We start from the raw sequence: 288,358 nt of genomic DNA, 5'->3' as shown, positions 1-288,358 counted from the left end.
CGGGCTTACTCAGGATGTGCGACTTTGTGAATGGAGCGGTGGGGTCAGGGGTGGAGCGCATAGTCATAAACTCCTCAGAATTCCAAGGAGGACCCAGCTCTCCAGCCAGCTTAGACTCGGGGAGCAGCTGCTGGGCTCCGTGTGGTCAGAATGGTTTGTCGAGCTGTGTAGACACACCGTGTAGACACGGCACCAGCAGCCTGAGTGTGCAGACGGCAGGATTCCACACAGCTCAGACAGACTTCACTTGAACATCTAACAGCCTGGACCCTGGACATTATTTCTATCTTTACTGCTCTGGGACTGAACCTCCGCCGAGCTCCTCCCCACCCCAGCAGGCATTTCTGTGAGGGGGTCATGGACCAGCCTCAGGAAGCCGCTTCAGCCCAGCGGGGCCGGGTGTCCCCCAGACACAGAGCGGGGCTCGGGTTCAGCTGCTCCCTGACCCCTGGGAGGGGCCATTGTTGCCTCTCTGGTCTCTCGTGAGAGCCGAGAAACCTCTCAATCCAGCAATCACCGCTCAAAGCCCCTCGTTTTCCCCGCTGCAGGTGGATCCCAGCGTGTAGCATGACCTGGAGCACAGACCATCCAGGTCATAAAGACCATCTGGGTCGTAAAACGACAGATCCTGCTCATTCTCACCTGGAGGTGGCGGCCCGGACCCCCTGACGATTCTGCAGCCCCGCCCCGCAGGCTCTGGGGGTCAGGGTTTGCCTGTTCTGAGCCAGGAGCAGAGAGTAGGAGGTCACAGAAGGGGAGGATGGAGTCTGGAAAGGAGGAAACACCTGGGGGAAGTGTTTCCATTTTGCCTCTTTGGAGGCCAGGTGTCGGAATGCCAAGAAATGTGACCCAACAAGGTCACAGAGTAAAACAGTTCCTGAGTCTTTTCTGTGCAGGAAGACAGCGCATCCCAACAGACAGCGTGCTGAGAGCACGGCCTCTGCAGGCGGGTTCTCTGGGTCCAAATCCCAGCCCACCACTCACCAGCTGTGTGACCTCGGGCTTTATGTAACCTCTCTGTGCCTCAGTTTGCTCGTCTGAAAAGCAAAGATAATGACAGTCCCTGTGGCACAGGACCATGGAGCAGATGAGGGCAGGAAGGTGCAGTGCTCAGCAGGGTCGGCCCTAGGACGCAGGGCTTAAAATGTCAGATGACGTCATTGTCACCATCACCAACACAAATGCATTTGAGGACACTCTGGTGACGTTCATTCCTCACCCTATCAGCTCCATGCGGTTTTTTTGCTGAGATCCCCTGGTTCAGACCTTTATCCTGCAGAAATGCAGGCTGAGAAGGATGCCCTGAGGTCACCCCTCTCATTGCCATCACCATGAGCAGCCTCAGTCATCACTGAGGGCACAGCCAGTGCTTGCCCATCATCCCACAGATGGCAGCACTCAACCATTTGCAGAGCACGTGACTTCTCATCCGCCTCCCAGCATCAGCTGACCCTCAATGCCCCTCCCTCAACCTAGCCTTCCTGCCTTCCCTTCCTGCTCAGGAGCCCCCCTCCTCCACGGGGGCACAGAGAGAAGAACCCTTTCAATGCCTGAATCAGATCATAGCACCTGTTTGCATAAAACCCTTTAGTGCCCCTCACACAGGGCATGGGGCTGACGGGCCAGGCCCTGCCTCCTCTCAGACCCTGTCTCTGCCCACACTCCCCGCAGGCCAGCTGCCCGGCCCATCACTGCTGCACCCCTACATCCCTCAGGCTTGTCCCAGGTCAGGTCCCAACTCCAGGAATGACCTTCCCTGAATGCCTGCTGTCAGCTGCCTCCTCCTCAAGACAAGGCAGTTCAAGTGGCCCCTCCTGAAAAGGCCTCCCATATCCTCAGTCCGAAGCCAGCCACCCCTCCCACGTGTCATGTCAGCTCTCCTTCCCTTCAGGAGACTCATCGCAGTCTGACCACCACACTTATTTCATGCACACATTCACTATCTCCCCCATTCGAATGCACGTTCCAGGAGGACAGAGACACTGGCCAGCACCGTGTCCCCGGCATCCAGTAGGTGCTCAGTAACATTTATGAACAAATGATGACTCACAGCGGCCCAAGTTGGCGGGAGGGGGCAGTGTGCCGTTATTATAATGGACGGTCGTAATAACAGCATCACCTCGTGTTTACAACCTGCCTTACAGCCTGCAGGTACTTAAGCATCTGCCAGCCCTGAAGGGGAAAGAGAACACAAATCTCGACATTTAGCCAGAATAGGGAGGAAGCGGAGATTTAAGAATGTGTGAGGGATGCATTTTCCAGCATGGAGAGGGAGCATATGTTTCTTCCTGGTCTCAACATAAAAAAGGGTGTTCAGACGAGGAAAAACCCTGAAAAGTCAACGCCTTTACCTGAAGATTAGCCCACAGCAGAGTCTCAGGGAATCCGCAGTAATGGAAGCTTTAGGATACTTATTTATTTTTTAGAAGCAGGATGAGAAAGAGCAGCGGGCCCTGAGCCCAGAGCTTAGGAAGGTCTGCCTGCATCTGGCCACCTGACAGCAGCTCGGGGTGGGGGCATCCCAAGGAGCCAGGCCCCACAACCCTTTCTGCTCTCAGCTTAAAGATAAGCAACCTTGTATGGCTTGTCTCTCGAGAGCTATTGGAAGCAAAGCTGCCTATTACAGGCTAAATCTCCAAGCGTCCCTACAGAAATCTCTCCTCCTAAACCCAAACACCTGTTTCTAGGGAGGCCTCTTGACCAGACTCACCTGTGACCCTGATTAGTGACCCGCTGACGACGATGGGCTGACCTCGCAGGGCACTTATCACCTGGCGCCTGGGGTCCCCAGTGCTCCGGTGCATTAGCTCGTTTAATCCTCACCTGGACGCAGTCACATGGCCCCTTCAGGAGCCCAGGGGCAGAGGGGGGCTGGGCAGGGACAACTCCCCTGGGGCCCCAGCGCTGACCCCTGACCAAGCCGAGCACTGGCTATGTAGGTGCTCCTGACTCCTCTTCCCGGGATCTCTCCTCAAGTGGACTGTGACTTCCCCGGAGGACTTGGAATTTTGGCTGAAGTCCCAAAGCTAGCAGTACTGGACCCCAATCATTCTAAAGAGAGTGCAGGAGACACCCATGGGAGCCAGTGATCACCACCCCCATGGGAGAGAAGAAGGACGTGTGGAAGGAGGCTCCCAGGAGGGGATTCGCAACAGGAGACACTCTTCAGCCCAGAGCAAGTGAGGGGGCTGTGAGAGACCAGGGAGGATTGTGAGAGACACCTGGGGGGCTGTGAGACACCTCGAGGGGCTGTGAAAGACCAGGGAGGACTGTGAGAGACTGGGGGGATTGTGAGACACCCGGGGGGGCTGTGACACACCCCAGGAGGCTATGAGAGACCCAGGGGACTGTCAGAGACCAGGGAGGACTGAGAGAGACCCAGGGGGCTGTGAGAGACTGTGGGCGGGGCGGGCTGTGAGAGACCAGGGAGGACTGTGAGAGACCAGGGTGGGGGGTGGTTGTGAGACACCCGAGGGGGCTGTGACAGACCTGAGGGGGCTGAGAGAAACTCAAGGACTAACCCCCTTTCCACCAGCAATGCCTCCCATCTATAAACCTCAGAACCTTGTCCCATGCCAACCCACTCACCCTGTGTGCTATTCACGTCCGTGTTCACCTCCTCCACCAGTCAGGGGTGTCCTGAGAACAAAATCTGATTCATTTCTCTCCTATTTAACCAAATAACTAAGGGCCCTGCACTTAGTAGGTGCTTTATAGATTTTATTGCACAAAGAAGTGAATAATTAGAAGACGGGTATTTCTGTTTTCATTTTAAAAGCTAGATAAATGTGTTTTCTTTTTAAAGAAGCACATCAGTGTCACATAAACTGCTCTTTCAGAATGTACTGCAGTATGTTGAAGCCAATAGTAATGGATATTTAGATGTGTTTATTGTGATAAACTGGGGCCTCCCCAGTGACTCAGTGGTAAAGAATCTGCCTACAATGCAGGAGATTCGGGTTCGATCCCTGGGTCAGGAAGAACCCCTGGAGAAGGAAATGACAACCCACTCCAGTACTCTTGCCTGGGAAATCCCATGAACAGAAGAGCCTGGTGGGCTACAGTCCATGAGTCAGCTTGCAACTCTTTATAGAGACTGACAACAATAACATTGTGATAAACTTCAGGTCCACAGAAGCTCCTCCCTCTTTTATGCCAGGTGACAGCATATGAAGATGCAGGAATTTCCCTCTAGCAAATGCCCCTCTGTAAAGTTCACACTCCCCTTCAGAGAGGTAGCACCTCTGACAAATGCATCTGGACAGCTGACTCCAGAGATAAAGCTCTGTAATGGGCCCAGAAGACTCGGGACCACTGATGGGAGTTTCAACAATCCATCCCCTCCTTAACTGTGAGGGCTGTCCATTATCAGGAATAAGCCTCAACATCCAGGATTCAGCGCAAGCTAGGCTCCCCAGGAAACCCTGGAGCTGGGAAATCAGGAAGGGCTGTGATGAGTGGGCTTTCTGGGACCCACCGTGCAGATGGAAAAAGGCCGTGGGAACCAAGAGTGGGGACGGCCCCCAGTCTCAGGACCTCGAAATGCAGTTGTCAGAAATCTCCATCTCCCCAGAGCCTGCCCCTCCCATGGTCTTCCTCAGCACAGTAAATGACAACTCTGTCCTTCCAGCAGTCCAGCCGCATCCACCCCAACACCAAACATCCTGCAGCTCTTCACTGAACTATTACAGGTGCCTCTTCACTGGCCCTGGTTTCCACTCCTGCTCTCCGTACAGTTAATCCCCCACCACAGCCAGAGGGAGCTGTCATCAAGTCCTCTATCCAAACCCCTTCTGTCCTGTTCTTCCTCATCAGAGTATAATCCAAATGTATGTATCATCTAGGTTTGCCCAGGGCTTTCCCAGAGATTTAAAAGTTCAGCTTCCTCCCAGGCCAAGGCGCCTTCCTAATGCAAGTTTCTCAGAGCCTTGGCCTTGATCCGTTCCCTCATCACTCCTGGTGAGTCAATGGGGCAGGGTTGTTAGAGTCCAACTTGGCAAGTGAGGAAAACTGAGGCACGGCCAAGGTAAGTGATTCACCTTTCTTCAAAGGGCTCATTACCGAGGGGGTGATTACAGGTGGTTACAGTGTGGGCCTGTGCCAGAAATCTAGGCTGGGTCCTGGCTTGGCCGCTTTCAAGGTGAGAAATCACTAACCTCTGTGTGCCTTGGTGTTTCCATCTGTAAAATGGGTAATGAGCATAATTGGCCCCTGACATTTTATGAGCATGAGGAAACCCAGGCATCACCCTGGGGAAGAGCCTGACTCTAGGACTGGGACTAGACAGCGGGTCAACCCACTAGACAACTGGTCAACCCACCAGCCCCTCTACTTGCTCCAAGACCTCGGACACATCACCAACTGCCATCTGCTGATGGAGATGATGGCATCACACACACAGTCTCTTTCTCTCCCCTCTCTCAGGGACTGAGCTCCTGACCCAGATGGTCTGTGCCAACTCTGGGTAGTTACTATCAGAGTTGAATTGTTGGCCACCCAGTTGGAGAATTGGTGACTTGTGTTTTCTAAACACATCACACATAGGAAGTGAAATCAACAGGCATTCGATTACATGATAGAAATGAGGAAGAGGATATTTCTGACTTAGACAAACAGATGGGTGAAGGTGCCATTCTCTGAGAAGACAGACATAAGAGGGAAGCATGAATGGGACAGGGGGCAGGAGATCATGGGTGGCATCTCATGCTGAGCCTCAGATACATTTGGAACATCCTGGTGGAAATGTCAGAAAGCCGAACAAACTGTACCTAACTAGGTCTGGAACCCAGAGAGGCATGAGCTATTGAGGCCACGTGCCTAGAGATGGTAAATGAAGTGAAAGGACCTTTAATTATGGATAGGGAAACTGAGGCCAGACCAGGAAAGAGGTCTGGCAAGGTTCACACTACGAGTAATAGGTTTGTTGTTATTTAGTCGCTCAGTCGGGTCCGACTCCTTTGAGACCCCATGCCCTCCAGCCTCCTCTACCCATGGGATTCTCCAGGCAAGAATACTGAAGTAAGTTGCCATTTCCTCCTCCAGGGAATCTCCCCAAATCAGGGATCAAACTTGAGTCTCCTATACTGGCAGGCAGATTCTTTACCACTAAACTGCCTGGGAAGCCCTAATGGGTAGGTTAGGGGCACAGTATCTTTGTATTGGTAGGCTGGATGAAGACCCTCCAAAGATGCTCACATCCTAATCCTTAGAATTTGTCCACATTTCCTTACAGGGTGAAAAAGGACTTTGCAGGTGTGATCAAGCTAAGGATCTTAGCTGGGGAGATGATCCTGGATTATCTGGGTGGGCCCAGTGTAATCCCTGGCTCCTTATAAAAGGGAGAAGGCCAAGTGAGAAGGGCTGCAGAGGTTAGACTGATGCCGCCAAGAGATGCAGACAGCCTCTAGAAGCTGCAAGAGGCAAGAAACAGATTCTCCATGGAGCCTTCCGGAGGAACCCGCCCGGAGACACCTGGATTTTAGCCCCAAGACTCATTTCCAGTTTCTGCCCTCCAGAACTATAGGAGAGTAAATGTGTGTTGCTTTAAGCCACTAAAGTTGTGGTAATTAACTACAGCTGCCTCGGAACACTAATACCATTGAACTTATCCCTTACCATTGAGAGCATGAACTTGGCTCTCCTGGGGATTCTTCTGGCCAGAAGTATTACTGCTCTGAGGACATTTACTGTTCCCTTAACAAGAGTTTCTGGGGCTGATTCAGCAGCTCAGGCTATTTCCCTCTTTCTCATTCTTCAGGATAGTAAAGTCTCTGCCCAGAATCAAAATAGGGCTGTCGTGGGACTGCCCCCATGGTCCAGTGGTAAAGAATCCACCTTCCAACGCAGGCGATGAGGTTCAATTCCTGGCTGGGGAGCTAATATCCCACCTGCAGCAGAGCAACTAAACCCAGACACCCCAACTAGAGAGCCTGCGCACCCCAGTGAGAAGCCCTGGCACTGCAACTTGAGAAAGTCCACGCACCAGGGCAAAGACCCAACACAGCCAAAAAAAAAATAATAATGAATGTAGTGGGCTTCCTCATGAGGGAAATGGAAATCAAAAACCACAATGAGATGTCACTTCAAACCCACTAGGGTGGCGACAATAATAATACTTTTTTAAAAACCCCAAAAAAAACGAAAAAAGGGACTTCTCTGGTAGTCCAGTGGCTAAGATTACAAACTCCCAGTGCAGGGGATCAGGTTCAATCTCTGGTCAGAGAACTAGATCCCACATGCCACAACTAAGACTTCGAACTCCACAACTAAAAAACCCATGTAGCCAAATAACTAAATATTAAAAATAATGATAAATGTTCTAAAAATAGGACCGTCATAACCCCAAGTATCATGACCTCAAATGACAGCCCCTAAAGCAAAGAAGGGGACAGGAGGCTGGGGTCTCCACATTTTGATGACCTCTTGATTTAATGGAAAGAAAAATATTTCTGCAAAGCCCCAGGAGACTTTCTTTTCCACCTCCTTGAGCAGAACCACTCACACGCTCCTCCTGGGATGACACTGATTGGCTTACAGCAGTGATGATCTGTTCCTTTAAACAGGAGCCACTGTCGTCCAGGGGAAGGAAATGATCCTCGGAGTAATGCTCTGAGCTTACTTCCAAGGTCCTGGGAGATTAACCTCCACCCTCTGGAATCCTGCTTTGAGTCCGTGGTTCTAAGAATAGGACATAGTGGATAGAGATTGGCCACCTCACAAGAAAGTTCCTTTCCACAGGGTTACAACACCTGTCTGGTCAGAGCCCACAAAGATGCAGCTGACACTCCCCAGATCCAGTTTCCTTCCCTTATGAGCCCAATCATCCCTGTGTTTAGAGAGGATCTCCCTTTGAGGAGCTGCAACATCTATTCCATTGAAGTTGGAGTCTCAAATAGTTTTTGAAAGTTCAACACGCACCCCCCAAAAAGCAGATTTCTATTAGAAGGAAGAGGGGGAACTGGATATTGGGAAAGTGACCAGTAGTTGCTGCCACAAACTCTTTGTACTGCTCACTTATTACATTCATTTTAGCACTGTGCGTGCTAAGTTGCTTCAGTTGTGTCCGACTCTTTGTGACCCTATGGACTGTAGCTCGGCAGGCTCCTCTGTCCATGGGAGTGTCCAAGCAAGAATACTGGAGTGGGTTGCCATGCCCTTCTCCAGGAAATCTTCCTGACCCAGGCATCGAACCCGAGTCTTTTACATCTCCTGCACTGGCAGGCGGGTTCTTTACCGCTAGTGCCCCTTGGGAAGCCTCCATTTTACCTACTAGACTTTAATCCAGTAGTGCTCAGCCAAGGACGACTCTATCCTCTAAAAGACATTGACAACCTCTGGGTCATATCTGGTTATCACAGCTAGAGAGATGTTGCTATCAAAGCATTTTCCTCAGCAGCTCCAAAGCACAGGGCCCAGCCCCTCCCCACCAGGCTCAGTGATGAGGCTCCCTGCAAAGCAGCTCACATGTCTTCCCTCTAAAAATCTCCTCCCAGGTAAGAAGGCCTGGCTTCCTGCTCTGAAATGCACTGTGTGATTAGGACTCCGCCAGTGGGTAACCCCAAGAGCAATGGCTGTTTGAGGGTTGCCTACATCCAGGCTGAGGCAGACAGCCTATGGCCTTTGGTTCAAGACAAAGTTTGTGGCCCCTGGGGGTGTGGTCCCTGTCCAGAGAAAACAAACGAGCCCTCAACCCACTTAGTGTCTAAACAGAGGATAGCCAGAGGCCCTATGGCCTGGCTTGTGATTCCTTAGGAGCCTGAGTGAATGCAGCTGTGCTCAGGCCATACCAATTCCTTATCTGCAGGGGAAACTTTTAAAAGGCTGATAGTGAGAAATGAGATTCACGTGGACCAACAGCCCTGGATTTTCAGTCCAGTTTTGCAGACTCTCGGGTAGTCTCTCAGGGCCTATAACAATCCATTTCCAATTCTGATTCAATGAACATTCGTGGTGCACCGTCCGTGACCCAGACATTGTGCGTGTTTTTATCCTTGTTAATCTCACCTAGTTCACAAGCCAACCTGCAGTGTCCTCAGTATCATCCCCATTTTCAAGATAAGGAAAGTGAGGCCCAGGGAGGTCAGCTAAGGCATTGCCAGCCAGTGGGATCCGGGTTCAGATGGGTTAGAACCTCAGTCCTGGGGCTGCTCTGCTTTTATTAAACACCACCAACATTAATCATCTCACAAGTGCATTTTCTTAAAGGTGATTGGAAAAAGAAGTGTACCATCAAGAGAGACTAAATTGAATTGCCCGTATGGTCAAATGGACCCTGCTTTTCCCCTTCAGAAAACTATCGACCCACAAGCTCTGCCTTATCCACAGAGACCTGCAGCTGTGCTCATGTTAATACTGCAGTACTTATGTTAACACTCAGCTAGGGCTTCCCTGGTGGTCAGGTGGTTAAGAATCCGCCAGCCAGGGCAGGAGACATAGGTTTGATCCCTGGTCTGAGAGGATCCCACATGCCCTGGAGTAACTAAGCCCATGCACCACAACGATTGAGCTCTAGAGCTCGGAAGCCATAATTACTGAAGTCTTCGTGACCTAGAGCCCGTGGCCCACGGCAAGAGAAGCCACCCCAGTGAGAAGCCACCCCAGTGAGAAGCCCATGCAGCACAACCAGGGAGCAGCCCCTACTCACCACAGCAACAGAAAAGCCCACACTGCAACAAAGACCCAGCACAGCCAAAGAGAAATAAATAAAATTATTTTAATAAATGCTATACAGGAACCAAAACTGTTTGGTGTCTATTTCATCACATAGGAAAATTCATGTGTTCTACCACTCACATCCACTTACAAAAGCGAACTCTTGGTGGACAGTTAAGCAGCTGGACAAATCGTCATGGGTATCTGTATTCTTAAACAGTGTCCTAACCAGAGGCTGCCCTTCTGTCTTTCACTGATAAGAAGTTTGATTAAATCTCATTGGCCTCCAGCCCTCAGGAGGCTGCAATTATTCCTGTTTATAATTTTCCACCTCCCAAACTAACCCTCTATTCCTGAACACGCATTTTTAGGCATCAGGCAGTAGTATAAATTACACTATACAATTATTTGTAATTAAGGGAGAAAATGTGTATCGTGCTGCAAAGATGAGCCCTGTTTGGCTGTAGTTAATCATGTCTGTGCCAGAGCACTGGCCCAGGGAGGCAGCATGAAACACGATTAACTTTCATCTGACTTAATGGAGGTTATGTTGCTGTTTTTCATAATCGTAATATCTCGAGACATATAAACAGTTTTTCTCCAATGTAATTGCATTTCTACCACAAAGACAGCTTGGGTTTAACTGAGAGTTTGGGCATATTCTATGGATGATACTAGAATTTTGTTATAAAACCCGAGCAGGACTGTCCCCATTCAGGAGCTGAAAAACTCATCACAACCCCCAGCGGGAGGAGACCCTGCAGCCTCTTCTGTTCTCCTGGAAACATGTTCAGGCCCAGTTCTGTGAACCATTAAAGCCCCGTGCTCGAGTTCTATGCCCTTGTGCTCTGGAGCCCCCAAATGCATCCCAGGCCATATTTTTCCTACTTTCAACATTTCTCCTTCATACATCGATTTGTTTGAGACACATTAAAAGCTCGACTTTTACAACCCTCATAAAATCCCATCTGATCCAAGCTCAGACCCACACTTAGCCAGAAAGTGCTCAGACAAAAATGGCTCAGATTGTATTTCAGCCTCTTGATGGAAAGATACACACGCAGCACGGGCTGTAAGTCAGGTTTTCTCCACAAAAATGCCTCCAAGAAGGACACAGAGGAAGAAATGAGGCTTATACACATTGAGGGAAAGGGCCCTCGAGGTTAAACCAACAAGGAGGTGGGGAGTGGTATGTGGAGCCTGAAGAGCCCAATTATCCAGCCAGGATCAGGACGATCACAGAAAGAAGCCATCAGGGTGAGCAGGAACACAGAGGAGAAAGGCCATCCTAGAGAACGGGGCTGAAGACAGCAGGGGCTATAGAATCAGGAGGCGGGAGGTTCTGAGAATTATCCTGAGCCCCGACCCAGGTCCCTGCCCAGTCGTGTCTGAGTGACTTCCCAGGCTGGGGGGCATCTGAGCCCCTGAGGCCCCTCATATTTCCCAGGAGGAACCTGCGCTCCCAAATGGGGCCAGGAGTCCCCACCTGCCTGCAGAGAACCTGGGAAACTTAGGCCGAGGCCTTGGACCCAGAGAACTGTGAAGTGAGCCACGGGGAAGAAACATGAGTGGAGGACACTCTGCAGATCCTCCGATCCTGCGAGTGTCTGAGCTGGTGAGTCAAGTCCTGACCTCAGGCCTGATCCACAGCATCTGCCTGCAGTGGACACGCATATGTGCTCACACGTGAGAATATACATACACACAAGTACACGCCTACACACAGGCATTCACATGCAAACACACACATGTACATGAGCATAAACACACAGGAACATATGGCATCACTCAAAAAAGAAATCTTCCCCTCCTCCCTAAGAAAAGAAAAGAAGCAAAACACAGACATCCCCATGTTTGGTCTTTGAATGACAACAGTGGGAAAAAGTCATCAAGTGACACCAGCTCAGCCCAACCCATCGCCCCCCCTACTACTGTGTGTCCATTTGCCCTGCCTCCATCGTCAGGCTTCCCGGACAGAGAGAAAGAGACAGAGCGGAAAACTGTGGGCAGGGCTCAGCCTGAGGAAGGAGCCTGAGGCCTGAAGGCAGGGAGCGTGCACAAACAAAAAAAGGAAATTCTATGAGAACTATCTGACTCCTTTAGGAAGGACGACATTAGGGTAGTGTGTATCCCAGAAGAGGAAGAGGGGGAGAAAGGAGCAGAGAGTTTGTTTAAAGAAATAACAGCTAAGAACTTCCCAAACCTCGTAAAAGAACTGGATACATACGTCCTTGAAGCTGAGAGAATGCCTAATTACCTCAATGCAAAAAGATCTTAAACACACATGATATTAAAATGGTAAAAAGCCAATGACAAAGAATTTTAAGACTACCCTGGTGGCACAGTGGATAAGAATCTGCCTGCCGATGCAGGGGACATGGGTTCAATCCCTGATCCTGGAAGATCCCATATGGCCACAGGCACCTAAGCCCACGCGCCACAACTACTGATCCCGCTCTGCAACTACTGAAACTGCACGCCTAGAGTCTACACTCTACAACAAGAGACGCCACAGCAAAAAGAAGGCCACGCACTGCAACAGAGTAGCCCCCGCGTGCCGCAACTAGAGAGCCCCACGCAAAGCAGCAAGGACCAAGCGCAGCCAAAATGATAATAATAATTGCAAAGGTAGCCAGGGAAAAAGGAATGGTAACCTACCAAAACAACAACAACAAAAACCCTTATTTTTGTTGTTATTAGCAGGATTTCACCAGAAACTCTACAGGCCAGGAGGAAGTGGAATGACATTCTCAAAAGACTGCAGGGTAAAAACTGTCACCCAAGAACACTCTATCCAGCAAAGTCATCATTCAGATGTGAAAGAGAAATACTTTCCCAGACAAATCATAATCATCCTAAATGTAAATGGACTGAATTCACCAATCAAAAGACAAAGAATGGCTGGATGAATTAAAAAACACAAGATCCAACTAAATGCTGCCTCCTAGAGACTCATATCAGTTCTAAAAACAAATATAGGTTCAAAGTGAAGGGGATGGAAAATGCTACTTAAAGCAAATAGCATCCAGAAGAAAGTGCGTGTATCCATACTCACCTCAGACAAAATAGACTTCAAGCCAAAAAAGGTAACAAGAGACAAAAATAGAGAGTATACAAAGGGAACAATTCATCAAGAAGACATAATGGTTATTAATGTATATATACCTAATAGAGGTGCATCAACTTATATAAAATAGTTACTATCGGATCTAAAGGGAGAAACTGACAGAAATACAAGAGGACTTTAAAACCTACCTCACTTACATCAGTGGATAGATCATTCGGACAGAAAGTTAACAAGGAAAAGAATGTCCTTAAGTGAAATATTAGACCAGATGGATTTGATACATATGTATAGAACATTCCATCCAAATGCAGAAAAATACACATTCTCCCTAAGTGCACACAGAACTTTCTCAATGATAGATCATATGTTGGAACACAAAACAAATCTCAATAGATTAAGAAAGTTGACATCATATCAAGAATCTTTTCTAAACGCAATGGTATGAAACTAGAAATCAACTCCAAGAGGAAAGCTGGAAAAAATCGCAGATCTGTGAAGACTGAAAATCATGCTATTGAACAAGCTATTGGGTGAACTAAGAAATCAAAGGAGAAATTGAAAATTACTCAAAGAAAAATGAAAATACAACATACAAAATCTACAGGATACACAAAAGTGGTACTAAGAGGGAAGTCTCTAGCAATACAGGAGCACCTAGAGAAACAAGAAAAATCTTGAGCAATCTAACCTTACACCTAAAGGAGCTAGAAAAAGAAAAAGAAAGAAATCCCAGTCATTAGGAGGAAGGAAATAATAAAGATCAGAGTGGAAATAAATGGAATAGAGACTAAAAAGACAATAAGAAGGATCAGTGAAACCAAGAGCTTGTTCTCTGAGAAGATAAAATTTACAAACCCTTAGCCAAACTCGCTAAGAAACGAGAGAGAAGTGAAAGTGAAAGTGAAAACGAAATCGCTCAGTCGTGTCCAACTCTTGCGACCCCGTGGACTGTAGCCTACCAGGCTTCTCCGTCCGTGGGATTCTCCAGGCAAGAATACTGGAGTGGGTTACCATTTCCAAACTCGCTAAGAAACAAGAGAGAAGGCGCTGATAAATAAAATCATACATGCAAGATAAGGAACAAAAACAGATATCACAGAAACACAACGTATTTTAAGAGAATACCATGAACAGCCATATACTAACAAGCTGAACAACCTAGAATAAATGGACAAGTTCTTAGAATCATACAACCTTCTATGACTCAATCATGCAATAATAGAAAACCTGACTAGACTGGATCACTAATACAGAGATTGAAACAGTAAAAGCAAACAAACAAACAAAGAAAAACTCCCCCAAAAACAAAAATACAGAGCTAGATGCTTCACAGGTGAATTCTACCAAACATTCAAAAAGATTTAATACCTACCTTCTCATATTGCTGCAAATAAATGAAGAGGAAGGAATGCTTTCTAACTCATTTTATGAGGCCAACATCATGCTGCTTCTGAACCCAAACAAAAAGAACATGCAAAAAAGAAAATTATAGGCCAATGTCTCTGATTCGCATAGATGCAAAAACCCTTAACAAAATACTAGCAAACCAAATACACCAATACACTAGAAGAATCATATACCACAATCAAATGGGATTTATTCCAGAGATTTAATGACGGTTTAACATCCACTAATCAATCAATGTGATACAAAACAGTGTTTTAAAATGAAGGATAAAAACCATACAGTCATCTCAATAGATGCAGAAAAGCATTTGGCAAGATTCAACACCCATTTATGATAAAACCTCTCAATAAAGTAGGTACAAAAGGAATGTATTCCAACATAATAAAGGACATATATGACAAACCCACAGCTAACATCATACTTAATGGTGAAAAACTGAAAACTACCCCTTTCAAATCAGGAACAAGACAAAGTTGTTCATTTACATAACACTAATCCAAGATGGTATAGTATTGGAAGTCCTAGTAAGAGCAATTGGGCACTAAAAAGAAATAAAGACATCCAAATTAGAAAGGAAAAAGTGAAACTGTCACCCTTTATAGACAACATGATTTTACATATAGAAAACATCAAAGACTCCACCAAAGGAAAAAAAAAAAACTACTGTAAATAATAAATGAGGACAGTGAAGTCACAGAATGAAGATTAAAACATGCAGAAATCTGTTGCTTTTCTATACCCTAGTAATTAACTATCAGAAAGATAAGAAAACAATCCCATTTACAATCATAGCAAAAATAAAATACCTAGGAATAGATTTAACCAAGGAGGTGAAAGATCTGTTCATTGAAAACTTTAAGACATTTTTGAAGGAAACTGAAGAAGACACAAATCAGAGGAAAGATATCCCAAGCCCATGGATCGGAAGAGATAATATTGTGAAAATGTGCATATTACCTAAAGCAACCTACAGATTCAGTGCAATTCCTATCAAAATCCCAAGGTCATTTTTCATAGAAATAGAACAAAAAAAAAATTCTAAAATTTGTATGGCACCATAAGACCCCAAATAGCCAAAGCAATCCTGAGAAAAAAAGAGCAAAGCTGGAGGTATCATACTCCTGCTTTCAAACGGTATTCAGTTCAGTTCAGTTCAGTCGCTCAATCGTGTCCAGCTCTTTGCGACCCCATGGACTGCAGCACACCAGGCTTCCCTGTCCATCACCGTTAGTCTAACTGTATGAGTCATAGTAATCAAAACAACGTGGCAAGGGCTTCCCTGGTGAGTCAGTGGTTAAGAAACCACCTTTGATGCAAGAGACACCAGTTTGACCCCGGGTCCGGGAAGATCTGACATGCCAGAGAGCAACTAAGCCCATGTGCCATAATACTGAGCCCACGTGCCACAGGTACTGACGCCCAAGCCTCTAGAGCCCATCCTGCCCAACAGGAGAAGTCACTGCAATGAGTCCACACACCGCAATTAGAGAAATTCTGTGTACAGCAACACAGACCCGCCACAGCCAATAAATAAATCAATTTAAAAAAACCAGCATGGTACTAGTAGAGAAACAGTTACATAGAGCAATGGAATCGAATTAAGAGCCCAGAAATAGACTCACACACATATGGACAATTAATTTACAAGAAAGGAGTGAAGAACAATGGAGAACGGACAGTCTCTTCAACACATGATGTTTCGAGAAGCAGGCAGCTACATTCAAAAAGGCAAAATGACCACTACCACACACAAAAGTCAGTTCAAAATGGTTTAGGCTGGAAGATAAGACGTGAAGCCATTAAACTCCTAGAAGAAAACGTAGGTAGTATGATCTTGGACATAAGTCTTAATGATATCTTTCCAGACATGTCTCCTCAGGCAAGGAAAACGAAAGCAAAATGGATCAAGCTACAAACTTCTGCACAGGAAAGGAAACCATCAGAAAAAGGAAAGATAACTTACTGAATGGGAGAAGGTACTTATAAATGGTATATCCAATAAGGGGTTAATATCCAAAATATATATAGAACTCATACAAGTCAACAACAGCAAAAAACAAACAACCCAATTTAAAAACAGGCAGAAAGGCTGAATAGACACATTTCCAAAGAAGACAGACAGATGGCCAACAGGCACAGGAAAACATGCACAGCATCACGCGTCACCAGGGAAATGCAAATCAAAACCACAAGGAGCATCACCTCATGCCTGGTAGGAGAGCTGCTAGCAAGAAGGCAAGAATGACACACGCCGGTGAGGACGTGGAGAAAATGAAGCTGTCACACACTGCCGGTGGGAATGTAAGTTGGTGCAGCCACGGTGGAAAACAACATGGAGGTTCCTCAGAAAATTAAGAATAGAGCTACCACTTGCTGCTGCTGTTCAGTCGCTAAGTTGTGTCTGACTCTCTGTGACCTCAAGGACTGCAGCACGCCAGGCTTCCCTGTCCTTCACCACCTCCCGGAGTTTGCTCAAACTCATGTCCAGCTATCCCACTTCTGGGTGCTTATCCAAAGAATACAACAATACTAATTTGAAAAGGTATAGCCATCTCTATGTTCATCACGACATTATTTACAATAGCCAAGATATGGAAGCAAGCTAAGTGCCCATCAATAGACGAATGGATAAAGACGAATATGAAATACATACGATGGAATACTACTCAGACATTTTAAAAAAGGTAAAACCTTGCCATTTGCTACAACATGGACGGACTTTGAGGGCATCATAGTAGTTGAAGTAAGTCAGGGAAAGACAAATACTGTGTGATTTCACTCATACATGGGATATTTAAAAAATAAAAAAAACAAAATGAATAACCAAATCAAAAACAAACACATGGACACAGAGAATAGTGATTACCAGAGAGGAAGGGATCGGGGGAGGATGAAATAGGTAAAGGAGATCAACTGTATGGTGATGGATGGAACCTAAATTTTTGATGGTCAGCACATTTGTGGCTCAGCTGGTAAAGAATTCACCTGCAATGCAGGAGACCTGGGTTCGATCCCTGGGTTGGGAAGATCCCCTAAAGAAGGGAATGGCTACCCACTCCAGTATTCTGGCCTGGAGAATTCATGGGGTTGCAAAAAGGCAGACACAACTGAGCGACTCTCACTTTCACTTTTTCACATTGTAGGATATACAGAAGTAGAAATATAATACTGTACACATGAAACTCATATCATGTTATAATCCAATGTTACATCAATGAAAAATAAAATGAAAAGGCCAAGACCTGTTAAGCTTTCAAACTTACTGGCTGAGTGATGAATTGACTAGAAAAAGCCTAGGTTAGTGGATGAGTGTATGTCTATGTATTTGTGTGTGTGTGTCCAAATAAGCCTTTGTATGTCTGCCCAGAATGTGGTTCACATTCAGTGATGTTGCAGATCCAATTCATGTATTTATCAGTTCAGTTCAGTTCAGTTGCTCAGTCGTGTCTGACTCTTTGCACCCCCATGGCCTGCAGCACGCCAGGCTTCCCTGTCCATCACCAACTCCCAGAGCTCGCTCAAACTCATGTCCATCAAGTCAGTGATGCCATCCAGCCATCTCATCCTCTGTAGACCCCTTCTCCTTCTGCCTTCAATCTATCCCAGCATTGGGGTCTTTTCTAAGGAGTCAGTTCTTCACATCAGGTAGCCAAAGTTTTGGAGTTTCAGCATCAGCATCGATCCTTTCAATGAATATTCAGGACTGATTTCCTTTAGGATTGACTGATTTGATCTCCTTGCAGCCCAAGGAATTCTCAAGAGTCTTCTCCAACACCACAGTTCAAAAGCATCAATTCTTCAGTGCTCAGCTTTCTTTATAGTCCAACTCTCACATCCATACATGACTACTGGAAAAACCATAGGTTTGACTAGACAGATCTTTGTTGGCAAAGTAATGTCTCTACTTTTTAATATGCTGTCTAGGTTGGTCATAGCTTTTCTTCCAAGGAGCAACTGTCTTTTAATTTCATGGCTGCAGACACCATCTGCAGTGATTTTGGAGCCCAAGAAAATAAAGTCTGTCACTGTTTCCATTGTTTCCCTGTCTATTTGCCATGAAGTGATGAGACTGGATGTCATGATTTTAGTTTTTTGAACATTAAGTTTTAAGCCAACTCTTTCACTCTTTTCTTTCACTTTCATCAAGAGGCTTTTTAGTTCCTCTTCACTCTGCCATAACATGCCATCTGCATATCTGAGGTTATTGATATTTCTCCCAGCAATCTTGATCCCAGCTTGTGCTTCATCCAGCCCGGCATTTCACATAATGTACTGTGCATGTATGTTAAATAAGCAGGGTGACAATATACAGCCTTGATGTACTCCTTTCCCAATTTGGAACAAGTCCATTGTTCCATGTCCTGTTCTAACTGTTCTAACATGAATTTACATGTGTATATACGTCGGGTTCCAACATGTATTTATAAAGGCAAATAAATAACAAGGACTTCCACTGATATACAGAGGTCACTCGCCTTAGTCTGAGGATAACTCTTCTCTCCACTGAAAATGTAAGCTCTTTACAAGGATGGACTAAACGGGGAGTATTCCCAGCCCATCCTGTCCAAGGACAGGCATTACCTGTCCTTAGACCTCATTTCCCAGAGAAGCAGGGACTTCTTTCCACCCAGAGACCACTCCGTCTCGGATGTTTCACGCTCTCTTGCTGACTTTGAAACACAAGTCCACATCCCTCAGTGGCCCTGCCTGCTGACCCACAGCTTCATCTTATGAAAACCCTGGCCCATAGCTTTGCCTATCATGTCCCTGCTTGTGACTCAGCTGCATTCTATCCCAGCCCTAGAATCGCTTTATGAGCGGCTCCCACGTGTGCGAGTTGATTGGCTGGGCCATTCCCCTGGGGACCAAGAAAAGTACCCAAGTCGTGTTTGGCCAGGTGGAAGCCAGATGTGTTAGGGTGGCCAACAGCCTTCCTCATTGGCTCCCAGTAAGTGCCTCGCGGGTGACCTGACCCACTTTGGTGGCCGCAGGAAGGGAGCTTTTTGGCTAAAAGGTTGCACAGAAGTTCAGGAGAGGTTCATGCTCTGGTGAAAATCAGATCAGCCAAAAAGCTGTGTGTATCCTGAGTTAGAGGTGGAGACTGTCCAGAAGACACCAAACCTCTGAATGCAGTGCATCTGGCTGTTTCAGAGCACAGGGAACCCTTGTCAGGTGGGGATTCTGAGTGCCTTGGAGTCCTGACTATTTGAACAGGAATCGGGATTTGTTCAGCTGCAAGGCAGTAAATAATTAACAGTGGTTTAAGCCAGTGCTTTCCAAATTTTAATGTGCAGACAAATCTCCTGGGTTCCTCGTTAAACACCAGCTTCTAATTGATTAGGTCTGGGTTCATGGCTGTAACAGCCTCCCAGGAGAAGCCCAAGTTTCGAGTCCAGAGACCACACTCTGAGTAGCAAGGGGCTGCACACTACAATCACCTGGGGAGCTTTAAAAACCCACCCACGCCTGAGTCCTAACCTCAGAAATTATGACAACTATGGAGTACAGCACTGGCATCCATGTATTTAAATTCTCCCCAAGTGCTTCTAATACGTAGCCAAGATTGAGAACTGCTTGCTTAAGCAAGACAGACATTTAATTATCTCACATAAAAATAAGTACAGAGAGAGGCATTCCTGGGGTTGGATTTGGAAGTACAATGTTGTAATTAAGGAGCTCAAACATCCTTATCTGTTCTCAAACTTGATGCCTAATGGTTTCAAGATGGCTGCACAGTTCCAGACATCACATCCTAACACAGAGGAGAAATGAACAGTAGACTCTTTGCTGTCTCTCTCTTAAGCAGGGATTAAAGTCTCTCATAGAACCCAGCTGCCCCACCCATTCCCCCTTAGACATCTCATTATGTTTTGTTTTGTTTTTTATTCCCAGAGAGGGTTCTAATAAGGTTGCCAGATTTAGCAAATAAACATAGTCTGTCCTGAATTTAAATTGTGACATATTTATAGTAAAAAACTATTCATTGCTTATCTGAAATTCGAATATCAATATAGCAGGACACCCAGTATTTTACCTGGCTCTAAGCACACACCCAACCATTAACCAATCACTGACAAAAGGAAATAGGAGTATCCCTCTTAGCTGAGCCTCCAGCACCCCCAAGTGACCCATCCCTACATCTTTTTCTCAGCCTGAGCACTTCTCTCTCTTTGGTCAGATCTGGGTCACATGTCTGTCTCTAAGTCAATTGCTGGCCTTAGTGGAATGGAATGTGCTGACTGGCTCTGCTTGGGTCACATACTCCACCCTTCACAAGGGAATAGGGAGAAGCCATGCCCTCAAAGCACGGTTGGGAGTGCTGTCAGCAGGAGAAGGGTGAACTAACCCTGTCTTTTATCTTCTATATTCTGGGGCCTTGCTAACCCTGGAGGGACTGCACCTCCCAGGGATGGCCAATTCCTAGAGATAATAAAGAGCTTGCCTGTGAGTGTACTTTTCAGCGACATGCCGACCAGCGCAGAGCCTACATCCCAGCCATCTTTTTCAGGCCTTCACACTCTAGGCCACTATCCGCCTGCCCTCGTCACCCCAGGGACAGCATCAAACAACCAGAGACAGCTCCTTTGCCCCCAGACCCGCTTGCCAATCCAAAGCCTGCCTGCCCTGCTGCTTCTACTCCTTCCCAGGGAAACCACAGGCCCCTGTCCACAGCACCCCTCTTTGTCTGCCTCTGCCTCACTGGGCACTTCCCACTGCGGCCCCCAGTGGGTGGCAAGCTTAAACACAGCAGCCAAGGAGGGCCTTACTGAGAAGGTGATACCTCAGGAGAGACCTGAAGGAGGGAAAGGAGAGAGCCGCTCAGATAACTGCGAGAAGAGCAGTCCAGGCACAGGGAAGAGCAAGTGCAAAGGCCCTGAGGTCAGGCGGGTTGTAACTGGCTCACCTTGGCTGTTGGACGGAGCAAAGGATTTCAAGGGAGAAGAGCGACAGTGGTCATCTGGGCAGGACTCTGCTCTTCCCCGCACCCACCGCCCGGTCCTACCGTCAAAGAGCAGGGGAGAGTCATCACATTAGAAAACGAATACATGCAATCGTTTCAAAGAGAAAAAAATTGCTAAATATGACACAAAGGGAGGGAGGGATGTCAGACAGCAAAGGTGGGAGAGGCTGCCACAGATGGGCAATCTAGAAAGATTGAGCAAGGCCACGGTGAGGATTTTATTCTATTTAGATACTTATTTTTTACTTATTTAGATTTTGATACACTTAGATTTTATTCTAAATGAATGAAAACAGGGGTAGAGACTTCAAAGGGGAAGGGACGCGAGCTCTCATGGTTTCCACCAGGATCCCTGGCTGCATGTGAAGAACGAACTACAGGGACAAGGGTGGAAGCAGGGAGACCACACAAGAAGCTGGTGTCCTTGACAGGCAGGAGCTAATAAAGTCTGGGCCAGGGTGTGCAGGGCAGCTGGTGAGAAGCAGCACTGTACAGACTCCATCTGTACTTGGGGGACAGGAGGTGTGGCTTGAGGCAGAGAGAAGAACGAGGGTAACGCCCAGCTTTCAACTTGAACCACCAGGTTGATGGCTGAGCACCAGCTCTTCTCTCTTGGAAGCAATAAACATTTGCTATAGGATCTGTGATTCCTATAAGCTAGTATGTGGCTCTGATTGTAATTTTGCATCCATGACTCTTGGTGAAAACCAACAGAATGTCCTGGCTTAAGAAAGTGTAATGGGGACAGTGGGGAGAGCTAAACAAAGAAAGCTATGAGAGCCTTAAAATACATTGATATTTTTTCTCTCCTTATAAAAATGGAAAAACTGAGGCACAGTAAGGCAAAGAAACTTGAGGTCACACAGCCAGTAAGTATAAAGCCACGATTTGATCCCAGAGCCCATGTTCTTAACCACTGCACTCAACAACAACAACAACAAATTTTAAGGGACTTCCCTGGTGGTCCAGTTGTTAAGATTCCACACTTTCAATGCAGAGGGGATGGGTTCTACCCCCAGTCGGGGAACTAAGATACCACATGCCATGGGGCATGGCAAAAAAATTTATAAAAATTTAATTACTGCAGTATTTATCCAGTCTCCTGGTAGAGGATATTGAGTTGTTCCAATTTGAAAGGTTATTTTTCATTGTTATAAATAATGTTGCTGACAACATCTATATAATCATTTCTCTGCATCCTTGAGCAGGAGTCTCTGAAGATGAGTTCCAGACAGTAGATGCAGTGGTCTTGGGGTCCCACACATTCTGTGGCATCAGTCAGCCCCCACCTGATGACTCTCCATTGTTAGACGAGGGCCTGAAAGCCTTTCCCCCTATTAATATGAAAGAACTGGCACTTCCTCCCAGTCGCTGACCTGGCCCCAGAAGAGGCTGAGCACCTGAACAGAGCAAGATCAGCACTATCCATCCCCAAAGCCCAGCACATTATCTCAGAGTTGGTTACAGCCATTGCACAAAGGGGCCCCTGAAAAATGTGCCATTCTTTTCTGCCCATCCATGTTGCAGCTCTGACATTTCTCTGGGCTGGAGATTTCTTGGCTGAGATAATCCCAGGCTCCCTTCCAGTCCCAGGGTGGAGAACAGCCGTTCATCCTAATGAGGGTCTGCTTGAGAGGACTGCTGCCAGGACACAGCAAGAAGAGGGACTTGTCCTGTTTCCCGTTTGCAAGGTGGTGGTCTGGGGACTGTAAACCACGAATGTCTCTGCCTCTCCCTCCATGGAGCGGTCACGCCTCCCTGAGTGGTCACGTACTGAGTGCTCAGAGGAACCAGTCCATGAGCTTACTGGTCCACCAAATCTTTGAACTGATTACAAAAATCCTTATGTTTCGGTGACACTTGGAGGCCTTAGGGTTTTGTCACCAGGAACTTAAAAGAGGGAAGTGTGCATACTGGGGCCTTTGGTGGACACTGTCTGGGTGTTACTGGCTTAATTCACTCCAGGAAAATCTGCGTTGAGTCTCCCTGGGTGCACTGCTCTCCCAGGCCCAGGGGAAACTCAGGTGAGCATGGCCTTCACCTTGAGGAACGAATTATTCATCTCTGGTCCTACCAACACCAGCCATCCGTCTCCGACCTCCTGACTTTGCCGCATGCCAGTGACATCTGAGAACAAAAGGATGCTTGCTGATGTCAGTACTCTGTACCCCCTTCCCTGGGGTGCCCATGAACCTAGCCTGCAAGGGCAGGGGTGGTCTGTGACGAAAGTAAGCTGGAATCCCTCGGGAGAGCAAGACAAGGACCGCTCAGTTCTCATTCGGACTTTTCCCCATGTGTGCATCAGCTACCCAAGGGAGGCAGGTCAAAACATGCAGCAGATGCCAAATCCCAATACACGGTGCTTGTCTGGACTCAGTCCTTAAGAATCCTGAGTTAATTCAGCATTTCCACAAGTAGGTGACCTGCGGGGCACTGCAGCACACAAGGTAATTTTACACGCCGAGTCCATAAACATTATTTATTTTTAAGGGATGGATTTATTTCAAAGTATATTAGAAGAAATAGAAAACGTGAAGACGAACTCCATGATTTCACATCCATAACTGCATGGGCTGAGGTTTAATTTTTTTTAATGTTTCCATTTAAAGAGGAATGTTAAATAATAGTGCAGGTAGTAGTACATCAAGATGGCCCAGAATAATTGTGGGGTGGTTGGGAAATGCTGAGTTCCTGGCAGGCTGGTGTTTGATCCCTGGAGTTCAAGTCCCATTGGTCTGGGGAGGCCCCACCCCAGCCCATTAAAGTCACAGAGAAAGGTGTCAGGGTGACCTCACCCCTGGCCCAGTGAAATAGGAAGGTTTGCTCATGGAACAAAATTGGGTCTGTTTTTCTGCACGTGTCCCCAGGCTAATACTGGAGAAAATGAATTTGGGTTGACTGGTCTGGCTTCACTTAAAATATGTAAAACTGGCTTCCTTTGCCCTTCGTGGCGACGGCTTCCAGCTGCTTTACCTCCCTTCTAACCTGTCTGCCTGCAGCAGGGCAGGGCTGCAGAAAGAGTTTAGCTCAAATGTTTTTGTGGAAGGGATGCTGATTTATAAAGCCTCTCCATTAACCACTGTTTTAATGAAGCAGATTACCATCCCCAAGGGGAGACTTAACATCCAGTGTAACTTACGCATAGATGCTGCTGTCATTTAAAAGGATCGCTAAAACTGTATTTTAATAGTGAGCTGACATAAACCTTCCACCCACCTGTGTGGACAGGGGTGAGTGCATCTAACAAGTAAGTGTGCAAAGGCACTTACAGACAAAGACACCCAACAGTTAATTGCCTCTTAAATGAGTAGGCTGGAAACATAAGCACCCAAGACCCTGGTTTTATGTCTGGTAGAAATCAGAAATGGTTCTGCAGGCTGCTTGCTCTTTGCCCACATAGCACTTAGAGCTGCTGACTGCAGCACGTGAATTATTCACCAGGTGGTGGCTCTCCCTGCGCTCCGGGAGACAGGTCTAACCGGTGGATGGCAGCCAGGTTTTGCTTCTCACGTTGTCTCTAGAGACTCACAGAGGAAGAGTTCTCAGCATGAACTGCTTCATTATGATTCGTGAAGAGCAAGCAAAAGGTCGGTTCTGCCCGAGGTGCCCTGGATTCCACATTCAATAAGTACTTATTGAGCACCTACTATGTGCCAGGCACTGTGCTTGACCAGGCTTTTAGTGGAGAGATAACACGGACTGAAATCCCCACCCCCCTGGCTGCGGGGTGGTCCCTGGGAGACAGAGGGGTAGAGTGGATGCGATGAGGTGAGTCTGTGGGTTGCTATGACTGCTGCCTCCTCCAACAAGTAACGAACGTTTAGCTCACTTTTGCAGAGTCCTGTCCCCCACCGTAGGTGAGGTGTGGTTCTAAGCCATCCACCTATGTGAATCACTTTATTTAACCCTCACAGCCCAAGAGGTGCAGAGCATTCATTTTACAGGCAAGGGAACTGAGGCACACAGGCATTAAGTAACTTACTCTAGTGGATAAATGGCACAGTTAGAATTCGAACCATAGTTCAATGAGTTTCACAATCTATTTCCATCACTCTGCCATGATGCCACTTCAAGGAAATACAATGGCTAAAAAACAGATGCTGAGCCCTAACATTCAATAGGGCTTCCCACCTGGCTCAATGGTAAAGAATCGGCCTGCCAAGCAGGAGACACGAGTTTGATTCCTGGGTCGGGAAGATCCCCTGGAGAAGGAAATGGCAACTCACTCCAGGATTCTTGCCTGGGAAACCCACGGGCAGAGGAGACTGGCAGGCTACCGTCCATGGGGTCGCAAAGAGTCAGACACGACTTAATGACTAAACAACAACAAAATTTAATAATCAGGACCCTGGCAGGATTCTGCCAAGACGGTATGACAAAAAACAGACAGGAACCGACTGCTAAGCAACCCACTTGTTGTCAATGCGCAACTCCTGAGAGCTGGGTCAATGTTATCCGGTGATCAAGATCTGACCAATCAGAGCACCCCATTCTCCAGACTGTGGCGACTGGCTCTGGATGTGAGCCCCAGGGCTGCTCCAGAGGCAGTGAGCCTGGGACTTTTCAGTGATGCTGGGAAAGAGGCATCTTCATCTGCTGGGGTGGGTAAGCTAGGAGGATATCAACCCAGAGCTGCTGGGCGTCATCCCGGATGCTTCCAGGAGAAGGCCTGCCTTAGCATAAAGCCCCTATGGAGATAGAGTCCAGACGGCATTGTCAATGTTGGGATCAAGCTGAGTTTTATGTGATCCAATAAATCCTCTTTGGGCTTAAGCCATCTTAAGTTGGCTTTTCCATCACTTGCAACCAAAAGTGTCATGACAGATATTGTAGGAAAAGCATTAGTGCTCCCATTTGACAGGTAATAAAACTGAGGCTTCAAGCAGAAGACAAGGGAAGGAACTGATAGTTACTATTTGCTACTTGCAGTCCACCCTCCCGTTGCTTTATTTAATAATATGAGGCTGGGTTGCAAACCCTAGTATGTGTGACACTACCTCACAGTGAGACACTGCGAGTCATTCCAAGCCTCAGTTCTTTATCCATGCAATAACTGAGCACGGTTCTATCAGCTTATCCCCAAGGATGCTCCCTGTGGTGTTAGCACCTTATAAAGCTCTGCTCTGGAAAAGTTCCGTGGTCAATAGGTCCAGGAAAAGCTGTACCCTCTGGCTTCCTCTTTAGAACATTAGTGCATTAGATAGAGGCTCTGAAAAGCCCTGAAGTCAAGACACATGTGTAGTTAACCTAGCATTTCCAAAATGTATGAGTTTGGCTCTGAATTCATCACGGATGTTAAAACCATGAATAGGAAGAAAGAAAAGATGATACCCAATAAATAAAATCCTGTTGTCTTGTCAAAAACTGTCATAAGGACTGAATTTTTCGATTCACTCTGGAAAAGCTCATTTCGAGTCTCTCAAAGGTTGAATAAGTGGGAAGTCATCAAGCTGCAGCCGGTGAGCCACAGGTTAGACAAAGGAAGAACTGTCCTACACAGCAAGCTGTCAACCTAGACATGGAGTAGTTAGCCCTTGATAGGGAGATGTCCATCTGTGATAGTCCAAGGACTAGATGACCTCCCCTTGAGACAGAAGGCAGAAAACAAACAGGACATTCTTGTTCTATCAACATAATGCAGAGCACAGAGGATTGACCTACGGAAGCCCATGTAATCGAGACACTCCCATGTCTGCCCATTCCAATTATCTGAGGTTTCTCAGTATTATTATCCCAAGTGATTAACCCCGGATGGAGCTGGACAGGGCAATACTCCCAGGGGTAACCTTTCCCTTGACCCTTGCTCCATGCCCACCATGTGTGAAGTTGAATCTCCTCTGATCTCGTACCAGCAACTGCAGCAGTTCCTATCCCAGGCTGGGTCCTAGTGGGAAACAAATGGCAAATCTCAAGAGGGAAATTGAGGAGGGTGTGATGGAAGAAGTGTTCACAAGAGGACTACAGGTTAAGGAAACCAAGAAAGGGGCTTTCCCTGGTGGTCCAGTGGTTAAGAATCTGCCTGCCAATGTGAGGGACACGGGTTCGATCCCTGGTCCGGCAAGATCCCACGTGCCGCCGGGCAACTAAGCCTGTGCGCCAGAACTACTGAAGCCCGCCCTCTAAAGTCGGCAAGCCGCAACTACTGAGCCCACCTACTGCAACTAATCAAGCCCACCCGCCCTGGAGCTCATGCTCTACGAGAGAAGTCGCTGCAGTGTGAGGTCCACACGCCGCAGCCAGAGAGTAGCCCCCGCTCTCCGCAGCTAGAGAAAGCTCAAGCGCAGCAACAAAGACCTAAAATTTATATTCTAAAAAAAGAAAACCAAGAAGGGACAGTGAAGGCCCTGAGGATTAGCATCAGAGGACAGCAATGACCTCCGTAGGCCTGAAGACAAAGGAAGAAGCTGACGCAGAGCCCAGGGAAGGCTGTGGATGCAGGAGGACGTGGTTGGCCCAAGCAAGGGAAGAGAAGCTCGGCCTTGGCCAGACTCTGTACTGCAAGTCCTTTCCCAGGTATGTTTCGGGGGGTGGAGTTTTTATTTTTATGAAGTCCAACTTACCTTTGTAATTGTTATTACTAGGTATGTCCTATCTAAGGAATATTTGATTTAATCAATATATCAAAGATTTCCACCTATGTTTTCTTCAAGAGTTTCAGCTCTTACATTTAAGTCTACAATCCATTTGAATCCATTTGAAGTTCATTTTTATAGGGTATGAGTAAGGGGTTGAAGTTCATTTTTCTCTAAATAAATATTCATTTATTTCTGAACCATTTGTCAAAAAGACTTTCTTTTCCCCATTGAATTACTTGGGCATGTCTGTTGAGTATTATTTGAATATATTTGAGTCATGTATTTGTGGATTTTCTCTTCTGCTCCACTGGCCTCCATGTTTTTCCTTATGCCATTACCACCCTATCTTGATTATTGTAGCTTTATAATAAGTCTTGAAAGCAGATAGTGAAAGTTTCCGAACTTAGTTATATTTATTTATTTTTAATGATTTCAGATCCTTTGTGTTTTCATTTAAATCTTATAATCAGCTCATCAATTTCTCAAAACGTCTCCTGGAATTTCAGTTGGGATGCCATTAAATCTATAAATCAGTTTGGGGAGAATCGTCATCTTAACAATAATAGTAAGTCTTCAAAATCCAGGAACTAGGTATATCTTTGCATTTCTTTCAGTGTTTTGTGTGTGTGTGTGTTGTTTTTAGAACACAGGTCTTGTGTATATCTGGTTAAATATATCCCAAGGTATTTTAACCTTTTCTGATGGTATTGCAAATGGCATTTTAAAATTTCATTTCCCAATTGTTCATTGCTGGTACATAGAATTTAAATTGATTTTTTTATTGATCTTCTACCCTGTGATCTTTCTAAATTCACTTATTACTTCTTGTCAGTTATTTTGCTGACTCCTTAGAACAAATGTCTCTGTTGTCCAGCCTTGGTCCCCTCCTTCAGAGTAACCTCTGTGATGTGTTAAATGCATTTTTCTAGATCCTTTTTCCATATATTTCCCCCATATAAGTATGGGCCCACACAAAAGACATAATATTTTTATCTTATCTCATGTGAAAAGAAAGTGAAAGTGAAGTCGCTCAGTCATGTCGGACTCTTTGCAATCCTGTGGACTGTAGCCTACCAGGCTCCTCCGTCCATGGGATTCTCCAGGCAAGAATACTAGAGTGGGTTGCCATTTCCTTCTCCAGGAGATCTTCCCAACCCAGGGATCGAACCCGGGTCTCCTGCATTGCAGGCAGATGCTTTAGCCTCTGAGCCACCAGGGAAGCCCCTTACCTCATGTAAGTGGTATCAAATTGTGTTATCACCCTTCAACTCATTTTCACTCAACACTACATCTTGAAGATGACAGTAATAAAGATCTACAGTTTCTGTCAGGTCTCTGTGTTATTTAGATTGGGGAAAATCATAAAATTTATTAGCTGTTCTTCTGTTGCGGGACATTTAGGTCAATTGTAATTTTTTGCTATTATGAGCGCTACTAATAAGCATCTTCAGAGGCATCTCCAGACGCATCTCCAGGCCCATGTGGGTAAGACTTCCCCCGGACAGACTGTGACTGAGGTTGGACTAGCAGGTCCTGGGGTACACACAGCTGACATTCTCAGGGATGATGACCTGCCTCTGCCTGGGGCTCCCGGTGAGACTCAGACCTGCAGGGCATTGTGTTGAGCCTGAAAGGGAGGGGGTGGAGGGGCTTGCCCTGCAGCAGAGAAGAGGGATGCATGTGTGCGTGGCGAGTGATGAGTACGCACGAGTACGTGTCTTTTGCATGGGGGACACAGATTATGGTATGCATGCATGCATGGAGATGCATGCACATACAGTGTGCACGGGTATATATATGTATGCATATGAACATAAGCGTGGTGCACAGGGTCTGTGTGTGGGGCTGATTTTCAGGAGTAATAGGCAAGCATGCAGCCCAGACTTGCTATGCTTGTGTACATGTGAACGTGCATTGCCATGGATGTGCTGCCAGGCCAGTGTCCATGCAGCTGTGGGAGGTGCAGGCGCCTGCGGGTGGGTGCTCATTGTGGGCACACACGTGGAAGTGTGTGGACATGTGCAGGGGGCTGTGATTACAACTGGCCTCTGTTAAGAGCCCCCCTTGTTCACCAGACATGCTTCCAGCACTTTCCATGCACTGACTCATGGAAGCCTCACAACAGCTTCACTGAAATACATTCTTAGGTGTAAGGAAACCGAGGCACAGAAGGGTTTAATCACGCAACCCAGATCACAGTTTGGTGCTGGGATCTGGACCCAGAGTCTAGCCTCAGACTCAGTGATTCAATCCCCTATATGTGAGGGTGTATATTCACAGTAGGGCGCTATGCATACCTCTATACAAGCAGTGTCCACAAGTGTGTGTAAGACAGTGAGAAAATGGTCTGCATGTGTGTGTACGTGCACACGCATTGTTCCATGAATGTGCATGTACAGGGGAGTGTACATGTGTGCAAACACACGCATGTGCTATAGACAAGCTTTGTACAAGCGTAGATACACGCTCTCACGTGTGTATCCACAGCATGCCTGTGGGTGTGTGTTCAGGCAGACACGATCATTTGGAGACGAGGTGTGGATTTGCACTAAGGCGTTGTGGAGGCATCTCAGGGCCCTGGAGGCACTCTGAGGGAAGCTGATGGCCTCCCTTCCCTCTCCCCCCTCCCTCCTCCCCACACTCCTCACCCAGAGGCTTCTCCTCCTCCTCCCGCTGTGTCCCTGCGGGTCCTCTCAGCTGGAGAAGAGGAAGGCAGCCTGACGGCTGAGTCTGCATTAGAGGCTGCTGCTTTGTGTTCCCCGGCTGCGGATGGAGCACCAGCAGGGAGTCAGCAGCCCCTGGGGAGGAGGGCGGGCTTCCTGGAGTTGCTCCTACATCACAGGGTGCTTTGGGGGTGCACATGTGAGGCTTGCCCTCATGATCAAGGGATGTGGTTCCAGAGAGAGGCTTCCACCCACGACCTAGTGTCTCCTGGGAAGTTCACAGGGATCATGGATGGAAAAGTATGAGGACGCCACTCCCCCAAGCACCACTGCATGTGAGAACCGAGGCTGAAAACTCTTCTCTGGATGGCTGGAGCATCTTGACCTTGGCTGAGGCATGTCCCACTGCTCAGACTCATTCTGCTCTGAGCTAAGGAACCTCACTGACATCCATGATTTCCGTGTCTATGTCCACCTTTGATTTCCCTTAAAACTCATACAACCAGAGGGGTAGAGTTCACCTAGAGTCAAAGGGTAATATTCAAGAGAGAGGTGAAGGGCTCTGACCAAGCAAGGGAGAAGAGGGCCTCAGATGAATAGGATTCAACCCCTGGTTAGCTTCATACATGACTGTCCATAAGTAGGGAGACCAGGATTAAGAGCCACAGCTTAGTCTGAGAGCAGACTCAGAACTGGATTCTGCTTCTAGAAGGGGAGTGCACAGATTCACCAAAGTGAAAGAGCTGGTAGCCAAGGTTGAGGCCAAAGCCGGGGTTGACCTACTGCAGAGCTCTAGATTGAGTGACTATAGCCTCTGATAGCAGTAAAACTGACAGACGTCTAATTGACTTTTTTAAGGAGCAAAGGAAAACAAACTTTGGATAAACTGACATAGCTTTTAAACATCAGTAGACACTGAAGCCAAAATTTACTGGTAAATTTATAGCATGGTAAATGGTGATCTTTAAATGGCATCAAAATATTAGATGAGTTCATTAGACTGTTCTAATGCTCATGACCACATTTTAACAAGAAAAGTAATTCTCTGCAGGGGTATTCTGTTAGCAATTTGTCACTTATGAACATGTGGGGTGTTAGCCCTGAGCTTAATATAAAAGTGAGAATAGGGTTGTAGTGAATTTTGGGGGGACTTAAACCTAGAAGTTATAATGATAAATTCAAGCTTTGTGTTCCGTATTCATGTTCTTGTTTTCCTCTATGTATTCCTATAGATGAGCCATAACATCAATGTAGACAGTACCTCAAATACATCCTGAGGACCTATGCAGGAGTCTAGGGCCCTGGCCAGGTGCTGGGACTTAAATACTAAATCCAGTAGGTGGGTTATATGCTAACTCTTCTAGTAACACATGGCAGCACTTGGAGGTGCTTTACGGAGGGCCTGATGTTCAAGCTGGTTTTAGAAAAGGCAGAGGAACCAGAGATCAAATTGCCAACATCCGCTAGATCATAGAAAAAGCAAGAGAGTTCCAGAAAAACATCTATTTCTGCTTTATTGACTATGCCAAAGCCTTTGACTGTGTGGATCACAATAAACTGTGGAAAATTCTTCAGGAGATGGGAATACCAGACCACCTGATCTGCCTCTTGAGAAATTTGTATGCAGGTCAGGAAGCAACAGTTAGAACTGGACATGGAACAACAGACTGGTTCCAAATAGGAAAAGGAGTTCATCAAGGCTGTATATTGTCACCCTGTTTATTTAACTTCTATGCAGAGTACATCATGAGAAACGCTGGACTGGAAGAAACACAAGCTGGAATCAAGATTGCCGGGAGAAATATCAATAACCTCAGATATGCAGATGACACCACCCTTACGGCAGAAACTGAAGAGGAACTAAAAAGCCTCTTGATGAAAGTGAAAGTGGAGAGTGAAAAAGTTGGCTTAAAGCTCAACATTTAGAAAATGAAGATCATTGCATCCAGTCCCATCACTTCATGGGAAATAGATGGGGAAACAGTGGAAACAGTGTCAGATTTTATTTTTCTGGGCTCCAAAATCACTGCAGATGGTGATTGCGGCCATGAAATTAAAAGATGCTTACTCCTTGGAAGGAAAGTTATGACCAACATAGATAGCATGTTCAAAAGCAGAGACATTACTTTGCCAACAAAGGTCTGTCTAGTCAAGGCTATGGTTTTTCCTGTGGTCATGTATGGATGTGAGAGTTGGACTGTGTAGAAGGCTGAGCGCCGAAGAATTGATGCCTTTCAACTGTGGTGTTGGAGAAGACTCTTAAGAGTCCCTTGGACTGCAAGGAGATCCAACCAGTCCATTCTGAAGGAGATCAGCCCTGGGATTTCTTTGGAAGGAATGATGCTAAAGTTGAAACTCCAGTACTTTGGCCACCTCATGCGAAGAGTTGACTCATTGGAAAAGACTCTGATGCTGGGAGGGATTGGGGGCAGGAGAAGGGGACGACAGAGGATGAGATGGCTGAATGGCATCACTGACTCGATGGACTTGAGTCTGAGTGAACTCCGGGAGATGGTGATGGACAGGGAGGCCTGGCGTGCTGGGATTCATGGGGTCGCAAAGAGTCGGACATGACTGAGTGACTGAACTGATCTGATCTGAAGCTGAATCTAGACTGATGTCTGAGTGGAAGGCAGGCAACTGAGGCAAACAAGGACACGCCTGTTCTGCTCAAGGAATGATCGCACAGTGACGAGGTAAGAATCCAATTGATAGGATTCAGACTTTAATTTTTCTGTTCTTTGATGTTTCTCTTTTTTTCCGCTACTGTTTTATCTGTTCTAGTGATGCCTTATTTGAAACTGGGCTTTAAGAACTGCGAAAAGGAAGAAATTAGATCTAGAAAGCTTTTAGGCTATGAACTAATTAGGCTTTTTTTTTTCTTGTGGTATAAAGATTTTATAAATCATGAATGGAATCATTCAAGTGCTAATAACAAGAATGAACATTATAATGCATTAGGCCAAAATAATCGGAGAAGGCAATGGCACCCCACTCCAATACTCTTGCCTGGAAAATCCCATGGACGGAGGGGCCTGGTGGGCTGCAGTCCATGGGGTCGCTAAGAGTCGGACACGACTGAGCGACTTCACTTTCACTTTTCACTTTCATTCACTGGAGAAGGAAATGGCAACCCACTCTGGTGTTCTTGCCTGGAGAATCCCAGGGACGGGGGAGCCTGGTGGGCTGCTGTCTATGGGGTCACACAGAGTCGGACACGACTGAAGTGACTTAGCAGCAGTAGCAGCAGCAGCAGGACTAGGCTCCCTCACACTGAGCCATAGTGTGTACTGGGTGGGACTGACCGCAACCTGCAACACTGAGGCGGGGGTGGGACCTGGGTGTGGCCAAGCAGACCCACCCATCCTCTTGGATGATATGATTGGCTGTGGGATGGACATGTGACCCAGAATGGGCCAATGAGAGCCTGTGCTGGGGTTTTTGCTGGATCTGGTGGGAAGGGACTCTGTGCTATGGGGGGTAGTCTGCTGGGCTGGTGGGACGAAAGCTGGGAGCTGCTGGTGGTCATCTTGGCCACCCCCCAGTAGAGACAAACTGCTTGAGAGTGAAGCCCAGACATGGAGAGAGATCGAGTCATGAATGGGTTGTTGGAGTCCCTGGATGCAGCTGGGTCAGAAACCCAGTACACCCGACTTTAATTCCCTGAGACAGTAAATTTTCTTTTTTCACTTAAGCCTGCTTGCATTGAGTTCTGCCACTTGCAACCAGAAGAATCCCTAATATTAGAGCCCAGAGTTTGCCCTGGGGACATCTAAGCGGTGGGTCCAGGCAGACCCACAGAAGGGGGACTGCTTCAGGAAGGCTGTGTGCTTGGTGTCTGAGGACCAGGCGGGCTTAGGACAGGGTGGTACTGAGTCCCCTCACCCACCCCAGGATGGCCCCGGGGCCCAGACGACCACGGGGAGCTGAGCACCCAGCTCACAGCCTTCTTTCCATGGGCTGCATTGGTCCTGCCAAGTTGGCTGCACCAGGCCCAGTCGGTGGCACTGGGCAAAGACAGTCAGAGACGGCTTCCTGGAGGACAGAATCTGAGTGGGAGGAAGGAGGAGAGGCCCATGGGACCCGTGCCTGCTTGAACAATGAACGGCTGCCCCATCTGACGCTGCACACCGTCCTGCATCCTGCATCCTTTTCTCCACAGCTCTGCAGTCACGAGTACAGATAACTAATACATTCATGCATTTCTGTTTTATCTCTGCCCCCAGACTATGCTGGACGTTCCATGACGGCAGGGATTTTCATTCACGGTCCTCACTGCACAGCCCTGGCACACAGTGGATGCTTTCTACAAATATGTTAACTGAAGGAACGAAGTCTCCCTTCTGGGCACAGCACCCCCGATTGTCCTTTGGAGAACCTCCGTCCTGCACTCTCTACTCACAAGCTGTGAATGAGGGAAGCCCACACCCATTGCACAGGGGCCCATTACCCAGGCTTGGCAGTCCGCATATCCAAGACCACAGGCTACACCTGGGCAGGTGGTACCCACACAAGGGGCTGAAATCCCCGCCCCTCAAGCCCAAGTCCTGGCACAAGACTTGCTTCTCCCAAGAGAAAGGGGCACCCTTCCTAACTGACACAGAAGCACCTCAGGGGGCAGCCCTGGCCAGGAGCAAATCTTGTCACCTTGACCCCAGTGTTTGGGTCAGAGACGGGCATGTAATCAGACTGGTCCAACCAGGTGAATCCTAGAAATCCGCAGGTGCCACCGTTACTGGCAAAGCCTATTAACAATTCTTGGGAAATAAAACTAGAAATAGAAATCTGGGTAATAAAGTCTAACCTTTTTCTTTTCCTTGGTGCTTCATCTGGTTTTGCTTGCTCACAGGATGCCTCACAACTCGCCCTTCAGACCAGAGCTCCTGGTAGGAAAGGGCTGCGTGGGCACCCCAGCCCCATGGTGTGCGGGAGCACCACCCACGATACTCAATCCAAGATGGCGGCGGTGGGCCATGTGCAGAGATGCTCCGACTCTGCGACCCCATGGACTGCAGCATGCCAGGCTCCTCTGTCATCCACTATTTCCTGGAGTTTGCTCAAATTCTTGTCCATTGAGTCGGTGATGCTATCTAACCATCTCATCCTCCACCGCCATCTTCTCCTTTTGCCTTCAATCTCTCCCAGCAAAAGCGTCTTTTCCAATGAGTCGGCTCTTGGCATCGGGTGGCCAAAGCATTGGAGTTTCAGCTTCAGGAACAGTCTTTGCAATGAACATTCAGGGTTGATCTCCTTTAGGATTGATTGGTTTGATCTCCATGCAGTCCAACGACCTCTAAAGAGTCTTCTCTGACGCCACAGTGCAAAGCATCAATACTTCGGTCCTCAGCCTTCTTTATAGACCAACTCTCACATCTGTACATGACTACTGGTAAAACCATAGCTTTGACTAGACGGACCTCTGTCCTCCCCACTAACAAGACCCTATAAAGCAGCCTTGCCCATGGCCTATGAGGGTGGAGCATGGGCTTTAGAGTGGGACTGCACACCCTTCCATTCTCTAATCAAAAAATAAAGCTTTCCTTTGCTTCTGAACTGAATTCTGTCTCCCTCTATTGGCTTAAACAAAACCAGGCATGAGGACCCTTGTTCAAAATGGACACAGGAGTAGAAGGAAGAGAACATCTTCCTTCTAGGGTTGCTGCACCAGTAGTGATTTCTTCCCCCAGAGAAGGAAGAGGAGGGGGAAACTGCTAGAGCCCCTGGATCCAGCCCTACCTGAGGCCAGAACTATGCTCGGGCCTTTTCAGTTCTATAAGCACAACCATACGTTCCTCTTTTGTTCACATCTATCAGCACTGGATTTCCTGTCCCTGACATCTGCTGGAGACCTATCTATCTGATGTAGGAGAAGGGGCAAAGACACCCTGCAGCCGCAACTGTGCGGCTAGAGGAGATCCAGTCCCACTGGACTGGAGACCCAGTCCAGTGCTTAAAAGTCTTTTTTAAGCACTTCATATAGGAAGGGCTCCTGAAGGTGCTGGCAGACTGTGACCTCATCCCCCCCAGCCCTCCTCTCCCCGCCAGGTTGCCCCTTTCAGGAGTCCAGACCCCTCCCCAGGGAAGCCACTGCCCCCTCCTCCAGAATGAATTTCAGGTACTCACGGCTCCTCTCTTTCAGCCCAGTGATTTTCTTCTTTCCCATTTTGTCATCTGGAAAGATGGCAAATTGAAGCACTTAATTTTCCTCCTTCAAACCAATTAATATGAAAGTGCATAGCACTGAAGTACAACAGCGAAGGCAAGTCATTTATATCAATTAGCAAAAATAAACATGAGCTTTGTGCAAACTCAAAGAACAACCTCAGAAGCATGAAGCCCAGCAGGGAAGCCTAGGAATCAGGGCCTCTGGAGCCTCGTGGAGGAAGCAGGGATTTGAGGGTGCTATTAAAATTGCATCTCATCCCATCATCCCACCATGTGCCGAGGTAAATACGTCCAGGAATCAAGAGAATTTCCAGGCAAAGTCACACCTCACTGTTCCCAAATTTCTGCTCAGCCAAGCTGGAATGCTGAGTCCATCTCCAAAGTGTGCCCTCTGTTCACCCACACCTCTCCATGGCCACTGCCTCCCTGGGTTGAGTTCCATCGCCCATCATGGCCTTCCTGGATTATAACAGCCTCCTCCCTGGTCTCTTGGCTTCCATTCAATGCCCTTCAATCCAAAGCTCTAGTCATCCAACACATATTGCAGTCAGAGCAAGCTTTAGAAATGTAAATTAAATCATGTCACCCTCCACTCTGAAACCTTCAATGGCGCCCCACTGCTCTTAGAATAAAACCTAAACTCCAGATCATGGCCTCCAAGGCCCTGGAGAGGTCTGGCCACCTCTGCAACACATCCCCCTCCAGTCTCCCCCGGCTCATGGCACTGCAGCCATGCTAACCTCTTTACTGTTCCTCCAACTCACCAAGTTCAATCCTATCCCAGGCTCTCTGCACCTGCTGTTCCCCACACCTTTTCCTGTGGTCTTTTCTGGTCTTTCCTGTCTCAGCTCAAATGCGACAGCCCCACCCCACACCCTGCAGGTTAACGTCACTGCTGTTTATCCCCTTCACATTCATTCAGTCCACAAAGATCCACGGAACATGAGCACCACTCACATTCTAGCCCTTGTGGATACAGCAATAAACAAGGCAGACAAAAGCGCTGCCTGGTGGAGCTCCATTCTGGCCTGGGGAATGGGGTGGGTAAGAAAAACAGCAAGTACTCCAAAAAAACCTATCATTGGGTGAATCCCCTGAGTCCTGAGCAGACAGAAAGCCCCTTGTCAGGTCAGGGTTAACTAGAGAGGTGACTGGTATAAATGCCAAGTCCCAGAACCGTAGATCAAAGAGGGGGTGTCTACAGGGAACTGAGGCGCCCAGAAGAAAGTGACAGGTGTCACCAGACCTTCTTCGGAATTCTAAGAGGACAAACAAGTGTCAATGAGACGTTTGATGTTTGCTCCAGCTCGTGTGCAAGCTGTAGGTCAGATTTGTAAGCCAGAGAGAGTTATATTTTAAAGTGCTGTGCTTTATTACACAAATTTGTGTAATAATATGTTTGAAGTCCTGGTGCATATGTTCATTGTTTAAACTGTTGATGGAGATGGGGGTACAGTGTGGGGTCTCTGCTCCCCACCCCCCGCCCCTGGGGAATTCAGCAGAGCCCAGAGCACTGGGAGTGCTCCCCCGGGTGCAGGGGGAAAGTCTGCCGAGTAGCCAAATAGTAACAAAGTCTTCCAATTAAATGCGCACATACTACACGCCAGGTCCCATGTCAGTGATGACATGTGTGATTTCGTTGACTTCTCAGAACAACTCCATTCTGCCAAGTTTTGTTATTATTACTTACAACTGAGGGAACAGAGAAGTAGTATTTTCAACAAGGTCACACAGCTCTTAAACAGCAGAGTTGGGACTTAAACCCAGTTTCACATGACTTAGCAAAGTCAATTCGTCCCAGTTTGCCCAGAACTGTCCCAACTTGAAGACTGAAAGTCCCACATCCTGGAAACCCCTTGAGCCCCAGAAAACCCAGGACTTCTGTCACCCAAAACAACACTCATACCACAAAGGGAAATGGTTTCTCTTTTTTTGGCTGACCTTGGTACACAACTCTTAACTAGACTACAGGCCCATCCAGTTTCATCATTAGTTACACGTGCTCACTTGTGTGTCTGTGTGTGTGTGCACGTATGCACACGCATACTGCCCTATGCAATTTATCACACATATAGGTTCATGTACCCATGACAGCCATCAAGATATAGGATTGTCCCTTCATGACAAAGGAAAGCCCTTGTGCTGCCCCATTATAAAATTCATACCCACTCCACTGAAAACCCTGCTCCCATTTCTACCACCTGGCAACTACTAAGGTTTTCTGTCTCTGTAGTTTCATCATTTTGAGAGTGTCATGTAATGGAATCACACAATTTGTAACGCTTTGCAACTGTCTTTTTCATTCAGCACAATGCCCTTGAGATCCATCAGGACTGTTGCGTGTATCAATAATTCACTCCATTTTATGACTCAGTCGTATTCCATGGTTCCACAGCAGAGACGTGCTAGCGTTTATTTAAACATTCACCTCTGGAGGACATCTGGGTTGTGTCCTTTTCATTTGACGGCTTGAGCTCTGTCAGAGGTAAGAAAGAGTGTCAAGATGGACAGAGGCTTGACCCTGTCAACCTGTGCAGTCAGAGCAGAGCCTGAACGAAGGGACAGCTGGGGTGCAGGAAGCTGTGTTAGAGAGTAGGCCATTATTCAGGTACAAGTCACAGGAACCAAAGCAAAAGCGGTAGATTTTTGGCTTATGGAACTGAAGAGTCCAAGAACTGTACTGCTTCAGGCATGGCTGGATCCAGGGACTCCAATGATGCCATCAGATCTGGTCTTCCTTGTCTTCTCTGTCTTCCTCTCCTCCCTCTCCCTCTCCCTTTCCTTCTCTCTCTCTCCCTCCCCACTTTGGCTCAACCTTCCTTTCTGCTGACTTTATTCCCCACAAACCCGCTCTGAGTAGCGTCACAGGAAGCCCACAGCCTCCTTCATACCCTCTCAGTACCCTCAAAGAAAGGGAGTGTTTCTTTCCAGCTGGTTCCAGGAGCTCCACCTCCTGAGCCAATCACTGAGGCTGGGGGAATGCACCACTCCGATTAGCTAGACCTTGGTCATGTGCCCTCTCCTTGAGCCAGAGTAGAACTGGCCTGAGAGCGGGGAGCGGAGATTCTCCAAGGGAAACCTGGTCAATGTCACCAGAAGACAAAGGAGGGATGAATGCCCAAGGGGCACCGCAGCAGGTGACTGCTGCTGAAGGAACGCTCTGCCAGCACGTTCAGGAGGTGCTGCAGCTGAAAAACCAGTGACTGGCATAGGCCAGCGGAGAGGCAAACGAGGCACAGCAGGAACACGCCGAAAGCTCACGATCCTCCTCAAAGCCCACACAAATATTTTAGTTTCTTTAAAAATCATGAAGAAAAAAAGGAAAGTAATCCATCTTGAAATACATTCATCTTTATATAACAAAGTCATAAAACATCATCTTTATTAATTTAAGGAAGAAGGGATCTGTGAATCTTAACACAGTGGGACTAGGAATTTGCTTGGACATGGTGGACAAAAGGAGGCAATTAGGAAGGTGCCCAGATTCTGCCCTGGCATTTAAAGGAATGGCTGGCTCATCTCAAGGAAGTTGAGTGAAGAGTTCAGTGTCAGCTGACTTAGTTGAAAGTGCTAATGCACTCATCTCACACGCTAGTAAAGTGATGCTCAAAATTCTCCAAGCCAGGCTTCAGCAATACATGAATCGTGAACTTCCAGATGTTCAAGCTGGTTTTAGAAAAGGCAGACGAACCAGAGATCAAATTGCCAACATCTGCTGGATCATGGAAAAAGCAAGAGAGTTCCAGAAAAACATCTATTTCTGCTTTATTGACTATGCCAAAGTCTTTGACTGTGTGGATCACAATAAACTGTGAAAATTCTGAAAGAGATGGGAATACCAGACCACCTGACCTGCCTCTTGAGAAACCTATATGCAGGTCAGGAAGCAACAGTTAGAACTGGACATGGAAAAACAGACTGGTTCCAAATAGGAAAAGGAGTACATCAAGGCTGTATATTGTCACCCTGCTTATTTAACTTCTATGCAGAGTCCATCATGAGAAACGCTGGACTGGAAGAAACACAAGCTGGAATCAAGATTGCCGGGAGAAATCTCAATAACCTCAGATATGCAGATGACACCACCCTTATGGCAGAAAGTGAAGAGGAACTAAAAAGCCTGTTGATGAAAGTAAAGTGGAGAGTGAAAAAGTTGGCTTAAAGCTCAACATTCAGAAAACGAAGATCATGGCATCCAGTCCCATCACTTCATGGGAAATAGATGGGGAAACAGTGGAAACAGTGTCAGACTTAATTTTGGGAGGCTCCAAAATCATTGCAGATGGTGACTGCAGCCATGAAATTAAAAGACGCTTACTCCGTGGAAGGAAAGTTATGACCAACCTAGATAGCATATTCAAAAGCAGAGACATTACTTTGCCAACAAAGGTCCGGCTAGTCAAGGTTATGGTTTTTCCTGTGGTCATGTATGGATGTGAGAGTTGGACTGTGAAGAAGGCTGAGCGCCGAAGAATTGATGCCTTTCAACTGTGGTGTTGGAGAAGACTCTTGAGAGTCCCTTGGACTGCAAGGAGATCCAATCAGTCCGTTCTGAAGGAGATCAGCCCTGGGATTTCTTTGGAAGGAATGATGCTAAAGCTGAAACTCCAGTACTTTGGCCACCTCATGCGAAGAGTTGACCCATTGGAAAAGACTCTGATGCTGGGAGGGATTGGGGGCAGGAGGAGAAGGGGACGACAGAGGATGAGATGGCTGGATGGCATCACTGACTCGATGGATGTGAGTCTGAGTGAACTCCGGGAGTTGGTGATGGACAGGGAGGCCTAGCGTGCTGCGGTTCACAGGGCAAAGAGTCGGACACGACTGAGCGACTGAACTGAACTGACTGAAAGTTGCCAACTTTGGGGTTTGAATCCTGGATCCATGACCACTTGGCAGAGGAGCCTTGAGCAAGGCTCCTAACCTCTCTGAGCCTCCTGTTGCCCGTCCATAAAATGGGCACAGGAATTATTTTCTCTGAGTTGTCATGGGGATTAAATGAGACACTGTATGAGCTGAGCAAAGAATTCAGCATTAGTCAGTGCCTAATAAATAGAATCACAACCTGAGTTTGTGGAAACCTAAGATTAGAATCTGAGAGACCAGCAGTGAGGGGACACCTGAAGCTATGAGCAGAGGAGCTGCCGGAGGAGCAGGTAGAGAGAGGAGGGGAGGCAGAATTCTGGGACATGCAGACATTAGGAGGAGGAGGAGACAGCAAGAGGTGAAGGAGGAAATACTGACCCTGAGTTCTTGGAAGCCAGAAGAATAATGGGCATTAGGAAGTTGGAGGTCATTACCAGAATTGGATCCAGCAAAACAGTCCAAAATAAGTGATGGAGAAAGAATTTGGAAAGAAATAGATATCTGCGGTCCTATCTGAGCAGTTTCTAGGCCCCTTGCTTTTTACTAAGTATTCCTTCATTCAACCAACAAATACTCACTGGGCTCATTCCATTGGGTATTGGCCTCAAGGTCCTCCACTTGGGTATTCCTGCTGCATGGGTGTTCTGGAGTGCTCCTGAGTTCCACCTGTTCTAAGTCTATTTCTCAGCCATCTATGATCATCTGAACAATCTTACTGCATCCAGTAAATTCCCATTTTGCCTCAGTTAACTGAATTCAGCTTCTGTTATTGGAAACCGAGGAAATCAAGTGGATAGCTCATCCCCCACAGTTGGTCTATGTGTTTTGGGAGGAGACAACTCCCACACCCTGTGTAAAAATGGGCATGACCTAAACCTGGCCAATCAGAGCAGATGATCCTTTAGGCAGAGTGAGTGGTTCTCACTAGTCCAGTGAGTCAGTCTGGGATATTGCTGGAGCTCTCAATATCTTTGGGGTTGCTAAGCTGGTGGAACAGTTAATGGGGGCCTATAGTCAATGGGGTAGTTAAGAACTACCAATAGTTAATGGGGACCATTCCCATTTAACTGCAGTTAATGGGGACCATCTCCGCCACTGTGAGAGAACAATCGTCCAGCGAATGAGGGATGAGAGATGGAGACAAATACTTCATCGTCATAGTCGAGCTCCTGGATCCAGCCCCTCCTGAAACCCCTGGACTTGCCCACGACTAGGCCAATAACTTCCCAATTTGGCTTAAGTGTGTGAGTTGGGCTTCCATCTTTTCAATCAAAATAATCTCTGTCTACTACAAAGATTACAATGCTATAAAAGCAAGGGGCATTCTCCATGGTTCTTCCCGGGCAAATGGCTTCATAGACGAATGTTATAACTCAATGTGAAAACACAGTATACACAGTAGGTCCTCCATACTTGCCGCTCACCTCCCACCACCCAGGTGGACTCACACATGAGTTTGCCAGTAAGAAGAAAAGGGGAGGGGGTGGCGCAAGCTATTTTTTCAAATCAACAACATACCAAGGTTGACAAAAGGAATTTCGTATCTCCCTGCTTGTTAAACTCAAACACCTTTCCACATCAGCTTTTTATCACAGTCTTGAGCCACCCAAATTATTCCAAAATAGACATCCTAAATTCTAAGAACATAAGCAAAGCTAGTGTTAATGAAATGTTTAATGCCTGTTAGAACTCATATGTTAGTTTTACTTCAAATTTATAGGCCTAGAGAGGTACATTTATAATATATGATGTGTATATTTTTATTACATTGGGGGACCCACGTATAATCAACATGGACTCCTGATTTATGACCATCTTTATAAAACTTGGAGTATAATTTCATTACTGTTAAATATTTACAGAGGTTCAAAGTTGTAGCTTTGGTTTTATGACCCATGGTGAAATAACATGGTCTTATCTGTGCCTTGGTTGATGCTAAGTCCTTGGTTAGGAAACAACCAAAAAGAAGAATCTCGGGCCTTAGGGTGGTGCAAGTAGTGTTCTGATGACCCTGGGGGGAGGCAGCGTCCCGGAGCAGGGCCTGGGGAGGAGGGAGGGCGTTTATGCAGAAATAAACCCCAGAGAGTGGGTCAGCAGGGCTGCCTCAGAGCTCGGAGAAGACCCCCATTCCTGTGAGCCAGGGGCCACGGAGCAGACCTCAGGGAAGAGGCAGGACTGGGCTGGACTGTGAGGGGCCAGTGGGTCTCACGAGGTGGAGCAGCTGGGGGTAGAGCGTCCCAAGGGAACCACGTGACATTATCCACGTGACAGGTGCCATCGTGGAAAAGTTTCCTTCCCTCCCAAGATGCTGTGGTTGACGTCCCCAGGCTCTAAGAAACTCAGGTTTCACTCTGTTATTTCTTCCATAAATCTTCCCCAGACATTGTTGGATTAGAGACTGAAAGGACAGGGTGTAAATCCATGAAGGGAGGACAATGCTCTTTGTCTAGAGGAGGAAGAGTCTAAATAAAGCCCTTGGTCTGGAATCGTGGTTGTCAGCGGGGCCAGTGGGTGGGCACTGGATACAAAGTCGGAGTTTGTATGCAGTATGCAGCTCCTTCCAAGGGATCTGAGTGATGCCATTGGACAGAATGGGTCCTCCTAGTGGTTTCCACAGTGTGTGCGTGCATGTGTGTGTGTGTGTTTGTGTGTGTATCAGCAGTAGATTCAACTGTAAGTGACAGTAAACCCATTTCAAAGTGCCTTAGGTAAAACACAAGATAATTTCCTCCCTGGCTAACAAAGCCCAGAAGTAAGCAGCCAGGTTTAATGGGATGACTTCACTCTAATCAACGATTCAGGCTCCTTTTATATTATCATTCTGTCAACCACAACACATGGCTTCTACCTCATGGTCCAAGATGGCTGCTTGAGCTCCAGCCATCACACTCACATCGCAGTCAGCAGCAAGGAAAAAGGCACAAAAAAGCGTGTCCCTCTTCCTTTAAGACACTTTCTGAAAATTACATATGGTATTTCTGGTGTCATTCCACTGGCGATGATTTAATTACATAGCCACATCTAACTGCAAAGGAAGCTGAGAAATGTAGTCATTATTTTGGGCCGCAATGTGCCAGCTATCGACTTTCTTCCCTAAGGAAGAAAGGGAAAACAACATTGGGGGAACAGTCTCTTCCATACTGTGCCTGAGTGTTTAGGTCCTGAGGTATACTGAGTGGATGTGTACCTACCTTTGTATCAAGACTCACTATAAGTTATTAAGTCCCCACTCCATAAATACTGCTGTATGAATGAAAGCACAAATGAATGAGGATGGTCCGTGAGCGTCTTGGACATGTGCGTGTGTGTGTGATCAGACGGGTTAAGCATGAGTTTGTATGTTCATGCATACGTGTGTATTCACTAATTCACTTAGCATTCAGCTAATATTTACTGAGCATTTATTATGAATGGACTGTGCTGCACACTTATGAACCAGCAAGTTAACATAGCAGTCAAGGTTCCTGCCCTCATGGAATCAGAGTCCAGTGGAAGAGATAGACAAAACCCAAGTTCACCAATAAAACAAAATAATATTATAATCACATTAGTGTGATAAAGACAATCAACAGTGTGGGGAAAACAGAGGCATCCAATAAGGACAGAAGGATTGTGAATGGTGTCCCTGAGGAGGTGATGTTTAAGCAGACACATCAGCCCACACAGCCCTAGACATCTGCCTCCAGTTCAGACTCTTAGCTCCAGGCTCTGAGCTCCAGATGCTAATTCAACATCTTCCCCGAGGTCCATTCTGACTCCAAGTCTATGTGGCTGAAGGGAAGTTCCTGTTTCTCTTGCTCTCAAACCTTTCCTTCCCTCCCTCCGTCTTCCCCAGCTCTGTCTGTGGCCCCGCTATTTACTGAAAGATAGGAGGAAGAGGGAAGGTGTGGGAAGAGCCAGGGAAGAAGCATCCCAGATACAGGGAGCAGTAAGCACAAAGGCCCAGGGGCCAGCAAGATCTTCCTGGAATGGAGAAATAGAGAGAAGGTCAGGCACAGCCAGTCCAAGGTGACCAAGGAGTCAGCCAGGCAGATCACCACCTCAGCACTACCCTCCCTGGCCTGCACACCTCCTGCCGGGGCTCCCCACTGGTGGGACCGGACTGAAAGCCAGAGCAAAGTCTGCAAACACCTGAAGGGATGAGCCAGTGAGCGGCCATGGAGGGACCGCAGGAGGGGCGTGCCCCACGTGCAGGGGTGGCTGCTCCTCGACTCTGCCAGGCTGCTGTGTGAGGCAAGCCAGGCCCTGTGCTGCTTACTCCTCTGTTTTTGAATGAAGTCAGGAATCGTGATGTGAAATAAACTGGCTTCTTTTAAAAAAAAAATACTGGCAAAAATACAATCTTAAAAAGTAGTATGCAAAGGCAAGAAAAATGACATACATCCTGGAAAAGAGAGCTAAACTGTCCTTATTTTCATCCATATGATTGCTTATATAAACAATACCAAAATAAACATCTACAAGTTGATAGTGACGCCAGCACACCAATATCAATCCTATTTCTATACAATCAGTTCAGTTCAGTTCAGTCGCTCAGTCGTGTCCAACTCTTTGTGACCCCATGAATCACAGCTGGCCAGGCCTCCCTGTCCATCACCAACTCCCAGAGCTCACTCAAATTCACGTCCATCAAGTTGCTGATGCCATCCAGCCATCTCATCTTCTGTTGTCCCCTTCTCCTCCTGCCCCCAATCCCTCCCAGCATCAGGGTCTTTTCCAATGAGTCAACTCTTCGCATGAGGTGGCCAAAATATTGGAGTTTCAGTTTCAGCATCAGTCTTTCCAATGAACACCCAGGACTGATCTCCGTTAGGATGGACTGGTTGGATCCCCTTGCAGTCCAAGGGCCTCTCAAGACTCTTCTCCAGCACCACAGTTCAAAAGCATCAATTCTTTGGCACTCAACTTTCTTCACAGTCCAACTCTCACATCCATACTGGAATGTGGACCATGTGGACCACTGGAAAAACCATAGCCTTGACTAGACAGACCTTTGTTGGCAAAGTAATATCTCTGCTTTTGCATATGCTATCTAGCTTGGTCATAACTTTCTTTCCAAGGAGTAAGCGTCTTTTAATTTCATGGCTGCAGTCACCATCTGCAGTGATTTTGACAACAACACAAGAGAAGACTCTACACATGGACATCACCAGATGGTCAACACCGAAATCAGATTGATTATATTCTTTGCAGCCAAAGATGGAGAAGCTCTATACAGTCAGCAAAAACAAGACCGGGAGCTGACTGTGGCTCAGATCATGAACTCCTTATTGCCAAATTCAGACTTAAATTGAAGAAAGTAGGGAAAACCACTAGACCATTCAGGTATGACCTAAATCAAATCCCTTATGATTATACAGTAGAAATGAGAAATAGATTTAAGGGACTAGATCTGATAGACAGAGTGCCTGATTTCTATACAATAGCAATGTACAATTAAAAATAATTTTAAGTACCATTTACAAAAAATTTTCAAAAATGAAATATTTAAGTATAAATCTAACAAACATACATATAACTCCATGCTTTAAATTACAAAACCCTGATGAAAGAATCAAAGACCTAAATACATGGAAAGATACACCACGTTCATAAACTGGAAGACTTGACAAAGTCAAATGTCAATTCTCCCAGATTTATTTACAGATTTAATATAATATCAGTATGCCAGCAGAGTCTTTATACACATAGATAAGCTAACTGTGACAGTGTAGAGGCAGGGGCCAAGGAACTAGACTAGCTCAAACAATCTGGCAAAGGAATAATGAGGTTTGAGAATCACCACTCTTGGGACGTCCCTGGTGGCCCAGCGGTTAAGAATCTGCCTGGTAATACAGGGGACTCAGGTTTGATCTCTGGTCCAGGAAGATCTCACACGCTGAGAAGCAACCTAGCTGCAGCACCACAACCACTGAGTTCATGTGTGTAGAGCCTTGCTCCGCATCAAGAGAAGCCACTGCAATGAGAAGCTCGCACACCACAATGTAGAGTAGCCCCTGCTCGTTGGAACTAGAGAACGCCCGGGCACAGCAACAAAGATGCAGCACAGCCAATAATAAACAAGTAATTAAAAAAAAAAAGACTCTCTACTCTTACGGACTTCCCTGATTGTCCAGTGGTTAAGACTCCACGCTTACATTGCAGGGGGCACAGATTCGATCCTTAGTCAGAAAAGTTTGTCATGCCACACAGTACAGCCAAAACAAAAGAAGCATTATTCCACTTTAAGACTAAATATAAAGCTATGTCCATCAAGATAGTGTGGTATCGATGAACGAATGGACACACAGATTCACAAAAGAGAGTAAGAGTCCAGATCAGTCCCACAAAAATATCGCCAATTGTATTTGACAAAGTACAAAAGCTCATCAATGGAGAACAGACAGTTCACTCCACAAACAGTATTGGAACAACTGGCTGTGCGTATGGGAAAAAAATAAAATAGACCTCACCTTCAACCTCACATCCTGTATAAAAATTAACTTAAAATGGATCACAGATCTAAATGTAAAACAAAAAACTACAAAATTCTCTCACTTCCACTGGAACCGTGGCTTAGAATAAGTTATTAAATGGAGGTGGTGAAGGGAACAGGATGGACTTTCTGCTCACCTAGCTCTATGGACCAGCGTTCAACCCAGAGTATGATTTCTGCTCATACCTGTTGGGCAGGAATGTCACCAGGGTGGGGACAGGGTTCCCTTCTTCCCTGCATCCCCATCACCCAGCACAACCCTAGACCAGGAGTGCACACACACTGCCTCCACGTGGCACGTCCCAGTGAGAGGTCTGCGGGCCATCTCTCCCCCCACCCCCTCCACAGCCTGGGGCCCAGCAGCTTCCAGGCAGTTCCTCAGCCCCAGGCGTGTGTCTGCCTGAACTTCTCAGTCCCTGACCTCTGGAGGCTCAAGTGTCAGCTGTGCCTGATCAGAGAGGGAGGTGGGGCAGGGGTGGGGTGAGAAAGAGAAGACAAGCAGACAGAAAGTCCTCGGAGGCCCCGGAAAAGCCCCCTTTCAGCAGCTGCTGGGGCTCGCGGGGCACTCGACAAGCCTCACCGCAAGCCCAACACAGGTCACAGCTGGGCACCCCAGGGCAGACCCAGCCCGCGGGTGAGCAGGGGTGGAGGGTGTCCCGCACTCAGACACGGGGAAGTCAGGAGGGAGAGCAGGCCTGAAGGAGTGGCACTGCCCAGCGGGTGCCCAGCGTATAAGGCTCTGCTCTGCCCCATGCCCTGTGGTCCTGCCCTCGTTTGCCTGCTGATCCTGGCACCCTCCAGGTACGACTGGTGAGGCCCCTGTCAGAGCCACTTTCAGAGACCTGTGTCCACCTGCCTGCCAGGCGTCCAGGAAGCCAGGTCCCCAGCATTCCTCCTATCACAGCCCTGGCCCTAAGTGCCCAGTTCTGGGAAGTGGTCCCCTGCCGGGAAGCTTCAGCTGACAGAGTATTGATCAGAGCGCCGGTCGATGGGAGCCTTGAACTGCCCAGCTTCCTGCAGGACCTCGTGACCCTCTGCTCTGGGAGCCCGTCCTCTGGGGGCCAGAGGAGCATTCCGGAGGCTTTGGCAGGAGGCAGGTGGGCACAGGAAGAAGAGGACCCAGGGGACTCAAGACCCAAGGTTCTGCTCTGCCACCATCTTGGCCCTGAAAGTTGGCATTCTAACTTCTCGAGCTTTATTATAATTAATAGGAGCAGCAATTTACTCTCTGTGAGTTACAGATGCCCGGGGTCCAGGGACAGTAACTCACGGGTCCTGGGATTCGTGCTGCTGAGACAGGCATTTGAGACTTTTTCCCCACGGCCGTATTCACATAGTATCTAGAAACAGCATTGGCACTTAGTAGGAGGTCAGCAAACAACAGTGGAATAAATGAAGGGACAAAAATGAATAGAGAGGGACCAGACTGCTGGTGGGGGACACTGGGTAACACTCCCATGGCGTCTCTTATGTGAGGGCACCTCCCTAGGGCTCTGCATCTTATTCATTCATTCATTTAGTATTTCACCCAGACAAGTCTTCACTGAGCACCTACTATGTGCCAGCAGTTATTGTGAGTTCTAGAGGTATGAGAGAGAAGTATAGCGCATGGTGTGTCCAACAGTGGTGCGGAGAGAACTGAGGTGGGAAGAAGTATCCGGGGTCAGAGGTGGGACTTTAAAATGCAGTGGCCAGGCACAGTCTCACACAGAAGTGACCTGAGTCAAGACCTCAGGGAGGCTGTTCCATCCTTCCAACTACCCTATGAGAGAGAGACAACAATCTTTGTTTTCCACGCCAGTAAAGGGAGGCTCAGACGGGTTCAGTTACTAGCCCACAGCCACACAGCACCGAGGGCAGAGCAGGTTCCAGCCCCCACCGGCTGGAACTTGGCTCCTTCCCCGTCTCCCCCAGACCCTCTGGGCGCTCTGCGTCTGGGGGCGTCCCGGGGGGACGTCTGTGTCTCCCCTTCCCCAGCTCTGGGGTGGCTGTGGCAGCTGCCAAGGAAGGAGCGGAGGACCCCTCACGTCTCCTGGGGACTCCGTGTCCTCCCCCGGACCATCCCCTACCCCCCACCAATTCTCTAACAACAAGGAGGAAAGACGTTGAGAATACAGCTAGAAGTCACTTCCATATTAATTCTGGAACCTCATTTTCAGCAGATAATTAAATTACTTTTTAATTACAAACAGAATATGGGTGCACTGCGGCTGAGTGGGCGCGGGCGAGCGTGGAGGGGAGAGGAATGAACACAGCTCTGCAGGAAGGACCGGGCGGGCGTCTCCCGTCCACGTCCGCACACATCAGAACCCACGCGGGCCGCCCTGCGGGTCCCGCCTCGGTCTCGTCTGCAGGTCGTGCGCGGGTCCAGGTGCCCCTGCTGCCCGATCGCCAGGCAGACCCCTCGGGTCTCCGCGCGGCTCCGCCCCACGCGGGCAGCGCTCCCCACAGCCGCCTTCTCCCACGGCCCGGCCGCTTGAGAAGTTTCCGCTGAAACCAGGAAAAGCGTCGCTCTGTGTCCGCGCCGTCAGACCCGCTCAGGCTCGGGGGGCGTCCTGACCAGGGGGCGTCCGAAGCCAGCGCGGAGCCCACCCCTGTGCCCACCGTCCCTGCAGGAAGCGGCCGCAGACGTCCCTTCCTGGGGACGCGGCGGCCGCGCACCGGCAGAGGCTGGCCGTCCCCTCCTGCCCCTTCCTGGGGAGACCCGGGCCGCCCCGGCTGGAGTGTCCAGGTGTCCAGGCCAGGTCAGTGCTAGAGGGAGTCCCCCTGGAGGACAGCCTCCTGGTCACCCATAGGTGATTCCTGTGGACCGTCCCCAGCGCTGGCCGCTCCGTGACTGAGGCAGGACGGCCTGGTGGGCAGACCCTGGCTCCACAGCCGCCCCTGGCGGGTGCTGGGTGCCCCCGCGTCGGCGCAGCCTGGCCCGGGGCGGGGAGGGGCCCCTGAGGGGGCTGAGCCCAGGCCATCCGGGAGGGCTGGGCACAGATGGTGCCGGAGCAGCCCTGCCCCGCAGAGCCACCCTCTCCCTGAAGGCGCCTTCTGTCGGCTTCCCCCCGATCCTTCACCCTCCACCCCTGCAGTGGGACCCGGGTTTCGGCACAATGAGCTCCCTGAGCAGATGGCGGTCCCTAGTCCCCGGTCACGTCCCGCCTGCCTTTCACATGAAAATGGGGGGAGACGGCCAGACAGATGTCCACCAAGCCGGCCCAGCCGGGCAGTGGGGACCCGAGGCCACGTCCTCCCCAGGTGCCTGGAGCGGCCCCTGGACAAACAGCCTCTGCTGGGCGCTTCTCCCGCCCGCAGCCTCACTCCCCCAACCCTGTCCATCCTCAACCCAGAAAAATGACACCTATTTCCCTCTCCTCCACCCCTGCCTCTCCTCTGAGGCCACAGGATGGGACTGCCCAGTGGGCTGGACTGTCCAGGGGCTGGTGAGTGTGCACAGGGCCCCCCATTTTGAGCAAGGCCCCCACCCCAACACAGTGCAGAGCAGAGCACACGCCGTTCTCCTCCCCTTCACTTACCCCAGCCTCAACTGTCCAGGAAGCCCTGCCTTTCCTGCTCCTGGAACACTCTTCCCCAGATGTCTCACCCCTAACCTCCTTCAGGTGTCTGTTTAACTGGCATCATCCTGGGCCCTCTCTGAGCACCTTGCCTAAAACTGCATAGCGTCCCAACTCCTGGCATTTCCTGTCCCCCCACCTGCACTTCGGCTCTTCTCTCCCTAGCACTTGGCATCCTCTTAATGTTATAATAACTTCTCTATTTTATTTACCGTCTCTCACTCCTCATGGGAACATCAGCTCCAATAACGAAGGGACTTCTGTTTGTTTTACTGGCTGATCTATCTCATGTCCTTTACACAGTCCTTTGAACATCCCTGGCACAAGTCAGAGAAAACTTGCCACACGAACGAGTAAACCGGGGGTCAGACAAAGGAGCTGGGGTGAGTGGGCTGGTAAACCAGAGAGGACTTCCTGAAAGAGGGGACATGAGTTGGAATGGATGGGATTAGGAAAGGCATAAAGTTGAGTGGGAGAAAATTCCAGGTAGCATACAGATTCAAAACCAAATGCAGTTTCCCCAGGGCCTGGAGTTGGGATATTACAGGTACAGACTTCCTTTCTGTCCCCCTCAAATGCTTAGATCTTATGCTGTCTGACGATGGTTCTTTGAAAATTCATTCAATGTTTTATTCATCCTTAAATTCTTTAACGCCGCAAATCAAACAGTCACTGGGTGCTTTGCTAACCAAGTTCCAGGCTCCTGTGTTGCAAATAACTGTGCTCTTTTGCATACCAAGCAGACCTCTCTCTGTCCCCGGAAAATGAATTTCTCCTGGTGTTCATCGCTCTAATTGCATCCACAGTGGGGCAGAGCAAACATCTTCTCTTCTTGATTTGCATTATGCAAAACCTTAATCTCAAGTTTCTGAAAACAGTGTGAATGATTCACGGCCTTCTGACGCCAGGAAATGCACTGCTTAATCTGCCAGTCCATATAAATGAGATTTATTGGGGGGAAATAAAGGAGCCTTGATACTATAAACTATTGGGGAATAATCATTCGTGAGTGTGGATGCTCCATAAATCTGCTTCTTAGGGAAAAAAAATGGGGCAGCTGACCACACACATATGGCTGGATTTATGGCCTCTGTTCAATTATCAAATTGAAAAGGACAGTGGACTTCTGTCTTGGGCAAACTCCTGTGCTGTCTGGGGCAGGGCTGGCCTTCTGTGAACTGGGGGCAATCTGGCCTAAGAAAGGCCCCTGGAAGGTAAGGCAGGAAAGGATGCTCAGGGTTGAAGCAAGAGCACACAGTAGGAGACAGATGACTTTTTAGCCACGCTGGGCATGTTCACTGCTTTGTGACATCAGGCAGGTGACTTAAGCCCTCTGGGCTTGAATGTCCTCACCAGGCACTGGGAATAACGAAGTCTACCAAAACCTACCAAACCTACCAAAACAGATGGTTGAAGGTTAGACACAGGTCTGAATGGAATTTCTGTTGGGCACGTAATCTGTGCCAGGCCCGGGTCTATGCCCTGGGGAAACAGGAGAGACCACGATGGACAAGGCCCCTGACCTCAGGGTGCTTGGAGAGAACAGACCAGGGAAGAAGCCTGCTTCCTTGGGGAAGCTCAGACAAGGGTAAGGTCTAGGAAGTGAGTGCTACGGGGCCTGTGACAGTGACCACAGAGAGGGACAGTAACATCAGCCAGATGACACATCAGACCCAAGACTGCGACACTGAGTGTGGGCGGCAACAGCCCTCTCACATGCTGGCCGAGGTTGTCAGCACCAATCAGAGCCACAGACCCGGGCAGATCTGGTCTCCAGCAGCCACCGGGTGTGGGTGTGCTGGGCTCGGTTACTGGGTGTCAGGACCAAATGCAACCAAATATATTCCTTAACAGATTTATTATTATTACTATTTTCATTACCATTTTACAGATGAGGAAGCTGAGATCTACTGTGGAATCTACAACCAGCAAGACATTCCTATTTGAGGACTTCCCTGGTGGTCCAGTGGCCAAGATTCCATGCTCCCAGTGCAGGGGGCTGGGTTCTATCCCCGGGCAGGGAACTAGCTCCCACATGCCACAGCCAACAATCTTGCATGCTTCAATGAAGACTGAAGATCCCATGTGCTGCAACTAACGCCCAGCACAGTCCAATAAATAATTAAAAAAAAAAAAAAAACTTCTCTTAAAAAAAAAAAGAACATACCTATTTGATACACACTCTGTCTTAATCTCTCATTTGCCTGGATGACTAAGGAAAGGAATGCGTTGAACCTTTTACCAGGTCTTAAGCTATTGTCTTTCTGCTGAGAACCCTCCCTTCTACGTTCAACTCTGTGATCCTGGGGTGTCTCTGCAAGCTTTGTTAGCGCCCCAGTAGGGAGGGCTAGAGGAAAACTTAAGAGACTGGATGGGAAGAAAGGATTTGCTCTTTCCTACCTGGTACTGTCCCTGTTTTGTCGCTTCTTCCTGTTTTATTGTTCTTGTTAGTGTCACCCTAGTGCCCTCAGACACAGCAGCACCAACCAGCCAGGACTAGGTGATTCTCAGCCCCACTGTTCCCGTTCTGCAAGGTCCCTCTCCCAAGCTTCTGTTTTACTCATTACAGCCCTTACCTCGGTTCCCCAGCCTTAAAGGGGTAGCTGAACTTCCCTGGTGGTTAAGAATCCGCCTGCCAGCGCAGGGAACACAGGTTTGATCCCTAGCCTGGGAAGATTCCACAGCTTCTGAAGCCCGCACGCTCTTGAGCCCACGTGCCACAGCTACTGAAGCCCACATGCCCTAGAGGCCATGCTCTGCAACAAGAGAAGACCCTGTAATGAAAAGCCCGCACATTGCAACGAAGAGTAGCCCCTGCCTGTTGCAACCAGAGAAAGGCAGCAGGCAGCAACAAAAACCCAGCACAGCCAAATAATTTCCTTTTAAAGGGGGTATCTGACTACTGCAGTTGCCACCTCTGGCACTGGGATGAATGGATGGCATTTTTTTTAAGAGCCATATAGTAAATAATTGAGGCTTGCAAGCTACATGACCTCTGTCACAACTACTAAGTTCTGCCCTTGTAATGTGAAAACAGCCACAAACAATATGCAATTTGAGGGTGTGGCTGTGTGCTAATAAAACTTTATTTACAAAGAGAGACACCTCACCTGTGACCAGTGGTTTCCTGATCCCTCCCTCTCTTTGCATTGAACTTCTTTAATACCTCATTAACAATTATATAAATACACTATTAATATTGTTGTTAAAAATCACTAGCATGGTTTCTGACTGACTGGACTCTTCCTCCTATAGAAATTGGAACCAAGGTCAGGGTTCACATTGGACTTACTGAATAAGGCATTTAACGTGCTTGCTATTTTTGGCCCAGTTGGGCCCAAACAGTTGAATGCCAACAATGCAGTGGAACACTGTGATATTTGGTACAATGAAAAAAAAATCTCTGACGACGACATTGTGGCAAAAAGCAGAAGAGCTGGCATAGATCAGAGGCAAGATTTTGAATACGGACTATTAGCTCTGAGCGATAAAAGCAAACTGCTTCTTATAGTCCTTGCAAATTGGTCTAGAAAAAAATGAAGCATCTGCCAGGTCAATAGCTGCATTGGAGGAGTTGGGGGGTCATTGATCTACTCAAATAAAGATAACACGTCTGCAACAGCAGCTGTAACTGAACTCACCACCTGACTGGGTTTACAGTAATCCACAGTCATTCTCCAAGGACCATCTGCCTCTGTACAGACCAAATGGGCAAATGAAAAGGAGATGCAATGGGATTCCCCACCCCTGCATCTTTCACGTCTTGGAGGGTGGCAGTAATCGCGGCAATTCACTCCAAAATGCTATCCCGATTAGGAAGGAAATTACCAAATGGTTTCACTTGGGTCTTATTACTATCATGGACTTTATGAGTCCTTCTAGCTGCCAAGAACCTTGGGAAATGGCATAGTAGACCTACTGGGTCCACTGGGATTTGAATTTGGGTCAAAATTCAATTTATTAATATTAGAATGCCCCTAGTGATCCAGTGGTTAAGAGTCTGGCTGCCAATGCAGAGGACACGAGTTCGATCCCTGGTCTAGGAAGATCTCATATGCCACGGGGCAACTAAGCCCATGTGCTGCAGCTGCTGAAGCCCACTCGCCTAGAGCCTGTGCTGTGCGCCAAGAGAAGCCACCGCAGCGAGAAGCCTATGCGCCGCAAATACAGAGTACCCCCACTCGCTGCAACTTGAGAAATCCCACGAGCAGCAGTGAAGACCCGGTGTGGCCAAAACTAAATAAATAATTTTTTAATTCAATTTATTACCTGATCTCTCAAAAAAAAAAAAAAAATCAGACAAGAGGTCATGACTCTCCATTGCAGCAGTTTCTGGCCACCAGATCTTTTTCTATTCCATAGTTCAAATAATATTTCAGTTCACCGCTCACCTATTTCATTTCTAATGACACCGTGATGAATAAGCCATGAAAAGATTTCGTGAGAGTCTGATGAGCACTTCTTTTCTTCTGGAAAACACTGTGTCCATCTTGTGTTTGGGGGATCAATGCTGTCACTTGTCCTCATCCCTACATCTCCCATCTGGTCTCTCCCTCTGGCATCTCCACCGTTACATCTGGCCTCCTGAGAACAGCCACACGGAGACTCTCGAGAATGCAGATGCCCCCTCACTGACAGATTCCTTAATGCCTCAGTGAGCAGAGTGCATGGCAGACCCTGGGGGGCATGCAGCAGGCTGGGGGGCCAGTGGTGCCTACCATTCCCAATAAACTTACTCCAGCATCCTTGCATCCCTAAGCCTTTGGATTCCTTCATTTACATCATGCAAAGAACACTGTCATCCCAACCTCATTAAATGACAGCCACCATTGAGACCAAGATTTGTCACCAACCAAATAAACAGAGCCTGGCTTCCCAGGTGGCTCAGTGGTTTAAAAAAAGGTGGGGGGGGAGACTTGGGTTTGATCCCTGGGTTGGAAAGATCCCCTGGAGAAGGAAATGGCAATGCACCCCAGTACTCTTGCCTGGAGAATCCCATGGACAGAAGAGCCTGGAGGGCTACAGTCCATGGAGTCCAAAAAGAGTCAGACACGCCTCAGTGACTAAAACCAAAACAAACAGAGGCACTTTCAGCTTCATGAACTAACCATTAAACTCTGAACCCCTACTAAACATACCCAAGTCAAAAACGTCCCTTGATCCAATGTTACTGGCTGTCCTCCTTAGTCTTAAGTCTTATAATCTATTCCTAAACATACTCCCCAGGTTTCTGCCGATATGGATCAACCAACCTTGCAATGATTTTGGTGTATATGCTGTTTCCTCCCAGGTAAGACTTTGCACTTGTCCCCCTAGAACATGCTGACCTCTGACCCTAGTTTAGTAGCAACAAGGGTGGTTGGGGTGGAGCTTGAGGGGAGTAGGTAGTTCCTTACAAGGAAACCTTGTACAACCTTGTAGGGAGACCTAGGAAGGAGGCTGCCTCTACTTCCACCTGGACCCTGTTCCTTTTTTTTCAATGTTTGTGTGATTTCCAGTGCTCACTACAAGGACAAACATTTAGTAAGTACACAAAAAATATTTCTTGGATGGATTAATAACATTTTAAGGGTAAGAGTCAAGCATTTGAAATTCTCTTTTAACTTGTAACAAAGCAACTAACTGCCCTGCAATCATACTCATTTCACATGCTAGCAAGGTAATGCTCAAAATCCTCAAGTTGGCTTCAACAGTATGTGAACTGAGAACTTCCAGATGTACAAGCTGGATTTAGAAAAGGCAGAGGAACCAGAGATCAAATTGCCAACATCACTGGATCATAGAAAATGCAAGAGAATTTCATAAAAACATCTACTTCTGCTTCATTGACTACACTAAAGCCTTTGACTGTGAGGATCACAACAAACTGTGGAAAATTCTTGAAGAGATGGGAATACTTGACCACCTGACCTGCCTCCTGAGAAACCTATATGCAGGTCAAGAAGCAACAGTTAGAACCAGATATGGAACAACAGACTGGTTCCAAATTGGGAAAGGAGTACGTCAAGGCTGTATATTGTCACCTTGCTTATTTAACTTATATGCAGAGTACATCAAGAGAAATGCCAGGCTAGATGAAGCAGAAGCTGGAATCATGATTGCCAGAAGAAATCTCAATAACCTCAGATATGCAGATGACACCACCCTTATGGCAGAAAGTGAAGAAAAACTAAAGAGCCTCCTGAAGAAAGTGAAAGAGGAGAGTGAAAAAGTTGGCTTAAAGCTCAACATTCAGAAAACTAAGATCATGGCCTCTGGTCCCATCACTTCATGGGAAATAGATGGGGAAACAATAGAAACAGTAACAGACTTTGTTTTCTTGGGCTCCAAAATCACTGCAGATGGTGACTGCAGCCATGATACTAAAAGACGCTTGCTTCTTGGAAGAAAAGCTATGACCAACCTAGACAGCATATTAAAAAGCAGAGACATTATTTTGTCAACAAAGGTCCGTCTAGTCAAAGCTATAGTTCCTCCAGTGGTCATGTACAGATGTAAGAGTTGGCCCATAAAGAAAGCTGAGCACCTAAGAACTGATGCTTTCGAACAGTGGTGCTCAAGAGGATTCTTGAGAGTCCCTTGGACAGCAAGGAGATCAAACCAGTCAATCCTAAAGGAAATCAACCCTGAATATTCATTGGAAGGACTGATGCTGAAGCTGAAGTTCAAATCCTTTGGCCACCTGATGCAAAGAGCCAACTCACTGGAAAAGACCCTGATACTGGGGGAGATTGGAAGCAGGAAGAGAAGGGGACAACAGAGGATAAGATGGTGGCATCACCAACTCAATGGACATGAGTTTAAGCAAACACTGGGAGGTGGTGAAGGACAGAGAAGCCTGGCATGCTACAGTCCATGGGGTCAGAAACAGTCAGACACAACTGAGCGACTGAACAACAATGACAAAGCAACCATCAAAACTTAGCCTTTTTTTCTTCTTAAACCTCATGTAAACAGAACCCCCAGACCTTCACAACTGGGAATGTGATTCTTGGAACTGAATAGATCCTCAGTAATGGCTGAGTGAATGAACGTGGGGGACTGCCTCCAACAATCTCTTCCAGAACCATCCATCTCTCGTGTACTGCGACTCAGTGGCAGCTACGGGACTGTGTATGGGCGATACATCTGACACCATGGGTGCCAAGCCCATAGCCTCTCTCATGCTCCAGTCTCAACCCCATTCTGATTTGGCTCAGGCACCAGGAAGCCTGAGTTTCCGAACACAGACTCCCCTCTCAGCCCCAGGGTGTGAATCTTGATGGACTCAGGCCATGACTCTCAGTCCATCAGACGCAGTGACCTCTCCAAAGAAGAAATGTATTTAATGACCTTTCTACTGCCCAGAAATGAAAGTCATAAATAATTAATCTACGACATCACAAGTACTTAAAAACCCATTATAATGCTCTAAGTGGATTATAAAAAAGAAATAAAAGAAAATAATTTGAAATAACATAAATCATATTTCAGCATGCAACTGAACAGCTATAGACACACAAAAAGACATGACGAATAGTCAGATCCTTGCCAACATCTGGAGAATAAGTGTGGATGTAAGGGAATAAGAACAGGAATCGCCCTACAACAGAAGGACAGGAAAAAGAGAGCAAGACTAGAATATAAAGAGCATAACCAGTATACATTAAAATCTTGCAAAAATGTTTTGTTTGGATATGAAACTGACACAGGTTCTAAGCGCAGATGATTAAAGTGGCTCTTCACACAGGCAAAAGACCACTCTGTCCTGAGGAGACCGTCCAACACATTTCAGAACATCAAGCTTTCTTAGCCCCACCCTCCTCGATGCCAGCAAAGTCACCAATCATTGTGACAAGCCAGAACGCCCTCATCTCCAACACGTCTCCTGGGGGGCATACCTCTCTGGTAGAAAACCCCTAGCCGGGACTTCCATGTCGGTCCAGTGGCTAAAGATTCTGCATTCTCAACGCAGGGGTCCTGGGTTCGATCCCTGGTCAAGGCACTAGGTCCCACATGCTGCAACTAAGAATTCACAAATAAAAGATCCCCCGTGCCGCAACTAACACCTGATGAGACAAATAAATATTAGAAGGAAAAAGAAAACCACTGGTCGATGACAACCAGTTCATTTCTTTTGCCAGCAGCTGGTCTAGGAACAAGCGTGGGATGCAAGTTTGGCTGAAGTAACACAAGAAAAAAATCCGCTGGGAGCTTCTGGAAAAGGTATCCTGAGTCTTATAAAGAAGCAACAGGAAGAAAGACACATTTTCCCCATCTTTCTGCTTCTGGGCTCTGTGGCCTGAGGTTGAGATACTTGGAGTTGTGGAACCTTCCTGCACAGATCAGGGGGAACAACTGGGAGTCGAACCAATGGAAAGAAGACGACACAGCTGGAAGCTGGAAGGAACCTGGGTCCTTGAGACACAGCCTCTGAGCTGGCCAAACCCAGAGCTACCCCCTGGCTGCCTTGGTTTATGACATAATAAAATTGTCCATCCTATTGAGCTACTTATTTGGGAGTTTTCTGTTCCTTGAAGCCAAAGATATTCCATTTGTGACAGGTAGGGTCACTCCTGATCATTACCATCATCCCTTCTATTTGGTGAGCAAAGCCTGCAATTTACAAAGAACCAGGACTACCCTCCTACCAGCCCTGTGAAATGTGGGTTACGATCCCCATTTACATGTAGGAATATTTAGGCCAAGGAAGTCAGGCCACAGGCTAAGCAGAAACTAGCTCTGGTCCTGTGCTGAGTCCCACTGTAGAGATCCCTCTCCAACCCACACTGCATCTAGGAGTCCTGGTCAATTCTGTGATTGATGCAGCTTCCAGGCCTCCATACCCTAAATATCCACATGCCCTCATCATCATCACTTCACATTCTCATTAGTAGGGTAACTTCCCTGGATTAAAAACCAGAGCCTCTAGACAGCCCTCATTAAAATATGCATATCTCATCTTGAAAGAACTAATACGTATTTATTAGCACAAATGAGTTCTTCATTAGGTCTCAGATGTGGCAAGCATTGAAAGAAGAGAGACATGGGACAGGTAAGTTTGGAGCTGAGTCTACTTATACTACCAGGATGAGCTTTTATTCATTCATTCATTTTTCATTCATTTATTCATTCATTCATTCCTGCACCCATTCAGTGAAAATTTATTAAGTGCTTCCTAGATTGTAGAGGCTGTGGTACGACCTGGAATCCCAGCCTTGAGCCAGCTACTGTTCCGCCCTCACAGAGCTGGCTTTCAAGTGGGACGAGAAAGTCAATAATCACATGAGCAGGATCACAGATCTAATAAACCCCATGAAGAAAATAGTCCAGTGTGATGGAACAGGAAGAGACTCCATAGGAGACAGGAGCTTCCTTAGACAAGGTGGTCAGGGAGGCCCCAGGTGGAGGAGCTAAGACCTATTTGGCGGGCCCCTTTCCCATGGCAACATGGGCCTCTGAGAATGGCCCCTTGGGCCCAGGCGCCTGGCCTGAGGCATGGGCAATGCCAAGCAGAGGGGGACGCAGGATGTAAACGATGACACAAGAGGCCAGAGACAGCACCCCTCATCTGCACTTCCGTGGGGGCTGTTAAATTCAGGAGTACTGTGGGGCCAGGCAGGAACACCAGGGAAATCCAGAGCCAGACTGAACTGTCTTTGCTCTGGAATTTCCTATGCCCAAGAGGGCAGAGTCTCCAGTGTGCAGAGTGGAGCTGGAGAGTCACTGTCCAAAGGGAGGAGGAATAAGGACCATCAACACGGTGCTCCTTCACCAAGTCTGCTCTTGGGGATCTTGTTTGTTTAATCCAGCTTCTGAGGGTAGGGGGCACTGATCGGGTTGGGGGAGGGTGTTGTGCCAGCTTAGAAGTCTTGTGAAAGATACACACACACCCATCCACGAATGAGACTACTATTTATTAATCGCAGTAATTAAGACGGAAGCTCTTTCTGGAGCAAACACGTCTCTTTGGAAACTGACATGGAGACAGAAGCGCGATTCCTGCAGAATCAAACAAATCCTGTTTTTACCTCCTCACTAGTTAGTTCTGCAGTATCAAAGGGATTATCCAGAAGGGAAGATCAGAAGGAGAATTAGCTACAGGCCATGCTGTTATCCACCGAGGCGCCTATTGTTAAACCTGAGTCATGAATGGGGAGAAGGAAGTGGTCCCCCCTCCCTTCACCGGACGCCCCGATGGAGCAGGATAAGTCTACTGCAGGTCATGTTCTTGGAGGCGGTTACCAAGTTCTGGTTTCCAAGGAATCTCTGGAAGTCAACGGCGCCGTCCCCCGGGGCACACACAGGGCTGCACTTCTGGTCTCCTGTGGCGGTGGCCACGTGACTCCTCCTGGCCAATGAGCGGTGAGCACAGTGATCAGGTCACCCACAGGCTGGGGAAATTAACAGCCAGGGCAAGACCCCTCCCCAAGCTCTTCTTCTTTCTGCCGGGTCTGTGGTGACATCAGAGAGGGCAGACCCCTTCACCCAGGGTCACAAGGAGGAGACTGAGCCCAGCTCCCAGCCGCCCTCTGGGGACCTGCAGTCTGAGCAAGAAATCAGCCTTGATGGTTCAGGCCTCTTAGCTCAGGAGACTGCTTGTTAGGCAGCAAAACCCAGCCCACCTGACTGTGTATCAAGTGTTCAGACAGATCCAGAACCCAAGAGGAGAACGGTCCCCATTTGCTGAGCTCCTCCATGGCCCAGGCACTGTGCTCAGTCGTACGATGTATATAATGTGTATGACAAATATCCGTGTGGTAATTATTCTTCTCCACTTTACAAAGGAGGAAATAACAGTAACAGCCACATCCCCTGAGCAGGGACGATGTGGCAGGGACTTGTTACAAACGCACTTGAACAGAACTTTTTCAGGCCTCATACTAGCCCTGGGAGGGAAATGCTTTTATTTATTCCCATTTTACAGATAAGAAAACTGAGGCTCAGAGTGGTCATGCATATACCCAGGACCAGGTGGAATCTGAACCAAGGCCCCTCTGACTCATTTCCAGTTCCTGCTGACGCACCCTGGGTCTCTAGAGGGGACCTGAGGGCTGGGGCAGGCTGTGGGGTGCAGATACCGAGGGGCCGTGTGTTCTACACTCTCTGCCACTGGAAGAGGGTGTCCTCCGGAAGTGCTAGTGTGGGAGCAGCACAGGCTTGCATCCTCAGTTCCTGGAGGCTGGAGGGAGATGACACCCAAGGGTAGAGGCTGTGTGGTCACACAACCCTTCACCCACTTTGCATTCAGCCAAGCAGTCTTCCTCCTCTGATCTCCATGCCTCTTGGTCTGGAATGGACCCTCCTTTGAATAAACCTCATTGATTCCGCCTAATTAGCTCCTCAAATGAAATCACGGGTTATTTTGGGAGCAGCATCCTCACAAATGTTTCCCTGGAGCATTCAGGTGGAAAATGCAGATAAACTCACCTCTTTGTAAAATAAATGAACACATTTCGTCCCCAGTCCCCAGGGCCCCAGCCTATCCCAGGCCCAGGCTTCACCTCCACAAAAGGCCTGAATTTTAGACTCTTGGAGTTGCCTCAAACAAGGCTGTGTCTTGAGTCAAAGAGAAACTGTGGGCTATGCTGCCAAATAGCCATCACGGCTTCCTGGGCAGTTCTGTGACCCGGTGCTGATCACAGGCTTTACCTGTGTTCATGAGCCAAGACCCACACCAGCCCCGGGAGGAGCACATGGCCGTGAGCCCATGCTACAGATGGGGAGACTGAGGCACAGAAACCAAGTCACTTGCCCAGGAATTTGAACCCAGGAAGTCAAGCCACTAAGTTCAAGCACTGAATCACCTACGTCTTCACTTGTCCGTCTGTCCTGGTCCTCATGTCTCAGCGCACCTGGAATCAGTGTGGTTGTTTTTAATCAATGCAGCTCTCATTTTATGAATAGTATAAGATGGCTATTCATTTGTTCATGTCAACATTTCAGCCAGTCCATGGTTTTCAAAACCCTGTTTTGCCATTTCTTCACTTTTTGTATAGCAGGAGCCCCCCAGGAGGGAATCACCCTGAGGCTTCCCTCTCTAACAGATCCCACTCTCAGGGGCAGCGTCTCTCGTTCCGCCAGCTGCAGGCAGGCCTGGGGGTGAAGATGCCCACCCCTGGTGTCCCTGATCCCCACGACCCTGAGGGAACCCTCCAGCAACCCCCCCCCATCTCCACAGCAGGAGGATGGCGATCACAGTGCCCCTCTCACATCTGCTGGGAGGAGTCAAGGAGGTGACATGCACGTGGGAACCGAGCCCAGCACCTGTTAGGTGTTCAGTTAACTCAGAACATCACATCGACTGTTCAGTCTCAGACAGGCACAGGGATCCCGCTCCTCTGTTAACTGGGAGGAGAGAGGTTAGATGTGCTTCATGCCCACGAGGCAGGGTCAGACACTCTGGATGCTGCCACTGAGTTAGACCCGTGGAACAGAGGAGGGGTTCATGGTGGAGGGAGGCAGGGTGGTCCCACCCCTTTGCACAGCTGAGGCTCTGCACACAGGACCCTGGTCTGGCTTGGCCGCGGACAGGACACAGACTTGGCAGCCCCTCCCACAGGCCCCCCAGGCGACAGCACCAGGACCCCCGCCAGCTCCCTCCCAGCAGGTGTGGGAAAGCTGGAGAGGCAGCCCTGCCACCCGTATCTGAGCCCCCCACCCCCACCTCCAGAAGGGCTGGTCCCCTGCAGCCTGCAGCTCCATCGTCCTCCAGTCAGAGCAGAAACAAGTCCCACCCGCCAGGGTCGTCCCGCGCTCTTTTCCTCAGAGTTGTGTGGGCCAAAAGCCAGGAAGGAGAGTGGCCAGCCTGTGCGACCCCCGCAGGGCTGGCCGTCCTCCCCACAGCGCGTCTGCGGGGTCCTGTCCCCAGGACAGCCCACTCCCTCCCCATCATGTGTCACCCCTACAGTCCCGGGGGGCTCTGGGGAAGCACAGAGTTGACTGGGGGCAGCTCCCTGTTACCCAGGGACCCTCAGCAGGGCCAGAAGAGGGGGCAGAGGACGGGGAGGCTTTGATGGAGAGAGGGGACACGGCTAAGGGATCTGGAGAGATCTGGAGGCTGAAGCCAGAGCAGCAGGGATGGACCCCAGGAGGGACGCCGAGGCCGCTCAGCACTGGGAACCTGGGCCTGGAAAGTGCTGGAAGAAACAGCAGGGAGGACGGGGCAGTGCCCTCCTGCGTGCTGGGCAGAGGCTGGCTGAAGCCTGCCCAGGAGGGGACGGGCTTGTGGGACCAGACCCCTCACCGGAGCCCCTCGAAACTTCTGGGTGGGAAGGGACGAGGGCCGAAGGCTGTGACAGGGACTCAGGGAGAGGAGCCTCCGACCTCCCCTCCCCATTACAGCCCATTACTGCCCTTGGACCACACCCCAGCTGCGACCCTGCACTCAAATCCCAACCACTGTCCCTGTGCGAGGAATCGAGCTGCAATAACAGGAGATGAAACTGGTGAAGGTACCAACTCCCGGCACTTCCTTACCTCCAGTCAAGGAGAATCCTGGAGCAAGGGGGCCATGGCTGGCAGGGGCTCCGCTGAGTCACCGGGGTCCCAGCCCAGGCTCACTGTTCGGCTCGGCTCGGCCTGACTCGTGAAGGGGACCCGAAAGAGCAGGGCCGGGAGCCACGGGATTCCTGGGGAAGAGCTCATGCAAAGGCCCAGCTCGTGCAAACAGCTCATTCCTCCCTGAGGAGCACTGGGGCCAGAGTGGCAGGGGCGGAGTGAAGATGGACAGAGAGACAAGGCAGGGGGTCAGGGAGCGGGCCGGCCAGGGCCAGAGTGGCAGGGGCGGAGTGAAGATGGACAGAGAGGCAAGGCAGGGGCTCAGGGAGCGGGCCGGCCAGGGCCAGAGTGGCAGGGGCGGAGTGAAGATGGACAGAGAGGCAAGGCAGGGGCTCAGGGAGCGGGCCAGCCAGGGCCAGAGTGGCAGGGGCGGAGTGAAGATGGACAGAGGCAAGGCAGGGGCTCAGGGAGCGGGCCGGCCAGGGATCTACAGCAGCCTTGCAGGGGGTGTAGGGTCTTGGGCTTTCACTCAGAGAGGGCTGGGAAGTTCCTGGAGGGTCTGAGAGAGGAGGGACAGGACCTGACGGATCTGATAGGATTTCTCTGGCTACAGTTGTGGGGAGGGTGGTAGGGGGAGCGTGGGAGCTGGGAGACTAGGGAGAAGCCCGGGACGTTTGCGGTAAACAAATTATCTGGATCAGGGTAGTAGCAGGAAGTGTGGACAGGAGTATCCAAGTGCTCAAAATTCAAAGGAAGGCAAGGGCCACAGAGAGAAAATAAACACTCTGCAGGACGGGGTCTCTTTCCAGGGCGAAAAGATTTTCCCAGAAGGCCCCAAAGCACAACGCTTGCATCTTATTGGTCAGACGTGAGTTAACATCCACCAATCAAAGCAAAGGGGCTGGATCCTAAGGTTGGCTAGTATGATGGCAAGATGGCAAAACCACCTTCATAATCTGTAGGGCCCACCTGCAGAATAAAAATGTAGAGCCCTTTATTTAAAATTATTACGAATTTGAAGGCTGTAACAGCAGAGCCTTAAGCTAATCACGAGCTCTTCTGAGCACAGATCCCTACGGAACTGCATAGGTCACACAGCCAGGAAGACAGCCCTGACTCCTTAATTCACCCCCTGAGCTGAGCATGGGGCCCCCGGAGACAGACTGCAGGAGGGAGGGCAGTGGGGAGGTGGCCCCAGTATGGGCTGCAGTCTCAGCAGCCTGAGACCCAGGTGCTTGAGTTACGGCCCTTATAACGGGGTAAAGGCCAAGGGAGCTGCTGGGAAGATGTGAGCGACATACATCAAGTGTTTAGAACAGCGTCTCTTACTAATTTCTTTACCTCTAAAGAGGAGATCCGTGTCCTTCCCAGCCTGCTGGTATCACACGACTGTAACCTCAGGACTCCAGGAGAGTTTCCCTTCCCCACCTCCACCACCAGCCTGAGTGCCTGAAGTTCCCCCATTAGTCAGTACCTTGTCTCCAGGAAAGCCCATGAACTCCCCTGCTTTGGAGTTCATCAGCGAGGAGGCTACAGAGAATAGACAGAAAAATAATTATATGTCACCATAATGCTACATATTTCATGAAACACAATAGGAAAAGCACAGCATATTGTAGAAACAGAATGTTATAATCCCACTTCCGTTCTGGGGAGGGCTCTGGATTTACTTTTGAAAGCAGGCCTGGAGTGCAGGGAGCTGAGATGGCTCTTTTCATGTGAGAAAACTGCCTGCCCTGTGCCCAAAGCCCTCCAGTGCTCTCCTGGTTCTAGCTGTGAACCCCAAAGCCACCAGCCCGCTAGTGCCCTGGTCCCTGCCCACTCTGGTGTCAATATCCTCCCCACCAGCCTCCCTGCCCAGTGGCCTTCTCACTCCTCCCACAACTCACCAGGAGGGGAGTTCCCACCTCTGGACCTTTACACCTGCCGTTTCTTCTGCCTGGAACCAGCTATCTCTGCTCCTCACATCTCTATTCAAAGGTCCGCCCCAGCAAGGTCTTCCCTGGGCATTTATTAAATTAGCTCCCACATCTGTCCCTGCCCTCCCTCCTGCATGATTTATCTTATTGGCCTTTATGCCATCTGACATATTACACACCCATGTGTCCATTGGCTTGTCTGTGTCCTTCCAGCAGAAAATGAACTCTACAAACTCTTCACTGGTGGGATGGTGGGCCTAGAACAGGGCCTGGCACTCAGTAGGCCCTCCATAAGTATTTTTAATGATACTAGTGAGGATAAGAGATGAGCCCAAATGAGTTGCTGAACCAAACACAGAGTCATATACAGGCAGACCTTGGAGATATTGTGGGTTGGGTTCCAGACCATCACACTGAGGTGAGTCACGTGAGTTTTCAGTTTCCCAGTGTATATAACAGTTGTATTTACACTATGCTGTGCTGTGCTTAGTCGCTCAGTTTTGTCTGATTCTGTGTGACCCCGTGGACTGTAGCCTGCCAGGCCCCTCTGTCCATGGGATTCTCCAGGCAAGGATACTGGAGTGGGTTGCCATGCCCTCCTCCAGGGGATCTTCCCGACCCAGGGATCGAACCCAGGTCTCCCGCATTGCAGGGTACTTACACTATACTTTGGTCTACCAAATGGGCAATAGCATTATGTCTTTAAAAAAAAAAATGCACGTGCCTTAATTGAAAAATGCTCTATTGCTAAAGAGTGCTAACCATCATCTGGCAATGTAGGGTTGCCACAGACCTTCCATTTGTGAAAAAACACAGTATCTGTGAAGTGCAATACAGCAAAGCTCAGGGAAATGAGGCCTGGTTGTATGGGTTTCTGCACACCTCTTGTGTGCCAGAGCGCTGGGGGGGAAACATTCTGGTGGGTGTCCTCAGCCCAACGTGGCTTTGCACCATCCGTTATGCCCTCCTGCCAAACCAGACCCAGCACTCAGTGACTCAGACCCAGCCTGATGGAAGAACATTCCTGTGGGGACATTCAGCTCCATCCTGGTTTCCTGCAAGGGGCCTGAAGCCCCACTGAGGGTGAGAGCACAGGTGCCATTCCCCAGTGAGGGGAAGAGCAGAGGGCGGCGAGGGGGGCTGGTCGGGCCTCAAACTCACAGGCAGCAGAAAGACGCAACTGTGGATGCTCCAAACCTGAGGACGAAACTAGCGTCAGCACCTCTCATGGGAGGCTGGGGATGTATATTAACTGGAATCCTCCTTCATTCACTGATTCATTCCACCAAAGTCAATAAGGATTGGCAGAGTACCTAATATGTGCCAGCCGCTATGCCAGAAGCTGCAGTACAGCTGTGAGTACGGCAGGCCCAGCCCCTGCCCTCCTAGAACCTGCCATCTAATCAGAGCAGACAGACAATTTCTTATTGTTGCAGTTGTTGTTTAGTTGCTAAGTCATGTCTGACTCTTTCCAACGCCATGGACTATAGCCCGCCAGGCTCCTCTGTCCATGGTATTTCCCAGACAAGAATATTGGAGTGGGTCACCATTTCCCTTCTCCAGGAGATCTTCCTGACCCAGGGATCGAACCCAGGTCTTCTGCATTGGCAGGCAGATTCTTTACTGCTGAGCCACCAGGGAAGCAGACAGATAATACATGAGTTTAAAAATACCCAAAAGTAAATGAAATAAAGAATGGGATCTGTAGCATAGCAGAGGGAAATAGCGTGCTGTGTTAGGGAGCCCATAAGCGATGCTATTTTTACTCAATGAGGAAGGCTTCTCAGAGGAGGTGGTTTCAACTGAGACCTGAATAGTGGAAAGGAAGCAGCTAAGGAAGAGTCAGGTGGGAAGAGGGTTCCAGGCAGAGAAAGTGACCAAGTGCAAAGTTCCTGTGGTGGGAACAAGGAACGAGACCAGGGAGCCTGAGGAAGAGAAAGAAGGCGCTGGCGGCTGACCGTCAGTCCAGTGAGGCTGGGGGCAGGAGGTGGGGGGAGACTGGAGAGGTCCGAGACCCCTGCTGCCTGTTCAGCTCCCCCAGGAGGCCTTGGTGGTGTTGGAGGAGCTGGAGGCACTGGAATCAATCCCTCCAGGTTCAAACCCTAAGGCTACATGAACTCAGGCTGGGCACATCACACTCTTGGCCTCTGCTTTCTCATCTGTAAAATCGGATTAAGAATTGTCCTCTTCTCCCAGGCACCATGAGAACTGATGAGGTTTAGTGATCAGAATTCTTGTCCAACGGGGCTGAGCCGTCCTCCCGGTCTCAGCCACTCATTCACTGATTCATTCCAGTCAAGCCAACATGTACAGCTTGGGCAGGTGCCACAACTGCCGTGCACCAGGCCCCGTGCTCTTAGCGCACAGTAGGTACTCGAGGCAGCGCTGCTACCAGGGTCTGCAGCCGCTCCCAATCTGCCAGGCCTCGGGTGCGTTTCCTCTCCCTCCACCTTGGCGACAGGCCCAGCCTTTGGGACACGCGGTGGGGGCAGTCCAGGGCCAGCACTGAAGTCATGCCCTCCTCTAGGAGCTTTATGTCCAGAGGGGAAGACCGCCAGAGACTCGGGAGGCTGCTTTGTCATTAGAAGGCCCTTCCCGCCACACTCCAATGCCCTGGGGTCCCTACTAGATGAGACGGACAAGAATCCCTGCCCTTGAAGGGCAGGAGACAGAAAATGAACAAATAAACACATGGCAGGTTTCGGCCAGGTGAGAAAAAATTAAAAGGGTGAGGGGACAGGGTAAGAGCAAAGAATGGAGGGTGTGGTGACATTCGAGCAGCCTGAATGAGGGGGCAAAGCATGAGGCTGCCTGGGGGAGTCACACGTGCAAAGACCCTGGGGCAGCCCCCTCACGGCAGGAAGGCAGCCAAGCACCTTCTACTTGCTCACGATGACCACCCTTTCCTTAGTAAGACCTCTTCAACCTTTCACTCCCCTGACCCTATTTCTGCCAGGTCCTACCAGATTCTCCCATGGTGCACCTGGGCAGAGAGCCTATGAAATCCAGTGACCGCTGTAGTTCCCACCTGCTAAACGTATGACGTTGCTACCACTGCCCTGGATTCAGCAGTATTTCCGAGCTGTGCGACCGCAGGCAGGTCACTTAACTCTCTGAGTCCATCCCGTCTTCTGTAAAATCAGGCCTCAGTAGTACCTGTCTTAAAGGGCTGGCATGTGAATTACAGGAGACAACACCTTTACGCAAAGTGACACAAAGTGCTGAGAGATCAACACGTGAGAGATTCTGAACGTTGCTATTGGTCCTCCAGAGAAGTCTAGGAGAGGCTTCTAGAAGATCAGCAGTCCTTTCTGAGGAACTGAGTTCTCCCAAATATAGGTGACAGAATCAATGCACAGAGGACAGGGCTTTGCCCAAGGTCACACAGCACACCCGGGGACCCCAACTTGGGCCCTGCTGCCCTCCCCTGTCCACTCCCAGTCCTCTGGGCGGTGTTACTAGTGCCCAGAGAGGGGCAGCTTTCAGCAGTGATCCACCTCTCCTCAAAGTTCCAAAACCCTGGAGGCTTGAGGCTTGAGACAGAAGCCCTTGCAGTTGTCCTCAGAGGTTTGGCCAGGACGACCTGGTCCACAGCTCCACCTGGTGGTCAGGGCTCCCCGCCATGGCGGAGGGCACATCACTATTAATAATTTCAGGTTCCTGATCACGCCCTCATGAACATCTGTTTTACAGTTTACATCCTTCTCACACATCCAATTGCAAGAGAAGAAAGACAGGACAGGAGGAAAAACATAAGAGAAAATATAAAAATAAACAGTCTAGCTCACAGACATGTATTATGGGACAAAGAAAAACAAAAAGCTAGGAAGGAAAGAAAACCGATGGGAAAGAGACCAAAATAATCAAGAAAGAGACAGAAATAAAGAGGGGGGGGGGGGGAATTTGACCAAGAAAAAGAGAAAATATCCACACCAAGTCAGGCCAAGCCCAGACCAGAAGGGCAGAGGATAGGACCCATATTGCAGACAGTCGCAGCCACCGCTGCCTCTGTCCCAAAGTGTGCACCCAGAACAAGTGTTTGGGTGGGAAGCCAGGCAGGCAGGAGCTGGCAACACTCAAGCCCTGGGGGTTCTGGACAGGACACGGTCCCTAGCGCCACCTGCTGGACAGATGGGGTACCACGTCTATCCCCAGGAAGTTAGATTTGGATGCAAATATCTCCATTTCTCAGAGAAGGAAACTGAGATGGTAACTTGTTACGAGATGGTCACTCAGCAAGTACAGCAGCCTGCCAGGTACAGATGTCTGAAGATGTGTGACCTCAAAGGTCTCAGCCCAGGCCCTCCCCGTCCTCAACAATCCAGCCCAGTCCAAGAACAAGGCCAGGTGCAGAGCATGTGGTTAGAGGCATGTGCTTTGGCCACATGCAGCTAGGATATGGGCTGCTGGCTCTGACAGTGATGAGCCTTCTTTTTTGTTGTTTATCAGTGGTTCACTGACACCCAGCACTGGGCCAGAGCTGGGACAGAGCAGATACCATGGATGTGACTCCTGCTCTCGGGGTGCTTCACTGATGGCAAAGAACGGTAAATAGAGAAGCAGTTACATTTAGATACAATCACAAAGTGGCCAACACACTCCATACCACCTTTGGCTTTCCGAGTGGCCCCCAACATAGCCCACACCAAGGGACTGTGTCTAAGTCAGCACCATTTGACAGGTGGATAAACTGAGAAGCAGGAGAGCAGAGAACCGGGGGTCGAGAGACTCACCAGCTGCAGGGACTCGCCCATCTCTCGATGCTCCGTTGGTCAGCGCAGCCACTCTTGGTCACCAGTTCCTCTCTCAGCCAACATCGCCATGGCAACTCCAGAGCCAAAGATCTGGAGATTCAGGAGGCCAGCACTGGCCAAGCTCGCCCAGGTAGGGCCATCCCAGAGACGAGCAATCAGGTAAAGGAGTGTGTTAGGCCGGGTGGGAGATGGAAAACTGACTTTGCCCAAAGGCAGTGGCCATACCTCAGCTTCAGGTGATGTGTGACCAGGCAGGACACATGGTCCCACAAGGGCCACTGGGACCAGAGCGTCTGAATTTTCAAAAGAAACCCAAATTCAGGATTTGGAAGTGAAAGCTGCTGGTTCTTGAGCTTCTAATTCAAAATATCAGGAAAACGAAAACAAAACCACATCAGTTTCCAAGTTTCAGCTTGCTCACCGCCAGTTCAAGACGTCTGGTCATTTACAAAACACCCCTTCTCTGTAACAGGCCTTGATGCTGCACTTTGTACCGAGAAAGGCCTTCCAGAGCAAGAAACAGCCCCAGGCTTCCACCCCATTTGCTGATGCAGCTCTGTTGTCTGAGAAGGAAGGTGACTTGCTCAAGGCTGAAGAGACCTTAATTCTCAGTTCCAAACCAAAGCTGCCCGTGTCCCTCACTGCAGGAAAACTCACTCATCTTGCTGCATGCCCTCTGGGTGCAAAACAGGGAGACACTTCTGCTTCCTGTAAGTGTCTGCCTGGAGGAAGGCAGCAAATCCTCCCTGTTGACCCCAAATATATATCGAGGTGATGGTTCTCCCCTTAGAGTGATTTTCCCGGGATCCAAATACAGGCTTCAGATAATTCAAGTAATCAGTCCATCACTGTGCCCCAAATCCCACCAGGATCTACTCTCATCTATAACGTTATTGAGTCTTTCGAAACCTGTAATTGAAAGACACGAGGCTCTTTCCGGGAGAGACCCAGAGCCTGGGTCTGGAGAGAATAAGCTCTGAGAGCTAGTTTGGAAGGAAAAGAGATGAAAAGAGAAGGGGCTCTCGTCCAAAATGGCAGGACTCAGGGAAGCCCCAAGCGCGCCCATGAGAGTGAGGGCTTCAAGAGGAAGGCACCCTCAAAGAAGCCTTTCACAGAGCTCAGTGTTTTCCAAAGTGTGGGAAAGGAGGGAAGAGAGAGGGATGGGGAGGGAAGGAACAGGGTAGGGAGGAGGGAGGGAGACGGGGAAAGGCATGGGGCAGACAATTCAGGCCTGAGGATTAGATTTCTCTGCCTGGGCAGACAGACCCAGGCAGCTTCATAAAGATGGCTCAGGGCCTTGGCAGGTGAGAACCCGTGGACAGCCTTGGGACCTAGACCACAGGACCCAGTGTGAGGTACCATATCTGCAGGGCTCTGTTCTGATTGGCCCGTGTGTGGCCAGTGTGAATTCTGATTGGCCAGGAACCAGCCAACCATGTGTTGAGCATTTGGAGCTCCACTCCCGTGGGATTCCGGACCGAATGGACCTTGCCGGTTGGGGTGAAGGATGGCCCATCCCTCAGACCACCTTGATCCTCGGGCACACGTGAGACAGGGAGTCCTGGCAGGACACCAGCAGGAGGCAAGGGAATGCCTAGAGAAATAGTCCCTTTTTTCCACCATCACACGGAAATGAGTACTCAGAACCCAAAACAAAGGCGAAATACACATACATAAAGACAGTGATTTTCTTGGCCCATCTGAGATGCAGACCCACCGCGCGATCTCGGGTAGTCCTCACCACTCCCCTGCATAAAATATATACATACTACCCTCATTTTAGAGGAGGAAACTGAGGTTCAGTGCGGTAACTCACGGTACCAATGGAACCGTCCTCCGCGCCATCTTCACGGCCGTTGCTTACTCTGCCTATGACACGTGCAGGCTCAACCATCCCCAATGCCACCAGGGTCACCCCTGAAGGAACCCACCACAGATCAGGATCTTTGTATTATAAACCAACTTTTAATAATAATAAAAAAATCTATCATGAATTGAATGAGAAGATCTGTACATTGTAAAGTAAACCAGTGCACAACGCCCTTGTCCGCAGGGAACCCTCTCCCTTTCTGCCATGGGGGTCCTATATTTGTATCAGGCCACCTCTGTCCAGCGACAAGCTCACCTCTTGCAATCTGATGCAGGGTGGCAAGAGAGGGAAGGTGACTCCTGGGGATTCAGGGAGCCAAGATGTTGATGCGGCTTCAAGCCTGCAGGGCAGAGGGAAACCTACACCTGATTTCACCCATCAGCCAAGGCTGGAAAGGCATGTCCCTGCTGGTGACAGGAGCTGGAGGGGACAAACTCCAGGGGTGGGGAGGGTGGGGAAGGGGGCCGGACAGGGGGTAGATCCTGTGTAGGTTCCTGTGCCCTGGTGGGCAGGGTAGCTTCCTGTCTCTCTGGCTGGCTGAGAAGTCCCAAATGCCCTGCTGCTGCCTTGCTCTGGATTAACATTAAAAAATAAATTACAGAAGCCACCACTCAGGGTTTGCCAGCAGCTCCTCTACCACAGAGGACAGACGCTGGTGTGGGACTGCCTCTCCAGTGGATGGTTCAACTGCCTCTAGCCCCCAGGCCTGGCCCAGCCACCTCTGAAACCCTTGGAGCCAGTCATTCGAAGAACAAAGTGATTCACCCTAATACAGGCCAACGGCTAGAGAACTGAAGGTGGGTGGGGAAAGGAACCCTAGTTGATACCTGTAAGCAAGATCTTAAGACCCTAATACTTAAAAAGATGAAATACTGACATTTTTTGAATTTTCAATAATTTAGTTTTTTTTTTCTTTTTTTTAGTAGAACTGGGAAAAGTTGTCAATACTACTTTATGTTGGTCCCCTGTTAGACAATATAGCTTTCTTTGAAATTTAAAACGCAAATATATACTCACACAACCTGGGGGGCGGTGGGGCGGGGGACGGGGTGAGGTGGGAATCTCAACACAACCAATGACAACATAAAAATCCCAAAATAAACCATAGAGAGTTCACGCCATATAAATAAAGTGGGGCAAATCTTGTGCCCTGGGCTGATGGCTCCAGTTCTAATGGCGTTGATAGAGGAAGCCAGGGTGGCTTTCAACCATCCTCTTGGTAATAAGTGTTGTGCCCTGTCCCTCTGTCTTTCCTGGCAGAGGTCTGGCTTTTCTGAGTCCATTGGGGAGGTTAGTACAGGGTTAGAGGGGGATCTGGAAGCTAAGGTGAGGAAGAGACATGTGTGGTCACCTGGAATGTGGGCTTAGAAGGAAACCAGGGGTTTCCAAAGTGCAGGTTGAGTCATCCCGAGGGAGTTGGGGCCACGGGCCTCCAGCTGCAGCGCCCCTGACATCTCCCCTGTGTCCTGGGGACTTCTGGACAGGAGCCTAGGCCCTGGAGGCACCCATCAGTTCTGTGGGTCCCCAGGACCCCCTCTGGCTTCTGGCAGAAGTGTGGAGAATGTGCTGGGCCAGGGCCAATCTCCAGTTCATCCACGAGTCAGGGCACCGTTTATCCTCCCAGGAGGTGACATGATGGAGGAGGCCGGGCAGATCTCGAGGCAGGCGGAGTGGAGGCCTTGGGCCAGCTCTGGAGAAGGCCGCGTGGCCCCCTGTGTCCTTGTGAACCCCAGCTCCAGAGGATGCAGCCGGGCATCAGGCACCTCGGCGTTTAGAGGTCTCCATCCACTGGTGGCTGGCAGAGGCGGTAGAGCCTGGTGGATGGAGGTGAAGAGGATGAGGGGCGGCCACGGCCCGTTATTATTATCGTCGCAACATGTGATTTATGTGAACGTGCAATCATGCCCAGAAAGCAAAACTCAGCAGGTGTAAAAAGATGCAGAGTAAAAAATTACTGAGGTCGCCCACACTCTGCTCCAGCAGGCCAGTCCCCGCCCCTCAGCAGTCTTGCTCCCTCCAGACTGGCAAGGGGTTTACACATACAATGCAAACACGTGCACCCGTGTGTGTCAAGATACGCATGTGGGTGTGTGATTATACGTGTGGGTATCTGTGCATTTTTCCACACTAATGGTGGCCAAGTAGACCCAGCACTCTGCCCCTGGAGTTTTTCATTTAATACATCTTGGGGGCTTCTCCCTGCAGCACGTGCAGACCTGCCTTGGCTTTCTTTCTGCACTGGGAGGATTCTGAGCCCCACCTTCAAGTAAGAAGGAGTCACTAAGAGGTTTCAAGCAGGAGAGAGCATATATGCCGTGCGAGAAGGATGGCAGGGGGACCAGACAGGAGATGGCCACAGAGACACAGACAAGACAGGGAAGCAGGAAGGCACAGGGGTCAGGAAGGGGATGGTCTGGGTTCAGAAGGGCAGCTCTGATTCTGTGTGTTAGCTGTGTGACCTCGGACAAGATACTTAACCTCTCTGGGCCTCACTGTCCCCACTGCCCATGGCAGATAACACGAGTACCTTGCTCACAGAGTTGTTGTTTAAGCAAATAAGTCAACATAGGTAAAGAGATGGGAATGGTGCCTGGAGCAGGGGAAGTGACATAGAAAAGCATTTAAGGGACTTCCCTGGTGGTCCAGTGGCTGGAACTCCACACTCCCAATGCAGGGGGCCCAGGTTCAGCCCTAGTAGGGGAACCAGATCCCACACACCGCAACTAGGAACACACAAGTAAGGATCTCGCACGCCACAGCTAAAGATCCTGCCTACCATGATGAGGATTCCACACGCGGCAACCAAGACCCAGGACAGCCAAACTCATAAAAAATAAAGAAATAAATTTTTGAAAAGTATTTAAAAGCAACATGGGCCAAGAGTGTACGCAAAAGCTACTGGAACACATGTAAGATCTGTATGAGTTCTTGTATTGCTCCAACACCGTTTCCCAAGTCTTGACAATGTCCTGTGGTTACATGAGACATTATCCTGGTGGGGGGGGCGGGGCATTGCTCCATGAAGGACCCCTGAAAACTCCGTACTATTTTTCTAACTTCTTGTGGTCAAACTATTTCAAAATAAAAAGTTATTTAAAAAGTGTGGGCCGATGTCAAAAGCAAATCAGGACAGTGTGGATGGAGAAAGAAAACGCACTAAAATGAATTATTCCTAGGACAGGGGGCTGCGCACAGTGCTATGAGAAGGTCTGACACTGACTCGGAGACGACGAGGCCATGAGGACAGGAAGAAGCAGGTGGGCTGAGGGCTTTGAGGGCAGCAGAGAAGCAGCACTGGGTGAGCAAGTTTGGCGGGGGGTGGGGCACACAGATAGTTGCCCCACACTTCACTTGGGACCGGCCTCACTTTCCCAGCCAAAGTGGGAGCCCTGGGAGGTAACAGACTAAGTCCTATTTGCCATTTCCCAAAGTAGGGGATCCCATAAATGAGAGGGGAGGACCCATCTGAATGCCAGGGCATCTGTCTGCGGTGAGGCCAACCCCAAGGAAGGGAGCAGAGGGAAGGGGTGGAGGGGAACAGCCACTCACCGCGGGGCGCCCTGGGGCACCTGGTCCTTGACCCGGAGGTTTTTGGCCAAAATCTCCACCCTGGGGCCCTGGAAAGAGAGAACAGTGAGGGCCCAGCTGTCTCTTCGTGGAGCGCAGGGCGCTTGAGGAGGTGTGTGGGTGTGGGTGGGGTGACTGGGAGATCCCCAGAAGCTAAGATCTGCAGCCCCTCCAGAGGGGACACGGTCATCAGCCCCATCCCCAGGTGGCCCCTCATCCCACCTGGGCTGTGAACCCACCACGCCCAGGCCTGGGCACCTCCCCTGCAGTCTGACAGGGCCCTGGGGCCTAGGCACCTTACCTGCTTCCGCATGATGTCTGTGGCCTGCATGATGCACTTGGGCAGCAGCCCGTGGCTCCGCGCCAGGATGGCCGCCTGCTCCAGGGAGAGGCTCAGGGTGCTCCTGCAGTGGGGTGGCAAGGGGTGGGGGGGCAGCACGTGAGACGTGGGCGACGTCCTGCCCCCCACACAGCACCCAAAACCCCGATCGGAGCAGCAGGGACAACGGACAGAAGCGAGAGAGTGGTCTAGCCCGGCTCCAACCAAGACGGGCGCCCATTCTTGCCCGTGTTCTATGGATGCTCCAGCAGAACCAGACGGCTCAGCCGCTCGGTCACGCCAACCAGAGTCAGGGGGCTGGGAAGTTCGGCAGCTCTCCCAGGACCACCTTCCCCTGAGGTCCCATCTCACAGAGGACAAACTGAGGCCGAGAGTGGGCCATGGCCTTGTCTGGGCTCAACAGGGAGCGGAAAAACCAGGTTTCGAAACAGGCCTCATCTCCCATCTTGGGGCCCCAACCCGCAGAGGCACGCCCAGCCCCCTCCCGGCCACGCCCTCCTTCACCCCACGCTGGGGCCCCACCCGCCTAGACGTCCGGCCACTCCCCCTCCGCCGACTGTGCATCCGCGCACCTCTGCATGCCGGTGGCGCACATGGCGATCTGGCAGGCCCCCAGGCGGTAGCAGAGCTCGGAGGAGATGGGGATGAGGCCGGCGCCCAGGCTCCCGGCAGCACCAGGCTTGGGGTGGACCAAGGACTTCATGAGGCGGCAGAGCTCGTCCAGGGCGTTGATGGGGCGAATCAGCTGCGAGGTGCACACGCCGGGAAGGTCAAAGGAGGCCCCCCACCCGGCCTTCTGCCCCAGTCTTCACCTCCGATCAAGCTCCATCACAGCAGCTGTCTTCCCCACTCTGTCACCGGGTGACTGAGCCAGAATTCTTCCACGACCCCTGCGGCTGCCCCACAAGCTGGCATTCGGCACGCGCAGTATGGTTCAGGCCTTATCCTCCCATCAAATTCTCTTCACCTGCACAGGTGAAGCCAAGAGCCAGCGCCCCTCCCCGTCCTCTCTAAACGGCAGCCTCTCCCCATCCCCGTCCTCTCTAAACGGCAGCCTCTCCCCCCGGGAACAGTCAGTACCCCCACTCTCCACCCCCTGCTCCCCGGCTTGTCGGGCATTGCCAATGCAGGCACAGAACTCTGGCCAAGGCTTTCTGTGTCATCTTAAGACTCTGCCAGCAGACTACAAACCCCCAAAGGGCCGTGCCCCCCCCCCTTCTCCTGGAGCCCCAGCCTCACAGCCTGAGGCCAGGAGCCCCCATAGTACCCTCAGAACTGAGGCCCAGTAGTGCCTGGGCAGAAGGAGAAAGGCCTGGAGCACGCAGGGGATGGGGTGGGTCAGGGGTTGGGGGGGGAACAGCCCCTAGACGGCCGAGTGTGACACACAGGAGCGTGGCTGGAACAGCCAGATCTTTCCATTACTCAGGATAGGCCAGAAGCCTCTGTTTTATGGGAAATCTTCTGACTTTTAAATGCTGGCAACAAATAGGAAACAAACAAAAAGAACACTGCATGGCCATATCCGGCGTGGGGCTCTAGCCCCAGAATGATGCTGCAAGGAGTGGGTGCCAGGGAGAACACATCATCTAAGGAATTCTAAAGCGGGTCAGGGAGAAATTGGAATTTCTAGAATGGGGAGGGTGCTGGGGACCCCAGGAGACGTCCTGGAGAAGGGACTGCAGAGGCAGTGTCCCAGCCAGCATTCTGGCTGTCACCCTGGTCACTGTCCAACCCGGCAAACCCCCGGCCCTGCCCAGATTCCACGGCAGGTGAGGGGAGAGAGGGCACACCTGGTCTATCTTCACCGCCGTGGTGCTGGCGTCCGTGGGCAGGTTAGACCGTTCCAGGTAAAATGCCCTGAAAGAGATGAGAAGTGTGAGGCTGGGGCCACCACACCCCCCATCCCATCCCCTTCTCCCGCCCCTGCCCCACCACAGCCTCTTTGTCTCCCAACAACTCAACGAAACGAATCAGGGAGAGTGGCTGACACAGCTCTCCATGCCCACAGTCACCTGTTCCTCCAACAGCCCAGGAGGAAGCAGGAAGGGTCCTCAAATGCCCCCTCCCCCGACTGCCCATCTGAATCAGCACCCCACTCTCTCTCCCGTGCTGGTGCGTCTCTCCTCTGACACCACCATCACTTGACATGTGACACTGCTCGTTTACTGGTTTATTGCTCATCTCCCCTTCTAGAATAGCACTCAGCCAAATAGTTGACATTTTAAGCTGTGTGGACCAGTCTGTCTCTCTAGAGATGCTATGCAGCTCTGCTGTTGCAGCACAAAAGAAGCCATAGACGATACATACAGGGATGAACATGGCTGTGTGCTAATAAAACTTTATTGACAAAACGGGGTGGTGGGGTCCAGGGGCCATGGCTGCTCTAGAATCTACACTCCATCAAGAACAGGCTTTGTGCAGTCACTGCTGACTCCTAAGCAAGCACCCAGAACAGAGCCTGGCCCACAGAAGGTTTCAACTGACAGGTGCTGAAGGAAGGGATGAATGCAGATCACAGAGACCATATTTTAAATATTCAGCAAACGGCAGAGAACAGACCGATGGCACTGATCGATCCAAAGAGATGCCAGATGTAATAACAGAGGTGACTGTTCTCCCTGCACAGACAAATGAAAGTATCATTCTCCCATTTCCGAATGGTAAAGCTGGGCTAGGCCCGCTTACCACACCCTGACACCCTGGTGTCCTGCTTCTCAGCCCACCTTCTTCATGGCGGGAGAAGGTGACGCGGAAGGAGGAAGGGGCCAGAGTCAGGGCAGCAGGAGTGGGGCTCCTTCCTTGGGCCCAAGGCTTCCTCCTGGTGAATGTGACCCCTACTCTCCTCTTCTCCTTGGCGGGCGTCTCCTCTGAGCAGGGCCAAGGCCCTGGGGTCACACCCCTCACTCACAGGCTCAAGGATCCTAGGGCCCCCCATCACAGCTCCCTCCCCCATGCAGAATGAAACAGGCATCTCCTCCCAGCTGGCAGGACCTGCTACGAAGCCAAGCAGACCCAGTTCAAAGCTCAGCTCAGCCAGTGTCTAGCTGCATCCCTTGGGTGTGCTCCCTGGGCCTCAGTTTCCCTCATCTGTAAAATGGGTTAGAAAGGTAACTACTGTGAGAATCTGAGGAGCTCGTGTAGGCAGAGGGACTGACACCCAGTAGGTGCTCAAGAAACGGCACTTTGCCCGCCCAGGCACTGGGGGCTCTCTGGTGCCTTCCACGCAAAGGCCCCCTCCAGGTGACAGTGTCCAGGATCCTGGCCCCAGCGCGAGGCCCATGCAGGTACCTGAGTTTGCGGTAATACTGCTGAACCTTCTCCAGAGACTGGGCATTGATCTCCTGCTGCAAATCTTCCACAGCCTGGCTGCCTGGAGGAGGCGAGACCTCCATGTTCTCCAGAGCTGTGAAGGGAGAAGATGGGCGAGGCAGGTGCTTGGCTCCCAGCGGACACAGCCATTCCCCGTGGGCCCCCACGGCCCGTCTCCGCAGCTCACCTTTCGTGAAGAGCACAGTGTGGAGCCTCAGGCTGGCCCCGCTCTCCAGGCGGGAGGGCAGCTTGGAGAAGTGGTAGCTGTCCAGGTAGAGGACGACCTTCAGTGCCTGCCGGCTGCCCTCGATGTGGTAGAAGACATTGGTATCTGTGGGGGGACATGGTGGGCCAGGGACACAGCTGTAAGGGCAGCTTCAGGCCCTCCTTCAGACCTCAGAGCCGCGGCTACAGGCCTCCCTGCCCTCCCGTCCAGGGGTGCCCCACGCTCAGAGGAGCAGCCTCTGACCTTCCTTTTCCCCTCCCTCAACAGGTCTGTTTCCACTGCTTAATTCTTAAACCTGACACTGATTCTGTCCAGCTGGGGAGTCGTCCACGTTTGTCTTCAGAGCCTCACCAAGGTTCCTTGCACCCTCGCCCGGTAGCCCCGGGCCTCCACCGGGCAGAAGCTGCCTTCAAACAGCACCTGTATCTTGCTTACACCCATAGGGAAGAGCACGCGGCCAGGTGGCACTGGCACCCCATCCCATGTCTGTGCAGACATCACTAATCAATCGGTGATTCTCTCTGAGCCCAACTTGGCCTCTAGACAGGCAGCCACTGTCAACCAATTCCAACAGGCACCCGAAACAAAACTCACTGTCCAACTAGACTCCAGTCCACATATTCTCAACAGGGTGCTATTGCCTCTAAGGAGGTGAAAACTGGTTCTTATGGGGAAGGCAAAAAAGACATTACCCTTTTCATGTACAAAGCACAGACATACATACAATACCTAAACGGATATATAGTTTATCCATCATACTAAAACTTCATAGGGGTGTGTGAGTGAAGTCGCTCAGTCATGTCCAATTCTTTGCGACTCCGTGGACTGTAGCCTGCCAGGCTCCTCCATCCATGGGATTTTCCAGACAAGAATACTAGAGTGGGTTGCTATTCCCTTCTCCAGGGGATCTTCCCGACCCAGGGATGGAACCTGGGTCTCCCGCACTGCAGGCAGACTCTTTACTGTCTGAGCCACCAGGGAAGCCCCATGGGGGTGTGTGGCGATCAGCAAAAAATTGTCTAAATAGGATCCTCAGGGAGGTGATAAAAAACAACAATTAAAAAAAAAAGGACCAGTGGTTCTCAAACTTTGCTGCTGCGTTCAGTTGCTAAGTCATGTCCAGCTCTCTGTGACCCCACACCAGGCTCCTTTGTCCTCCACTAGCTCACAGAGTCAGCTCAACTTTGTGTCCAGGTCTTCAAACTAGCTTCAAAATCACCAGGAGAACTTATTATCACAGATTTCTAGGCTCTACTTCCGGTTTTGGATTCAGGAAGTCCTGGATGGGGCCCAGAATTAGTTTTTCTAACAGTCCTCCAGGTGCTGGTCCAGGGATCACAGAGAACCATGGCTCTAGAACTGACCCCGGCGGTTCTCAGTCCTGGCTGTACATTTAAGTTTCCTGGAAAACTTATCTAGAATCCCAATGTCCAGGATTCATCCCACAGACTGAATCCAAATTTCCAGGGCCAGGAGTAGGACCAAGCCTCAGTATCTGAAAAGCTCCCCGGGGTATCCCAGTGCAGTCAGGGCTGAGACTGGGCTAGACTGTGAGCTCCAGGAGGGCAGAAACCATGGCCACGTCTCTCTCCACTGCAGCCCCAGAACCTAAAACTGAGCCTTACACACAGGATGTGCTCGTAATTATAGGGATGTGGATGGATGGATGAGGGGGTGGATGGATGGGATGGTGGATGGATGGGGTAAATGGGTAGAGGGAGGTAGAGGGATGGGTGGGTGAATGAATACATGGATAGATAGATGGGTGGATGGATGAGTAGATTAATAAATGGATGAGTGTGTGGGCAAGCAGAAAGATGGGGGGAGGGAGGGAGAACGAAAGGAAAGAAGAAAATTATGGTGTTAAGTTCTTAGAAAATCTTAACACATCTTCATTCCAAAGAAGGTTATCTCTGGGAGTTTTCATTAAGAACTGGGTCCTGGCTGTTCTTCCCTCCTAAGTGCTGTTGGAGATGGCTGGGCTTATATGAAACGAGACCCCCTTCTCCCACATATGTTGGGAGCAGGCGGTTTGAAAGCACTGGGTCCCAGGTCAACCCTAGGCAGCTGGCCTGGTGGCAGAGGGAGGGGCAGGGTGACCCCAGAGCAGCCCCTTCCACCCCAGAACCCCGACTCTCTCAGTGGGGGTGGGAGGAATCACTCACTGGCCACACAGTTCTCATCCAGCTGCTTGAAGGAGAAAGTGACGTTGTCCAGCTCCGAGAGGGTCACCCAGATGTCTTCCAGCATGGTCCGTTCCTCCTTCTGCAGGAGGAAGACAGGGTGGAGGAGTTTCAGACCCCACCCCTGCCCCGGGTTTTATTTCAAGATGCTGCGATTCAACTCCGGTTGACACACCAGGCTGTGGCCCTTCCAGGCAGGAGGTCCTGTGCAGGGCTCTCCAGAGCTGGAGAGGAGATCACATTCACTCCAGGCCTGTCCCACCTCTTCCAGGTCAGAGCCCACCTCTGCTCTAACGTGCCGGGTGGCTCTCTTTCCTGAGCCCTCCCACCAATCCCACTGAACCGTTCCAACCCAGCACCCAGTTCAGAGCCTGCATATCTTGTCGACTGATGAATTAACACACTGGGTCTCGGTGACTTCATCTAAGAGAAGGAAAGTGAGGGCTGGGTATTCACGTCCAGAAATCAAGTGAGAAGGTATCTGCCATCAGGCGGGCGCCCGTCTGCAGCACTGGCCAGCAGAGGGAACCCCAAGGCCACACTTTCCCAACCAGCCTGCAGTTGTGACTTCTCCTCCCACCTGGGAAAATGTCTAGGAGGCTCAGAGCTGCAGAAGCCAGGGGAGCTCCGACCTGGGCGTGCGGGTAGAGGAACAAATACCACAGAGAAGGTTTTTATTCCTGGGGGGCATTGGCTCTAAGTACCGGTACCCCACAATGCTGAGTCACTGGCTCTGCCATCACCCCCAGGGGCTGGTAGAAGGACCCACCCTGATACTGAGCCCTGAGAGTGAATAAGCAGGGCAACGAGTGATAAAAGAGAAGATGCAGAGAAAGCAGATCAGCTGGGGGAACTGGGCTTAGCATAGGACTCCCATAGTTCACACCCGCTCCCTGAGCCTTAGTGTTCTCATCCTTAAAAAGTGGGCATAAAGGACCTGCCTTGGGGCTCCTGCAAGGGCTAAACCAGAAGCTACTTGCACCGAGGAAGTTCGCCTGGATCATCACAAACGCCTGCTCACGGGTCTCCCAGCCTTTGCCCTTACCCCGCAGCCCCAGGTGATCCTTTAAGTGCCAAAGTGAGATCCTGTCCCTCCTCTGCTCAAAACCCTCCCCTGGCTCCCACCCACTTGAAGGAACAGCCAAAGTCTTACAAGAGCCTGCGAGACCCGCACAGTCAGACCCCGGGGGGTTCTCAGGACTTGCCGCCCCTCCCTGGGCTCACTGTTCCAGCCACACTGGGAACCTTGTTGTTTCTCAAACACTGCGTGCCTGCTCCAGCCTCAGGGCCTTTGCACCTGCTGTCTTCTCTGCTTGGAGGGCTCCTCCCCAGGGTCCGATGGCTCATCCCCTCCCCTCCTTTGGTTCTTGGGTCAGAGGTCACCTTCTTTGTGAGGCTCCCAGTGGCCACCTTATCACACTTTCAACTGCCACTGCCCACAGACCTTCCTGCCCCCTCCTCTGCTTAATTCTTCTCCTTAACCCTTATCACTATACATGAGGGTCTCTCAACTGCAGAACGACTGACACTTGGGGCCTAGATAATTCTCGGCTGGGGGCTGGGGTGGCTGAGCACCCTGGAGGAGCAGCCCCTCCCCTGGCCTCTACACACCAGACACCAGTACCTCCTCTTCGTCAACCGAAAACGTCTCCAGACGTTGCCGCATGCCCCCTGGGGGCAGAACTGCCCCGGTGAGGACCAGAGGTCTACACCATCCATGTCCTTGGCTACTTATTTCGATCTCCCCAAAGTCAGGATATAACATTCCTGATATAAGGACATGGTGCTGTGTGTCAAGCGCCGGGTCCCCGGTGCCCAGAATAGGGGCACCCAGCAGGTTCTCAGTGAGCCGCTGTGAATGAACGAACGAGGAGCGTGACGGCGGAGCGCGCCCTCCCCGGGCCCCACTCACCACGGCTGGCGAGAGCAGGGACTGGCAGTGCAGCAGGACGCCCGTGGCCGCCACCTGCTCCAGCCACTTGCGGCTGGCGTCCCGGCTGCTCTCCTCGTACTCCCCGTTGTTGTTGTAGCGGTAGCTCAGGGCCGCCAGCAGCTGCTCGGAGAAGGCGCACACGGCGGCCACCAGGGCCTGGCAGAAGATGCCGTCCCGCCGCAGCTGCAGCTCTGTGTCTGCGGGTGGAGGGGGCAGAGGGGCCACGCGGGGCCATCAGCAGGCTGGCACCCCGAGGCCCCGAGCTAGCCCCCTCTCCCCTAACCGGACCACCCATCTGGGCCCAACTTGCCAAAATTCTCTCCATCCCCCGGCACCAAAAGCCAACTCCTTTAAAAACTGACTCTCCTAAAGCAAGCCGATCTGTGTCAAAACTCAACTCTCTCAATGACCCCTCTGCCTATTTAAAAAAATAAAAATAAAACAGGGGCTGCTTTGGTGGTCCAGTGATGAAGACGTCACCTTCCGATGTAGGAGGTTGGGGGGCGGCTAAGATCCCACGGGCCTCACGGCCAATAAACCAAAACATCAAACAGAAGCGATGTTGTGACAAATTTAGTAAAGACTTAAGAAAAAAAAATGATCCTCATAAAAAAAAAAATCTTTAAAAAACAAACTTGTGATTTCCCTAACACTTGCCCCAAACCCCTACCTTCAGCTGTTCCTTTATTTATTAGGGAATGTCTCAGCCTTGACTGAGAATGACAATGACAACAAGCTCCATGTTTGAAGAAAGGCAGTTTACTATTTTCTCTGTTTTTGAGAAGTACACTTTCTTCCTATCATCCCTCCCCACTACCTCCAATTCCTTGGCCCCTGCCTGTGATGTGATTTGCAGAACTGGCCAATTTCAGGCAGTTGGTCATTTAGGGTTCTTATCTGATGCTGGGAGGGATTGGGGGCAGGAGGAGAAGGGGACGACAGAGGATGAGATGGCTGGATGGCATCACTGACTTGATGGATGTGAGTCTGAGTGAATTCCAGGAGTTGGTGATGGACAGGGAGGCCTGGCGTGCTGCGATTCATGGGGTCGCAAAGAGTCAGACACGACTGAGCGACTGAACTGAACTGAACTGAATCTTCAGAAAGGGATTTTTTGTTTTGCTTTTGCCTGCACCACTCGGCTTACGAGATCTTAGCTTCCCCCCAAAAAAAGCTGAACCCAGGCCCTCGTAGTGAAAGTGCGGCGTCCTCACCACTGAACCAGGGAATTCCCTGAAAGGCATTATTTTTGATAACTGGCAACATCCAACAGGTTTTCCGTGCCCAATTTTGACCTAGATCCTATTCTAGCTGCCCCATGGCTGAGAATTTCTGGAAGGATGGGACAGAGAACACGTCCAAGATTTCCCTGGGCGCCCATCAGCCCCTCTTCCTTCCCACCATCTGCAAGGGCAGGAAGCCCCAGGCTGGGGCTGAGGGCTCCACCGGCAGAAAGCCTCTGAAATCATCAGTGCTGTATGCTGGGTCCTCACTGAGATCAGCCCAGGCCTGGGAGGTGACAAGAGAGAATGCTCCTAGCTCCAGGGCCTGAGACTTGTCCCCTGGACACAGGAGGAGGAAGTGAGGTCCGAGAAGTTCTCAAGGTGCTAGAGGCCACAGGGCTACCTCCCCCACAGGCAAGCCCCAAGGACCCTGTGGAAGTCAACCTTGGTCGGCAGGAGAGGCCTTCCCTGGGCTGCAGTCACGAGCGCCAGCTGCCAGGACAGCCTCTCCCGGGTGTACCCGGCATGTGCACATTGCAGACAGTTGCCCTTTCAAAGCCCTCACCTGTGCACTTCAGCAAGGCCAGGAGCAGCTGGTTCTTTCCATCTGGAAGGAGAAGGGACCGAGAAGGGAGAGGGCTGAGTGGAGTAAGCAGAAGATGCCGACAGAGCCCAGCCTGCCCCCCGGCCCACGTACTCTGCCCCGCTTTGCAGTGAAGCTCTGGGTACACGCAGCCAGGTTCAGGAAGCTTTGAATGAGTGTTGGGTGGATCCCAGAAACCTCGGACATCCAGGGGGTGAAACCCCAACTGTTATCTGCACCCCAATTGTTTATATACACCCGCCGAACAAAGACTGAAACCAGCCCCTGCAACTCCTGGGCCAGAGCCCCCAGCCCACACCTCGCACCTGCTCGTGGGCATATACAATGGGTGCTCACATAAGTTCACACGCATCCTAAGGTACTTATTCACGCCACCCTACATGGCCAAGCCCTGCCCACATGCAGACAAAGCTCAGACCTTCCAGACACAGGCTAACATCCTGGTTTCTTTCCTTCACATAAAGGCTCTTGGGCCCAGACGGGGCTTAGAAAAACCGAAAGGCCTTTGGGTCTGGGCTCTTGTGATACATTCTATCCTGGGGAGGCCCCAAGATGCAGGGCTGGTGTGACAGGAACACCAGCGTCTGCTTATTGAGGACTCACAGTGTGCCAGGACCTGTACCAAGTGCCTTACTTGTACTGACTCACTCACTCCTCACAGCAACACATAAGGGAAGACGCCCTGTGGACCCATCTTACAGTGGAGAGACTGCGGCACAGAGACGTCAAGAAACTTGCCAGGATCGCACAGCCAATAATTGGGAGAGCTGGGGTTCAAGCCCTGGCCATCTGGCTCCAGAATCCATGTTCTTAACCAATGACAGCTTTGGAAAACAGGACAGCTCAGGGCCAACCCAGACTTCCAACTCAGAGTGGGCTGTTCCTGGGGGCATGAGCCTGGGGCCAAGCACCCCCTGCTATGCTGATCAAATGTCTCCCTGGCCTGGGCTCCTTCTAACCCAGGAGCCTCAGGTTCAAATGCTGCCAAGGGCCAGGCAGGTAACATAAGGGGCGTGAAGCAGACCCTGGGCCACGGGGTATGGCGGGGTCCACCTGGCCTGAAGGCTCCCCTCCCCAACCTAAAGATGGAGGCCACCGTTCATCTCCAAGCAAGTGTGAATGCAGGACTGCAGGCCTGTTACTGCCAGATCGCCTGCTTGTTCAAGAATAGCCAGATGTCTAGACTTGCATGTGGGCTTTCAGATGACAAGTATTGGAAGCAGATTCACAGTTTTTAATGCTAGAGCATCCACACCTACCTGGAGGCCCAAGTCTGATAAGGACCCTCTCTCCCCTCAACACACACCTGTAACCTTGATCATAAACAAAAGAAACCTAACTGAATCCACAGCTTTGGAAGCTGGGAAGGAACAAGCTCGGCCTTCTCAGCCTCCTGATTCTGCGAGGAAGGCCCCAGGCACCCCAGATGAGCAGTTCCCTGACCACGTGTGTACTGTCCCAGGGCCCTGAGAAGCGGCACTGGCTCTTCCTGTCCTCTCCCTGGGCCTAGAGAGACGTGGGCACAGAGGTGGACCCTCCCATGTTCCACACTGAGAACTGGAGGCCACAAGACCGCCACGTGACAGCCTTCCCTGCCCGACTGACCTTCCACGTATCTCTGAATGTTGTCCACCAGGGTCTTGATGGAATTGGGGAGGTTCCAGGGGTCCTCCTGAATGCTGATCTGGATCAGGTTCCGGCCACGGATTGTACATTCCTCTTTCTGTTTGAACTCTGGAGCAGGAAAGTGACAGAGGGGCAGGAAAGAGCCAGGGAGCTTTGAGAAATGGTGCTACCGAGGCCTCTGTCCCATCACTAGATTCCAAAGCTCAGAATCTGAGGTCAAGGATGCTGGTGGGAGCCTTGGGTATCATCTGGTCCATGGGAAGACAAATAGATGGTAAGTGTGCTGCTAATGGATAGTACCATACCCATGGCAGACATCACCACTCAATCTCAGCACTCCTTTCTACTAGTCTGAGGATGGGACTGCTTGCAGGCGCAACCAATCCAATGCAGAATCACAAATGAATCTCGGCATTTTCTTCTCCTGAGCCTGAATGTAGTCACAGAAGCATCCTCAGGTCCTGCCCCCTCACAGCCACAACCAAGCTGGCACATGAGCTATAACCTAGCGTAACCTTTTCCCTACACAGAGGAGGAAGTCGAGGCACAGAGGGGGGAAAGTGGCTTGCCTAAAGTGACTCATCAAGGCAGTGACCAAGATGGGACTTGAATCTGATCCCAGACAGGCTGACAGAGGCCTCTGCTCCTTCGGCCTCGTGTCTGCTACACAGTCTCAAGTTTCTGAGATATTTTATGGTTTTGGCTCCTCTGAGTTTGACATTTCTTCTTTCAGAGGTCCATCCCAGGCAGAGATGACCCTGAAATAGTCGGAGGGGCTCTGCTAGGGCACCCCAACCCCTCACCACTTCCAACCCTCACTTAGAAGCAACTGGTTCTCCCCCTGCACCCTACTGGAAATTCCTGGAGGTCAGAGGCAGTGTCTCATTCATCTCACAAGCCCCAGAGCCCACCACAAGGCTGAGCACAAGTTGGTTCTTGGAAATTACTTACTGAATATATGGATGCATGGATGCTGGTGGGTGGGTGGGCGGGTGGATGGATGGATGGATGAATGGGCGGGTAGGTGGGCAGATGGTGGATGAATGGATGGGTGAGTGAATGGATAAGTGGATGGTAGAGGGTCAGTGGGTGGGTGGAGTGGGTGGATGGATGGATGGATGGGTAGATAAATGGGTGGGGGGATGCATAAATGGGTCGATGGTAAACAAGAGGAAAGGCAGGTAGAAAGACATAAATGTTGATTATTTTTCTCTCCATCATTTCAAGAAGAAAGTCTCAATTTGGTGCCGTCAAGTCCTTAACACTTCTTTAACCTGTTAACCCCTCTCGTGAATAAACAACAAAGCGCTCTGGACAGACGACAGTGCCTAACTACAGCGCAAGGGCATTTTTCACTGTTGGTTCCACTGGACTTGTTATTTTATGGCATGTTATGATGATCTTCCACTTACTGGAAGTTTAATAAGTTCTTTTCAAAATTATATTTTTTAAAGGGAAACACTTTTTCAGACAAGATCTATCAATAACAATACAGGCAGCAAATGAATATAGTTTAAAACTGTAAAGATGTCGGCAGAGTCTATGACTGTCTCTAAAACGATGAAGAGGGTCAAGGGTTTTTGAGGTCTGGCAAACTATGCTCCAGCCCTTCCCCTTGTGTTATATATGGGCAGACGGAGACCCGGAAGGGCTCAGGGACCAGCCCAGGGGTCCACACACGTTTTCTGTAAAGAGTCAGATAGGAACTGATTTAAGCTTTGCAGGGCACTCAGCTCCTGTCACACGTTTTCTTTTGTTTTGTTTTGATGAACTCACGATAAATGAAAAATCATTCTCAGCTCATAGTCTGTACAAAAACAGGCTGTGGGCCAAATTCGGCCCATGGGCTGAGCTTGCTGACCGCCCCTGGGCTGGCCCACGCCATTCGGCAGGTGAGGGGCACGGCAGGCAGTGTGTGGCCCAGGCAGCCTGCCCGCCGTCCAGCACACGCGCCACATCACAGGCTGTGACCCTGATGGATGCGGGCTGCCACCCCCTCACCCTGCCTGAGGACTCTTCTCTGCTCACCTTGTAAGCTGTGGTCCATGGGGAAATGCTTGGTCTCTTCAAAAGCTCTGCTCATGACTGGCCCCTTGAGGAGTGTGTGAATGGAGTCCACCTGGGCGAAAGGAAGCCCCGGGTTAGTTTGGCCCTAGGGGCCCTCCAAGTGGCTAGAACCTGTGACCTCTGGCCCCTGCCCTGGCTCCTGGCTTACAGGTTCTTACCTGGGGTGATGGGAAGAGCTCAAGGTCAGGCCAGGGTTGGGACAAAGATCCTACCTGGTTAAAGAGATGCTCTAGGCAGCCATGAAGCTTGTCCTGCTTGTCTGATGGGATCCTCATGTCACAGGGCAACTCATCCCCTGGCAGAAGGAAGAAACCACAGCCATCAACTATTCCTGCCCCATCACACACCTTCCCAGGCTCTCTCACAAGAAGGCAATGTAGCTACAGAGCTCCGAAACCCACAGCGGACTTGGAGCCTGACAGATCCAGGTCCCAGCTGTGCGACGCTGCACACATCACTTGACCTCTTTGAGCCTCAGTTTGTTTATCTGCAAAATGGGCAACAGGAACTAAAACATTACACAACTGTAAGTCACTGTTACTATTTTCACTCTGAAAACGAGTGAAGGAACCAGATCCCACATCTCTCATTCATCCCCGTTTCATTTAAATCGCCTTCCTAAAACCTCCCCAGGGGTAGTTTTTGCAGCTGAATAGCTTCTGTGATGAAACATTTATCCAAAGTTCAGAAATAGCTCTGATATTTCCTGAGCTTCCTTTTCTTCTGCCAAACTGAAGTATAATTAAAATTAAATTTTTATGCACAGACTACCTCCGGAAGGACACACACAACCGCAGTGGCAGCGGGAGCTTGGGAACCAGGAGGCCGGGGAGCAAGGATGGGAGGGACGTTTGTCACCACCCACCCTCTCCCACTCATGCCTTTTGAATTATGAACCATGTGAGTGTCTATCCCATTCACAAAATAAAAATGTTAAAGGCTGAAATCCATGAAAATTAAAACAAATTTGTCTTTCGGTGAAAGTTGCAAGTAACATACAATCGAATGTATATGCTCAGTTGCTTGGTCGTGTCCAGCTCTTTTGCAACCCCATGGACTGCAGCCCGCCAGGCTCCTCTGTCCATGGGATTTTTCAGGCAAGAATACCAGAGTGGGTTTGCCAATTCCTCCTCCAGGGGATCTTACCAACCCAGGGATTGAACCTGTGTCTCCTGCATTGGCAGGCAGATTCTTCCCCAATGAGCCACCCTAACTTATAAATTCTTATTTATGTCTGTCTTTCCCTCCAGCCATCCACTCACATTTCTCCACCTCTGTGCAGAAATACATGTTCACCAGTGACCCCCAAATATCCTCAATGGTCATTTCTGTGGGAGAGGCTGAGATTCTGACTGATTTTCTTTTGTGTTGTGTGAATTTTGGGTTTGAGCACATGTCATTCCTGGAAACCATCAGGTCGCCCTGTTTTAGCAATGCGGGAGCCCTCGTCCCATCCGGTAACTGGAGTGTTTTTATCTGTTCTGTGTCCACGACACTCACAAAGAACGTGAGCTCTACAAGGGCCTGTCTTTTCAAAATCCACGGCTGTGGCCCCAGCATATAACAGGTGTGCAAGAAACACACGCAAAATGAGGGAAGGAAAACCATTACCAAACCATGCAACGTAAGAGAAAACCAGAGGATGTGTAGGAAAGTGTAACAAAATAAAAACAAACAAAGCACCATCTCGCCAGGGGGCCCCCAGCCCTGGCACTCACCGGAGCCCATCTCGTCGCTGCCCAGGTAAGAGCTGTTACTTCTCACGCTGGTGTAGGACAGAACAGAGTCCCGATTGCTGTTACATTCGCTGCAGAGTGGCAGAAAGGAAGGTGTGAGTCAACCCTCTGCCTCCCCGCTCACAGCCTCTAGTCCCAGCATCCGGAACCCACTTTCTGGAGTGTAGACAAAACCCTTGGGTAGATGACTGGCCCGGAGAGAGCACTGTTGGCCAGCCAGCAGTGCCAGAGATGGGGAAGGTTGTCCCAGTGAGTTTCCTAGGTCCCACCCTGGAGAAACCTCTCTAGGCCTCGGTATAAAAACACAGAAATGGTAGGTGGACAGTGACTCATCTTCATTCGGGTGTAATTACCGTCACTGCCCTCGTGGGACAGTCTTGCCCTTAGATACATCTGCACCCCCACACTCGAACACACGGCCTGGCCGGAAGCCTCCTAAGAACAAGGGCTGTGTGTGCTTAGCTTGCGCCCCATACTCAGAAGGTATGGGGAATCAAAAACCACAACCCTGAAATTCTTCCCTTCACTTTTCTGACAATTGAAAGGAAAAATTGGAGGATCCAAAAATGTCAGAATGCAAACACAGACAGATAAGATCTTGGTCTGTGGACACAAGGTTCCAAGAACATGGGACCCAGTCAGCCAGGCCGTCTCATTACACAGACACCAAGAAACACCAGGCCCCTTGAAGACTGAAAGGCTATAAATGCAGGGAGGACGGGGCCCACGGCCTCGCCAAATTCTATCAGTTCTCTCTTTGCCCCAAACCATATGAAGTGTCCCTCCAAGGTTCTAGTTTAACCACAACCATCAGATGTTCGAGAGCCTTTTCACTGGGGGTCACAGCGCTGTGTTGTGGTACGGAATTCCATGCACTCCACGGTTTATTACAGGAAATTGAGTTTTGAGTTTTCGGTCTGTTCAACACACTAATTAAGACTTCACCAATCTTGTTAATAATTAACCAGGAGAAAACAATTCAGATCCTCGAGAGTTACGAGGGAAAAAAAATAGTCTTACTCCCTGGATCAAGGAAAAACAGTGTTTGTTGCAAAAACCTGAGGCCTGACGTTGGTTTTAAAACACACAGATCTTGACTTTTTCTTGGACTACATTCCATCAACGTATGGGGACAGGAATCGAGGTGGAAAGGATCAGTGGTGTCCCCAAGGAGGCAGACCCTGAAACGTTGGTCTGGGGGGAGGGAGGCTGAAGAGTGTATCCAGGGTGTGCTGTGGGACTCAGATAACTCCCCAGAACCACAAACCACACGGGTAGGCGATAGCACCCTGCCCCACAGCTTCCTGAGAAACGTCCTCTGATTCTGACCTTTCCACGGCCGGGGCCTCAGCTATGCCTCCACACCAAACCCCTCGACACCCTCCCAAGCCAGGCCTGCCCCCACCTGTAGGAGTCCCGGTAGCTCATGGTGTCGTGACCCGAGTCCTCCTGATCCTCCTCGCACACCTTGAAGCACACCTTCTTGCTGGCCCCGTGGTCGGTCCTGTCCATCTCGCTCTCTTCGCTGACCAGCGGTGGGGAGGAGGCCTCCTCGGCCACGGCGGGGTCGCAGGACCCACTGGAGCTGGGCTCTGTGATGGTGGACAGCAGCCTGTGGGAGCAAAGACTTTGAACTTCAAGACACAGGCCCCCTGGTCATTTGTCACCTAGAACCACCCACCTTCTGGATTTAGCCAACTTCATCCCTGACGTACCATTTCAGCCTCCCTTATGCCCCGCATCATCTAGCCAGCCTAGAACTGTGATCAGAGAACTGTGCAACTTGTGTTGGTGAGAACGCTTTGTAGGTGGTGCTGTGTCCTGCTGTATGGCACCAAAAGGGCCATCATGTCCAGTCGTCTTTCTCTCTCTGCAGTGTTGAAATAATAAAGTTCCCCCCCAAACCTTTCACCAAGTTTCAGCCTCTACTGACGATGCTGCCTACATCCATCCTTTCATTAGAGCAGTGGTTCTCAATCAGGATGATTCTGCCCCTAGAAGGCATCTGACAACATCTGAAGACATCTTAGGTGTCACAGCTAGGGAAGGGAGTGCTACTGGCATCTGGTGGGTACAGGCCAGGGATACCGCTAATAACCACTAATGGACAGGACACCCCCCACGCCAAAGGATAATCCTACTCAAAATGTTGATGCCGCAGATGTTGGGAAATCCTGACCCTGACACAGGGCTCACCTGTTGATCTGAGTGACATATTGCTTCATCTCCTTCAGGGCCACATCCAGTTTGGTAAAGAGCTGCAGGTAGGCATCCTGGATCTCACGGTCCTCCTGCTTCAGCAGGAAACTCAGGCCTCGGTCCTCCTGGCCAAGGGCTCCATTGGCTGGCCCAAAGCTGCTGTCGTTGGGACCCTGACGTTGTGGGTCCCCATCCGCAGCAGGCAGGCACTTCCAGGATGGGGCAGCCATGGTGGTGATGCAGTGTTGGGTATAGGACATGGGGTTCAGGTGACCTACGGTAGGGAGGAAAAGTTCACAAACCCATTTTAAGGATCCCAGTAAGTGAAAAAAGTTTCCCTTTAAAATATTCTTTTAATACATTAAACTGCTTTAATAAGCAAGTTTCAATTTGGTGCCAATACACTCTTAACTACTATGATCATTTTCCTGCCTGGAATGTAGACATGATGGCTGGTACTCCAGCAGTCATTTTATACCATGAGGCATCTCTCAGGATAAAAGCAACATTTAGAGATGGTGCCATAGAAAGAAAGGAGGAATCTGGAACTGTGATGACCATAGAGCCACCATTCCAGCTCTAGCCTGTTGGCCTTCAGGAGCGCTTCTGTTTAAGTACTGTACTGTGAGACCTGAACACATTTTTGATGGACACATGCAGTTACCTTGCTCTGGGTCAAGGCCGATGAGGGAGGGTTTGCGACCAAAGCGTATGCTGAAGGACCTCCCAACTGAGGGAGTGGTCTTGGGGTAGGATACTTCCATGAGGTTGACGTGGCAGTTGGTGGGGCAAAAGTCCAGGCCACATAGTGGATGGGGTTCCAGGGGTGCTTGTTTGAAGGGTGGGCTGATCCTGCTCTTTAGCTGAGCTGCAAACTGAGAAAGGTGGGGGGAGGCATGGGGTTGTTACTTAGGGGTCTGGGAATTCTGGCACATCTCCTGTACCCACTTTATCCTAACCTAGGCCAGACATTCCAAAATTGAAAAAAATGCCAAGAAGTCCAAATGGAAAAGTAAATTCCCCTGCACTGTGCCTTTCACTGGACCCAGATTTCAAGGAAGTCCTGGAGGAATGTGAGGCCTCCAAGTACCTACCCACCTAGAGGTCTCCATTTCAGCTGCACCTGAGGTGTCCTGGGGGAACATCTCTCCCTGACCCAGCATCTGTGAGGTTCAAGTAAGGCTGCCTCCCCATTCCTGCAGAACTTGCACAGGCCTAGGCAGGGGACCCAGGCCAAGTTAACGAGAGCTCTCATCGTGTTCTATTTCTACTGGGGTTGCTAAGGCTAAAGCTACTGAGGACCATTTTATCACCACGTGAAAAGGACCTGCCTGAGAGCAAAACCAATAAGGAAAACAAAGTCAAGAGAAGGAGAGAGGTCCTGTTCTTGTAACAGTGTGATATCTGTTTGAGTGCTGGATACAACCATGCCTGAAGCTTACCTATGGACGTTTCAGTAATATAAACCAGTTAATTATCCTGTTTGTTTAAGCTAAGTTGGGTTGGGATTTGACATTTACAACTGAAACACCCCGAGTTGAGACCCTGTAGGGTGCAGGCACCTCCTGGTAGCAGGCGATCCTCTGGCCGATGCTCTCCAGCTTGGTGTCACAGATGTTGCGGAACTCAAAGTGGGACATGGTCCTCATGTTGCTGCTTAGGGCCATGAGCCGCCCACAGTTCTGCACGAAGACACTGTCATCGGCAGCAAAGGCCTCAAGGATCTGGAGAAATATCAACAGCTACTGAGTACTCACTGGGCACCTGGGAGAGTCTTAACGGGTTTATCTTGGGTGACTACTATACACCTTGTAATACACATGTGGGTCAGGTCTATTATTGGCCCACTTAAAGGATGAGTAAACTGAGTCTAGGAGATAAGAAGTCAGTCTCCTAAGCCCCACAGCTACCAAGTGGAGGGGCAGGGATTAGGACTGAGGTTCCCCAGGCTAACTCGGAGGACATGGGAGTCAGGCTGCGCCACCCCCTCAGGGCAGGGCCACAGCCAGCAAGACCTTGGCAGTGAGGCTGAAGCAGCCGCGGGGCTCCACGATCTTCTCCAGCACGTGGCACTTGACGCCCGCCGTGCTCACGTACTCGTACACAACGCCGTGCTCCAGATGCACGTTGTCCACTGTCAGGCTGACCAGAGGGCTGTCCTCGTGCTGGCTCGGCTGGGCGCCCAGGGACATCAGCGGGAAGGCTGGAAGCCAGAGGGACAGGTGACCCCGCGGAAGGGGCACCACCCCACACCAAGCCAGCCCCCGGACCCAGCACCGCGGACAGCCGATGTTAGACAGACGGGGACACTGAAATCTGTGCTGCAGCTCTCTTCACTTTTGCCAGCCCACTGTCGCTCACTTCTTATTCTAAAAGACTTTCCTTTTAGGAATCAAGCCTTGAGTCTCATTCACAGTCTCTGGGGCTCCGAAAAGGACTCATTTGCCATCCATACCCTCCCCCAGAGGCAAAGCCTGGCCATTCAGCATGTGTGATTTCCTCTATTCACAGTGACCGGTTCAGGAGCAAGCATGTGACCCAAGCTGAGCCCATGACAGGGAGATCTGCTTGGATCTACAAAGGGAAGGAGACATCCTCTTTTTCAACTGGATTTCAAGTTACCAGAGCCACTAGGTGGAGAAAAGAGCATGTGAGAGGGAAATCAACACAGAAGGAGCAGAGCTGAGACCTGGAGAAAATGAAGGTCTCCTCAGTATACGAAATGCTGGATCGAGCCAGACCTGAAGCTCATTAACCCTACTCAGCCTTTTTAGTTTGCTAAGCCAGTGTTTTTATGGAGCCCAGTTTCAGTCCAGATTAACAGGGTCCCAGAGAGACTGTGACTCCTTAGAAGTCACACAGCTAGGTAGCAATGTATCTAGGAAGAAAGGAGGCACTTTATGGCGTGAAGCAGTTTCCTTCCCACCTGCTCCAAAGAGTACTCTCAGCACACACAGTCACCCTTTCCCCCTCACTCTCCATGCTATGCCACCAATTATCAATTTTTTTGTTCTTTTTATCATTGTCTTGTTCCCCTCATGTCAGTGCCCTAAGTGCAGAGACCCCGTCTGCCTTGTTCACTCCTGTTTCCCCAGCTCCTTGAACATGACCTGGCACATAGTAGGTGCTTCTACTTATTGAATGGAAGTTTTGAAACCACCAGCTCTTCCCAGTGTGGTTTACCATCGTCATCACTGGGGTCACCCATGTGCTGGGGAAGGAGGCCCACAGCCCTTTGCTCTCAGAGGGGCAAAAACTGAGCTCAGAGCTGGCCTCCCGTCTCTCCCTCTTCCCATCGGCCTGTCTCCTTTAGGACCCCTCTTTCAGGCTGTGGGTGTTTCAGCAGCAGGGGAACAGCTCCCCGAGGGCAGGGATTATTTTGTTTTAATCCATACTGTATCCTCCGAATCTAGAACTGAGCCTGGCACATAGTAGGTGCGGACTAAATGCTTGGAGTTTGACTAATAGCTCCTCCTCTCCGGTCGCTTCTGTGCTCTGCTGGGCTGGGGGCAGGAGGAGACGTGGGAAGATCAGGGGCTTTCGATGCCTTGGTGTCTGACAGCTCTGGGCTCCTTGCTGGGGACTTTGGGGTCAACAAAGAAGCAGGGTTTACAGGGCTGGCCGGGGAGCTGTCTCCCTGAAACAAGCAAGTGAAGAGCCACAGATGGGATGCCGGCCTGCTGGCACCTTGATGAGAGCCCAGGGAGACGCCTTTCAGACTTGTGACCTCCAGAACAGTAACGCAGTAAACGCATGTGGTTTTAAACCACCAGGTTCCTCGTACTTCGTTACGGCAGCGATCAGAGACTCATACAGAAATTACAGCATCGAGAAGGACTGGATGCGACTGGGAGGAGTGTGGACACAGAGGGCCCGGACCCAAGGGCGTCTGTCTCACGGCCTGCCTGTCCCATTACCCGAGTTGAGCTGGTCTTCCTCTCCGGCCCCTTCGCCACTGGGGTCCTCGCCGGCGGCCTCCCGGGCCTCCTGCGCATCCTCGTGGGTGCGGTAGATCCACTGGTACAGGCCCTGTGTGGGGAGCAGAGTAAGAGGGGCGGCCGTGACTCCCGGAGCCCAGGTGCACGCTGTGCCGACTCCAAAGCTCAGGGCTTCAGCCTGTCGGCGACACCACCTTCAGAGAGCCCTCCCAGACTTCACTCTGGTAACTTCTGAGGGATCTCCAGCCATACTCGGCCCTCAGCGTCCACAGTCTATGCTCCTCACAGAAGCCAGGGAAGGGGGAGCACTGAAAACGTAAGTCAGCTTCATGGGAGCAGGAAGCTTGTCTCTCCTGTGGCCCCAGGGTCTAGAAACACGCCAGGCAGACAGCAGGTGTGCAGGAAATGCTTATTAAATAAACCAGTGAATCACTGTCCACAGAACCCTGGGTCCCCAACCCAAACATAACATCAATTTCTTATCATCAATGTGACTAGTTGTCCAACGTGCCTACGTGGTAAGAAAAGAGGGTCTTATCACACCCATTTCACAACTGTAGAAACTGAGGCCGTGAGGTTCAGGGAAGCAGAAGGGTCCCGGAGCTCAGGCCCAGCTCAGCCCTCAGGTCTGCAGCCCCACCCCACCCAAAACCCTGTGGTGCCTGCAGGCTTTTCCCCAGAGAAGGGAGGGTGCCCTCAGCCTCCACCCCAGTGAGCAGGGCTTCTCTGATCCCCTCGGCTGCCAGGCGGCTCACCAGGGCCTCTTCTTGGCGGCTCCGGAATGCCTGGAAGTGCTCCAGGACCTCTGAGGCTCTGTCATTCGTCACGTTGTTGCCATTGACCTTCAGGATGCACTGGCCGGCACAGAGCCCTGCAGCCGCAGCCTCGGAGCCTAAGGGGGACAGGAGCGCTTGAGGCTGGATGCCAGGCGATCGCTGGATCCCAGCGATGGAGGCTGGGGCGGTATCAGGCAAGGGCGAGTAACCAGATGCACCTGTCCCTCACCCCACACCAAATGCCACCTCCATCCTCCCACCTCACAGCCACTCTCCACCCCACGCCAGTGGGCAGGACAGGCACTGTCATTCCCATTTGGCAAAAGAAGAGACTGAGGCTCAGAGAAGTCGCAGTAAGCCCAAGGTCACATGGCAAGGGAGGCTGGCCTTGAACCCACGCACATTTCACTCCAGAGCTTTGTCTCCTTCGCATGTGTGCTTGCTACTCACTTCAGTCGTGTCCAGCTCTTTGCGACCCCATGGACTATAGCCCGCCAGGCTCCTCTGTCCATGGGATTCCCCAGGCAAGAATACTGGAGTGGGTGGCCATGCCCTCCTCCAGGGGATCTTCCTGACTCAGAGATCGAACCTGCGGCTCCTGCAGCTCCTGCACTGCAGGTGGATTCTTTACCACTGAGCCACCAGGGAAGCCCTCTTCTCCTTTAAGTCCCACAACAACCCCATGATTATGGAGCCAGGATCAGCCCCATTTTGCAGATACAGAAACACAGGCTCAGAGAGGCGAAGTGGCTCTCTCAAGTCACGTGTCTAGAAGAAGCCAGGTTCCAAACCCAGGTCTACCAGGCTCCAAGGGCATGTTCTCTCAGCTGTCCCGTCATTCTCAAACTGCCACATTCCTGCCTGGCAATAAGGAGCTGGAGCCGAAGAAACACTGCTGTGTTTGGAGTGAATGTGCATTTTCTCACTTTCCCACAGTCCTCCCCACTCCCTAGTGCTTCCTTTCAGCTCCCCACGTGTAGCTGCCCAACCCCCACAAGCACGCATATTTACAAGCCTTGGCTTCCAGCAAAGAAGGGAAGTGCTAACTGTGGGCTAAGAGGCACAGGCCTGGAGGTAAGTGTTTGGGCGGGCGCCTCTGAATTCCTTCCACACACACAACAGACTGGCCTCCCAAAGCCCCACTCCACGTCCCTTGGGCTCCCACTTACCTCTGCCCACTGCGTAGACGTACGGCGGGGCTGCTCCACGGATCTGAAAGCACAGCGCCTCTGGACGGTCGGGGACTTTGACAATCCTGCACCGAACAGAAGCTGCCATAAGGTACAGCAGTGCCTCTCCGGAAAGAAAGCCCAGGGGGCCACCAGGGGAGCCCCTGCCTCCCAGGCTTTTGGGAAATCCAGCCCCGGACAGCAGCAGCACCAGGCTTTCCAAATGCATGGAGAAACCTCACTCGATCAGACTGCACAGAGCAGGGCCTTTGATTCATCAGAACCAGCCAGCCCACCCTCAGAAAGTCAGTCCATGCACCCTCCTAACCCTGCACTATCATTCTCTGGGTGAGAAGAAGCCTTGTGGCCACCAGACCAGCACCTTGGTGAGTGCATATTTTATGTAATAATCACTTACTTGGAGGGTGACAAGTGACCCCCAGCACATCTGGGTGCTGACTCCAGAAAAACGTCCACATGTCCCCCAGAGATCATGATTTGAAAGCCCAGACGACCCAGCCACTCTGTGGGTGGATCACCAGGGCAGAATGCCCAGCCCCTGCCCAAGGTCATTATTAATCCAGGGGCTTCAATGTAGCCATCGGCTTCCCTGTCTAAGGCATGTCCTCCACCTTAGGCCTTGGATTGTCCCTACCTGCCATAAAAAGCCGTCTTGGGAGCCTGTTCTCAAACCCCAGGTATTTCTGGAACTTGAAGCGGGCATGTTCCACCATGGTGATTTCTCCCACTTCTACATACTAACCAAACCATCAATCATGTCCCCAAAACTGACAAGCCTTTGAACTGAAAGAATGCTATTTAAAACTTTCTATCACTCCCATCAACAGAAAACCAGGAGCATCTGCCTTAAATAGAAGAGAGAAGTGAAAAGCAAATGTGCAGGATTTAAAATAGAAAATGCTCCTCCCGGTGCCTCTATCTGGTACGCGACCACTTCTCACCATGCCCACCGCGGCTGGGCTGGCCCAGCCAGCAGCCTCCTCTCCAGGCTTCCTGCTTCCACCCTCCCCACCCCCCAACCCCTAACAATCTAGTCTCCACCTGCAGCCAGAGAGATGCTGTGTTACCCTATGTCAGATCACGCCACCCCTCTGCTCAGAACCTTCCGGTAGCTCCATGCTCCTTACTGTGGGCACAGGTCCCACAGGGCCTGGCCTCTACTGTCTGACCGACCTCAGTGCCCACCCTGTTCCAGCCCCATCAGCTTCCTCACTGTTGCTCAAACACAGCAGCCCCAGTGCCACCCTGGGGGCCTCTGCACTCACTGTTTCCTCTGCCAGCAACCCCCCTCCTCCAGATGTCCCCCTGACTCCCTCCCTTACCCCCCTTCAGGTCTTCACCTCCGTTCTCAGGGGCATCTCCCTGACCAGCACTCCTCCACACAGCACATCTCCTGTCCCAGCTTTATAATGGGTTGGGTAAATATTTGTCTGGATTTTTCTATAAGATGTGATGCAAAAACCCAAATGATTTATGGCCAACCCAACATATTGGTCCACACTCACTACCTCCTGGTACGTCTCTCCCTTTTCTGCTTTGACTTTGTCCGTCTCCTGCTCTAGCCTCCAAACAGACTGAGATCTGTGAGCGCAGAAATGGATCTGTGCAGACGGGGCTGCATCCCCTGAGCCTAAAACGCCAGCAGGCACACAGCAGACACCCAGTAAGCACTGTCAGAGCCATCTGACAGTGAGCCAACTGAACAGAGCCAGCAGCACCTTGTCACGTGTCTGCAGGAGGACCCACCAGCCGCGGGGACCTGGATTAGCCAGGCACCCCCCCCCACCACCACCACCCCTGGGACCCGGGCAACTCCTCATCCCGAGAGGAAGGCCACCAGACACCCTGCCCCTGGCGACACTCACTCTTTGGCCTTGGTGGCTACCAGGAGGCGCAGCGGGCGGCGGGAGCAGAAAGACTGGTTGAGAATGGACTCCACCTCAGCCAAGGGCCGCAGGAACACCAGATCCTCGTTGATGGAGAAGATCTTCCTCCCCACCTGCAGGCCGGCCATCTGGGCGGGGGCGGGTGGTGAGGGAGACGAGCACACCAGGTTAACTGACCCCCTCTCCTCCTCACTAAGGAGGCGCTCAATTCAGGGGCACAGAGTCACCAGCCCCAGGGACCAAGTAGGACCCGAGTGAGACTCCCCCTGGGGCAACCCCGCTGCCCTCTGTGGTAAACAGTGAGGTGGGCTGGTGAGACCCATGTGGGCCAAGGAGCTGTGAAGGGAGGCCTGTGGGGGCCGCTAACAGCAAAGACATCTTCCCTGAGAAGAAGCTTCCAGTCCGCCCCTCCTTCCTGCCCGGCTCTGCAAGGACACGAGGCATGGACCTGGGGTGGCCACCTTGGGACCACGAGGCCTTGGCCAGCAAAAGTGAAGCGATGTCAACCCTGAACCAAGACTTATAACCACCTCCTTCTGAGCTGCTTACATCAAAGAAAACAGAAGCCCTGGGGCTCCAGCCACTGTCAAGCCCAGCCTGCGGCTACTATACGCAGCCAAACGCCTTCCTGATTGCTATGAGGAAGCAAGCAGAGCCCCCTGAAAAAAGTGGCCAGCACCTCTCTCCCAGCCATCTGCACACCCCTGACAACAGCTGAGAGGCCCTGGGGCTGAAGCCTTGGCCTCCCTCCTCTAGACCTCAAATCCATCTCGGAGCAGCAAACCAAACCTGCCTTACTCAAGCGGCTGACAGTTAGTTTTTCTATAATCAGCTGATTTAGAGCCCCCAGTGGGGATTTTTTTTGGGGGGGGGGGGGTTGGCCCCTGCACGGCCAGCAGGGGGAGCTGGTGGTCCACGCTGGGAGGGCAACCTGGATCCCGGGGGCTCCATCACTGGTTCCCAGAGACCCAGACTCAGTATCCCCAGGAGGACAAGGAGCCAGGAGGAACCACTGCCATTCCAGGGATTTCTGAGCTGGAGGAGGGCCCCACTCTCCTGTCCGCATGCAGCCCAGGGGCCGGGGTGGCCCCTCTGAGCCGCCTCACCTCCGCCAGTGAGCCCCTCTGGACCGACTTCACCACCACAGCCTTGTTCTTCTCCTCGATGTCGAAGCCGTAGTCTTCCTCCTGGGGCAGGATCTGGGGGTTCGAGGCAGGAGAGGCAGTGAGACTGGGAGGGGGGCCTGGAGCCTGCCCCAGCTTGGCCCACACCGGCGTGGGTTGGAGGGGACTGGGACCCAGCTGGCTCCTCATGTCCCAGATCTTCTTAGGGTGGGGCTGGGAGTGGGGTGACCACGTATTCATTTAGCTTTCTTGGCCTGTCTCCCCTTTCCTCCTCCCAACCTGAGGACAGAGCCTCCTTATTTATTATGCCCCACTGTCTCCCCATCTGCTGTCATACTGCAGGTGCTCAGTAACAGCCTACTGCCTTAATGAAATAAATCAGACCCCAAAGTGTCCTGCCACCAAGAACTTAGGGACAGGAAGGGGGTTTAGGGAGGAGCCGTCCCTCCCCATCGCAGGATGACAAGAAGGTTTGGGGGGGGTCCGTGGTAGCGGGGATATAGGGAAATGCATTTATTTCCTCAGTACATATTTTGCTGAGCTGCTATTATATGGGCCAGGTACTACACTGTTTTGGAAACAGCACCAAAAAAGACAAACAGTTCCTGCCCTCGTGTATAGCTGCCTGTCTAGTAGGAGAGACAGACTACAAACAAAGAAATACAGAATGTGGTGCCCAGGGGTGTATGTACTTTGAATTAAAATAAAGCACTTAAAGGGATAGAATGCAGCACAGAAGCAGGGCCAGGGGAGGGGACATCTGTGCTGAGACCTGAATGAAATGAGGAACAGAAGTTTATAGAGTGGAGAAAAGTGCTCCCGGCAGAGGGCACAGCAGGTGCCAGGGCCCTGAGTCAGGCCCCAGAGTACTGGAGGGTAAATGGAAGATCTGAGTGGCTGCGCTAAGTGGGCCGAGGAGCGGGGAACACAGGAGAGGAAGGAAAAGGGACAGGGAGGTTTTGTCCCAAGTGTGGTGTGGAGCGCTTGAGGGCTCTGTGGCGGGAGAAATGGGAACTGAAACAGCAGCCCCCTTAAGTACGATAGGAGAGACGTGAACAGAGCCGCCTGCATGTCAGGCAGGCTTCAGCCCCAACTCTGGCTTATGCCAAGAGACCCAACCTCTCCGAGCCCGTCTCCCTGTTGCCTGCTGTGGGCCAGGCCTCAAGGTGGAGGCTGAGGCTCAACCAGGAGGCACAGAAACGGGATGGGCTAGGCTGGTAAAAAACCTGACCAGGCTGGTGAATGTCCTACCTTAACTGCAAGGCTAATTGCAGCAACTGAACAAGGGCTCTGGCCCAGAAGACCCAAGGCTTTGGTATGAGAGGGGTCATTTCAGGAGGCCATCCTCCCTGCAAAGGCTAGGCTAGGGGTGGGGTGGACAAGAGGAGAGGGGAAGAAAAAGAAAGGGAGCCCAGCGAGCCCAGTCTCATCTGTCAGGAGGGTGGCCTGGCCAGGAAAGTAGCCTGGCATCTGGGCGGTGCTGCCAGGCACCGCCTAAAATCCCCCCTTACTTCTGGGCACCCCAAGGTGAGCCCAACTTCTCCAGCCACAACCTGAAGGTTGCCCAGTTCCCAGGCCTGCAGGCAGGTCTGGGAAGGAAGATGCAGCGAGCTCAGCTCTGCTCCTACCAGCAGGCGCTTGGCCAGGATGTTCTCCACCAGCTTGAAGTCATTGCGAAGCTGTTTGTTCTTGCTGCTGGTTCCCTCCATCTCCTCGTCTGCGTGGAAGCGGAAGTACTGGGACTCATCCTTGAACTCGCTCTTCTCCAGCACTGCAAACCCACAGACACGGGGTCAGGCTCACACGGGGAGCCTTCAGTGGTATCTGCCGACTGGCAGCCACAGGCCAGGACCAGCCCCTGGACAAGCTTGGGTTGGCCAGCATGGTGTTCTAGTAAGTAAAGTCCTGTGCCAAAACTAACATATTAGGATAGTTCACATAAAAGCCTGACTTTCTGACTCATGAAAATTCTGAACTCATCCCACCTGCTTATATAAAGGCATGTTACAAAGCCATGTAAGGTACAAAGCTGTGGAACCACAGCCGAAGTAAAGAACCGGTGGAAGAGAACAGCTATCACATAAGAGGCCACTGTTTTATGGGAACTTAGCATATGATGGATGACAAACAACCACATGGAGTATTCCACAGATGGTACAGGGAAAACTGATGTACTTACGGGGAAAAAAAAAAATCCGATCCCTACCTCACACCATATATAACAATAAATCCTGTTGAATCAAAGGCCTAAATAAGAATAGGAAAACTAAAGCTCACCAAACAAAATGCAGGCAAGTGTCTTTGTCTTAAAACAGAAAAGGAGTTCATATACAAGGACCACCCCCCGCCCGACCCCAAAAAAGCAGTATGATAAAATTAAGGACTTCCATTCAATAGCAAGGCCATAGGCAGGCCACAGATTCAAAATTAACCGTCTGGTCTAAAATCAACAAAGGAGAAATCTCTAGACTATACGGGAAACTCCAACAAACCAACCAGAGAAAGCTGGGAAACTCAAAGATAAATGGGTAAAGGATATAAATAGGTAATTAACAAATGGGAAAACCTAAGAGAGTGGTGAGTGCCAAGTACACAGAAAGGAACTCACCCTCACTAATAATCAGAAACAGACCTCAGTGAGACCCTGTAGACCAGGGGATGGTACACTCAGCCTCTGTCGGCCAAATGTGGCTCATTCCCGCTTTTTATGAATAAAGTTTTATTGGAACCAGTCACACCCATTTGTTTATATATTGTCTGGGGCTGCTCTGGGGTCACAGTGACAAAGTTAAATAATTGCAAAAGACTACGTTCCACAAAACCTGAGACATGTACTATCCGGGTCCTTACAGAAAAAGTCTTCAGACCTCTAAGACTAGGCAGGAAAGTGAGTAAAAAGAACCAGTAACAGGGGCTTCCCTGGTGGTCCAGTGGTTAAGACTCTGCGATTCCACTGCAGGGGATGTGAGTCTGATCCCTGGTCAGGGAACTAAGATCCCACATGCTGTGTGACCGAAAAATATTAAAACAAAAACAGAAAAAAAACTGGTAACAATCAGCATGTGATATGGGCCCTGTGCATTACAATTTAACTAAATACCTTCTAGTCCAGAGCACACCAGGAATACAGGCTTAAGATCACTTTGCAGACAAAGGAGGACCTGCTGTGCCCCTTTTAAAGACAGGCAGTCTAAGGCCCAGAAGAGCTAAATAAACTGCCCAAGACCACAGAGCCCAGGCTCCTCCTCTTCATCATACTGCCCGGCCTGGCCTGACAGATGGGCACAGGGACAAATTCCAGAAGGGGAGACGTCGAGGCAGTCATCTGAGGTCAGTGGGCCCGGGAAAGAAGGACAAGCAGCTGCCTTAGCTTCAGGCCTCTCTGAAAGCCTCTGATGACATGAAAAGCATCAAGAGGCCTTCCCTTCTGCCTCCTTCCCTGCCCGGGACACTAGCTGTTTGTGAGCATGGCTCTCAGACCACCTCTATTACCTCCTTGGAAAGAACAGATGCTCAAATTGCTGCTTTCCCCAGAGCTGGGAGCCAGGCCCCAGGAGGCCAGCTGGCTTCCCCTCCACTGTAAACACGAGGCTATGAGTCTCGGGGAGAGGGAGGAGGAGACACCGAGCTGTGTCTTGTGTCTGAGCTGAAATATCTGGGGAAACAGCTGGAACCCCAGAGTCCAGGAGCTCGGCCAGGTGAGGGCCGACCACTCCCAACTTCCAGTCACAGCCACTGGCCAGGCTTCGTGAGACACGGGCACAGACCATCACTGAAAGCCTTGGTGAGTTCCCACCGCCCCCAACCTCAAGGCCGTTTAGCCTCTCTGAGCCTCAGTTTCCTCATCTGTAGGGGTAACAACCAACGTCCCTGAGCGGCCGCAAAGATTAAATCACAAGCCTCAGTTTCCTTGTCTGCACCTACAGCGAGGGGGCTGGACCACTGCCTCTGGGCCCCTCCCCAGGGACACCCCAGGGCCCCGCAAGCCCAGGTCAGACACCCCGGGAGGCGCCAGGCAGGCCCCACCACGCCCTCCACCCAGCACCCTAACCTGCATTTTGCAGCGGCCGCCACCCTAGGATTGGCCGTTTCCTCTTTTAGCTTGGTCTGGAGTTCGTGGCAGGCAGAGGGGACCAAGGGTGGCACCCTGCAATTTCTCTCCCTGAGCACCCCCCAGGGTGTCGGTGCTGCCCGGGGTCACCCCCATCAGAAGGTCCTCAGACAGCCGCCTTCCTGAAATAGCCCTGGGGTGGACCCTTAATTACTCTCACCCACAAATGAGAGGTTCTGTTCAGCTGACGGGAGGGAGGGATGGGCTTGGAAAGATCCCTGCAGGGAACAGAGTGGGTTTCAGGAATGACCCGGGCTGCCCTGGCTGGGCCCAACCTGCCCCCCTCAGCTGTGGAGTGAGCCCCAACGCCCCAGAGCTGTCAGAATGCTGAGCTCAGATGGGGAGGGAAAGATGGGAGAACTGAGGCTGAGAGGAGAGGGCTTTGCTGTCAGCAAGCTGAGTTGGGCCCAGAACCAGGCCTGCTGGCTTCAAGGCAGGGGCCAAACCTGATGGCCTTTCATCTCACAGGGCAAAGGGACAGCAAATCCAGCTCTTGGACCAACTGTAGAAAGCTGTGGCCCCCAGTTTGTTTTTCTAAATAAAGTTTTATTGGCTAAACGTCACACCCACTTGTTTATGCATCCCCTGTAGCTGCTTTCAGACTATGGGGGCAGAGCTGGGCTGTGGCAGAGACCGTGCGGCCTACAAGAACTAAGACATTTACTCTCTGGCCCTCTACAGGCAGAGTTTGCCAACCTCTGAGCTGGTGCACAGAGCAGACGCTGGGAGGATTTCTGGCTGCTCCTCTCCCCAGCGTGGCTTCAGCTTATTTCACAGTTGTGTGACTCACTCACACACACACACACACACACAGACACACACACACGAGGGCAGGACTTGTATTTCTTGTTCACCTCTGGTCCCCAGAGCCTAACATGGTGCCCACAGGCAAAAGACACGCTATAGATGAACAAAGACAGAGGGGAGGTGTGGACTCAGCCTCACGGGGACAGGGCAGTCCCGGGAAGGAAAGGGAATCGAGCTGGTCCAGAGCGGGAGGCAGGAGAGGACCTCTCCAAGCTGGTCGGGGGGCCTCGCTGCAGAGGCCAGAGCTGAGCAGAAACACTGGTAAGTCAGGGGACGAGGCAGGGAGGGAGGGGCCCCTGGATGAGGGAAACACTGCGTGTGACAAGGCCCTGAGGTTGTTCTGGATACCAGAGAAAGGCTCTTTGCTGGTGGGACGGGGGGGGGAGCGGGGGGGGAGAGGCTAAAATCCACTCATCCTAAAAAAGTGGGAACTTGGGGGCTCCCCCGGGACCAGAAGGAACTTCGGGGCTCCCCCAGCCACAGAGCTCACTGGTGGCCTGTAACGCCAACCTGCCTGGGTCCAAATCCCAGCCCCTCCTTGAGCAACTGTCCTAACTGCCTGGGCTTCTGGTCCTCGTTTATACACGGGCATGTTTTCCATACCAACATCAAAGGACCAGCACAAAGATTAAACTAATCACTACATGCAGAGTTCTTAGGGGAGGCCGGGCCCAGGGTATAATCTCTCTGTTATCTTAAAGCGGTGTCAGTGGCACCATTTCTCCCTCCCCGGAACCATCTCACACCATCCACCTGCCTCCCCTCTGACACGCTTCTCCCTGCGGGAGAAGGAGGGACGTGTCTGAGGGGCGAGGCCCCACCTGGCTTCCTCCCTCTCACACTCACAGCCCGGCCATCCTCTGTCCCCACAAGCCCCTCTCCTCCCCTCCCAGGAGGCCCACGGACCAGGCCCACCTCGCCCAGCCTCGCTGCCCACCCTGGGAGGCCATCTCCCATCCAGGAGTAAAGTCTTGGGAAGCCCATGGATTTGATCAGCCACCTCGGTCCCCACGGGACACCTGAAGTGGTCTCCCCATCGGTGCAGAACTGGGGGTGGAGGAGGAGGGGAATGCATGAGCTGGCCCAAAGCCACAGCAGTCCATAGGCCCACACCCACTGCCTTGCTGGGCAGCCGCCAGCCTGCCACTTGCTGTCTCTGGGCCTGTTTCCCCTCGCTGAAACATGTACCAGGGACCAGGGTCCCTGCCAGCAATTCTGTCTCAGGACAGACCCCCACCCCACCCCACCCCACCCCCTGGGGAGGCTGGGCTGAGCGGAGGGCTGGATTACCGTGATGCATGAAACCATTGTTACACAGGCCCACGCCAAGCGCCACGGCCTCCTCACGTGTCTGGCAATCACCCTGGAACAGAACAAGAAGGGGAAGGTGTTAGGTGGACCTGGCCCAAGGCGCTGAGCCAGGTGGACAAAGAGCCCATTGCCACCCCAGGAAGGGAGACTCCACGAGGGCAGGGATGTGCCTCTGTCTTATTTACTGTGGTACCACCAACCATGTCTGTGACTGTTATTTACAACTCCCAAACCAGAAAAATATATAATTGTATGTTATTTAAATGTGACAAATGCATGGAGTATCATGCGATAAACACTGCAAAAAGAGAAATTGAGATCTTATGTGGCAGACACTGTTGGCTGCCCAGCAACAACCCTCCCCCGCCCCATCTGGCCCTGGTACCAAAATCTTCACTGTTATAGATGACAGTGCATCTATCTAGATAACCTCAGATCCCAGCCTCCACTATAGCCAGCGGTGACCAATGAAACACAAGCAGAAATCACTGATAGGGAGCTCTGGAAACACACTTTATTCCTGGCCTTTTGTATCTCTTCCTCCTGCCTGCCTGGAACACAGATGTGATGGCTGGAGCTCCTGCAGCCATCTTATATCACAATGTGATCTGGAAAATAGAAACATACTAAGCAGAGCAGCGCAAAAAGAAAGGGATAGGGTGGTCCTCAAAGATAGCATGAGATTGTCCCAGCAGCTCTGTCTCACCAACCTCCAGCCTTCCCTCATACTAAAGAAAAACAAACCCCTAATTGGTTTCAGCCTCTGTAGTTGGCTCTCTGATATTAAGAAATCAAGTTCAACTCCTAACTGACCTGGCTGTAGCCAATGAGCTATCTGGGGAGGCCTACCAGGAAATCCTGGAAAATATCTTCCTCCCTAATAAAAGGGAAAAGCAACAGCACCCCTCCCTGCCTGGGATAAAATTACATGAGGAAGTGATGCAGGGACTGCAGGACCATGTCCTGATCAAGGTGGCAGCCTGCTGAGGGTGGCAGAGTGAAGGACAGAATGCTCTTGATATGTGGTGCTCCCGATGTGCAGCATGTCATTTCCTTAGGCCAGTGTTCAGTTGCGTTTTCTGCTCTCACAACTGAAAATACTCCTAAATCGGGGGTCTGGCTCATCTCAGACTTCCTGGAGGAAGTGACAACCAACCCGAAACTGAAGACTGAATGGGTGTGGCCAGTGTGCTGGGCCCCTGCTGGGCCCGCCTTCAGGGCCAACTCTCCCATGTAGAATGCTGCTGTGAGAGGAAGGTCCCTCCAGGCTTGGGACCGCCAACCCCTGGCCAGGTTGAGGGCATGGGGTCCAGGCAAGGCCAGTGCAATGCCTCCTGCCCCAGAACACGACCCCTGAGCAGAGGAACCCAAGGTCAGGGAGCAGCTGGAGCCAATCTTGCCTTAGAGCGTGCCCTGGAGACAGTGTCCCACCACGCCTGCTCCTGAGGAGCTCGGAGTTTCCTGGTGCCAGTTCCTTTTAAGGCCTGGCTCCAGGGTCTCTCCTGACTCTGTGGGTGCTCCATGGCCTTCCCAGTAAGTCACCATCTCTTTTTAATATTCCTTAAGTTAGCCAGATTCTGTTTCTGCTTCTTGCAACCCAAACAATCTCAGTACATCCAGGCAAAATATGTGAATTGTGCAAGCATGAGGGGAGGGACAGGCACAGGAAGCAGCAGGGACAGAGGTCCAGGTGGACGGAGCCTGCAGCACAGAAGACAGCATGGCCAGCAAGGACGGGGTGTGGGTGAAGGTCGGCTCCACAGGGAAAGGGCCTTTGCTCTATTGTGTTCCCTGCTGAATTCGCAGGGCTTAGAACAGAGCCTGGCACACAGTAGGTGCTTGATAAATACCTGCTGAGTGGATAAAGACATGGTGGGCAAGGACTAACTCATGCAGGAGCTTGTAACCAGGTCAATGAACTTCGACTCCATTCAGAGGGTCACAGGGCCTACAGCCTCTCATTTAAACAACTGTCCAAGTGAGAACTGATTCCAAAAGGCCCCTGACACCGCCAGGCCAGAGGCCTGCACTTTGGGTGTATCCCACACACCCCCCAGAGCCCGCGGCCAGCAGCGGAGTGGCGGGGCAGGGAATTCCTCAGCTAAAGGAGAAATGAATTCAGAGCTGCAGGCCCCAGAGCAGAGCCTGGGGCAGCCGCTGGCCTCGTGTTTCACTGCCCCAGGCTGACTCATAGATGACAAACCTGTCCTGTGGGAACCCGGGCGGGCGGTTAGAGGGCCAGCAGGCTCTGAGCCCCGCCAGGGGCAGGGGGCTGCCATCCATCCTGGAGGTGCCACATCCACAGCCATAGCCTCCCGCTGTGAGGGGCCCAAGAGGCGGGCAGGCCCGGTGGGGTTGCGGGGGGCCCAGGCTGACGTCTGGAGTCCACTTGGCTCTCTGAAGCTCTCACAACCTGGGCTCCCAGCCTATCCCCTCCCCTCTTCTCCCCAGAGGGCCCTGGGGTAACCCAAGGGGCAGCTCCCAAAGTGAGAACAGCAGCAGGATGGATCCTCTGCTCAGGAGTGAATCACACCAACCCTGGGTGTACCCCCACCTGAAGAGTAAACCCCCACCCACATCCCACCAGCCATGGGGAGACCGAAAGTCACAAGCCCCCATTTTCTTCCCACAGTGTAATCAACCTCACCACCTGAGTCTCCCTGCCCCGAGTGGCCCACCAGCCCCCTGGTGGGGGGGCTCCAGCCACACTAACGGCCTTGAGGGTCAACCCAGGGGCAGCTGCTCTTATTAACCTCGTTTGGCAGATGAAGACATTGAGGGACAGACAGACAGATGCAGCACTGGCCCAAGGTCACAGCTTGAGTATGGAATCCTCTTGCAGCCAGGCCTTCCCTCCAAGTTACAAACAGGGAAACTGAGGCTCCAAGAAGGGAAGAGAGCTGCCCTGGGTTGTGGCCAGGGCTCCTGCCCTGTCCTTGTTTATCCTGTTTCCTCTAGGCTGGTGCCTTGAGCTGCCAGACTGCCCTTTGCCTGCTCCCATCCAAGCCCCGCCACCCCAACCCCCAGGCGCTGGAACCACCGCCTCTGCCAGTATCACCATCAGCCTGGCCGTGGGGTCAGCGTGGCAGGCACTCGGGCACATTTCTGCAGAGCCGGCACAGGAGCCAGCAGATGTCAGCCTCCCCGCAGCACCTGGCTCCTGGCCTGACCTGCTCTGGCCTGTCCCAGCCCACTGCTCCCCACCCTCCTTTTGACGGCCGCAGCCTGGGGCATGCTGGAGCCCAGGCAACATGGACCAAAAACCGTGAGCAGAGAGGGGAAGAGACAAACCTGAAGCTGGGGTCCCCGTGTTCAAACCCCTGCTTGGCCAAGCTGTGACCGTGGGCAACTCCTTAACCTCGCCAAGCTTCACGTCCTCATTTGTATTTTTTTAATCCCTGGATTTGCTCTTAACTTTGCAAGGCCTCTGCCACCCCTCAGTGGTGTTCCCTGCTCAGATTCCACAGTACAGGTTATAAGCAATAGAGAGGAGTATTACTATTATTTCTAATATTATTATTGACTACCAGGGCATCATGAAAGCCCCAATCACATACACACCCAATCTTACAGGAGTACCCCATTTCTGGGTGTCCTGAGGCAAGTTATAAAACCTGAGCCTCAGTTCCTTCATCAGTAAAATGGGGATAACAACTGTTTTTCTGAAGATTAAATGAGATAATATACAGAGATCAGAACTGATGCAATATGTAGCTTGTCAATCAAAGGACTAGTACCTCCCTCATTCTCAGAGCTAAAAGAACTCTGATTCATCCAAGGAGTTGGCAGGGAGCCTCAAAGAATGAATTCTTAGGAATTCTAAGCCACGCTCAGCAATCCTTGTTGTCTTCCCCAGGGAGTGGTTTAGGGGTATATGTGGGACCCACCTGGCCATGAGACCAAGAGGGAGACCACTTGGGAAGGGAGAGGACTGGAGGAAGTTTCCTCCCCCAATACACAGAGTGAGAAAGCTCTCTTCACCTGTCCCTGCTGCCTGCCTTTGGCCATAGGTCTATATGGATGCGATATCTGGAGCTGTGGCAGCCATCTTATGACAATGAGGCAGCGGGCAAGGTGGTGGAACCAAAAGATGGAAAGAGCCTGGGTGTAAATGGCATTGTTGAGCTCTAGGATCATGAGCTCTGGATGTCTAGTTACGGGAACAACACAAAAAGAAAAACGCCTTTACTGTGCAAGTCAAGTTTCTTATCATGTGCAGCCACAAGCATTTCTAGCTGATCAAGGAGGTTTCAACCAACATTTTGTTTCAAGGAGCAGAATGACCTAGAAGTTAGAAATGAAGAGGTGTTCAAAGCAAAATAACCCTCCTGAACTACACAATTATATGTTTTCTTTTTGACCTTCCTGCCAAGGTACAAGGTGGGGATGACTCTAATGAAGACTTGCCATAACCAGTCGTCAAGGTCACATCCTCATCACCAACCTCTCTCACGCAGAGAGACCCATATGCATACCGTCCTCCCCTTTCCCTGAGTGGGAGCCAGATGCCAGCTGTCTTTTGGTCAATCTCGTGGAAGCCATCCTCTGTCAACTCCAATTAGCCTCCCTATGTCCCCAGACCAGGCCGAGCAATGGGAGGCCTGCTCAAGTGGACAGAGGGTCAGCCACAAACTTTACTCCACCATCTCCTTGCCTCCACTGCGACAGGATGCTGGGGGATAGGGGTGGGGCATTCTCAGGACCCACTGACAACGACTCAGGCTATTCCAGGGGGCCTTCGGCCAGGATCACAGCTAATCTGACAGCACTGGCCAAGAGCAGGTCCCCCCTCCCCGTGCCTGACATCAATCACAAAGAGAAACCAGCAGAGGAAGTTGCTCTGGCTAGTTCTCCTCCTTGCTGGAGTGCTCCAGGTCACAGCCCTGAGCCTCCCCAGCTTGGTCAAGGACCTTGGAGTTCTTCAAGACTCCTCTCTCAACCGCCGCCCACAATCCATCCATCCAACAGCAGATTCTGTTAGGTCTACCTTCAAAAAATCCAAAACCTGACATTTCCCGCCTCCCCCGAGGCCACACCATTCTCAGGGGAGTTCTTGTGCTCCCCTGCCTGTAGTTCTGAATTTGCCTCCTCATCGGTCTGTCTATTGCCAGCCTCATCCTCTGAGAGCCCAAAGATCTTATCCCACCAAAATCAGCTGCTGTCTCATCTGTGCTGGGAGCCCTGCAGTGGCCCAAGCCCTCCCAAGAGGCCATGCTAGTAAAGCACACACTCTGGGCTGGCTTCAGGGGATCCTATGGAGGGGGTGGTGTAGTACAATGGTTAGCAGCTCTGTGCTTCCAAGCCATGCAACTCTATAAATTCAAATCCAAGGTCATTTTAAGACCTCCCACATTTTAGGGCCCCACATCCCAGCAAACATATTTTAAAATGCACTCACATCCTACATTAAATACATTTTGGGGGTTTGAAAAAGTTTTTTCAAGGTGTTTTCTAAGCTTGCTTTTGAAGTTATTTGATGCCAAGAAGGCTTTACTTTACATAGATTGGCTCTGACTTTTAGGCAATCATCAGGAATTTGTTCGGCAAAAGAAAATCCAGGCAGTAAATTGTTTTCGAATGGAATGAAGTTTCTATGAATGGGAAACTTAACTATTAATGAGGCTGCCATAGAGCTGCACTCTATAAAAGTTTAAACATGTATCCATTTCAATTTCACAGTCGGCTCCTTGTCTTTGGAGCCAGTGCATTCTTTTTATGAACTATGAATGAAAGTTCGTGCAGGCTCCCTGAAACGTCTGCAGAACCGAGGCACGAGGGGATACGATGGGCCCACCCGAGTTCTGGTTATGCTGCTGCCAGGCTGTGTGTTCTTGGACTAGGCACTTGGCCTCTCTGGACCCCAGTTCCCCATCTGCAAATGGGGTGGAGGACTCAGTGAGACAATGCCCAAAAGAGCAGATGGGCCCTGGCCCAGAATAAGCATGCTGTGACCAGGAGCTACCAACTGCAAGAGACGGGCAGGCAGGATGGCTCACAGCACCTCAACAGAACAATCGCCTTGGGGAAGTTGCAGCAAAAGTGGCTCATAGATTCTTCCAAGACTCTGCCCAGCCCCTGCTCACTGGGGACCCGTGTGAAGCGAATAACCTGGCAAGCCTCCACCCGGAGGCTCCGGTTTGGTGGCAGGACGGAACCAACTTGTCCCAGTGGGCCAGGGATCATCTCATGTTTAAAACAGAAAGCCTCAAGGTGGCAGTCACCCCGCTGTCCCTTGACTGACAGTGAAAATGTGCTCTATCCACCCAACAGAATATTATTCAGCCTTTAAAAGGAAGGAAATTCTGACACGGGGTACAACTTGGACAAACCCTGAAGGCCTTATGCGGAGTGAGCCAAGCCCGACACAGAAGCACAGACACGGCCTGGCCCCTCACACGGGTCTCCCTGAGCAGGCCAGCTCAGAGAGCGCGGAAGGGCGGCTGCCAGGAGCCGGGCAGCAGGAGGAACAGGGCGCTACTGTTCAACAGGGACAGGGTTTCAGCTTTGCAAGACGGGAAAAGCCCTGGAAGTGGACGGTGGTGATGCTGTGTGATAATGGACTTAAGGCTACTGGACTGTACACTTCAAAATGGTTAAGATGGTAAACATCATCTTATGTGTTTGCCGATGTGCTCAGTCATGTCTGACTTTTTGTGACCCCATGGGCTGTAGTCCACCAGGCTCCTCTGTCCATGAGATTTCCCAGGCGAGAATACTGGAGCGGGTTGCCATTTACTCCTCCAGGGGATCTTCCCAACCCAGGAATCAAACCCGAATCTCCTGTACTGGCAGGCGGGTTCTTTACCACAGCACCACGTGGGAAGCCCATATTATGTGTATTTTACCACAATTTAAAAACCATTTTATGGAAGGGGGGGTTCAGGATGAGGGGACACATGTACACCCATGGCTGATTCATGTCAATGTATGCCCCACACTGCCACAATATTGTAAAGTAATTAGCCTCCAATTAAAATAAATAATGTTTTAAAAAATTAAAAGATAGTTGGACAGAAAAAAAAAATAATTTTAAAACAAATTTTTAGGGACTTCCTACGTGGTCTCGTAGCCAAGACTCCACACTCCCAATGCAGGGGGCCCAGGTTCAATCCCTGGTCCGGGAACCAGATCCCATAGGCTGCAACTAAAGACCCTGCATGCCTCACCTAAGACCCAGTGCAGCCAAATCAATCAATAAAATTTAAAATTAAAGCTTTTTAAACCTCAAAGGCCCACATCCTGGTCAGCCCCTCAGCTCCGGGTCACACCCGCTCAGGGGAGCTCTCACCTGGGCCAGCAGCCAGTCCACCAGCTTGCTCCCAGGCAGCACGGACTTATACGTCTTCAGGTGGTAATCGCGGTCCCTGTGGAGAGGCAGCCGGCCGTGAGCCAATCGGACAGGAGGGAGGGGAAACAGTCCCGAAGTCCCTGCTCAAAGTGCTAGGGGTCCAGGGACTTCCACATTCTCCAGCCACGGGTCAGAGGCCGGGGGACCGGGGTGACCACCAGACAGGGAGACCGGCCAGACCCGCCCCTCACTCACAGAGTCACCTGGGCAGGTCTGTCCCAACCCAGAACCCCATCCTCAGGCAGCTCTAATGCTCTGGGAACTCTCCCCAGCCTAGGGTTCTCCAGCAGGGACGACTATGCCCCCCGAGGAATGCTTGGCTGTGTCTGCTGACATTTTTGGCTGTCATGATCTGACCGGGGACGGGGGCGCCCAGAGGTACCATCAGCATCTAGCAGGCAGAGACCAGACGCTGCTAAGCACTCAAAACTGCCCAGAATAGCTCCCAAACAAAGAACGATCCAGCCCAAGACGTCAAAAGCGCTGAGCCTGCGGAGACCTGATCTGCTCTTGAGCAGCGAGACAGACTTCCAGTTCTTCCCTTTCTCCTTGCGTTTCATCATTGCCATCCTTGCGTCTAAAGGTAACAAAACCGTGTCGATAGGGAAACGTCTCTCCAGGGGCTGGAGCGCGCAGTCAGGACCAAGCAGAGGGCAGGGGTCTGTGACAGTCCTGGTTCTTCGCTCTGACCTGTCAAGATTCCTGCCAAGTTGTGGTATGAAGGGTTGTGCGGATCTTGCAGCCAAACCACAAAACTGCTCAGCTTCTGAGGCCGACGCAAATGGGTGTCTGCAGCCAGCCCTCTTGGGGCTGAGAAAGGCAGGTTGGGGGAGCTCTTCTCGGGAGCTGGGGAGCCCAGCAGGGCACGTGTGTGGTAACCAGGACCTGCTGCCGGCCTGGCCACATCCTCCTTTGGGGGCAGACGGAGGGGCCCCTCCTGTGAGGTCCGAGCCGAACCGGGCCAGCCCCACCTGCCTTCTGGGCCTGCACAAAGGGGCTCCCTGCGCCTCACCTCCAAGGGGAGAAGACCCTGCCCCTCCGCTCCTGAGAGGTGGTAAGAGCTGTCAGGACAGCGGGCAGAGGCCTCTGCAGCTATTAAGGATCACATCACCCTCCCGGCCCTTCATCCACAACCATAAGCTTCACAGTAAAGACAATCACGAATCACGGGAACTGATACAGCGCTCACCGTGTGCTGGCGCCACTCAGATTCACTCCTCATGACAACCCCAGGGGTGTGAGCTATGCTTATGCCCATTCCACAGATGCAGACACAGAGGCAAAAGAAGCTAGGCACCCCTCAACCACCACTCAACAAACATTTACTGAGGGCTCCTCTGCCCCGGACAGGCACTCTCCAGTATGTGGCTGGTTTCCAATCACTTAATGTTACATCAGAGTTCAGATTACACTCTTCAGTCTCAAGAGTGTGAAAGTACATGTGACTAGTGGCCAGTGTCCTGGACAGCACGGGTACAGAGCGCTTCTACCAATGCGGGAAGTTCTACTGGCCCGTGCCTCTTTGGGTGCTGCTGAGGGTTTGGGGACACAGTGGTGAGAAAATTCCCTGCCTTTGGTGAGTGTACAATTCAGTGGGGGAAGACAAGACAGTATACAGACCAAGAAATAAACATAGAGTATGTCAGCCACTGACAAGCTTCAAGAAGAAAACCAAAGTATATTCCAGATGTGATACTTTAGAAAGGTGGTCGGGAAGGCCCCTCTGACTTGGGGACATTTGAAGGAAAGAAGGGAGCAGATATGTAGGGAAAGAACATCCTAGGCAGAGAGGACAGCAAGTGCAAAGGCCCTGGGGTGGATCCTATTATCATCCCCATTCCACAAAGGGAAATAGCTGCTAACCAACTCGCAGGCTGAGATCCAAACTCGGCCTTGTCTGACCCCAGAACTAACACCTTTCACCACCAAGCTGCAGTGTTTCCCAACAGATTAACTCACTTGACCCTCGAGACAAACCTACAGGGTAGGTGCAGTTATGAGTTCCATTGGATGGAGAAGGAGACCGAGGCTCAGAGAGGTTAAGTTACAGGCCCAAGGCCACACAGCTGAGAAGAGGCAGAGGTGAAGCTTGCAGAGAGTAACTTACTTGATCACAGGGGTGTAAAGGCTGTGGAGACGGCAGTAAAGCCTCACACCCTGAAAGAGAAAAAGGGGGAGTCTGGGATCGGGCCACATTCTCCAGGGGACTACAAATCCCGGCCGATAGGAGGGTGTAGGGAGTAGAGGGGGGGCTGGTGGGGGCAGTGGGGTCTAGACTGTGGGTCAGGGCGGAGGGTCCGCACCTTGGACATGATGTCCTCCAGCTCGCTTCGGGCCTTGTAGGTGCCGTCATCGTAGCGGAAGCGGTACATCACCTGCTCGTTCTTGAACTGGTGCTTGTCAGAGACTAGAAGGACCCAGGGCTGGTGAGGCCGAGTGCAGCCCCCTGGCCCCTCCCAACCCACACCACATCCTCACCCTCCACCCAGCCAGGCTCCATGCCAAGTGCAATTTCACCGAACCTCCTGCCCACGCTCCAACTGGAAACTAAAACTTCAATGGTTCGTGCTATTTTTTGCAGGGACAGAGAGAAAATTCTCCTCCCCGCCCATAACTTTACAAGGCCACCTTGCTTTCTGGGTGCCCCGAGTGAGTGCTGGATCTTCCAGCCCTGTGAGCAGTTTTATAAGGGCAGCCACTCTGTGCCCAGGGAACAGGTGGCCGCACAGCAGAGTAGAAATGGCCTCTGGGTTAGTTCCACACACAGTTGCTGAGGTCTGACCTGCCTACCCTCACCCCCCTCAGACCCAGGCCCCACTCACCATGGTGGATAATACCATTCTCCAACAAGGCTTGGCCCAGGTTCACACCTTCTTCCGTCTTGCTGATTTCACCAATTTCTAGGAGCCAGGCAACAAACTCACTGCCAGAAATATAAGATGCAGTTGAGAGGGCCACCCCTATCCTGGGACCATAGCTGCCAGCACTGAACTGGCTTGATCCCACCCACTCTCAGGAGTAACAGCCGAACTGCCTGTGGGGAAGCAGAGCTCAGGACCCCACAGGCCCGGGGTTCCTGCTGAAAAGTGAAAGTGAACGTGGAAGTCGCTCCGTCGTGTCTGACTCTATGGCCCCATGGAATTCTCCAGGCCAGAATATAGGAGTGAGTAGCCTTTCCCTTCTCCAGGGGATCTTCCCAACCCAGGGATCAAATCCAGGTCTCCCGCATTGCAGGCGTATGCTTTACCAGCTGAGCCACAAGGAAGCAGGTGTTCCTGCTGAGGCCAGATGCTTTTCCTCAAGACCAATGGCAGAGAGGTGGGTGTGAGCAGACCCCAGGCCCTGCCTCAAGCTAACTGGATGGATGGATGGATGGATGGATGGATGGAAGGATGGATAGATGGAAGGATGGATGGATGGAAGGATGGATGGATGGATGGAAGGATGGATGGATGGATGGATGGATGGAAGGAAGGATGGCTGGAAGGGAGGCGGGAAGGAAGGATGGACGGATGGATGGAAGGATGGATGGATGGATGGAAGGATGGATGAATGGATGGATGGATGGCTGGAAGGATGGATGGATGGATGGAAGGATGGATGGAAGGGAGGCTGGAAGGAAGGATGGATGGATGGATGGATGGAAGGATGGATGGATGGCTGGAAGGATGGATGGAAGGATGGATGGATGGTAGACTGGAAGTATGGATGGATGGAAGGGTGGATGGATGGATGAAGGATGGATGGATGGATGGAAGGGAGGCTGGAAGGAAGGATGGATGGATGGATGGATGGAGGAATGAGAGCATGGGCACATGAGTGGACAAATGAATGAAAAGTGAGTAGATAATTGGATGATTCGACAGATAAATGACTACGTGACTGGGGAGCTTAGTGGGTAGGTGGGTGGAGGGAAGCATGAATGGATGGGTGAATGGTAAGTGGAGAGATTTATGGTAGATGCGGGGTGGGTGGGAGATGGATGATGGCTGGATGGGTGAACAGACAGAAGGAATGAAGAAACTAATAAGCAGGAAGAAATAAGGACCCAGAAAGATGATTGTAGAGAGTCAGGAGAGACAACCAACTCATGTTGTTCTCCCACTGAAAACCCTCCAATGAGCTGCCTGCTGTTGCTGTTGCTGCTGTTGCTGCTGCTGCTAAGTCGCTTCAGTCGTGTCCGACTCTGTGCGACCCCATAGACGGCAGCCCACCAGGCTCCCCCGTCCCTGGGATTCTCCAGGCAAGAACACTGGAGTGGGTTGCCACTGCCTTCTCCGAATGAGCTGCCTACTTACTCTCAAAAAACATCCAACTTCTGCCCACATGATGCCAAGGCCCTGCGTGAACTGTCCCCTGATCTCTGTTCTTTCACTTATTCTGCTTTACCGCACTCACCGTCTTCCCCAGCTCACAAAACGTGCCAGACTCCTGCTTGCCTCAGGGCCTTTACACTTGCTGTTCCTGCTGCCAAGACACACGCTTCCCCAGCTCTTCACATAGCCCTTCTCTTTCATCTTTAGGTCTCAGCTCAAATATCACCTCCTTGAAGAAGTCTTCCCCAACCACCTCATCAAAACACCCCCCCCACACACAAACCATCCCATCTTTCAGTTTTACTTCCTTTTTAGCACTCATCACTGGAGTTGTACTCTTTACAGATTTATGGATGCGTTTATCAGCCATCTCCCAGAATCAGAATGTCGTCTCCATGCTGATGGAGACCTGTTGTCTAACTCACAGATCTACACCCCCAGCACCTGGAAGAGGAGCCCAACCACAGCAGGGCATAGTAACCTCGTGAACAACTGAAGGAATGAGCCATGCAACAAGAAGGAACATTCTGGGGGAAGCAGGAAGGCCTCAGCAAGAAAGATGTGCTCACAAGCCCAGAGGAAATGAGACAAATCCAATGTGACTACCCAGCGGGGCAGGGGCTCAGCCAGACCCCAGGTCCCAGGTCTCAGAGGAGTGTTTAGGGCTCCACGCAGAGCTCAGCCCAGTGGAAGTCAGCAGGAAAGGGGAGAGCTGGGGACGCGAGGCAATCTGTACTCAATGAAAGCGGGTGGCAGTTGGCCAGAGCACGAAGCTTATCGAAACCAGCTGTTCCGCCTCCAATTACAGGGCCAGAGGGGAGCAGGGCTATTTTTAGCTTTCCAGCATTTGGCGGAGCAAAGACCTGCCTTATGTGTAGGTAGTGGGGTGTGCCGAGGCACTCAGGGAGCCCCAGCGCAGGCCAAGGAGAGCGTAGAAGAAACAGATCTATTCTGCGGAGCCCCGAGTAGGGAAGAGATTGTTCTGAGTCCTGTCCTCCCCCAGTGCTATTCCCCAAGTCCTCAAAATCAGTGGCAGAAAGAAAGCTGCCAGCAGCTGGGGGAGGCGAACAGATGTGGAGTGCCCACTCTTGGAAGCTGAGACTCGGCTACCAGCTGCCCACCAGCTGTCCCCTCAGGGGCCACCTCTGGCCCGGACCGGCAGCCCTGCAGCCAGGGTTGGGGAGAGACAGGAAGCTCCCTGCAGCAGCTGCCAGCACAGAAAAAGGCAGCCCAGACGACAGAGGAGCCGAGACCCAGCTTTCTGCCCCGAGTTGAGTCTCGACCTTTTTTGAGGATCAATTTGCTGGGCAGATTTGGGCAAATTGCTGTCCCTCTCTGGGCCTCCAAAGGGTCCATCTGGCAGGTGGTTCATTCAGGGACCCTCTGGATTTTGTCAGTAATTTTCGAATCACACTGAATCTTGAGCTGGGATCCAGGGTTCAAAACCAGACATCATTCACCTCTAATGCAGGGACCCTGACCTCTCGTAAATGAGTGAAAAGGGCCAGGTGGAAACTCTGCTGAGCCAGCCAGCACTTCTGGAGACGGCAGCCACTCAGGGCGGCCAACCATGTCCACATGGGGAGACTAAAGCATCTTATGACTTTTCAAGAGAAGCCAGAAATCCAGCGTTTCCTGTGAAATCTCCCAACTGTTAAATGTGGACACTGAATACCAAGTTTTATGGAAAACACGTCTGCAAAGCGCACTGGGTCAGGGGGGCATCGTCTGCCTCCACGGGGCGCAGGGAAGAGAGTACAGGCGGGAGGATCAGCCTCTGAGTGAGAAGTAAGGAAACCAGTGGTCTGCCAGTTGGTGGGGGCCAGGGCACGAGAAGCAGCGAGATCCAGTCTTCCAGAAAGACGGAACTGGATGCAGGGTGGGGGGTGCTGGGGACGCAGGGAGCAGATCAGCCTACGTGGGCAGGAGCCAGAGAGTTAGCATGCATCAGCCTTCGTCGCTCTTCATTCCTGCCCCACTATATCATGCACCCAGTAAACATGGATTTCACTTACTGAATGTCAAATCCAAGGCTGGGCACAGGGGATACACAGGTACGCCTTGACACTCTTCCCAGGAAAGTCCCTGAGCTGAGACCCAGTGTCCACTCACTCTCAGTACAAGAGTCCCATTTCTCTTGCTCATCTGCTCCACGACCTTGAGCTCCATGAGGGCAGGAACTGGGGGTGGGGGTCGGGGGGGTTATGTTCACCCATGTGACTCCATGGTCTGAAATGCTTCCAGGGGGGTGTCTGCAGCAATGCCTGGCGAGTCACTATTTATCACCTACTATGTACTGACGGGGCTTCCCTGGTGGCTCAGGGATAAAGAATTCGCCTGCCAACACAGGAGACGCAGGTATCTTGATCCCTGGCCTGAGAAGATCCCCTGGAGAAGGAAATGGCAACCCACTCCAGTATTCCTGCCTGGGAAATCCCATGGACAGAGGAGCCTGGCAGGCTACAGTCCATGAGATCATAAAAGAGCTGGACATGACTTAGCAACTAACAGCAATCGTGCACTGATAATGACAGTAAACCACAGTGTCATGTGAAGATTAAAAGGCACGGCCACGTGGCCGCACGTGGAGCGGAGAAAGGCTGCCTGGCCATGTCCCTAGGGCTCCTGGTTCCTTCCACCTGAGGGGATCTGGGTGCCAGCCGGGAAGAAAGAGGACCATGGCCCCGGGCTCGGGGCAGAGCAAAGCCGTGCAGGGAGGTGAGTTCCATTAGCACGATGATAAACAGTCATCAGTCCTGGCCCTGCTTCAAATGAGCAATGAACAAAATCTCCCTAATCCTTCCTAAGGAGACAAAACACTGCTGAAGCTCTAATCACAGACCGGTTATCCCGTCCAGCTGGACTAAGCTCTTCGAAGGGTTAGGCAAGGGGCAGGGAGGGCCTCTGACCCTGGGGGGCCGGAAGCACACCTCTCCTAAGAGAAAAACCTCCTTCCTTGCCCAGGGATTAGGGGATTAGCTGATGGAGACAAGCCAGGCTGCCCCTTCCTGGCTTCCCGCAGGTCTCGGGCCCACACTCGCCCCTCCACAGAGCCTCCCAGGGAACACGGAGCGGGGTCCCTGACCTGAGGGCAAAACCTGACTCAAAGGCATGGCTGCCACCTCTCAGGGTCCCAACAACCCCTAAGACCCCCTGGCTGCTGCCAGACCAATCGTAAGCCTCAGGCCGTGACCCCTACCCCACCCCCCCACCCCAGCTTCACACTCTCCAACTGCCCATCCAACAACCTTTCAATATCTGTCAATATGCAAATGTCTACGGGGCATCTCAACCTTATTAACATGTCCAAACCATGGTTCCAAGTCTCCGCACCTTTCCCCACCTGGCTTCCAGGCCACCGCACTCACCAGCCTGCCTCCCACCTCTCTGCCAGCTTCCTCTCCTTTGATAGCTGCTCCTCCTCCCCAGGGCCCAGTCAGTCCCTACCTCATTTCCTTCCTGCCCTCTTTCTACTCATCCCTTGCAGATTTCATTCAGTTTCATGACTTTGAAAACCATCTAAACGCCCACATGCCCTGCACTTAGGTCTCTAATCCAGACTTTTCTCCCTGAGTCAAGATTCCATATCCACCTAACAAGTCGACATCTCCATCTGGGGGCCGGTCCCTATATAAGCATCCAAATGTCCCCTGGGCTGTACCCCCGCCCCCTGAAACCTCCCTGCGTCTCCCCCGCCACTGTTCAGCAAGCAGCCATCTATCCTTCCAGGTGCTCATAATCCTTAATTCCCTTCTTCCCTCACCCTGTCAGCAAATGCCATCACCTTCAAGATGACCCAGAATGTGACACTTGCCGCCATCTTCACGGTGACCACCCTAGACCAAGTCACCTCTCCCCTGGTCTATGACAGCAGAATAATTCCAGCAGCTTTTATCCCAGGCCTCCCCAAAAGCTTTGGAGAAGCAAGTGGGATGAGAGTTAATGAATTCTAAACAGAACCCCAGCCTCACCGGCAAGCTTCTCTCCCCAGAAGCTTTGTGAGGCCCCAGGCACTCTCCTACCCTCTCCAGAGCGTGACCACCAGGTCTAACACACAGAGGGGCCTGGGAACAACTGGCTGGTTTTACGGGGACTCCAATTCTTCCTCCGCTTCTCCCAGTGCCCAGCCCGCTCCCCCAAGTGAATGAGATTTAAACCTGGGTTTAGGATCCAATCCCAAATCACCTGCATTCTGGCCCTTTGATCCTCGGTTATAAAACAAGGGCAGGGGCAATAACATTTTATTATTAGGAAATAATGTAGTTCCCAAACAGAGAAATTGGAGGTCCTATCTACTGAAAGCCATGGGAGACCTCCCTCCCCTTATGGATCTCCTAAAGGGAGGTCTTACCAGACACCCACCCGTCGAACACCTCGCTCTCAGACTTCCAGCCTCTAAAACTGTGAGAAAATACATCTCTGTTGTTTCAGCTGCCCAGACTCTGGGACTTCGTTAGGGCATCTGAACAGACTAATTCAAAGGTCTACATTTGCTCTTCCGGCCCTCCCAAAACCTTTGAAATCAACTCTCTGCATTAAATACCTCTTTGCTTGAAATAGCTACAGGGGCCTCTCTTTGCTTAAATGCTAGAGCAGCATTTTTCAATCTATGGTGGGCAACCCACTCATAGTTTGTGAAAGCAATTTTATGGGGTCGCACAGAGTCGGACACGACTGAAGCGACTTAGCAGCAGTAGCAACAGCAGTATTTTTGAAATGAAGAAATGAGTAGAACAGAATACGCAAATACTTGTAGAGTGTATAAAGCACAGTAAATTCTGTGAAACTTTGGCTTCGATCATACAATTAATGGATCGTATGTGTGTACCCGGTCACAATATCAACCTTACATTTTGCAGTGAGCTGTGGTCAAAAACATTTGAAAGACCTCATATGGGGACCTCACTACGCTTGACCGCCAAGGGCTGTTCCATAAGGATTTAGGGTGCTTGAGTGGCTCTGCCCAGGGGGGCTCCTGGGGGACGGGGCAGAGCTGGGAAGAGCCAGGTGAGTGCAGCCGAGGCCCAGGGACCCAGGGGAGGGCAGGCGCAGGCACGCACTTGCCGAGGAAGCACTTGGGAACGGTGCTCAGCTTTCTCCGGCGGTCCTTGATCAGGTTCACCTTCTTGCTCATCATCATGTGGTACAGCTTCTCCCCCTTCTCCGCGATCATGACGTAGGCGTCACGCTCCATGCCCAGCTTCAGGCCTACGGAAGACACGGTCAGTACCAGGCGCTGGGGAGCCCAGGGGACAGGCCTGTGGATCCCGAAAGCCTGTCCCCAGCTGACCCCCCACGACCGCCAAGAATCCCAGGACGACCAACCACATTGGCACAACCTTAGGCAAGTCTCCTCCACTAGCCCTCAGGCTTCCCATCTGTCTAGTGGGCTAAACCAGATAAGCTGAGCTCCCACCAGTTATCACAGTCTCAGAGCTCCTACCCCTTCAAAGACCTGCTTTTTGGCAGGTGGCCCCGATCTCTCTGGAAAGGACCCTACTCCCTGTCCCCAGACACAGCTCTCACTCGACAGGAGGGATCAGACTGGGGGAAGCCATATACGCTCCCGGATCTGAGAAAGCCCCCGGCCACGCACTCTCGCGCTGCTCCCGCTCGCGGATTATGGCGTCCAGCCACTTCTGCTTCTCCTCCGCCGTCTTGGCCATGCAGACAAACCACTTGTTCTTGGCCGTGTTGTGGATCTTCCAGCCGTTGGTGACGGTGTAGCCATTGCTGTGATAATCCGCTAGCGGGGGCAGGAGGCAAAGGGAGGGGGTCAGCATGGACTCAGCCATATAACTCAACATTCATCATTATACGCTTATGAGTGAGGTCATGGGACAAGCCCTGCCTGCTCCAGGAAGACAGGGCAGTGGAGACCTCAATGGGATCGGGTTTGGGGGTTGAACTTACCACCCTTCAAATGCTCCCTCTCCTATCTCTTCTCTGGTGGGCAAGGAAGACCTGCCCATAAAGAAGTCTCCCCCAGTGCTTCCCTGCCTCCTTGCCCATCTCCTTCGTGCACTTTAGGCTGCTTAAAACCCTAGTTTTAAGGATGGTCCAGTGGTTAAGAACCTGGCCGTCAATGTAGGGGACATGGTTTGGATCCCTGATCTGGGAAGATTTCACGTGCCATGGGGCACCTAAGCTGGTGTGTGCTGTAACTACTGAGCCTGTGCTCCAGAGTCCGGGAGCCACAACTACTGAGCCCACAGGCTGCAACTACCGAAGCCCGTGCTCCACCACAAGGGGAGCCACCGCAGTGAGAAGCCCACGCGGCACAGCAAAGTGGGGAGGCTGGGCTCAGGCAGGGGGTGGGCGGGGCCTACCTGTCCCGTCCTCCACGTTCTCCACCTCCATGACCTCAGTGTTGATTCGACCCCGGAAGATGTACAAGGAGCCATTGATGGATTTGGTCCTCTTGGTGGATTTCTTGCCCCCAGTGACCCTGAAAGACAGCGGGAAGTCCGTGTCCCCTACCCGTCCCCTCCCCGCGCCTCAGTCATCTTCAACAGGGTGATCGGGTGCAGGACAGTGGCACAGAAAGGACAGCCGGGGACAGGAGCAGGGCAGGAACTGGCTCAGAAGTGTGGCATTTTGGCTGGTGCTGGGGTGACTTGAGCAAGTATCTTTTACACTCTCAGCCACAGCTTCCTCATCTGGAAAATGGGCTAATAACCTTGCTGACTTCCCAGAGCTACTTTTGAGCCAACAGGAGATGTGGATGTGAAACCAATAAGGACCAATAGAAACCCCACTCTTCTAAGGCTAGAAAATGGGTAGAGGCTGTCAGGGTGTCTAACAACAGGAACTGCTTGAAAGAAAACCAGAATGGAGAGGACCTCCATTTCTACATGGAGAAATCTGCATCTACCTACCCACCGCTGAGTCACTCGCTCAGGGGGACTCTCACACACCCACTTAGTCACTTGACAAACCATCTGACCAGCACTTCCTCTAGGAAGGCTACCAAGGTGGGACTGGGGGAGTCACCCACCCATGCATCCAATGGTGATTGAGAGAATACCTACCGGGCACTATTCTAGGTGCTAGGGCTGCAGCAAGACGTAGTCTCTGAGACTACATCTTCCACTATGGGAGGGCAGGAGGCACCCCCAAAGCTCTCCATCATCCCCCCTTCTGGCTCCTACCCCCTGCAAGATTAACCACTATCCTGATGTCTAACCTCTTGGGTTCACTTTCCTGTTTTGGAACTTCACATTCATGGAATCACACAGGGTGATGGTGACGGACACTTGGGTTGGCTTCAGTCTCGTGCTGTGCCTTATGTTCTGGCATGTGTGTCTTAAGAAGAACATACATGTGCCTTTCTTCGGGTTTATCTACCTAGGAGTTGAATTGCTCAGTTATAAGGAATGCACACAACTCGCTTTGGTAGACGCTGCCAAGCCATAACAATTATCCCACCCCCAGCGGCGTACAGACACTCCAGTTGCTCCACAGTCTCCATAACTGGTACTGAATTTCTCATTCTGGCCATTTTGGTGGCCGAGAGGAGTGTCTCTAATAAAGATGTCATCTGTATTTCCCTGGTGAGTAATGAGGCTGCGCACTTTTTCATGTTTATTAGCCATCTGGTACCTTCCATTTGTGAAATGACTGTCCCTTGACCATTTTTCTGTTGGGCTGTCTTTTTCTCAATGCTTTATAACAGGGCTCAGCAGATTTTCTTCTGAAAAGGAACCAGCGTGTAAATATTTTCAGCTGGGTGGGCCATATGGTCTCTGTTACAACTACTGAACTCAGCCCTTGAGGCGTGAGTGCATCCAGAGACAACACAAAAATGAATGGGCATGGCCATTTGCCAATAAAACTTTATTTATAAAAATAGGCAGAAGGCCAAAGTTGGTCTACATATTATGGATACGAGTCCTTTGCAAAGTGATAGCAAAGATCTTCTCCTCCTCTGTGGCCTGGCTTTTTATTCCCTTCTTGTTGTCTTTCGAGGAACAAAAGTTCTTAATTTTAATGTAGTCTGATAAATATATTTTTCCTTTATAATTATACTTTCTGTACAATTTAAAAATCTTTGCTTACCCCCCAGGTCATAAAGACAGACTCCTATGCCTTCTTCTAGAAGCTTTATTGTTTTATTGCTCACATTTAAATCAATGATCCATCTGAAGTTGACTTTTGTATATTGTATGAAGGGTCAAGACTCATCTTTTTCCCGCTGGTTATCAAACTGATCCAGCACCATACACAGAACCACACCGGTACTTTTGTTGAAATTTAAACGACTGCTTTCATGTAGGTCTGTTTCTGGACTCACTACTGCACTCCATTAATCTGATTTTACACCATTTTAACCACACAATCTTAATTACAGCAGCTTTCCAGCAACCTTGGTGTCAGGAGTCAAAGTCCTCTATCTTTGTCCTCCTTCAAAACTGTCTTAGCTGTCTTTGTCTGTGTTGCCATGTAAACTTTAAAAATCATTTATGTACACAGACACACAACCTCCCTCCTGCAATTTTTATCAGAATCACATTGAGGTTCTAGACAACGTCCGATAAGAGAATGCAAAGCACTTGCTGGTGATGAGGGGGTAAGGCAGGTCAGAATGAAGGACAGCTAAGACTCTGGCCTCAGAGCCTGAGTAAATGGTGGTGCCCTTTATTAGGAATGAAGAAGACTCAAGGAGAAAAAGGTCTGGAGCAGACGTTGCAATGAAAAGGAAGAGTCTCGGAACTCCCCTGGCGGCCCCATGGTTAAGATTCCACGCTCCCAGCACAGAGGGCACAGGTTTGGTCCCTGGCCGGTAACTAAGATCCCACATGCCGCGTGGTAAGGCCTAAATAAAATGAAGAATCTTGTTTCAGACCCAAGTGAAGTGTGAGCTGTGTGTGACTAAACCAAGGGGAGACACGGTTTTTGATTTCTCCTACTCTACACACCCCGTTCCAGGCGCCATTCCAGCCACCTTATGTGTTTTACCTTGATCTGTAAAAACAACCTCATGAGATGGAGAGTGCTCTCACCCCCACTAAACAGACAGAAAAACAGAGGCATTAAGAGTTGACACAGCGAGCGGCAGCAGCGTCTCTGTATTTTCAACCACTACACACTGCTGACACCTCCATGATCTGAAACGAACATTGAGACACAGGAGACTTGGCTCTTCTGTGCCCAGTTTCCTCTTCTGAAGAACCGGGAGGTGAGTTTTTAAAACTCTCCCTTCCACTTCTGACACCCAAGAAGCCTCTATTTTTATTTTTTTTAATACGTATTTATTTGGCCACCTGGGTCCTGGCTGCAGCAGGCAGGATCTTCGCTGTATCTTGGGGAATCTTTCATTGCAACTTGCAGGCTCAGCAGCTGAGGCACACGAGGTTAGTTGCCCCTCCTCATGAGGGATCTTAGTTCCCCAACCAGCGATGGAACTTGCGTCCCCTGCGTTGAAAGGCAGATTCCTAAGCACTGGACCACCAGGGAAGGCCTGAACAGCCTCCAGTTTTGAATCCGACCAGAAGCACTCTTGAGTCAGAGACCTCTCCTGACCCATGACCCGGACTGGTGGTGCCTGGTGAAGCCATAACCAGAGGCAGACAGCTACCAGCGTCGGGCGTTTCCTGGGACCACATCAGGGTCGGGCCGGGAGCTCCATCCACCGCTGATGGCCCCACCCCTCCGAGACCTCTCAGAGCCCAGCCCTCGGGCTCCTGACCCAGTGCAGGAAAGGTGGCAGCCTGCCAGCTTCTCCCGGGTGACGTGTGCCCTCTGCCTCCAGCCGGCCCCGCTCACTCGCAAGCCTGAGGCCGGAAACGGCGTTACAAGAGCTCGTGTGGCCACAGGGCCGGCCCCAGAAGGCCCCCTGGGGGTCCAGCCCCACCAGCATCAGCTGCTTTGGCTCCAGCGGAGGAAGAGCCCGCGTGGGGGTGGCTGAAGCCTGAGTAAACTCGGCCCGGGCTGGGGGCCCACAGGGGCCTGAAGGGACGTGCTGTTTTCTAAACCCCCGGATTCTGGGAAAAGGGCCTGCCTCAGACGGCCTGGGGAGGTGCTGTGGGCAGGGCTACGGGTGGATGCTGGCCGTGGCCTTGGCATTGCCGAAGGAGGACTCTCAGGAGGGCCCCAGTGAGGACAGGCAGGGCGCAAGGCGGGAGGAGAGGGCAGCGTTGATGGAGGGACAGGAGGACACGAGAGTCACAGACAGACCAAGGGAGTGAGAGGGAAGAAAACATCAGTGAGAAAGAGACACATGGCCCAGCCACGCAGAGACGGTGAGGAAGGACACGGAGGCCTCTAACCAGAAGGAGCAAGCCCCAGAACAAGGAGGGAAGGGGGCAGAGGGAGGGGCCTGTGGCCGAAGTGCCTACTGTGTGCTAAAGCTGCACTCACAGGATCACATTGAATAGGAACTCGTCACCTGTGGAGGTAATCAGTAACAGCAGCTACTCGTTCTGGGCACTTACTATGCACCAAGCAAACTTAACAGGTTTGTCCTTCAAAATGGCTCTGTGGAGTACAGGATAATTCAACCTATTCCACAGATGAGGAAATTGAACCAGAGAGGCAAAGTCACAGAGTTAGAGAAATAATAAGGAACTCGGCTCTTAACCAAACACTATTGTAACTTTTTTTTAATCAACCCCATTTTACAGAAGAGAAAACTGAGGCTCAGAGAGGTCAGACTGCTGAAGGAGGACGATGAGAAGCTTCCCCACGCCCACACTGAACACCCCTCACTCATCCTGTGGAACGGTTCCTCACCACAACCTTAGAAGGCCAGCAGAACCAGACAAGGAAAACGAGGCTCAGGGAGGCAGTAAGTGAGAAGCCCAGAACCAAGAAGGAAAGCAGAGGTGATGCCGAGAGTAAGGCCCAAATCTGGACCTCCCCTCAGCCCCAGCCTTTGCTAGATAAAAGAATAAAGAAGCCTCTGGCAAGTCACTATTTTGTCCCGTAGCAACGTAGCAGGAAGAAGTTTCATTCAAAATGGGCTGCACTGGTCAGTTGTGACGGTTCTCTACCTCCTCAGCGAGAAAACTGAAAGGCAGGGATTCTCCTGGCCCACCAACCTACCCACCCACTCGTCCATCCAACCATCCACTCAAGCCCCCACCCCTCCGTCTCCTAACTTTCCCTCTGTCCACTCATTCATTCGTCTCTCCATCAACGCAGCCATCCAATCACCCAACCTTCCACACCAGGGACCAGCCACTCTGGCAACTACCAACCAATCATTCTTCAACACACCCATCCAACAGACCATCTATCCACCAATCTCTAAACCTCCACCATCCACCCAGCCTCCCAATTTATGACCATCCAACCATCCATCCATCTACCCATTTACTTATAAAGGCCCAACTCGACTTTCATCTAAACACACCTCTGCCAGCCCATCATGTCTTCATATTGATTCTCCAACGACCCAAACATAGATTCCCCCAACCAACTATCTATCCCTCCATCCAACAGGCTCCTAAACTCCAACCACTCACTCATTCATCTACTCACTCATCTGTCCACCAATCAGTTCATACACGCATTCACAAGCGCTGCCTCCAAGCCTCCCTTCACCCACATCCATTAATCTCCCAAACTTCCACCTAGGCATCTATCCCTCCTCCCATTTGCCCGCACATCCTACCAAACGTCCATCCCCATCGGTCTACCACTCATCCACCCGTCCATTCACTCTGCAAAGTTTAAGACGCTCCAATGAAAGACACAGAGATGACGAAGACACTATCTTTACCTCAAACAATGTAACAGGAGAAGGACCCCCTCCCCTCGAACCATCTGTCTTTGGATCTTAGAATCACAAGATGCGAGTGCCACAAAAAAATCTCCAAACTCCCATGACCGCCTCGCCCTACACTGCCCACTACAGCAGCCACAAGCCACGGGTGACTGCTGAGCACTTAAAGGTCCCTGGCACAAACTGAGACGAGCTGTAAGCGTAACAGACACACTAGATTTTGAAGCTTTAGCGTACATTTTTTAAAAGAATGCAAAATACCTATTCACTCAATTTTTTAAACTGATTAGGTAGAATGATAATATTTGGGGATATATTGGGGTAAATAAAATATATTATCTAAATTTATTCCACCTACCTCTTTTTGCTTCTCTAAATGCGACTACTAGAAAATTTTAAATAACCTATATTCCTGGAGAGTGCTGATCGAGAACAAATCTCTCAACTCAGAGGAGAAAAGGGAGGCCCAGCGCCCCAGGAGAAACTGTCAAGAGTGCAACCGGATCCCAGCCTCCTGACCCACCCAGGCAGCCCTGGCCCCGCCTCCAGGCACTCACCTGGATTTCCGCTTGCAATAGACAAGCAGGTTGTCGAAGAGGAAGAAAGCTCTCTCCTGGATGTTGCCCGCAGAGATTTTTAACAAAGTCCCTTGCAGGAGGAGCTGGGTGCAGATGTCCGTGAGGTTGGAGCCCTAGGAGAGCAACAGGGCAGGGGTGCAGTACATGAGCTGGTGAATCCAGGAGACAGCCCTTGGGGAGACCCCTCTTTGTTTCCAGAGACAGACGTGCCCCTGCCTCCCTCACACCCCCAAAATCTCAATGCACCACTGGAGGTGAGCAGACAGAAACCCAATCGACAGTACCACCCAATCGACAGCTTCCCTCTGCTGGCAGGAGAGCATACAGAGACGACCATCGCTCAGAGAGGGGACCTGGGACCTGGCGAGGTGGAAGGACTCACTCAGCCCACACGGCCCAGGCAGTGTTTTGTTATAGGTTTTGTTGTGTTTTGTTTAGTTGGTTTTTTGCCAATCCCCTCCCCCCCCTATTTATTTGTCTTGACTTGTTTCTTTATTTCCTCCATGAGAATGCCACCTCTGGGACTTCTCTGATGGTCCAGCGGCTAAGACACCAAGCTCCCCAGGCAAGGCGTCCAGGTTCGTGCCCTGGTCGGGGAACTAGATCCCACACGCCGCAACGAAGAGTTCGCATACCACACCGAAAGCTCCTGCATGCCGCAAGACTGAGAACAGCCAAGTAAATACATAGATATTTTTTAAATGCTGGCAGAATTCATTATATACATATAAAGAATGCCACTTTTCTAAGGACAGGAAGCATTATCAAGCATCTATCAACCATTTGCCACTGTACTTCTAGCACCTCCCACACACTCTGGCACACAGTAGGTGCTCAACAAATGCTTGCAGAACAAGTGACCAACCCCACGTGAACACCACCAGGGGAAGGATTCTGAGAGCACCCCCTCTAGCTGCAGGTGTGAGAAGCGATGGGAACCATTCCTGAATTCTACCTGGTCATCTGTGCTAAATAACCAAGATGCTGGGTGTGTGTGGAGTGCACTGAACTCTCGTGGGGCTCAAGCAGCGTGATCAGGAAAGGCGCTGGGGAGCCCAGGAGGACGGCGAAGATAAAGAGGCTGAGGATGCGGACGGGGCGAGGTCCCTGCTGGAAGGGGGACGCGGAGCCAAGGACCACACAGGTCCATCTGGAGCTCTGAGCGGACCAGGGCCCGGGGCAGAGAGATCTTACAGTGAAAAGAGAGAGGAAGCGGGAAAGAGACCGTGGAGGGCATGGGCCCCTGGGGAGGGGGGAGTCTCAGACCCATGCTCCTCTTCCGTCCGAGAAAGGTGGTTTCAGCTGGCACGTGGCTGCCCAACCACAGACTCCACGTCTCAGCATCCCTCATGCCAGGCATGGTCCTGTGACGATATTCTAGCCAGTGTGCCCTGCTTCTACATCCTTTTCTTGAGAGAAAACCACCTCCCTCCCGTTCCTCCCTTATCTCCTCTTGCCTAGGATGGAAGGTGGCCAGAGTGGCAGGACCCGCTGTAGCAGACGGCAGAAGACGGCGTTGGAAGGGACCAGGGTCCGAATGGAGCAGGGCCACCCCACCCCCAGCCTGCATCACTACTGAGAAATAAACCGCTGGGCTGGTTGTTTTGTTGCTGTTCTTGTTTTGGCTGCAGTGCACAGCACGCCGGATTTCAGTTCCCTGACCAGGGATCGAACCTGTGCCCCTGCAGTGGAAATGCAGTGCCCAAACCACTGGACTGCCAGGGAAATCCCAAGATTTTTATCTCACTTAAACCATTAAAATCTCTCTTTTGTAGAGCCTCCAACTTTAAGTGCTTGATGTACTTTAAATACATCAAGATAAGGATGGAGGCCCCATCCATTGGTGGCGCCCCTGACACTGAGGCCCAGGGGATATGGCACGAAAGTGTTTATTTTAGGGGAAATTCATTACAAACCTGCAGATCACAGAGTAGCAAGAAACCAAGAGACAAGATGCTGTCTCTGCCTGGAAATGAACTGAGGGAGGAAAGAGCCGGGATTCTTCACAGAATCTCCTTCCCCAGACACTCAACACCCAGGAGCGACAAGTTCATACCCCACAGAGGCCTGCTATCTCAATTATTTCTGAGACCCAGCAAGGGGAACTGGTTTTGGCAACTCCGAAATGAGACTATCTGCTACCTACCCTCCGCAATTCCCTCCGTTGCTGTCAAAGCGGGTTTGCTTAGTGCCCATGGGCCAGCTGGAAACAACAAATCCATTCACCCAGTGGTGCCAGAGAGCCCCCTCTGGGTCTTGGAAAACCAACTTCTTTGCAGCCAAGGGCTGTGCAGCCCAGGACACAAATACATACCCGTTAACAGAAATCACCACCTAGATGCTTGTGTGCCACCGGCAGATACGTGACACCCAGAGCACAGCAACCCAGCACGGTAGTGTGCCTGCTGCTCCAACGATATGGGGGCAAAAGCAGCCCCTGGAGCCTCAGCATCCACGCAAATGGAGAGCGCGACTCCCTGGTGATGAGAGTCCATCCATGGCCCACAGGGCAGCTCAGAGCAGACAGCAGCGCGACACTTCCTTCGAGACCCCGTGCTTCTGTCTCCTCTGTCCACCTCACTCGTGCCTGGCCTACCAGTCCTTCCAGGCTCCAAAGGGGATTTGGGCTGCTTGCACGTGCTGTGCTGAGTCGCTCAGTCATGTCCAACTCTTTGCAACCCCATGGACTGTAGCCTGCCAGGCGCATCTGTCCATGGGATTCTCCAGGAAAGAATACCGGAATGGGTGGCCATGCCCTTCTCCAGGGGATCTTCTCAACCCAGGAATTGAACCCAGGTCTCCCACATTGCAGGCAGATTCTTAACCCTCTGAGCCACCAGGGAAGTAGTCCAACGCATAGTATTTTAGAATAACTATACTCAGAGTAAAGGGAATACCCAGATTTGTGAGATACAGAGCACCAGCTGACACCAAAATGAAGGGAACCAAAATGCTGTCGTGCCCATTGCCCTTCAGGGTGGAAGGCTGCTTGTATAGGAACCTACCACCGGGCCCGGCTGTAGGGACCAAGAGCCCAGAGGCCATGCAGACCTAGACCAAGGCCAGGGGACCGCAGAGAGAAGCACACCTAGCCTGGGAAGTTGCCTCCCTGGCCTCAGCCAAGGGCCACCCAGAAAACTGTATCTGAAGCGCCCAGGATGCTGCAGAGGGAGGCCTCTTCCACCCCAGCTCTGCTAAGAAAGAAGCCCAGCTGACAGTCTCCCTGGAATCCTTGAACCCAGGTCAGGGGTGGGGCTAAGGACCAGATACACACGAAGAGGCTGAACACCACGGAGTCCGCCGGTCAGGGCTGCAGGCCTCCTTCAGACAGAGCAGAAGTGAAGTGCTGTGCAGAGAAGAGGGCGAAAGCTAACACAGGTGCATGGCTTACCACCCGCCAACTCCGGTTCTAAGTATCTCACAGAACTCCATTAATCCTTACAACTCTCACTTTACAGAAACGGAGTTTCACTTTAGGAAACAAAGGCACAGAACAGCGAAGTGACTTATTCAAGGTCACACAGCTAGTCCAGGCTTGCCTGGTAGTTCAGCTGGTAAAGAATCCGCCTGCAAAGCAGGAGACCCTGGTTCGATTCCTGGATCTGGAAGATCCCCTGGAGAAGGGATAGGCTACCCACTCCAGTATTCTTGGGCTTCCCTGGTGACTCAGGGAAAGAATGAGCTGGTAAAGAATCCACCTGCAAAGGAAGAGACCCTGGTTCAATTCCTGGGTCAGGAAGATCCCCTGGCGAAGGGATAGGCTACCCACTCCAGTATTCTTGGGCTTCCCTGGTGGCTCAGCTGGTAAAGAATCTGCCCGCATTGCGGGAGACCTGGGTTCAATCCCTGGGTTGGGAAGATCCCCTGGAGAAGGGATAGGCTACCCACTCCAGTATTCTTGGGCTTCCCTGGTGACTCAGGGAAAGAATGAGATGGTAAAGAATCCGCCTGCGTTGTGGGAGACCTGGGTTCGATCCCTGGGTCGGGAAGATCCCCTGGAGAAGGGAAAGGCTACCCACTCCAGTATTGTGGCCTGGAGAATTCCATGGACTGTATAGCCCATGGGGTCGCAAAGTGTCGGACACGACTAAACGGCTTTCACGATGATACAGCTAGTGAGTGGGTGGGCTGAGACCTGAACCCAGACAAGTGGCCCTACTGCCCCACCTTCTCCCCTCTGCCACCTGTGCCCCTCCTAGACAGGGACCTGAAGTGTTTTGATGCATCTGTCGGCCTACAGCAGGGGTCTTCAGAGGGGCAAGAGCATAAGGCATCCCAGAGAGGGTGGGAAGAACATACAAGAACTTCTATTTATGGCCCCTCTTTTTAACTTCACGTTTTCCTCACGTTTCTTTCCTGCTGTCTCTCTTTGGGGGAGTGAACAGTGGACAGTCTCTTAAGCCAGGGTGTCCAGAGCCAGTAAGAGTGGTATGTTCTCTCTTTTTCTTATTAAGACCATGCATGTCTTTTTACGACCGTGAGCTTCTCACAGAAGTCTGTGGAGCATCCCTTTGCAGGAGGGTCAGCCCACACTGGTACGAGCCCTGCCAAAGTTGCATGATGCTTTCTCATCTAAAAAAATCAAACAAGAAATCCTGCTCTGCAGCCACGGCTCTTCCTGACATTTATGGAGTATTTACTCCGAACCAATAAAAAAAAAAAAAAAACACTGTTCTGAGCGCTTTGCATAATCCCCGAATCCTCAAGTGAGCCATGTGGTCTCCTGCCTCTATCCAAACTTATCAGATAAGGAAACTGAGGCAAAGGCACCCCTCCAAGCAGAGGGGGCGGGCCCATACGCTTACTTCCACACTCTTGTGACATACTCCCATTTCCTGGTGTTCAATAAAATGGATTTATGGATTACCTTATCTGGTTTTAACTAAACCAGTCCCACAACTAAAAAGGACAATTGGCTTATAGAGGATCAGGCCAAAAAAACCACAGATCAGAGATCAAACTAATGATGCAAGCCTGAGCACACAGCAAGAGAGTGGCCAAGACAAGATCAACCTCCTTCGGAAACAAGTCCCTTGCCAGCCATACTGCGAGAGAGAGGACAGCTATCTAATCAGATTGGCAAGAGGTCAAAGAGACAAGAAAGTATCAAGAAGAGAATCAAAAATCAGGACCGGCAACCCCCTTTGTTCACTGTGAATGCCGCCCTAAGTCATCCAGTCCCCTGAGGCGCTAACTGCTGATGGCATGAAGTTACTGCAAGCAGCTTCATAGTTAAACATTATTTGTTCTAGCTGGAACATATTATTTTCCCAAGTCCACTCTGAGGATCAAACTTGAAAACCTTTCTACTATACAGAAAACAATGTCACATTTTCCTAAAATCATCTGTGTTCTATGCTTCACTTTATTGACAAAATGATACCAGGAGACAGCTTTAGAGATACTATTTCTGAAATGAGACAAGTAAAAGTGAAAGTGTGGTCGCTCAGTCGTGTCTGACTCTTTGTGACCCCAGGGACTACCGTCCACCAGGCTCCTCTGTCCATGAAAGTCTCTAGGCAAGAATACTATAGGAGTGGATTCCCATTTCTTTCTCCAAGGAATCTTTCTGACCCAGGGATCGAACCTGGGTCTCCTGCATTGAGGGCAGATTCTTTACCAACTGAACCACAAGGGAAGCCCAAAATTAGACAAGTAGGGGGAAATGAGGCCAGGAGAATAAGACAGACTTGCTTAAGGCAGGATCATCTGTAAGTTAAAAGGCTGGACCCAAAGTCAAGAGCCTGCACCTCAGTTTTCTACTCTGTGAAATGGGGATAACAACAGCCCTCTCTTCCTGTGTTGGAGTAATGTGTCACATGTGCTCAATAATTGCCAGCAGCTCTTACTCTGGGTCACTTTATTTCCTACTGCACCCAGCAACACTGATCAAAATAAGCGCCATTCTCAAACTGCAGATTTTTCAGGGTCATAAGAGCCTCAAAGACCCTTAGTTCCTATTTCCCTAGGCATTTACCAGAAGGCATCTGGAAATCACTTCTGGTCTGGCTGCCAAACTGCTTGCTTAATGCTCCTCACAGGGGCCCACATGAGAAATTTTCTTTCTAGCTGGATGTCGAGAACTCTGTCTCCCAGAAGAATTGCCCAGCTTCTTCCTTTTTTTTTTTTTTTGGACAAATGAATGCTAAGTAGCTGATGTGTCCTGCTCTTTTTAACTTGGCTGCCAGGAAACTCAAAGCCCAAACAGACAGATACTTAAACATGTCCACTGTATACACACTTCAGGTCAGCATATTTGGTGAAAGTAGCCAAGTGACTGATTTCTGGCCAATGAGATGGGAAAGGAAGTCCCTCTGGGGCTTCTGGGAAAGGTTTTCCTCCACTAGGGAGGAGAACTGGGTCCCATCTCCTCCTGATTTGTGTCAGATGATACCTGGAGCTGCGCCACCATGGAACCACAAAGGGTCACAAGAAACCAAATCAGAGCTCTGGCATCATGAAGGTGAAACAAGATTCCTTAGAGGAAACACCCTAACTGACACAATTTTCAGTTGCAGGAACAGAAACCAAGCAAAGCATTTTAAGCAGAAAAAAATGAGGGCTTTCCTTACTCAATTCTTGGAGGGGCTAGAGCAGCCTAGAATTACAGCTGCCAGAAAACCAAGAACACTGCCCAACTGGCCCTCCAGGGGAGCCACTGCCCCTGCCCTAACTGGGGAAAGGGACAATCAGACCCCTGCCTGCCCGAGTTGGTGTGTGCATGCTCAGTCGCTTCGGTCGTGTCTGATTCTTAGCTACCCCATTGACTGTATAGCCCGCCAGGCTTCTCTGTCCATGGGAGTCTCCAGTTAAGAACACTGGAGTGGGGTGCCATGCCCTCCTCCAGGGGATCATCCCAACCCAGGGATCAAACCTGCGTCTCCAACACTGCAGGTCGATTCTTTACTGTCGAGCCAATGGGAAAGCCTGCCCAAGCTGGTACTCTCAGGAAATGCTGCCCAAGCTGCTGCTGCCAGGCCTCAGGTGATGTAGCCTTAACTATCAGCTACAAAGCCACCCTGTCCTGCCAGACAGACACCACCAACAGCACAACAGAGCCCTTCCCCTTGACACCCAGAAGCTGGAAGCCGGGCGCTCTGCAAATGCGATCACAGAGAGCCAACACAAGCACGACTGTGCTTTGCTGCAAGAGCAGAAGGGTGACCTCTGTCCCCGCCCTGCCTTCCAAACCTCACGCAGCTGGATTTGATCTTGTCCGACCCTATCCCATCTCAGGGAGTCTGAGAAATGCAGTTATTTATTCTCCAGACTCAGCTGGGCAGGAAGGAGAGTGGGCACATGATGAACACTACTGCACAACCACCCACCTCCTTCCTGAACACAGGCCTCTCCCCTCTGGAGCCACACCCTCGACCTCCCAGCAACACAGTCTCATTTGCTGCTGCTGCTGCTGCTAAGTCGCTTCAGTCGTGTCCGACTCTGTGGGACCCCAGAGACGGCAGCCCACCAGACTTCCCCGTCCCTGGGATTCTCCAGGCAAGAACACTGGAGTGGGTTGCCATTTCCTTCTCCAGTGCATGAAAGTGAAAAGTGAAAGTGAAGTCGCTCAGTCGTGTCCGACTCTCAGCGACCCCATGGACTGCAGCCCACCAGGCTCCTCCGTCCACGGGATTTTCCAGGCAAAAGTACTGGAGTGGGGTGCCATTGCCTTCTCCAACAGTCTCATTTAGGGCTCCCCAACACAGGGAGAGTGTTCCAGGAGGCGCAAGTGGTAAAGAATCTGCCTGCTAATGCAGGAAACACAAGAGGTGTGGGTTCAGTCCCTGGGTTGGGAAGGTTCCCTGGAGGAGGCAATGGCAACCCACTCCAATATACTTGACTGAAAAATTCCATGGACAGAGGAACCTGGCAGGCTGCAGTCCATGGGGTCACAAAGAGTCAAATACGACTGAGCGACAGAACACACACACACACACAAAACACAGGGAGATGAAGTGGAAATCCCAAACGAAGCAAGTGCCAGAAAATCCAAACGGTCTAAGGCCGATGATTCCGAGAAAAATCTATGTCCAAGACTTTCCCCTTTAGTCTCAATCTCCCATTCCAGCTGTACTTACTCAGATATTAACTTTTTTATTTACTCAGATTCTCCCATTTCCTTCTACAGATTTTCAGGAAGACTCTAATAACTTAAGGAAGCCACAACAGAAGAGATCAAGAATCTCATCCCCTAATAATCATGACCACAGTAACATCCATGTGCTTGTGCTAAGTTGCTTTCCGTCCTGTCTGACTCTTGATGACCCCCAGACCACAGCCCACCAGGCTCCTCTGCCCACGGGACTCTCTAGGCAAGAATACTGGAATGGGTTGCCATGCCTTCCTCCAGGGTATTGTCCCCACCCAGAGACTGAACCCATGTTCCTGCATCTTCTGCATTGCAGGCATATTCTTTACCACTGAGCCACCAGGGAAGCCCAGTAACAGCCATACCTACCATTCACTGAGTACCTACTATGTACAGGTATAGATAAACAAAGCATGGTTCAGAGAAGTTAAGACATTTGCCTAAAGCCACCGTAAAGGAGTGTTGAAGCCAGAATTCTGTCCCAGAGTGAACCCTTAAACACTACCCTTGACCTTGGCATCGAAAGCTCAAAGGACAGCAGGCAGGTCAGGAAACGTGAAGGGGAGTGATTGGGGGTGGGGCAGGGAGAAAAACTAGAGGCTCCGATGGCTGATGCCACGCAAAATGGGGGCCCAGGGTTCCCAATTTTTTAAGAGAAACTTGAAATCTATACTTTTATGTGGACCTCCCTGAAAAATAATTAAACTTTTTTTTGCAAGCAACATGCAGGCCAAACAAAATATGCCACAGGCTAAAGCTGGTGCCCAGACGGCAGTGTGAACCCACAGCTGTGCACGCCCCCCAGCCCGGGTCTGTCTCCAGCCCAGAAGGTTCCTTCTGCCCCAGACACACCTCCCAGCCTTCAATGTGTGACTGCAGCTGCTCCAAAGCCTCGAGCTTCTCCATCTGCCGCTTGGTCTCATTGATGTTGGAGCAGACGGTCTTCATGGCCTGCAGGGCGCTCTGGACTGCGGGGTGGTCAGGGTGCTTGCCGGGGGTCCTCTTGGCCAGTTCCTAGGTTAGAGGAGAGGGCAGGGATGAGCGACATCAACCCAGAGGGCACCAAACGGCCTCTAGATCACCCAGGTCTGAGCCAAGTCCCAGCTCTGCTCTGGACAAACTGGGACCTGGAGCTAGGGAACCTCAGTCTTTCATTCACACATTCAATAAACGTCCCCTGAGCAGCTCCTCCAAAACAGGCAGCGTTCTGGGGGACACATCTGTTAATACACTAGAAAAATTCTTCATCTGGTGGATATTGCATGCGTGCATACTCAGTCGCTTCAGTCGTTTCGGACTCTTTGTGACCCTATGGACTGTAGCCCGCCAGGCTCCTCTGTCCATGGGATTCTCCAGGCAAGAATACTGGAATGGGTTGTCATGCCCTCCTCTGGGGATCTTCCCGACCCAAGGATCAAACTTGTGTCTCCTATGTCTCCTGCACTGCAGGAGGATTTTTTACCCACTGAGTCACCTGGGAAGCCCCTGGTGGATATTACATTCTAATAAAGAAGATGGGCTTAAAATAAAAATCAAGTATGTAACACAAGATTAGACAAATATTATGAAGACACATCAGAAGGGGCTACAAGGTCTTGGGCAAGGTGGTGTTCTTTCAGAAAGGGAGGGCAGGGAAGGTCCCTCCGAGGGGGTTTACATCTGAACAGAGAGTGTGGACAAAGCCAAGGAGGGACTCCTGCACAAATCTGGGGGAAGAGCATGCCTGGCAGCAGGAACAGCAACTGCAAAGGGGCGAGTGGGAGCATGTGGGCTGTGAAAGGGAAATATCCCGGAGGCAGTGTGGCTGGAAGAGAGAAAACCAGAGAGAGGAGAAGGAGAGCGAGTCAGAGGCAGAGTCTGATAGCTCACAGAGGAGGTCACAGACACTGCTCCTCCCCAGACCCAGCTTTCTCATCTGTAAAATGGGTATAAAACGGAAACATCCCAGAGGCAGCGTGGCTGGAGGAGAGAAAACAAGAGAGAGAAGAAGGAGAGAGAGTCAGAGGCAGAGTCTGGTAGATCACAGAGGAGGTCACAGACACTGCCCCTCCCCAGCCCCCAGCTTTCTCATCTGTAAAATGGGTATAAAGAACACCATGGGGACTTCCCTGGCGGTCCAGCAGTTGAGCCTTCCAGGATATCGAACCCTCCAGGTACAGGTTCAATCCCTGGTCAGGGAGCTAAGATTCCACATGCCTCCTGGCCAAACCAGAACATAAACAACAGAAGTAATACTGTAACAAATTCAATAAAGAGTTTAAAAATGGTGCAAAAAAAAAAAAAGGTCAAAAAAGAAAGAAAGAAATCTTAAAAAAAAAAAAGAAAAATAGAACTGCTGGCCTTCACGGGGACATGGAGAAAAGATGTGAAGAGGCCAGTCAGGAGCCTGAATCTGCCAGCCCCTCCCCACCATTTCTCACTCTCCTCTCCCATCTTACCACAACACAGGCTGGGACATTTCGGAGGACAGGTGGGCCTTAATCCAAGGGTTTCAGCCCCATAGGACGTGTGATAAGGAACTGAGACGCAGAGACTAGCCAGGCCTCGAGATACCAGAGGAGATTTTCAGGCCGCACCGCCTAACCAACTGGCACAGATGACTTTCTCTCATCAGCTGGCCTCAGCGTGCCCGAATGTTTCGCTATCTCTCCATCTCTCTACTCTCTCAAAAATCACAGATACGACGCTCCGGCCAGCTGGTTCCCAGCACAGCCACACGTGGGCTCCAGGGCTGTTTCCACCCCTGGGCTGCTGGGCGACCTTAGCCCAGATGCCCTCCACCCTGAGCTGCAGGTTTATCATCTGAAAACCTGTGATGCCACTCCCCTGCGGTCCAGGGGTTAAGACTCCGTGCTCCCAGTGCTGGGGGCCCAGCTTTGGGTCCTGGTCAGGGAACTAGATCCCACATGCCTCAGCTAAGAGTTCGCAAGCTGCAACTAAAGACCTCATCTGCCGCAACACAGATCGAAGATACCACGTGCCATGACAAAGGCCCGACACAGCTAAATAAATAAATTTTAAAAAAAGAGAAAAGAAAACCAGCGACGAGGAGGAAGACGGTGACAAGGACTGCAGGCAGCAGCCAGTGCCTACTGAGCCTCGGCCCTGTGCCTGGGAGGTAGGTTCTGTTATCATCCCATTTAACAGACGAGGAGACAGAGGCTCAGCGGACGCACCAAGGCCTCTGAGAAGTAAGAGGAGGAACCTGATCTGAACCTGGCCGTCTGCTTCTGCTCACAGTCATTTGCTTTGTTGTTCAGTTGCTCAGTCGTACCCGACTCTTCGCAACCCCATGGACTGCAGCACGCCAGGCTCCCTGTCCTTCACCATTTCCTGGAGTTTGCTCAAACTCATGTCCATTGAGTCTATCATGAGTGAGTGAGTGAGTGAAGTCGCTCAGTCATGTCTGATTCTTCGTGAACCCATGGACTGTATAGTAACTTAGCAGCAGACTTAGCAGCAGGGATTGAACCCAGGTCTCCTCATTGCAGGTGGATTCTTTACCAGCTGAGACACGGGGGCAGCCCAAGAATACTGGAGTGGGTACCCTATCCCTTCTCCAGGGAATCTTCCCGACCCAGGGCTTGAACCCAGGTCTCCCGCATTGCAGGTGGATTCTTTACCAGCTGAGCCACCAGGGAAGCCCATGCTGCTGCTAAGTCGCTTCAGTCGTGTCCGACTCTGTGCGACCCCATAGACGGCAGCCCACCAGGCTCCACCATCCCTGGGATTCTCCAGGCAAGAACACTGGAGTGGGTTGCCATTTCCTTCTCCAATGAAGGAAAGTGAAAAGTGAAAGGGAAGTCACTCAGTCGTGTCCGACTCTTCGCGACCCCATGGACTGCAGCCCACCAGGCTCCTCCATCCATGGGATTTTCCAGGCAAGAGTGCTGGAGTGGGGTGCCATTGCCTTCTCCAGGAAAGCGCATGGTGAGGGGTAAATCAGACACTGCGGGAAAAGCCACCCGGCTGGGAAAGGACAGCCTCGGTGAGCACTGTGTCTCCACTGGCCGGGATCAGGCCTGCCGCCACAGGACAGGACATGTGAGCTGAGCCCGCGAGCAGCAATGGGCCGGCCGGGTGTTGGGTGCGTACCCTGCGGAGCACCAGCTCCAAACACAACCCTCCTCTAGCCACGTTTATCTCTTCCCTGCCCAAACAGTAGCAGATCCTAACGGTGCCGAAGTCCAGACATTCTGTAACCTCAGACCCTGGGGGTTTTCTGAGTGCCTGCCTTGGACCAGGGACGGGCCAGCGGGGAAGCAAAAGGGGGAGATGGAGCCCTCTCTCTGGAGGCAAGTGAGCTGGGAAAGCTGCTCCAGGGAAGACAGGGAGGGGAGGAGGAGGGGAGGAGGAGGGGAGGGAGGGGCCCAGACAATAGCCCCAAGTGGTGAAAGGGCTCATGATAAATCAGAGAAGGGGAAGGACAGTGTGGGCCGGAAAGGCTTCAAGGAGGAAGTGAGGCAGAGGCAGGCCGGTCACTGAGTATCGAGCGCTCTGCATTGGGTTGGCCAAAATGTTTGTTCGGGTTTTAATAGTGTGCAGGAAAACCCGAACAAACTTTTTGGCCAACCCTACACAGAGGACGTATTTCCATTGGTTCCCAAACTCAACAGAGACAGACTGAGCCCAAGACAGCCCTCCGGGAGCTCACGGTCAAAGGGAGAACAGTCCACAAGTTGAGCGTTAACCACTGACAGTAATAACAAGAGCTAACACTCGCGGAGGGTGTATGTTCTTGTCAGGCTCCCGGAACCCTCACATCAGCCCCATGAGATGGTTCCTGTTTTTACCCTCATTTGACACACGTAAGGACTGAAGCCCAGAGAGGTCAAGTCATCTGCCTGAGGTCACAAAGCAGACTGGGGCCTAACCAATCTGGCTCTGGGGTCAGTGCTCTGAACCGCTATACTGTTCTATAACCTTTCTGAGAGTTAAATAGGAGTACTTTCCTCCCTAATAAATATATAAGTTATATGATGGATAAGTGATAGGTGAGAAATGAGGACAGAGTGAGGGACGTGCAATGGCCTGTCTCGAGGAGCTGGGCCTCCAGATGGAGACCTGGACGAAATGAGGGCATGGGCCATGCAAGAACATGTGGGAATGACACTCCAGGCAAGAGAGGAGCACAGGCAAAGGCCCTGAGGCAGCAAGAAACAGCAAGGACGCCAGGGAGGCCACAGCAGAGTGAGAAAGAAGACGACGTGTGACGAGGTTGGAGGCAGGAGCTAAACCCAGATCAGGGGCGGTCGGGGGGTACTCTTCAGGTTCATCCCAAGAGCCTCAGAGAAGCAATGGGTGGAGGGGGGCGGGTACTAGCTGAGGCCTAACAACATCCCTTTTATTTAGCCTTTACAGAATCCCTCTGACTGCCAAGTGGAAGATGCACTGGCAAGAACATAAAATGAACATAAAAGCCAGAAGACTGGCTAATGGCCACTGGTCCAGGCGAGAGATGCTCAAGACATGAACCAGGAAACCCAGGGATCCTCCTCTGATGGGTTCCCTGAGGGGCTGCCAACAGCCAGTAGCTAGTGAAAATGAGAGAAAGGTTAGTTCCCTTTTCTGTCTGTCTGTCCCGCCTGAGATCAGTGCTGGGTAGAGAACTGAAACTCAGCAGGGCCTTCCGACCAGGCTGCTCGCTGGACCAAAATTGAAGGAAAAGTGTTAGTTTTGTTTTCTTTGCTCACAAGGGAGTGTGGGCTCCACTCTCCCCAGCTACAAACTCACGGCCTGTTCCTGCCCCCGGGCCTTTGCACTTGCTTTGCCCTTTACTTGCACTCTACCTCCAAACTGTAAGAAGTGGGACTGCGCTGGCATACAGACAGCTATAAGATCAATGGGAAAGAAATGAGAGCCCGGAAATAAACCCTTACACTTATGGCCAGTAAATGTTTAACAAAGTGCGAAGACAATTAAATGGGGAAAGAACAGTCTTTTCAACAAATGCTACTGGGAAAACTTTATCCACATACAAAAAAAAATAAACTTGGACTCCTTCTCACACTGTACACAAAAATTAACTCAAAGTGGATCACAGATCTAAAAGAGTGAGCTGAAACTATAAAACTATTAGAAGAAAACATAGGTATAAATCTTTGTGACCTTGGGGTAGGCAATGCATTATTAGATATGACACCAGACGCATAGGCAACTAAAAGAAATTAGATTAACTGGACTTGAGCAAAGTTAAAAATATTGTGCTTCAAAGACTATAAAGAAAGAGAAAAAACAATCTACAGAATGTGTAAATTATTAATATATATCTAACAAGGGACTTGTTTTCATTATATACAAAAAACTCTTACAAATTAATAAAAAGACAAATAACTCAATTTTTTTTTTAAAAAGCAAATGGTTTGAAGAGACATTTCTCAAAGACAATACACCAATGGCCAATAAACTCATGAAAAGATGCTCAGTATCATTAGTCATTACCAGAAATCCAAAACAAAACCACAGTGAGATAACACTTCACAGCCCCTAGAATGGCTATAATCGAAAAGACAATAACTAGTGTTTGTGAGGATAGAGAGAAATTAGAATCCTCATACATTGCAAGAAGAACTATAAAATGGTGCAGCAGCTTTGGGAAAGAGTTTTGCAATTGCCTAATGACAACTGGACCTAGCCATACCTCAAATCATGTATCCATATATGTTTCAGTTACGTGAGCCCCTTTTTTTTTTTTTTGGCCCCATCATGCAGCTTGCAGGATCTCAGTTCCCAGACCAGAGATCAAACCTAGCCCTGGCAGTGAAAGTGTGGAGTCCATTTTTTTTTTTTTTAATTAAACCTGCTTGAGCTAGTTTTTCTATCCCTTGTATTTGAAAGAGTCCCTACTGCTTCATAATCCCAGAGAGACTGCAAGGATCCGGAATCCCAAAGATGTCCCAGTCAATCCCAGAAAAGCATAAAGTATGGGTATCTTCAAAATTAATGGAAGCTTGAGCTGCACTAACAAAGGTCTTACGTGCAAAAGGAGGGAGGTGAGAAGGTTCCCTCCCAATTCAGAACTTAACACACTGTCTTAGTAAGCTACAACAGAGTCAAGTTCAAAATAGACAGACTACGGTGTTGAAAACCCTGACATCCACATCCAAGGTGGAACAGCTTCATGAACATACAGGGCTTGCTTGGCCCAGAGAAGAGTTTTTCTGGAAGGAACCCAAAAGCTGCTTGTTAAGCATCTTTGGGGCAGGGAGGGTGCGCGGAGAGGGTCTCCTAGGCGGCGTTAGTGGTAAAGAACCCGCCTGCCAATGCAGGAGATGTAAGAGACACAGGTTCGATCCCTGGGTTGGGAAGATCCCCTGGAGGAGGGCATGGTAACGTACTCCAGTAGTCTTGCCTGGAGAATCCCATGGACAGAGGAACCTGGCAAGCTACGGTCCATGCACAGAGTCAGACATGACTGAAGGGACTTAGCACATGCACACACACACACAAGCATCTTGGGAGAACTACATGACCAAGAAGAAGCCCTCTGCATCTGTAAGACCTCAGAGGGTTCAAGTGGGCTGAGTGTGCATATCTATAAAATGGGATCACAATCAGATCCGAAGGCTGTGGCCAGGATCAAACGGATTGATGAATGTAAAGGTGTTGGTGGTCGGTAAGGATATGATATTTATCATGGTTATTTCCATACTCATAATAGCTCTTACATTTATTATTATTCCTATGTAGTAATAATAACAGTGAAAGTTGTAGTCATAGTAGTAATCATAATAGCTAGCATTTGAGTATTTACTGAGTATGCCAAAAACTGTTCTAAACTTCAATTTCTTAAGTCATTTCATCCTCAAATCATCCCAATGAGGTGTGTTAGTCACTCAGTCGTGTCCGACTCTTTTGCGACCCCATGGACGGTAGCCTGCCAGTCTCCTCTGTCCATGGAATTCTCCAGACAAGAATACTGGAGTGGGTTGCCATTCTCTTCCTCAGAGGATCTTCCCAACCCAGGGATGGAAGCCAGATCTCCTGCATCGAAGGCAGACTCTACTGTCTGAGCCACCAGACAAGCCCACGAGACAAAATCATGTTTATCTTCAGGCCACAGAGAAAGAGACTGAGGGACAGAGGGGCGAGGCCTCTCGCGCAAGGTCACAGAGCCAGAAGGCAGGACCTGGTGGGCAGCCAGCCCATCCACAGGCCCCTCCAGAAACAGGACCAAGCGGGAATGAACACTCCCAAAGCAGGCTCTCAGAACAAACATGCAACATCTGAGCAGCGTCAGGCCCTGGGGACTCCTTAGAAAAACTGAGGGCAGAGAAGGGAGGGGGTGTGCCACGGGCACCCAGCAAAGCAGCGGCGGAAGCCCCTCCAGGCCCAGGCCGGGTGACCTCTCCCCAGCATCCGTCCAGCCAGCCCCGTGTGGTTTCAGAAGCGGGGCCTGAGGTGAGGGCTTCCTGGAAGAGAGGATGTCAGAGCAGAGGAGTTGCCGCTTCCGCCAGGGGCCCCGTCACCCCCTCCCCTCCCGTCACATTTACCAAAAGGACGCCTGCTGGTGTCCACTCAGGGTGGCCACGTCGTGTCCCCAGAGGTGTGGGCACGGGGCCTCCAACTCCAGGCCAAACCGGGGCATCAAGGAAACGTGACTGCAGCCAACTCCTCCTTTCTGGCTCAGCCTGCTCAAGATTCAGAACACAGGGCCCGGAGGTGGAGGAAGAAAGGGGCGAGGAGGAGGCAGGGAGGAGACGGGCCCCTGTTTTCCCGTCCTCTCCCTCATCATGGAGTCCAAGAGAGACCGCTCCAGGCCCGCTCCCAGGGCATGTTCAAGAACCTTCCATCTCCCAGCCGCAGCTCCCAGCTCAAGCACAGCATGGGAAAGCAGGGGATTCCCCGGTGGTTAGGACTCTGCACTTTCACTGCTGAGGCCGCGAGTTTCATCCCTGGGGGACCCGAGCCGACCCAACAAGCCCTGAGTCTGGGACTTTACACGACACAGGAGGGAAAGACACACTCTCTTCTCCCCCGTGGCCACGCTAATCAGATGCAGGTCTGAGGCTGCTGGAGGCCAGTGCGGCCACCACGAGAAGGGAACCTCCCAGGAACAAGGCGGACACAGGAAAACCGAGCCAGGAGACGGGAAAAGCCTGACCATCACTGGAGCCCCTGGATACAGCCATGAGAAGACAGATCCATAAAATCACGGTGTGAAAACAGCTGGATCTGTCACTGGAAGAAGGGGCAATATCCACCACTCACTGTGATGTGGGCTTGATGGAGGCTCCAGAGGAGACACAAGAGGTGAAAGGCACGCTGTCCCCTCTACAAAGAGAAAACAGCAGCCTGGAGGGTGGGATGGTCACCAATGGGGGCTGGATCCCATGGAGCACCCCCACTTTCTGTGGACACTTCAGCCGGCTCCAGGAAGGGCTGATCTTGCACCCGACTGGGGCTCTGTCCACAGACCTCCACCTGAGGCACCCACATCGAAAGCTCAGCAAGCCAAGCTCTGATCTCTATTATTAAGACTTTTCCTGTATTTCAGTTCTGGGTCCTTACATGCCCTATCCAGGGCAACAGCAGGACTGAAATGAAGGGGCAGTGACAAGACCCACCACCCCTTGCAAGAAAAAGAAAACAAGAAACAAAGAAACATGTGGAAGTCCAAAAAACCCAGAACCAAAAAAGCTGTCTGGCACAAAACAACAAAAACTCCATGTGCGGCAACTGGATGAAATATATTTCACGCCAAGCGTTCCCGATGTTAACAGTTCCAGCCCCTGCTGCATGTTCGTAAACTGTAGCCCCTGGGATGAGGAATTAATGGGAGAAAAGAAAGAATGCACGTGGGTCTTTTAAACTCCTTCCTTCCACTTGGGGAGAGAGCAGAGAAGACAGCAAGGAAGGGCTCGGGTCTGGGAGTTCCCATTCTGGCTCTGACCAGGATATGCTGTGTGACCTTGGGCAAGTCGCCTCCCCTTTCTGAGCCTTGGTCTCCTGGCTGCATAGGGCAGGACTGTATCAGAGCCTAGGTCACCATCCTGCCCCGGCAGGCCAAATGCTATTGCCAGGCTCTCTCAGCAAAGCCGAAGTTCCGGTCACCACGGGTCTGCGTTTTCAATGGACAACAAAAATTGGCTGACCTCAGTAGTGACCACCCCCTTAGATGGGACCATGCCCATTTTACAGATCAGGTAATGGGGGCACAGAGAGGTCCAGCAACTTACCCTCAGTCACACAGCTAAGAAGAGGTGGAGCTAGATTTCCAAACTCAAATTCTCTTCTTGTTTTAAATATTTATCTCTTTTTGGCTGCATCCAGCCTTCGTTGCACACGGGCTCCAGAGCGTGTGGGCTCTGTAGTTTGCAGCACGCAGGCTCTCTAGTTGAGGCACCCAGGCTTAGTTGCCCTATGGTGTGTGGAATCTTAGTTCTTGAACCAGGGATCGAACCTATGACCCCTGCATCAGAAGGCATATTCTTAACCACAGAACCACCAGGGAAGTCCCCAGACTCAGACACTTAACCACTATGTAGAGTGTGGCAGAAAGCAGGACTCGGGCAGCACTCCCAGGAAGAGTGATCTGGGAGGGTCCCTAGCAAGATCAAAAATCAGCTTGGCTTTGAAAGGAGTGGGTAAGAGCAGGTGTCCCACCCAGAGGGAGTCAAGTGGCCCCAGGCTATCGTTGTGCAGCACACCGGAAAGAGCTGGTGCGGCCGGAGGTGCTGAAGCATCTGTGGGCAAGGTGTCGGTGCTCAGCCCACGAGGCAAGACGCAGGGTGGGCACTGCGGTTCGGGGAGCTGGGGCAACGGGGGCCACAGTAAGAGACCTGTGACTTCCTGTGTCTCCTTGGCAAGTTGGTGACAACGCCAGAACCCCAGCAGATGAGGAACTCGTTTCATAACCTCAGGGTCAGAGAAGAATTCCACAGAGATACCCGAGGTAGCCAGAATGGAGAGAGAGAACTCTGGCAAATCGATACAAAAGGGAACTATCCAATAGAAAATGGGCAAATGATGTGACAAGGCGGCTGTCATTAAAGGCACCCATCTCCCCCACCACCGCCCTGGTCCAGGACCACTCACGTCAGCGCACCGGCCCCCCACCTCCACCTTCATCACCCCATTGTCCATTCTCCGTACGCAGCCTGAGGGATCCCACAAGAACTAAGATCCTGTCTCTCCTCTGCTCAAAACCTTCCCATGCTGCCCACCTCACTCAGAGCAGACAAGACCCCACAAGGCCCCGCGTAACCCGGGCCCATCACCTCGCTAACCTCACTCCCCAACTCTCCCCCTCAAGTCCTCCCCTCTGCTCACACAGGCCTCCTAGCTGTTCCTCAGATGCACTCCTGCCTCAGGGCCTTTGCACTGGCTCCTCTCTCTGAAAGACTCTTCCCCCAGGGGCCTGTATCGCCCCCTCCCTCACCTCCTTGAGGTCTTTGCACAAATGTCACTTTCTCCCTCTAACACTCCTGGACCTTACTAATCGCCACTGCAATCATTCCATCTAAACACACATATACATAAATGATTGGTAAATGAATGAACATCACATCATGTATGGACGTGAGAGTTGGACTATAAAGAAAGCTGAGCACTGAAGAATTGATACTTTTGAACTGTGGTGTTGGAGAAGACTCTTGAGAGTCTCTGTGGACTGCAAGGAGATCCAACCAGTCCATCCTAAAGGAAATCAGTCCTGAATGTTCATTGGAAGGACTGGTGCTGAAGCTGAAACTCCAATACTTTGGCCACCTGATGCGAAGAGTTGACTCACTGGAAAAGACCCTGATGTTGGGAAAGATTGGAAGGCAGGAGGAGAAGGGGATGACAGAGGATGAGATGGTTGGATGGCATCACCGACTCAATGGACATGAGTTTGAGTAAACTCCTGGAGTTGGTGATGGACAGGGAAGCCTGGCGTGCTGCAGTCCATGGGGTCACAAAGAGTCAGACACAACTGAGTGACTAAACTGACCGAACTAAAATGAATGAACAGCTCCAAAACCCAGGGACACTGCAGCACCAACTGTGGCTTCCTGGAGGTAAGGGAAGACAGGAGGGATTTGCTAAGAAAGTTCCGTCTTCACCGTGTGATTCACTGTGTTTGGTGTTGTCTTCTCCCCTCCCCCACCGCCCCCCCAACAGAAAGTTTTCTCCTGTGCCACCTAAAACACTTTGGCAAGCTGCAAGTGGTACACGGCCCACGCTCTGAGAAACACACCCCTCCCGGGTCATCCCCCAGCACCAAGAACTGATGCCAACACCGCCTTAAAGATAGACCACGGACCATCCCCAGGGCCACCCCACCCCTGACAGCCAAGCAAACAGAGGTGACAACCGAATGGCGAGGTCCTCAGGCTGTGTGTTGGTGACAGCTCCGTCACCCACTGGCAGGCGTGGGAGGTGCAGAAGACACCAGAGTCGGTGCAGGACCCCAAGGCTCTACGTTGAGCAGAGACTCTGAGCAGCATCCCTGGCCCGACAGCCCTGCAGCAGTGGTCCCCAAAGATGGCTCCCTGTTTGGGCCCAAGATGTCTGATCAGACCACTTACGGAGGTGAGGACAAGGGGGCAGGTAGGAAGGGAGACAGGTCTGGAGGAAGGGGAGAGTCCAGCCTTTGGTTTTAGCTGTGCTAGGCAGAAGATGCCTGTGAGACATTACGGTGGAGAAGCCAGTGGCAAAACAAACAAGCCCACAGTTTAGGCGAGAGGTGCAGGCTGGAAGTCATCGGACAGAGACAGGGTCTAAAGCCGTGGGAATGTCCACCTCAAAACTTCTAGTGGATGTGCACAGCAGCATTATTCACAAAAGCCAGAAAGTGGACACAATGCAAGCGCCCATCAACTGATGAACGGATACACAGAACACGGTATCCCCACACAAGGGAATATCATTCTGTCATAAAAAGGAATAAAGATGTGATGGACACGACGACATGGATGAGCCTTGGAAACACTCTGCTAAGTGAAAGGAGCCGGACACGAGAGAAACTACACATTATATGACTGCACTCACGTGAAATGTCCAGAGTGGGCAAAATCGCAGGAGCAGAAAGTCAATGAGCGCTTGCTGGGGGCCTGGGGGGGCGGAAGGGAAAGGGAAGTGGCTGCTCATGGATCCAGAGTTTCTCTCGGGAGTGATGAAAATGTTCTAAAATTACTGTGCTGGTGATGGCTGCACAGCTGTTGAATGTCCTTTAAGAAGGAGGGGCACAGAACGGTCGAGGCTACTGCAGACACAGGTGTAGATGGAGAAAGGCCCGTGGACAGAGGCTAGGGGCCCACCTACACTTGGAGGCCTAGAAGGCGAGGAAGCAGCAAAGGAGACTGAGAGGGAGGGGTCAGAGAGGCAGGAAGCAAAGCGAAGAGGGGACTGGAGGGGCAGCTGTCCCCTTGGCACAGATGGGCACCCTCACTTTGCCCCTGCTGGGCTCAACCTCGCTTCTACTGCAGACGTGGGTCCAGTCCCAGACGGAGAGCTCCGAGCGGCAGGCCCTGGGTCTGTCTTGCTTGTGACCGCGGTCCTGAGCTGCGACAAGAGCTGGTGCGCAGCGGGCAACATAAGACACACACGTCATCCAGCGACACCTACAAGGGTCAGTGTCAGTGGGTCTCCCCTCGGGCACCTGCCATCTGAGCCCCGGGGGCATCACCCCAAGCCTGAATCATTTTCCTGGAGATGTTGATGGAAAACTCAACAAAGCCTGAAAATGCCAACAGTCTATCCCGGGCCTGGGCTGCAGGCTGAAATAGAATGTTCCGGCTATTCTTAGGCAACATTCAAGTTCAGCTTTTTGGGGCAGTTCCCAAAAGAGGCTTTCATTCTTGCTTCTTCCCCCTTCCCACCCAGGCTCCTCAACCCTGTTCGCCTCCTCAATTCAAAGTCCAGCTCAAACAAGGGGGCTCAGACAGAAGGCCACAGGGACAGCTGCGAGGGCGTCAGAGTCGGAGGGGGCAGGGGCAGGACAGAGGGTTGGGGCTCAGCTGCCCCACGCTCGTGGGGTCATCTTTGGAAATCTGCTGGAAAATGTGACAGGACGGAGGAACTCAGGAGGGGTTCGAAGAGTTCCCATCCATCCCAGCTGTTTTCTGATGCAAACATTCCAGCTGCGGGTGCCAAAGGCCAGGACACTCTGAGCAATTGTGCCGGGCGAGGAGCATGGCATGGCCCCACAGGAATCTCGGGCCCTGCTGGCTGGCCCCCAGTGTTCTCTGAGCCCCAGATAAACACAGCTGGAGATGGAGGAAACAGGGAGTGTAAACAGCCATTTGGTCTAGAGGGAAACCCACAGCCCTGCTTCCTCACTGTTTCCTGTGGGCAGTTAATCCTGCATCAGTTGCCATTGGGTTCTGTCTCTCTTTCTGCTCAGGGAAACCAGAGCCCAGCATCTCCGCCAGACTGCAGCCCCTGGGGCTAAGCAGATCCCAGACACACCTGGACTTCACATCACGAGCTTAGAGGTCATGGGGAGACACAGGTCCAGCAACGCCCCCCCACCCCAGCTTGTTAAAAGACGGACACTGCCTCTCCAAGTGGCCACTGGGATCCTAGACTTTCCCAAGATCCAGAAACCAAAACATTAATACCTAGGGAACCTTGGCTGGGGACTGGGGCCATAGCTGGTGATGCTTCTAATGGGTCATATTAGAAATCCATTTGAAATTCATAGGATTTGAAATCCAGGAAAGAAGGGGCAGACCAGCCACTGAGCCACAAAACACAAGGCTACCAACCTTCCCCAGACCCCGCCTAAGGAACTGAGAAGGTCAGCACTCCCGACACACCAGCACTTGGGCAGTTTAGACTCTCCAAAGTGCTTCTCTATAGGCCTGTAGCCTGACAGTTAGGGGGCAGAACTCTAGACTTGGACTGCCCGGGTTCCAACCCTGGCCCCTGCTGCTTATCTAATGTGTGGCCTTAAACGGGCCACTTCCTTTCTCTGCCTCTGGGCCTCATCTCAAAAATGAGGCTGATCCCAGTGCCTACCTCACTGAGTTAAGAATTAAGTAAATAAATGTTTGATCAAGATATCAACCCTACCCGTACACTATTAATACAAACGCTGCTACAGATGGCAAACTGAGGCACGGGGAAGCCCCAAGGTTACGCAGCCAGTAAACGGCAGAGCCAGGATTCAAACCCAGACAGCCTGAGACTGAAGTTCCTGGCTCTCATCCAGGGGTCAGCAAATTTTCTCTATAAAGGGCCAGATTGTAAATATTTAAGGCTTTGCTGGCCACATCCGGTCTCTGTCACAAATTCTTCTTTGTTTGTCTTGGGGGCTTTTTTAACAACCTTTAAAAAAAATGCAAACACCATTCTTAGCCCGCGGATTGTACAAAAACAGCCCATGAGCTGGATTTTGGCTCACAGGCCACAGTTTTGCCAGGCCCTGCCCTAAACCACTGCAGAACGCTAACTCTTGGACACGGCAACTGATTCAAGTTTGGGAAACACACCAAAGCCATCAAACGAAGCCCATCTGCCAGTCCACTGCAGTCTACAGGTTACCAGTTTACAAGTTCCACCTGGAGCTTCTTCAGCACCAAGGTGAAGAGGTGAGCCTCCTATGGCATTCCCAACATCTGTTTGGGGATCAAAGCAGCTGCAACAACTGTAGACGATTCTTTCAGATCCCTGGGTCAGGCAAACAGCAGCAGGCAAGAGGAAGCACAGGGAGAGCTGGGTCCCACCACCCACAGCTATACACGTTAAAGGTCTGTGTGCACAAGCAGAGTGGACAGCCCTCGAAAGGGTCTGGTCCAACTGAGAGGCTCAAGGGTCACCCATTGCCTCCAGCAGAAAGGTATGTTCAAGAATACCCTAGTATCGGGCTGGCCAAAAATTCATTTGGATTTTTCCATTATATATCATGGAAAAACCTGAACAAATTTTTTGGCCACCTCAGGACGTTCCCCCCTCCCCTCTCCCTTTCAGCTCATGGAGCAAAGATGCGTGTGGCCTCAGAGAGCAGGTGCGTGAATGAGGCACCACCAGCCAACTTAATCCACCAGCAGGGGCCCCAGAGAACAGCTGTCAGACGCAATGCCTTCGGGATGGAGCCAGGGCAGGCCCAGGCCAACAGCCACCATGTCTAAGGGCTGAAAACCCTGGGCTGAAAGCTTTGGATGGTGGCAGAGCCATGCACCCAGCCAGGGATCTGCCCAGAAGCCAACTCCGAAGCTGATAATCAAGGCTTCTCAGGCCTCCACGCAAGCAGCACCCCTTCCCCTGGCCTGCCTGACCAAGACTCAGTCAAATGTGGTGGGCAAGGAAGGAGACAGACGATGCGTGGATGGCTCTGGTTCGCCCACCCAGCATCTCCCTGCCCCAACCCCTCATCCACAAAGAACCCAGACTTTGGGGAGGGGCTCCCTCTCTCTCCATCACTGGACTTCCGGCCTGTGCGATCCAGGGATTGGTTGGAGCACACGACACAGGTCTGTGCCAATCAGAGCTCACTTGCTCAGGGTGAATGGTTCAGGGGTGGAGCACCTGACTGTGGTCTCAGCCAATCAGAACATGACACTGCCCTGCTCACTGTCATTGGACCATATCTCAGCCAATCAGAGCTCATCATGATTGGGTCAGGGGTCCCAAGTCCAGGTGTGCAAGTCCAGGCAAATGAGAGGTGGATAAATAGCACAAGCAAACAAAAATTGTAATTGGTTCAAATGCAAGGACCATGACTCTGGCCCAAGGCATTCCTAATGTCGCATTCTCCTGGCCACAGATGGCTAAACCCTGAACGACTCTCAAGACTTTTGTCAGAACTGCTGGAAATGAGGCTCTCTCTTCCCCATTGTCTTTGAACTTGATTTGGGTGCAAGGCTGCAGCAAATACAGCCACTTGTTACCATGCTGAAAAGAAAGCTGAAAGGTGGGAAGCGGAACTGAACCAGAAAGAAAGTGGCAGGGCCCTGGCTTGGATGCAGCCTGGCCCCAAACCAACGCTGTCCCGAGGCTTCTCAGCTACCTAAACCAGCAAGCTTTATTTTTTGCTTAAGCCAGACAGAGCTGAATTTTCTGTCGGTTCAAAATCAGGGAAAGACACTACATTGTAAAGCAACTATACTCCAGTAGAATTTTTTTTTTTTTAAATCAGCAGAAGGAATAGGGGGAACAACTCACCTTGAGGAGGAGGGGGTATTTGCAGATCCTCTGAATAGGAGACAACAGGTAGCCCTCCAGAGGGATGTCTGTGGTCTTCCGGCCTCCGAGAAGCATGCAGCTCTGCAAAGGGACAGGAGACCTTCGTCAGAACTCGCCAAGGACAGCCAAGGAGTCTGGTCACCCTCAAATAATCGTGGGAACCACTTGCAAAACGGAGCTATATGCAACACTTTGGAAGCAACTTAAGAACACCGAGAACAGGAAGAAATTTGTAAGGTCTACAGTCCAGCACAAACCCTAGATCAGAAGTTGACAAATGACAGCCCAGGGGCCAAATCCTGTTTTGGCAATTACATTTTTTATTGGAACATAGCCATACTCATTTGTTTGCATACTGTCCATGACTGCATCCGAGCTATAATGGCAGAGCTGAGTAACTGTAACAGAGACCTTATAATTGCTAAACCCAAAATATTTACTCTCTGGCCTTTTACAGAAAAGTCCGCCAACCCCTGATCTACAGAAACTCACACACACGCACCACGACACAGGAACATGGACACTCACAACTGCCTTGTTTGTAATGGCAAACAGTGGAAAGCAACCTGAAAAATGTCTGCAGCTTTCTACAATGGTACACTACGCACTCGTGGAAATAGGAGAACTAAACTCTCTATAGCAATATGGATGAACCTCAAAAACACGCTCTTCAGCAAAAAAAGGAAACAAAAGAGTATGTATGGTGTGAACTCATTTATATAAAGCTTCGAATGACACACAAAACAAAACCAGACATTCTTTACAGAGAATCTACGGGTACGAAAGCAGAAAGCCACACATGGGAAAGAAACGCACCAAGTCACATGTCTGCTACGGTCTCTCACCACACCCCTCACCGTCCTTAATGAGGGGCTGTCCCTGGCCAAGTCACAGTTCCTAGTCCAGTCGCTGGGGCTCACCATGGCCCAGTGAATGAATGAATGAACAAATGAGTGAATGAACAAACTGCCAGCACATCCAGCAATGAAGGGGCCTCAGCCTTCCTCCTCAACAGCGTGCTAGCAGCCTGGAAATGGAACTGGACTCCTGGGAAAAGGGACTCCCATCCTATCAAGCATTCATTCATTCTACAAATACACAATGCGTGCTTACTATTCGCTGGACACGGTTCAAGCACTGGGGAACTGCTCAAGAAAGCAGACAAATTCCCTGCTTACAGTCAAGGGCGAATAAGACTAGAGAACGTTTACCGTGCGCTTACCATGCTTAAGGTTCTGCACCTTAGCTTCACCCACAAGTAAAGTTTATGCTCACAGCCCTAGAATGAACCAGATCCCCGTTCCAGATGGCCAAACTGGCACTCAAGAGCCGGAAGCACTGGCCCAAGTCTCAGACCTGTGTCCGCTGCCTCTCGGGGACCTTTGCAGACACTCTCCTTGGAGAAGCAGAGTCGCAGGGACCCTGGGGCCCGGCTCTGGCAGGAGCCGCATGGCTCCCAGCCCCACATCTACGCCTGGCACAGACAGGGGATCGGGGCTGCAGCAGCTGGGATATGCCAGGCCCCACACCGTTCACACTCGGGCCTTTGTCCTCCGAGCCAGCGCTCCCCACAGGCTGCCCTGATGATGTCAGCTCTGGGCAGAGAGAGGGAGACTGGGAGTGGGGGCTGCTTTCCAGACGCCCCCAGGGCTTGGCGGGAGAAAGGCCTGGCTCTTTGTTCAGGATCAAGAAGTTTTCACAGGACTGTCACAGCCACCACCTCCTCTTCACCCCAAACATCCTAGATTATTGTTTCACTTTATTTTCATAAAAATTAAAAAAACAGCAAGCACACACAGAGCTATTCACTATTCTAATAAGATTATGCCCCGGGCAGTATGGGAAGAACTTTTGAGAATCCTCTCTTTAAACCATCCTAATCCACAGAACTGACCCAGGTAACGTGTCATCCTCACCCGCCTCCCAGCCTTCTAATGGCAGCCATGCCTGGTGTGGTCCTGGGTCCTCCCTTCCACCCACGCTTATCCCCACCTTACCTCATCCAGACCCATCACTCTCACCTCTTTAACCATCCTTTATGAAGAAACACTCAGCTTTCTATCTCCAGCCTGGCCCCTCGGTTCCCTACACCCCAGACTCAAATCTCTGATTCTGGCCCAAATTCCCACCTGGAAATCTAACAGGCATCGTAAAACCTCATATACACCCAAAAGGAAATTCTTTTCTCTTTACCTCTCATCCTGGCTCCTACCCAGCCTTCACCATTTCAGGAAATCATATCTCCACTCTTCCAGCTGTTTGGGCTCCAAACCCAGGAGTCATCTTTGATTCCTCTTGTTCATTAATACACCAATGCCAAGCACACAGCAAATGCTGTCAGCTGGACAATCAGACTCTACACGAATCCAACTACCTCTCAAACTCAAAGTTTTTTTTAAAGAGCGTTAAAACTTCCTGATGGCCAATATTACTTATATATCTTGGTGATATATAGTGTATTAATGTATAATATGGGCTTCCCAGGTGGCTTAGTAGTGAAGAATCTGCCTGCCAATGCTGGAGACGCAGGAGATGTGGGTTCAATCCCTGGGTAGGGAGGATTCCCTGGAGACGGAAATGGCAACCCACTCCAGTATTCTTGCCTGGAATATTCCACAGACAGAGGAGCCTGGCAGGCTACAGTCCATAGGGTCACAAAGTCGGATATGACTGGGTGACGGAGCCCTCAAACCACTACCACTCCATCTTCCCCACTGTCATCTCTTGCCTGGATGTTGCAGCGGCCCTCGAAGGGGGTTGAATCATGTCCCCCCAAGTGCCCTGCCCACCTGGAATCTCAAAATGTGAACTTCTTTTGAAATAAGGTCTTCACAGATATAATTAGTTAAATAAAGATGAGGTCATTCTCATTCTGGATTAGGGTGGGCCTGAAATCAACTAGCTCCGTGCCCTTAAAAGAAGAGGACAGGACACAGAGACAGCAGCCAAGTGAAGAGGGAGCCAGAGACTGAAGGTCTGGTTCACAAGGCAGAAACATGTGAGGCCACCAGAAGCTAGAAGAGCAAAGGCGAGGTCCTTCCCGGGGGCCTTCGAAGGGAGCAGAGCCCTGCTGACACCGTGATTTGAGACTTCGGGCTGCAGAAGTGTGAGAGAATCATTTTGTTTTTTAAGCCACCCAGCTTGTGATCATTGTAACAGCAGCCCTGGGAAACCCACGCAAGCCCCCAGCCTGGTCTCCTCCTAGCTCCACCATCACAGGGCCAAGGAGAGCTGTTCAAAATGCAGATGAGTGCACGTCATTCCTCTGCTCAAAGCCATCCCATGGTTTGCATCCCACTCAGACTAAAATTGAATATCCTATTGAAAGTACTGCCACATGCTCCAACCTGGACGAATGTCACAGACGTTCTGCGGAGCGAAAGAAGGCAGACACAAAAGCCTCCTTGTGACTCCATTCATGGAACATTCTAGAACAGGCAAAACTAACCTTTCTTGAGAGAGCCTGGCACAGAGGTTACCTCTGGCTGCACAAAGGGGCATGACTGGGAAAGCGGATAGAGGAGGGCGCTTTCTGGAGTGACGGAAGGGTTCTAAATCTTGATCTCGGGGGTGGCTCCACGGGAGCACACATATGGGAGAATTCGTTATGCTGTGAGTACATTCACTGCACGTATGCTACATGGCAATAAAAAAAGCTTTCTAAAAATCTCAGATTCGTCCCATTGTCTAGATGTTCCTTCATTATCTGGTCTCTTTCAATCTTTCTCCTACCCCCGCTTCCTTCTCCTTTTCCTCTCAAACTCTCCAGTGCAGCCAACCGTGCCCTTCTCGCTATTCCTCAAACACACAAGGGCCTCAGGACCTTGACCATTGCAGTGGAGAAGTGGAAACAGAAAGATGCAGATACCAGCAACAAAAAGCATCATCGGTCCTGAACGCTTAAGATGCTTGGGACAAAAGCGGGAATCAGTTGACCAATCTGTCCTGCCTCAGATTGAGAATACTTTCCCTCAAGATACCACTTGTCCTTCACTCTGAACTCTATCCAGGTCTCTGCTTAAATGTCACCTAAGATGCTGTTTATCCAAAGAACCATCTAAAATAGCAGCCGCCACCCAAAAACATCCTGTCGTCCTTAACTTACTTTATTCCCTGCAGAGGATTTAATGCCACATGACATACCATGGAAATCTCCCCTATGAGGATGCCCATTCCATGAGGCAGGGACTCTTCTTGCCTTGGTTTACTGTTGTATCCCCAGGACTTAGAATGATCCCGACCACATGTCAGGCAACTCAAAATGAAACTGGTGAATGAATAAGTGAATCCATTATCCCCATTTTACAGACAAGAAACTGAGGCACAGAAAGATAAACTCCCCGCCCCATCTCTCCACTAGTGCATAGCACATCATGAATGGAAAGCAGATGGTGTCTGCTCCCAGTGCCTGAACATCCCATAATAGGCTCGAGACGGCTCTTCTGCAGGTGGCCAGAAGCTGGGAGATGCCAGCAAGGAGGGAAACAGATGGCGTGTGTCCTGGCGCCCTACACCTCCTCCCCCTACCCAACCCGGCCCGGCCAGCTGTGCTAGGAAAAGGGCAGCCCAGCCACCAGGAAGACTGCAGGAGAGACAGGAAGGGGAAAAGAAGGGAGGCCCTTTTGTCCCAACCCCCTGCAAACAACTTCCTGGCATCTTCCTGCTTCTCAAGACAGAGCTAAGCCCAGAAGGTGGGACTTGGGGAGTCCAGAGCCCAGGCAACTGGACCACTACTGAGTTTTGGGCCAATCACAGAAACATAGCCACATGTGTGATCTTAAACGACCTGGCTTGACTTTGCTTTGTGCCCAGTCGCTTCTGAATATGAGTGGAGAAGTAGAAATGGAAAGATGCAGATACCAGCAACAAAAAGCATCATCGGTCCTGAACGCTTAAGATGCTTGGGACAAAAGCAGAAATCAGTTGACCAATCTGTCCTGCCTCAGATGCTCACTGGAACTGGGCCAAGCAACACCAACTCACTAGTGAAGGAAACAGACGTCATGACTCAAAGCCTGGAAATACATTGTTGGAGACTGTGGACTAGGGCAAAGTGCAATTAAGAATTGTATTACATAGTTCAGCTCTCTGGGCACGTGGTTAAGACGCTTTATGCCAGCTCAGCTGACTGTTCTACTCTTGTGTGCTGAATCTCGTGTGTGCTTTCAGGCAATAAAATAGTATGGGGGCTTGGTGGGGGCTGGGGTGGCCTGTGACTGAATGAGCAGGGAATTCAGAGTCAAAAAATAAAGAGCCGAACCCATGACAAGCACAATCACTTTTCAAGTGTGTACTCTCAGAAAGTCACTTAATATTTTGGAGTCATCAAAAAGACTTGCAGCAAAGTCTAGGCAGTGTCTCTGAATGAATTCTTCTTCCATAGCAAAGCAACTTTCAGCTAGGCACAGGGCTGCCCAGAACAAAACTTAGATTTCCCAGCCTCCCTTGCAGCTAGGTGTGGCCATGTGACTAAGTTCTGGCCAATGGGATGTGAGAAGAGCTGTGTGCAGCTTCCTATGGTGCCCATAGGAGGGGAGGGGCCAGCCCTTCTTCCCATCCGTCCTGCATCTTACTACCTGGAGTGTGGAAGTGGTGTGATGTCATCTTAGACCATATCAATGATGTGGGCATACACTGGGACACTGACCCATGACACTGGGGCCCCTTTAATTGTCTATTTCCACACTGTTAACACAGGAGGGAAATACAATGTCTACCTTGTTTAAAGGAGCTTCCCTTGTAGCTCAGTTGGTAAAGAATCTGCCTGCAATGGAGGAGACCTGGGTTCAGTTCCTGGGTTGGGAAGATCCCCTGGAGAAGGAAATGGCAACCCACTCTAGTATTCTTGCCTGGAGAATCCCATGTACAGAGAATCCTGGTGGGCTACAGTCCATGGGGTGGCAAGAGTCGGACACGACTGAGAGACTAAACCACCACCACTACCTTGTTTAAAGCACGATTTAGGATGTCTGCAAGGCAAGCAAATGTATCTCTCAACTCATACACAACAGATAGTGGCTGGTAAAGTTCCAAGGGGGCTTCCCTGGTGATTCAGATGGTAAAGAATCCACCTGCAACACAGGAGACCTGGGTTCTATCCCCGGGTCAGGAAGATCCCCTGAAGAAGGGAATGGCTACCCACTCCAGTAGTCTTGCCTGGAGAATTCCACAGACCAGGAGTCTGACAGGCTACAGTCCATGGGGTCACAAAGAATCTGATACAACTAAGCAACTAACACTTTCACTTTTCACAAAGCTCCAAGGAGATACATGAGAACTTGTTTTATACACAAGTGAATTGTCCAATTATTGGGAAGACCATCATTGCTGTCTATAGTGGAAGGCAACTGTCCTTTAGGGATGCACCCCATCCTTAGGGCCTGCAGTGTGAGTGGAGTTGTTCCTACTCTCCAGGTCCAAATGCGACCAATCTGAGCACCAGCCCATCCCTGTCTACAGCAGTTGCTTCAGGGATTTGGTCTGGAGCCAAGCTGAGCCAATGAGACCTGGGTCCAACAGACCCAGGATTTTTGCAGGTACTATTAGAAGAGGAGCCCTCTTTTGGGTTTCCCTGATAGCTCAGTTGGTAAAGAGTCCACCGTCAATGCAGGAGACCCCGGTTCAATTCCTGGGTTGGGAAGATCCCCTGAAGAAGGGCTAGGCTACCCACTCCAGTATTCCTGGGCTTCCCTGGTGGCAACCCACTCCAGTATTCTTGCTTGGAGAATCCCCATGGACAGAGGATCCGCTCTGGCGGGCTACAGTCCATGGGGTTGCAAAGAGTTGGACACGACTGAGCCCTCTTCATCCTGGAGTTGCTCGGCTATGAGAGGTACTGGCACGGAGCTGCTGGAGGCCGCGTTGCCACCTCATGAGGAGAGCCTGCCTGGCAATGGAGCCAAGGTGAGAAAAGCAGAACCCAGAGACACTGCTGGGGGTGTCACTGCAACACCCACACTCTGCTGTACCTGCAGCCCTCTTAGGTCTTAAACTTCCAGAGGAGTGAACTAGTCATTTTTTTTCCGTAAGCCAATTTTAACGAGATTTTCTTCCACTTACAATGAATAATCCTAATAATCCAATTGGGGCTTTCCTGATAGCTCAGATGGTAAAGAATCTGCCTGCAATGCAGGAGACCTGGGTTCGACCCCTGGGTGGGGAAGATCCCCTGAAGAAGGAAATGGCAGCCCACTGAAGTATTCTCGCCGGTGGAATCCCATGGACAGAGGAGACAGGCAGGCTACAGTCCATAGGGTCATGAAGAGTTGGACATGACTTAGCAACTAACACACACACACAATAATATAATTACTACTACTATTGTTATCAGTTTTATCAGGATCATTACTTTAGACCAGCAATTGGTCAACTGGGCCCTACGGCCAACCCAGTCCCCCATATCTCTCTTGATAAATAAAGTTTGGTTGGAACACAGCTCATTTCTTCATATGACTTATGGCTGCTCTCACACTATAGTAGCAGGGTAGAGTTGTTGCGACAGAGGCCGTAAGACCCACAAAGGCAAAAGTGAGTCACCATTAGGCCTTCACAGAGAAGGTCCCTCCTGCACCCAGACCGCCCTGGCCGAGGAGGGGTCAGGCGGCGCGGGTCTGTGTGGACCTGCAGGGCTGAGGCAGAGAGGACGGGGGCGCTGGGGCTGCGACTGACTTACCAGAAGGAAAGCGCGCACGGCGGGGATCTTGTTCAGCTCCACAAGCAGCCGCAGGGCCTTCTCGTGGTTGCTGCAGTACTCCTCGTACACACAGAACTTGTCCTTCTGCAAGACAAGGACAGAGCCTGTGGGGAACAGCTCACAGCAGGAAGGCAGATGCTCAGAGATGTGCGGGGCCTAGGACGAAAGGACAACTCCAGACCCTGAGAGATACCCAGCAGGCGGGGTTTCAGCTGAAGGAGCTCCCACTGACCTCCCACCTCCACTCTCGCCCCAGTTCTGCACCCAGCGACCTCCCAGGCAGCAGCATGGCCCAGAGTCAAGGATACGGGCTCAAGCCAGGCAGACTGGACTTGCACCCTGGCTCTGTATTTCCAGCTGTGAACTGGGGCAAGCTAGCTGACCTCTCTGTGCCTTGGTTTCCTCATCTGTTAAGGTGGAATTAATTACAGTCCCTAGCTCATGGTGTTCTGTTAAATGATTTAAAAGGTACGGTTTCACCATACAGTGAGTGCTCAATAAATGTCTTTACAATCAAAACGCAAATCAGATTGTATCACACCAGGGCTTAAAACCCTGCAGTGGTGTCCTGTTACACTAGGAATGAAACCCAACACTTCACTATAGCCTTCAAGGGTCAGCCAATGTGACCCTGCCTTTCTCACTGGCCGGCTATCTGCTCCTTAGATTTGCCAAGCCTGTTTCTACCTCTCAGCCTTTGCGCTTGTCTTCTTTCTGCCTGGAACACTCTTGCCCAAAGCCTGGCGACTCTGCACCATTGGGGTCGCAAGTCAAATGCCACCTCCTCAAATGATACCTGGACCATCCTGGCTAAAGTGGCCACCCAAGTGTTCTCTATCACTCCTCCATGGCCATCTTTCTTTTCTTTGTAGCATTCCCACCTGAGAATTATCTGTTCATCATCTGTCCTCTCCCACTTGACCATCGGCTCCCTGAAGGCAGTGACCACATCCTCTAGTTCACTGAGAGGTCCCCAGGTCCCAGCACAGTGTCTGGCACACAGTAGGCCCGCAGTGAACACTTAATGAATGAACTCACGCACCTGCTATGCACAATGCCCTATGTATATGAACCACAAGAGTCTATATAAGACTCAGGAATTTGGGAGAACACGTAGATCTCTGGTCGCTGCCATGCAGCAGTGGCATTGCTGAGACGGGGGATAGCTCTCTTGACCTCCAGAAGTCCCTGAGCCCAGAGCTAGGTTCTTTACAGGCTAGAGGTCACCTGTGGGTCAGCAGGTCTGTAACCATCAGTCAGGGTTTCTGGGACTGGAGCGGCCAGGAGCCGTCTTCGCAGGAAGCTCTCCACCGAGCAGTCAGTTCCCAAAGGCTTAAAGAATACCTCCTCCCATCCCGCCAAACCCCAAACAAGGATGTCCTGGGGAAGGCCACAGGACAGGAAGGGCTGACGGGTCTTGACCTCGGGCTGGGGGGTGGCTGGGAGACCCCAAGAAGCTTAGGAAGGAAGAGGTGGGTCTGCAAGGTAAGCAACTCGTCTTGTTTCTAAATAAGCCCCAGTCATCCTGCCAGTGGGCGGAGGTTTCGGAATCAGTAAGCTCCCTCTGGGGCTCCGTGTGCACCATCTGAGCTGATTGAGGGGTCAGGACCGGCCACCCTACGCTCTCCCGGAATGCGGGCAGACTCACTCGCATCTCACAATCCCCTGACACGCGGACGACTGTATTCGACCCCTCACACACAGGAAACCAAGGAAAGGCTGGTTTCCAGGGCCTCACCCCTAGCGAAGCGGCAGAACAGGATTCGACCTCTCTAAACCCCCATACTGATGTCCAGCTCTACAGCCAAGAGCCTACAGGCTCTGCTATTAGTACAGCTCCAAGGTACGACAGCGAAGCCTTGGTGACCACCACCAGCATCAGCCTCCAAGGGCAAGCCCAGGTTCTACAACCAGACCACCCAGGTTCACAGCCCAGCTTCCCAGCTCTGTGACCTCGTAAAATTTCAAAGCCTCTGCATTCGTGCCTATAAATTATCGACAGTGATGACCTCCCGGTAATAAGGTTGTTGTGAGGGTCATCAGGTGAATTTATAGTTAATGTGTAAAAGAGTGTCCAGTAAGGGCTCCTTGACTATCAACCACCACTATCATTGCTGTTGTTGACGCTGCTATGATGACTATTGCTATTATTTCTGCAAATTCACTATCCCATTAGTGAACCCATCTATACTATGACAGGCGGGGCAGTGGATGGGCAGGTTTTGATGGCAGAAAAGAGACAGGCAGAGTCAGGAGGAAGACAGTGAAGTGGACTCGTAGGTCTGGGGTGGGGCGCCAAGGAAGGCACCAGGCGGATTGTGTGAAATATGGGGACTCCTGCCCACCAGCAGGTCTGCTGTCTCATTTTGGCACTGTCCATCTCCCCACAACCACCCCCTGGACTAGGATCTCCTTGGAGGCAGGGTTTGCCCCTGCTGAGGTCACGGCTGCGATGCCAGGGAGGACGGAAGTCCCAGACGGAGAAGAGATGACTACTTGATGAATGAAGTGAGGGCACAGCCAGGGGAGCTGTGTAGTGCCCAGGACCCTCACCCCAGCCTCACTCTGCTTCTAGTCCACCACAGCACAGCCTCAGCTCATGGTCAGCCCGCATGTTGTCTCACCCACCCAGCACCCAGGGCCCCTGGCTCTGGTCTCAGGCCCCAGTGTTTCCCCCGGGCACCTGCCTCCTACACTCTGACCCCACTGACTCGACTGCACCCCCAGGCACCAGGGGTGAGCATGTGGCCCAGGCCAAATCAGTCAAACAGCTCCCAGTCCTGGCAGCAGTGGTCACATGACCCAAGTCCCGGAGAGCCCTCAAGGACTCGTGTTGGAATTATTGCGAAGAGAAGCTCCCTTTGAACTTCTGTTTCTAAGTGAGCAGACTGTCACCCTGAAACTGCTGAGGACCATCTCTGCCACCACTCCAAGAAATAAAAACAAAACAGAGGAAAGCAGAGCCTAAAGATAAAGACCACATTCTGAAAACATCACATGGGATCCTGGATCGAGCTATACCTGATGTCAACCAACACTGACTATGTCATTTGTATAAGCCAGTTAAGTCCTTTTGTTGTTGTTGTTTTCGTCACTTGCAGTGAAGACAGTCCTAATATACGCACATTCTAAAAGGGGAAGAAAATGAAAAAATGGATCCAAGCCTGGTGAGATGACACAGTCTCCCTGTTCATCTCTATCTGCACCGTGAAGGGCCTGGACCAAAAAGCACAGCCCAGATCTGTTCATCTTCACATGCCAACCCCAATCAATAAGGAATGCTGGCCGCAACACTAGCGAGAAGAACTCTGGAGGCCCCCGGAGAATGCTGTTATTGATTAGTGATGTCTGCCATGGATGCATGAAAGGGGAGTAAGTGGGAAGATCTCCATGGGTTCATCATTCCTCATTCCCTGAGCCCCTTCTCTGACACACTCTCATCCTCTCCTTCCATACTGAAAAGGGCAGGGGACCAAGGTTTGAGGCTCGGAGAAGTTAAATTTAGCAACTGACAACATCCCCTCTTCAAAACCATGCCGAGTTTCATCACTCCCATCTCTGTTTACGGAGCCCAATCCCAGCTGCATCTCAGGCTCAAGATGCAACAAATGTGAAAATGCTGCCTTTGACAATGAAGAGGCCAAGCGTTCCGTTTCCTCCTAGGGGCCCCACATGGGGCTTGGATTGTTTGGCCAGGAGGAGATGGACACACAGTTGTGGACACACAGATGTGAGAGGTGGGGAGCACGTGGCTGGGGGTTTGGGCTGTGAAGGAAGAGAAGGGGACGGCTGCCCGTTGGGGACAGCTGGGGGAGAGGGTCGAGCCCCCAGGGAGGGCTCAAGGGTCGTCAGCAGCGGTGGCTGCTGTCCACAGTACCTGGGGGTGGGGAGGGGGGTTACTAGCCCCACGGAGACCATCTGCTCCCAACCACACTTCACACTCACAAAGACTGAGACTCGGAGAAGGGAAGGAGCCGGCCATGCAGACACCTCTGGTGGGAAGAGGAGTGTGATATTCAGGTCACTTTCCCCAACCGATCATCCGCCTGTCCACAGAGCTGACCACACCACATCCTGCTAAACCCTCCAACTCTTAGAATGCAGCCCCTGCAGGATCGCCACCCCCTGCCCCATGCCACCCCTGGCCTGCCTCTCCATCACTCACTCTGCTCCAACCATGCTGGCCTCCCTGCCTGCCCGCTGTGGACCAAGCCTGCTCCAGCCCAGGCCCCCAGTCCCAGCTTCCTCTCCATGTGGAATATCCTCCCCCAAGATCCCCCACTTCAGCACCTCACAGAGGCCTTCCCTGACCAGGATGGCCAGATAAAACACAAGACACTGAGCTGAGTGCCCTCAGATAAACCATGAATCTGTTCTAGGATAAGTATGTACCAAACACTGTATGAGACACGTGCTGCATGCGTGCTCAGTTGCTCAGTTGTGTGCAACTCTTTGCAACCCCGTGGACTGTAGCCCCCCAGGCTCCTCTGTCCATGGGATTTTCCAGGCAAGGATACTGGCTTGGGTTGCCATTTCCTTCTCCAGGGGATCTTCCCAACCCAGGGATCAAAGCCACATTTCCTGCATTAGCAGGCAGATTCTTCACCACTGAGCTACCTGGGAAGCCCATATGAAGCATACTTACATTAAAATATAATCTGCTGTTTACCTGAAATCCAAATTTATCTCACCCCTCCTAGGTGTTTTTATTTGCCCAATCTAGCAACCCTATGCCTGACTGCCAACTTTCATACAACCTCAAGGAGAGTTACTCCTCACACAGGCATCGTGTATTCTTCACAAATCCACATCCCTGTCTGCAGTGACATCCTCTCTCGACTGATGGACCCTCCATGTCTTTGGCCTAAGAGCCTCATGGCAGCAAAAGGCAAGTCTGTCTTATTTAGGGCACTAACTTCAGGGCCAAGAACAGTGGCTGGCGCACAGTAGGTGCTTAATGATACTATTAAGAGACTTTATCATGTAGAACGGTGAAAAACACAAGACTCAGAATCAGACAACTGGCTCAAATCCCAGCTCCAACACTTACTGGCTGGGTAAGCTTGCACACTGACTTAAGCCTCTCTGGGGCTCAGTTTCTGCACCTATAAAGTGGGTATAATAATAGCACCCATGATTAAAGGTTGTTGTGATGTTGTAATGAATTAATATACATAAAGCACTCAGAACAACACCTGGGACACAGAAAGTTGACTGAATGCTAGTTTGTGATCATCTCAGTAGCTGGGGGTTGGGCCTGGGGTGAGGGGGTGATAGAGTTCCCCGCCATCCACTGACTGGGTGGCAGGGGTAGGCTGGTCTGTAAGCCAGGGCCCTTCATGGGGTCTGAGATGCCCCTTCCTTGACCGCAGAGCTCTGTTCCCAATCGCCACCCACCATCCTTGTGCGATCCTGCTGGCCCGGGTGCTCCCTCCCTTTGGGGTCCTCAGGGATGCAGTGGTAGGCGTGCCCCATCCGTACATCCCTCCCTGAGGACCACCCTCAGTCTGAGACAGCCACCTGGCCTGCCTGAGGCTGTCCAGCCACTCCCCAGGACGGCCCCCATCCAACAGGGGTGCAGAAGCCCCATTCCCTCATGGCAATTTGGGGTGACCTGAAGGAAGAGGCACCCCCAGTTCCAGCATTCCCCCAACCCTGGATGGGGTCAGGCCGAGTGGAGACTGCAACCTTCTTCTTGAACTGCTTCCAACAAGGCCCCCTGCACACAGGCCTCGGGCTTCCGGAAACCCAACCTACAGCAGTGGCCCCTTTTAAAAAGAATTCAGCGGCATCCTCTGCGAGCATGGGGGACGCGGGGTGACGACGGCAATATTTTAATGAAAAAGATGAGTTTAAGTTAAAAACTCCAAGTCAACCACTGAGAAAGCAGACTCCGCTTTCAGCTGTTTCAGTAACTTCAAGGGAGGGTCTCAGCAAGCTGTGGGGCACCAAAGCCAGCCTGATGCTGTTCACCTGTTGCTGCTGCTGTTGCTGCTACTGCTAAGTCTGTTCAGTCGTGTCCGACTTTATGCAACCCCATAGACGGCAGCCCATCAGGCTCCTCTGTCCCCGGTATTCTCCAGGCAAGAACACTGGAGTGGGTTGCCATTTCCTTCTCCAACTGTTCACCTGAGCAGGCGTCAGCTCAGAGACGCAGGTGGGCAGAAGTTTCTGGAAGGAATGCCGTAACACAGCTTGGCTTCTACTGCATTTATTTTTAATAGTGAGAGACACTCACTTTCCAAACCCAGTAATGATGCAAATTTCCCTCGTAAATAAGTATGTTTGGCTCCCCACAAAGGCCTGAACATCCACTGCCAACACGTCAGGGTTCTGAGGATAAACACTGCCGCCACGATCATCCAGTTCGCTGAGGCCACGCGACGAGGGCTGCAGGGTGCGCACAGGAGGGCACGGAGAGGGCTGCGTCCTGGACTCCAAACTCCCCACCTTCCTTCCTCCAGCCATCCCCGCATCTCTGAGCAAATGAGCCCGGGTGGGGACTCACGATCCAGAGACCTCGCTGGCTGGTCCGTTAAACCTGCTTACCACACCTCTGCAGCTCATGCAGAGAAGTCGGGGGACCCAGGGAGCCTGGGGTTAGTGGCAAACTGGATAATGCACCTTGAGGACCCCTTCCCCTGCCTCAGCTCAAGTATGGAATGTTCCACTTCCAGCTCAGATGCCATCCCTTCAGAGGCCTTCCCAACAATGCCACCGCCTCCTGGAAGCCTTCCCTGGTCCCTCAGCTGGGATAACACCCACAGCTGACACTCACACCAGTCCAGATTTCAGTGCTTCACTCAAATTAACTCATTTCACCCTCATGACGGTACCCCACGGCAGGTACCATCATCACCCCCGTTTTACAGAGTCAGAGATTGCGGCCCAGAGAGGTGAAGTGACTTGCCCAAAGCCACTCAGCTTTTCAGTAGAACAGGGAATCAAACCGAAGCAGTCTGGCTCCGAAGCAATGGGGGTTCACTCCTTCCTCTGAACCTAAATGGAAGACTGCCCCCCATCCTTTTTATTTTCCTATTCAGGATACGTGTCCTGGGGAGTTCCCTGGCAGTCCAGTGTTTAGGATTCTGTGCTTTCACTGCTGAGGCCGGGGTTCCATCCCTGGTCAAGGAACTAAGATTTGCAAGCCACAAGGAGCAGCCAAAAAATAAATAAACAAGTAAAAGACATGTGTCTTGAACCAGTACTGCCACTTGCCCCTCTCACCACCCGTATGGACGCCACCCTGCCCAAGGGCACCAGTGTCTCACACGTGCAATGACCTCCTCCTGGTCTCCCCGCCTCCCCCGCCCCTCCAGGCCTCTCCCTTGCAGCGGCCCCAAGAGCAGATCACGTCCCTGCCCTGCTCCTCGCCCTCCCTGAGTACCCGGCTCACCTGTGCCCCGTCTCTCTCTCTCATGTTCATCCAATTTCAAACACTGAGGAACGGTGGCCATGTGGACAGCTAACATCCAGCATTTAGTGAGCACTTCCCGGTGTGCTGCTCTGAGCCCTCTCCTCCCTTATGTTAACAAACCTGATCCTCAACAACATCACGGGTCAGGTCTGGTTTTATACCCATTCTACAGGTGAGGACACTGAGGCACAGACAGGTTAAAACAACCTGCAGAGGCTAACGTCGCCCATGAGCAGCCCGGCTCTGCCCTCCTCGTCTCGGACCATCCGGATGTGACACCCTGGAGAAGGGAGTTAGCGACGATGACAGTGACAACGGAAGTAAGCACCAACATGGACTAAGTCCCTGCTCCAGGCCAAAGTCTCTCATCTCATTTCTGCTGACACTTGAGGCAGGATAAGCCTCTGTTGTGGGGACCATCCTGTGGGTTATGGGCTAATTGGTGGCATGGCTGGCCTCCCCGCACCAGAAGCCAGTAGCATGGCCCCCCTCCCCAAGCTGGGACAACCAGAAGTGTCCCCAGATGTGGCCAAATGTCCCCTGGGGGCAAAATCATCCCCTGGTTGAGAACCGCTGCCCTAGGCTACACGTTTGATCGTTTTACCTCTTTGAGTCTTTCCATCAACCCAAGGAGGCATCATTATCCCTACCTGTCAATCAGAGGAGGAAACTGAGGCTAGGGGAACAGAGGAGTTTGGCCCAGGCCTCTGCCCACGAGTCCAGGGCGGGTTTCCTCCTGGCGAGGAGGGTCCTGGGCGGCACAGGACGAGCAGGTGTGGAAAAGCAGGTGCCTCCTGCGGGCTAAGCCCCACCGTCTTCCTCCAGCCACCCCCACCCCAATTCTAAGTGACTTGTGAAGACAGTGGCCATGACAACCAGACGCAGCCTCCCTGTCCGGCAGTCCCAGTGGGCGCCCAGGGGTCAGACACCCTCACCGGCCAGTGGGTGGCCCAGCGGGGACTCAAACACCGGTGTGTCTGACCCAAGTCCACCCCGGGGCCCCGCCAAGCCAGGAGGCCACAGGAACCCCAGAATGCAGTTATTCAGCCAAGAGCTCTGAGGAAAGGGGGGACCACCTCCAGGTGACACCGAAGGGAGGGGAGCCAGCAAAAATCACTGGGTTCGACACTCCACCCGCTGTTGCAGGGACAGAGGTTGGGCCCGCCTGCCCACCAGCCTCTCCATCACCCAGACAGGCCTGCAAGTGAAACTGGTCAAGGGGACCCAGGGAGAAGCCCATTCCCTAAAGCTACAGGCTCCAACAGGGGCTGGGGCACTGTACTCACGAATTTTAAGAACACATTCCCAAGTTCGTGCTGAGACTGAGGCTCCGGATGCAAGCAAAACTCCAAGGCCTCCAGGAAATCCTTATGAACCTCCAGGATGTCTTCGATGTTTGAGAACAGGATCTGCGAGGGGAACACAAGGCCCAGGGACAGCATCAATCCAGGCTCAGAGGGAGAGCAAAATGAAGCCTTAAAAAATACATAACCCCCCAGTGCAGGCGAGGGGGGCACAGGGAAATGGGCTCACAGAAATCATGGTAATAACAAAAATACTGCCAACATTCACCAAGCAGGACTAACGCCTAATCCTGCACTAAGAAGTTCATATGCATTTATCGCATCTAATCCTCAGTATAACTCCATGAGGCAGGAACGATTCTCATCCCTAGTTCACAGATGAAGAACAGAGGCTCAGAGAAAACTATTAACTTTCCCAAGGTCATGCAGTCCAGTGAAGCAGCAGACAGACATGAACTTCACACTTGGCGTGAGGAAGATCACGTACTGAGAATTCATCAGTCTAAGACACACGCCTGCTATGTCCAACCGTAGGACTGGTTTTTTTAAATGGTGAAGGTAGTTCCAGACACCAATTAAAATGATGTGATAAAAGAAAATACTATAGGGAAGGAAGATTAAAATGCCGCTTAAACCCTCACAAACCATACAAGAGCGTTTGTTTCCCCCAGAAGAACCTATAAAGTTTGAAATGCACAGTCTGGCCCGGCAAGTCTGTATGTTAGAATTGAACCTTTTGATCAGTCATTTCCAACCAGGGACAGTTTTGCCTCCCGGGGGACATTTGCCAATGTATGGGGGCATTTTCGATTGTGACGAACTCAGCTGTAACAAATCAGATGCTCCTAGTGTCTGAAAGGTAGAGGTCAGGGATGCAGTTGAACATTCTATGAGACAGACACAGAACAGCCCCCTTGAGGGCAAAGGGGGCCAGCCCAACATGTTCACTGCACCAAGGTTGAGAACTGGGTGGACGGCCAAGCCCATATACGGCAGCTTTACCTGCAGTAGCAGAAGACCGGAGGAAAGCTAAGCATGCATTGAAGGGGACTTGTGAAATAGTTAAACAGCTGGACTGGTTATATTTAAATACATCCCATATTCTGAAATACTCTGAGCCTGTGAAAAGAACCTGCAGGTTATCTGGAGCCCTGGAATGATCCTTAATTGCATACTGTTAAGTGGGGGCTCAGGGCAGGGGGCATCATGGTGCCACCTGGAATTCCAGTATGGATCCATCTGTGTAAGGTAACACACACGCAAAGGCCACTCTGCTCTGCGCTGGCAGAAGCAGAGACCCCTGGCAATAACACCAACTGGGAACCAACAAGGCCTCTAAGAACAACTAAGGGAGAATTTCCACTGACTCTAGGCCGTTTGAACCGTGAAATTCCTTTCTCTGCCTTTTTTTTTAAAAAAAAAACAGGTGCATTTTTCATTTAATTTTGAAGAAGACATTCACAGGGTTCAAAAATCAAAATATTATAGGAACAGAAAGGTCCTTTTGAGCACCCCAATAAATACAACGCCACGTCCCTCTTCCCCCACTTCCCACCCGCAGCAGCTAGCAGCCCAGGTCACCAGTCACTGCGGCTTACAGCTCCCTCCAGGGTTTCTTCCACAGTCATTCCTTCAGGGAGTACTAACTGAGCCCCTACTGTGCGCCAGTTTTCCAGGTGACAAGAAGCCTCAGGACAAAAGTAAATCAGGAAGGGAATCCCAGGGTGGGGCAGGAGGAGGAGTTTGCACGTTTAAACACAGAGGGCCAAGGACAGCCGCTCTGAAAAGGTGCTTCTGGAGTCAAGGCCCTGAGGAATGAAGACCAACCCCATACACCCTGCAAAGGCAGCAGACAGTCTGTAGAGGCCTGAGGGTGGGCAGCGAGGGCCAAGGGGCAGGAGACCACGCGTCAAAGCCGAAGTCCCAGAGGGCCAGAGGCCCTCTTCCTCCTCGGCCTTATCCTGGGGGACACTGCTCACATGAAGTGGCTGGAAGAATCACTCGCACTGTTGGGTTATTCTTCTCTTTCTTGTTCTGTCTAGCTCACATGGTTGAATGTGTTTAAAGACCCATAGGATACACCCTATTCTTACACTCACGTCAAGGAACGGCTGCAGGATTTCAAAATAAGTTTATCTGTCTCCTGAGCATACACCCCAAAGAAATGAGAGCCTGTGTCCCCCCAAAGACAGATGAGAACGGTCATCACAGCCAAAAACTGGAAATTGCACACATATCCACCGCAAGAAGAATGAATGAGTCAACAGTGGTGCATTCGTACTATGGATTACTATGCAGCAATGAACAGCAGTGACTCCCAGCTACACCAAACAACAAGGGCAAGTCTCACAGACATGACAGTGAACAAAAGATGCCAGGCTCCACAAAGGGATCGTTTTTATACACGGTTAGAGAAAAGGCAAAGGCAACCAACGCAGCCAGAAGTCAGTGCTTGTCTTTGCGGAGGAGGCATGTACTGAGGAGCTGCACTCAGGATTGGACCCTTTGCTTTATATGAATTATACCTCATAAAAAAGGTCATTTTTTCAAACTGCAATAAATTACAATTCTTAATTATAATGCATACTGTTAAGATGTAATAAATAAACGTGCTCAGTCATTCCAGTCGTGCCCTCTTTGCAATGCTGTGGACTGTAGCCCGCCAGGTTCCTCAGCCCATAGGACTCTCCAAGCAAGAATACAGGAGGGGGTAGCCATTCCCTCCTCCAGGGAGCCACAGATTGAACCTGAGTCTCCTGCGCCTCCTGCCTTGCAGGGAGATTCTTTACCCACTGAGCCACCAGGGAAGCCAATAAATAAACAGACTGTAATAAATAGACTAATGAACAGCAGGGACTCAGTAAATATTTGCTTTCTGAATGAATGCATAAAAGGTTCAATGCCAGCCCTACCAGGAACCAGCCATGCACTGACCCTGCATAGGTCTCTTTACATCTCTGAGTCTCAGCTTTCTCATCCAAAATACTCAACTCAGAATTATCAATGTACAAGGTACAAGGTGGCTATCAACCTCGGACGTATGCAGAGGGATGTCCGGCGTGACCAAGCCCTTTATGAGCTGTACATGCTGGGCACAGCTGACTCCCACCCTGCCCCAGCTCCCCATCTCTCCAGACACCAGGACCCCAGAGCCCCAAAGGGCTGGAGGCGGCTTCTCAGAGAGTGAGATCACACTGGAAAGCCAGGCCTGGGGACCTCTGGGGCCCTTACTGAGCACACAGAAGGCCTATTGACTTCCTCCTGAAATTCCCCAGAGCCACAGCCAAGATGAAGCCTGGACCCAGTTACTCATCCACTCTGCCTCGCACTTAACGCCCAGTGCAGGGCAGGGGCCTGGGCTGCCACGAGGGCAGCTGGAGGTGCCAGGCTCCCAGGGGCGCTTGGGAAGGGATTTTCCACTGGCACCAAGCCAGGGGCCCCCGCGCAAGGAGGCTGGGACACAGGATGGTTGTACTGAGCAAGGGGAGAAAAATCCTGAGCTGGGAGTGGGGGCCTGAGGCCGAGCCCTCCTCACAGAGCCCCAGCATGGTCCGCTCAGGGGACCCAGGGGCCTCTGGGGACCACAGGGAGCAAGCGGGGTGGGGGAGGGCAGAGCCAGCTGCCCGCGGGGTAGACACACCCACCCCCACCCCGGCGCCCCCTCCGAGCATCACCCGGGGGACCAAACCCACCCCCACCCCCACACCCCCTCGGAGCATCACCCGGAGGAACAAGGCAGCTCTGCTCAGCAGGGACAGCAGGGGCCCCGGACCCTCACCTTGACGTTCTCCTCCGTCAGGCCCTTCTCCACCGAGTCTGCCGCATTCTGCCGGATGCGATGCAGGAATGCCTGGAAGACAGAAACAAGGAGAGGTGAGCTTCCACGCTGCCAGTCCCCTGGAGGCAGCACAAAAGGAAGGTCAGGAGTTCAAGCGCCAACGCAGCCCTAGACACAGGCGGGAAAGAAGCAAAAACCTACTTGGCCGGCCATTCAGCCAACACATCTTTATGGAGCACCTACCCGGCCAGGCTCTGCAGAGCCCAACACAAGCCCTGCGCCAAGGATCTGTGCTCACACCTGCGTCATCGCCCAGGGGACCCTCGTGGACGGCAATTCATTTTCCCATTATTTTTCTTGTTTAAAAACTTAACTTCTAAATAATAACCATTCGCAGGGCTCAAAAGTCAAAACTATAGGAACTTTCCCGGTAGCCCAGTGATTAGGACTCCACACCCCCACTCCAGGGGACGTGGGTTTGATCCCTGGTTGGGGAACGAAGATCTCAAATCCCAAAATTTTTTTAATTTGTTAATTAAAAAAAAAAAAAATATATATATATAGTCAAAATTGGAAAAGTGGGTTTCCGACACCCCAGCCCCCACCCATCTAGTCCCTCCCTCCCCCACAGGAACCACAGCTCCTTGTGTGTTATGAAAACTTCCAAATAAACATACACGTGTTAGTCAAAAAGTACCAAGTTTCCGTTATTAGAAAAATAAATCCTGGGATTCTAGTGTACAGAAGAGCAATTACAGGCAATAATACTGAATTACACACTTAAAGCTGCGCTATGACGGCAATCATTTTGCAATATGTAAGTGTACAGAAGCAGGTGGTACACCTTAAATTTACACAATGTCACATGTCAATTATACCCGATAAAGCTAGGAAAGAATAAACACATATATAAATTTATGCATACACACACACACGTGTATTCCTGTTTTGCCCTTTACTCACACCAAAAGATAGCAGCATACACAGGATGCCCTGGACCTCCTTTTTCCACTGAACTTAAAGATCCCTCCATATCATAACCCAGGCAACATCCTCATTCTCCTTTCATGGCTGCCCAGAATGCTACTGCGTGGATGAACCTCAGTCATTCTGCCACTTTTTTCAAGGGCTTGGAACAGAGAAATCATTTCCCCCTTCTGTGATGTGAGACAGTAAAGGCGGGGCCTGGCAGGGGGGGTCGTGGGGAACAGGTAAACACACGACCACTGCGGGGGGCGGCCGTTCACCCCCTCGAAGTGCGGCCACGTCGGAGGCAGCAGGCCCAGGATCACCAGATGTCCTGGAGGAGTTATTTTTTTTTTTTTCCCCAAGAGAAGCCAGAAATTAGGGGTTTTTTTTTAAAGCAAAGTCTCCCAGCTTCTATTATTATTATTATTTTTAAAGCGTTTGGGGGTTTTGTTGTGGTTTTGCTTTCTGGCCATGCTGCACAGCATATGGGATATCAGTTCCCTGACCAGGGATCAAACTCATGCCCCTGCAGAGGAAGCATGGAGTCCTAATTGCTAGACCATCCAGAGAAGTCCCTCCCAGCTTTTAAATGGTGGCAGAAGAGCCATCTGTTTTTGCAAAGAACTAGGTTTCAGGGGTTGAGCACGAACGCTGGGGACCAGAGTGGAGGGGTGCAGCCACGCTGATGAGCAGTGACAGTGGCCTGGCCCTGGTTGGGTGGGACGGACGCGCCGCTGAGAAGTCAGGGGAATGGACTTGGGTGGGGAGGGGATGAAAGCCAGCCCCTGAGGGAGACTGAGGTTTGCCCCAACCCCAGGACTTGCCCCAGGCTGACCTGGCAACAGCCACAAGGAACCCCCTGTGAAAACAACTTCACGGTCCACAGATCAGGAGATGGCACAGTGGCCTGCCGGTCACCCTCACCACCGCACATGGGTAGAACACAGGGGAATCCTCTGAGTGGGGAAGCTGGAGGGGACGGCCCAGGACGGAGCGAAGCGGGGCAGGCGGGCACAGAGGCGGCTGTCGGATTCTTTCCCATCACCCAAAAGGACATCCACGGATGTCACAGCAGCCTGGGCGCCTGCGGACTCTGCTCTCCCAGGAAGACACTCACCGGCGCTCCACAGGGCAGGTCTCAGAGAGGAACGTTGGGAACAGCAAGGTGGGCTTGCCGCTCTGCCCACACTCACTGCGACGCATTTGCGACCAGTCCCTGCAGCCCAAGTGTAGCCCAAGTGTATATTCTGGACTCAGCTGGATTCCTGACAACTGGACAACTCCACCTAGATGTCCGGGTCAGCATCAGTCACTCAGCCATGTCCGACTCTGTGTGACCCCCATGGAGTGTGGCCCATCAAGCTCCTCAGTCCCTTGGGATCCTCCAGGCCAGAATACTGAAGTGGGTTGCCATGCCCTTCTCCAGGGGATCTTCCCAACCCAGGGATAGAACTCAGGTTTCCTACATTGGCAAATGGATTCTTTACCATCTGAGCCACCAGGGAAGGCCAGATGTCCAAAGGCCATCTCAAACTTAACACGTCCCAAACCTAGCTCCTGAACTTCCCTCCAAACCCACACAGCACCAAGCCCTTCCCAGCCTGACAAATGGCACCTCTGCCATTCAGGATCTCCAACCGAAGCCCCCCAGTCATCCTCGACCCCCTCTTTCTCTCACACTTCATTTCCATCCATCAGCAAATGCTATCACAGCTTCACCTTCAACTTGTTTTTTAAATCAGACCATTTCTCCCTACATCCTCAGTCACCTGCCTGGCCCAAGTCACCATCACCTTCTGCCTGGACTGCAATCCCCTCCCCCCTGTTCCTTTTACCATACACACAGCCTGAGGGATCCTAAAATTCTCCATGGCTACTCAATATACTTAGGAAAAAAAAAATCACATCTTCCCACAGTCCATAAGGCCCCCATGCACTAGTTAATCTCTCTGAACTCACCTTCCAGCCCTCCATCCCCACCTCACACCTCAATAATCTTCAGCCACATCTTTAATCTCGCTATTCCTTCCACCTGCCAGGCATGCCCCTGCCTCAGGACCTTTGCACATGCTGCTCCCACTGGCAGGATATGTTCTCCCATCTGTTCTGGACCAGCTCCTTCTCATTCATCACTCCTTAGCTCAAATGTCACCTCCTCCAGGATGCCCACCTTGTCTTCATGTACTTATCACCTTCTCATCTTGCATTAGTGAAGTCGCTCAGTCCTGACCGACTCTGTGTGACCCCATGGACTGTAGCCTACCACACTCCTTCATCCATGGGATTTTCCAGGCAAGAGTACTGGAGTGGGTTGCCATTTCCTTCTCCAGGGGATCCTCCCAACCCAGGGATCGAACCCGGGTCTCCTGTACTGCAGAGAGACGCTTTATTAAGAGCCCATTTGTCAGACAAAAAGACTGAGATCAAGCAATCTACACCAGCTCCTAGATGAAAGGCAAAAATAAGGGAGCATGGTTGGGATGAAACCTTTACCCCAATCCAAGAACAAAGGTCAGGCTTGGAAACCAATGATTTGGCTTTAAACTGCATGCCTCCTCCTTCCTGCTGTGTGACCTCAGGAAAGTGCATTGGTCTCTTTGAGTCTCAGTTTGCGTGTGTGCGTGTTAAGTCGCTTCAGTTGTGTCCGACTCTTTGCAAACTTATGGACCATAGCCCGCCAGGCTCCTCTGTCAACGGGATTCTCCAGGTATGAATACTGGAGTGAGGGGCCATTCCTTCCTCCAGGGGACCTTCCCTACCCAGGGATAGCACGTGGGTCTCTTATGTCTCCTGCATTGGCAGGGGGCTTCTTTACCACTAGCGCCACCTGGGAAGCCCCGTGTCTCAGTTTACTCTTCCAAGATACGTGGATCATAGTGATACCAACCCGGCTTTCAGAATGTATTAGGATAAAGCGAATGGGAGGTCCATGAGGGCAGGGTCCTTGCCAGTCTTCTTCCCAGCTGGACCCTTGGGGCCTAGACCTGCTCCTGGCACACAATAAGCCCTCAGGAATCAAAGGAAGGCCTAAAATCTGCCTGGCACGGTGCCTGACACATCGCAGGAAGCTCAGCTTGGGCCACGTGGAAGACTGATGATCCTTCTTTTTAAAAGACAACGGGTCGGGGGTGGTCAGCAGACAGAAGTTCCCAAAGGATGTTTTTCCAGGGCTTGTGATGCTGCCGGGAAGTCCGGCCTCCAGCCTCCCCAGACGGGGCGGGAGGACAAGGCAGCCTCACCCGGCACATTGGGCAGAGCAGGAAGCTGGGAGCGCGGCGCGGCTGGCCTAGATCGGGGCTTCCTGCCCCACTTTCCCTACAAGAGCACGGCCACCGCGATCGTGCTGGGACAAAGCGAGGCTCGGGCCACCCACAGAGGAGCCGCAAACAGGATGGTGTGCTGGGCACGATCGCGGCTCGTGGCCCAGAAAGAATGGGCAGGCAGGGGCTCTGAATCCGGCCCGCGTGCTGCCCAAGGCACCATTGGCTTTTCCAGGTGGGTGCCGATGCCCTTTGCGCGGGCGGGGTGCTGAGAGGCACCTTCTAGGGCGACTCCATGTCCAAACCTTGACAGTTTTGGAACACTTGGCCAAAAGCATCTCTCATCTTGGAAACCTCCCTTAGAGACGAGCGTGCTCTCGGGAGTCCCAGGGCCGCCTGCAATCCCCCCGGCCTGGGCGTCTTTGTCTATGCCATGTCCATCCGGTACCCTCCCCGGGTCGCGTCCCTGCCTCTCGGCAAGTCCTCCTCTTCTCTTTTATGATGATGATGATGATGAAATACATCAAGGATCCCCGAACAGTTAGAGAAAAATTTAACACCCACAAACACATCACTACCCAGTTTGGGAAAATCTTCTCAGCATTGTGTCAAACCATGTCAATGCTGGGAAAGACTGAAGGCAGGAGGAGAAGAGGACAACAGAGGATGAGATGGTTGGATGGCATTACTGACTCAATGGACACGTGTTTGAGTAAACTCCAGGACTTGGTGACGGACAGGGAAGCCTGGCGTGCTGCAGTCCATGGGGTCGCAAAGAGCTGGACACGACTGAGCGACTGAACAACAACAAATTTGCTTTAAACCATTTTCTAAATGAAATTCATCAAGTCCAGAGGAGGTATAGACTGGGAAGGGACACAAGGGAGAGCCGTGGGTGGGACTGGGATGGGAGGAGCTGGAAATATTCTACTTCTTGATCTGAGCGGCAGTTACACAGGCGAATGCGTATTCAAAGCCTCATCCACGGGCACCTGAGATCAAGGCACTTTATCCACGTGCCTTGTGAATATCAAGCCCTCAGTGCACATGCAGAAAGAAAGGAGTCATTACAGAGTGAGGTGAGCTACCTGGGTACCTGCCCATCCTGCAAGGCACCGACTGCCCTGGACGCATGCTCCTCGCCGCCACACAGGCCTGTGCCCACTCACTGGGCACGTGTGAATTGAGAAGCAATAAAGAACACTGTTTTGCGAGTTTACAACACTTCTATAAGTGATGTGTTTTCAGCAACTTGCTTTTCTCACTCCACATCACACCTTCCACCTTTGGCCCACATCGACCCTTGCACTTGGCAACACGTACCGCCCACACTCCACCCACACCCCTTGGTTCTTATCCCTGGGGTGCATCCCTGCACCACCTCGGCCACCAGCACCCACATTGCTGGGTCTGAGGCCCCTCTCTCACATGCAGAGCAGGCCGCAAAGACAAACAAGGAAACTGAGGCACGTGGGCCCCACACCAGTCACCTGCTTGACGACACACTGTTCTTGGGAAGGGGCCCAGAACAGGTTCCAGAAGTAACAGGTACAGCATTGAAAGTATAATAATAACAATGATAGGTCTGCTGCTGCTGCTGCTGCTGCTAAGTGGCTTCAGTCGTGTCCGACTCTGTGCGACCCCATTCCTTTGCAATTGTTACCCTACCTTACACCTTTGAGCCTTACTGTATGACAGGTGTTAGATCTAAGTGTTTTTCATCCTCAAACAATGCTAGGAGTTCGGCCCTACTATAACTGTGCCCATTTTACAGAGGAGGGAACTGAGGCCCGGTGTAGTAAAGAGCTTACCCGAAGCCACGCAGCGAGGAGGTAGCAGAGCTGGGCCTCGAACCCAGGCAGTCTGGCCCGGTGATGAGTCTCCAACCCATTTCCAACACACAACAGCACTCAGTAACTGAACAGGACAAACCACGCAAGCAGCAGACAGGTAGCAGCTGCCCTCTGGGGTGCTACTGGGGAGCTGTCATACTGGAACCCATGGCCACAGCCTTGGGAAGAAAATTCTCTCCCTGGAGATGAAAAAGGAGAGAAGGAGGCCTCAAAGATGCTCTGAGATGGCCTCTGAGATGGCCACCGGCAACCTGATCACTAAGGGGAGGCGGCCCGCCTGCCCCCAAGGACATCCCTGCCTTGACTGGGGTGACCTCACCAGACATATGGCGAAACCTGAGGGGCCCAGGGGAACAGCAGCCCCCAGACCATAACAAAGACAGGAAAGAGGGTGTCCTGAGGACCCCAAATCCCTGGGTGATCTGGGTGGTCCAGGGTCCAGGGAAGCAGAGTGTCACAGAACAGCCATGAATCCAAGTAACAGTAATAAAGTAATACTAACAACAGCATTTTACTTTATTAAGTGACGCTTGCTCCTTGGAAGAAAAGCTGTGACAAAACTAGATAGCATATTAAAAAGCAGAGAAATCACTTTGCTGACAAATGTCCATCTAGTCAAAGCTATGGTTTTTCCAGTAGTCATGTACGGATGTGAGAGCTGGACCCTAAAGAAAGCTGAGCGCCGAAGAATTGATGCTTTTGAACTGTGGTGTTGGAGAAGACTCTTGAGAGTCCCTTGGACTGCAAGGAGATCCAACCAGTCCATCCTAAAGGAAATCAGTCCTGAATATTCATTAGAAGGACTGATGCTGAAGCTGAAGCTCCAAAACTTGGGCCACCTGATGCGAAGAGCTGATTCATTGGAAAAGACCCTGATGCTGGGAAAGATTGAGGGCAGGAGGACAAGGAGACAACAGAGGATGAGATGACTGGATGGCATCATTGACTCGATGGGCATGAGTTTGAACAAGCTCCGGAGCTGGTGACGGACAAGGAGGCCTGGCGTGCTGCAGTCCATGGGGTCGCATAGAGTCGGACGCGACTGATTGAATAACAACAGCAGCATACTTAGGGCTGACTCCCGTTGTTGAATGGCAGAAACCAACGCAACACTGTAAAGCAATTATCCTCCAAATAAAAATAAATTTGAAAAAATAATAATAATAACAACAACAGAAAGGGCCTTTGTACAGCCTGCACTAAGCAGCCCCACAAAGGCCAGAGTTTGGGAAGACCCCCAAAAGCACAGAGACTCCAGCAAATCCTTTCCTCCATCCACTCTAGCATTTATCCTATAGGAGTAGCTAAATCTCACACGTGGCATCAAGATTTAACTTTAGTATCTGATTTTAAATTCTAACACTTGGGGTTTAGTTAAATAAGCTGTCCATCTTGGCAAAAGGATCATCACATGAAAAATGGTTTGCAGAAGTCCACAGAGTGACACAGAAAAAAGAGTGTGAATGTATCTTAGAAAAAAAACCCAAGTTACAGAAGAGTGCATAAAATATAATCTCCTTTTTGGTTAAATAATTTCTACATAGGCACAGAAAAGAAAAAGTGTGGAACGAAATACCCTAAGCTGTGTGAGAATACAGCCAAGATTACTAACTGTTCCCTAATGTCTGGTCTCTTCTTTTCCAGATCTTAGAATACAGACTATATTTTGCAGTTTCCTTTGCAACTAGATGTGGTCCCACGACTAAGTTTGGGAGAGGCAGGAGTGGATTACATACACTGGAAGCGGAAGTATCCTTGGGGATGAGGGGAAGAACGGACCGGCATTCTCTTGCTATTCCTCCTTCCTGCTGACTGGATAGCAAATGTGATGCCTGGAGGTCAAGCAACCATCTTATACCATGAGGTAAAAGCCAGGGATTGAAGATAGACCAGCAATACAGAAGGAGCTTATGTCCCTAATTACAGTGGAGCCAACACATCTATCCTGGGAAGCCTATAATTCAGTAAGAAGGAAAATTCCATATCATTTAAGGCACTAATGTGTGGGTTTTATCACTAGCCATGGAAGCTAACTCTGAGAGTGGAATGATAAGTAATTTCAATTTTCTCCTTCATTTCTGTTTTTTCCCAAATTTCTACTTTGAAATCAAAAGTCATTTTGTAACATAAATACATGCTTTAAAAAAAAAATTGGATAGGAGAGGTTATTCCACATTCCAGGCTCGCCCCTGCCCAGCCTGATTATCACTTCTGCTTCAAGTGGCTAGTCACTTCTAGCATCAAGAAGGCTAGTCTGAATTCTCCTCCTGGGGGGCAGATGTCCCCATGCAGAGCAAGTAGTGCCCACTGGCAGAGACAAAACCAGGCTGTCCTTCTGCAGCGGGGCCTCTGAGCTGCCCACCCGTCCTTCTCTGTGTTGACTCTGGAAACCACCAGGGCCCCCAGGAAGGTGCTCCCCCTGGCTCGGTGCCCCAGGAGCCAGCCTGGCACTTCCACAGCCTGGGGTGGAACATGAGAGCATCCTCCACCCACAGTCACCACCATCACTCTGGCTGAGATCGAAAACCTCTGCACTCTCTCGTCTGCAAGCACCCTCTTTCATCAGGCCTCTTCCAGAGCCACTGATGAACTATGTGACCTCAAGCAACTGACTTCACCTCTTTCTGCCTCAGTTTCCTCCTCTGTAAAATGGGTACACAGGAATCCAGCAAGGATTACCGATGCCAACACACACATCAGGCACTTTGAGTGGTGCCTGGTACACAGTGAGGGCTCAGTCGAGCATCTGCTGGTATAACCTCCCCAGCCCCACCTTGAGCTGATAGGGAGACAGACATGAACCCATTGTGTTTCCTAAGGAAACTTCTGGAATTGGACCAACCCCACTTACAGATCTCCTTGTATTTATCCTATGTTTGTTGACTTGTTGTCTTTTTCATCCTAAAAACAGTCTTTCTATCGATTGCTTCACCATCTCCAGGGTGCAGTGAACTGGTGGCGGGGGGACTTCACAGACTGTACAGTGTCACCACATCCTTCTCGCTGCCATGCAAAGCCAGCCACTGCCTTCCCCCGCACTTGCCACCCTGCTGCATCCGCCTGGCAACCACGTGACCTCAGAGTCACTGAACTTCTTCCTCGGAGTCTATTTCTTCATCCGGAAAAAAAAAAAAAAAAAAGAGGCAGTAGCTGAGGGCGTAAGCAAGATGATGCAGGTAAAAACTAACTCTGAAGACTTCCTGGAAGAAGTGGCACAGAGGCTGGCGGAGAGAAGTGGGCTGGACTGTGAGGAAACGGGAACTTGCTTATGATTACATTCTTGGGGGAAGGCTGTCACGCCACCCATGCCAACTAGCGTGACCGCAGACCTACTGTGTGCCCAACATGGAACTGGGTGCTGGAGACACAGACATGGCCTCTCCACGGGGGATCGAGCCAGTCCTGCACTAGCCTATTTACTCAACGCACACTGCCCACCTACCAAGTGCCAGGCACTGCGCTAGGAGCCCATGACACATCAGTAAACGAACAAATCAGACCAAATCTGCCCTCATGGAGCGGTGGCAAGACTATTAGTACAGTCGTTCAGTCATGTCCGACTCTGCAACCCCATGGGCTGCAGCACACCAGGCTTCCCTGTCCATCACCAACTCCCGGAGCTTGCCCAAACTCATGTCCATCGAGTTGGTGATGCCAACCAACCATCTCATCCTCTGTCGTCCCCTTCTCCTCCTGCCTTCAATCTTTCCCATCATCAGGGTCTTTTCCAATAAGTCAGTTCTTCGCATCAGGTGACCAAAATATTGGAGTTTCAGCTTCAGGATCAGTCCTTCTAATGAATATTCAGAACTGATTTCCTTTAGGATGGACTGGTTGGATCTCCTTGCAGTCCAAGGGACTCTCAAGAGTCTTCTCCAACACCACAGTTCAAAAGCATCAATTCTTCAGCGCTCAGACAGATTTTAAAATAACATGGCAGGTGAGGACGAGCATTATGAAGAAACATAAAGCAAGATGAGGGACCAGAGAGAGATGGAATGAGGGAGTGTTTGAGAGATGCTCAGAGAAAGCCTCTTTGAGGAGATAGCTTCTGAGCAGATACCTGGAGACAAGTGAAGAAGCAGCTTTACAGGTATCCGAGGGAAGGGCATTCTGAGTAGTGGGAACAGTCAGTGCAAAGGCCCTGAGGCACATTCAATCGGTCTGAGACCAACCTAAAAACAATACCTGACCCTCCTCCTGGCCTGTTTTCTTCACAGCACCCGTCACTGCGCATTATGTCTACTGTCTCTCTAGTCCACTGGAATATGAGTTCCAGAAAGGCTCTGATGATACGTCTAGGTCACTGTTGTACCCTCAGAGAGACTGGGACTTGATCTAGCACAGAAGATCCTTGACAAATAAGAGTTTAACTGACTAATCAATTAGTCATCTGGAAAAGACTCCCGATACTCACCGCCCGGGGGCTTCCCTGGTGGTTCAGTGGTAAAGAATCCACTTGCGAATACAGGAGACTTGGGTTTAATCCCTGGGTCAGGAAGATCCCCTGAAGAAGGAAATGGCAACCCACTCCAGTACTCTTAGCAGGGAAATCCCAAGGACAGAGGAGCCTGGTGGGCTATAGTCCATGGGGTCACAAAAGAGTGAAACATGACTTACCAACCAAACAACAACAACCCACTACCCAGCTTCCAGGCCCCAAGAAAAGGTCCCCAGTTTTCACCCAGCCCCATCACATCCGCGACCACGGAGGAAGTCCAAGTAAAACCTGAGTTGCTACAACCTGTTGTGAACAGGGCTGATGCAATAGTAGGGGAGGGGGGCGGGGGGGCCACAGAGGAGAAACCAACAGTCTTCCCCACACAGACTCCACCCCAGGGGCTGCAGCCTAGCCTGCAGTCTCCCTGAACTCACCCTCAACATGCCATGCCTTCAACCATGATTCACGCCGTGGCTGCAACACGCTACCGAGATACAGTTCCCTCTCAAAGGTCTCAAAGTGGTGGCCCACAGGCATGTCTAGTGTGACCAGCAATGGGCTTTGAGGAAATCCGGGCTTGGGTTTGAACATCAGATTTCCCATTAAAATCTTAGGTGTGAACTTCTCTTGAGAAAGCTGACCTCAGGTCTCCAAAGTCCTGAGGGCCACAGCCAGATAAGAGCGCGGCAGCCACCGAATTCACTCCCGCGAGCTCTGCTCTGTTTGCTACCAGCCAGCCTGCTGCTGCACTCATCTTCCTCCCACCTGGCCTCATGGGCATTTAAGTGTGAGACCAGAGTCCTAGACCTGGCAGAGGTGAAGCCTACGCACGCTCCCCGTACCAGCAACCGGGGCAGACATCGCCAATGGAGCACCGGCTTCTTTCCTGCTGAGTCTTCTCCACACTGCGGAGCACGTCTCTCCCCTTGCTGTTACCACCCCCACCCACAACATGATCTGAGATCCTTCCTATTCCAACGCCAACTTCTTCCCCACGTCTATGAGCCCCTAGTCTTTTTACCTAAAGAATGGACTCATCAGAATGGGATTAAGAGCAGGGCATCTCAAGCTCTGAACCACTGACACTGGAGCAGATAATCCTTCGGTGCGGGCGGGGAGGGGGGCTGTCCTCTGTATTACAGGACGTTTAGAGGCATCCCTGGCCTCTGTCCTCCAGACACCAGTAGCAAACCCCATCCTCAACTGTGACAACCAGAAATGTTTCCAAACATTGCCCAATACCTCCTGCAGCGGGGAGGGGGCAAAGTCTACCCCACCCCCCACGCCCCCTATGCAGCCCCATCAAGAACCACCAATTACATCATCGTTAAGAACATGTCTCCAAAGCCAAGTATTCTGAGTACAAATCCTGGCTCTGACATTTACTGGCCACGTGACACTGGGCAGCCTCACTCAGTTTCTTTCTCTGCAAAAATGCAGATTCAAAAATGGTACCTGACTGCTAAGGGGTATGGAGTTTCCTGGGGGGGGGGCGGCGGGAGTGATGAAAACGTCCTTAGGTAGCTGGTGATGGCACAATTCTGTCAATATACTAAAAACCACTGAAGCACACACTTTACGTGGCTAAACTGTATGGTACGTGAATTATATTTCAACAAGCTGTTGCACATACACACACACGGTGCCTGGCTCACAGGGGCATGGTGAGACCTTGACGAGTTAGGATGAAGTGCCTTCGGAAAGCAGACAATGTATTATCAGCATCAGCCCACACTCATCTGGAGACGCAGATGGGCGGGCGGCTTCGAGGAAAAGCCCACAGTGACCGAGACAGCGGTGGCTGGGAACGGGCTCCGCTCTGGGTGGTATTTCCCGCCGGAATGTCCCAGACAAAGCAAACCAAGTCACTCGGGGGCCCCAGGATGCAGGGCGGGGCGGCTGGACATCCTGGGGACCCCGTGCCTGTCTGTGGAAGGACAATGGGTGGAATGCGCTCTCCTCTCCGCGGGGCTGACACTTGACATCTGAGGACAATGACTTTCAAGAGGTTTTGTTTTTTCCTCCGCCCAGCTTTTTTTTCCATCTCCCCAAACAATTGTGACTTGGGCTGCTGGGGGGAGCGGTTTCCCCCCACCACTTCTTGGCTTGTGAAGAATTGTCTTTGCAAAGTCAGGAAACAATACACAAAAGTGAGAGAATGTAAAGATAGTGGCACTCGGGACCGCCAGGGCGGGAGTCTCAGCGTGGAGGTTTCCTCCGGTTTGTTTTTCCCAGAGCCTGCTCAGGCCCCCGGGAAGGGATTCAGGGGCTCAAAGAGGCTGCTGACTGCAGGGCAGGCTCCAGAGCACAGACCTGTACTGCTCGCATGGGAGTCTGGGGTCTTCATTTTAGGGCATGTCAGCAAGGTCCCCACTGCTTCCCACACACTGCCTTATCCCAGACACCCTCAGCCCTGTCTTTCGGAAAAGGAGATGGATAGGACTTCCCTGGCAGTCCAGTGGTTAAGACCCCTCACTCCTGTAATGACAGGGTGTGTGGATTCAGTCTCTGATCGGGGAACTAGGATCCTGCAAACTACACAGTGCGGAAAAAGAAAAAAACAGGAACTTCCCTGGCGGTCCAGTGGTTAAGACTCCTCACTGCCAATGCAGAGAGTATGGGTTCCATCCCTGGTTGGGGAGCTAAGACCCCACGTGCTTCTTAGCAAAAAAAAAAAACAAAACATAAAATAGAAGCAACACTGTAACAAGTCCAAAAAAGACTTTAATAACAGTCCACACCAAAAAAAAAAGAAAAAAATAATTAAATATATATGATTATTTGAAAAAGAAAAAACTTTTTAAGAAAAGAAAAGGAGACTGAGGTTCTCAGTGGATGAAGGGCCAGTCCCAGAGCACACAGCTAAGCAGACAGAGCTGGGATCTGACCGCTGGGTCACCAGTCTGGACACTGGCCTTCCGCTGTTTCCCTCTGACCTAGGCTTGTGCTCTCAGCGTCCCTGACCAACGACCCACCCAATCCGACTCTCAATGGGGCCACACCATTGAAGTCCTCTCCCCTAGTTGTGCCTAGGTCCCTGTGATCCAGCACTGCCTCTGGCCTTGCAGGTCCAGGAGACGAAGGGAGGGAGATGTTGCCAGGGGAGCCTGTGGATACCGGGGGGCAGACAGGCCCCTGCTGCCCCTGACCACTGAGGTCAGCTGCATCAGGACTCCCCAGAGATGTCCGCGTCCTAATCCCCGAACCTGCGGATATATGATCTTACATGGCGAAAAAGGGCTCTGCAGATGTGATCTGGTCAAGAATCTTGAGATGGGGAAATTATCCCAGATCATCCAGCTGGGCCCTTTGAGGACACAGGATCCTTAAAGAGAAAGAAGGATGCAGGAGAATGAGTGTCAGGATGATGCAGCGTGAGAAAGACCAGTCATCCCTGGCTATGAAGATGGATGGGGCCAGGAGCCGAGGAGAGCAGGCAACCCCTAGAAACTGGAAAAGCAAGTCAGGGCATGAGCCCCTAGAACTGCCAGAGGGAAAACAGCCCTGGCAACACCTTGATTTTAGCCCTTTAAGTCCCATTTCAGACATCTGACATCCAGAAACCTAAGATAATAAATCTGTGTTGTTTTAAGTCACCAATTTTGTAGCAATTTGTTATAGCAGCAAAGGGAAACTGATACAACCACCTACCTGGAGACACAGGTATCTCCATCAACAGCCTAGCACAATCCTAATACTCCACTGTTAATTATTATGAATACATAATGTGTGTGTGTGTGTGTGTGCTCAGCTGCATTAAGTCGTGTCCAGCCTCTTTTGTGACCCCATGGACTAAAGCCCACCAGACTTCTCTGTCCATGGAATTTTCCAAGCAAGAATACTGGATTAGGTTGCCATTTTCTCCTCCAGGGGATCTCTCCCACCTAAGGATCGAACCCAAGTCTCCTGCACTGGCAAGCACTTCTTTACCACTGAGCCACCCGGGAAGCCCTATGAATGTGTGCATGCGTGATAAGTCACTTTAGTTAAGTCTGACTCTCTGCGACCCTATGGATTGTAGCCCACCAGCCTCCTCTGTCCGTGGAATTATCCAGGCAAGATTGCCATGCCCTCCTCCAGGGGATTGTCCCAATCCAGGAATCAAACCCGAGTCTCTTACATCTCCTGCCCTGGCAGGGAGGTTCTTTCCCACTAGCGCCACCCGGGAAGCCCAGCCCTATGAATATATAATATTAATAGTTACTATTACATAGCATAGCTACACATTTCACACATTTCTATTCAGTCTTCTAATTAGTAAGCTGTGATATGTCCTCTTTCCCCACAACTGATGGTCTCTGTTAACAAATTCATTAAGGACAGGTGGTCTGATAACAAAAATTATCAAAATAATTATAATAATATCAACTCTCCTTAACTGCCAGGCTCTATTCAGTTCCCAAGTTTAGAAAGCAAGAAGCCATTTAGTGAGATCAGATGCTGGAAACCTCAGACACCGAGTTCTCTGACCTATACCATGTTTGTGCTTCCAATGGAGTAAGAACACCAGAACCGGCTGCAACATGAATTAAGTGCTTGCTGTATGCCAACGCCGAGTCTATGAGGAGGTGACTGCTGTAGCCCTGTTCACAGACAAGGAAATGGAACCTGGGAGAAGTCAGGACATTTGTCAAGGGCATGACAGGGAGGAAAGGAGGGAGCCAGGACTGAGCCCAGGCCCCTGGAGCTCCAGAGTCCAGACTCTTTCCCACAGGACTAGATCGCCACTTGGGTTTAACAGGCGGAAGAATTCAGGGGGGTCAGGGAGTGGTATGGCCCGTGGGGGGACCAGGAGTCGGGAGGCCAAGGTCAGTGAGGCACTCTGGCTGGAGTGACCACAGGCAAGTCACAAAGGAGACCTTTACAAAATGCAAATGTGGTCACCCCAGGTCCTACCAGGCCTACCAATGGTTACCCACCGTTCTGAGGATAACAAGCAAAACGGCCATGCAGGACCCCTCCTCACCACTGCCACCAAGCCTTCAGGCTCTTCAGGCTGTTGTGAAAAGACGTGGAGATTGCTCCGGCCCCTGGGCCTTTGCACGTGCTATTCCCTCCAACCACAACGCTCATGGCCCTCCCTTAACCCAGTTAATATCAATTCACCTTGCTTGCCTTCTCAACCAGCTCAAAGCCCGCGTTCAGGCCCCAGCAGCTCCGTAAACCCTTCTTAGAGCCACCACAGCTACAATGTAACCTATGAGATTATTCAAGTAAGGCCTGTCTCCCTCACCAGAGCTCCAAGAGGTCTTGCTGAGCCACAGCTTTATTCCTGCTGCGCTCACTCTGTTTTATTCATGGTTACCCGCCCCCGCAGCACTTAGCACCTGGCATTTAATGTATTTCTGAATGAATAAGTGAAAATAAGCAAATGAATGAGAGAGAGAGAGAGAGACACACGGTCCTTCCTCTGGGGCTGTTTCCTCATCTAGAAAACAGGAACAGCATGGGAAGTCCCTGGCGGTGCAGTGGTTAGGACTCCACCCTTCCACTGCAAGGGGCACAGGTTCGATCCCTGGTCAGGGAACTAAGATCCTGCATATCGCACACCACAGCCAAAAACAAAAAGAAGAACAGTAAGACTGCCTCAAGGATCACCGTGAGGATTATAAGAAATGATGCCCACTAGCGAGGTGATCTGGGGAGACTGGGCCTCCCCGGGCCCACAGACTGACAGGTCACCAAGGTTCCCCCAAGGGAGTCTCCTGACAGGTCCTTCTCTGGGGGCCTCACCTGCCGCCCAGGGACCCCGTGAGGGAGGAGAAAGGAGGGCAAGGGGAGGCTCTGGTTCAAGGTCCCACCTACCAGTGGAGAAGGTACCTACGTGTTAACCTCGGCTTCCTCTTCTGTAACCAGAGATTCAGACACCTACCTCGAGAAGATGACACAGATAATGAACCTCAGCTTCAGCCTCGCACAAGAGTGAGGCCTCATGAAATGCCAGCACATACACTCCCATCACTGATATTATTTTTATCTGTCAATCTTTGATGAGAGAAGAAAGCCCCCACCCCCAACACGCAGATAACAATATATTTTCCTCATACTTGCCCCGAAACGGGGTGTCTCACTCCCCTTCAACCATACCAGCTAATCTGCCTTTTCCTGTGACTCTCCAGGCTTGTCCCCGCCTCAGGGCCTTTGCACGTACTGTTCCCTCAGCCTGGAAGGCTCTTCCCCCAGGTTATTACGGAGGAAGACACTCTCCCCCTCCACATCTTGCTTTCATTCTTTATAAAGCACTTATCACAGTCTCCATGCTATTTTATACTCTAATGAGTGGTCCTTTCTCATCAGTGGAATGGATTTCTGTGTGTCTGGATCACTGCCGTCTCCACAGAACTTAGACTGGTGCGAGGCAGATACACGATGCTCAAAAAATAATTATTAAGAGAAGGAAGGAAGGGAAGTTACATAAGCCTCTGAGCCTCTGTTTCTACATCTGTAATACAGGGTAAATAAGAGCTTCTATCTCTTAGGGTTCTTTGGAAGATTAAAGGAAACGTTACATAGAAAGTGCTTAGCACCGGGAAAGGAGCACGATCAAAACCCGTATTTTAAAAAAGCACAGATGTCTGCCAGCAGGCGAGTGGATGCGCAGATTGTAGTGCATTCACAAAATGGAATACAGCTCCGCAATCAAAAGAAGAACCGCGCACACACAGGACAACACGGGCGTGTCCTAAGAACAGTGGCCGAGCCAAAGAGGCCAGAGACACAGAAGGGTGGGCCCCGTGGGACCGCGCTGCTGCAGAAGCCAGCGAACTGCCAAGAGCATCTCTGATGACAGAGATGACCAAACCGGCTACTTTTCTCAGCAGAACACCAAACAGGTTACTTTTTGGCTCCAGGTGCTGACCAGCAAGGGGCATGAAGTGACCTCTGGGGTCAGCACGTTCTAGATCTTGGCCTGGTGGTGAAGAGCAAGCAACAGTCACGGAGATGTGCACGTAAGACCTGTGTACTTAAACGGGTGTAGTCACACTGCTCTCAAAATTACTCCAAACTTTTTATTTTTCCAGCAAAGTGATGGAAAGGAGATGGTTCCCTTCCACCCTGGTTCATCCACCTGCCCACACACGCGGCTCCCAGGTCCTGGCAGCCAACACATCCATTGCACTTCAGGCAAACCGAGTCCCCCCTCCCACGCGGCCCTGGCTTCGGTGAGGCCTGTTACCAAAGAGACAAGCTGCTACACATACACACACACACGCACACGCACACACACATGCGTGCACACACCCTCACTGCCCCACGGCTCTGCTTCCGAGAAGATGCAAGAACAGGAAGACTGCTTGGAGGTTCCAAAAGGTCAGAGTGGTAGTGCTGGGGAGGGAAGGCAGGGGGCTCCCCACTGAACGGGGAAGCACCTCCAATACTAGAGCGGGATCTTCTCCTGGTGTTTGACAGACGCCCACACCCATCACGGGCACCGAGACATCCTCAAATGCTTGCTCGATCGTTGCTTGAGGGGCACCTCCAGGAGCCCCAGCACTGGGCACACCCCACATGTTCACAGACCGCTGCCTGGTGCTTTCCCCTGTTTAAAACCTTCCCACGGTGCCTACCACTCTCAGAATAAAACCAGACTCCTCAGGGGCCTGACACAACTCTACTCCCCAACCCTTCTGCCTCCCTTCTCCCCCGCTCCTCCTGTGCACAGGGCCACTCTGATGTTCCAGGAACGTATCAGTCGCTCAGTCATGTCTGACTCTTTGCAACCCCATGGACCACAGCACGCCAGGCCTCCCTGTAGTTTAAGCATCATCACTCCTGGAAAATGCTGCTGCTAAGGTACCCCACCTCTTACCTTGCTTCATTCTTTTTTTTTGCATAGTATTTATCACCTACTACAAGAATTGATGCTTTTGTACTGTGGCGTTGGAAAAAACTCTTGAGAGTCCCTTGGGCTGCAAGGAGACCCAACCAGTCAATCCTTAAGGAGATCAGTCCTGGGTGTTCATTGGAAGGACTGATGTTGAAGCTGAAACTCCAATACTTTGGCCACCTGATGTGAAGAGCTGACTCATTTGAAAAGACCCTGATGCTGGGAAAGATCGAGGGCAGAAGGAGAAGGGGATGACAAAGGATGAAATGGTTGGATGGCATTACCGACTCAATGGACAAGAGTTTGGGTGGACTCCGGCAGTTGGTGATGGACAGGGAGGCCTGGCGTGCTGCGGTTCATGGGGTCGCAAAGAGTCAGACACGACTGAGCGACTGAACTGAACTGAAGTGAACCCTGTCGAACTTCCTTATGTAATGTCTTTGTTGACTAGCTTCATCATAAGCCCAGTGAGGATGAGTATCTTGCCTGTCTCGTGCACTGCTGCATCCCCAGCCCCTGGTACACAGTAGGTGCTCAATAAATTACTTGTAGATACAAACCACACGCTGATCACAGGACTGACTTCCTTATAATTTTCTGCAGCATTTCAGTCCTTTTCAATGTTATGAGCACGTGTGGTCTTTATAATTTAAAATTGAGGCACATGGGACTTGCCTGGTGGGGTCCGAGTGGTTAAGAATCCACCTTCCAATGCAGGGGTCATGAGTTTGATCCCTGCTCAGGGAACTAAGGTCCCACATGCTGAGGGGCAACTAAGCCCACATGCCACAGCTGGAGAAGCCCGCGCACAGCACAAGTAGAAAAAAGTCTGCACACTGCAATGAAGACCCAATGCAGCCAAAAGGACTGCATATATATATATGAAAAGAAAAAATAAAATAATATTAAAGTACAACTAGAAGTCTGATTTTAAAAGCCAAGTGGGGGCAATCCCTAGGTTAGGGGGTTTGATGTCCAAAGAGTGGCATAAAAATGACCCAGGGAGCTTTTCAAAAGACACATTTGCCCAAGAGGTGTACCAGGAAGTGCTAATCTGACTCAAGAGGTATGGGAAAGTCAGGGAACTTGTGCCTTTGTAGAAGCTCCCAGATACTCTCCAGGGCTCGAGGGAGCATGGGGAACTCGGGAACATGTAGGCAAGCAAGGAGGGCTGCTGGGAAGAGGAAGACAGAGAGAATCCTGACAAACAGCCAAGATCAGACTGAGCCAATTCCTGGGCCCTGCTACTCAGAGGCCCCAGTGCAGTGGGATGGGTGGAGCCTGGGCATCTACTTTGTCATACACTTTCCCAGGTGCCTGAGCAGACTCTGAGGTTTAGAAAGCACAGGTGAAGTGGAATTTGTTCACGGACTGTAGCCTGCCAGGCTCCTCTGTGCATGGAATCCTCCAGGGGATCTTCCAACCCAGGGATGGAACCCAGGTCTCCCACATTGTGGGAGGATTCTTTACCGTCTGAGCCACCAGGGAAGCCCTAGAAAGTGCTAGATCTAATCTAGCAGTAAGATTAGACTAGAGTCTATTCTTATGGTTTGAATGTGTACAGTGGCCTTTCAAGGCAAAACCTGATAAAAGCATGATAAGAAAATTGGAAATCACACATTCCAACTGCACAGTTCATTAATGCTTTGGTATGTCACCTTCAACAGTTTTTCTCTGCGTCCTTTTGAAGGCACAGATGCCGTCAGAAGCTGTACATAATCAGGCATGTCACCTTCTTTGTCTGCGGCAGTTGGAGAAGGGGGCGTGCCTGGTCACCTTGCCATTTCCCCATTTGGGGACATTTAGGTTGTTTCCAGTGTTGAGTTCTCACCCACAGTGCTTTGATGAACATCATGGTACTTAAGTGTCTGGGGCTTTCCCCCCTCTATGCTTTGGACTTTTTCTCAGTCTCCAATATCGGTGTGAGATCCAGGGGGTCCCAGGATATCACATTTGGGAGCCTCATGAACACTCTGCTAAATGTTTCACCGAAGGGTCTGCACCAACCGATTGCCCCCAAATGATGTCAACAGCCACGAGGTAGAGTCTTATCAGAGGTGAAGTCCCATCGCATTACAGAGACGCGGAGGCCCGGACAGCAAAGCCTCTGTGGCGGACGCTCACTGGAAACTGACTTCGTTGCTAGATGCTGTCCTGAGTGATTCACCAACGTGAACTCCTGTGACGCCCACCACGCCCCTGTGTGCTGGGGATGACCATGCAGGGAATGCATGTTTGATCATCATCACCACCACCCGTGCTCAATTTTCCTACAAAAATGATTTGTGGACACAGCTGGGGACGGAGAGGGTGGGATGAATTGAGAGAGCAGCACTCACATATGTACTCTAACCACCATGTGTGAAACAGATTGCTGGCGGAACCTGCTGTATACTGTCGGGAGCTCTGCTCAGAGCTCTGTGACGACCCAGAGGACTAGGATGCAGTGGCGGAAGGAGGCTCAAGAGGGAGGGGATCTATGTATACTTAGAGCTGATTCACATTGGTACAGGAGAAACCAGCACAACATCGTAAAGCCATCATCCTCCAATTAAACATGAAATTTTTTTTAAATGACTTGTCCAACCACATCACTGAGCAAAGTCAGAGTTCCAGAAGGCCTGGGTTTCTCGGGTGGCACAAGGGATGGCCCGGCAGGGCACCCACACCCCCAGGAAGGGACGAGAGGTTATCAGTCTACACTCTGCGGCAGAACCATTCCTGCTGATGAGCCAGCCTGGTCGCTGCAACACGGGATGCCAGGCATCCATGGGCAGGGCTGGACTCTGCCTGCTGAAGCCATGTCCCAACCCATGGCCCAGGGCCTGGGGCCAAGTCCTCGGGAATACAGATGTCAGAGAATGAATGACTGAAGGAAGGCAGGAGTCTGCCGAGACACCAGCGGGCAAGGCAGTGCCCCACTGCCCCGAGCCTCGCCCCAGGCCACCAGCCACAAGACACGCGACGCAGACCTAGAATCCTGTACTCAGCTCTGCACAAATGCCCCAGTTCCCCTTTTTCTCTTTGCAGAACTTCCCACCACATCAGGCTAACAAGGAAGTCAGCGTCCCAGAGGGAGGAATGGTGACAGCCACACAAATCATTTCATGTCTGCTGAAGAAAGAGGAAGAGGCTGCTCGGACAGGCCTAGGGCTCATCTGCCCGCTGCCAACCAGCCAGGGCTGGCCACCCGGCTGCGTGCCAGGGCAGATGGAGAAGCTGTCTGGAGAAATCGAACAAGTCTACTCAGAAACTGTGTCCACAGGCAAATCACCCACTACCTGCAGTGGCCTCAGTTGTACTCATCTGTTAAATGGGTCAGATGGTGCCTACCGAAGAGCTGCTGCTGCTGCTGCTGCTGAGTCGCTTCAGTCGTGTCTGACTCTGTGCGACCCCATAGACGGCAGCCCACCAGGCTCCCCCGTCCCTGGGATTCTCCAGGCAAGAACACTGGAGTGGGTTGCCATTTCCTTCTCCAATGCATGAAAGTGAAAAGTGAAAGTGAAGTCGCTCGGTCATGTCCGACCCTCCGCAACCCCATGGACTGCAGCCTAGCAGGCTCCTCCATCCACGGGATTTTCCAGGCAAGAGTACTGGAGTGGGTTGCTATTGCCTTCTCTGAAGAGCTACTAGGATGATTTAAATAAGAGAATACCTGTAAAGGCCTCTCTGGCCCAGGGCCCAGCAGACACTATGTGCTCCATAAATGTCCCCAATGAGGATTAAGTTCAAGCTTTCCATCTGGGCGGACTGGAGTTGTTCTGTCTAGTTAAGGCTATGGTTTTTCCAGTAGTCACATATGGATGTGAGAGTTGGACTATAGAGCAAGCTGAGCTGAGCGCCAAAGAATTGATGCTTTTGAACTGTGGTGCTGGAGAAGACTCTTGAGAGTCCCTTGGACTGCAAGGAGATCCAACCAGTCCATCCTAAAGGATATCAGTCCTGAGTGTTCATTGGAAAGACTGATGTTGAAGCTGAAACTCCAATACTTGGGCCACCTGATGCAAAGAGCTGACTAAATGGAAAAGACCCTGATGTTGGGAAAGATTGAAGGCAGAAGGAGAAGGGGACAACAGAGGTTGGATGGCATCACCGACTCAATGGACATGAGTTTGGGTAAACTCCGGGAGTTGGTGATGGACAGGGAGGCCTTGGCATGCTGCAGTCCATGGGGTTGCAAAGAGTCGGATACAACTGAGTGACTAAACTGGGGAGGGATGAAGGGAGCTCAGGGAGGGGTTGCCTGAATGAGTCTAGGTGGGAGATGATGGTGGACTCAATCAGGGTAGTGACATGGGAGTGGGAAAAATGGTCAGACTCTAAATGGCCTTTGAAGGCACAGTCCACAGGATTTGCGGGTGGATGGGATGTTGGGGGTGAGAGAAGGGAGTGGAGGTCGACTCCTTGGTGTTTGGCCCAAACACCGGCAGGATGGAGGTCACTTTTACTGAGACAGGAAATACTGTGGTTTGGGGGTAGGGGGAGCATGTAGAGCGAGAGTTCAGTCGGGGACATTTTAGGTCTCTGTCATGCAAGCCTGTGTGGCAAGAGAGACAGATCATCGGCCAATCATTGCACAATGTGGACTCAACAGCAGCCATGCTGAGTGCCAGGAAGCCAGACTGGGCAAGGGGATGCAGGCAGGGGCATTCAGGGACGGCTGCCTGGAGGAGGCACAAGAGAGGAGACAGACAAGAAGGTTGAGGAGCCAGGGATTCAAGGGAGGCGGTGAAGCTGCTTCCTCTGCTACCCCATCACTTCACCTCCCGCTTCACAGCCAGGGCCGACAGGGTCCAAGAATGAAGGCAGCATGGCTCCTGCGGTCAAGCTGCGGGGTCAGACGAGTGGGTTCCCATCCCAGACTGGCTATCTTGCTGTGCAGCCCTGGGCTGGCAACTCCACCCCTCGACGGTTCGGTTTCCTCATCTCTAAAAAGGAATGACGGTGCCAACTTCGGGAGCACGGTGTGACGCTCCAGAGACCCAGAGAGGAATGCCAGCCCCCGCCACTGATGCGCCGTGCCCTCCCCCAGACCTCAGTGAAAGCTGCTTTGTCGGGGAGGCTGGACCAAGACCGACTGGGAGGACAGGGAGTGGTGGGACCCGCGGGGCTAAAACCACTGCCGGGAGCTTCCCCCAGCCCTGGCCGGTCCCCCTGGGATTTTCCACCTCTTCAAAACGGGACTCTCTGATAAATGCTAGGGCTTCCTTGGGAGCAGGGGTTCTTTCCACTGAAGCTGAATTTAGTCTTCAAGCACCATGCAGGGCGGCAGGGGTCACCCGCCTCTCAGAGGGAGGGAGAGGACCCTGGTCCGCAGGCAACAAGAACCCCATGTCGCCTCAGCTCTGGGGACACAGGTGGCCCGTGGGGCAGCTCCTGTTGTGTGTCAGTCGCCACGTGCTCGCTCACACCCACCGCCCGACCCGGAACACAGAGCTTCTGCCTCCTTGATGGCTCCACGGAGTCACTGACGCGCTCACTCAGCAAAGAACACAGTGAGCAGTTGCTAAGGGGCAGGCCCCAGGCTAGAACAAGAAACCAAGGAGGGGATGCGCCCGCCCTCGGAGAGCTGATGCAGGAGGCACCGGCAATAAACAAACAGGACACCGGCTGGGCCAACCCCAAACGAACTTTCTGGCCAACCCACCACTAAGTGTTCTGAAGAAAACTCCGCTGTAACGGGAGATAGGAAGCTGGAGGGGGTGGGGTGCGGGGGCTGGGATTGAGACCCTGAGGAGATGAGGGAATGAGCCGGGGGACAGCAGGGGACAGCACAGCGCCTCACAGCAAGTGCAAAGGCCCTGGGGCCAGGGGCCTGCTTGCTGTGTCTGTGGAACAGCCAGGCAACCCCCTGCGGCCCCTGCGGCCAGAGCAGAGCCAGCAGCTAAGCAGAAGGACCAGGCAAGGTGACCCAGTCAGCGATGGGTCACCAACTCGGGCAGAAAGGTACACGGGTGCCTGACCACACAGGCCGAGGAGACGGACCGTGTTCTAAGCATGAAGGGCGAGGCCCTGAGCAAGAAGGTCACTCAGCACCGTGGACCAGCAGGGGAAGGACCCTAGTCCTCAGTGCTGCAGGGTCAGTGCGGCCCCAGCTCCCCCAGGACAGGGTAGAGGACGCCAGGGCCCCCTTGGGGCCTTCCCCTCCCCTCCACAAGCTTCATTTGTCCCCATCTGTGAAACAGATATGAGCTCTGCCCAGCTGCCTACAGGGGTCCAACGAGGAACACGCTGACACACTGCAGCTGGAGGCTGGGGTACCCCAGACCCCAGCCTCACGTTTCTTCAGACCCCTTTGCCCCCGAGAACGAACCTCCCAGGTTCTAGTGAAACACAAACGCTAGGCTCCCAGGGACCCGACCCCCCTCAGACAGCCTGAAACAGGCTCTCTGAGAGCTAAGGTGTCCAAGGAGGTGGTGCCTGGCAACCAGACGCCTGCCTAGCAACTGTGAGCTGGGATGGCAGCCAGACTCCATGGCAACCAGCAGCTGGGGCCCGGGGCTGGGCACTGCTTCGGAGGGAGAGTCAATGGGGAAGGGAGGGTTCCCAGGCTCCCCTCTAAAGCAGCGTGACTCACGGGCCCTCAGAAAAGCCAGCAGGCACTGCTTGCAGGACTGGAGGCCCAGGCTTCGCTCCCTTGCCTAGCACTGGGTCTCTTGAGTGGTTCACTCTGCTTCTCTCCAGAAGGAAGGCCAATGTGAGAACTCAACATTAATAAATACCAATAAGAACAGCAAGAACAGCACAAATAAGAACAAGCATTTATATGGAGCATCGCCTACGTGCCAGGCTCCAGCCTATGTTTTTTTTTTTTATTATTTATTTATTTGGCCGCACCGGGTCTTAGTCGCGTGGGATCTTCCATCTTCATTGTAGCATGTAGGATCTTTAGTTGCAGCATCTGGGATCTAGTTTCCCGACAAGCGAGGGAACCCGGGCCCCCTGCATTGGGAGTGTGGAACTTTAGCCGCTGGACTAGCAGGGAAGTCCCCAGGCTATGTATTTTATATGCCACTATCTCAGGTAATTCTCCTGAGGCAGGTGGTATTCCAATTAATCCCATTTCACAGGTGAGAAAACTGAGGTGCTGAGAGCGCGAACACCACACTCAGCAAGGGGCAGAATCAGAGAGGCTGACCTCACGCCAGGCCTCTCACCCACGCCACCATCCCGTCTCTGGTGTGTAAGGGCCCAGGGTTCTTCTCTCACCCGCTGGTCCGGTCAGCAACTTCTACAGCATTAATAATGACATAATAATAGTTGCTAATGCTTATTGAGCATGCTGTACGAGACACGCGCTCTTCCAAACACTCAACTGCACTGGCTTCACCCTCACAACCTTGCAAGGCAGCCGTCTAGGAAGAGCGCTTTTTGCAGAGGGAGGCCGAGGGAGGCAAAGAACGTGCCTGAGAAGGTTCACTAGGAAGCTGTGAGACTGCAGCAAAAATGCAGGTTTTCTGGCAGCAAAACCACCGCACGACACGAGGCAATTCACAGGTGTTTGATGATCATGACCTGGGTCTGACTCTGGAAAAGCCTCCAAGTCCCGAGCTCTCCGACTCTCCAAACTCCAGCCTGAGGCCCTGGGGCCCAAGCCACACACCACCATTATACTTTCAGTGGACTTCAACCTCAGGCACACACACAGAAGGCTGCTAACCCCAGTGTCCCTCGGGGCTGGCCACCAGGCTGGATATTCATCCCCCTCCTGCCACCCAGAATTATCTACAGATTGATCCTAGGAGGAAATGAACGGCCTCATAAGGTCACATTACAAACATCTGAGTGCAAACCCTGACACCAGAGGCAGAGCTGGAGAGGAGCTGAGAACCTGAGATGCTCATAAGGTCTCTGCCCTCAGCCACCAGGTAGCCAGTAGCACCTGCAGTGACTCTGATATAACATAGGCTTGAGGTCACAGCAAAGCCAAGCTGTGACAGCCTGGGGCCAGTAGCCTTACCTACTGAGACTCAGTTTCCACATCTGTAAAATGGGCATCATGAGAGCAATGCCCTATAGCAGCAAAGAATTAAAAAAAGACCACAGATAAAGGCCTTAGAACAGCACCAAAGACAAAGCTCCAAGTGGAACTTCTACTGCTCCATCATGATCATCATCAGGATGATCAGTAGGTGAGATCCCACAGCCAGAGGTGCCCAAGGAGTCTACACCAGAGACTACAAATACCAATGCCTACAGAAGCCAGGCCGGGAGCACGCTCAGTGAAGCTGGCGAGGTGCGGGACAAAAGGGAGACAGGTGGACTGTGGCAAACTGGACTGCAGATGTTCATCTAAAGCGGTGGCCACTACGTTGCTCCAATCAGCTGTCACCAGGCAGAAATAGAGCCAGAGCTCTCTGTTTTCCAAGAGAAATTGGAAATCTAGACATTTATAACAATTTTTCCAACTTTTAAAACTCTGTGCTAGCTAAATCTAAAATAGACATGGAAAGGCAAAGAAACTAGCATAGCCAAAACAATTTTAGAAAAGAACAATATTGGAGGGCTCACACTATCTAATTTTTTTTTTCATCTTTTTGCTGCACCAAGGAGCATGTGGAACCCCAGTTCCCCAACCAGGGATTGAACCCGGGCCCCCTGCACTGGCAGCACGAAGTCTTAACTACTAGACCGCCAGGGAAGTCCCTGCACTATCTAATTTTGAGAGTTATGATAAAGTTACAGTCATCAAGAACATACGGTACTGGTGAAAGGTCAGACACACAGATCAAAGGAACAGAACAGAGTCCAAAAACAGACCCGCACAAATAAAGCCATTTGATTTTTGACAAATGTGCAAAGGCAATTCAATGCAGAAGGGATGGTCTTTTTAACAGATGGTGCTGGGATAACTGACACCATACGCGAATTAATGAATCTCAACCTAAACTACACACTTTGTAGGGAAGTTATCTCAAAACGGACCATAAACACGTGACTCAGAAGACAGGGGAGAGAATCTTCGTGCCCCAAGGTCAAGCAAAAAGTTCTCAGACGTGACATGAAAGGCAAGATCCACAAAAGAAAATAAGGGATACATTAAAATTTAAAACGTTGGCTATGCCAAAGATACTGTTCAGAGAATGAAAAAACAAGCTACAGACTAGCAGAAAATATTTGCAAATGACAAGTCTGACAGAAGATCCCTATGCAGACTATAACTCTAAATTCTACAGCAAGAAAACAAACAAACCAACCAGCAAAAGCAGATATAAGACCTGAACATTCACATCCCCCAAAGAGGATATGTGGATGGTAAAAACGCACAGGAAAAGAGGCTCCACGTCATTAGCCATTAAGGACATGCAGACGAAAACTGCAATGAGATCCTACTATCTTCTATTGGAATGGCTTTTTTAAAAACCTGACAATACCAAGTGCTGACGAGGATGTAAAAACCACAGGGTCTCTCAGACACTGCCGGTGGGAACGCCAAACAGCACAGCAACTTTGGGAAACAGCTCAGCAACTTCTCACAAAGTTAAACACCCACTTACCATATGGGCCCACTCCTGGGCACTCGTCCTAGAGAAATGAAGACTTACGTTCACACCAAAACCTGTACACAAATGTTTATAACAGCTCTATTTATAAACGCCAAAAACTGGAAACAATATGCCCTTCAACAGGTGAACGGATAAGCAAACCGTGGAACATCCAACCAACGGAAGAAGACGCAGCGATGACGCAGCGATGACGTAGCGATGACGCAGCGATGACGCAGCGATGACAAGGAACAAACTGGATACACCCGGCGCCGTGGGTGGAGCCCAGAGGCCTCATGTTAAATGAAAGAAGCCCGTCTCAAAACGCTGCATGCTGGTGATTCCTGGAATCTATACATCCTGGAACTGACAACACTGTAGGGACAGAACCCAAAACTACAGGGACTAAAACAGACTGGTTTTCAAGGGCTACAGGTCGGGAAGGGCATGACCCAGGGAGGGCAGGACCTCTGAGGGTGGGGGGCAATGAATGACGATATTTTAAAAATTAAACCTTTAAAACTCTTGCATTGGGTATCAATACAAACTTGGAGTTATTTTCTTTTTTTTAATTTAAATTTATTTATTTTAATTGGAGGCTAATTACTTTACAATCTTTAATGTACAATTGCCCCTCCATATCCACAGGTTCCGTATCTGGAGATTCAACCAACTGTGGATCAAAAATATTCCCTCAAAATTCCAGAAAAATCTAAAAAGCAAAACTTGAATTCGCCAAGTATCGATAACTATTTACATAGCATTACACTGTAATAGGTATTATAAGTAACCTGAGTGAGTGAGTGAGTGAGTGAAAGTCACTCAGTAGTGTCTTTGCGACCCCATGGACTGACTATACAGTCCATGGACTCCTCCAGGCCAGAATACTGGAGTTGGGTAGCCTTTCCCTTCTCCAGGGGATCTTCCCAACTCATGGATTGAACGCAGGTCTCCCGCATTGCAGGTGGATTCTTTACCAGCTGAGCCACAAGGGAAGCCCATAAGTAACCTAGAAATGATTTAAAGTATATAGGAGCATTTGCATAGGTTACACACAAATACTATGATGTTTCATATAAGGGACTCGAGCATCCTCAGATTTTGGTATCTGTGGGCATCCTGGAGTCACTGCCCCATGGATACAAGGAATGATCATATACAGGTAGAATGCTACGGAAATATAGATGTGTGTGCAGGTGTGAATAGCACATACACATGTATTTCCCAGCTCTATCCACCAAGAGGGCCCAGAAGCAGTGACAAGCAGTCACAGCAGCAACAAGTTCACCTCACCCCCAGACCTAGGTTTCTAAATACTACCTTCCAATAAAAAGAACCAGAGCTCCTTGGATAGTAGTTAATTCCAGGTCTAAGACAGAGGAAAGACAAGATGAGGCTGGAAAAATCACACAGTCCCCTGGACCACTCTGCAACTTCTCCAGAACAGAGACACTCCTCCAGGGTCCACTCATTATCCAAGTCCTCCCAGGGAGAAAGGCCATCCTGTCTGCAAAATATTCCAAACAAGCTGACCACTTCTAAAATTATCCCCCAAACACCCTACCTAACCTCCTTTCTGTATCTTTCCAGCTCCTGCTCTCCTGGATATACCACAGTCAAAATACAGGGCAAAATGAAAGCAAATCAGTTGCAAAGTGAAACTGCAAGCCTTGCAAAAGATGCTGTATTTCATGACATCGACGAAAGTGATGCTGGCAAACAGCAAGCAGCTAATGCGGGACAAAGCTATAAACACATAAGGACCTGGCAGGTAGGCCGCTTCACACAGAAAGGAAGAAGACAAGACAGAGTTCCAGGAGATGATGGAACCATCAAAGGGAGGTAGGCGTGAGCACTGAAAACCAGCTCTAAAGTTTTTGCAGAATGACTCAATCATCATACTCTTTATCATCATGCTGTAAAGGGCAACTTTATGTGAAATGACATCACAGCATGCAATCACTTAATTTTATCAGAAAATTTATGCATCCCCCAGTGGAAAAAAAAAATCAACACTAGGTTCACTCTTTACTGATCGAAGAATGCATGACAAGTTGCTCCTGCATCCTAAATCCTATATCCTAATTAATGAAAAGATACAATTCAACTTATTTTTAGGATATCTGGTTTTCTGTTCCACAAGGTAAAGTCCTCATCCAGTCCCTCCCTCCACTCCCAATACTGTCCTGTTAGGGTCCATTTCCAATGGATTCACGGTCCGCTTTCTGGTACCAATCCGAGGCAGTGAGGTCGTTCTAGATCTGCAGATTGCCGAGCCCCACAGGACGTAAAGGTCTCCCCGCCTTCCTGGAGAAACCTCATCACTTGGGGCAAGAAACTGATTGGCCCACAGGAACCGAAAACCCACCAGAAGAGAAAGTCCAGTGGACCTCTGGGTGTGTGGCCTCGGGTGACAAGTATCTAGCACCTCTCCTGAACCCACCTGACCCCACAGCAGCCCCTTCCTGCCCTGGGCAGAAAGAGGCTGTCAGCTCCCCTACCTTTAGCCACTGGGCCCAGCCTGGTGAAATTTGATAAGGCATGCCTTCAAATGGGTACCTCTCATTTTATGTAAATTTCATCTCAATAAGGTTTAGATATTTAATAAGAGTTGGTTTGCCTGTGCAGGGTACCACGTCTGGGGTCTCCTGTAACAGGAGAGCTGGAGGGCAGCAGGCAGCCCAGCCCCCACCAGGTACAGGTGAGGGCCAGCAGTGCCAGGGAGCACCCTTCAGGCTCAGTCATCAACCTATGGAGGTGCAAAGAGAACAGGCTTACGGACACAGGGGGTGGGCGAGGAAGGAGAGGGTGGGACTAATGGAGAGAGTTACATGGACACATATACTCGACCACACGTAAAACTGAGAGCTAATGGGAATTTGCTGTATGACTCAGCGAACTCAAACCGCGGCTCTGTAACAACCTAGGGGGTGGGACGGGGTGGGAGGGAGGTTCAAGAGGAAGGAGACATATGTATACCTATGGCTGATTTATGCTGATAGATGGCAGAAACCAACACAATACTGTAAAACAATTATCCTCCAATTAAAAGGAAATAACATTTTTTAAAAGGACTCATTCATAAAAAATGTAAAGGATGCTAAGAGCCACTGGTGCCCCACCGCTGTCCACTATGTCCCAAGAAGCTGGCTTTGGGGCACCACCCCTGGTGGTGCTCAGGCTTAGCTGCAGCCACTGAGCCTCCCAGGGCTCCCAAAACCCCTTCCAAGAGGCCCGGCACAAGAGCACCACCCAGCCAGTAAGAAGCTCAGGTATCACTGCTGAGATGCAAACTCTGGGGCCCCTCCTCTCACCCCGTGGAAGTGACCCCTAGTCCCTGGGCAGTGGCAAGGACTCATGGCCACTGGCTAGCCTCTCTGGGCTTTTAAGGTCAACTTTCAAGACTTCACCTCCCCCGATAATCAGGCCCCAGGCAGTGGCCCCTCTTCTTTCCCCCTTTAAGCCTTTTCACCTCTGAGGTTTTAGATCCCCCAAGGCCCCAGCAGGAGAAAGAAAACTGAGCTCATTTCCCCAAATTCAGTCCACAAATATTTACCAGCCCCCTACCACGGGGCCAGGCAATGGAGGTGCAGGATCGAGAGAAACCCAGAGCCTGACTTCTAGTAAAAGGAGACACGTGGTCAGCCAAACATACATCCCCAGGGACCCAGAGGAGCGGTGTTAAGAGGAAGGAGAAAGCAGGGGAAGGCGGGACTTCTCAGACAGGTGGGCGGGGAGGGTCTCTGTGGAGGGTTTTAGAGGGGAGAGACGCCTACTGGGGTTGCGGCCGGCGGGGGGGGTGGGGGGAGCAGGTTCATTGGATCCTGGGAGAGGGTGTCCTGCAGCAGGAAGAGAGGGCTGCTCCAGAGGGATCTGGAGCACAGATATGGGGGGCGGGGGGCAGTGCCAGACCGAGGACCGGGGAAGGTTGGCGGGGAGGGGAACACCACTCGGCACACCCAGGAATCGAGGTTTGTACCAAGTTTCCTGGGAAAGGGACCCAGTGCCTCGTTGGAAGAGGGGAGGGCGGGTGGGGAGACACCCTCGCAGGAAAATGAGCAGCAACTACCAAAATCAAAAATGCATATGTGTCCTCAGAAGAAGCAAACCAAGCCCCTTCTGGAATCAATCCTGCAGAGACAGCAGCACCTGTGACCTATGACATTCCGTGCAAAGGGGGCAGAGAGCCAAGTGGTGAAGAGCACGGATTCTGAAGGCAGAGTGTGGGGGAGATGGGAGTGGGGAGGGAAAGCGGAGAAGAAAGAGAGAACGGGGTGAGGGAGGGGTGGGAAGGGCCCGAGGCCACTGGGATGGGTCAGAGCATCTCTGGCCAATGACCCATGACCCTCCCAGCCCCGCTTCCCACCCCACACTCCGAGAACCTCTCAGAAGCCCCCCTGAGCACCGCAAGCTGATGACCCTCTGGGGACTCACTCCTTGGTGGCCGGCAAGTCTAGCAAAGCTGGGCGGAAAGCCATTCGGGACCCCTCCCTTCCCCACCCTGGTGAGTGGGCAGTGCCTCAAAAAGGAGAGAGAGAGAGAATTCCTTTAACCCTGGAGACTGACACCTGCCTCGACTTGAGTCACCTCTGGATACACCATTCTCACAGTCAGGGGGAAATTGATCCCAACTCTCCAATGAGTTCTATTAAAAGGCATCAAAAAGGTCCTTTATTTAAAAAAAAAAAAAAAAAAAAAGGCTGACTCCAAAACATCACATATATTAATAATAAGTGTTTGACGGAGCAACAGATGCCTGAATGCCCGTTGGCAGTAGAGCCTCCGGTCAACCAGGGTCCACGAGAGACTCTTTCAAAGACCAGAGCACTTTTCTAGCTCATTTCCTCTTTATGCTACTCACAACATTATAGATTTATATAAAGGTTTTTTAAAAACCCTCTTGCAAAAAAGAAAAACTCATTTTTACAAGGAATTCTATAAGCAGATCTGGAGGGTAGGAGAAAGACTAAGAAAAACCCTATAGAAGGCTGGTTGCAAAATGTTTTTAAAAAGGAAAAAAAAAATTTTAACATAGAAATACCCAATGAAACATTTTCAAAGTCTAATTTTGAAGAATGATCAAAACACTTTTTTCCCCCCAAACATCCCAAATTACAAGTGGCCACCAGATGCTGGGGTCTGGAAATATGACTGTGGTTTGTTTTATTTTCTTTGTCTTTAAGAAACCTAAAAATTAGGGAAGTCACAAATACCCAGGAAAAGGAAAAACTCGGAAAACTGCCGATGTGGTGACTAAACCTAACGTGCGGACTGCCAGAAGCTTCACAGTGAACGCACCCAGACCAAAACCTCTAACGCTGAGAGGGGACCACAGACAGGTCATGCGCAAACCCAAATGTAACATGCAATTCACTCGACGTGTTTAAAGGGCCCATGGGAAGTGTTTCGTAAGTGGAGAGGTTTTTACTGGTGAGTACACATCCACCATAGAACCCTGCCCTCCACCACCCGAGGACCAGGCAGGCAGTGTCCTAGAGCCTTCTGCAGGATGCAGGGCAGATGTTTGAGGATATGATGTAACCTGGGTGAAGTGAATTCATCCAAGAATGAGTCATGAAAGCAGCCCTCAAATGTCCTTCAGAAATCTCAGTTGCGGAACGCTGGGCTCAGACCCAAAGACCCACCCACTGCCACCTCACACAGGACTCTCCCCTCTTTCAAATAAGTTCTGCAGGCACCTCACCTTTTGCCATCAGCTTTTGTCTCCCCTTTTTGTAGTAAAGCACCCTAATGCAGCTTGAGGAATGTCACACATAACCTCCACCTGAGCCACACAGGACACAAGAATGAAGGTAACAGAAAGGGCAGCGGAACAGAGACACACGTTGAGCACCTAGATCAAACCATACCTGAAGCTGATCTCCCAGCTGCATGAGCTACAACATTTAATCTCTTGTTTAAATCAGTTTGGTTTGGGTTTTCAGTCACTTACACAGAAAGTCCACTATCAAAGATTAAATAAAACCCTGACCCTAACTAGGAACTCAGAAGTCCAGCTATGAGCACTCCTTCCAAATAACCACCAATTCAGAATGAAATAAGTCCTTCAGGTGTCACCTCAGTGAAATCTGGCAACCACTTCCTCCATGTCTTTGTCCACCTTCGTTGCCAGGACAACATGCTGAGCCTCAGGCCCTGACCCAGGTCCTCACCACAGTGCTTCTCTGGAAGAGGAGGGGGAAGGGGAAGGAAGCTGGGGGAGGAGGCAGAGGGAAGGTGAAGGAGGGGAGGAGGGGAGTGGGTGAAGAGGTGGGTATCAGCAGGAAGCTCTTCCTGAGAGTTCAGGATGAGCTGAGCGGGCAGGGCACACGGCATAAGCACTTTGATGCCAGATCCCATTTAATCCTCACTAAACCCTCAGAATTGATGCTTTTGAACTGTGGTGTTGGAGAAGATGCTTGAGAGTCCCTTGGACTGCAAGGAGATCCAACCAGTCCATTCTGAAGGAGATCAGCCCTGGGATTTCTTTGGAAGGAATGATGCTAAAGCTGAAACTCCAGTACTTTGGCCACCTCATGCGAAGAGTTGACTCATTGGAAAAGACTCTGATGCTGGGAGAGATTGGGGGCAGGAGGAGAAGCGGATGACAGAGGATGAGATGGCTGCATGGCATCACTGACTCGATGGACGTGAGTCTGGGTGAACTCCGGGAGTTGGTGATGGACAGGGAGGCCTGGTGTGCTGCGATTCATGGGGTCACAAAGAGTCAGACACGACTAAGCGACTGAACTGAACTGAACTGAAACCCTCAGGGGTCCACACTGGTATCACCCTTGTGCTCCAGATAAGGAAACCAAGCTGCAGAGGGCTAAGTCCCTTGCCAGGGCCACACAGCCTGTCCATGGCAGGCCCAGGCTCCGGCCAGTCCCCCCGCCCCAGCCACCCACAACGCTGAGCTGTCCACTGCCAGGAACTGCCCACCTCTCCCCTTTCCCAGACTCCAGCCCTCAACAACTCAGGGCTCCTCTGCGCTTGCACTCTGTCCTTACCACTTTCTTCTCTGCTGTCCAGTCAAGCAGCCTGAGCCTCTCTGAGCCTTGAATCAGATCACGTCCCTACTCCATTCTCAGGGTAGCTTCCACCCCGCTGAGAATCAAGCCCAACATTCTCACCAAGCCACCCCAGACCTCACTCCTCGCAAGCTGCTCCAGCCATCCCAGCCTTCACCATACCAGCATGACCGCCCCCTCCCCCAGGGCCTTTGCACTTACCGTTCCCCCGGATGCTACCATGGCTAACACTTAGAGCCCTCTGTTCAAACATCAGCACCTCTCTGAAGCCATTCCCACTCAGCCTACTTCACTCCCACCCCAGCTCCATCTCTGTCTTATTTTTCTCACTAGCATTTATCGCTAGCTGATACTCTGTGTATTCATTTGTTTATTTGTTCACTGTCTATATGCCCACCCAAACGCAAGCTCCGTGAGGGTGAGGACTCTCAGCCTTGTTCACTATCACAGCACCTAGAGACCACAGTACCTAGGGTGAGGGGCAGGCCTGTGAGTGAAAGAATGCAAGCGTGCATGCTGTGGGTGTAGGATGCCAACGACACAGCAAAACAGATCTTAAGTGCTTGACGTGTGTCTGCTGGGCTTCTGAGGTGGCTCAGTGGCAAAGAATCCACCAGCAGGAGATGCAGGAGGCGGGGTTCAATCCCTGAGTCAAGAAGATCTCCTGAAGGAGGGCATAGCAACCCACTCCAGTATTCTTGCCTGGAGAATCCCATGGACAGAGAAGCCTGGCGGGCTATAGTCCATTTAGCCGCAGAGAATCGGACACGACTTAGCAACTAAACACCAGCAACAACAGTAAGAAAGGGAATCTTACTATTTTTAGGATGGGTAGTGAATCCACTCTAGGATCAGGACAGGAAAACAAAACAAAATCTCACCACTTCACCCTTTCAGACACAGCCTGATGACCCACTGGGCTCCCCAGAAAATTTTCCAGGAACCAAAGAGAAAAGATGGGAACAAAGGGCTCCACACCCCACAGGCTTGAAGGGAAAAGGAGGGCAGTAGGCAGCAAGGTAATTCGAGAAGTTGAAGAGGGAAAAAGCAAAAACCATGAGCTAGGTGGGGAGAAGGGAAGGCTAAATTCAGTAGCCCAGGCTGCCTCTCCTGATAGTTAAAATTCTGTTGTGTTAATTCTGAGTGCTTCAGCTTTCCTTCGCCTCCAAGGAGCTCTTGACTAAATTAGTGCCTGCAATATGCCACGGAGAAGAAAGGGAAGGTGAGGAGAGGCAGAAAAAGGCGCAGGGATGGCTGGACGTGCCACACCTGTGCTGAACATCAGGAGAATGAAAGGCAGACCCCAGAGCCTTCTCTCCAGGCCACAGCCAGCAGGCTCAGACCCACGGCCCACAGCTAGGCACTCAGCACCCCTACCCCGCTCCCTGCCACACCCTGACCTCGGGAGCAGGAACCTTCCTCCATCCACCCAACCCTGTCCCACCCGCCCCATCAGCTCCCACCACCCCCCATCAGTTCAAACACCACTGGCTGCTCAGGGGGCCGCGTTCACTGAGAACCTGAGCGTGAGTTTATTTCTGGGAGCATGCTGGGGAGAGGGCGAGCGCACACACACATAAGGTACACGCGCTATTAACGCATGGGGGTGCATGTGCAGAAAATAGCATCCCCGCTGGCTGGCTCAGACCCACGCGCGCACACACACACACAAATGCTAATGTCACTCCTGCAGCAAACACGCAGAGACACGCGTGAGGAAACAGTTCCCCTCATGCTGCTTCTGCCGGATGGCGGAGCCCTGGTGGTTACCACGTCTGTCTGCATGTCTGTCTGTGTCCGTTTGTGTGTAATAGTAACAATAGCTGATGCTATGGGTTCCTACCATGAGTCAGGTGCTGCTCTACTTGCTACATCCACCCCAGGATGGAGGTACTATTATAATGTTACCTCTACTTGACAGATGAGGAAAATGAAACACGAATGTCGGGTCTCTTGTCTCAGGGTCACACTGCTAGTGAGTGGCAGAGCTGGAACCCAGGGAGTCCAGCTCCCAAGCCTGCACTCACGTCACCACTTTATGATGCTGTGACTAGCCAGGCTCCGGGGGCACATTGACCACCATTCACATATTCAGTCCAGAAATAACGGATGAACTCCACTGTGCAGATGTACAGATTAGAAAGTGGAAGCACCAAGAGGTTCAACAACTTGCCCAAGGTCACAGCTGGGAAGGGGCAGGGCTGGAGTTTGAACCAGGGATGGCCTCTAGATCTCAGACCGTGATGCGCCAAGCGGCTTCCAGCTGTAGGAAGATAGTTAATGCCCGAAGTCAAAGACAGGAGCTGTAGATTCTGAATATAAGGGAATCATACAATATTTCGGAGAAGGCAATGACAACCCACTCCAGTACTCTTGCCTGGAAAAGCCCATGGACGGAGGAACCTGGTAGGCTGCAGTCCGTGGGGTCGCGAAGAGTCAGACTCGACTGAGCGACTTCACTTTCACTGTTCACGTTCATGCATTGGAGAAGGAAATGGCAACCCACTCCAGTGTTCTTGCCTGGAGAATCCCAGGGACGGTGGAGCCTAGTGGGCTGCCATCTATGGGATCACACAGATTTGGACACGACTGAAGTGACGCAGCAGCAGCAGCAGCAGCATACGAGATTTCTCCTTCTCTGTCTGATTTACTTCACTCAGTATGACAATCTCTAATTCCATCCGTGTTGCTGCAAATGGCATTATTTCATTCTTTTTAATGACTGAGTAATATTCCACTGTTTATGTATGTATGTATATATACACATGTACCATAACTTCTTTATCCATTCTGTCGATGGATCAGCTTCCCTGGTGGCTCAGCAGTAAAGAATCCTCCTAATACTCCTGCCAACACAGGAGACCCAGGTTCGATCCCTGGGTCGGAAAAATCCCCTGGAGAAGGAAACGCCAACCCACTCCAGTAATCTTGCCTGGGAAATCCCATGGACAGAGGAGCACGGCGGGCTACAGCCCACGAGGTCGCAAAGCGGGGGACACAACTTGCGACTAAACACCGTTTAGCCGTGGCACCGCTGATGGACATTTGCAAATGAACTTACTTATAAAACAGAGACAGACTAACAGACTTAGAGAACGAACTCATGGTTCCTAGGGGGAAGGGACGGTTGGGGAATACGGGATCGACCTGTGAACACTGCTATATTTAAAACGGATAAGCAACAAGAACCCACTGCAAAGCACAGCGAATGCTGCTCAGTGTTATATGGCCCCCTGGATGGGAGAGGAGTTTTGTGGGGAATGGATATACGTATATATATGGCTGAGTCCCTCGGCCGTCCACTTGAAACTATCATATCGTTATTCATCGGTTATACTCCAATATAAATTACAAGTTTTTTTAAAAAGCCAGGCGCTGTACAGTGAGCAACCCATCATGAGCAGGCCACAGTTTCATGACCCTGGCGGTGAGAGGCAAGGATCCCAAACAATCAAATGCCACCAGGGCCCTCACCAAGCCCACCATGCCAGTGAGGGGCCAGATTTAACCACAACTGGCATAGACAGGAGCCCGAAAACCCCAGGGGAGGCGGGAGCCCGAAGTCCGGAAGTGCCCGCAGTCAAGGTCGGTGCCCAGCGACGCTCCTCCCCCACCAACAAGTCGCCCCAGGGGCAGAGCATGCGAACTGGCAACCCACGGGCTTGGCCTGCCGACGTGTTTTGTTTGGCCAATGAAATGTTTGTTAAAAATATGATCGAGCTGCCAGCATTTAAAAATCGAGTGATTTCATACCCCAAACTCCACCATTTCCGGCTGTTGGAAAACATCTTTAAAAAGGCAGGAGATTTGGCAACGCTGGGCTCGTGTTCCCGCACAGGAACCGCGGCACGGGGGTGGGGAGCAGCTGCCCCCGTTACATGTTACACCGGACACGTGACCTCCGGTTCTCCAGGAGGCGTGGGGTCACCGCATGGGTTCCGGAACCGGCCTGCCAGGCTCGCTGCTATCTGAGCTCTGCCACATCCTCACAGTGTGATCTTGGGCCAATTACGGCTCCCAGGCCTCAGGGCCTCAGTTTCCTCATCTCTAAAAAAGCAGCCGCCCCATAGGATGGGGTGCCTGGTATCCAGGAAACAGTGTCCATCGATAGATGAATGAATGAACAAAGGTGCTATATCCAGATAATGGAGAGTTTCTCAGCCCTGAAAGAGAAAACCCCGACGTGCCTACAACCAGGATGAACCGTTACAAAGTCGCGCTACGTGAAATGATACAAGCCATACGCTGTATTGGGCTGGCCAAGAAGTCCGTTCGGGTTTGTTTCCATACGAAGTTATGAAGCTCCAACGTTATGAAGTGGCCAGTACTTTGGCCACTTGATGCAAAGAGCCGACTCACTGGAAAAGACCCTGATGCTGGGAAACGCTGAGGGCCAAAGGAGAAGCAGGTGGCAGAGGATGAAAGGGTTAGATAGCATCACCAACTCAGTGGAGCCTGGCATGCTGCAGCCCATGGGGTCACCAAGAGTCAAACATGACTTAGCGACTAAATAACAACAGAGACAGAAAGTAGGTTGGTGGTTGCCAGGGCTGCGGGAGGGAAAGAATGGAGAGGGACTGCTAGTAGGTTTGGGGTTTCTTTCCAGAGTGATGGAATGTTCTAGAATTACAAAGCAATGACAGTGCATAACCTTGCAGCTGTATAAAAGGCAGCGGTGTGGATGCTGGTAACAGGGTCAATTTTGCAGTGTGGGAATATATCTCAATTTTTTTTTTTTTAATTTTTAAAGAAACATCTATGAGACAAGTAGTCTTATCTCTGTATTATACATAAAAAAAAAAAAAAACCAAGGCACAAAGAGACTAAAGATATCCAGGCTGATGTTAAAAGTGGAAAAACAAAAAGACAGATGGTGAGGGTGGCATCACGTTTCTTACACCTGGCTCCTTCACCTGTCAACCCATGGGCGTCTGGGTTTGCAACCCCACCCCAGCAAATCACCTCCTCTCTCTGAGCTCCAGTCAAAGGCTAGACTGAGATGACTCTTAGCTAGATCCCTCTAAGGTGCTCAAGGATCCTACAAGACTAGGGGACCATAGTGGAGCATTATTTATTCATACCTGAAGGGACAGCTGTGGCCATTAATAAATGATGACTTTAACGACCCACAGTGGGATATGGCCTTCTCCCAGGTGCAAGGGAAGAAAACATTCTGGGTTTTCCGAGTCCAAGCCCTTCATGTGGCTGGCTCGAAGGTCACAGCAAGGAGGCTCACCTCCTCCCAAGAGGGTCTGACCAGGAGGACCGTTCTAGGAGAGGACGATGCCTTACTCAACAGGAAGGAAGACCACCTCACAGGGCTGGAGGACCCCCTCCCTCAGCAGGAGGAGACCCCATGAGACAAGGGGAGCCTCTGGCTCACAGGATGGGAGGATCATCCCTCCCTCACCGGGAAGACTCCCCCATGGGACAATAGAAACTCTTCCCTCGAGAGATGGAGGACCATCCTTTCCCCAGCTGGGGCAGCAGGATCTCAAAGGGCTGGTGGGAGCTGGGGTTGCAGCTTTTCTGCAAACAAGCCCCTGTCAAGTGTGGTCCCTTCTCTGAGCACAGAAGGTCCCCAAGGGTGCCCTGCATTGGGAGATTCTGAGACCGTTATCAGATGCAGGGACCAACCTGCAAACAATGATGTGTCAGAAGCCAGAAAGAGAGAGGGAGAGACACCGGGAAAGAAACACAGAATGTGACCACGATCGAAGAGCAGGGGGAAGGGAAGGGACACACCCAGGTTGGCAGAGAAGCCAGGAGGAAGTCAGAGGTAGGGCTGGAGACAGAAACCAAATGGGGAGAATGAACACAAGTGTGATCAAAGCCAGCTGCAAAGAGGCCTGGATGCAGAGGAAAGACCCCTCTGAGGCCTGCATTTGGGGGTCCTTCCCACGCGGAGGGACAGCATCAATCCTGTTCAGAAGCCCCCATCAGTGGGAGACGGGAATGGAGGTGGGGGAGCGGGTGGCTCTCCCAGTCAGGAAGGAGCCTGCCAGGGCGGCCTCAGCCAAGGAGGAAGCCGGCGGGTCAGGCTGGGGGCTGGGCTTGGATGTGCCAAGCATCCAGTCAGGTTGCCATGGCCACGGAGACAAAGAGAGGGGCTGAGGAGAGGCCTGGGATGATTCCCCAAGAGGGGCCCCAGGCGCCTCCAATCCCAAGGGAAGCCCAGTCTCTCCTGGGACCTGCTTTCCAGGGCGCTAGGCCGCTGACCAATCACACTTCCGTGGGGAGGCCTGCAGGTCGGGGCCTACCCAGCTGCCTGAGCTGGTGTGCTATAGCTGTGCTCGGTCACTCAGTCGTGTCCACCTCTTTGTGATCATAGACTGCAGGCTCTTCCGTCCATGGGATTCTGCAGGCAAGAGTACTGGCGTGGGTTGCCGTCTCCTCCTCCAGGGCATCTTCCCGACCCTGGGGCCAAACCCAAGTCTCCTGCATCTCCTGCATTGGCAGGCAGATTCTTTACCACTGAGCCACCTGGGAAGTTGGAGGAGGTGTGAAAAATCATAGCCCAGGCAAGGTCAGCAGAGAAAAGATCCCCAAGCATCTAGACCCTGCCAGCCAATCCTGAACACCTAACCTGCCTGGGTCTCTATTTCCTCATGCATTAAAGAGGAGGAAGACCTCTCAGCTTCTTCTAGTTCCCAGCAGTAAAGAGGTTATGTGGAGAGAACCAAATGTCAGAATAACAGATTAATGATAAACTTCACGTTTACCGAGGTCTTATGATAAGCCAGGGCCTGCTCTCAGCCCTTTCCCCATCCTAACACAGCATTCCTCCAACTATCTGTTGGGAAGAACTATTTTTTAATATTTATTTTTATTATTATTTAATTTGGCTGCGCCAGGTCTTAGCTGCAACACATGAAATCATCGATCTTCACTGCGGCATACAAGGTCTTTGGTTGCAGCGAACACTTAGCTATGGCATACGGCATCTAGCTCCCTGACCAGATACAGAACCTGGGTCCCCTGCACTGGGAATGCAGATTCTTAGCCACTGGACCACCAGGCAATTCCTAGGAATAACTATTTTTGTCTTTAATTTCTCATTTGTTTGAGACTAATCTGGTCCCATCACTTCATGGGAAATAGATGGGGAAACAGTGGAAACAGTGTCAGACTTTATTTTTCTGGGCTCCAAAATCACTGCAGATGGTGACTGCAGCCATGAAATTAAAAGACGCTTACTCCTTGGAAGGAAAGTTATGACCAACCTAGATAGCATATTCAAAAGCAGAGACATTACTTTGCCAACAAAGGTTCGCCTAGTCAAGGCTATGGTTTTTCCTGTGGTCATGTGTGGATGTGAGAGCTGGACTGTGAAGAAGGCTGAGCGCCGAAGAATTGATGCTTTTGAACTGTGGTGTTGGAGAAGACACTTGAGAGTCCTTGGACTGCAAGGAGATCCAACCAGTCCATTCTGAAGGAGATCAGCCCTGGGATTTCTTTGGAAGGAATGATGCTAAAGCTGAAACTCCAGTACTTTGGCCACCTCATGCGAAGAGTTGACTCATTGGAAAAGACTCTGATGCTGGGAGGGATTGGGGGCAGGAGGAGAAGGGGACGACAGAGGATGAGATGGCTGGATGGCATCACTGACTCAATGGACGTGAGTCTGGGTGAACTCTGGGAGTTGGTGATGGACAGGGAGGCCTGGCGTGCTGCGATTCATGGGGTCGCAAAGAGTCAGACACGACTAAGCGACTGATCTGATCTGATCTGAATACTTTTGTAAACTTCAATGAAAGTGAATTATTAGAAAAACAAAGTAAAAAGGCAGATTACAAGCACAGATTATAGTACTGGACTATACTGGCATAAAATCACTCTGCCAAATTGCTATAAAACTTTAAACATTCACTCTCAGTTTCCGTCCTATCTCCATACAAACCACACTCTTCGGTGACCCTCAGGACCACCCAGGAACTAGGTCCCAGTGTGGGCATGAGGTGGGGTTGGGGGCTGCACGCTGGTTAAGCGTTCCAACAGCCCAGGTTCTCATACTAGCCCTGCCACCTCCTGGCAAAGGACTTCAACACCCCCGTGCCTCAGTTTCCCCATCTGCAATATGGGAATAAGATTAACGTATCTCATAGGGGGTTTTGGTGGGGATTCAATGAGTTCATCTTGTGAAACTCCTTAGAACAGTAACTGACGTACTGAAACCCTCACTACACATCAGGTATTACTGTCATCAAACGTCAGGTGACATTATTATTGTGACTCTATCTCCTTACCCTCACCCACCCACCACCACCGGAGAAGTCAGGTATCTATCAGATGACTGGCTTACTGCTTGCCATTCCCACAAGAATGCTAGCTCTATGACGGCAAGGGCTTGGGTCAGTCCTCTTACCCATGAGACATCCAGCTCAGCCTAGACCCGTGCCTGGCACTTGGCGGGGGCCCCAAAAGGGGAAGGAGTGTAAGCACAAACCCTGGTTCCGCCATGTATTCACCGTGTGACCTCAGGCAAATGACTCGACCTGAAATGACTCGACGTCGCTGGGCCTCCATTTCCTTATCTACGGAAGGTTGTCATTTTCGGTCCCCTGGACTGTAGCCCGCCAGGTTCCTTTATCCATGGGATTTCCCAGGCAAGAATACTGGAGCGGGTTGCCCTTTCCTCCTCCAAGGGATCTTCCCGACCCAGGGATTGAACCTGAGTCTCCTGCATTGACAGGCAGATTCTTCACCACCAAGCCACCAGGGAAGCCCTATCTAGGGAATAGGAACACAATAAAGATGCGCTTGCCCGTGCATAGGGGAGGCTGGGAGAAGGACGCTCCCTAGAGCACTTCTCAGCACCACGTTCAGCGATGTCTGGCGACATTTTTGGTCGCCACAACTGGGGATGCAGGAGCTACTGGCATCCAGAGGTGCGGGGTGATGCTCAACACCCTCCAAGGCACAGGACAGGCCCCCGCACCAAACAGTTATGCAGCCCACACTGTCAGCTGTGCACAGCTTGAGAACTCCTGATGCAGAAGAAAAAGAACCGCCTAGACACCTGTTGAGAGGGGAGAGGATATATAGGTTCCAGCACAACTGTCCTGTGAGAGAGTAGGCGGAAGTTAGAAGGAATGAGCTGAGAATGTGTCCTGCAACAACAGCAACAAAGAGAGATCGCCCAGACACACACACTCTGTGAACAGCGCTGTGGGATGCGGGGTGGTCGCAACCCTGGGGGAGCAGGGAAAGGGACGGACCTAGAATTCACACCAGGAGCCTGGGTCCAGAGCCCACAGCTTCACACACTTGCTCCAAGGCCTCAGGCTGAGGGTCTTCTCCCCCAAGAATGTAACTCTTCACTTGTTTATGTGGCTGTGCCAGGTCTTGGTTGAGGCACACGGGATCTTCCATCCTCACTGAGGCTTACAGGATCTTTTCAGCTGTGGCATTCGGGATCTTAATTGCAGCATGTGGGATCTAGTTCCTGACCAGGGACTGAACTAGGGCCCCCTGTACCAAGACTACCAGGGAAGTCCCACAGGGAGGCTGACTTTTTAATATGCATTATTTATGCCTTTTTAATATGAACCATGGAAATGATTACATACAATACATATAAAAAATAATATATATTCAACAGATACATACACACAATTTATTAGGTACACACACATATACACATACAGTTATACATACGTGTGTGTTGCAATATCTTAAAAATTAAAAGGCACAAAGGAACATAAACTGCGTGATTCCCTTTTATATAAAAGTTCAAGAGCAGGCAAGAGGAATCTGATGAGAGAAATCAGAACAATAGTTACTTTAGGGGACACTGACTTGAGAGGGAACTCCCCTCTGGGGTGCTGGCAATATTTACTAGCTGACGTGGGTGAAGATTATAGATAAGTTACATGTAAATTTTCATCAAGCCATGTACTTACTATTATACATTTTGCATGGAAGATATGACTTTAAAATTAAAATGCATGGTGAACGGGATTTCTAGAAGGCCCCAGCAACCAAAGGGAGTTCTTTGCTTAGGGCCCTGGGAGGGGGCCAAGATGGGGCCGAGGCCCCCACCCACCCCCACCCCTAGCCGCTTCACCCCCCAAAAGAAGCCGAACGGGAATCAAACTGGGCTTTGTGGCTGGGTCCAGCAGAGCAGGATAAAGGGCCAAATGACAGCCCCCTGCCCCCCCCAGGGACACTGAAGCCCATTCATGTTGGAGGCTGGCCATCTCCCCAGGGCTCCAGCCGTCCTCCTCTCCGGCGCGGGAACAATGTCCCCTTTTTCCATCCCCTTGTCTCCCACTTCCGCATTTAATTGCAAGTTCATGGGTATTAAGTGGCCCATACAGCTGACCTAGCTCCCCCTCCCCTCCCCACCCCCCAAAAGAGAGGCCCACAGCGCTGTCTCTGTTCCCTGCCCCTCTGTGTGCCCGCGCCTCCTCGGTGATCTGCCCAGAGAGACAAAAGAGAGAGGCCCCCCTTCCACCCCCTCCACCCCTTCCTCAAACAACTCTGTTCTCACCCAGAAAGTGCCGCCTTGCAAACCAAGCTGCTCTGGGCCCCGGTGTGGGGGCAGCGGGCCGTGGGTCAACACCCTCTGTTCCAACCTGCCAGGCCGCCAGCACGTTGGCTTTGCACCTCCCTGGAACCCCACCTGACACTTGAGGAAACCGAAGCCCAGGGTGGGTGGTCCAGGCCCAGGGCTAAGAGCCTTGAAACTCCCCCGCCTGTGTGTCCGGACTTTCCATTAGCTGTCTCCTTGCCCCCACTCAAGGGGGTGACCCAAACCTTTGACCCTTAATCCCTTCTCTAGCTTCGAAACCCCAGGGACAGCTCTGAGCTCATTGATGACCTTTAAGCGTTGGAAGGAGGTCACATAAGCCAATCCCTTGCCCTTCACATGAACCCACTTTGGCCCGTGCTTATGGGATTCCCACTGTGGGAGTGCCCCCCAGCCTGTCATGCCCATCCTGACTGCTTACACCTCCTCCAGGAAGCCTTCCAGGTTATACCAATCAAGGTCTCACTTTCCCTCTGATGAAGAGCCTCACCTCCCACATTCCTCTGCCATCATTTCCCGTCTGAGCCAACTCCAGCACCATCCTAAATCTGTCGCCCTCTCTCCGTGCCACCTCCTGGTCCAAGCCGCCACCATCGTTTGCCAGTTATTGCCACCCAACTAGTCTTTTTTTTTTTTTTTTTTTTTTGCTGTTCTGTGTCTTCATTGCCAAATGCAGGCTCTTAGTTGTGGTGTGTGGGATCTAGTTCCCCAACCAGGGTTCACACCCAGGACCCCTGCATTGCGAATGGTGAATGTCGATGGAGTCTTAACCACTGGACCACCAGGGAAGCCCCACCCAACCAGTCCTGCTGCTCCTACAGCCCAGCCTCCACACTCTGACACAAGCAGCCCCTCTGAAAACATAAATCAGACCATACTCCTGCCCTGCTTCCAGCCCTCCAGGTCTGCCTGCTGCACGAGGAAGAAGCCCCAGGCTCACCCTTACCTGCCTGGCTCTGCATAGGTGCCCGCTACCTCCCTCCTCTCATCGCCCCCCGTCCCTGCTCTCCAGCACCTGCTGCACTCCAGACCCACCACATCCCTTCCCAGCTCCGAGGCCCTGCACTTGCCATTTCCTCCCGGGATTCTCTTCCCTCCAAAGGGACACATACCTAGCTCCCCGGTTATCCTTCATGGCTTCACTCTTAGGTCAGGCCTTTCCCAAGCACCCAGCTAAAGGCAGCACCTCCTCCGGGTCACTCTTCATGACTCCCGCCACCCTCCCTGCCTCGTTCCCATCCCAGTGTGAGGATGTTCAAACCCGGAATGGTCCTGCTCCTTTGCACTTGCTATTTCTCCGTCCGCCCCCCTCCCCGTTAGAAGGTCAGCTTCTCCAGGGCAGGGACTCTGTTATGGTCATTCCTGTGTCCCCTAGTACAGCACCTGGCACACAGAAGGTGCTCAGTAAAGGCAGGGGATTTGATTCGTTAATGAAAGGTGGTTCCTATTTTTTCTTGAATTGCATCTAATTCAAGAGCTGGTACGTACTCTGTTACAATAAGCAGGAGCTACTAACCAGTTGCTATTGACCAGCTCTTGGGCTATTTAACTGGACCAGCTGGGACCTCCCTGCAGTAAGAGGAGGGTTGCCGTTTCGGGGTTCCCGAACAGCTCCTGAAGCTGGAGCAGAGAAAAGAGACGCAGGCCCTCCCACCAGGTGCTGGGCAGGGACAGCCAATGAAGGCTCCCTCTGGGGACCAACCAAGTCCCCCCCCTCTGCTGGCTGAGGCCTTCTCCTCCCTGCAAGTCCGATTCCATCAGAGTGCCCCAGAGGCCAGTTCTGCCCCCGAGACAATCCTGCACTCCCTTCTGACGCCCTGAGCTGGTGCCCCGCCGACTGGCACCGCATGATGTTCAGAAGCACGGTTCTGGGGTGCAGCAGCCTGACCGTGCGAATCCTGCGTCTGCCTCTTGTCACGGACTCTTAGTGACTCTGCTGGCATGAGCTGGGCAGGGTACTGAGCCTCTCTGCGCCTCAGTTTCCCCCTTTTTAAGGAGCTCTACCTCACAGGGCGGTTGTAGGGACTGAAGGAGGGAATAACAGCCACAGGGACTCCTCTCAAATGGCAGCTCGGGAATCATCGGGTGGGGCTTGTTAGGAGCAGACTGTGACACCGTGGAGCTGGGCTAGGGCCAAGCTCCCTTGTCGACGCTGTCGGTCCCTGGAGCAAAGCTGGAGGAGAGCAAGATCTTTGGGGCTTTCTCATGCAGCCGGGGCTCAGTAAAACGTACCTCCCATAGTCACTGTCATCTGCCTAAACGAGTCTGCAGAGAGCTGTGTACCTGGTCCTCCCACTGGGATCACACTGGAATCTTTTCAGATCTCGGCAAGGCCCTGACTTAAATCTGTAAATGTAAATAAATAAAAGCTAGACTTTAAAAAATCAGCAACTACCATTTCTTGAGAAGCCAGAAATGGCTTCTTCCATTTAATTCTCAAGACTCCCCTGCACGCTGGGCTGGGGTGGCAGGGGGTCACGGCACGGAGACCCCTCGCAATCACCCAGTGAGATGCCCCCAGCACCCTGTCTGGAGCATCCTAAGAATAAAGAGCAATTTCTATAAACCCTGGGCATGCGTGCGTGCTGTCTCTTCAGTCATGTCCAGCTCTTTGCCACCTTATGGGCTGTAGCCCACCAGGCTCCTCTGTCCATGGGTTTCTCCAGGCAAGAATACTGGAGTGAGTGGCCGCTTCCTCCTCCAGGGGATCTTCCCGACCCAGGGATCAAATTCATATCTCTTTCGGCTCCTGCACTGCGGGCAGATTCTTTACCACTGAGCCCCTGGGGAAGTCCATAAATCCGGCAACCCTTCTGTGAGCAGTACAGTCATACTACCACCCTGGAGCTGGTGTGTGTTCAAAGCAGCATCGGTTGGTTCACAGTAAAATATTTCAAATACCACCCCTGGGGACCCAGCTTGGTCCAGCATGCATTTTGTGAACAAAGGCCCGAGACTGGAGGGGTGCCCCCGTGTACCCCACGGGGAGACACTCGCAGCCTCACTTAGAGAAGAGGAGAAGGAGGCGCAGAGGGCTGACCAGCTTGTGCGGGGTCCCACGGGCCTGCAGGCGTCTGTCCAGCCCAGGAGGACCAGCTGTGTGGGAGGGGCAGGGACCGCTGGCGCAGGGCCTCCCCTCCGCCAAGCACTTCTGACCACGCAGATAGGATCTCGCTCTAATCAGCCTCTGGACCAGAGGCCCGGCAGCCCCTGCCATAAAGGGGCCCCGGGAGAACTTTGATGTGGTGGAGGACGGAGCCAGCCTGACTCAGGAGCCGGGGCCAGCCGCAGAGGAGGGAAGACCCACGAGCCCCACGGTCTCAGCCCCTCTCCAGTCCACTTGGGCCCCCCTCCCCAGTCAATTTTTTTTTAAACCAAGTATTTTATTTATGTCTGTATTTAATTTTGGTGGCACTGGATCTTCACTGCTGCGTGGGCGTTCCTCTAGTTGCAGCAGCTGGGGGCTATTCTTCACTGAGGGACGTGGGCTTCTCATAGCGGTGCCTTCCCTCTTTCAGAGCACAGGCTCTAGGGTGCACGGCCTTCAGGAGTTGCAGAGCGTGGGCTCCATAGATGCGGTTCCCAGGTTCTAGAGCACAGGATTCCTGGACCAGGGATGGAACCCGCATCTCCGGCCCTGGCAGGCGGATTCTTTACCACTGAGCCACCAGGGAAGCCCTCCCCCAGAAAATCTGAATGCAACTATTTTACCAAACCCCCTGTACTCCTAATCCCCAACTGAACCTCACAAAAATGCTTTGAAGTAGGTACGACAATGGCCTCCCATTGTGGAGGTGGAGAAACAGGCACAGAGAGGCTAAGTGACCTGCTTCAGCGTCTGAGCTGGAGTCACATCTAGGCTCAGCTGACACGGGGGCCCAAACTGATTGATAAGCACTATAAGCAGAGGATGAGTAATCATCCTGGTTTATCTAGGAGTGAGGGGCTTTCCTAGGATGCGGGATTTTAGTTTTAAAACAGGACAGTCTCAAGCAAACCAAGGCAGCTGGTCACTACCACTGTGTGTGTGTGGGTGTGTACGTGTTTCTAGTCACTAAGTTTTGTGACTCCTTGCGATCCCACGGACTGCAGCCCACCAGGCTCCTCTATCTATGGGATTTTCCAGGCAAGAATACTGGAGTGGGTTGCCATTTCTTCCTCCAAGGGATCTTCCTGACCCCGGAATTAAGCCCACATCGCCTGCATCTTTACCACTGAGCCACCAGGGAAGCCCCATCTACCACTCTAGTTATCAATAAAAGTAAAGATAACAATAACATCAAAAGCAACAGCAGCTGACAACCACTGAGGACTTACATGTGTCAGGCTCTGTCCAAACCCCTAGGGCAGGTTTTCCCTTGACTCCTCAACACACAGGCCTGGAGATGGGGCTTTTGTTCGCCTCCCCTCTTCCCCCACTTCATAGATGAGGAAACTGAGGAGCAGGGAGGCTGCAGAACTTGTCCACGGTCAGCACCAAGTAGAGGGCACACGGCCTCCCAGATGGCAGGAGCATCCCTCATGCCACGTCCTGAGGTTCTCAGAAGCCAAAAGTCATGGTCTGCTTTCAACATCAACATTATGAGATGGATGCCTTTAACATACATGTGTGTGTGTGCACGCGTGTGCACATGTGTGCTCAGTGGGATCTGACTCTTCGCAACCCTATGGACTGTAGCCCACCAGGCTCCTCTGTCCATGGAGTTTTCCAGGCAAGAATACTGGAGTGGGTTGCCATTTCCCTACTCCAGAGGATCTTCCCAACCCAGGGATCGAACCCCCATCTCTTGCATCTCCTGCATTGGCAGGCGGATTCCTTACCACTGCACCAACTCAGAAATAGATTAACATACAAGACATGCAACCAAACTGTTGGGGCTGCAAACAGTCATAGGATTTCTAAAATTATTACCATGTACCACTTATGAACGGGGTGAGCTTTGGATGAGTTCCTGCTCTTCTCTGGGCCTCAGTTTTCTCATCTGTAAAATGGGGACAGTGAGTCCTTCTCTCATAAATCACAGTGAGCATCCCATGAGCTCACATTTAGAACATGATCTACAAAGGAAACACTCTAAATATCAGCTATTACTATTAATGGCTGTAGTAGTATTGGTATCAATGTCTATTGCTTTCAAGCAAGCAGCCTAGTTTCATGAAAGCCATATAAGCAAGATAAGGCACATCCCCTCTTTCAGCAACTCTCCATGTCCATGTGGATAAAAGACGTCCCACTGCGAGAGACCACGACCTGCTGGGCCCTCCCCCTCGCAGACAAGCATTGAGATGAGACCCTCCCCAGCTGCCCACCCAGCACTAGCCATCTCTGCAAAAAGCAAATCCAGACCTACCAACCACACAGCAGCACCCAGAAGCCTCCTAGAACCTTCCTTTAATAGGCTCTGTTTTGGCCAAAGCATGATCCTTCAGTAGGTAACAGTCAAGGCAATAGCTTCCACCACATGGAAACTGACTTTTTTGCTCAGAAATCAGCCCAAATCCTGAACCCAGCCACTCCTATCCCCTTCTCCCCATTCATCTACTTTCTTCACAGCAGCCAGAGAGATTCTTCTAAGATGAGTCATTCATTGAGATTCTCTGGCTGAAAACCTCCACTGCTCACAGAATAAAAGCCCAGCACCTCACCTGGGCCCCACAACAGTACTCAGACCTCCTCTCCCCACCTGCTGTCCCCTCACTCACTCCACCCCAGCCACAGGGCCTCCCTGCTGATCGGGAAACTGGCCAAGCTCATCCCTGCCTCAGGGCCTTTGCACAGGCTATTTCCTCTGCCTGAAACAACTCCTCCTGCCCTTCTTCTTATGGCTGGCTTTCTTGGCATACAGGTCCCAGTTCAAAACTCATCTCATCAGACAGCCTTTCTCTGATCATCAGATCCAAAACAGCCCCCAACACTATCTAACTCATACCCCTGACTTATGGTATTCACAGAACTTGTCACTTGCAGGATTTTTTTTTTTTTTTTTTTTTAGGATTTTTTATTTGTTTATTTTCCATGTCCTCCTATTCAAAATACCAGATCTTAGAGTAGGGTTTTTGTCTGTTTTGATCACTGCTGCTTCTCCAATGTCTGGAACCTAGCAGGACCTTAACCAATATATGCTGACAGTATAACGACATCAGAGAACAAGATTCCTGGAGCTTAAAGTGCATCTGACACAGCAGATCACCCATTCCCTATGGGACAAGGGCTCCAAGAGAAAACATAGGGTGCAGAGACCAACGGGGGCAGCAACCCTGCCGGGGAGGGGGGGTGACAAGCCAAGGAAGAGAAAGTGCGTTAGACCCTCGCCCCCCAGACCGGCAGCATGGCCATCTCCTCTCCTAGGAGCCTGTTGCAAATGCAGCATTGCAGGCCCTACCCCCAGGGCCTGCTGTTTCTGCATTCTAATTAGATCCACCCCAGGCAGTTCCTATGTATAGTAAACCTTGACACATCCCCGTCTAGACCCCAGGATAAGCAGGCAGTAGTAGGCATGTCTGGCTCAGGGCGGCCCTGGAAACTGAAAGGCCCCGGGCAGGCCTGTGAAGCCACCCTCACACAGAGCATAGCCTCCCAGTGCCACTGACCAGGAAGAGCGGCGAGGCCCATCCAGGGTCCCAGAGCAGCCTTCCTCCCTAGGGCCTGAAACACGATCCCAGACTCCCAGACCGGCATATGCAGGTGGGGAGGGAGAAGGGGGATACGAACCCAACAGATTTGTGTGGCAGACTCCCCGAGAGTCGCACCATCTGGAGCCCCTTTGTGATACAGGGAGGGGAGGACAGCAGAGAGGCGGAGAGCCGGGAGTATTTATAACGCACAGGCCAAGCAGGCGAAGGAGCTGAGTGCGGGGAGAGGCAGGGGACCCACCACCGAAATGCCTGCAGCATCCCCATCTCTGTCTCCCAGCCGCCTGCAACAGACAGGGCCACACACCGCCAAAACCACTTAGAATCTATGTGAAATCCACCCTTTCTGTAGCTCCCAGAGATGTGACCTCCTGCACATCAACCCTGAACCTCTGGGTACATGCCCCTGTGGAAGAGCTGACCCTTCATCTCCATTGATAAGGATGAACATGTGACCCAAGCCAAACAATCAGATTTCTGGGCTCCTAAATAGACAATACTTCGTTTACAGAGGGGAACATGTGCCAGGGGTCAGGCTGGGGAACACCTGGATCCAGCTATGCCTGAAGCCATTAATCCTGAGTCAACTGAGCCCATAATAGCCTTTTTTATCCTTAAGACACTGATTTGAAATTTCTGTCATTCACAACCCAGAGAGTCCTAACACATCTGCTAAAGCACTTAACACCCAGTAGTGTCATTACTTGGAGAAGGCAATGGCACCCCACTCCAGTACTCTTGCCTGGAAAATCCCATGAACAGAGGAGCCTGGTGGGCTGCAGTCCATGGGGTCGCTAAGAGTCAGACACGACCGAGCGACTTCACTTTCACTTTTCACTTTCATGCATTGGAGAAGGAAGTGGCAACCCACTCCAGCGTTCTTGCCTGGAGAACCCCAGGGCCGGGGGAGGCTGGTGGGCTGCCGCCTATGGGGCCGCACAGGGTCGGACACGACTGAAGCAACGCAGCAGCAGCAGCGTCATTACTGTCAATCGCCTGCACTGGAAGTCTCTGAGGACGCAAACCGTTGTTTGATTTAATTCTGTCCCTGATGCCTAGAAGAAAGCCTAACATACACTATAATCTCAAGAGACACAGGACAATGAACGGATGGTCTTCCTTCACTCTACGAATATGCACTGGGCACCCAGGGTGCCAGACCTTGTTCTGGGTCTGGAAGCAGCAGGAAACGGGGGAGACAAAAGAATCCCTGCCCTCCGGGAGTTTCCACTCTAGTGAGGGGAGGGCAGACAATTATTAAACAAGTGAATAAGGTCTAACTGCAACGGAGAAGGGGAGAGGGACCCTGAGGAGGAGGGGTGCTTCCAGACGGGAAGGTCTGGGAAGGATGCCCTGAGGAAGTGCAGTACTGGAGCAGAGGCCTGAAGAGGCACCAAGCCACACGGACACCTGGGGAGTGTTCCAGAGCAGGCAGACAGTAAGCACAAAGGCCCTGAGGCAGGAACGGGTCGGCTGTGTTTGGAGACGAAGTCAGAGAGATGGACCCAAGGAATAGGCAAACCAGACGCTGAAGGGCTTCCCAGGCCATCTCCAGGGTTTTGACACTGACCACAAGAGGGGGGGAGCCCTGGGAGGGTTTTAGGTAGAAGAGGAATGTGACCTGACCTCTAGGGGGTGTGTGGAGACCCACCTGTCAGGGACGAGGGCAGAAGCCAGGGGCCAGAGAGGAGGCGACCGAAACAGTCCCAGGAAGCAATGAAGGCAGCTAGCACCACGGCGGCAGCGCGGAGGGGTAAGGAGCGGCCAAAGTCTGGATGCTCATTAGAAGTGAAGCCTACGGGATTTCCTGACCGTTCAGATGCAGGAGATAAGAGGAAGAGCAGCATCAAGATGGTCGCAGGGATGTGTGTGGGCAGGTGGAAGGATGGAGACACCATTACTTAGACAGGAGAGGCCATGAGCAGAGTGAGCTGGTACAGATCGGGAGTTGGCAATGCCCATTAGACACCCAAGGAGAGTTGCCATCGTCACTGGATACATACAGATGCTGGGAGGTCAGGGCAGAGGGCAGACTAGGAAACATTTGGGAAATGTCAGCAAAGGGATGGCAGGAAGGTGACTGAAAAGACATACTCAATCACAGAATGATGAAGAAATGACAGAGGGAGAGAGGGAAGGAGCCACCCCACACCCCTGCCCCTGGGCTCCCATCCCCACCCCCAGTCTTCCCAACTTCGTGCTGGGGGAAAGCCATAATTGACAGGAATAGTGACGTCAGCTCCTCCTGGAAAGACCTGGACAAAGAAACTGCACATACAGCATCTCTCCTGCATCCACCCCCACCCCGCCTCCATCACCCAGGTGACAAACTGAGGCTCGGAGAGGGACAAGGCCGACGCCAGGAATCCAAAGGCTGTCAGCTGGCGGGGCCGCCCGAATCGGGCCCTGGCTGTTGACACCACGTGCTGCTGCCAAACACAGCTCTTCACGAGCAGAAATAAAGAGGACGCCCCCCTCACCCTGCCTTCCGGGGCTGCCGGCACAGAGGACGCGACAAAGACTGACACATGGGGAGGGGGCTGAGAACATATCTTGGCTAGAGGCATCGTGGTGACTGGCAGACGACAGGGCTGGCACCGAGCTGGGGAGCCAGGAGGGGTGGCCAGCACCAAATTCAGGCCAGAGTCTCCAGAGCCTCCCCAGAGGCAGAGTATCTCCACTTCTTGGACATACAGGCCAGTCCTGAGCCCACAGCCTCTTCCCAGGGATGGGGCATCCTGCTCCCACCTCGACACCTCTCCGAGCCCCAACTTCCTTGTCTCTAGGATGGGTGGCAAGCAAAGACATGTTTACGCCATCTTTTCATCACAGAAGCTAAGATTCATTGAGCTCTTACTGTATGTCACTGACCTAGCCCCCGGTCCTCAGCCTCGGCACTACTGATATTTGGGACCAGATCATTCACGTCATGGGGGCGGTCCTAAGGCATTGGAGGATATTTAGCAACATCCTTGGCTTCCACCCACCACACGCCAACAGCACCCTTCCTCGGCACTTATGACAACTAAAAACGTCTGCAGCTTTGCCCAACATCCCGGGCTGGGGTCGGGGGCAGGGGGAAGGGCAAAAAGTGCCCTCGTTTGGGAACCCCTGTTCTAGGCACAGTTCTACGCTGCCCAGGATGTCAGCTCCTCAAGGACGAAGATCTTTGTCCACTGGTCAAGTCTGGGGCCCAGATTTAACTTAATGGGCCTGGATTCAGAATCTTATTGACCCATCCCATTATTCTGATTCTCAAAGGACTATGAGAGGCTTTATATGAACCAATATTATATCCAGGTCTACCACCCATGGGTGAGAAGCCAGCAGCTATCTTTTTTTAATCATCGGTTTATCTTAGTTTGAAAAATAATGCCTTAATTATAACTAGTGAAACAATGCAAAAAATACAAAGATGAAATATCTTTCTCTGAAACCCTCCCCGTTCTCAGCCCAAGGCCACCTGGGGTGCATCGTACAGTGCCCTTCTCAACATTCATAAATACCCGTCCAGAGGGTCTTTTTTGGCTGTTGGGTTTTTTTTCCTACAAAACTGGGATCACCCTCTACGTTTGACCTTAACCTTTCTTGCTTAACAGTACAGCGTGTTCAGCCCTTCACGTCAAGTGAAGAGATCAGTTTCATTCCTTTAAACAGCTGCCTGACACCGCAACCATGGATAAGCGATAACCTTTGCCTTCTCTCTGTGAACAAATATCCAAGTGGTTTCCATTCTGCGGGGGAGGTCCGTCATAAAACTGGAACAAACAACTGTCTAACTTACATCTTTATAGACTGCTTCTTCTCGGCTCTACAGGAGAGATTCCCAAAGACAGAGTCAGAGGTTATCACGGTTTTTGACTTTTAAGAACATTGCCAGACTTACAACGTGATAAGTATCATTAAATTGCTGTATGTTATATATGAAAACGGTTAAGATATTAAATCCTAAGAGATCACATCACAGGGGAAAAAATCTTTTTATTTTATGTTGTAGCCATACGAGCTGACGGATAGTCAACTAAACTTAACGGGATCATCATTGCACGACGTACATCAAATCATCACGCCGTACGCCTTAAACTTACACACTTCTGTGTGTGAATCATTTGTTGTTGTTCAGTTGCTCAGTCGTGTCCGACCCTTTGCAAACCCACGGACTGCAGCATGCCGGGCTTCCCTGTCCTTCACCCTCTCCCGGAGCCTGCTCAAACTCATGTCCATTGAGTTGGTGATGCCATCCAACCATCTCATCCTCTGATTTACTTTCCTTCCAATTTCATTGAATTGTATCTCAACGAAGTTAGAAGGAAAATAAATGAACAAATAAGAAAACATGGCCAGACTATTCTTCCCAAAAGACAGCAGCATTAATACTCTTGACAGGAATCATGGAACTGTCCATTTCCAAACAAGCACATCAGCACCGGGTATTACGACTTTTTCTGTGTGTGAGAGACAGATAATGGTAATGTTGATTGATGTGGTTACTGAGCAAGAATGTGGCTCCACATAGTTCTCATTCCACAAAACACTACCAATTCAAGAGAATTGTTTTCTGACCCACATGAGGCTACGTGATTGTTGGGGAGCAGGCTGTCCCTCCATGGGGCCCTGAGATGTCTTCCTCCCAAGTCCCTCCCCATCCTTGTAAGCTGCCCTCTGAGCCTGCACCATTTCTCAGATGGATTTCACACCCAGGAATAACAAAGATGTCTTTGTCACTAGGAAAGAGGGAACGACTGTTGCCAGAACATTCTGGGTTCTGTTCATTCAAATCTCCATGTGTCAGGAGGAGGAGGGTAGAGTTGGGGATGGCAGGGCAGGATGCTTCCCACTCTGGGGCTAACCTCAGGGGTAGATGCTCCCTTGGGCAGAGCTGGAGCAGCACCAAACTCCCTGTCATTCACTCACTGGTTTATTCTACAAATATTTGCTGAGTGTTTGGCAGGCATTCCGGAAAGCCCTTTACATTGCATGCAATTCATACTCACAGCCTGATAAGAGAAGTAACACCATTAACCCCATTTTACAGATGAGAAAACTGAGGCTCAATGAGATTAAAGCCAGGACCCAAGGTCACACAGCTAATGAACAACCCAGGAGCACAAAGGAGCGGCAAATAACTAACTTCTAACCACCTGCAGAACACCCCAGACCCCAGCTGTCGCGTTGTTCCACCTGGGCTACTACCATGCAGCCTCCCCCTCTGCCTCCATGCTGCCCCCCTACAGTCCATTCTCCCCTGGTAACCAAACGGATCCTGGGACAACTACGCGAGATTCTGTCCCTCCTTTGTTCAAAAGCTCCAAGGGCTTCCCCGCCTCTCAAAGTCAAATGCAAAGTCCTTACAATAGCCCAGTCTGCCCACCAGCCTCTCCACTCGTACAGTTACCTCCCTGACTTCACCTCCCATTCGTTTTTCACGGGGCTCACTGCCTCCTTTCTGCTCCTGAAACACACCCCTGCCTCAGGGCTTTTGCACTTGCTATTCCCTGTACCTAGAATGTTCTTCCCCAGATACAGCGGTTAAGCCATTTTCCTAAAGAGGCAGAAAAGTGTGAACGTATAGTCACTCAGCCTTTCTGATCCCATGGACTGTAGCCCGCCAGCCTCCCCTGTCCATGGGATTCTCCAAGCAAGAATACTGAAGTGGGTTGTCATGTCCTCCTCCAGGGGATCTTCCTGACCTAGGGATCGAACCCAGGACTCCTGCACTGCAGGCAGATTCTTTACCACTGAGCCACCAGGGATTCAAATCCAGGTTGTGTGGCCTCAGAGAAAACAAAACACACAGGCGAGAGCCTCCAATGAGAGAGAAGGATGCTGTGTGACCCTGAAGCCTTTCTGGGCACTGAACCTCTCTGAGCCTGTTTCCTCATGGATAAAATAGGTAACACAGGATCGGCTTCTCCACGAGATTCCAGGGAGCCTATGTTGCTTGAGACTTGTCCCCTGAGGACATCACACACATGTGGATGCTGGTGCTATTATTAGACCCATGGCAAGAGCCAGAACGGTCAAGGAAGGTCTTCTCAGGAAGCAGGATATGAGCAAGGCTTTGAAGGTAGGATGTGGAAACACCACCGGGCAATGTGGGCAGCCCCAGTGACAACAGAGCTTCCCTGGGCCCCAAGACTCGGGGGAAGGCAAAGGCTTCCAATCCAGGATGACAGTACCAGCACAGAGGAGAAGAGATGCTCTCAGCTGGCATCCCTCCCCTTCTCCCGGTCCCAGGGCCCTGGAGTCTGCCTTCCAGGACTCACGCCTCCTCCATGGGCACGGTGTACAGGTGGGCCCCTCACCCAGACCTGGCCGGTCAGCCTCAGTGACAGGGGTCTGGGCTGGGCACGTGACTCAAGACAACCAATCAGAGCCCACTCACCCCACTGGAGTAGCCAGACCCTCCCCTACACAAACCAAGCAAGACCAGTCTGTGCTGAAGGCATTAAACTGGTTTTCCATCACTTGCAACAAAAGAAGCCTGAGGACCAGCACTTGCTGCTCTTTTATTGTTGCTGTTTCAAAACCTTCTAGATTCTGGAGAGACAAAGCAGGGGAGAGAAACTCCACGGAGCTGCACAAGAGGAAGAGGACGCCAAGCCTCACTGGGAAGGCATCGGGGTCCTCGAGTCCAAGCGGAGGCCCCCAGTGGTAACTGAGGGACCCCCGAACACCCAAAGAGGAGCCCACTGCGTCCTCTCTGGGATCTGCGGCCCGGAATCTCCCACAGGAGCCCAAGTACAGAACAAGATTCAGGAAGCAGGACAGATGAATGTGGGAACCTCCAGTTCGACAGCTGAGGTTGCAAAAAAGAAAGGAGAGTGACTGCCCACAGGCCACAGGAAGTGGAAGCTTGGGTAAGAGAATCACCCTCTCCAAGAGAGAGCCACCTTCTCCCCCTCTGCTCACCTCAGAGAATAGAGGGACCACCCACAAACTACGAGATGCATCTCAAACTGAGCTGCCTGAGTGGAAGGGGCTGGGGCTGGGGCCGGATGGGTGTCCTCCGTGATGACGATGAGAGTCACAACTTTTGGACAAAAAAAGCACTTTTTTTGCTTACTAAGTTCAGTTCATTTCAGTCGCCCAGTCGTGTCCGACTCTTTGCGACCCCATGAATCGCAGCACGCCAGGCCTCCCTGTCCATCACCAACTCCGGGAGTTCACTCAGACTCACGTCCATCGAGTCGGTGATGCCATCCAGCCATCTCATCCTCTGTCGTCCCCTTCTCCTCCTGCCCGCAGTCCCTCCCAGCATCAGAGTCTTTTCCAATGAGTCAACTCTTCGCATGAGGTGGCCAAAGTACTGGAGTTTCAGCGTTAGCATCATTCCTTCCAAAGAAATCCCAGGGCTGATCTCCTTCAGAGATCACTAAAGGTGATAGTAATCCTTCCAAAGGGAATCGAATCCATCCTCCTTCCAAAGGGAGAGCCGGCCGCCTTTGTTTCTTAAAACATGTAACTCTCACACCTCCCCGGCAGCTCAGGAGTTAAGAATCTGACTGCCAATGCAGGAGACACGGGTTCAATCCCTGGTCCGGGAAGATCCCACGTGCTGTGAGGCAACTAGGCCCGTGCACCACAAGGACTGAAGCCTGTGCTTTCTAGAGCCCAGCTGCACAGCAAGAGGAGCCACCACACGAGAAGCCTGCACACTGTACGTAGAGAGCAGCCCACTCACCACAACCAGAGAAAGCCCAGCACAACCAAAAATCGAGAAGCCAACAACATTTCCAAACAACAAACAGAAAAGAACATGAATGAAACTCTCTTGGTCTGGCTTTCAGTTTTCTATGATAGAAACAAGGGTTAGAAGAACTCTTCCAATGTCCTCGAGTCTATTTTTTTTTTTAAGTCCAGCAGAGCAAGCACAATGGCAAATGGCAAGCAACGTTGGGTTTCAATGTCAGGACGTTAGGGAAGGGTAGGGACTGCGGCAGGCTGAAGACTGCAAGTCCTGTCTAAAGAAGGCAGCTGCTGTTCAGCTCCAGGCAAGTGTTTGCCTGTAGGCACGCAAGCTTAATGCGGACCGGTCTTCTGATTATTGAAGAACTCAGAAATAAAGATTTTCATATGAAATTTCTTAATTTTTCAAGAAATACTGGCAACCAATAAAAACAAAATTTTTAAACACTGCACAGGCCTATGCTGGCCTGAGGACCCGCAGTTTGGAACTCATGGGGCTATGGACCCATGACCACTGAATGATAGAAAGACAGACAGACAGACACACATACACACATCATGTATGGCCACTGAAGTCAAAGGAGCTGAAAATAAAGTTTCCCAAAGACACAGGAAACCTCTGGGTACACAGGATTCCTCCAGCTCACTTGGACACAACTTAAACCCTCCCTCTCTGTCCTCCAAGCATCTGAGCTGTTGGACAAGAGCAGAACAATCCTGGGGTTCTGCTTTCAATTTCAAGTTCCATCTCAGCCACAAACTCAGTTGGTAAGCCTGAACCAACTAACTCACTGAACAGTTTTGTGCCTCGGTTTCCGCATCGGGAAAAATGACACAATCGGCTGAGATAATGTCATGGATTCTCCTTGCTCTGACAACTCAATTCTAGGGTTCTAGGTGTTGGTCATTTCTTTGGATTGGTAAAGACCACAAGGCCCTAAACCAAAGTTTCTTCAGCTTCCAGTTACTGAACTGGCAGCTTGAACAAAGACACATATGCTCTGTAATTGTGAAAAGCTGAAATCTATGTAAATACCCAATATAAAAGGGATGGTTAAAAGATAATAATAATTTTATTAGTATATTATTACATTATGTTATTATAGTATATTATTACATTATGTTATTATAGTATATTATTACATTGTGTTATTGGAGAAGGCAATGGCACCCCACTCCAGTACTTTTGCCTAGAAAATCCCATGGATGGAGGAGCTTGGTAGGCTGCAGTCCATGGGGTCGCTAGAGTCGGACACGACTGAGTGACTTCACTTTCACTTTTCACTTTCATGCACTGGAGAAGGAAATGGCAAACCACTCCAGTGTTCTTGCCTGGAGAATCCCAGGGACGGGGAAGCCTGGTGGCTGCCGTCTATGGGGTTGCACAGAGTCGGACACGACTGAAGCGACTTAGCACATTGTGTTATTATATTATATTATTACATTATGTTATTGTAATAATTATTATAACTATAGCTAATATATACCAAGCATTTACCATGTGCCAGGCATTGCTTTGAGAGCATGACAGGTCTTAATTCATCTAATTCCCCATCAGTCTAAGGGCTAGGCACTAGTTTCAGAATGAAGCGTGCCCAGGTAAAGCAATTTGCCCACCATTACACAGCTGGGAAGTAACCAGGATTCTGATGCAGGAAGGAGAAGCCCCTTCCAGGGCACAAGAGTGGGCTCTTGTCTAACACTCAGAAGTGAACTGTCCGAGGAGACACCCGTGCTGATAAAGCAAGAGACTTCATTGGAAGGGGGTGCCCAGGAGGAGAGCAGCGGGGTGAGGGAGCCCAGGAGAACTGCTCTACCACATGGCTCACAGTCCCGGGTTTTAGGGGAACGGGGTTCTTTTCTGGCTTGTCTCTGGCCAGTCATCTTGTTCAGCCCATAGTTTGATTCAGGGTCCTTCCTGGTGGCATCGCCCAGCCAAGATGGAAGCCAACGCAAAGGATTCTGGGAGGTTGGTCATCTCCCTCCTCCCTCTTCTGACCCCTCCCAAATGCTCCCAGTCAGTTTTCAGCAGCATGTTCCTTATGGGTGCCTCCTGTTGTGAGACAACCCAGGCAAGTGGGCCTGGCCAAGGTGGGCAGTTTCGGTCAACAGTTTCCTAGCAAGTCAGCTTGGACAGTGTGGACCCAGAGACCCATGTTTCACTACAAAGCCATCGAAAGCTTAGCGATGGAGTGTACTTACTAGTGACACAGGAGCTGCACAGAAGAGGCAAGAGAAACATAACACCATGTGTGTGGTGTGATCACACCTCGGCTGAAACAACACGCAAAGGACAAGCAGGAAATGTACCGAAAGGTGAAACAGCTGTTTGCAAAGGTGAGATCTTTTTGCTTGTCTTTATTTTCCAAATGTTCCACAACGAGCAAAGTGACAGCAAAAACGGCCCACGTGAAGAGGGTGTCCCTGGGAGCCAGCTCCATGCACAGCACCTACTACTGTATTTCGCTCCACCAAATCCTCTCCTCTCAGCCACCAGCCTGAGGACCCAGATGTCTGCCTACCCTGTGACTGCCGAATCCCCAGTGTCAACACACCCGGGAACACAGCAGACACTCAATAAAACGTGTGCAAGGGAGAAAAGGAGATCTCCCCATTTCACAGCCAAAGAAACTGAGGCCCGGGAGCCATCTGCCCAAGGTCACAGAGCTGCTAAGTGGTGGCCTGGGGACAATTGTGGAAGAACTACATCTCAGCAGACAGTTTCTACCACCCACACAAGGGGTAAAAGTCACACGCAGTCAAAATCGCCAGTGAAGTCAACTAAACACGATGCACGATACAGGACCGGATTCTGGAGATGGGAAAGAGGGGAGGGGAAGTATAAAGAACACCTGGAAAAACAGGTGAAATCTGAATACAGATTGTGGATTGTATAATTTACTATCAATGTTACATTTCCCGATTTTGTTCAGGGTACTGTGGTTATAGCAGAGAATATCTGTGTTCTTAGGAGATTATTTAGGGGCATCATGTCTGCAATTATTCTCAAATGGATCAACATAATAAAAACTCTGTGTGTGTGTGTGCATGCACGTGTGTGTATGAGGTGGGAGAGGTGGGGAGGGGAAAGGAGAGGGGAGAATTAGAAAACAAACTGGTGAACCTAGGGTAACGGTCTATGGGGTGCTCTCTATTCTTGAAATGTCAACATTAAAAGGTACCCAAAAATTAACTTTCAAAAAGTGAATTAAAATGTCCACAAATACAGCACACTGGAGTTTTACGTCTAGACCTCTGACCATGTGCAGAAATGTGTAACATATACGGCCAGGTACATACATAAAACATCATTTTACCATATTTGGTTCCATATGAGAGAGTCTGTAATAAAAGGACATAAAAGAATGTGTTTTTGACACATACACGCCCACTATATTTATGACCTTTTTGATCAGGGGGAAATAAGTCTTAAAAAACCACCCAGTTGGACTTCCCTGGTGGTACAGTGGATAAGACTCTGCCTGACAACGCAGAGGACACGGGTTCGATCCCTCCTCCAGGAAGATTCCACATGCTGCGGGGCACCCAAGCCCTCGAAGCGCAACTCCTGAGCCTGCGTGCCACGAGCCCCTGTGTCTAGAGCCCGTGCTCCACAACGAACGAAGCCACCGAAATGAGAAGAATGCACGCTACGACGGAGAGCAGCCCCCGCCACGGCCGCTGCAGAAACCCCGATGCAGCAACGAAGACCCAGCACAGACAAAAAAAAATAAGACGGAGAGCAGCCCCCGCCACTGCCGCTGCAGAAACCCCGATGCAGCAACGAAGACCCAGCACAGACAAAAAAAAATACAACGGAGAGCAGCCCCCGCCACCGCCGCTGCAGAAACCCCGATGCAGCAACGAAGACCCAGCACAGACAAAAAAAAATTTAGTTTTTTTAATTAATAAACTTTAAAAATTCTTTTAAAAACACCCAATCAACAGCCCGGCCTGCCATCAGCTAGTGGCTGGGACCACGCAGAGCTCCCTCGGCCCTCCCAGCGTGGTGAGGGCAAGAGGCCAAGGACGCCAGTCTGCAGGCACTCCCCACGCTGAGGTCCACGCTCCCCAAAGTCAAGGAACCAGAAGGCCTGGTGGCAGGACCTGGGAGAGCCTCCACCACACAGTAAACCCCATCCAGTCCCTTTCGCTCACACACTCACTCCCGAGACCCACATGAACAGAGTGCCCATTATGTGCTGGGTGCTGCAGGGCTGTCAGTGAACACAGCAGGCAGGGGCCCTGACCTCGTATGACTTGTATCCTAGTGGGGGAGACAGACGCCAATCAAGTAAACAGACTATCTCAGGGAGTGACAGGTACCAAGAAGAAAATGGGTGTGGTGAAACAGAGACCAGGACTGAAGGCTCCCTGAGGAAGTGACACTGGGGTTATACAGCTAAACGAGAGGGAAGGGCCCCATGCACAGCACAGTTAGAGGTGCTACAGGCAAGAGGAACAGCAAAATGAAAAGGTTGAGAAGGTGGAACCAGCCTAGCAAGTTCAAGAACAGAAAGCCCGGGACATAATGAATGCAGAGGAAGATGAAGCTGGCATGGTGAGCAGAGTCCAGACCTCAGAGGCCGTGTAAGCCACAGCAAGGGGTCTGGATTCAACCAGTCTGCATTTCCTGCTCCACTTTCCTCCAGCACAATGGGGACAGGAGAGGAAGGAGATCCAACGAAATGCCAGGATGTTAGACCTAAACCCAACCCTGTCAATAACTGCATTAATGTATATGAGCTAAACAATCTAATTAAAAGGCAGAGACTGTCTGAATGGATTTTTTTTTAAAGCACATGACAAGGATCTGAGGAGGTGAGAGTCATCACAGCAAACAGCCAGAAAGAACATGAGACCTCAGTCCGACGGCCGCAAGGAACTAAATTCACCCAAGAAGCTAAACAGAGGTCCCCAAGATTCAGACGAGATGCTAGTCCAGCCAATACCACGACCGCAGCCATGTGAGACCCGGAGAAGAAAACCCAGTTACCCAGTGCCCAGAATTCTGACCACAGAAACTGCATGGTGGTCATCAATAGGGCTGCTTCAGACACTAAATGCGGGGTAGTTTGTTCCACAGTGATAGACAACGGATACACCCTCTCTTGTGATCTTGGGCAAGTGGCCTCGCATTTCTGGGCCCCAGTTTCTTCATCTGCACAACTGTGAGGATGCAAAGAAAGCAGAATGTACAACAGCCTCGCCCAGGAAGAGAATGGTTTATTCTGTGTCCACTCAAGTCTGTGGAGAGATTTCAGAGTGGGAGAATAGGAGGGGCCTTCATGCATTTTTGAGAAGATGACCATTTTTTTTTTCTATCTTTGGGTGGGTTCCTCAGGGAAGGAGATGAATAATCTCTTCTAGCTCCAAATGCCAGTCATCCCAAAGATGTCCTTGCTCCCAACTGCCTTCAGAGACAGGAGTACAGAGACCAGGAGTCCGGGTCAAGGGGCCACCTGGCCAAAATGAATTCAGTTGCTTATTTCAAGCCCCAAGAATGATCTGAGGCACGTTTTTCAAGACAAGACCCCATAACTGTTCTTGAGCAAAAAGAAGGGAAATACTGAGATTCTAAAACATGATAATAATTTTAATAAAAGAACAACTACCATTGACTGGAGCCTGGCCATATGCCAACACTGAACAAAGTGTCCCAACCCATTTTACAGATGAGGAAACTGAGGTCGAGAGAGGGGAAACTCCTTGGGGAAACTCCTTGCCGAGGATCGCAGAGCCACTGAGGGGCAGAGACACAATTCAGACCCAGATAGTCTGGGCCAGACCCCAGGGCCCAAAAATCCACACAAAAATACTGAGCATTTATATAAATTAAGACCATCACATTATTTTAAACATATGGGAATTCCCTGGTAGTCCAGTGATTAGGACTACGCACTTTCACTGCCAAGGATGTGGGTTCAATCCCTGGTGGGGGAACAAAGATCTTACAAGCTGCGTAGTACAGTCAAAAATAAACAAATAAATGTGTGTGTGTGTGCAGAGGAGATGTTTTTTTTTTTTTCTTCACTTGACAGATATTTAATGAGCACCTACTATGTGCCAGGCACTTTTTAACAGTGCTGGAGAGAGAGAGTGAATAAAGGACCACCCAGAGAAAAGGAGACAGGAAGCAGTAAGTGGGGGCAGAATACAATTTCAAACAGGAAGTGGTGGTGGGGTAGTCAGAAAAGACCTTCCGAAGACCACGAGGTTTAAGCAGAGGCCTGAAAGAGTGAGCCATGGGGATACTGGAGGAAGCGCACTCCAGACAGAACAAATGGGAAGACCCTAATGCAGGAGCACGCCTGGGGCCCTGAGAAAGGGTCCATGTGGCTGGAGGGGAGCAAGGGAGGGCGACAGGACGCTCTGGAATTAGACGGCAGCGATGACTGCACAACTTTGTGAATATACCCCAAACCGCTGAATTGTGCTCTTGAGGGGGTAGAATGTATAGTATGTGAATCATACCTCAACGTTTAAAAAAAGGTATGAAAAAAAAAGATGCCTCAGAGACGGAGGGGAGAAGAGACAGGGCAAGTGGTGTGGGACCTCCTGGGCCACCCTGAGGACCTGGCTTTGACTGAGGGCGCTGGCAGCCACAGCAGGGCTTTGAACGGGGCAGCGGCACGACCTCACAAGTCTAACGAGGCTCCTCGGGCTGTGCATGGAGAGCAGACCACGGGAGGCAAGGATGAGAGCAGCGGAGGCAGAGGCCAGTTCCCCAGGGTGGGTCCCCGGGCGAGTTACCCTCAGTGCCTCCATTTTTCTCATCTGTGAAGTGGGTGTGAAAAAGACACGCGAGCTGACGCCAGGTTAAGTGCTGTTGTGACGGCTGTGAGTGGAGGGTGGAGTCAGAGGTGCCACCGAACAGTTTTTAATCATGCAAATCAGTTTCCTGAACAGAAAACATGGGGTGGCCCTCCCTCACGGGAAGCAGGCACCCGTCTCACACAACAGCCCTCCCAGTGCAGCCCGTTCACACCCAGGCCACGAAGAGGGGCCCAAACTCCTCTCCACGTGTGGTCAGCTCACAGCACCCACCCAGACAGAGGACAGAATTGCCCAGGTCACTAGACAGCCGGGGCACAGACAGGGGGGAGCTGCCTGTGGGAGGGGAAGATGTGGTCCTCCTCCTGGCGAGGTGCCCAGGAAGGAAGCAGGAGGTGTTTGCTGGACCTTGGGAAGGGCGCCATGCAGTCCTGAGTTTCAGGTCATCAGTCAGATGGTGCCACACCCCAGGCCTCCTCATCCCACTAAGACTCAAGCCCAAACGGCTCACCGTGCACGTGAGGTTCACGCCGCCAGAACCCCTGCTGCCCACGCCAACCTGACCTCCTCTTCAGCAAGCCGAACTGGGCCCTGCCTCAGGGCCTTTGCACACGCTGTGCCCACCACCTGGAGCACGCTTCTCTCAGCTCCTTCCTCAGCGGGCTCCTTCTCGGCCACCTCTTCAGAGGCCTCCCTTGACCACCTCATGTCAACAGATGACACCACCTCCGTCACCAGGGTACCTCCCCCTTCCTTTCTTCTCGGGGCACCCACTCCAAACTGTGTGCTGCTGCTAAGTCGCGTCAGTCGTGTCCGACTCTGTGCGACCCCATAGAGGGCAGCACACCAGGCTCCTCTGTCCCTGGGATTCTCCAGGCAAGAACACTGGAGTGGGTTGCCACTGCCTTCTCCCCAAACTGTGTGGACTTGAGCAATTTCCTCAGCCTCTCTGGGCCTTGGCTTCCCCAGGAGCAAAATAGATATAATGACAGTCTCTACTCCAAAGGGTTACTGCAAGGGCTCAAAGAGATAATTCATACAGTACCTGGCACCCAGCAGGACCTCAGTGGATTATCTTATCACGATTACACCTCTCGTCACTTGCTCAAGCCATCTCTTTTTGTACTGTGTGAAGATTCCACGAGGGCAAGAACTTTGTCCATCTTGTACTGGCCACGTGCCAACATCTAGCCCATATGTCTGACACTTAGTAGGTGCTTAACGTCTGTTTGTTTAAGAAGTGAATTTGTGAATGAAGGCATTGACTGCCTATACCCCACGGTGACCCTGGCCTCACTCCTCCTGGGAGCAGCTTCTTGCAGAAGCTACCCACCCTCCCCAGCAACTGGCCACCTGCCTCTACCAACCTTCAGTGGCCCTAGGCCAGCCAGCCTGAAATAGCCTCACCTCTCCTGGCCCAGAACCAAGGGGTCAGTTGCCAGCTCCACCCTGGGGAAGGAACTGGGTGGGTAAACACAGATTGTGTGTCTGACCACACGACAGAAGAGGGGCGGACAGGCAGATTCCCTTCTGGCCCTCAAAGAGTAGAGAAAATAAAAATAAACCTAAAAATCCAGACTCGTCTGGGAGTCTGGAGGCTTCCCTCCTTCCTCAGGGATTCCTTCTGTGGCCTGTACTTCAGGGAGACTGATCTTGCCCCAGGACCCAGCTGCACCAGGAGTGTGAGTGACTACACTCGATCCTTGCAGCCACCCTAGGGAGACTACAACCATCTTACAGATGAGGAAACCAGGGCTCACAGAAGCAAAACGACTCGTCCAAGGTCACACAGGGGCAGAGCTGCGTTTCAAACACAGGCTGTTTTTGTCTCCAGAGTCTGTGCCCTTAACCATGAACCCAAGACACATTGCAGAGTGAAAAATACAAACCGTACCACGCCATTTAGGTAAACACATACACATTCACACACACACACATATCAACACTACACATGTAATTGCCTTCAAATGGGCCAAAAGCAGAGCTGGTGATCAAAGGAGGTTTCAGCCAGTGATTCCCAGCCAGGGGCTATTTTGCCCCCAAGGGATATGTGACAATGTGTGGAGACACTTCTGATCGCCCCAACAGGGGGAAGGGGACGCTACTGGAATCTAGTAGGTGGCGGCCAAGGATGCCTCTGAAATCCTGCAACACACAGGCCACCCCTACAAACAAAGAATAATCCTGCCCGATGTGCCAATAATGCCAAAGGTTGAAAGATGAAGGGATTCACCCCAAATCAGTTACTAGGGCTGGAAATGCCCCTTGTAGAACTTGTTTAAGGGGGACAGTGGATCCAGGCTAAAACACAAGTCCCCAGAGAAGGCCCCCAAGCCTTCTCTCCCAAGAACTGTCAGGATGGAACTGTCAGCAGCAGTCACCACCCTTGACCAGGGCTTACCTCCCTCTGAGGGACACAACTTCTAGGGGGTCCCTCCGGGGGCCTCACCTGCAAAACAAGGAGATTCAGACCCTGCCTCCACCCCTGGCTTGCTCACAAGTTCTATGTCTCCTAAATTCTGGGGCAGGAACCAGCTCTGACCTCACCTGGTGCTTTCGAAACAAAGCCAGTGGGACAGCAAACCCTGGTTACCCACTTCCCACTAGGGTTCCAGCCAGAGAACCTATGTCTATTGGAGAAGAGAAAACACAAAAATCTGGGAGGTAAAGTTCTGCAGCGAGGCACGGCCTACTTCAAAGACTCAACTTTTATAAAAGCTTTAAGAGAGGGCCAGCTGTAAAGCAGAGAGGATGTGGGTTTCTTAATCTGAGGGTGTGGCCGAGTCCAACAGCTCTTCTGCTCACTGGCTTGATAAAAGGGACACTCTCGAAGAAAGTGGTGCCCTTGAAGCCTCCAAAAGCCAGGGACACCAACCCCATCCATCTCTTCTTAAAGTGACAGAGCAACAGTTACAAGAGCAAACATCGGAATAATAGCGAGTGGGTGTCTGGGATGTTTGTTTGAAGAACACACTCATTCAAATACATGAGTTCGAGCATCCCTGTTGACTCATCTTTCTCATAAGGACAAGGACCACGTTTGGCCCGTTGGCGGCTGCATCCTCGTGGCCTGGAACACGGACTGGAATACACAGCAGATGCTCCCTCTACCTCTGAAAAAAGCAGTCTAATTTATTTATGGCTTTACCTGTACGTAGCTGTGTGTGCCATACACAAAAGAGGGGCCCCGCCTAACTTCTGCTGATGCTAAGGTTTTTATCATCACAAAATTTTCACTGCCTTCCTGATGACGTTCAGCCCAAAACAAAGTGGGCTGGTCCTGGGTCCCTCACATCCTAAAGCTCAGATCATTTGGATCGCCGGGCTTAATTCTTGCCCACTTGGGCAGCCCAGAGGTCTCACAAAGGCAGGAATGTGGGTCGTGAGCACAGCACCCTGTTGGGGCAGGTCAGGGTAGCGTTAAAGAACGCGGACTGTGCAGTCAAGACTACCCGGGTTTGAATCCCAGTTCCGTCAAACTGTGTGACGCTGGGAAACTGACTTGACCTCTCTGTGCTTTTGTTTCATTTGTAGAACAGGAAGCACAATAACACCTGGAAAGCTGGAGCTGATACACAGAGAATGCTTTTCCTGGGGCTTGCAAACATCTCGCGCTACGTACATCTTAGCAAAATTATTATTACTATTGCTGTGCATTCAACTAATGATCAGGCTGAAAGTACAATAATTCCTTCTGTTGGCGAGTTGTAAAAAATATATTCTCATATATATGCCTAATTTTACATGGAGAGGGCATTTCAAATAGCATTTCTTAGAACTTTTTTCTTTTTTTATCTTTCTGCTTGCCTTTCTTCATATGATACACATCTATCCACCCTTTTCTCCCAATTCCTGTCATGTCATACATACAACAATGTATATCATATTATGGTTATTGCTTATATTCCCAAGGCGGAACTTCTGAGCATCCTCCTTTGCACAACACAACCTTGTGAAACCCCCCCGCCACGTCACCGAGCAGGTCATTCTGTGACTGCAAAATTTAAAAGGCAGCCCCCGCCCCCACTCCCCAGCATCGCTCCCTAGTGTCAGACTAAGAGTACAAAAATCTTAAAAAAAAAAAATAGTGACAACACAAAACCACAGTTTCTTGTTTGGGCAACCAGAGCTCCAATGAGAAGAAAAGCTTTCGTCTCCTACCCCCAAAAAGCAGAACCACAGAAAGCATTCTGGGAGCTCTCTGCCTATTGTTCCTCAGGGACCCCGGCCCAGCCAGTTCACAAGACCCTCTGGGTATCTGAGAGTGACCCGTCTTTGTTCTGTCCTGGCTTTACGACACACTGATTGTAGGAAGCCCTGGGCAGGTCACCAGCCTGCTCTGTGCCTCAGTTTCCCCATCTGTATAATGGGCACAGTATAGCAGCTGCTGCATCATGGAGAAATGGGGAGCCCTTTCTCTCATCAGAGAGCCAAGGGGAGCCCTTCAAGGGTCTGCTGACCACCCCCGACACAGGAGTCTCTCTGCCCATCCACCCAGGCTGGATGATACATCCTTCAGGGAAGCCATTGGCAGCTGTTCCCAAAGGCAGTCTCCTGGACTTGTAGGTAGAGACCCCAAACCAATCTAAACATGAGACAAGTGGGTTCAAGGATCACCCCGCCTCTTTTTAAGGGGGAAGACTTTGAGCCCCAAAAAGACCAACTCTTTTGCCCCCCCCTCAATGCTGCACATCCCCTCAAAAGGCTACCAGAGCATTCTGGGCACCTACTGTGCGCCTGGCACAGTGCTAACAGCGATAACTTCAGGTTCATTGGAAATGCAACCTTTCCTCTATGATGCAGCAGCTGATATACTGTGCCCATTATGCAGATGGGGAAACAGACACGGAGCAGGCTGGTGACCTGCATAGGGCCACCTACAGGCAGTGTGGAGTAAAGCCATGGTTTGAACACCAGCAGCCTGGCTTCAGAGCCCCACCCTCAACCCTCACGCCACGAAGAGACACGGAGTACAGAGGAGGAACCCAGCAGCCTGACATTTCTATTCTTCTAAGCTGTGCCCATTCTGCGGAAGAGACAGGCGTCACAGAGGGGAAGTAACCAGAGGAAGCCCAGGCAGAGGGTAAGGGTCACACAGATCTGGGTTCAAATCCCAGTTCTGCCACCTCCGTAAGTCACGAGTCAAGCCCTTTATAAGCCAGAGGCAGTCTGTGAAGTGGCTGCAGACATGAGTTCCAGGGTAGGCAGCTGTCTACATGAACCAGACAGCTCACTTAAACTATCTTTGCCTCAGCTTCTTCATCTGCCAATGGGGATAAGACACCACTTCCTTCACAGGGGTGCTGGAAAGATCAAATGAATGGATAGAAGGGTAAGCAATGAATCAGTGTCAGCCCCTACACAGTAATGACAGGCAGGAATATCATTGTCATTATCATTATTAACAAGAGTATATACGGTGCACCTAACACAGCCAGGGCTTCTAAAGGCTGAGATCCAAGGTTCTCAAAACCCGAGGCATCTTCTCCTGCCACCTCTAGAGGGTCCTCCAAGAGAGATCCAGCATCAATACGAGAGGGCTGTCTTTCCCTTCCCATGACTCTTCAATAAATAGACAGAGAATATGGCACCAAAGTCATCAGGCCCCACTGGAGATAAGGGAGGAAGTACAATCCAGCTCCTGAAGGAGGTAAGGAAAGATGGGGAGATTCTGGAGGAAACTGAGAGCCCCCAAACCCAGAACCAAACGAAACCACTAGTTCTAGAATATAGATGGTCAAACGGAAATTCACCCAGAGTTCCTGTCCTCCTTTCAGTAATGACTCAGATCTCACTTCCTCCAGGCAGCCCTCCCTGACTACTCCTGCTTGCTGGCTACTAAAATCCTACAATCCTAATCATCTGTAATCTTTAAGTATCATATAAAAATTAATTATAATAACTCATATTTAGAATGACTTCCCTGGTGGCTCAGACGTTAAAGCGTCTGTCTACAATGCGGGAGACCCGGGTTTGATCCCTGGGTTGGGAAGATCCCCTGGAGAAGGAAATGGCAATCCACTCCAGGACTATTGCCTGGAAAATCCCATGGACAGAAGGATTTAGAATTGCCTTACAACTTGCTAGGCACTGTTCTAAGTGCTTTATATATATTAATATAATTCACTTATCCGCTTCAAAACCCTATAAGATGTACTCTCATTCTCCATTTACAGATGAGGAAAGTGAGGTACAGAAAGGTTAAGCCACTTGCCTAAGGTCACAGAGCCCAAGGACCTGACCCCCAGCAGTTTGGCTCCAGAGCTCAACCTCATACTTGGATTTCTGGAAACACTCATATATTGCCACCCTTGGCTAGAACATGCCCTCCTCTAGCACAAGAACTTAAGACCTGGTTTTTCTGCATTTCCCATAATGCTCAGTCTACCACAGAGGCTTCATTTCTACTGGCACAGGGACCTTAAAAGGAGGGACTCAAGGAAGCCAGGGCAGCCCTTTGAGACCTGCCTCTGCCACATGGAATTAAAAGCAAGGAGGGATTACCCAACATTTCTTCCAAGCAGGAACAGTCCCTCAGTAAGTATAACATAAAGGCTGGGAGGAGGGAGTGGGAAGACAAGAGAGATTCACAACCTGCAGGCTGCCAGCCTGGCTGCCATGGAAAGCCTTGGTAATTAGCAGTTCGTGAAGCTCCAAGCCCTGGGTTTTCAAAACTGAAAGACCTTGGGTTGTTTAGGGACCGTTTCTGATAAAGCAAAACAAGAGAGGTCTCCTGCAGCTCACAATTGAGGTACAGCTGGTCAGGTTACACAATCAGTCCATTTGCTGGCACAAGCTTGGGGACACCCAAAAGGACAAGGCAGAAAGAAAGCCTGGCTTCCCCTCCCTGCCTCTGACAAGTGGAGAAACTGAGGCCAGGACAGGTGCGAGAGTGATCCAAGATGTCAAAGTCAGAACCAGCTCATCTCAAAACGGACGGGGCAGTCCAAAAGAAAGAAAAAGGATGAATTCAGCAGATTCAAAGTGTCAAAGGGATGATATGGAAGTGTAGAAGTCTTTTATCTTTTTTCCTGTTCTTTTTTAATAAGAAGAATGGTTGATTCTAATCAATTTCCATTATTTCAGCTTCCTTGGACTCTACATGTGGACAATTTAAAACCACAGTGAACCCAAACACCATCTCCTATCTCTTCCGAAAGGCACCACACCATCCAGGGCAAGGATGTGGGGGTACAAGGTATCTTTTCTTCCCCATTAATGTAAAAACTGGCTTGTCTTTGCTCTTTCTCTTCCAGACTAAGAAGCAGGGAGTGGCTCAGAAGGAGAAGTGAGGAGTTCCCTGGAAGCTGACATTGCTCACAGACACCAGGGCTGCCTACATCTTTAATTCAGAAACTGCCAGCTTCAAACTGAGCAGATTCTTTTTTTTCTTTTTTTTCTTTTCTCTGTGAGAGAGGGAGGGATGGGAAAGAAATGCCAATCCTGCTTCATTCTCACAGGCTTTTCTAGAAGGGTCCTTTAGCCAAAAGGTTTTCAATGCCTCTGCACAACTCTCCTCCACCACCCCCTCAACACACACACACACACACACACACACACACACACACCTCCTTTCACAGAGAGAAGGGCTCCATCCTCCTGGAGTTAAAACTCAGACCTCACACAGCCTCGGCTGCACCCCTAAGCCACAGGGGATCCCAGAGGATGCCAGAGCCTCGCTCTTTCCCCCGGAGACTGGGAACTCCAGGGCCTGGCTCTGGGGTTTCTGAAGTAGCCACCAACTGCCCCCGCTGCCTGCTGCCCCCCAGCCCTTCCTGCACCAGGATTAAAAGACTTCCTAGAGCAGAGAAGGGAGTAAATGAGGTCCCAGCAGGAGGCTGGGAGATTAAAGCCCTGCCAGTCTCCTAACTTCCAGCCAGGCTGCCTCAGACCCACCCCCTCCACCCCCTAGCCACTTTTCTCACTTCCTAGGACGGTAGGGAAGTGGCCCCTTCCTCCCTCTCACAGACAAAAAAAAAAAAAGAAGAAGAAGAAGAAGAAAGAGAAGAAACAACAACAACAAAAAAGAAATGCAGTACAGAACAGGGGCTTGGAGCACTGACGGAGACTGCCCTGGTTCAAAAGCCAGTATCCCCACTTAAACAGCTGTTTGATTCTGGGCAAGTTACTCAGCCCCTCTGGAGCTAAATTCTCCCATCTGAAAAATGAGGGAGGTATTCGTCCCTACTTCGTGGGCCACTTGGGAAGGTTCAACCTTCTCACGACACACGTAGGCTCCTGGCGCATAATAAGCGCTCAGTTATTTTACAGAATCTGATGCCAGTGGTTTGGCAACTTGAGGTTGGGGGTGGAGGGGAATGGGATGGAACCGGCGAGTCGTGAGTTCGAAACCCACAGTCCCCCAGCCCCAGCAACTGCGTGTGCGTAGGAAAGAGGGGTCCTACCGGGGGGCTTTGGCGACCTCTGTTCCTACTCCGGGCTTTGGGTTTTATCCTACTCTGCGGGGCGCGCAGGGATGCTGGGCTCGAGGATTTCCAGGGTCGGTCCTAGATGAGCAGTGGCAAAGAAATCCCCGGGGCGGGGGCGGGTGGCAAAAATGCAGGAGCCCAAGCTCTCGGCGCCTGGGTCCCAAGGATTCTGCCTCACGGATTTAACTAATTTTAAAACTATTTGAAACGGGGCGGTTGAGAGGGGGAGAAAAAGACAAAAAGGCAGAGTATGGGGGGTGTGGAACGGAGTGCAGGAGACCCCGGGTTGGGGCTGGACCGCAGGCCGGCAAGAGAGGCGACAACCCAGCTCCGGAGCAGCCCGATCACCCCAACGGCTCTGCGCGCCCCGCGGGATGCCTCTGAGGTGATCCTCGCGATCCCCTCCCCGGGGACCGTGGCCACAGGTTGTGGGGACCCACGCGGGAGCCCCCCCACCCCCCCGCGGAGCTCCGCAGCAGGGCTGGCGGCCGGAGCAGAGACTGACCCCGCGCTCCCCGGGGGGCGACACTCACCGACTGCAAGAAGCGCAAGGTGCCCACGTAGTCCCTCTCGGTGCCCAAGATCTCGTTGAGGACACAGAGGCGGAGGCGCAGCTGGCGCTCCGACTCCCGGGCGGCTGCACAGGGGCCGGAGTTGGGCGCAGCGGCGCCGTGAGCCAGGGCGTCCGGCGGGGCACTGTCCCCAGCCCCGTCGCCACCGGGATCGCGGCCGCCGGACACCTCCATCCTAGCGCGGCCGCGCGGCACCAGCTCCTTCCCCCGGCGCGGCGATCGCGCAGAGCGGCGACTCAGGCGTCCAGGCGCCCCATCCCGGACGGGGCGCGCCGGCGGGCCGGGCTCAGCGGCGGGCCCGGCGCATGGCGCGGCGGGCGGGCTGGCGGGCGGGCCTGGGGGCGGGCGGCCCGGGCCGGGGGCGGAGGCAGCGCGCGGAGGCCGGACGAGGGGCGGGAGGAGGCTGGCCCTCGGGGCTCCGGGACGGCGGGCCCCGCCGCCCAGGGAGCGTCGGCCAAGTGCCACGCCGCGCCGCGGCCGCACAGGCGCTCCGCGCGCGCCCCGGTCCCCCTGGAGACGCGGCGCGGCTACGTCGGAAGCTCAGCTCAACCCGAGCCGGACGACCGGGCTTCTCGGGCGAGAGTCTTCCGCTCGGGGCCCCGCGGAGCCTGGAGGCGCTGAAGCAATGCGGCCGGCTCCCCAGCTCTGCGCCGGGACGCGTGGCGCCCGGCTCCCCGCCCGCCGCGGGCTACGCCACTCCCACCCCTACACACGCGACCCCCGCCGCGCGCAGCACGCGCGCGCAGGGCCGGCCGCCGCTCTGGCTGAGTCAACACCCGACTGTGGAAGCTGGCGGCGTAGCCGCTCGGGAGCAAGCCCGCCTCGCCTCGCCTCGCCTCGCCTCGCCGCGCGCACCCCTAGCGGCCCCCGAAGAAGGCGGCCAACCTTGCCCGCTGCCTTTGGGGCGCCCAGCTGGGTGCCCTCGGGCGCTCCCACGACCTTGGGAAGGAAGACGCGCGGCTCGGCTCTCTCCTTCCCTCTCTTACCCCCTCTTCTCTCTTTCCCCTTCCTTTTTCTTTTTCCTGCCTTTTCTTTTTCTCTTTCTTTATAACTTCTGTGCCCCGCCCCGACCCCTAGAGATGAGCCTGCCCTTTCCAACCTGTCCCTTTCCAACCTTTCCAGAGGAAATTATTATCTGCTCTCGAGGCACTAATCAAGTGACAGCTGCTCTGCCCGAGCTCCCCACCCCCATTCCTCCGCGCCCCCCACCCACCAATAATGCCTTGGGAAACCCTGCTGCCAGTCTAGGCTGCTCAGTGTGACCTTGATCGTCGCGAAGTGCTCGACAAATGTCCTCACCTGTCTCCCAGGAAGATGCGAAGGGAAGATCACCTTGGGGGCTGTTCAGGTTAAAACCCCAGTTCCCACCCTTGCTAGTTTCTTTGGGTGACCTTGCCCTGGTTCCTTGCCTCAAGAGCCTCAATGTTCTCATCTGGACAATGGGAATGACCGTGGTACCTAACTCATGGGGTTCTATACAAGGTTATATGTTAATCTATAAGGGCTACTTGGAACAATGCCCCGTAGGTGAAAGTTCTCTGTTAATGTTTCTTGATTAATATTGTAGGTATGAACAGCCCTCTTAGCCCGGCCTCACTCTCCAAACTGTCCTCACAGTTCCTGACCTGCCCCTCTTCTGGACCCAGAGATTGTCTTGTCTGTGTGTAGACTGGCTGATTCAGGTATCAATAATATCCCCCTGTAGCTGTAATCATCCTTTGGGCTGTTCCAAACACCTAGGATTATTCTCCCAGTGGCCTCTGGGTAAATACTGCAGGTGCCTAAGGACACAGGGAGAAAGTAAGGTGGCTTCTGCCCTCTCTGAGCTGTTTCTTTTTGATCTTGGACAAGGTGACGCTTGATCTGGGCCTTGAGTGAGTTAAGTTCCCCTGGACACAGAGTCAAGGGTATGAGGTAGAGCCTTCCAGGTTTGGGGAGTGGAGTCAGTTGTGTCCAAAATGTGACCAGCTCCCTTGGAAAGAGGTCTCTGGAGTAACTGCTGTGTGACCTTCAGCTGGTCACAGAACCTGTCTGATCCTCGATTGCCTTGTCTTTAATCCTTTGACCCCCAAGGAGAGAGCATAGTGGGAACACCCTGGCTTTGGAATGAAACTGATTTGACTTCCCTGGTGGCTCAGACGGTAAAGCATCTGCCTACAATGCAGGAGACCCAGGTTCAATCCCTGGATCAGGAAGATCCTCTGGAGAAGGAAATGGCAACCCACTCCAGTACTCTTGCCTGGAAAATCCCATGGATGGAGAAGCCTGGTAGGCTACAGTCCATGGGGTCACAAGGAGCTGGACACGACGGAGCGACTTCACTCTCACTTTGACTTGCATTGGTTTTCCAGCTCCAGACCTGACTGGGTGACCTTGGTCAGGACATTTCACCTCTCTGAACCTCTGAACCAGTTGCCTGTTGTGTAAAATGGGAGTCATTGTAAGAAAAAGAAGAAAAATGGAAAGCCATGTTTTCTCAACCTCAGAAAAGTGACATTTGGGGCCAGATAATTCTTAGTTGGGGACCATCCCATACGTTGTAGGGCATGCAGAGGCATGATGTACCCACCGCTTGCCAGCAGTTCTCCCTCCCCAGTGACAACCAGAAATGTCTCCAGACATTGCCACATGTCCCTAACAAGCAGGGACAAAATTGCTCCCCATTGAGAACCACTAATTCAAAGTACGTGATACAGATAGTTGGCACATAGTAGGTGTTCAACATATGTTAGTCCCCTTCCCAGCTTTGACCAAGGAAGATCGGCTTCAGCTTCAGGGATAGTTTCACGCATGCGCACACACACACACAGATCCCATGCTTCACCCAAGAATTAGCCCATACTGCCCAAAAGACCATCCAAATGTTTCTGCCTTTGTGCATGGGGCCCAGCTCATTATAGTCTTTTACTCCCTCGGGTTCCTCTGGGATGTTTCTTCTCCACCATCCCATCCCCTAGTGAGATAATACAACTCAATAGATTAAGCTCTCTGTGCCCCGTTTTCATCATCTGTGCACTGAGGATCATAATTGTTCCAATGTCGTGAGGTTGTTACAAAGATTCCTCAGTTAATACATGGAAAATGCTAAGAGCAGATAGTAAGCACTCCAGTAAAGTGAAGTGAAAGTCGCTCAGTCATATCAGACTCTTTGTGACCCCATGGACTGTATAGTCCATGGAATTCTCCAGGCCAGAAAACTGGAGTAGGTAGCCTTTCCCTTCCCCAGGGGATCTTCCCTGGGGATCGAACCCAGGTCTCCCACATCGCAGGCAGATTCTTTACCAGCTGAGCCACAAGGGAAGCCCAAGAATACTGGAGTTGGTAGCCTATCCCTTCCCCAGAGGATCTTCCTGACCCAGGAATCGAACCCAGGTCTTCTGCATTGCAGGCAGGTTCTTTACCATCTGAGCTACCAGGGAAGCACTCCAGAAGTGAAGGCTTTTATTTATTCAGTTCTTACATTGAATACTGAATCTACTCGGATGCATTCAGCTCGTGGAGGAGAAAATGGGCTACTGATGGGTTAAATCATAAGGTGTTACAGTGTTAGTCTCTCAGTCGTGTCCAACTCTTTGCAACCCATAAGACATTGTTTATTTAACAGGAGGTCCCGAGGAGAGGTTGGCTTCTCAGCCTGGTTCAGGACTTGGTGACATCATCAAAGACCAAGGCACCTGTGACCCTGCAGTCCTCATCATGGTGGCTTTTCTTCCAATGTTTGGAGCCTCACAGTCACAACATGGCTGCTGTATCCACCACATCACCTGCTAACACCACTCCAAAGCAGGAAAGGAAAGAAGAGGATAAAGGGCCTCTCTCTTATCAAACTTTCTCCAAAGCCCACAGCAAGAAGGCTCTCTCTTACACCTCACAGGCCAGACTGGGACACGTGACCACCTTTAAATAGTCCTTGACCAAGAGCGAGGTTGTAACCATCAACTTAAAACAATCCTGCTCCATCTCCTGGGACATGGCTGCCTGCAAAGCTTGGGGTTCTGTTATTAAGAGAGAAGCTTATGGGACTTCCCTGGCAGTCTAATGGTTAAGACTCCACACGCCCGGTTCAGGGGGCACAGGTTCGATCCCTCTTTGGGGAACTAAGATCCTGCATGGTGCAGCAAAAAAAAAAAAAAAGAGAGAAAGTGAGGTGTCCGCCACAAGCACCTACAATGTTCCACACATGGAAGGAGGTGCTGGAACCACGGAAGTCAGCAAGACGTAACCGTTCAGGCCCTCCTGGAGCTGACCTCACGCCAGCAAGGGGAGCAGACAGTGAGGCATTCGACAAAGACAGCAAGTTCCTTCTGTCATTCATTCAAGTATTTATTGAAGACCTACTATGCGCCAGGCTGGGCTACAGCAGCGACTACAATGGATAAGGTTCCTTCCTTCCTGGTGTTTCCAGATCAGAGCAGGAGGAGAAAAGCAATAACCAGATTAGCAATCCATCAATAAACAAGCAAACAAATCAACGGGATCCTCTCAACTTTTCCAGAGTTGTTTGGTGGCACCTCCAGGCCTCTGCCTCAGGTCAGTGCCTGCCCAGGTCTCGCTACTCAGATCAAGAGCTCGGTGTTCATGTGATCAGCGGGGACTCCCTTAGTCCAGGGCTGGCCGCCTCCCAGCTAATCCCGGCACAGAGCAGCTCGCTGAACCAAACGTGACTAAGGAATCACAAGCAAGGGGAGGTTTCCTTTTTCTCTCTCCCTGTTTTAGCCTGACCTCTCCTCCCTTCTTCCTCATCACTTCCACCCCTCCCATCCAGGATGTTCAGCTAGAAGCCCCTTAGATCCCTGTCTGTCTCCAGGGCAGGTCCTGACATCAGCTCTAGCTGGGAAACATTCACCAAAAGAACGGAGAGAACGGAGGAAGAAAAAAATTTTTCAGTTTAGCAAGAAAAAAAGTGACGGTAATAATAGGGAAATTCTCTCCTACAGGGATAACTTCAGAATTTCTGTCACCATGTACTTCGCGAATAGTGGGAAATACCGTTTTGTTTCTGTTGCATAAGTCTCACGGTTGTGCAGAAGAAGTGAATGCTGCTTGGAAACATTTACACAGAGAGTTCCTTATTCCCTAATGAGACGCTCTCAGATTCTGTGGGCTCAGGATTTGGGCTTCCCTTGTAGCTCAGTTGGTAAAGAATGTGCCTTCAATGCAGGAGACCCTGTTCAGTTCCTGGGTCAGGAAGATCCCCTGGAGAAGAAAATGGCAATCCACTCCTGTGTCCTTGCCAGGAGAATCCCATGGACAGAGGAACCTGGCATGAGGTCACAAGAGTCGGACACGACTGAGCAACTAAACAACAGCCAACAGGATTTGAAGACCACCCCTACTTCCCAAGCTCTGCTTTTTAAAATGATAATAATTAAGAGAAAGCAAGGGGTGGTTTTTTTAGTTTTATTTACTCATTTCTTTCTTTTTGGCTTTGCTGCGTCTTGGTTACTGCACGGGCTTTCCTCTAGTTGTGGCCAGCAGGGGCTACTCTTCCTTGAGGCACGCGGACTTCTGGCTGTGGTGGCTTCTCTGGTTGCAGAGCACGGGCTCTCTCTCTGGAGCACGTGGACTTTAGCAGTTGCGGCTCCCGGGCTCTGGAGCCCTGACTCAGTCGTTGTGGTCCATGGGCTTAGTTCCTCCTCAGTGTGTGGAATCTTCCCAGATCAGGGATATGAACCCGTGTCTCCTGCCGTGGCAGGCGGACTCTTTACCACTGAGCCACCAGGGAAGGCCCAACGGGTGGTTTTTTCTCCATCCCAAGTTGAACAAGCCAGGTGAGAATCACATTATCGGATTGTCCCAGATTGCCAATCATTTCCCAGATTCAAATGAGTTCTCAGTAAGTCAGGCCAGCTGCCCAGAGAATCTTTTCCCATTCCAAGCACCAAGAGCAGCCTTCTGAGACGAGGAGAAAGATGTCTCCACCCTTGGCATTGGACAGAACAGCTGGACACCCCGACCCAAGGCTGCACACGCAGACCAGGGTTCATTTCTTCAGACCAAAACACAATTCTCTTCCTGCTACTCTTAGTGGGGCCACCTGCAACTCCCCAAGTCAAAACTTGTCCAAAGAAACCCTTGCTTTTAGAAGCAGATATCTCCAGAAGGCTCTGGTTCAAGGTCTGATCTGAACATAATAGATACTAGATTGATTCATGGTTTCAGCGCTTTGCCAAGTCATATTCCTTCTGAAAGCTTTGGAAATATAGCCTGGAGGAAAGAAAGAAGGAAATGCTTAGGACCTTCAGTTCCAATCCTAGCTTGGCTGCTGACCTGGTCCTTTCCTTTCTCTCTAGACTTTGGACATTGTAGCTCTAGAGACCAGCTGCCTGGGTTCAAATTCCAGCCCCACAACTTCCTATTGTGTAACTGTGCAAGTGACTATCTCTTCCAGCTTTGATGCATCTGTCTGTAAAATGGAACCGATAAGAGTTCCTACCTCACAGGGTTGTTTTGCGGATGAAAATACTTTATAACTTGAAAGTGCATGGGATGCTGCTGATACTCGATTGAGTATTTGTTATTATAACTGAGTGAAGCCATGATGCGTGGAGTTGTGGCAGGCATCTTGACACCATGAGGAAGGACATTGTTGATCATTTGAAGATGGCAGAAATGACAGATGGAAAGAACCTAGATCTTTGATGTCACTGAGCTCCTAAATTAACCAACTGTAGAGCCATCTGACATCTGCACTTCTTGTATTAGGGTCACCTAATTCTTTGAAATAAGTATTTCCCACTTCCAGCTTGTCTCTTAAAAGGCAGATGCCCCAGAGAGGACTGCTATTCACCATAATGTTTTTCCAATGAAGCAGAGTTCTAAGATTCCTAACATGAAGCCTGGACTGGGAGTAAAAGTGAAGAAAAAGATTCAGAAATAGACTGGTGCATAAAAGGTAAATTCTACAACTTAGCCAAGCCCGGAGATTGACCTGGATGGTGTATCTTGAAATTCTGTAGCAAGAGATGCCAGATGGTTTCAGCAGACATACTGGATACACATTTATATGTCTGGGTTTTTGGGGTTTTTTTGGTTTGTTTCCTGGACTCAATGCTCAAAAAATAGGGCTGCCCAGTCCAAATCCAGACACCTGGCAATCTCAGTGGTAACTTTTACTGAAAACTGATGGTTTCCTCTTTAGCCAGCAGAAACACAAACAGCCGCACCCTCCCCAAGTGCCATTTACACTGTAGCCTGCCTTCCAGATATGCTGGGCAAATTCTATTCCTGGAACCTCTGTTGAAAGGGAGAAAGTTCTAATACCAACTGTTGCCGTTTATTTTTTGAGCCCTCACTATATATCAGGCACTATTTTTTACTATGTCTATCTGGATACACATATATCCAAATAAATGTATGGCAGCAGAGACTGGGAACTGGAACTTTGTTCCTTTTTCTGAGCCTCAGTTTCCTCATCTGTTAAATGCAGACATTAAGAATCCTGCTCTGCCAGCTCTACAAGGGAATATGAGGGCACAGTGAGATCTTACAGCCCCCAGAAATCTTGAAGAAAAAAAAAAGATCCCTCTACAAAATAAAGGACTTTCTTCCCCTACCACACAAATGTAGGTCCTCAGCAATGTGAAATGTACACAGACTCATAGAAAAGAAAAGAGAAGTTGTAGCAGAGAAAGCACTACATACAGCCCCACGCAGCAGCGTGTGGATGAAGTTTTAAAATGTAATATGGAGCCAGCAAAGCCAGATATACAAAAGCACATTACGTATGGTTCCATTTACATGGTGCTGTAAAGCATATTAAACCGCAGGACTTAGAGGTGCACATTTGGATGGCAAAGCTATAGAGAAGAGTGTAACTTTTACTGTGTGGATCAGGGCAGTGGTTTCCTCCCAGACCAGGGAGTAGGGGTCAGGGGTTTAGAAGAGCCATACTGAGGCATGAGGGGTCTGACAGTGTTGTATTTCTTACCCTTGGTGATGATTTCACAAAGGCTCACTTTTTAATAAGTTATTACGGTTTACATGTATGTCTTCTATACTTTCTCTCTGTGTTCTCCATCTCACCACTTAAAAATGCACCGAACACCTTAAAAATTGGACACATGTCTATGTTCATGCCCTTTGACCTAGTTATATTCTCATTCCAGGAATCTGAACCACAGAAATCATCACACGTTCACATAAACTTTGATTCACAAAGATGTTCACTGCAGTGTGACTTATAATAACTCATATTTGAAAAGACCTAAATTCCCACTTGGTTAGATAGCATCACCGACTCAATGGGTATGAACTTGAGCAAACTCCGGGAGAAAGTGGAGGACAGGGAAGCCTGGCATGCTCCAGTCCATGGAGTCGCAAAGAGTCAGATACAACCTAGTGACTCAACAACAGCAACAACAACAAATTCTCACTTATAGATAAATACTGAAATACATTATAGTATATCCACAATGTGGAAAATTATTTAGCCATTTAAAAGTCTGCTGTCAAAGTCTAATGAAATAGAAGCATGGTCAAGACACATGGATAAACGGGGAGGAAAGTGGAGTAAATTACATATAGACTGTGATCCCAATATTGTCAATATGTCTTATGTATTCATACCAAAAAAGACAGGAAAGAAACGTACAAAAATAACAAGAGTAGTTAAGTGGGCAGTGGGATTATGGGTATTTGTTTTCTTCTTTACACTTACATTTCCCAAATTTTCTACAATGGATATATTGAATATATTATTTTTATTCCTTAATACATTGGTCCCCTTTCTGTTTTTGTTTTTTTTTAATTTGGACCTCAGATGCACACAGTTAGTTAACAACACTCTTTAGGCCATGGCACACCATCAGTGACATCAGAGTATGGCCTCTATTTTATTTCCATTTATTTTTGCCTTCATCACCCATTTCTCCTCCTCCTTCCCCCCTCCCCACCCTCCCATGGACACCCACTTGGGTATATTTAAAGTGTGTTTTTTCTGCCCATCTGCCATACATTTATTTGGATATGAGTGTATCCAGATAGCAGAGAAGGCAATGGCACCCCACTCCAGTACTCTTGCCTGGAAAATCCCACAGATGGAGGAGCCGGGAAGGCTGCAGTCCATGGGGTCCTGAGGGTCAGACACAACTGAGCGACTTCAGTTTCACTTTTCACTTTCATGCATTGGAGAAGGAAATGGCAACCCACTCCAGTGGTGTTCTTGCCTGGAGAATCCCAGGGACGGGGGAGCCTGGTGGGCTGTCGTCTATGGGGTTGCACAGAGTTGGACACGACTGAAGTGACTTAGTAGCAGCAGTGTCCAGATAGACATAGTAAAAATATATATAAAGAGATAAAATGTTGTTTTATGGTTGCTTGTTTATAAGTTAAAGTTAGTTGCTCAGTCGTGTTCGACTCTTTGCGACCCCATGGATTGTAGCCCGCCAGGCTTCTCTTTCCATGGAATTTTCCAGGCAAGAATACCAGAGTGGATTGCCATTTCCTTCTCCAGGGGATCTTCCTGACCCAGGGATTGAACCCAGGTCTCCAGCCTTGCAGGCAGACTCTTTACCATCTGAGTCACCAGGGAAGCCCAAAGGCTGTTTATAAATTTTTGCATAAACGGTACAGGGTTACGCATCCCGAGCTGTGTTACTTTTTTCACTGAACCTCTTTTTTTTTTTTTTTTTTTTTGAGATCATTCCTTGTTGCTCTTTGTAAATATAACTCATTACTTCCGACTGTTGCTTAGGATTCCATTATGTGAATGTATCACGGTGGTAGATTGCTGGCTGTTCCCGAAATATGGTTTCCTCCTCCTCCAGGACACAGGGCAGGACTACATTTCCCAGTTTCCCTTGCAGGGAGGCAGAGTCACATAACAGCTTCAGCCCATAGATGCCAGGACATGCCATGCGTATCGCCTCCAGTCCTGACCCTTAGAACCTCTCTCATGCCCTCTCCTCCATGCTCTTTTCCCTTCTAAACTGACTGGGATGATGACCCCAGAGGGACCCCTCAGCCTGGATCTGAATGCCTGCATGGAGAGGAGACAGACCACCCACTGGTAACTTTCACCTTGGAACGCCTTTTTGAGCAAATAATGAAACATCCTTGGGGTCTGAGACTTCACATACTTTATGGTCTGTTTGTTATAGCTAATGTTAACCCTAACCAATAAAACTATGTCCTACCTCTCCATTTCCTAGTGCTAGAAACCATTGCAAACTCTTTGAAGCAACGTGTCACAAACATCCTCATGTGCATTTCCATGTGTATCTGTGAGCAAGTATTTTTTCGGTTGTCAATCAGAAATGGAATTGCTGTGTCACCAGGTCTGTGTGTCTTTTGCTTACCCTTGGCCAAAGCGATGGCAGAAGCATCCGGCTTTGGGGCACAGTGACAGCAGAAGTTTTGGTTTTCGGGTGTCTGAGCTCAGCAGGACCATTCCAGGAGCCACCCCACAGAGTGGTTTGGGCACCATTCTTTGGGGTCTGGTTGCCAAGACTGACTTCCTGGGCACTCTTGAGATTCTGTGAGCTCCTTATAACCATTCGTAAAATTCTAAGGCAGTTTCTGTTGTTTACAACTGAAAATCTGTGACCGACACTAAATTAGGAGCTAGCAAACTTTTTGGGTAAAGGGCCCAAAGTTAGTAAATATGTTAGGCTTTCAGGGTTGTAGAGTCTGTGCCACAACTACACGATTCTGCCATTGGAGTGCTAAGGGCAGCAGGAGACAATATGTAAATGAATGAGTGTGGCTGTGTTCCAATAAAACTTTATTTATACAAACAGTAGCCTGCAGCCTGCAGTTTGCCAATCCTTGGGCTAGATCTCACCTTTCTCTAAATCTCTATGTAGACATTTATATCGTGTTTCCTGGTCTTGGCTCTTTGGGGTTTTGTTTGTTTGTTTCATATTTTTTTATTTAGCTACGCCAGGTCTTAGTTGAGGCACGCAGGATCTTTACTCGCAGCATGCAGCATCTTCTCAGTGCAGCATGCAGGATCTCACTGCAGCACCCGGGACTGAACCCCAGCCCCTGCGTTGGGAGCGTGGAGTCTTAGCCACTGGATCATCTAGGAAGTCTTTTTTGTTTTCCCTTGAAATGGCCTTGGCTCCTTGGTAAGCTCCTCTCTTCAATCCATTTTGGGGTCCCACATAGAGTCTAACACACCGCCTTGCTTACAGTGGACTGATGGAATGAATAAAGGAGTGAATGCATGAAAAAACGGACGACGCTGGTTTCAAGGTGGTCCTACTGAACAGCCCAGGCAACGGCCCATCAGAACAGCAGCCAAGTGAAGACCACCTGTAGGATCGAAGTGCTGCACCAGCAGCAGCCAGTCCTGCTGCATTGAGTCCACCCTCTGCCCCACAAAACCCGCACCCACCCAGCCAGACTTCATCCCACATCCCTGGCAGGCACCAGGATAGGGTCCAGTTTCCAAATTTCAGAAGCTAATAAGGAACAGCGGCAACTGTGGGGAACTCAGTTCTCCAAAGCAAATTGTGTTCCAGTGACTAATCCATCTTTCACTCTCGATATTTTTATTCATGCCGGCAGAAATGTGTATGAGTCACAGCTCCTGTTGGAGACTTTTTTTTAAACACAGTATTGTGTGTGTATCTCCAGCCTGCAGACCTGTAAGATCTGGGTGCTGCTGGCAGGGGGCTGATGATTTCAGCAGCAACAACAAAAGCTGTCAAGTCACAATAACCAGGACTGCTTCTCCCCACTGTCATCAGGATCCAACAAATAAAAACAGAAAGAAAAAAATAATAATTGATTCAACATCCGATTGAAGATGTGACCCACGGAGTACTGAGGCGGTCACAGACTTACACATTCTCCTACCAATACCTTGCCCTTCTTTTAAGACCCTGCTGAGTTTGGGATTGACGGGTATTAATACACGTTGCTATATTTAAAATGGATAACCACCACAGTCCTGCTGTATAGCAGGAAACCCTTCTCCATGGTATGTGGCAGCCTGGATGGGGGAGAATGCATACATGTATATGTATGGCTAAGGCCCTTTGCTGTCCACCTGCAACTCTCACAAAATTGTTAATCGACTATACTCCAATATAAAATAAAAAGCTTTAAAAAAAAAAACAAAACAAAACAGGCCGCAGCATCCCTTTCTTTCAGAAAGCCTTGTTGATTGATCTGATCTCAACGACATTTTCCCAGCTCTAAAACCACTATGATTTGTGACTCAAATCTCCCCATCTTCAGATCACATTTCTGTCCTGCAGTGGATTCCTCCAGCCTTCAGTGCAGAAAAGTCCTGTTCTACTCCTTTCAATCAGCGTGTAGCAATCTTTCTGAAGTGTGAAGTCACTTCCACGTGGGTGTACTCTCTCTCTCCAGCCTGGTGGGGCGGACACAGCTGATTGGGAAATCAGAGAGATGAAGTCAGATTTCCACTCAGCTCCTCACTGGCTGTGTGACTTCACCTCTTGAAGCCTCATTTTCCACATCTATGAACAGGGATGATGTTGATAATCATGATAGCAGAGTAAATATTGCTATTTCCTGAGCCACTAGACTATGTGCTCAATACAAAGAAGAGTTTTTATCTGTTTTGCTCACTGCTGTGTCACCAGGGTCTATAACAGAGCCAGGAACTGTATAGGTACTCAACAAACATGTATTGAATAAATTAATAAATGGTTTCCCATACTTGCCTATACTATCCTCCCAGGAAGATCCACAGTCAACCTTGACTCTCTCCTTCCGTATCCAGAACGCTCATGTTCCAAATCCCCTAGTTACTGTATTATTTAAGGTTTCTTAAGATGCAAGGGGCAGAAATCCAACTCAAAAAACAGTTCAAGCAAAACAGGGAACATATCGGCTCATGTAAGTGAAAAGTCTGCAGTAGCTTCAGGTACAGATGGATCTAGGGGCTGAAAGAAATAGACCGTTTCCCCAAAGTGCAGCTTGAAAGGCCATCTGATTAGAATTGGGTCCTGTGGCCAGTCACGGACTCTCAACAGCCAGGTCTGGGTCACACGTCTTCTTCCACGAGAGAGGGTAGGAGAGTGGGTCCTATGTGGACCTTATGGACTGAAAGCGGGGACGGAATGTTTCCAGAGATCAAGCAGGGCCCTAGCACTAGAAAGAACAGAGGCAAATCAAAGGACTAGGGAGACTCCTCCTGCCTCCAGTCTCACCAGCCTCCATCCACCCTCTACCGCTCCTTCAGGTTAACCGCCATAAAGGGCAGCCATGACCCGGTTATTCCCCGGCTCAGGCACCTCTACTGGCTCCCTACCGCTGACTGATGTAATTATGACTTGCTCAGCTTGACGTGGAAAGACCTCTGCAATATGATACCAGTCTGAGGAATCAGTAAGGAAGCTCTTTTAAGAATCCAGAAAAGCAGCGGTAAAGCATGGAGTTGGGTAGCAGTAGAGGGGGGTGCAGGTATAAATTCCAGAAACATCCATCATTCCACTGCTCTCATCAAAGCCAGCAATCTGGACCTCCAAGTCCAACCCTAGTGGCTATTTCTCCATCCTGATTTTACTCGATGACTCAGTAGCACTCAGCACAGTGACATCTCCCTCCTTTTAAAAACATTTTCTTAGCAGTAAATGGGAGGGGTGCCCTGCCCACCTTCCCCTCCCTTCCCCCATTCTCTTGCACTGCCACTTCCTACTGGCTTTCTCTGGTAATAAGACTGTAGCTCAGACCTCGCCTTCTGAAGACTGACGATACCATTTTTGTAGAGAATAACCATCTCCCCTTCTCCCTATCAAAACTCCAAGTTTGGCTACCTCTGAAGACAATGAACCCCTTCCCACCTACAACAGGTAAATCTCAAGGCTGCTGCTGCTGCTGCTAAGTCGCTTCAGTCATGTCCGACTCTGTGCGACCCCATAGACGGCAGCCCACCAGGCTCCCCTGTCCCTGGGATTCTCCAGGCAAGAACACTGGAGTGGGTTGCCGTTGCCTTCTCCAATGCATGAAAGTGAAAAGTGAAAGTGAAGTCACTCAGTCGTGTCCAACTCTTAGCGACCCCATGGACTGCAGCCCACCAGCCTCCTCCGTCCATGGGATTTTCCAGGCAAGAGTACTGGAGTGGGTTGCCATTGCCTTCTCCAAAATCTTAAGGAGTCTTAATCAATCATGAGGAACAGACATATGACACATCAGCCAATAGGACTTGATGCAATAAGACTGAGGGCTGCAAGTTTTCTTCTCTCTTAAAACAGGACTCAGGAAAAGAAAAGGATCTCTCTGTCCTTCTGATCTGTGGATGTTGCATGAAGACTCCATGTCTGGAGCTCTGGCAGCCATATTGGGCCCATGAGGAGAGACGGTGCCATCACAGTGGATGGAAAGGACCTGGACCCTTAATACTGCTGTTAGGCCACTGAATTAACCAACCCTGAGACTGCCCTACATAAGGTCACGTTGCTTAAACCACCTTGAGTTGGGTCTTTATTCAGTTGTAGAAAAAAGTCTAGGTCACTCCAGACCCATGTGTGAGGTATTTAGGGAACATCTTTCCAAGCAATCCTACAGGCACCTCAAAAATATGTCCCACTTGAACCAATTATCTGCTATAGTCCCCAAAAACCTTATCCACTCTCCCCTAGATGGATGGCTTCTCCATCAATAGTCTCTCTCAGGAGACTCTAAATCCTAGAGACCTTTTCTCATTTCTGCAGTCATTCCTTTAACCAAATCATATGTACTGAGCACCTACTGTGTACTAATCATTATGCTAAATGTAGGGGGGAAAACAGTGAATAAGACAAAGTTTCACCTCTTGACGTTTATATTCTAGTCTGGGAAGAGAGATGGTAAATAAATAAACACATAGCCCATAATAGCTAAGAAATAAAGAAGGCATTTTCATAGAGAAATACAAGAAGGTATGTACCCAGATAGGGTGATTTGGGAAAACTCTCTGAAGGAAGTAATGGTTAAGCTGAGATCTGAATGCTGAGCCAGAACAACTCTATAAAGGGTGAGAATAGCTTCCTAGGCAGAAAAAATGCAAGTTCAAAGTCCCCGAGGTTGAACCACACTCGGAACATTCCGGGACAGCAAGGAGGCTGGTGAGGTGGGAACAATGATAATGAAATGAGTAGTAAGCAAAGAAGTCAGATTAGTAATGTGGAGACAGTCCACGCGTGGATGTTCTGCTAAGCACAGTGGGCAGCCTGGGGAGGGATTTAAGCAAGGGTGTTTAAATCCATGACCTGATTCTGATTCAGGTTTTTAAATGGTCACACTGTTGGATGGAGGATAGCTTGCAGTAATAAAAAATAATAACAATAAAAGATCATCACCAATCCTTTTATAATACCTACTGCATCCCAGCCACTGTTCTAAGCAATTTCCATATGTTAATTCATTACCTCCTCATAACAATGGGAATGATTATGATGCCATTTTACAGATGAAGAAACTGAGGCAAAGAAAGGTAAGGTGACTTGCCCAGGGTCACACACTGAGTAAATTAGAGGAGCCTGGATTGCATGAAACTGGGAGCCTAGCTAGAGGCTATAGTGTGTATGGTGAGAGGGGGTTGCCTGGCTTGGAAAAGGATGGATCAAGACTATGATGTCAAGATAAAAAGGAAAGAAGTCTCTGGTGGTATGCGCAGTATCCTGTCTGTACCTTCTGATTCCCTTCTCCAACAGGACTTTTCAGCAGCTGCCACAGCAAGACACGTCACAGGCTCCCCGAGTCCTCCCTGCCCACTTTATGGATGGAGGTCTCCCCCGCATCCCGATCCCCGTTATCCTGCAGCGCGGGCATCCTGTACATCTCACGGTCCCCACAGCGCACCCGCTGCTGCAACCGACTCGGGCCTCGGTCTTGCCCTGCCCCTCCACAGCTTTGCCTGGATCCAAAGATAAAAAGCCGCCAAAAAGCCGGAGAGGAGCACTTTGTAGACGCTCCCTGAGCCTCAGCAAAGCTTTTACGGTGTTGCGGGAAGCAGAAAACAATGCCAGGGGCCCAGGGGCTCACCGGCTAAAGACTGCAGACAAACTTGGTCCCAGTCCCGCCGCAGGCCTGAGCTCCCCGGAGGCCAGAGGAGCAGACAGGGAGCAAGACCTGAGGTTGGCCCTGCTGTCTCGGCCTCTACCCGCCTAGGCATCTCAAGGAAACCAGAACGGGGGAGGGAGAAAGCTGGCCAGAGGTGACCAGCGTGACCTTTCAAGGCAAGGCAGGAGTTTCTACAGCGCGTCTGGGAATCCCCTAAGTATCTGTTCCCAGCCCCAAGGGAATAGAAGGTCAACCTCTCGGTTCCTCCTCAGCCCGGGATGCGTTCACTGTGGGGTAAAAGTGTGAAAAGCTAGGGACCTACCCATGCCTGGGACCTGCTCTGGGGCTTTCTTTAAAAAAATGAAATGCATAGAGCCTGGGCAGAGGACCCACCTGGTGCAAAGCACAGCACTAGGCTCTGGGGATTCAGAAAAAAGGAAAACACTCTGTACTCCAGGGGCATGGTGGAAAGATGAGTTGTGCAGAGGCAGAGGTTTGAAGGAAAAATCAAGGAAGGCTTTGTGGATGAGGGGGCCTTTTTCAACCGCTCTTTGAGAGGCAGATAGGATCCCCCACATGCTCAGCACTATTACAAGTTTCTTGACTAACAAATCTATGGCTCTGAATTATTTTCACTTATTCACAGCAATCTTTGAATATTGCTGCTTTCCAGTTAATATTTGTTGAAAATAAAAGGATGGAAAAGTTTCCTATTCTCACCCTCCTCTCTCTTCCCTTCCTTCTTCTTAGAAAACATACCCCCCTAAAATGACTAAATAAATAAAATATGCACAAAAGAGGCATATGGTCTTTTTTTATGTAAATGTATAGGCCATGTCCTTTTCTTTACTCTTTTTTCTGATCACTAAAGGATTATATGTATGTTGCTGGAACTTTGGAAAACCCCAGATGTGCATATGATGGCAATGAAAATCACCTATATTTTTACCATTTAGAAATAAACACTCAACACGTCAGAATATTCCTCTCCAGGCTTTGGTGGTTATTCTATTACGAATATTAATGCGAAATTTGTTACAGTGAAGTGCACAGATTAAAGTGAATGATTCAATGAATTTTGACAAATCCCTACACCAGGTGCACCTCCCAGTCAAGATCTAGAACATTCCTGTCATTCCAGAAAGTTCCCTCGGGTCCCCTTCCTGTCAACCCACAACCCCCACAGGCAACCATCCTTTTGATTCCTATCACCGTAGATTAGTTGTGCCTGTCATGTAATTGGAATCACATGGTATGTGCCTTTTTTGCCTGGCTGCTTTCACTCCATATAATGCTTTTAGACCTGTTCACATATCAATAGCTTGCTCCGTTTGGTTGCGGAATAATGTTCTAGTGTGAGGACGTACAGTGTGTTGGTCTAGCCTCCCTGTGATGGCCTTCTGTCTTGTCTCTGCTTTGAGGCTGTTACGTATAAAGCCACTCTAAATGCTGGTGCACACACCTCTATGTGGACATAGGTTTTCATTTCTTTTACGCTAACATTTAGGAGGGGAATTGCTGAGTCACACGCTTTACTTCTATTAGAAATTGCCAATCGCTTTCCTAAGTGGTTGTACCATTTTGTATTTCCACCAGCATGGCATGTGGGTCCCAGTTGCTAACTATTACTCATTTTGTGTTACACAGATGATACACGGGTACATTCTTCTGCAAAGCTAAAGCACTTCTGGAGGACCACCAGGCACCTGCCGTTCCCCACAGAATCACAGTGTCGGCAGTTTGGGGTGCTTCCTTGCAGACTTTTTCCTGTGCATTTATATACATAAATAAATACACCTAGAAAACACAAGGATTCTTTTGTGGTGAATCTTTTTACAAAAATGGGAAACCTTCTCCTATTACATATTTGTTCATTGAGTTTACCACACCCAACACGAGCTTGTCCCCAGCCTCTCTGCTCCGCCTAGGTAGAATGTTAGCTCAACTGTGGTAAGCTGTGTATTTCATTCCCTGCTGTATTCTCAGTGCCTTGAGCAGTGTCAGGCAGAGAGCTGATGCTCCATAAACATCTATGGATGCCAGGATCATGTCAGCATTGTTCTGGAACTCCCCTTTTTCCCCCTCTGTAAGTCATAGGTTTTTCTAAGTCAACACTTACATTCTATTTCCTTCCTTAACCTGCCACATATATGCTGTGATAGGAATATGCAAATTTTCTTTTTCATTCCCCGAACATTTCATGCAAAGATGAGCTCGATAAAGGACAGAAATGGTATGGACCTAACACAAGCAGAAGATATTAAGAAGAGATGGCAAGAATACACAGAAGAACTGTACCAAAAAGATCTTCACTACCCAGATAATCACGATGGTGTGATCACTGACCTAGAGCCAGACATCCTGGAATGTGAAGTCAAGTGGACCTTAGAAAGCATCACTACGAACAAAGCTAGGGGAGGTGATGGAATTCCAGTTGAGCTATTCCAAATCCTGAAAGATGATGCTGTGAAAGTGCTGCACTCAATATGCCAGCAAATTTGGAAAACAGCAGTGGCCACAGGACTGGAAAAGGTCAGTTTTCATTCCAATCCCAAAGAAAGGCAATGCCAAAGAATGCTCAAACTACCGCACAATTGCACTCATCTCACACGCTAGTAAAGTAATGCTCAAAATTCTCCAAGCCAGGCTTCAGCAATATATGAACCGTGAACTTCCAGATATGCAAGCTGGTTTTAGAAAAGGCAGAGGAACCAGAGATCAAATTGCCAACATCCGCTGGATCATAGAAAAAGCAAGAAAGTTCCAGAAAAACATCTATTTCTGCTTTACTGACTATGCCAAAGCCTTTGACTGTGTGGATTGCAATAAACTGTGGAAAATTCTTCAAGAGATGGGAATACCAGACCACCTGACCTGCCTCTTGAGAAATTTGTATGCAGGTCAGGAAGCAACAGTTAGAACTGGACATGGAACAACAGACTGGTTCCAAATAGGAAAAGGAGTTCGTCAAGGCTGTATATTGTCACCCTGTTTATTTAACTTCTATGCAGAGTACATCATGAGAAACGCTGGGCTGGAAGAAGCACAAGCTGGAATCAAGATTGCCGGGAGAAATATCAATAACCTCAGATATGCAGATGACACCACCCTTATGGCAGAAAGTGAAGAGGAACTCAAAAGCCTCTTGATGAAAGTGAAAGTGGAGAGTGAAAAAGTTGGCTTAAAGCTCAACATTCAGAAAACTAAGATCATGGCATCTGGTCCCACCACTTCATGGGAAATAGATGGGGAAACAGTGGAAACAGTGTCAGACTTTATTTTGGGGGGCTCCAAAATCACTGCAGATGGTGACTGCAGCCATGAAATTAAAAGACGCTTACTCCTTGGAAGGAAAGTTATGACCAACCTAGATAGCATATTCAAAAGCAGAGACATTACTTTGCCAACAAAGGTCCGTCTAGTCAAGGCTATGATTTTTCCTGTGGTCATGTATGGATGTGAGAGTTGGACTGTGAAGAAGGCTGAGCGCCGAAGAATTGATGCTTTTGAACTGTGGTGTTGGAGAAGACTCTTGAGAGTCCCTTGGACTGCAAGGAGATCCAACCAGTCCATTCTGAAGGAGATCAGCCCTAGGATTTCTTTGGAAGGAATGATGCTAAAGCTGAAACTCCAGTACTTTGGCCACCTCATGCGAAGAGTTGACTCATTGGAAAAGACTCTGATGCTGGGAGGGATTGGGGGCAGGAGGAGAAGGGGACGACAGAGGATGAGATGGCTGGATGGCATCACTGACTCGATGGACGTGAGTCTGGGTGAACTCCAGGAGTTGGTGATGGACAGGGAGGCCTGGCGTGCTGCGATTCATGGGGTTGCAAAGAGTCAGACATGACTGAGTGACTGATCTGATCTGATCTGATCTGAATGATGGACAGGGAGGCCTGGCATGCTGTGATTCATGGGGTCGCAAAGAGTCGGACACAGCTGAGAGACTAATCCGATCCGATCAGATGGATGGACTCAGGTTGCTTCCGAGTTTTCATTATTAGGAACTTTGCTGCCTTCAACATCCTGGGCTTGCCCCACCTGGCATAGTATTTCTCTAAAACAGTAGCTCAGAAGGAAATAGTGGGGTCCGAGTGAGTGCCTTGTCGCTGCTCAGTTGCTAAGTTGTGTCCGACTTTTTGCAACCCCCGTGGACTATAGCACGCCAGGTTCCTCTGTCCTCTACTGTCTCCCAGAATTTGCTCAAATTCATGTCCATTGAGTCGCTGATGCTGTCTAACCATCTATCCTCTGCTACCCCCTTTTCCTTTTGCCTTCGACCTTTCCAAGTATCGGGGTCTTTTCCGATGAGTTGGTTCATCGCATCAGGTAGACAAAGTATTAGAGCTTCAGCTTCAGCATCAGTCCTTCCAATGAATATTCAGAGTTAATTTCCTTTAGGACTGACTTGTTTGATCTTGCTGTCCAAGGGACTCAAGAATCTTCTCCAGCACCACGATTTGAAAGCATCAGTTCTTCAGTGCTCAGCCTTCTTTATGGTTCAACTCTCACATCCATACACGACTACTGGAAAAACCATAGCTTTGACTATATGGACATTTCTTGGCAAAGCAATGTCTCTGCTTTTTAAAAAGCTGTCTAGTTTTGTCATAGCTTTCTTTCCAAGGAGCAAGCATCTCTTAAGAGTCTATGGAGTGTAAATTTTACTGAAATTGGCCAAAGGGGCAGGATCTCTACCACCAGATATTCTGAGATCAATCCATTGTCCACTTGAGAAATGGGATGGGGGAATCAACAGTAAATAGATAGAATTTATTTTATTTGGCAAATTAGGGGTGGTGGAGAGAAGGTATTGATAGCTGCAGAGTTGTACTAGAATCCGATTGTAGAATCATCCGATTATGTTTCTACGCCCTGGAGTCAGACGCCCTGGGCTCAAATTATAGCTCTGCCACTAACAAGTTGTATGGCCTCAAGCAAGTTACTCAACCTCTCTGTGCCTCAGTTTCCAATCTGAAAAATGGGAATAACAATCATAGCCACCTCCAAGAGTTGTTATGAGAATCAACACACATCTAAAGTGCTTAGAGGAGGGATGGACACTTGTTAAATATTCAGTAAGCGTCCTCCACTGTTAGTATTTAATAACCAACTCAAGTTTATACTCAAAAGAACACCTGCGGTCACTTCAGTCAGTACTTTCACCTCCCTGGCCTGTGGTGGTGGTCGTGGTTTAGTCTCTAAGCCATGTCCGACTCTTGCAACCTCATAGACTGTCGCCTGCCAGGCTCTTCTGCCCATGGGATTCTCCAGGCAAGAATACTGGAGTGGGTTGCCATTTCCTTCTCCAGGGGATCTTTCCAACCCAGGGATCAAACCCAGGTCTCCTGCATTGCAGGCAGATTCTTACTGACTGAGCTATGAGGGAAGCCCCTTCCTGGCCTGTAGGCATTGGTTATTCCATCCACTGACTCAGGACATTTATTCCAGGGGAAGAAGAGGTGGGGGAGGGGGGGGTTCACGGGGGAGGGGACCCAGGGAGGAGCAGCTTTACAGGAACGGTGGAGTTTCCAGAAGCAAGGGCTGTTTGTTCAGTGGCAACAAAAGCCCATGAAGAGCTGAGTTCAGGGAAGATGCAGCAGTAGCCGTCGCAGCCGGGCAACCAGGGAAACTTGGCAGTGACCTCTGGGGGTGGGGACGCTAGAGCAGAAGCCAGAATCAGAGGGCCAGGGTCTGTGCTCACGCGGAAGGAGTTGGTCCGGAGCGGCAGTGCCCTTCGGAGAAATCGGGCCAGACTGGGCTGTATCTAGAAGGGGAGAAACATGGTTTGGTTTTTCAGGGTAGAAGATCTGAGCAGGTTTAAGGGGAAAAAATTATTTCAGGAGTCCTAACTGCAGGGTCTGAGAAGAACAGACCTCTCAGGGCTGGTATGTTCAGGGTCTGACCCTCTCAGAAAGTTCCTGCTGTGGTTAGATGTTCCACCAATGTCTATTGAACAGATAACCATGGGGAGGGAAAAGGTGCCCCACCCACCTCCCACCCCCACATTCACTAACCTCATGGTGAAACATAAAAAGAAAAAGTACAGTCCCCACCCCTGATTAAGGGTGGATCCCAATCTACTTTGGAAAAGGACAGAGGAACACGAGAAACGTAAAATCATAACGAAAGATTCAAACCATGGGAGGTAGACCTGGTGTAGAAGAAAGACTGCAAGCTAGCCGCCTACACAGGGCTTTAGTGGCCCAGCGGGAGATATTTTCAGTTTTGACTCGGTTGCCATCAATTACATCTAGAAAGTTTTCACAGGAAGATCTAAATTTCCTACACCCCGCATCCTGAACATCAGCGAATTCTATAGCTTCACCTTCAAAATGCAAATCTCCAGAGGCCAGCGACTTCTCTCCACCTCCATTCCCACCATGTCTTGTCCATTCTCCACAGGCAGCCAGAGGGATACAGTGAAGACCTAGGTCTGGTCCTCTGTCTCCTCTGCTTAGAACCTTCCATGGCTCCCACCTACTCAGACCTAAAGCTGAAGTCCTCACAGTGGCCGTGAAGTCCCGCATGGTCTGTCCCCGTGACTTCCCTGCCCTCAACGACTTTGACTCTGCCCCTCACTCCCTCTGCTCCAGCTACACAGCTTACCTCTCACGGTTCTTGTGACATTCCAGCCTGGCTCCCTCTTTAGGACTTTGCATTGTTTCTCTCTCTACCTGGGAGGGCGGCTCTTCTCCTGGGAGGGGAGGGTACTGTACAGCTCCTTCTGGGACTCTTTCCAGCCTTTACTCAAATCTCAGAGGTTTCCCTGATACCCCGCCTGAAAGTCCACATTCCCCTCCGACACTTCTGCTCCCTGCCCTGTGTTATGTTTCTCCACAGCACTTCCCACCATCAAACCTGCTATTTTGTTCACATTGGGCCTCCATGAGTTTGCAAGCAGTGTCTTCCGGCTATTTCGTCCTCCATGGATTCCCCAGTGCCCAGAACCATCCCAGCACATAGTAACGTGTGCAATGTGTACATTCCCAGCTTCTCTTAACAATCAGAAGAATTTGGCAACAATGGATTAGATAGGGAGGTGCTATCTACACTATTTCTCCTTTTTTTTTTTTTTTTCAGTTCAGTTCAGTTGCTCTTTGCGACCCCATGAATTGCAGCACGCCAGGCCTCCCTGTCCATCACCAACTCCCAGAGTTCACTCAAACTCACGTCCATCGAGTCAGTGATGCCATCCAGCCATCTCATCCTCTGTCGTCCCCTTCTCCTCCTGCCCCCAATCCCTCCCAGTATCAGAGTCTTTTCCAATGAGTCAACTCTTCGCATGAGGTGGCCAAAGTACTGGAGTTTCAGCTTTAGCATCATTTCTTCCAAAGAAATCCCAGGGCTGATTTATTTATTTTTGGTCATACTGCTCCAAGGCTGCTGCTGCTGCTGCTAAGTCGCTTCAGTCGTGTCCGACTCTGTGCGACCCCATAGACGGCAGCCCACCAGGCTCCCCCGTCCCTGGGATTCTCCAGGCAAGAACACTGGAGTGGGTTGCCATTTCCTTCTCCAATGCATGAAAGTGAAAAGTGAAAGTGAAGTTACTCAGTCGTGTCCAACTCTTAGCGACCCCATGGACTGCAGCCCACCAGCCTCCTCCGTCCATGAGATTTTCCAGGCAAGAGTACTGGAGTGGGGTGCCATTGCCTTCTCCGAGGCACGGAGGACCTTAGTTCCCCAACCAGGGATCGCAGAGTTCTAACCCCAGGACCGCCAGGGAATTCCCAAGAGGCGGCATTTCGAGCCCGCGTTTCTACACAGTCTTCTCCTCCCTGTCCCTGCGCCTGCCACCCTCACTGCCTGGAATACCCTTCTCCCATTGGCCTGGCAAGCTGCTCTTCACCTACTAAATCAGGGGTCGACGAAATCCAGCCACCGGCCGAATCCAGCCCACTGCCCGTTTTCGGGCTGCCTGTTAGCTAAGAATGGTTTTTACAGTTTTAAATGGCTGGAAGGAAGAAAGGAGAAGACTACTTCGTGACATGTGAAAATTACATGAAATTCACATTTCACAGTCCCTAAATAAACTTGTATTGGCGCCCCGCCACGCCCAACCGTTTACCTGTCATCCCGGCCTGCTTTTGCGCTGCAACAGACAGAACAACAGAGCGGCAGAGACAGTGTGGCCTGCAAAGCCTAAAATATTTTATCTGGTCCTTTACAGGAAACGTTTGCCAACCCTGTTCTAAATCCCTTCTCGAGATGAACAAAAACCAAAAACCACCAACGTCTTTCTCAGCCTTACCACCTCTCTGAAAACCTCCTTTGTTCCTGGGGACTCCCTATGGCCCCAGGAACCTAGTCACATCACTGGACAGCCCCCGATCACTGGCCACCACTTGCTTCCTCTGTGTTTGTCCCCTCCGTCCTTGAGGATGGGGACGTGCAGGCTGAAGTCCCCCAGCACTGAACACGTTGCCTGGTGGTCAGTAAATACTGGCTAAGCTTTTCTGAGGACTCAAGGCCACCCCTTCTGTACTCTGGGCTCAGTTTTGCCAGGTGTATAGTGGGAGCCTTGATTCCTAAGATTTCCAACACTGTGGAGAAAGCCTATCTGAGTCCTTGCCAGGTTATATGAGACTATTTGCGAACAGATTATTTTTTTTAATACTTATCTGTATTTATTTTGCTGTACTGGGTCTTCATTGTGGCGTGTTGGATCTAGTTCCTTGACCAGGGATTGAACCCGGGCCCTCTGCATTGGGAGTGCAAACCCTTAGCCACTGAACCGCCAGGGAAGTCCCCACATTCCTTTTGTCTAAAGACTTTTTTACTGTGCCCCATTTTTAAATGTACTGGGTCTTAGTGGTTGTGTGCAGTCTTTCTCTAGTCGTGGTGAGCAGGGGCTACCCTCCAGCAGCAGCTGAAGTCTGTGGGTTTCTCATTGTGGTGGGTCTTCATGTTTCAGGGCACAGGCTCTAGCAGCACAAGTTTCAGTAGGTGCAATTCCCAGGCTCTAGAGCGCAGGCGCAGTAGTTGTGACATAGGGCTTAGTTGCTCGACAACACATGGAATCTTCCTGGACCAGGGATCAAATCTTTGTCGCCTGCATTGGCAGGCAGATTCTTATCCACTGGACTGCCATGGAAGTCCAAAACAGATTCTTTTTATTTTTATTTCTGTGAAAAAGTGCACTGCGAGAGTGCCAAAGGTCACAGACTCATGGACTGTGGACCCAACTTCAGCCCAGATTTGTCTGGCTTGGCATGCATGCTTTCTAATTTTTTTGTTACTTCGATGTCAGTAAAAACCAGACCTACTATAAACTGGCACACTTTAGTCATGAGCACTATCCATCCAGCTCTTGTGGGCATTTGAGTTTGCTGTCACTGGATGGAGAGTTAAAAGATCCTTCTGGTCAGAATGTCCAAGAGCCCTAAAGAAGCCTCTGGAGTCAAAGGCCAGGCATGTAATTAGGCCAGTTTTCCCAAACCTGGAACGATGTCAATCACCCAGACAGTGCGCCCAGTGCAGGTTCCAGGCTCACACCAGACCCACGGAATCCTACTCCCCAGATTTTGCACTGCTGGATATGGATTTTTTTTATTCTCCCCAGATGCTTATGCATTGCAGGTGAGAGGAATTATGTATCAAATCAAACTCTGCGGATGTCAATTTTTCTGTACCTGTCAAACTTACAAATTTACCTATGTCTTGACCCAGCAATTTCACTTTTGGGAATCTGTCTTTCCAACCAGTGCTTCTTAAACTTTAATATGCATACATATCCCCTGGGCATCTTTTAAAGACTCAGATCCTGATCCAGCAAGTCCAGGGTGGGGTCTGTGGTGCTGCAGTTCTAACCAAGCTCTCAGTTAATGCCCAGCTACTAGCCCTGGAACAGTTTAAGAAGCAAGGGTCTGCATTTCCCCACATACACATCCAGTGATGTAGATGCAAAGGCTCTCCTTGTTTCCTGGTCTGTCATTGAAAGTATTGGAAATATTCTGAATCTCCATCCACTGTGAAGTGTGAAATGTTAGTTGCTCAGTTGTGTCCGACTCTTTTTGATCCCATAGACTGTAGCCTGCCAAGCTCCTCTGTCCATGGAATTCTCCAGGCAAGAATACTGGAGTGAGTAGCCATTCCTTTCTCCAGGGGATCTTCCTGACCCAGGGATCAAACCAAGGTCTCCTGCACTCCAGGCAGATTCTTTACCATCTGAGCCACCAGGGAAGCCCGTGCATCAACAGGGGACCAGTCAAAGAGGTCCATCCCTACAACAGAATATTACACTGCCTTGAAAAATATCAAGGCAGCTCTTTATGAACCAGCATGGAATTGTCTCCAGGAAGGATTATTAAACAAAAAAAAACAAATTAAGGAGCAGAACAGTGAGTAGAATGTGTACATTTTGTGTATAAAGTGTTGGGTTGGAATATTCATATTCATATTGACTTGTAGAAGCTCAGAATAGCCTGGCAGAAGAAACTGATAACCAAGTGCCTCTGGAGAGAGGAACTGAGTGGATAGATGACGAGAGACAAAGGGTGACATTTTCCTGTTCCATTTGAGTTTTGAACTATGTGAATATAATACTTTTTCCAAAAAATAAAATTTAAATTATAATGACGCCCAAATAAAAAAGAATCACTATGTGCTTCTAATCCTCACACATGAATTTAGACCATTAGAAAAGCAGTTCCAGGGCGGGTCATCCCCTCCTTTGGTACATCACATACATACGTGCGTGCACACACATACTTGCATAGAACTCTGAGGACAGTCTGTGCAGGGTGTTGGCAAGGAGACTGGGATTAAACACGGCAAACCTCCGTTGGATCTCAGTTCCACCAGCTGAGTGGCGTAGGGCAAGACATGCCGCCTCAATGAGCCCCATTTCATGGGGACAATCAAAATAACACTGGCTGCCCTGCAGACCTGGGATGGGGCGGAAATGCTTCTAAAGCTGTCAAGTGTCCACATGAAAAGACTTATTATACCAAGAGCCCTGATGGTGGGCCAGGGCTGGGGCAGCCCCCGCCTGGCCTCATGGGGTCTCATGCTTAACCTCCCGGGGCACCATGCAAGGTGGAAACCCAACACCACACGACCTTTGCAGTCAGGCCACAGCTGCTCTGAGCAAGCCCTGGTGGTGTAATCTCCAACTCTCTGCCCACCCTCTGGTCCAGCTGCCAGGCTGAGTCACACGGGGCAAGGGACAGCACATGACCTGTGCGTGGGACTCTTGTGAGAGTAGTGGCTGAGGGAGGGTGGGAAAAGCCGCAAGAGGCTGCCACTCCCCTCTCAGTGGGAAATTTCCTACCCGGGGAGATCTAAGCTTGACCTCAGGTCCGGAACTCAGCTGGTTGCCTGGCTGTCTGGCAGAACTCCTCCTCCAGGAAGCCCACCGTGCATGTGTGTGTGTACACGCATGCGTGTGTGCCAGAGACAGAAAGCATACAAGGAGATGATAACAAAGCTAAGAAATACTGAGCACTTGCTGTGTGCCAATTTCTGTCCCGTGTGTCTCACAGATTAAACTCAGCTGGGACTTCCCTGGTGGTCCAGTGGCTAAGACGCCACACTCCCGGTGCAGGGGGCCCGGGTTTGATCCCTGGTCAGGAAATTAGATCTCACCTGCCCCAACTAAGAGTCCCCATGCTACAATTAAAGATCCCGTATGCTGCTACTAAGACCCAACATAGCCAAATAAAAAAATTTTTTTAGCGAATTAATTCAGTGAATCTTTGCTGATACTGGTAACATCATTGTCATCACCCCCACTTTCCAGATGAGGAGACTGAGGCCCAAGGCAGCTTACCCCAGAGCCCCAACTCTGAACCTCTCGGCCACTGGCAATTTCATTCTTGGAAGGGGTTTCTCAGGTGTCCCTTATGTGGGCATCTGGCAGTGTAACCTTAGGCAAATTAACCCTGTGCTTCCTTGATACAGTGTCAGTTTCCTCACCTGTAAAATGAGGATCATCGTAGCAATATCCACCTTTCAGGGTGTTTTCAGGTTCAGTGATGAGGTATCGAAAGTCCTGCACGCAAGACCTTTCACCTGATACCAACTATTCTGAAAAACCATCATTGTTAATAAGATTATCATGCCTAATCTTATCCAGTATAATTGAATGAGGTATAAAAAATAAAAACCCAGTCCTCTGCAAGAAGGAATCAAATCTCTCTTTTTAGCAATTTGTTCATATCATTCATCTACAAGTAACCTAAATATCTTGCCTCTTTTCCTGTTCCTGTCAACTCCTGCAAGAAAGCAAGATAGGGTTAGCAAAAGAAAATTTGCAGATCTGGGTCAAAACCACTTTCTTTTTTTTTAAAGACATCAAGAATCTTGATTTCTGCTGAGAGATTGTCACAGAAGAGAAACCTACATGGGGGACCAAGTCCAGCCTGGTGGCAGGGGGACAGATGAAATTTTTTCAAGATCACTTCCATCTCTGTCCGCTTGGAGACTAATTCAACAATCATTTAGTAAGTATTTGGGCTGTTCCAGGCACCTGCTGGGGACTACGGAGATGGCATGAGAAACCCCCATCTCGTGGAGCTGGCCTTTTGGAAGAGGAGACAGACAATAAACAGGTAAAGAGATCATCTAATGCCAAGTGTCAAGAGATGCCATGCAGAAAAATAAAGGAGTAAAGCCATGGAAAGTAAAAGACACTTGCTCCTTGCAGAGACATCACTTTCCTGACAAAGGTCCATATAGTCAAAGCTATGGTTTTTCCAGTAGTCATGTACAGATGTGAGAGCTGGACCATAAAGAAGGCTGAACACTGAAGAATCGATGCTTTCGAACTGTGGTGCTGGAGAAGACTCTTGAGAGTCCCTTGGACTGAAAGGAGATCAAACCAGTAAATCCTAAAGGAAATCGACCCTGAATATTCACTGGAAGGACTGGTGCTGAAGCTGAAGCTCTAATACTTTGGCCACTGGATGTGAAGAGCCGACTCATTGGAAAAGACCCTGAGGCTGGGAAAGAAGGCAGATTGAAAAGGGGGTGACAGAGGATGAGATGGTTGGATGGCATCACCGACTCAATGGAAGTGAGTCTGAGCAAACTCCAGGAGATAGTGAAGGACAGGGAAGCCTGGGGTGCTGCAGTCCATGGGGTCACAAAGAGTGGGCCATGACTCAGTGACCGAACAACAACAGCAAGGGCCTTGAGAGTGGTTAAGAGTTGGGAACAGTTATTTTTAACAGTGATCTGGGACGGCCTCTTGGAGATATTTAAGTGAAGAGCTAGTGAAGTGGGGGTTGAGGGAGTGAATAGTATGTGCAAAGGCCCTGAGGCAGTCAGGGGAGAGAATGGTAGGAAATGAGTTTGGATAGACAAGCAATGCCTTGCTTCTCTCTTGCTCTCTCATCTGAGACACTGGGATGAAGACAATAGCCTGTTACCCCACCTCCACCCAGGAGCCACCAGGATGTAATGAAGGGAAAGAGCTTTGAGAGGGAGTGTGTGTGTGTGTGTGCTCACTCGCTCATTTGTGTCTGACTTTTTGCACCCCCATGGACTGTAGCCCACCAAGCTTCTCCATCCATGGAATTTTCCAAGCAAGAATACTGGAGTGGGTTGCCATTTCCTCCTCCAGGGGATCTTCCCAACCCAGGGATGGAACCTGCATCTCTTGCATTTCGTGCATTGGCAGGCAGATTCTTTACCACTGCGCCGTCTGGGAAGCCCCTTGAGAGGGTGACCGGGCAGCTGACCAGAATGTCACGAATGGACACACGGTACAAGGCCCACACCAGGGGCACTTACTGACAGCACCGCTTCTCCTCCCGCCGGGTGATTCTGTTATCCTAAAGACCGTACTGGGTGAGCCCACGGTTCGAACACTTCCCTTCTCTTACTCCAGGGAGGGAAAAGCTGGGGAGCAGGGAGATCTGCCCAAGTCCACCTAGTACGTTCCTGCTAGGGCCCTGGTTTTCAGGGCTTGGCTCCAAAATATAACAAATATTGACCCATCCAACTCTCAGGTGAAAGATGAGAGCAAGTAAAAGCAACAGTCTTGTCTCCTTAAGAAGTTGTTACTTCCCCCAGGGCAAGAAGGAGGTGAGACTATTGGTTGAGGGTTGCCGCTGGGTGAGGAACACTTTGCAATGCAAATTACATGTGTTAAATGAGCTATTTATCCCAGAGACTGGTTTCTTTGCTCTCAGCGACTTCTCATTTGTGCTTTTCAGAACACTCCCCGATCTTCTTAGGTCTTCTCAGCCCAAGCTGAGCGCTTCATCACCTTTCCACAGATGAGGACACTCAGGCCCAGAGCAGTGAAATTGCTCATCTGAGGCTGTATAGCAGGTTTATTTATTCAGTCAGCATATATGCACCACAGTGAATGGTGGGGAAACAGTAAGGAGCAGACCCCACAGAAAATAACATAACAAACAAGCTAATTTCAGAGAACACCAAGAGTATGGATGAAATAAAACAGAGGGACTGGCAAGACTAATTGAGCATGGTCAGAGAAGGGCCCCAGGGGAGGTGTCATATAAGCAGGGCCAGAAGCAACCAACCACATTCAGAGCCAGGCAGTACAGGGTTCCAGGCCTTTGGACCACACGTGCAAAGGCCCTGTGGTTGGAACAGCGTGGTGTTGGAGGAACAGAAAGGAAAGGCCAGTGTGGCTGGAGCAGGGCAGACCAGGAGGGGGCAAGTAAGAGATGAGATCTGAGAGATGGGGGAGGGCCTCACAGGCCCCTGTGGATTCAGTCCTAAGAGGTGTGGCTGTCGGTGAAGGGTTCTGGGGTTGGTGTTAAATCTTCTTCAGAACCAAGGCTCAGTCGTCCACAGCTCCCTTTGGCCTCCTGCACATCCTGGGACTTCCTCAGCTGACCCTGAAGTTCCTGGTTGTACCCCTGGCTCGTGACTCTAAGTCCCCGCCCCCTCACCCCACCCCCGGCACTGATTACCCACAAGCTCAGCAGCAACCGCCTTTCTCACACAAAAGCAGGTCTTCACCTCGGTTTCTCAAGTTCACCCTCGCTGGGGGTCTTGCAGCAGATGAACTGACATCTCGGTCCTCCCTGGCGTTGGCAGGCATTGGAGTAGGGAAAGACAGCAAGCAGAGAAGTTCAGGAGTGACTCTGAACTAGGTAGGAAGGGAGGGAGAACGTGGGCCAGACATGAATGAGGGGCTTATCAGCCCTGCCCTGGGGACAGGCTTCTACGGGCCAGAGCTGTCTCCTCAGGCCTCACTCCTGGTGTTAGGTGATGGCAGATGGGATACCAGAGTGAGGCTGGCCCAAAATAACCAAGCATAGGGACAGCTTCTAGGGGACCCTTGTGGGGGAAGTGTGAGTCCTCACTCCCCAGCAAATCATGGTTTTGTCCCCAAACCATGGGACCTCTAAAACCCTTCCTTGGTGATATCTTTGTTTGATATAGATACTTGTCTCTCTCTCTCTTTTTTTTAAATTGAGACTTAACTATGACATTATGTGAGTTTCAGATATCAGTTCAGTTCAGTTCAGTCGCTCAGTCATGTCTGACTCTTTGCAACCCCATGAATCGCAGCATGCCAGGCCTCCCTGTCTATCACCAACTTCCGGAGTTCACTCAAACTCACGTCCATCGAGTCAGTGATGCCATCCAGCCATCTCATCCTGTCGTCCCCTTCTCCTCCTGCCCCCAATCCCTCCCAGCATCAGAGTCTTTCCCAACGAGTCAACTCTTCGCATGAGGTGGTCAATGTTTGATATTTGTAAATACTGAAAAATGATCACCTCAGTAAATCCAGTTAACATTCATCACCACACACGGTTACAATTTTGTGTCTTGTGATGAGAACTTTTACAATCTGCTCTCAGCATATTTTAAATATGCAATAGTGTATTGTTAACTATAGCCACCATGCTGTATGTTACATCTCTAGGATTCATTTCATATTTGGAATTTTGTGTCTTTGGATCTCCTCCATTCATTTTGCCCACCCTCAGCCCACACCTCTGGCAACCATAAGTCTCCTGAATGTTAATAATAATAAGAGCTCAGATTTATGGAGCTCTTGGGATTCCCAGTGGTAAAGAATCTACCTACAATGCAGGAGACACAGGAGACGCAAGTTCGATCCGTGGGAAAGGAAGATCCCCAAGAGGAGGAAATGGGAACCCACTCCAGTATTCTTGCCTGGGAAATCTCATGGACAGAGGAGCCTGGCAGGATATACTCCAAGGGGTCACAAAGAGTCACAACTGAGCACACACACGTTTGCACGTGCATTGAGCTCTTATCTATACACTATGCATAGAATTAAGTACTTTGAAGTTTTCATTCATAAAAGCATCTATGTCCTATGGAAATAAAAAGATTCTTGGAAAACTTGGTGATTTTTATGGATTTTTCAAAAGCCAGCTAAGTCAAAACAACTACAAAAACAAAACCAGTGAGTCTGTTTAACCCCTCTCTCTGCCCCCATAACATGCCATCTGAAAGACCCTCCCACGTGATGGCACACAACTGCTGTGGAAACATCCTTCAGGAAGACCTTTCAGATGCAAATTGAGATGCCAGCCTCACTTCACATGCATTAGGGTAGCTGCTATTTAAAAGCAAAGTATTGGCAGGGATGTGGAGAAATTGGAACCCTTACGCATTGCTGCTAAGAATGTGAAATGGTGCAGCCACTGGAAAACAGTATGGTGGGTCCTCAAAAAATTAAAAATAGGATTACCATATGACCCAGTGATTCCTCTTCTGGGTATACATCCCCAAAGAATTGAAAGCGGTAACTCAAACAGATATTTGCACACCTATGCTCATAGCAGCAGTATTCACAGTTGCCAAAAGGTGAAGGCACCCAAGTGCCCATCGGTGGATAATGGGTAAGCAAAACACGATACATACACACCACAGGATACTCTCCAGCCTTAAAGAGGAAACGACTCTGACACAGGCTGCAGCGCGAATGACCCTTGAGAAGACAACGTGAAGGGAAACAAGCCGGTCGCAAAGGACAGACACTTATGATTCCAGGAGGCACCTAGGCAGCTGAACGCATAGAGACAGGAGCGCAACAGTAGTTGTCGGGGGCTGGGGCGAGAGGGCGGGGGCAGCTCCTGCTCAATGGGGCGAGAGCTCGGTTCTGCCAGGTGACAGGCGTTCCGGAGATGGATGGCGGGGTAGCTGCCCCACAGTGTGAACAGACTCGTCGTTGTTGTTCAGTCGCCCAGTCGTGTCCAGCTCTTTGCGACCCCATGGACTGTAGCACGCAAGGCCTCCCTGTCCCTCACCATTTCCCGGAGTTTGCCCAAGTTCATGTCCATTGCATCGGCGATGCCATCCAGCCATCTCATCCTCTGACTCCTTTTCTTCTGCCCTCAATCTTTCCCACATCAGGGACTTTGCAATGAGTCAGCTGTTCACATCAGGTGACCGAAATACTGGAGCTTCAGCTTCAGCATCAGTCCTTCCAATGAGTATTTGGGATTGATTTCCTATAAGAGTGACTGGTTGGATCTCCTTGCAGTCCAAGGCACTCTCAGGAGTCTTTTCCAACACCACAGTTCAAAGGCATCAGTTCTTGGGTGCTCTGCCTTCCTCACAGTCCAGCTCTCACAACCATATGTGACCACTGATGCCACTTAACTATAGGTTTTAAAACCATTATGATGACAAGGTGTGTGTTAGGAGTATTTTATCACAATTAAGCAGTTTAAAAACAAAGATGCCCCAGACTCTTTGCTGGGGCCCAGAGAGGAGATCTCTTTTTCTGATGGGGAGGACAAGGTTTTGACTTCAGCCCTGTGGCCCCATTCAGCTCCTTCTGAACATTAACGATCTGAGGCTAGCCTCTGGGACCCTATGAGAAGCCATCTCAGCTTGGGCCCCAGGACAGTAGAGGAGTGAAGGAGGTGGAGAGGGATGAAGTGGAAATTCTAAGGTTGATTTTGGGGGTGAGGGACCTTGAACAATTTATTCTACCTCCTGAGACCTCAGTTCCCCCATCTGTACAAGTGATGGGGGATAGACTTCAGAAGTTATATCCAGCCCCCAAC

At 50.7% G+C, this 288,358-nt stretch overlaps 1 protein-coding gene and 1 long non-coding RNA gene across 4 annotated transcripts; one reads left to right on the top strand and one right to left on the bottom strand.

Annotated features, from left to right (window-relative positions):
• Positions 1 to 2,159: 2,159 nt before the first annotated feature.
• On the top strand, positions 2,160 to 10,398 carry LOC147360051 (uncharacterized). Of its 2 annotated transcripts, XR_015138585.1 has the most exons (3): positions 2,240 to 3,179; positions 6,233 to 6,533; positions 9,205 to 10,398. It is a non-coding gene; the product is annotated as an uncharacterized LOC147360051 (long non-coding RNA). The 2 variants fall into 2 exon arrangements; XR_015138584.1 differs by lacking the exon at positions 9,205 to 10,398 and having other exon boundaries at positions 2,160 to 3,179; positions 6,233 to 6,567.
• A 63,092-nt stretch (positions 10,399 to 73,490) lies between these two features.
• PREX1 (phosphatidylinositol-3,4,5-trisphosphate dependent Rac exchange factor 1) lies at positions 73,491 to 254,768 on the bottom strand. 2 transcript variants are annotated; one of them, XM_086330807.1, is made up of 41 exons: positions 254,385 to 254,768; positions 178,929 to 179,000; positions 175,133 to 175,255; positions 166,409 to 166,513; positions 158,716 to 158,817; positions 142,480 to 142,641; positions 133,518 to 133,651; positions 127,565 to 127,683; positions 126,832 to 126,981; positions 126,296 to 126,443; positions 119,742 to 119,842; positions 119,223 to 119,326; positions 119,027 to 119,076; positions 117,419 to 117,496; positions 116,860 to 116,935; positions 109,551 to 109,623; positions 104,971 to 105,113; positions 103,325 to 103,417; positions 102,198 to 102,346; positions 100,312 to 100,397; positions 99,122 to 99,258; positions 98,346 to 98,457; positions 96,444 to 96,631; positions 95,991 to 96,152; positions 95,093 to 95,303; positions 94,426 to 94,702; positions 93,635 to 93,841; positions 92,212 to 92,300; positions 90,706 to 90,788; positions 90,455 to 90,545; positions 88,406 to 88,534; positions 86,762 to 86,803; positions 84,953 to 85,170; positions 83,023 to 83,122; positions 80,819 to 80,962; positions 80,611 to 80,725; positions 79,113 to 79,179; positions 77,895 to 78,067; positions 77,284 to 77,386; positions 76,965 to 77,032; positions 73,491 to 75,229 (listed from the first exon to the last, which is right to left on the bottom strand). In XM_086330807.1, exons 1-41 carry the CDS (start codon positions 254,595 to 254,597, stop codon positions 75,187 to 75,189), a joined length of 5,040 nt encoding a protein of 1,679 aa, XP_086186933.1. In that variant the 5' UTR covers positions 254,598 to 254,768; the 3' UTR covers positions 73,491 to 75,186. The 2 variants fall into 2 exon arrangements, with proteins under 2 accessions (XP_086186933.1, XP_086186932.1); XM_086330806.1 differs by lacking the exon at positions 117,419 to 117,496 and having other exon boundaries at positions 254,385 to 254,736.
• Between the last annotated feature and the right edge of the window lie 33,590 nt (positions 254,769 to 288,358).

The sequence above is a fragment of the Bos grunniens genome, chromosome 13, assembly GCF_055505025.1.
Source record: "Bos grunniens cultivar Pamir isolate PY7600 chromosome 13, Bosgru_T2T1.0, whole genome shotgun sequence".
In the NCBI taxonomy this organism is placed as follows: Eukaryota; Metazoa; Chordata; class Mammalia; order Artiodactyla; family Bovidae; genus Bos; species Bos grunniens.
Note: the sequence above shows the minus strand (reverse complement) of the source record. Positions and strands in the feature narration are given on the sequence as shown.

Bases quoted from the DNA above. Each gene is read 5' to 3' on its own strand.
- PREX1 (XM_086330807.1), bottom strand. From the start codon at position 254,597: ATGGAGGTGTCCGGCGGCCGCGATCCCGGTGGCGACGGGGCTGGGGAC. The intron at 109,624-116,859 runs GTGAGAGCTCCC...GTTCTGTTCCAG, and splicing joins TGGACTGGCTGCTGGCCCAG to GGTGATTGCCAGACACGTGA. The intron at 77,033-77,283 runs GTAAGGTGCCTA...CTCTCTTTCCAG, and splicing joins CAGACATCATGCGGAAGCAG to GGCCCCAGGGTGGAGATTTT.